The sequence below is a fragment of the Mobula hypostoma genome, chromosome 3 (genome assembly GCF_963921235.1).
Source record: "Mobula hypostoma chromosome 3, sMobHyp1.1, whole genome shotgun sequence".
NCBI classification, from domain to species: Eukaryota; Metazoa; Chordata; class Chondrichthyes; order Myliobatiformes; family Myliobatidae; genus Mobula; species Mobula hypostoma.
Genome location: NC_086099.1, coordinates 200,299,058 through 200,587,415, shown reverse-complemented (window position 1 = coordinate 200,587,415; position 288,358 = coordinate 200,299,058). Strand labels below are relative to the sequence as shown.

Sequence of the window (288,358 nt, the reverse complement as noted above, 5' to 3'; positions counted from 1 at the left end):
GGTAAAACTTTATTCTGCATTCTGTTGTTGTTTTCCATTGTACTACCTCAATACACTGATGTAATGAAATGATCTGCATGGATAGTATGGACAGCTGTTGTGACTGTACCTTGTGACATCTCTACATGTGACAATAATGAACCCATTTATGAATTTAACTATTTAATGATGTTGAACTTCCCTTACCACCATTCAGGGCCCCAAACAGTCCTTCCAGGTGAGGCAACACTTCACCTGTGAGTCGGCTGGGGTGATATACTGCGTCTGGTGCTCCCGATGTGGCCTTTTTTATATTGGCGAGACCCGACGCAGACTGGGAGACCGCTTTGCTGAACATCTACGCTCTGTCCCCCAGAGAAAGCAGGATCTCCCAGTGGCCACACATTTTTATTCCACATCCCATTCCCATTCTGACATGTCTATCCATGGCCTCCTCTACTGTAAAGATGAAGCCACACTCAGCTTGGAGGAACACCTTATATTCCGTCTGGGTAGCCTCCAACCTGATGGCATGAACATCGACTTCTCTAACTTCCGCTAATACCCCACCTCCCCCTCGTACCCATCTGTTACTTATTTTTATACACACATTCTTTCTCTCACTCTCCTTTTTCTCCCTCTGTCCCTCTGAATATACCCCTTGCCCATCCTCTCGGTCCCCCCCCCTTGTCTTTCTTCCCGGACCTCCTGTCCCATGATCCTCTCGTATCCCTTTTGCCTATCACCTGTCCAGCTCTTGGCTCCATCCCTCCCCCTCCTGTCTTCTCCTATCATTTTGGATCTCCCCCTCCCCCTCCAACTTTCAAATCCCTTACTCACTCTTCCTTCAGTTAGTCCTGACGAAGGGTCTCGGCCTGAAACGTCGACTGCACCTCTTCCTAGAGATGCTGCCTGGCCTGCTGCGTTCACCAGCAACTTTTATGTGTGTTGCTTGAATTTCCAGCATCTGCAGAATTCCTGTTGTTTATGGCTAGAAGGTGATAGGTGAAGCCAGATGGGTAGCAAAGATAAAGGGCTGGAGAGGAAGGATTCAGTTAAGAAAGGATAGTGGACTAGAGAGGAAGGTGTATGGTGGAAAGTATATTGACTGGCTGCATCACAGCCTGGTGTGGAAATAGCAATGCCCTTGAATAGTTATTCCTAAACTAAGTAGTTGATATGACCCAGTCCATCAGAGGTAAAGTCTCTATGTGTATATGAGCACATATACACAAAGCATTGTTACAGGAAAGCAGCATCCATCATCTGGGACCCCCACTACAAAAATTGTACTTTCTTTTCACTGCTACTATCAGGAAGAAGGTACAGGAGCCTCAGGACTCACACCACCAGTTTCAAGCACAGTTATTACCTTTCAACCATCAGGCTCTTGCACCGAAGAGGATAACTTCACTCAACTTCACTTGTCCCATCACTGAAATCACAACTTGTGGACTCACTTTCAAGGACTCTTCGTCTCATGTTCTCGATATGTATGTATTGTTTGTTTGTTTGTTTATTTATTTATTATTATTCCTCTCTTTTTGTAATTGCACAGTTTGTTGTCTTTTGCATACCAGTTGAATGCCGAAGTTGGTGCAATCTTTCATTGATTCTATTATGATTGTTACTCTATTATGGATCTATTGAGTATGCCCACAAGAAAATGAATCTCAGGATATGGTGACATATATGTACTTTGATACTAATTTTACATTGAACTTTGAACTATATATTTATTGTGCTTTTTATGCTGCGTCAGATACAGAGTAACGATAATTTTGTTCTCCTTTACACTCATGGACTGAAGTCTGATGACAAGCAAACTTGAATCTTGAATTATTCATTCACTATTCTTCAAGTCAGTGGCAAGAAAGCATGTTCATAATGAAAACAACAGGAATTCTGCAGATGCTGGAAATTCAAGCAACACACATCAAAGTTGCTGGTGAACGCAGCAGGCCAAGCAGCATCTGTAGGAAGAGGCGCAGTCGACGTTTCAGGCCGAGACCCTTCGTCAGGACTAACTGAAGGAAGAGTGAGTAAGGGATTTGAAAGTTGGAGGGGGAGGGGGAGATCCAAAATGATAGGAGAAGACAGGAGGGGGAGGGATAGAGCCAAGAGTTGGACAAGTGATAGGCAAAAGGGGATACGAGAGGATCATGGGACAGGAGGTCTGGGAAGAAAGACAAGGGGGGGGGGACCCAGAGGATGGGCAAGAGGTATATTCAGAGGGACGGGGGAGAAAAAGGAGAGTGAGAGAAAGAAAATGTGCATAAAAATGAGTAACAGATGGGGTACGAGGGGGAGGTGGGGCCTTAGCGGAAGTTAGAGAAGTCAATGTTCATGCCATCAGGTTGGAGGCTACCCAGATGGAATATAAGGTATTGTTCCTCCAACCTGAGTGTGGCTTCATCTTTACAGTAGAGGAGGCCGTGGATAGACATGTCAGAATGGGAACGGGATGTGGAATTAAAATGTGTGGCCACTGGGAGATCCTGCTTTCTCTGGCGGACAGAGCGTAGATGTTCAGCAAAGCGGTCTCCCAGTCTGCGTCGGGTCTCGCCAATATATAAAAGGCCACATCGGGAGCACCGGACGCAGTATATCACCCCAGTACACTCACAGGTGAAGTGATGCCTCACCTGGAAGGACTGTTTGGGGCCCTGAATGGTGGTAAGGGAGGAAGTGTACACATCGGGAGCACCAGACGCAGTATATCACCCCAGTCATAGTGATTCTGTTTCCACTTAATGCCATTCAAACCTTGTGGAAAATAGAAACTAAAAGGATTCTTCCTATGTCTTTTCTGAATAGTGACATTGCCTTATCTGGGTGTAGTCTTATATTTAATAATTTAGCGTAATGAAATTGCCTTAGGATATATTCTTACTTTTACCATAACTATTACTCGTGGCTATGTGCTAAGGATGCCAACCAGTGGTGTAGTGGAATCAGTACCGGATTTCGAGGTGAGTGGTGCTGGGTTCAAATCTAGCCGGCTCCTTGCACGCTTTCCACCCGCGCTGGATTGAATGTCAAGCTAGCTACATGGCCTTGTAAAAAAAAATAGACAAAATGCTAAAGAAACCGCAGAGTTGTCACATGATGTACCATGAGGCATGGAGAGGAATAACAGTGTGCTAAGGAACAATTCATAAACCAGAGTGAGGGTTTTCTTCAAAATGAAAATGCAAAATAAAACAGTTCTAACAAGGGTATTCAATCTGAAACATTACCGCTGTTTCCCCTCCCACAGATGGCCTGATTTACTAAGTGTTTCCAACATTTTTTGTGCTTTAGTTGCAGTTTTATTCAAACAGTGTCAGAATTTGTTCACAGATGGTATGATGAGGGACTAAATTAACTTAAATAACTATGCATTATTATCCTGCCATACTGTGAATGCATCTCTTTTTATTTTCTAAAATTAACATGCTTAACTTTTCTTACTTTTTTAGTTCATCCTGATGGTTAACCAAGAACTATGAATTATTGGAAGCCACAACACATGGTTCAAGGCTCAAGAACAGTTTCTAGCCTGCTGTTATAAGTCTATCGGACAGTTCCCTAGTATGATAAGCAGCACTCACAACACGCTGGAGGAACTCAGCAGGTCGGGCAGCATCCGTGGAAATGATGGGTCGTCGTTTCGGGCCGGAACTCTTCGTCAGGACTGTAGAGGGAAGGAGCTAATATGATAAGATGGACTCTTAACCTGACAATCAAATTCACTATGGCCATTTGCTTTATTGTCTACCAGCAGTGCACTTCCTCTGTAACATTTCATTCTGCACTCTGCTATTGTTTCCTTGTATGACCTCAATACACTGTTGTAATGAATTGATCTGTATGAATGGTACGCAAGATAAGTTTTTCACTGTACCTTGGTACAAGTGACAAAAATAAAGTTGGTTACTAACTTTAAAAAAACAATATTCTCAAACTTGCTCAACGACCATGTTGTACCTAAAGCCAGAAGCACTTCCCTCATGCCTTTCCTGCTGCCACCTCCTGACAATGTAATGTTAAAGATTCTTTTTTCCAGCAGAAAGCAATCCAATTATTTCAATTATTTTGATCACCCAGTCACAAATTCTCAAGCTTCTGGCAGGCAATCTCCATTCCTAACCCTGTAGCCAAGATAAATCGCCATTCCTAACCCTGTAGCCAAGATAAATCGCCATTCCTAACCCTGTAGCCAAGATACTCACACTGTTGTGCTCTATACTAGATTCTCTTTCGCTGGGAAAGAGACATCTGGGGTTAATGGGTCTCTTGGCCACTGTAAATCACAAATGGAGAATGTGGGGTGACTTATGGAAAGTGGGGAGATAAAAAGTGGTATTCCTGTAAATGCATGCGCAATGCTCACTTTTCCTTCTTACTTTACACCTAAGCCCTCTAATTTTGGTCTTGCCCACATTTGGCTAAAGACTTTTGCTTTATCTATGCCTCTCATGATTTTATAAACCTCTACAAGGTCACCCCTCAGCCTCCACAGACCCAAGTAAACTTGTCCTAGCCTTTTCAGCCTGGGCAAGGTTGTCATGGAAAAGTCTGCACTGCTACCTGCTTTGTTTCATATCCCACAAATATTTCAAAGTTCAAAGTAAATTTATTACCAAAGTACAAATATGTCTTTATATACAATGCTGAGATTTATTTTCTTGCAAGCATACTCAATAAATTCATGAGAATTATGGATAATTCTAATAACCATAATTTTAATATTATAATGACCATAATAGATTCAAAGTAAGACCGCACCAACTGAGCATTCAACCAATATGCAAAAGAAAACCAACTGTGCAAATACAAAACAAAGAAGTAATGATAAAAAATAAGCAATGAATATCAAGAACCTGAAAAGTGAGCCCATAAGTTGTGGGAACAGCTCAATGATTGGGTAAGTGAAGTTGAGTGAAGTTATCCCCTCTGGTTCAAGAGACTGATGGTTGAGGGATGATAACTGCTCCTGAACCTGGTTGTGGGAGTCCTGAGGCTCCAGTACCTTCTTCCTGATGGCAGCACCAAGAAGAGAGCATGCCCTGGGTGGTGGGGATCTCTGAAAATAGATGCTACTTTCCTGTGACAACGCTTTGTGTAGATCTGCTCAATGGTAGGGAGGGCTTTACTCGTGATGGACTGGGCTGTATAGGATACTTTTTGTAGGATTTTTCCATTCAAGGACATTGGTGAGGCTGGGATGCAGCCAGTCAACATACTCTCCACCAAACATCTATAGAAGTCCTGACGAAGGGTCTCAGCCTGAAATGTCGACTGTACTTCTTCCCCTGGAGGCTGTCTGGCCTGCTGCGTTCCACCAGCATTTTGTGTGTGTTGCTTGAATTTCCAGCATCTGCAGATTTCCTCGTGCTTGCATTTATAGAAGTTTGGGAAAGTTTTAGATTTCATTCCGAAATCTTTGCAAATTCCTAAGGAGCTGCTGTGCTTTCTTTGTAATTGTATTCGCGTGCTTGGCCCAGGGTAGATCCTCTGAAAATATAACACAGAGAAATTTTAAGTTATTGACCCTTTCTGCCTCTGATCCTCCGATGAGGAGTGGCTCACGGATCTCTGGTTTCCTTCTCCAGAAGTCTATAATCATCTCCTTGGTCTTGCTAACATTGAGCAAGTGGTTATTGCTGTGGCACCACTCAACCAGTTTTGCAGTCTCTCTCCTACATTTCAATCTCTTCGTCACAACTTTTGATTCGGCCTATGACAGTGATGTTATCAGCAAACTTGAACATGGCATTGAAGCTGTGCTTAGCTACGTAGTCATAAGTGTAAAGTCAGTAGAGCAGGGAGCTAAGCACACAGCCTTGTGGTGCACCTGCGCTGATGGAGATGGAGGAGATGTTGTTGCCAATATGAAATGAGTGGGGTCTGCAAGTGAAGAAATCGAGGATCCAATTACCCACAAGAACATAATGAAGCCAAGGTCTTGAAGCTTATTGATTAGTTTTGAGGGGATTTGGAGCAGCAGCTGGATGACCTTCAGTTTGTATGGGAGAGTGAGTAGATCATTGATCAGACTTACAGGAAAGTAGTCACCCCTAAGCTGCAGAAGGCAGGTAGCTGGGCGACTGTTAGGAGAAGGAATTGGAAGGTGAATAGGGAGTTAGCACAGAGCACCTCGTGACCATTCCCCTCAATAATAACTATACCACTTTGGATACTGTTGTGGGCAATGACCTTCCAGGGGAATGACATGGAGACCAGCTTACTAGCACTAAGCATGCGTTTGTGGTGCAGAAGGGAAAGAGGGAGAAGAGGGGACTCAATAGTCAGAGGAGCAGACGGCAGATTCTATGGACCTGAACAGGACACCCAGATGGTATGTTGCCTCCCAAGTGCCAGGGTCATGGACATCTCGGATCACATCCACAGCATTTTGGAGGGAGAGGAAGAGCAGCCAGATATCTTGGTACATATTGGTACCAATGACATAGGAAGGAAAAACAAAGAGGCCCTAAGAGAGAATTTAATGAGCTAGGCAGAAAGCTGAGAAGCAGAACCTCCAGGGTTGTAATTTCTGGATTGCTGCCTGTTCCATACACCTGTGAGGGTAGATTAATATGCGCCGAAGATTCTGGTGCAGAGGGCAGGGCTTCAGGTTCTTGGATCATTGGGATCTCTTCTGGGGGGGGAGGAATGACCTGTACAAAAGGGACAGGTTGCACCAGAACCCATGGGGGACAAATATTCTTGAGGGCAGGTTTGTTACAGCCGTTAGGAAGGTTTGAACTAATTTGGCAGAGGGATGGGAACTGGAGTGAAGGGACTCAGGATAGGATGAATGGTTTAAAAAGCAAAGATAATGTGCAGTCAGACTATTAGGAAGGGCAGGCAGATGATAAGACAAAGTTGCAGCCAGCACGGTGTGTATCAGTGCATTGGAGATGCAGAATCAAAAAGGGGAGCAAATACAATACTCAAAGTATTATATCTCAATGCATGGAGTATAAGAAATAAAGTGCATAATCTTGTTATTCTTTTACAGATTGATGGGTATGATGATATGGCTGTCACTGAATTGTTGCTGAAGGGTGTGTTACGAGAATACACATAAAATTAAGATGTTTGCTGGCCTGGGCTAGCATCAGTGGCATCAGCAGTTGGTCTGCCACCTGCCCTCAGGGGAAGGAGAGATAAGGAACAATGGAGCAGCGTCTGGAGATGTGTAATGAAGGGATGTGGGAGGAAGAGCTGTCTGGAGCGGCTCCCCCCTTTGAACCCTGAACTGTTTGAAGTGATGGACAGGCGATACCCCAGCAGGGGGATAAAAAGGGACAGGTTCGCTAAGACAGACACACACGCCACCCGAGGTAACGAGACCCTGGAAGCGGTGCGCTTCTCACGAGTGGGTGAGAAGTGCCAGACAACGACAAGGGTGGAAAGGTACGATCAGCGGGAACCCGGTGTGTGTCCGCCCTTGCCTGGGTGCCGGGTTCACTGCAGAGGATCGACCGCATCTGGAGGAGGGGTCACAGTCGGTGACCTCAGGTGACATCACCAAGGACCCGCCCAAATGCTGTTTGTGAGCCATCTCGCTGGTCTGTGAGTGAAGCTGTGCTGAATGATGAGTTGTTCCTATTCTATGTCTCTCTTCCCCCACCTTGTCCATCGCCATGGCAACGATTACTGCGAACTGAACTACAAACTGGACTGAACTTTGAGTCATTTTGAAATTGGTCATTTACCCCTAGACAACGATAGAGCTTGATTGATGCTGTTATCTTAATTCTGTGCACATGTGTGGTTATCATTGTTGAATTGTTGCATTTATTATCCTTTCGATTACTGTGTTGCTTGTTTCTTTAATAAAACTTTCTTAGTTCTAGTACTCCAGACTCCAACTGAGTGATCCATTTCTGCTGGTTTGGCAACCCAGTTACGGGGTACGTAACATAAGTGGGGTTCTCGTCCGCGATTTTGAACGCTAAATTTGGGACGGAGTAAATTGATTGGGTTAAAATTCCCGAAAGAAAGAAAAGACAAACAGCAGAAATGGAGGTTGAGGAATTTATAAAGGCGCCGACCTTGGAGGCATTAGAGGATGCCAGGAAATCGGAATTGATAGCTGTGGCAAAACGGGTGAATCTTGCTAAGGTGAAGTCGACAATGAGGAGAGAGGAGATACACAGAGCTATTGTAGAGCACTATGTATCTAAAGGTGTGTTTCCCCAAGGTGAGCTGGGGGAGGTGTCTATTGAAAAACCTGCTGGAGACGCAGTACAGGTACAGCTTGAAAAACTGAGACTCGAGCACGAGTTCCGGGTACGGCAGTTAGAACACGAAGAGAAAGAGAGAGAGTTAAAAAGGCGGGAGAGAGAGAAAGAGGTAGAAAGGCAAGAGAGAGAAAGACAGTTGGAGAGAGAAGAGAGAGAGAGGGACAGACAGTTGGAGAGAGAGGAGAAACAGAGGGAAAGGGAATTTGAGCTGGAGAAGTTAAAGATAAGGGCCGAGCAGGGGCTCGTGCCGAACCAAGGTGGAGGGTTCCGGGCGACCCAGGAGGTTAGGCTGGTTCCCCCATTTGACGATACCGATGTGGATCGGTACTTTCTCCACTTCGAAAAAGTAGCTATAAGTCAGGAATGGCCGAGGGATAAGTGGGTTGTCTTACTTCAGAGTGTACTGAAAGGGAAGGCCCAACAAGCTTACTCCGCCTTATCCGCGGAAGATGCCCAGAAGTATGAGGTGGTGAAGGAGGCCATCCTCAGGATTTATGAGTTGGTCCCGGAGGCATACCGGCAGAGGTTCCGGAATGCGAGGAAGCGGTGGGACCGCACGTATTTGGAGTTTGCTCGTGAGATGCAAACATATTGTGAGCGTTGGTGCGCCTCGAAAGGGGTAGAGGGGGATTATGACAGACTGCTGCAACTGGTTCTGATTGAGCAGTTTAAAGGTTGTGTCCCTGAGGGTATGAGACCCTACCTCGATGAGAAAGAGGCAGCCACGTTAGCCGCAACTGCTAAGTTAGCGGATGAGTATGCGTTGACGCATAAAATGAAGGTTGCCCCGAGTAAAGGCTACCAGAAGGGTAGTCAGGACGGCGGGGAGAGTCCGCCGGAAAAGTCAGAAAGTAAGCCGGGGACTAGTGAAAAGGATAAGGTAGACCGGGAGCAGCCTGGTAGGAAGTCTCCTGGGGTCGTCTGTTATAATTGTGGGAAAGTCGGACACTTTGCGTCCAGGTGCTTTGCCCCAAGGAAGGAGACGGGGAAAGGAAAAGCGGAAATTTTGAATGGCTGTATTGAGCTGTTAAGCGAACCGCTAGGGAAGGACAGGTCTGAAAAAGTCCAGGAAGGGCGCGAGAGGTTTATCTCGGCCGGACTGGTGTCAGTGAAAAAGAGGTTAAAACCAGTTCCAGTGCGGATCTGGAGAGACACGGGAGCGTGTCAGTCACTAATACTGAAGAGTGTATTAGAGTTTAGCTCAGAGACCCAGACTGGGGAGGTAGAGGTCAAAGGTGTTGGGGAAGGGACAGAGTCAGTCCCTTTGCACCAGATACATTTACAGAGCAACCTGGTCTCTGGACTAGTCACGATCGGGGTGAGGTCCGAATTACCGATGAAAGACGTGGAAGTCTTGCTCGGTAATGACATCGCCGGAGGAATCGTGTTCCCAGTCGTGAGATTGACGGGTCAGCCTGCCAGCATGGAGGCCCCGCCCGCGATGGTGAATTTGGCTGAAACATTTCTGCCAACCTTGTATGAGACAGGGTGTAGTGAGATAAGAGGTAGTGAGGGAGCTGGGACGGACGTAGCAGTAGCCAGGAAAGAATTTGTGCAGACGCAGGAGCGAGACGAGGGGCTGATGGTTTTGGCCGAGACCGCTCTCTCTGACACAGCCTTGACAAGGGAACTAGTAGGCTATTGTGCGGATGAGGAAGTGCTAAGGAAGAAAGGGAAATCAAGTACAGCATCCGCAGATGAGGAGTGGGGGGTGGTGCAAAAGAGTTATGGGGATGAGGTTTTTAACATGGCCCACGAGGTACCCCCCGGTGGACATTTTGCGGTGCTGGAGGAAACAGTTGGTGGAATCATGAAAGAGAGTTACCGGCTGCCCAGGGGGAAAAATGTTATTGATCATGACCGACGCGAACTGAGACGGTCACCGGCTTTTGATATGCTAACAAACCTAGTCGGTGTTAGCGTGGAAATCAATGAAGCTAGGGGCCCCTTGATAAGAGAAAAAAACCATTTTGAAAAGATTAGGATGGGATCGGTCAGATGGGAGAAGGCTATTGTTTTGGCCAGGTCTACTGATAAGGTCTCTCCCTTAATCCCCGAAGGAGTAATTAAACGACTCGCACCCATGTGTTTGATTGTCCCGAGGAAATGCAAAGAACTGGGACGTTGGGTTATGTCGGTTACAATAGGGTGGCCAAGTAAACAACACCCATATTTTTTGAGTAATTCAGTGACTAAAGGGCTGATGAACACAGAGGTGTGTATTGGCAATTTAACACGGCTGTCTGAAGCCAGCTTGATAGTGAACCTTGGAAAAAATGAATTCGGCCACGCGAATGTCACTTACCTGGGAATTGTGGTGACACAGGGGCAGCTGGCAGTGATGCAAGCTACAGTGCAGGCTATCGCTGACCTCCCAACCCCGACAGACAAGAGGGCCCTCCGAAGGCTCTTGGAGATGGTGGGGTACTGCAGGAAGTTTTGCAATAACTCTGCGGTCAATACCCGTCCCCCTCCTACTAAGCCCTTGCGAGGGAAAATTGAGTCGGAATGGGACGACCCTTGTTGTTGTGGTCCGGGACAAAACCAAATGAGAGGTTACATTGGTCGCAATTCATCAGTGTTTTTGGCCACTATGAAGTTTGCTGAGTTGGATCCTGGTCTAAGGGATTATTAATAACACGTGTAAAAGGAACAGAAAATGTGATGACTGTCTGTCAAGGTGTTGACAGCTTCAAATTCTCTGTATTAGCTAAATAACTGTTAAAGATGTATATTGTGTATGTATCAGATAATGTAGTCATGTTTGTAATTTTTACCTCCCGGTAAAAATCCTTAAAGGGGGGAAGTGTTACGAGAATACACATAAAATTAAGATGTTTGCTGGCCTGGGCTAGCATCAGTGGCATCAGCAGTTGGTCTGCCACCTGCCCTCAGGGGAAGGAGAGATAAGGAACAATGGAGCAGCGTCTGGAGATGTGTAATGAAGGGATGTGGGAGGAAGAGCTGTCTGGAGCGGCTCCCCCCTTTGAACCCTGAACTGTTTGAAGTGATGGACAGGCGATACCCCAGCAGGGGGATAAAAAGGGACAGGTTCGCTAAGACAGACACACACGCCACCCGAGGTAACGAGACCCTGGAAGCGGTGCGCTTCTCACGAGTGGGTGAGAAGTGCCAGACAACGACAAGGGTGGAAAGGTACGATCAGCGGGAACCCGGTGTGTGTCCGCCCTTGCCTGGGTGCCGGGTTCACTGCAGAGGATCGACCGCATCTGGAGGAGGGGTCACAGTCGGTGACCTCAGGTGACATCACCAAGGACCCGCCCAAATGCTGTTTGTGAGCCATCTCGCTGGTCTGTGAGTGAAGCTGTGCTGAATGATGAGTTGTTCCTATTCTATGTCTCTCTTCCCCCACCTTGTCCATCGCCATGGCAACGATTACTGCGAACTGAACTACAAACTGGACTGAACTTTGAGTCATTTTGAAATTGGTCATTTACCCCTAGACAACGATAGAGCTTGATTGATGCTGTTATCTTAATTCTGTGCACATGTGTGGTTATCATTGTTGAATTGTTGCATTTATTATCCTTTCGATTACTGTGTTGCTTGTTTCTTTAATAAAACTTTCTTAGTTCTAGTACTCCAGACTCCAACTGAGTGATCCATTTCTGCTGGTTTGGCAACCCAGTTACGGGGTACGTAACAGGTGGTTGTAGTTGGGAGCTGAATGTCCAAGGTTATATGATGTATTGATCGGACAGGAAGGTAGGCAGAGTCGGTGGCACAGCTCTGCTGGTAAAGATTGGCATCAAATCATTAGTAAGCTGTGACATAGGATCAGAAGGTGTTGAATCCTTATGGGTTGAGATTCTGGGAATGAAAGGGTTATCATATGAGGAATGTTTAATGGCTCACTGGAATTTAAAAGGATGAGGGGCGATATTGTTGAAATCTTTTGAATGTTGAAAGACCTCAACTGAGTAGATGCAGAAAGGATGTTTCCCATGGTGGGGTGGCCTAGGACAAGAGGGCACAGCCTCAGCATAGAGAGACGTCCATTTAAAACAGAGAAGCGGAGAAATGTCTTTAGCCAGAGGGTGGTGTCCATTTTTGGCTCAGTGCCGCAGCTGGTAGAGTTGCTAGCTGGTGCAAGGCACCCAGGCTCAATCCTGACCTCTGGTCCTGGCTGTGTGGAGCTAGTACCTTCTCCCTGTGACTGTGTGGATTTCCCCCCAAGTGCTCCAGTTTCCTTCCTGGTCCCAATGAAGTGGGGGTCGGTAGTTTAATTCTCCGCTGTAAATTGCCCCTGGGGTACCCCTGGTAGTCGATGGGCATGCGGGGAGGATAAAACGGGGTTGATGTAAATGTGTTGCTGCTTGTGTACAAAACATCCCTGAGTCTAAGGGCTTGTTTCTGTGCTGACGTCTGTATGACCCCTATGAATATTTATGGATTCTGGTTGCCGGGTAGAATTAGACCAACCGTGATAAGGTGACTGAGGCTGACAGCTCTGTGAGCACCTCAAAATAGTCGGGGGAGCTCCTTTTGTTTCACGGTGAATATCCCGTCTTGTTGAAAAGTGCAATGGAATATGCCCGATGTTAGGAGCCAAAGAAACGTTACAGTTTCAATAGGGTGTGACTTTTTTTTGCCAAAAATTCAGCGCTGTTGGCGAGAGCAATTTGGGAGAGCATCGCCCATATTACGAAAACCCGTGCGGTAAATTAAGGGATTTTCTCAATGTTAATTGGCAACTGTACTTTGGCGCACTTCCCAATTGCCTGAATCCAATTTCTCCCCGGAAGAAAGCCAATGACAAGGACATGATTTCCAAATGGGGCAAATGTAAAGTGATGGGAAATGTTAACCCACCCTAAGCCCATCAATACTTGAAAATTATCAGTATAATAAGGAGCCGCTAGTTTCGTTCTTAATACCGAGGGGTGTGCGGGGGAGGCGGGAACTTTAAAAAGGCTGCAGTCAGGATGAACTGCAGAGCGGGAGAAGAACCAATTCCCATTCAGCAGCAGCCGGTAACAAGTAAGAGATGTCCGCACAGCTGTTGTCTACCGGTTCTATTCGAGGACCCCGATGGCTTTAACGCGACTGTATCTATTTTGCAGGGATTGTTGGAAGATGTTCTGGGTTACCCTCGGCCTTCCTCTTGCTCTGCTCTCCCTGTGCTCACCCAGTGCTGTTGTACACCACTCTCCTCATCTCTGCATGAGGAGAAGCTTCTGGAAAGAACTGATTCGGGGATTAGAAAATGTAGTAAGTACTTCAGGGAAAGGGGAAATGGAGCCTGTTCAGCCCGTCCTTGTATTAAATTCTCTATTCCCTTTTTAAATCAACCCCTGAGACATCAAGCGACTATGGAGGGCTTGAGACTGGGTCTGGGAATAAGGATTGGGTTAGAAGTTTTGGGAGATTTTAGGATTTTCAATGGAACCGAGATCTTGGAAATTCAGACTTTTGCCTCCTTTGGGACTAGGCTGTGGATTTTGCGGGTGGGTATTAGATTGCAATTAAACAGGATTTGAGATTTGGGACTGGGATTTGATCTGAGTTTTGGGCATGGATTTGGGTTTGTATTGGGGCTGGATCGTGGGTTTCATATATTGGATTTGAGCTGAAACGTAGATCTGGGACTGCCTCTGGCATTATGATCGCTCAATTATGTGTAAAGTTTGTTCCCAAAAAAAATGTCTTGAAGAAGGATATCGGCTGGAAATGCCGACTGTTTATTCCTTTCCATTGATGCACCTAACGTGCTGAGTTTCTCCAGTATTTTGTGTGTGTTGCTCTGGATTTTCAGCATCTGCAGAATCTCTTCTGTCCAAATATATTGAAGTTTTATATTTTTCAAAGTTCATTTTTGCTCTCCCTCCGACAGAATCCCGTGTTTCCACCCAAATGCAGAAGCGACTACAACCCTAATTTGACATCGCCAGCCATCCCAACCCCGGTAAGTGGAGCAGAAAGTCTTTCACTGATGCCATACTGCAGGGAATCATATCACTCTGCTTAATGATTGCGATTTTTCACTTGATCTAGGCGGAGAGTGAGAAAACGGCGTTGGTGGTTGAAATCCTGACCCGGATTCAAAGGTTGTACAGTGATATGGACGTGCCCACTGATAACGCAAGTCTACTCAGATTCCTGAATAGAGTGTCGGAAATTCTCTCCCATCTGCGCTCCTGCGTAAGAGCAGCTAGCCTTACAATCTCATATGATTTAATCTCTTATTTTTAAGTTTTCAAAAATATCATAATTTCCCCACTTTCATTCCGTCTGCAGGTAAAATCGCCTCAGCTACTTATTGTTCATCAAACTGCTCCAAGAGAACGATTCCAGAAACTAGAAAGATTTTTAAATCGAATGGTAAGATTTTACTCTTTGTGTTGGGAGGGTTAAGATTGAATTCCTGGGCACAGATTCCAAGTAAACGAAAAAATATTGCAGAATCAGGAAATATGAAATAAAATCGGAAAATGCTGAATGTCAGTTGATTGACAATGATTTATAAATTCTGTGATCTTTAAATAATTAGTGAATAATTAATATAAACTTCTTGAAAACGTTACACTTAAACACATTTTCCCATACTGTTACAGGGAAACAGTGACTGTGTGTTGGAGATTGCTCACCTTGTAACCAGACAGATTCTCCAAGAAACTGCAATCATTCATGGAAGAAAATAACAAATCATTATACTGTATAATAGTAACTCAGTATATTATTAGTATCATCTACTGTACCTGACTTCTATTTAATTTTAGTTTTTAAATTTTATTTTAATAATCAAATGTGGACTAAGTTTTCCATACCTACCTGTTTCAGACTTTTAAGATTATTTTAAAATTGAACAGTTATATAAAGTGCGTTTTGTCCGTTAAAATGAAAATGAGGTTATTATATTTATTTCAGCATTATATCTGTTTTCATTATAAAAATAAAGACTTTACAATTTTGGATCATGGAAGTTTGTCCCAGTTTCTGTTGCTTTACCTTCTTTTGGGTGTAAAGAGGCTATTCTTGAGATATAGCAGTATTCTTCTTTCACTGAATAATCTCCAACATAAAGTAGATCTATTCATGCTATTAATAGTGAACTGAGAATTTGCTGTAATTTCTCTTGATGCTGTTCATTGACTATAGCTCAGCATTTAATACCATCATTCCCACAATCCTGATTGATAATTTACAGAACTTGGGCATCTGTACCTCCCTTTTGGATCCCAATTGGATCCTTGACTTCCCAACCGGAAGACCACAATCTGTGCAGATTGGTTATAATATCTGCTCCTTGTTGACAATCAACACTGGTGCACCTCAAGGGTGTGTGCTCAGCCCACTGCTCTACTCTCTCTATACCCATGACTGTGTGACTGGGCATCGCTCAAATACCATCTATAAGTTTGCTGATGATACAACCATTGTTGGTAGAATTTCAGATGGATACGAGAGGATATACAGGAGCGAGATATACCAACTAGTGGAGTGGTGTCACAGCAACAACCTTGCACTGAAAGTCAGTAAGATGAAAGAGTTGATTGTGGACTTCAGGAAGAGTAAGAGGAAGGAACACATACCATCTTCACAGAGGGATCAAAAATAGAGAGAATGAGCAGTTTCAAGTTCCTGAGTGTCAATATCTCTGAGGACCTAGACTAGTCACAGAATATTGATGTAGCTATAAAGAAGGCAAGACAGAGTCCATACTTCATTAGGAGTTTAAAGAGATTTGGAATGTCAACAAAAGCACTCAAAAACTTCTATAGATGTACCGTGGAGAGCATTCTGATGAGCTACCTCACTGTCTGGTATGGCGGGGAGGGGGAGTGGGGGGATGTTTACTGCACAGTACTGAAAGAAACTGCAAGCTGCAGAGAATTGTAAAATTAGTCAGCTCCTCCTTGGGTACTAGCCTACAAAGTAACCAGGACACCTTCAAGGAGCGGTGTCTCAGAAAATCTGCATCCATTATTAAGGACCCCCAGCACCCAGGGCATGCCCTTTTCTCACTGCTACCATCATGTGTGAGGTACAGAAGCCTGAAGGCACATACTCAGTGATTCAGGAACAGCTTCTTCCCCTCTGCCATCTGATTCCCAAATGGACATTGAACCTGTGAACACTACCTCCCTCTTTAAATATATATTATTTCAGTTTTTGCATGATTTTTAATCTATTCAATATACATATACTGTAATTGATTTATTTATTTCCTCTATACTATGTATTGCATTGAACTGCTGCTGCTAAGTTAACAAATTTCATGACACATGCCGGTGATAATAAACCGGATTCCGATTCTGAATATTCAACATTTTATATATCATATGTACTGTAGATGTCACTGTGAATGCTGATATTTATAATAGAACCATAAAATCACAGAAAATCGGAGAAAATTATTTCAGTCATTGAGTGGGTATCCATTGATATTAATTGTTAAAACTTGGCTCATGGCCTTCTATACCAAAGAAATTCAAGTACTCATCTGGACACTTCTTAAATATTGTAAGCACTGTCTCAGGCAGTGTATTCCACGTTCTCTCCACCTTGAGTGGGAAAAGACCTGCTTAGATCCCTTACAGGATCCTCCTTAGTTCCTCGTCTTTTCTGGTTGATAAAGGAAAAGTTCCCTGCAGTCTACCTTCACAATCTTATAAACCTCGGTCATGTCCCCACTTAAACAAATTCTGCGCCAGGGAAAACAACCCAGATTGTTCAGTCTCTCCTCATAAACTACAGTAGATAAAAAAATTACTTTAGGAAAGTGACTTCAATTCAGATTCTGAGAGTTGGCCACAAGTACACAGACTCAAGTTGATGTCCCAGAATGTTTGTTACAAAGGGAGGTGCTTTGGAGAAACTAACAATCACAGTAAGGGAAATAATGGACTAGGAAAGTAATACTAGTTTAAAATAGGTCGATCTATTGTCCATGTTCAAATAATGTCTAAAGATGGCGGCGCGATGCAGCTCGCAGTGGCCACTCCGGTGATGATGTCTGTTATTTGTCAAGTAGGGTGTTGTGCACAAACCTGATTTGACAGAGACGGATGTGAGAGCACGGAGGAACATCTGGTGAAACTTCTGAAATGCCTGCTTCCCTGCTGCTGCTACTGCGTGGTCCAGAATCTCCGGAGGAGAAGGCCCCGAGTCCTTGGCTTTGCTTGTTGCTCGGCGGCCGGGGTGGGGTCGAAGCGCTTGACAGAGGATGGTGCTCGGAGAGGCTGTGTCGGAGGGGCTGGTCGGAGGCTCGAAGTTTTCGGACAGACTCAGAGTCCGCTGCGGTCGGGTGCTTCCAATGGTGCTGCATCGGCGAGTTGGCGGCGCTTGGAGGTTCATGGCGGGGAGAGTTTCTCCCTTCTGCCGCCTGCGTGAGATGATGAGTCTATCGGGACTTTGAGACTTTTTTTTACCGTGCCCATAGTCTGCTCTTTATCAAATTATGGTATTGCTTTGCACTGTTGTAACTATATGTTATAATTATGTGGTTTTGTCAGTTTTAGTCTTGGTTTGTCCTATGTTTTTCTTGTGATATCATTCTGGAGGAACGTTGTATCATCTTTTAATGCATGCATTTCTAAATGACCTTAAACAAAACTGAACTGAACTGATAAAGGTGTCAGCACAGATGGAGCTCACTACAATAAAAGCAGAAAATGTTATTAAATGCAACAGGCCAGGCAGCTTCGGTGGAAAGAGGAACAGTGAACATTTCAGATGCTGCCTGACCTGCAGAACATTCCTAGTATCTTCTATTTTTATTTCTGATTTCTACTATCTGGTTTTTATTATTTCAATTTTTGGTTTTCATTTCTTGGTGATAACTACAGATGGCTGATGAAGGACTACTAATAACTGAAGTTGTAGTTTTTAAATTTACATTGAGGAACTGGCACAATCATCCAGGTCTAAAAACCTCAAGCAAGAATGGTTAATCTGATCAACACTTTTGAAATTGAACTCACCACTACCTCTGGCAACACAAGTGAAATATACCAACTAGTTGAGTGGTGACACAGCAACAAGCTTGCACTCAACGTCAGTAAGACAAAAGAGCTAATTGTGGACTTCAGAAAGGGTAAGATGAGGGAACACACACCTGTTCTCATAGAGGGATCAGAAATAGAGAGAGCGAGCAATTTCATGTTCCTGTGTGTTAATATCTCTGAGGACCTAACCTGGACCCAATATATCAATGCAGTTATGAAGAAAGCAAGTCAGTGGCTATATTTCATTAGCTTCAGGAGATTTGGTATGTCAGCTAAAACACTCAAAGATTTCTACAGATGTACCATGGAGAGCATGCTAACCGGCTGCATCACCATCTGGTATGGGAGGGCGGGGGCTGATGCATAGGATCAAAGTAAGTGGCAGACAGTTGTAAAATGTATTCAGCTCCATCATGGGAACTAGCCTCTGTAGTATTCAAGATATTTCTGAGGAACAGTGCCTCAAAAAAGTGGCTTCCATAATGAAGGACCCCACACCACCAAAGATATGCCCTCTTCTCATTGTTGCCATCAGGAAGAAGGCACAGGCAGCTGAAGGCACTCAATCAGCAATTCAAGAATAGCTCTTCCCCTCTGCCATTTGACTTATGAATGGACATTGAACCCATGAACCCACGACTATTTATTTCTGTTTTTGCACTGCTTATTTAATTTTACTATTTAATATTGATACATACTCTTTCTGTAATTTTCAGTTTTAATATAAACTGTATCATCATGTATTGCATTGTACTGCTGCTGCAAAGTTCACAAATTTCATGACACATGCTGGTGATATTAAATCTGATTCTGATTGTGGATGCATCCAGTACAATTTAAAGGATGCACTGCAGCAAGTGAAACATCTTTTTGCAGTAATTAAATCTACTACTAAAGAAGCGCAGTAAAAAGATATCTTCACCTCCTAGTTTGCCCTTAGTTCACCTATCTTACTTTTCTTGGGTGATTGAGTCTTTGGTAATCAGCCAGCACAAAACTACACACCCTGATGCCTTCCCTATCATTGCAGGAGATCTTCAAGCTGGCGTAGTTGAGAAGTCTCTGAACATATCACTTATGGAACCGGGGAGCCAACACACTTGACCACTGTTATACCACCATTAAGAATGCTTACATGCCATCTCACACCCACACTTTGGAATGTCCGATTACCTGGGTGTACTTCTACTCCCAATGTAGTATAGGCAGAGACAAAATAATGCAACACCGGTGGGGAGAATAAAGATGATATGATCGAGGCATGCAAATGACTGCTCTGACTCAGTGGACTGGACGCTATTCAGAGATTCATCTTTGAGTCTGAATGAATGCACCACCATTGTCACTGACTTCATCAAAAGCTGTGTGGATGAATGTGTGCCTTCGAGAACATACCAGACATACCCGAACCAAAAGCCATGAATGAATCAAAAAATTCGTAGTCTGCTTAGGGCTAGATCTGGTCCATTCAGGACTAGTGATCCAGAACTAGAAAAGAAATCCAGGTATGACCAATGGAAGGCTCACTTAAGGGGAAAATTCAATTCCAATTGAAGTTCAAAATGCAAATGGATACAGAATAGCTCGGGCAGGGTTTGCAGGCCATTACATCCTCCAAAGCAATACCTAACATCATGAATGGCTGTGATGAACTCAATGTCTCTTACGCACAGTTTGAAAGGGAGAATAAAACTAAAGCTGTGCAAATCCCTGCAGCATCGGATCTCAGAGTCTCGGAGGCCTACATCAGAATATCTTTCAAGAGGGTGAACCCACGCAAGGCATCTGGCCTTAATAGTGTACCTGGTAGGGCTCTGAAAACCTTTGTCAACGAACTGGTGGGAGTGTTCAAGACATCTTCAATCTCTCACTGATGCAGTCGGAGGTTCTCTCCTGATTCAAAAGGCAACAATCGTACCTGTGCCCAAGAGGAGCAAGGTGAGTTGTCTCAATGATTGTCACCCTGTGGCATTCACATCTACTGCAATAAAGTGCTCTGACATGTTGCTCATAGTTTAGTCAAGCAACATAGGTGATACAACTTGGCTCCCAGATGAGTTCAATGCCTTCTGCAATATTTTTTTTAACTCTGAAGCATTACACTAATTGAAGTAAAAACAATGGAGTCTGGAATAAAGTATCTTAGTTTTGTTTTCACTTTAGGTGAGGCGTGCACATATGATGTGATAACGTATGCAATTCGTTTTACATATAACCCATAATGAATTATTTAAACAAATAAAGAATTCTTATTCAGATAATATCTTTATAATATTATTCAAATATTATTGAAAGCTTAAATACTCAGCACTCCTCCTTGCTTAGCTATAAACTCCAACTCAATATAGAATGCATCTCAACTACATACACAGTATACTATATAATACAACTGCTATATAGACATCCTCAGCATAGTAAATTTTAATTTGTTCCATTCAAGCCTAAAAATGTAATCACTGTGGAGGATTTCTTACTCTCGTGGGATAATGTCTTTTCTGACAAGGAGGATCACTCTGCTTGACAGGTTGAGACTTGTGGCTGTGAAAAAATCGTGGGTTCTGGGGCTTCCTCCATGGTGGTTGTAGCAGTTGACTCTGGAAATGGAGGAAGTAGTTTTGACAGCTCTGGACACTTTTATTTTCCAACAATTGATTCTGCTCTCCCCAATTGATAGATATGGATCATAATGTGTGAGTACGATGTCTGACATCACCATTTCTTTTTATCTTTTGAAAGCCGCCTTACATTGCTTTGTCCATTCTCATTTCTTCCCACTCTGTGGTAATGAGTTCAAGGGGTAGAGCACAGTAGTCAGGTTTGGCAGCAACCTGGTAAGGTAGTTGACATCTTAAAAAGGAGCACAACTGTGACTCGTCCTTTGACCTTGGGGAACCCATCACCGCTTGAATTACCTCCTTGAGCATTGATAAGTGACAATAAGTGATGCTTGGTTTAAAAAATTCACACTCGCCGTGCTGTGCTCTGAACCCATAATCTTCTAATCACTGTCTTGAGATTTTGCAGATGTTCCTTGTATTCCTTTCCAGTAAAACTGATATCATCCAGGTAACGCTATGTACCTGGGCAGACAGGGTGCAAGTGAAGATGGTCCTCCAAAAAATAAGCCTATTGTAGCGATAAATGTGTGGGTACGTGGCCAAATGGTTAAGGCATTCGACTAACGATCTGAAGGTTGTGAGTTTGAGCCCCAGCTGAGGCAGCGTGTTGTGTCTCTGAGCAAGGCACTTAATCACACAGTACTCTGCGATGACACTGGTGCCAAGCCGTATGGGTCCTAATGCCCTTCCCTTGGACAACATCAGTGTCATGGAGAGGGGAGACTTGCAGCATGGGCAACTGCTGGTCTTCCATACAACCTTACCCAAGGCTGCACCCTGGAGAGCGAAGACTTTCCAGGCGCAGATCCATGGTCTCGCAAGACTAACAGATGCCTTTATATAGCAATAAAGCCCTTTGTAAGCGTTTATCGTGAGAAACACTTTGGACTCTCCATCTGTAAGTAGGCCTTAGCTTATTCCTCTTTGTTGAAGTGCTTTCCACCACAAAGGTTTGCAAAGATATCCTCCATCCTGGGCAGAGGATATTGATCTACTTTCAGTGCAGGATTGATGGTAACATTAAATTAACCACAGGTCCTGACAGGTACATTCTTCTTGGCTACTGGGGCCACTGGTGTTGTCCATGGCTCCACTCAAGCTTGGAAAGAATTTATTCAGCCTCCATGCGATCTAGCTCACTAGCTACTTTATCACGGATGGTCTAAGGAATTAGATGGGATTTGCAAAGCATGGATTCGGGGTTTTCATTTAGCACTAATTTACCCTTGATACTCTATGTTTGAGTTTTCCATTGCCAGGCTTCAACACTCCTGTGGCATCGTCCAGTACCTTTCTTAATTTGCTTTCAGCTGGCATGGGATGTGACTTGCAAATACTGAATGGATCTCCAATCAAGTTGTATTAGTCTCAGCCGAACACACCCCCAACAATGCTTGTCATCCTGTTTTTACGACGTACAAGCCCAATGTGGCTTGTTGGTTGTTGTATTTCACTGTCTCGAATGCAAGTATAATTTCTTGGATGGATATCTGTAGGCTTCAGTTTATTATCTTTGAAAAGCTGCCCCAATTCAATTCACAGAATGATTGAAACAGCCAAACCAATGTCCAATTCCATTTTAATTAATTTTCCATTCATTTTAACACATATTAACTGTCCATTGTTATTTTTCACATTTTAAATCTCAAGGCTAGCCAGTCCTGTATCACTCTCATCATTATCAGATTTGTCATCAACAATATGCAGATAAGTGCTCTTTTTGAAACTGCAACTTCACTTGCTATGCTTTTCCCCTTCTCTGGGCAGTCCATTTATTTTTTTCTGCTTAACATGCTCTTTGTATGTGTCCTACATTGCTGCATTTTCTGCAAGTTTCACCTTTAAATCTTCATTTGTCTGGTGTATGTGAGACTCTGCCACAACAGTAACACACTTTGTTTGGCCAGGCCAGTTTCTGTTTAGATGTTGCGATTTTGTTCACACGCACCTTCATTCCTGACTGCAACTGAATTATGTCTCTGCCTGCGGTTTCCTTTGATACAGTCATTTCAACTGCTTCTTAAAATGTAATTTATGCTTCAGTTGGAAGCCATTTTGAATGCTCTCTCGTAAAATTCCACAAACTAAAACATCTCTCAGTGCATCCTTAAGCCCATTACCGAATTAACACTCATGCTCTTCTATTCAGCCACATATGCTGAAATAGACTCCCATTCCTTTTGATTAAGTTTATGAAACCTAAATCATTCTGCAATCAATAATGGCTTCAGTTCTAAATGTTCCTGCATTACGTTCATGATATCAGCAAAGCTTAGTTCAGCTTTTTTTAAGGAACAGCTTTTTATTAGTCTAAGTAGACTATAATTTTCCACATAATGCACTCAGCAAAACCATTACTTGTTTCTCATTGGCTATTTCATTTGCTTTAAAATACTACTCAATTAGTTCAGTGTACATATCCCAGTTCACTTTTGTGCAATAGAACACTTTCTGATGTTGCTAGCCATTTCTGCTTTTTTCAATTTATGAATATTATCACCCAGTACTTATTGTTTATAAACGCATGAATTTTTCCATTTTCTACCTTTTATTTAAATTGAACATATTTTGTTCTGAAAAACATGTGCTGCATTGCTTTTTATTTACTTGACTGTTTCTCGTTGCATTTTTTTAAAATGTGCTTCAACAGGTTGGTAGTCATCTCGGGTTTGTTTAAAACTTTTCCGTGGCCACTGTTACATTTTTTAACTCCAAAACATTAAACTAATTGAAGTAAAAACAAGAGCATCCAGAATAACATGCCTTAATTTCATTTTTACTTTAAGCAAGGCACGCATGTATGATGTGGTAGCATCATGACATACGCAATTCACATATTTTACTTATAACCTGTAACAAATTACTTAAACAAATGAGGAATGCTTACCCAAATGAAATATTTATAATATTTGTGCTATTACTGAATAGTACAAAAGATTAACTATACAACACCTTCTATGTTTGCATTCACTGTCAGAATATGAAGAAACCTTCACAAACTCCCACAGCCCCCAATGGTCCTGTTATTTCAATCTCTGAGCCCAATGTGAGAACATCCTTCTGTGAACACATGGCAAGTATCCATCCCAGACAGGTATCTGGCTAAGAACCAAAGACCTGCGCTGATCAGCTGCTAGACTCCTTATCAATACCTTTAACCTCTCACTTCAGCAGTCTGAGGTATCCAACTGCTTCAAGCAGGCTTCAATTATACTGGTGCCTGAGAAGAAAATAGTAACCTGCCTTAATGACTATTGCCAAGTGGCACTTACGTCCACTGTGATGAACTGCTTTAAGAGCTTGGCGGTGAAAGGTGTCAACTCCTGCCTGAGAAGTGAATTGGATCCACTCCAACTTGCCAACTAGCACAATAGGTCCACAGCAGATCACATTTCATGGCTCTTCACTCAGGGATTTTTGCTCCCTGTGTGGATGAGAGTGGGGGCTGTAGGACGGATGTGCAACCTAACTGTGGCACCGTAGTTCAGGAAGTCATTCAAGAGGGGGGAAAGAAAAGAAATGTAGTGGTAATTGGGGATGCTATATTCAGGGGAATAGACAGAGTTCTCTGTCGCAAGGATAGAGTGTCCTGAAGGCTGTGTTGCCTGCCTGGTGCCTGAGTTCCGGACATCTTATCTGACCTGCAGAGGAGTTTTCAGTGGGAGGGGAAAGATCCATTTGATGTGGTCCATGTGGGTAGTAACGACATAGGGAGAACAAGGAAAGAGGTTCTGCTGATGGAATTTGAGCAGCTAGGGACTAAATTAAAAAGCAGAATTAAAAAGGTACTAATCTGTTGGCGCGTGGCCAAGTGGTTAAGGCATTGGTCTCAGTTCGAGCCTCAGCTGAGGCAGTGTGTTGTGCCCTTGAGCAAGGCACTTAACCACACATTGATCTGCGACAACACCGGTACCAAGCTATATCGGCCCTAGTGCCCTTCCCTTGGACAACATCAGTGGTGTGGAGAGGGGAGACTTTCAGCATGGGCAACTGCCGGTCTTCCACGCAACCTTGCCCAGGCCTGTGCCCTGGAGGAGAGGTTCCACTTGATCTGGTACTGGTCAGGTGGCAGGTCTCTCAGTGGGAGAGCATTTTGGAGATAGTGATCACAATTCTATCTCCTTTACCATAGCATTGGAGAGGGATAGGAACGGACAAATTAGGAAAGCGTTTAATTGGAGTAAGGGGAAATATGAAGCTATCAGGCAGAAACTTGGAAGCATAAATTGCGAGTAGATGTTCTCAGGGAAAAGTATGGCAGAAATGAGGCGAATGTTCAGGGGTTATTTACGTGGCGTTCTGCATAGGTACGCTCCATTGAGACAGGGAAAGGATGGTAACGTACAGGAACCGTGATGTGCAAAGGCTGTTGAAAAAATAGTCAAGAAGAAAAGAAAAGCTTATGAAATGTTCAAAAAACTAGGTTATGATAGAGATCTAGAAGATTATAAGGCTAGCTGGAAGGAGCTTAAGAATGAAATTAGGAGAGCCAGAAGGGGCCATGAGAAAGTCTTGGCGGACAGGATTAAGGAAAACCCCAAGGCATTCTACAAGTATATGAAGAACAAGAGGATAAGACGTGAGAGAATAGGACCAATCAAATGTTACAGTGGAAAAGTGTGTATGGAACCGGAGGAGGTAGCGGAGATACTTAATGAATACTTTGCTTCAGTATTCACTACGGAAAAGGATCTTGACGATTGTACAGATGAGTTACAGTGGAAAGCTTGAGCATATAGATATTAAGAAAGAGGATGTAGTATATATGGATTTCAGCAAGGCATTTGATAAGGTACCCTATGCAAGGCTTATTGAGAAAGTAAGGAAGCATGGATCCAGAATTGGCTTGCTCACAGAAAGCAAGGAGTGGTTGTAGATGGGTCATATTCTGCATGGACGTCAGTGACCAGCTGTCTGCCTTAGGGATTTGTGCTGGGACCCCTTCTCTTCGTGATTTTTCTAAATGACCTGGATGAGGAAGTGGAGGGATGGGTTTGTAAATTTGCTGATGACAAAAATGGTTGGAGGTGTTGTGGATAGTGTGGAGGGCTGACAGAGTTTACAGCGGGACATCAATTGGATGCAAAACTGGGCTGAGAAGCGGCAGATAGAGTTCAACCCAGATAAGTATGAGGTGGGTCATTTTGGTCAGTAAATATGATGGCAGAATATAGGATTAATGGTAAGACTCTTGGCAGTGTGGAGGATCAGAGGGATCTTGGGGTCCGAGTCCATAGGACGCTCAAAGCTGCTGGTCAAGTTGACTCTGTGGTTAAGAAGGCATACGATGCATTGGTCTTCATCAATCATGGGATTGAGTTTAATAGTCAAGAGGTAATGTCACAGCTATATAGGACACTGGTCAGGCCCCACTTGGAGTACTGTGCTCACCTCACTACAGGAAGGATGTAAAAACCATAGAAAGGGTGCAGAGGAGATTTACAAGGATGTTGCCTGGATTGGGGAGCGTGCCTTATGAGAATAGGATGAGGGAACTCGGCCTTTTCTCTTTGGAGCTGCGGAGGATGAAAGATGACCTGATAGAGGTGTACAAGATAATGAGAGGCATTGACCATGTGGATAGTCAGAGGCTTTTACCCAGGGCTGAAATGGCTAGCACGAGAGGGCATAATTTTAAGGTGCTTGGAAGTAGGTACAGAGGAGATGTCAGGGGTAATATTTTTACGCAGAGTGGTGAGTGCATGGAATGGGCTGCCGGCAACGGTGGTGGAGGTGGATACAATACGGTCTTTTAAGAGACTCCTGGATAGGTACATGGAGCTGAGAGAATAGAGGGCTATGGGTAACCTTAGGTAATTTCTAATTAAGTACATGTTTGGCACAGCATTGTGGGCCGAAGGGCCTGTATTGTGCTGTAGGTTTTCTATGTTTCTATGTTTAATGTGAATGTTGGTCCCTTGGAGGACGAGAAGGGGGAATTGACATTGGGTAATGAGGAAATGGCCGAGGCTTTGAATAACTATTTTGTGTCGGTCTTCACATTGGAGGACGTGTCTAATATACCAAAGCAAGATGTGATGGATGCGATGGGAGGTGAGCCCCCTTATACAGTAGCTATCTCTAAAGAGGTTGTGCTGAGCAAACTTGTGGTTCTGAAGATAGATAAGTCCCCTGGTCCTGATGGAATGCATCCCAGAGTACTGAAAGAAATGCAGAAGGTATAGTAGAGGCTATGGTGATGATTTACCAAAATTCTCTGGACTCAGGCAGGTCCCGATGGATTGGAAGACAGTGAATGTCATGCCACTGTTCAAAAAAGGATGCAGGGAAAATGCAGGTAACTATAGGCCAGTTAGTGTAACATCTGTAGTTGGGAAAATGCTTAAGCCATGTTTAATATCTTTATTTTTCCCTGTCAGGGTTCTTTTGAAGACCCTGACCTGGAGTTACACGTTGACTTCGGTTCTTTGCGGGAATGGGACCCATTCTCTGGGTTTCAGGACCGACCGATATTCAGCACGCCAAGGGGTCGGCCTGGGAGGGGGCCTAGTGTTCAGAAGCATAAGATCTCGGGGTTCTGGAGACGGGCGGATCGAGGGTCGGTGACACAGCAGAAGACGCATGTGTCGTCAGGGAGGCTGGAAAATCTTTTGCTCATAAGAGAATGACAAAATGGACTTTTTAACATCATATACCAGTGGATTGTAGTTATGTCTCCCGCTTGCCATGAAAATGGGGGACACCTCCCTCTCCCTTATTAGGAAGAGGGAGAAATCCTGTGGGTTGCCGAATGCCAAATGAAATGCGATAGTCCTTGGGGTAAATGCAAGGTCTGTGTCTTTGCTATCGCTTAGCTCACACTTGTGCTCAGTAATGGGTGCACTTTTTTTTTGCTGGGAGGAGGGAGGGGGAATTGTTCCTTGCTGCCGCTGATGCACAGGAGGGGGGAGCTGGGGCAGGACTTTGGGATTCTCACATTTAACTGCTGTTCATTCTTCATTCACTGTTTTCATGGATGTTTTGTGAAGAAAAAGCTTTTCAGGATGTGTATTGTATACATTTCTCAGACATTGACTTGGACCTTTGAACCTTTGAAGCTTTGAAGAAGAAATGGCGTGGCACCTGGAAAGAAATGGATCCATCAGACAGACACAGCATGGATTCAGCAAAGGCAAGTCCTGTTTGACAAACTTACTCAAGTTCTTTAAGGATATAATGAATGCAGTAGATAGAGGGGAACAGATGGACATTATTTACCTGAATTTCCAGATTGCATTCAATAAGTTGCCACAGATAAAATGATCTGGAAGAGGGGACTGAGTGTAGTGTATTTAAGTTTGCTGATGATACGAAATTGACTGGAAAAGCAAATTGTGCAGAAGATGCAGAAAGTCTGCAGAGAGATATAGATAGGTTAAGTGAATGGGCAAGGGGCTGGCAGATGGAGTACAATGATGTTAGTAAGTGTGAGGTCATCCACTTTGGAAGGAAAAATGAAAAAGATTATTATTTAAATGGTAAAAAAAAATTGCAGCATGCTACCATACAGAAGGACTTGGGAGTGCTTGTGCATGAATCCCAAAAGGTTGGTTTGCAGGCACAGCAGGCTATCAAGAGGGCAAATGGAATGTTGGCCTTCATTGCTAGAAGGATTGAATTTAAGAGCAGGGAGGGTATGCTGCAACTGTACAGAGGCCGCACCTGGAGTACTGTGTACATTTCTGGTCTCCTTACTTGAAGAAGGACATACTAGCTTTGGTGGTGATGCAAATGAGGTTTACAAGGTTGATTCCAGAGATGAGGAAAGATTGAGTTGCCTGGGATGGTACTCATTGGCATTCAGAAGAGAATGAGAGAAGATCTACTGTATAATTTTTGTTATTTTGCACTGCTTACTTCAACTTAACTGTTTAATGGACACACATATATACACACACACACACACACACACACACACACACACGTAGTTATGTAAATCATTTTTTCTGTATATTTATTTATCATGTATTTCATTGTACTGCTGCTGTAAAGTTAACAAATTTCACGACATATGCCAGTGGTATTAAATCTGATTCTGATTCTTCTCACTGCCACCATCACAGACGAGTTACAGTAGTACAGGAGCCGGAAGACACACACTCAACGTTTTAGGAGCAGCTTCTTTCATTTTGCCATCAGATTTCTGAATGGACGATGAACCCATGAACATCACCTCAGTATGTCTCCCTTCCCTTTTTGCACTATTTGTTTAATTTATATTTTCTTTGTATATTGTACTTATTGTAATTTATAGTTTTTACTATCATGTATCACAATGTTCTGCCACCATATAACAGCAAATTTCATAACATTTGCCAGTGATAGTAAACTTGATTCTGATTCAGAAATCTTCAGATTCCCCATGTTCCACCATTATCTGTGTTGGAGGTACAGCTACAATACTCGTGACCAACTATTGAGCAATGAAAGATTAACAATGAATACAACCATACAAGATTCATCCACATTACAAGTATCAATAAATAATGAATCCACAGCTGATAATTAACAGGTCATTACCTCGCGATGAATAGAAACCTAATAGTAACCACGGAGTTTTAATAAATGTAATGAATTTACACCATGGAACAAGCTTGGTGTTATTTTTGAAATGATACATGCATTTAAATAATGCTGTTTTGTAAAACAGGATTAAAATTCCATGAAATAGGTTTGGCTACTTGCAAACAGTATTGGTATAATATCAAACTCAGGCTGTTGCATCTGTTAAAGATGTCTGCAAAACTGTTAACAGTTAGCTAAGAGTGGAAGGAAGCAAATTTTCACATTAGGAAGAACAGCCATACCTTTACAAATCATAAAATTAATCAAAGGAGATAATGAAATTAATTTGTTTTTCTATAGAAGAGGGAGACTTCATATTTTGAGTGGTATCAAAAATGATATTGATTCTATTGCCAGTTATGTATACCTCTGGTTGAAACTTCAAATGAAATCAGGTTAATAGCAGTCAAGAACTCATTTTACATAATCATCCAGAATCAAAATTACCCTCAAGGTGCTTAGAATTTTGGGCAATAAACTGTTATTGAATTAGGTTCTATAATAAACACTTAGAAAAAGAAATTAGATCATTGCTTGAAAAAGAATTGCTAAAGAGAATAGTAAGTGAGCTGGAGTGCAAAGTAGCATTAGTTGCCACAATAACAGTAATACAGACTGTAGAGAAGAATGGTTTAAATTTGCACAGTTCATGACTGTTTAATAAAGTCCTGCCATTATTCAGTGCTCTCTAGTTCACCCTGAGCCAAGACCATCCCTCATGTCCAGAGACTAATTGGTATACATTAAGAACAAATCAGAAAAGCCCATAAAGAATGGCAAGAGTGATGAAGAGATCCTTTAAAGAAGATCAACTACTCATCTCCAATTACACAGTCTAAGCAAGAAAAAACAATGAGCTTTGAAATAAATATTTTCCCTTCTTCCTATTGACTGACTTGGAGAGAACAGATGTGTATTTTCTCCCCAGTTTAGATATAATGATATAAATCTAGATACAGGAGAAATAACCCATGGATCTATTAAAAGTCATTTGGAGGCTTGCAATTTTTACTGAACATACTGAACATGATCTTGGGTTATTAGCCTCTCAAGGAATATTTAATGCTCTGTAATGTTTTTTTCTTAGAGCCTATTATTGCCTTCTGAAACTAAGAATAGAGAGAATACTCAATAATTCATACTAAAATAAACCGCTGCTAAGTTTTGTGCAATATTTATTCTATCCAGAAACAGAGGCATATGAAATTGATAGCTAATGCTCAGGAATTCAGCAGAAATGGGCAATAGGGGAAGGCCATTCAGCCCCTAAGTTTCCCTGCATTTACTACAGCATGGTTGATCTCCATTTCATCCCTAATGTCATTCTGTAACTCATGATGCACGTTCATAAGTAGAGATATTATCAGAAGTTTTTTTAAGATGAATAATGGTCATTGCTAAGTTAAGTAAGACTTTTGAAGTGCTGATGAATGTGAGTGATGGAGGGAAAGCTGTGGATGTTGACTAAAGTAAGGCATCTGACAAGGTCAGATGCGGGCACGTGGCAAAACGGTTAAGGCATTGGACTAGTGACCTGAAGGTCGTGAGTTTGAGCCCCAGCTGAGGCAACATGTGTTGTGTCCTTGAGCAAGGCACTTAATCACACATTGCTCTGTGACAACACTGGTGCTAAGCTGTATGGGTCCTAATACCCTTCCCTTGGACAACATTGGTGTTGTGGAGAGGGGAGACTTGCAGCATGGGCAACTGCTGGTCCATACAACCTTGCCCAAGCCTGCGCCCTGGAGAGTGAAGACTTTCCAGGCGCAGATCCATGGTCTCGCAAGACCAACAGATGCCTTTATTTATTTGACAAGGTCCTTCATTGGAGGCTCAATCAGACAATTAAGATGCATGGGAACATTCTAATTTAGATTGGCTAGCCAAGACAGAAGGTAATACTCTATGGGAGTTGTTCTGGCTGGTTAGTGATTAATGATTAGTTATGTTCCTCAGGGATCAACACTGAGATCTCTGTTCTTTATGACATATATAAATGGCCTTGAAAAATATATAGATGGGTGGGTTATAAGTTGCAGACAATATATAGATTAGTGGTGTTGTGAATAGCATAAAAGACTGTGCAAGGATACATGGGAATACAGATCAGGTTCCAGGTATGAGCACAGAAATAGCAGAAGGAGCTTAATCCAGCACACACAAAATTAAGATGTTTGCTGGCCTGGGTTAGCATCAGTGGCATCAGCAGTTGGTCTGCCACCTGTCCTCAGGGGAAGGAGAGATAAGGAACAATGAAGCAGCATCTGGAGATGTGTAACGAAGGGATGGGAGAGAGAGAGCTGTCTGGAGCGGCTCCCCCTTTGAACCCTGAACTGTTTGAAGTGATGGACAGGCGATACCCCAGCAGGGGGATAAAAAGGGACAGGTTCGCTAAGGCAGGACACACACGACACTCGAGGTAACGAGACCCTGGAAGCGGTGCGCCTCTCACGAGTCGGTGGGAAGCTCTTGAAAGGCTGATCGGGGGATCAGCCTTAAACGCACAGGGTGGAAAGGTACGATCAGCGGGAACCCGGTGTGTGTCCACCCTCGCTTGGGTGCCGGGTTCACTGCAGAGGATCGACCGCATCTGGAGGAGGGGTCACAGTCGGTGACCTCAGGTGACATCACCAAGGACCTACCCGAAAGCTGCTTGTGAGCAACATCGCCGGTCTGTGAGTGGAAGCTGTTTCTGAATGATCAGTCGTTCTCTCTCTCCCTCCCCCCACGTTGTCCATCGCCATGGCAATGATTACTGCAAACTGAACTATTAAATCGAACTGGACTTTTGTGTCACTTTGAAATTGGTCATTTACCCCTAGACAACGATAGAGCTTGATTGATGCTGTTAGCTTAATTCTGTGCACATGTGTGTTTATCATTGCTGAACTGTTGCATTTATTATCCTTTCGATTACTGTGTTGCTTGTTTCTTTAATAAAACTTTCTTAGTTCTAGTAATCCAGACTCCAACTGAGTGATCCATTTCTGCTGGTTTGGCAAGCCAGTTACGGGGTACGTAACACTTAATCCAGCCAATATGAGGGAGATCAAATGCAAAGGGTTAGTACACTGTTAATGACAATGACCCTCACAAGTATTAATGTGCAGAGGGATCTTGGGGTCCATGTCTATAGCTCCCTGTAAGTGGCTGCAGAGTTTGATATGGTGGTAAAGAAGGCATATGGGATCCTTGCCTTTTTTTAATCGAGTACCTGAGTTCAAGAATCAGGGAACTATGTTTAAGAAGGGAGGAAAGAAAAAGCAGGAAATTATAGGCCAGTTAGACTGACTTCAGTGGTTCGCAAGATGTTGGAGTCCATTTTTACAGACAATGTTTCAGGAAACTTGGAGGCACATGATAAAATAGGCTGAAGTGAGCATAGTTTCTTAAAGGGGAAATCTTGACTGACAGAACTGCTGGAATTCTTTAAGGAAATAACGGTCAGGATAGACAAAACAGAATTGTGGATGTCATGTAACTAGATTTTCAGAAGTCCTTTGACAAGGTGCTACATATGAAGGTCTTAAAGAGCACGTGGTATTAAAGAGTAGATGCTAGCATGGATAGAAGATTGGATGACTAGCAGGAGGCAAAGAGTTAGAATAAAGGGGGCCTTTTCTGGTTGGCTGTCAGTGACTAGTGATGTTCAGCAGGGGTCAGTGTTGGGATTGCTTCTTTTCATGTTGGATGATGGGATTGTTGGCTTGTGTGGCCAATTTTGCAAATGATACAAAGTCAGGTGAAGGGTCAGGCAGTGTTGAGAAAGCAGGGAGTCTCCAGAAGGACTTTGACAGATTAGAGAATAGGCAAAGAAGGAGCAGTGTAGGGAAGTGTATGGTCGTGTCCCTTGGTAGAAGGAATGAAGGTGTAGACTACTTTCTAAACAGAGAGAAAACTCAGAAATCAGAGGTGCAAAGGGACTTGTGAATCCTCATGCAGTATTCTCTAAAAGTTAACTTGCAGGTTGAGATGGTGGTATGGAAAGAAAATGCAATGTTAGCATTAATTTCAAGTGGACTAGAATATGAGGACAAGGATGTGCTGCTGAGGCCTTATAAGGCATTGGTCAGACCACCTATGAATTGTGAGCAGTTTTGGGCTCCTTATCTAAGAAAAGATGTGCTGGCATTGAAGAGGGTCCAGAGGAGGTTTATGAGAATGATTCTAGGAATGAAAGGGTTAACGTATGTGGGGAGTTTGAGCCTCTGGGCCTGTACTCACTGCAGTTTAGAAGGACAGAGGGCTAGATCTCATTGAAGCTCTTGAATATTGATAGGCCTAAATAGAGTAGATATGGAGAGGATGTTTCCTATAGTGGGTAAGTCTTGGACTAGAGGGCACAGCTTCAGAATGCAAGGATGTCCCTTTAAAACAGAGATGAGGAGGAATTTCTTTAGACATAGGGTGATGTATCTGTGGAATTCATTGCCACAGATGGCCAGGGAGGCCATGCCATTGAGTATAATTAAAGGGGAGTTTGATAGTTTGTTGATTAGTAAGGATAGCAAAGGTTATGGGGAGAAGGCAGGAGATTGGGGCTGAGAGGAAAATTGGATTAACCATAATGAAATGGCCTAATTCTGCTCCTATGTCTTATAATCTTATGATGCAATGGTAGAACAGATTTGATGTGCGAATAGTCCCACTGATCTCCCTCCCGGCACTTATCCTTGTAAGCGGAACAAGTGCTACACATGCCCTTACACATCTTCCCTCACTACCATTCAGGGCACCAAACAGTCCTTCCAGGTGAGGCGACACTTCACCTGTGAGTCAGCTGGGGTGATATACTACATCCGGTGCTCCCGATGCGGCCTTCTATATATTGGCGAAACTCGACACCGGCTGGGAGACCGTTTTCCTGAACACCTACGCTCTGTCCACCAGAGAAAGCAGGATCTCCCAGTGTCCGCATATTTTAATTCCACGTCCCATTCCCATTCTGATATATCTATCCACGGCCTCCTCTACTGTCAAGATGAAGCCACACTCAGGTTGGAGGAACAACACCCTATATTCAGTCTGGGTAGCCTCCAACCTGATGGCATGAACATTGACTTCTCTAACTTCTGTTAATGCCCCACCTCCCCTTCAAATCCCATCCCTTATTTATTTTTTTTTCCTTCCCCCTTTTTTTCCTCTCTTTTTTCTCCCTTTGTCCCTCTCACTATAACTCCTTACCCATCATTTGGGTTCCCTCCCCCTTTCTTTCTCCCTAGGCCTCCCATCCCATGATCCTCTCCCTTCTCCAGCCTCACATCCCTTTTGCCAATCAACTTTCCAGCTCTTGGCTCCATCCCTCCCCCTCCTGTCTTCTCCTATCATTTTGGATCTCCCCTCCCCCTCCCACTTTCAAATCTCTTACTATCTCTTCCTTCAGTTAGTCCTGACGAAGGGTCTCGGCCCGAAACATCGACTGTACCTCTTCCAATAGATGCTGCCGGGCCTGCTGCGTTCACCAGCATTTTTTATGTGTGTCTGCTTATGTGTCTTTAGGTTATTTCTTCCAGTAAGATGGCAGCACATTCAGACGCAGCAGCTTCTACAGGGTCAACCACAGGTGCTGTTGTCTTCTTTAAATGTATTTTTTACAATCGCATACCCAGCTGGACATTAAATAAAGGTACTGCAGCTCTACCCCATCAGTGATTTGCTCATTGAAAGGGGAAAATGAAGGAGCTGGACTTGGTGTGGACTGTGATACTGTCTGCAACAGAGAAGCATCAGTGCATGAAGGAGGTGTGGGGTCTAACAGTGAGTGATTATCTTAGTCACATTTTTGTGATCACAAAACCCTGTTGGACATCGATAGTGTGGAAAACTGCAAGCCCAATTCATTGGTTTATCGGCGAACTGTGGGGACATACGGTGGAGGAGCTGCATGGCCAAATGGATACATCTGAAGAAAGACCGGATTAATACCATCCACAATCCTGTAAGGAAGCTTAAATCACAGTTTATGCGGGTCAAAGATGACCTGGCACTCTGGTCAGCTGGTGTTTACAGGATTCCCTGTGAATGCGGAGCAGCGTATATCAGCCAGACGGGATGTACGGTGGAAAGCTGCATCAATGAGCACAGATCGTGTATCCATTTGGGTTACCCGGATAGATCGGCAGTAGCAGAACACTGCATTGATTGGCAGTACATAGGATTGATTTTGATGGCACAAAACTACTGTGCCATACAAATGGTTTTTGGGAACACCTGGTAATGGAAGCCTTTGAAATAAAACCGGAGGAAAAGAATTTTAACAAAGATAGAGGTTTCTCTCTGAGTAACAACTGGAATTTGATTGTAAACAAAGTGGGAGAGCGAAAACCTGATTGGATGAGAACTAACCAATCAGAAGGGATGGACTATTGAGGTATAAATACCACTGGCCTAGACGTGGCCAGGCATCATCCTTGATGAAGATGGCAAAGTTTGTCATCAAAACATTGGTTATAATCAATACCTGTACCTGGGGGGTAGCATGCGAAGAGTTTATTCAGCATAATTGATATCTGGAGCATTAACAGTGACATTTAAGAGTCAGCAAGGATACATGAACTCCGAATAAACCTTTTTATGTTAAAATATTGCTTGAAATCATTTGTCTGCAAGAATTATTTTACCTTGGCATAATCATACCTTCTTATACCAAATTGTGCATGTTTCTGAGGATTGGTTTCTCTAACACTATTGAATTATTTGATAGTTACAATACTTCCTACAGATCACAAGAGTCTTGAAAGGAAAATGCTAAGATATAGTCTATAAAGAATCCAACACTTGTAAAGAGGGTCAGGTTGGTTACATTTTGTCTATTATATTCTGCGGTTAAAAGGAAAGCAAGTCCTTGAAGAAAACTTGTTTTTAAGGCTGAATCTAGTGATAACGGTGTGCTTACCCAAAGTGAAGGTGACTGAGTAATTCTCTGCCAGTCAAGCTTGGCCTCCATACCAGTGCAGCTGATGAAATTGATTTTAGACACTTATTTTGTGTGGAAATATCACTGACTCACTTTTTAAAAAATATACAGTATTTCTGTTTTTGCACATTTTTTAATTTATTCAATATATGTAATTGATTTACTTAACCAAATATCTCTTCTCTCAATTAATTCTGACAAAGGGTCTCAGCCCAAAACGTTGACTGTACCTTTTCCTATAGATGCTGCTTGGCCTGCTGTGTTCACCAGTATTTTTTGTGTGTGTTGCTTGAAATTCCAGCAGCTGCAGATTTCCTCGTGTTTGCATTTTTAATCGATTTACTTGTTTGTTTATTTATTTATTTATTTTTATTTATTATTATTTTTCTCTGTCTCTGCTAGGTTATGTATTGCATTGAACTGCTGCTGCTAAGTTAACAAATTTCGCGTCACATGCCCGTGATGATAAACCTGATCCTGATTCTGATTCTGACTTACTCAGTACATTTTTCCACAAAAATCATTCTGCTTTTATTGAAACAATTCCTCTATTCTCCATTTGAATAGAGTTTTGAACAGACTGTTTTCTGAATAAATTTATTTTACTCTCTGTGCAATAGATGGTCTATTTTGAGTGTACACCTCACCTCACTTACTTAAGAATGAGGAACAGATGACCCTATGAGCTTGTTTGACAATTCAGTAAGATTATGTCTTTTTTACACTCAATACTGTTCCCCCATATCCTTTGATCCCTTAATATCTAAACATCTATTGATCTGATTTGAATGAATACCTCTCGGCAATACAAGCAGGAAATGTTGTAAGCATTTCACAGGAGATTCTGCAGATGCTGAACATCCAGAGTAATGCATACGTAATGCTGGAGGAACTCAGTACAAGGGTCTCAGCCCAAAGAGTCAACTCTTTATTCCGTTCCATTGGTTTTACCTGACCTGCTGAGTTCCTTCAGCATTTTGTGTGTGGTGTTGTAAGATTTTCTAATCTCAGCAGATTAGACGGAATCAGCAGGAAATAAAACAGAATTAGTATTTCTGATTCTAGAGCTTTCATCAGAAGGGAGAAAAAATATTTTTGTATGGCAGGAGGGATGTTCTGTCCATCTTTTTGTTCTATCCATCACTCATAATGTTTATAAATCCAATGGCAGAAAGGAAGAAGCTGTTTGGTGAAAAACTTCCTCTTCTGTGCCATCAGATTTCAGAATGGTCCATGAACACTACCTCACTTGTCCTCTTTTGCACCATTTTCTATTGGCTCCTTTTTTTCATTGCTAGTTTGGGTGATTTTGAATCGGGTCGGCCTGCAAATAGTGAACACTGAGCAGAACTGAACTGAAATATGCCTTTTGATTTTGTGTTTTATATTCTGTGTTTCGCTCATTTTTTTGTCGCCATTTGCGTGATGTTTTCTCGTGTGGGGGAGGGAGGGAGGTTTGACGTTTTTTCTTTGAACGGGTTGGTTCTATGGTTCTTCTTTGGTTCGTGAATGTCTATGGGAAGATAAGTCTCAGGGATGTATACTACATACATACTTTGATAATAAATGTACTTTGAATCCTTTGAGTGCTTTGAGTTTATTGTTTTATGCATAGTACTTTGCAAAATCTTAGGCACACATATATAGCTAGGGTGCCTAAGACTTTTGCACAGTATTATATTTGTCAATGTGGAGTGGAGAGCATGTTTGCAAACCTGGCACAAGCAAAGGACGTTAGGAATAACAAGGGTGGAGCACTGCGGGAGGGGTGTGGGACAGGTGGCAGAGAAGGATTGCCAGGGTTGGGGGGTTGACAAAGGTGCAGCCGCACCCAGCTCTGAGACACCAAGAAAGGTCATTTGATTCTAAACAATTGGTTTATTGATCATTACAGAAATGTCTCTCTGGTGCTTCCCACTCTCTCCCCTCTCCCTTCCCCTTTTCCCAACCATGACTCCCCTTTCCCTGCCCACTTCCCAATCTCAAAACACAACAGAGACCCCTATCAGAATCAGATTCATCATCATTCACACATGTCCTGCTGAAGGGTCTTGGCCCGAAACGTCAACTGTACTCTTTTCCAGAGATCCTGCCTGGCCTGCTGAGTTCCTCCAGCACTGTGTGTGTTGCTTGGATTTTCTCTTGTTTGCTATTCCACTTGCTTTGCTGTTGAGTTAATTCACTTCTCACTTTGCTAACCTCTGTTCCCTGCTTTATCTTTCACCTTGATGAATTCCATTTGAGGTTCCTATTTCCAACCAAGCTAATATAAACCCTCCCCAATAGCACTGCAAGAGTATTGCTTCCAGCTCTGCTAAGATGCAACCTGTCCTATTTTGTATGGATCCCAAAGCAGTACAAACTTGAGACCTCAGTGTTCTTGTACACTGACCACCGAAAGTCAATAAGCATTTGCAGCAAGCAATTAAGAAGGAATACCGAATGCTAATATTGATTGAAAGAGGATTTGAGTACAAGTTTAAAGTCTGAACTCATGTTGGGCTTTAGTGAGACTGCTTCTGGAATAGTGTATAGAGGTTTATTCTACCTGCCTAAGACGATATACGTATGATAGAGTGGACCAAAGATTTGATATCTTGCCATTTTCTTTACCTGGCCCAATCATTCTGCTGTAATATACCTACAATCATTGAGTTAGGTAAGATAGAACAGGCTTTTTTGTCCCAACCCCTTCCCCGATGGGCACTCCAATTATTAAGTATCTATCTTTCTAATTCCATTTTCCAACATGTGAGCCCATAGCCTTCTCTGCTTTGGTGATTCAGGTGCTCTTACAGGTACTTCTTAAATCTTGTGAGAGGACCTGCCTCCAGCACAGGTAATAAGCTCCAGACTGCAACCACCTTCTGGATGACTTTTCTTTCTCAGATGCACCCTAAACCTCTTACTCCTCAGCTTTAGCGTATGCCCTATCATTTTAATTATCCCCATTGTGGGGAAAATTTCTCACTCTCTGCCTTATAAACATGTCATCCCAGGTAATTTTGCACACTTCTGTCAAACAAGGTCACCCCACATCCTGCTCCGCTCCAAGGGGAACAAACACATTCTGTCCAGTTTCTTCCATCACAGGCAACAATTTGGTAAAATTCTTCCGCATCCTCTCCAGTGCAGTCATGTTATTCCATATCGTAGTGACCAGAATTGCAGACAAGTTGCAGAATGATCTTCCATTAGTTTGCTTGAGGTCAGCAATCTGGTTTTCATCTCGTCAACATCAATCTATTGATTTAAATATTTTAGATTATCAATTTTACAAAAAATCAGTGTTTAGGGAGAGGTAAATTAACAATATTTTAAAAATCAAAAATAATAAAGATTTATTATAGCAAAAAGGCAGCGCTGTTTACCTACCCTGTACGTATTATCTAAATGTTATGGAAATATCATTACAACCACTTTTTTTCAGGGATCTGGCCAACAAGATGTTCCTTGCAAAAACCAGCAGAGGGCAGGATTGTGACATCAACTCAAGTAAACAAACTGCCCGCCAATTCAAGGTAAGTAGATATTAGACTGCTGGAAAATGACGGTGGAGGGGCAGTAATGGGAGACAAAGAAATTACTGTACAGTCTAACTTAATAAGTATTTTGCATCAGTCTTCACTGTGGAAGACACTAGCAGTACGCCAGAATGTTAACTTGCAGGTTAATTCAGTGATAAGAAAGACAAATGCAGTGTTACAATGTTAGCATTGATTTCGAGTGCACTAAAATATAAAATCAAGGATGTAATGCTGAGGCTTTATAAGGCATTGGTCAGAATGCACTTGGAGTATCATGAGCAGTTTTGGACCCCTCATCGAAGAAAACATGTGCTGGCATTGGAGAGGATTCAGAGGAAGTTCATGAGAATGATTCCAAGAATGGGAGAGTTAATGTATGAAGAGCATCTGATGGCTGGAATCTAGAAGAATGAGGGGGGATATTGAAAGGTCCAGATAGATTGGATGTGGGGAGGATATTTCCCATTGTGGGTGTGTCTAGGACCAAAGGGAAAAATCTCAGAATAAAGGGATGCCCATTTAGAACAGAGATAAGAAGGAAGTCCTTTAGTCAAAGGGTAGTTAATCTGTGAAATTCATTGTCATAAAGGCCAAGTCATTTGGTATATTTAAAGTGTAGGTTGATAGGTAATCAACCGGGAATCGTGGAGCTAGCTTGATGAACAGAGTGGCATAATTCTCCTCCTGTGTCTTATGGTCTTATAGTGCAGGTTTGTTTTTAAGGATTCAAAGTACATTAATTATTTATGCCAATATGACCCTGAGATTTGTCTTCTGCACAGGCAGCCACGAAACAAAGAAAACCAAGAAAGAAAATTATGGAACCCGTTCAAACAGAAAGAAAATCAAACACCCCCCCCCCGTACACACATGAAAAAAACAAACCCTACAAAACAGCAAAAGAACATCACACCCCCATAAAAAAAATAAATCATGCTAACAGTAGTAAGAACATCAATCCCTTGCGTAAAAAACAAATTGAGCAAATGACAATAAGGAAGAAAAAACAAAAACACAGAATATAAAACACAAATTCAAAGAGTCTGTATTCAGTTCAGCTCAGTGTTCATTATCAGCAGGATGCCCCAATTCAAATTCGTCCAAAATAGCAAGACATATATAAGCAGATTTTATCTGTAAAACAGAAAAAAATCATTTGATAAGGTAATGATATCTTCCATATTGTGAAAGCACAGACAAACTAGAAAGAATAATTATTAAAAGCAGAGAGAGAGAGAGAGAGAGGAGAGGGGGGAGAGGGAGAAGGGCAGAGGGGATAAAGGGAGAGGGGGGAGGAGGGCGAGAAGGAGATGTTTACATGCAACACTGAAATTCATTTCTGACATCATGAGAATCAGAATCAAGTTTAATATCACTGGCATATGTCATGAAATTTATTATTTTTGCCACAGAGATGCAGGGATCCTCATAGCTGTAGTTTTATTCTCCCATTCAAAGTATGAATAAAAGTCAATGAGTTTATCTGGGAGTGAAACATCACTGTCATTTACGATGTTGGGTTTTGCTTTGTAGGAATTAATGGCCTGCATCTGATTCGCCTCAAATCTCGTTCTGAATTATTCCTTTGCTGCTGAGATAACCCCCATGACCCTTCTTGTATAGACCTGGGTCAGGCTTAAATGCTGCAGATCTAGCCCTCAGCAGGCAATGAACCTCCTGGTTCGTCTAAGGCTTTTGATTCAGGTATATACAGTATGTTGTCATAGGCATGCACTCATCCACACAGGTTTAAATGAAGTCAGAGACAACTGTGGCATATTCATTCAGACTCAAAGATGAATCCTTGAATGTATGATAAGTTTGTTATTGGATAGACCTTTGATGTTATAATTACAACTTTCCACCATAAACTCCTAGAAATTTGAGCAACTAAAGCTGTTTTATTGTTTGTTTCTTTCAGGCCCGTTAAAGAAAATGATTTTTTTTTTGTGTGTGCACCTTGTTCTGCTACTCCTGCAATACTCTGTAAGTTATTTTGTTCTTTGGGGTCCAAAGGAGGTAATTTTTATACTGAGGTCATGAAGAATTTCCACTCATAAAGGTATTGGATATGAAACCATAGCTGGAGTTTTCCCAGCAGCTTATGTGTGATGTACAGTACAAATCCAAAGATCCCTAAAGATTGCTGCAGAGTTGGATAAAATTTTGAAGAAGGCATAGAATATGCTTGCAGAGGTGCTTAAGGGCATAGGCATGGGTTTAAGGTGAGGAGTAAGAAAAATAAAGAGAATCAGAGTAAGAATTATTCTACAAAGGGGATGGTCACAATCTGGAACATGCTGCCCAAGAGAGTGAGGCAGAGATCCCCACAAAATTTAAGAATCATCCAGATTGGCACTTGATTTACAGGGCAGAGTAAGGTATGGAGCAAGTACTAGAAAATGAGTTTAATATAGTTAAATACTTAACGGCTGGCATGGACTTAGTGGGTTGAAGGGCCTTTTCCTGTGCTATATGATGCCCTAAGGTCAGGAGTGAACTCTGCTTTCACTACTCTCTGGAGCAGCGCGTTCCAGGTATTCACTACTTCTTTCGTAAATAAAAAAAGTCCCTTCAGACCCCCTCTAAATTTCCTATGGTCTCACCTATATAGACTCTTTATCTCTTCATAACCTCCTCTACTTCTCAAATCTCTCTACATAACTGAGCAATTTCATCACAAGCAACGTACTGTTGAAGCTCCTAGACATCTTCTCCAAGCCCATCACAGATTCCATGCTTTAACTTTCAAGGCTGCAAATCCAATTATTCCTCAAAGGAGGAACCCATTTTCAAGCTCCATCCAGCTTCAAAAAAGAACAACTTTCCATTATACTCCACATAATATAATTGAGTAATGTAGTTAGAACTCTAGGAGTATACTCGGAGTTCAGTTCTGGTCACTTCATTATAGCCAAGACATGGAAGCTTTAGAGAGTGTGGAGAGGAAATTTACTGGGATGCTGCCTGAATTAGAGAACGTGTCCTCTGGGGAAAGGTTGAGCGAGCTAGGAGTTTAGAGTTAAGGAGGATGAGAGACATTTATTAGAGGAGTATAGGATTACGAAAGGCATCAATAGAATGGACAGCCAGCACCTTTTTTCGCAGGAAGGCAATGGTCAGTACCAGAGGACACCTGTTTAAGGTGAGTAGAGGACAGTGTGGGGAGGATTTTTTTTACACAGGGAGTAGTGGGTGCCTGGAATTCTCTGCTGTGGGTGATGGTAGAGGCTGATAGAATAAAAATATAAAATACTCTTAGTTAGGGATATGGATTTAATTAAAATGGAGAGTTATGGGAAGGTTTAAATTGATCATGGAGTAGATTTATACAAGTTGACACAACGAAGTTAAAGTCAAAGTGAATTTCTTATCAAAGTACATATACCTCACCATGTCCTACCTTAAGATTCATTTTCTTGCAGGTATTTACAGGAAAATAAATACAATAGAATGTATGAAGACCATAGGTAAACAAGGACTGACAAATAGCCAATGTGCAACAGAAGACAAATTGTATCAATAAAAAAAATAATACTGAGGATGTGCTTTGTAGAGTCCTTGAAACTGAGACTGTGGGCTGTGGAGTCAGTTCAGGGCCATGGTGAGTGAAGTTTAGATTAGATTATGAAGACACACAGTCCTCTTTTATTGTCATTTAGTAATGCATGCATTAAGAAATGATACAATATTTTCTCCGGTGTGATATCACAAAACACAGGACAGACCAAGACTGAAAAAAACTGTCAAAACCACATAATTATAACATATAGTTACAACAGTGCAACAATACCATAACTTGATGAAGAAGTCCATGAGCACAGTAAAAGTTCAGTCTCTCAAATGTCCCACATCTCACGCAGACGGGAGAAGGAAGAAAAACTCTCCCTGCCATACTCGACCACGGTCTGACTCTGAGTCATCTGAAAACTTTGAGCTCTGATCAGCTCTCCGTCACCGAGTACTGAGCGCCATCTCTGTCCAAGCGATTCGACCTCCATCTCGTTCGCCAACAGCAGGCAAAGCCGAGGATTTTGAGGCCCTCCCTCTGAAAGATTCCCAACCACGCAGTAACGACAGCAGCGAACGAGCGTTTCAGAAATTTTTCCAGATGTTCCTCTGTGCTTTCACGTCTGTCTCCATCAAATCAGAATTGTCCACAGCCACTATTTAACGGATACGATATCATTTTTCACTGGAGGGCAGCGTGCTGCTTTCTCTCCTCCCGCCTTTCCCGTATTTTAAGTTATCAACAAAAGTATAGGAACCTGATGGTTGTAGATTTTAACTGTTCCTGAACCTGGTGGTGTGGGACCTAAGGCTCCTGTACCTACTGCTCAGTTGTCGTAGTAGGAAGAGAGCATGGCCTGAAAGGTGAGAGTCCTTGATGATGGAAGCTGCTTTCTTGTGGCAGTATTCCATGTAGATGTGCTCAATGATGGGAGGGTTTTGCCAGTGATGGACCGGACAGCACCCATCACTTTCTGTAGACTTTTCCAGTCTTGGTCATCAGTCTTTGCAACCCACTGAATGTTAGAATGTTCCCCATTGTGTACCTATAGAAGTTTGTCAATGTCTTTTGTGAAATTTCTAAGAAAATAGAGGTGCTGTCCTGCCTTCTTTGTGATGGCATTTTTGTGCTGGTCGCAGGACAGATTGTCAGCCAGAGACACAATACTGTGTGGCACTATTCTACATTATAAAAACTGATTTCGGACAGCCTGTTCATATGTAACTTAATCCTTGTTTATTGGTGCGAGACAGAAATCCACATGGTCACAGGGAGAATATGCAACCTCCTCAGAGACAGGGTCTCTGGTGTTGCAATAGCGTTACATTAACTGCTACTCAATGTGGCTTATAGATCTCTGGGGCCACAAACTACATGCTCATTTTATTGCAAGATATTGCTCTAGAAGTTAACAGGTACCTTAGGTTCTACCAGAAGTTTAACATGGTCATTGCAAGGAGGACTAATATTACATTTAAAATGAGATGGATGATTTTGACAGGGTAACTTTTTGATGTAATTATCTTGTTTTTTTGTATTTGTCTTCTGTTAGGTTTTAATAAGATTAGTCCAAAGAGACTGCTGCAAATCAGCCTTTTGATTTGATTTCTGGTTTGCTCTCCTGCAAGAGCCCTCCATTTGGACATTACACCAAAAGGTTTGGTTCAGTTAGTTTTAATTACTGACAGATAAACGTCATCCTGGGAATCAGTAATGTGTTCATTTGTTTTCTTTAGTGTTTCAAATACTGGGAAAAATACTGGGCTGGGAAAAGGCCAATGGCAATCCTCTCACAATTAAGAGTCCTACAAAAGATCATCTCCATATGTGGAAACAAATCTAAAAATAGTTCATGACCACAAGCAACTAGAAGTTAAAAAAATAACAATTTTTTTCAACCAGTTTTAGTGTGTAATTTAATACTGGCATCCGGGAAAGATTTGGTGTCTCCCCTTCTCTTCGTGATTTTAATAAATGAGCTGCATGAGGAAGTGTAGGGATGGGTTAGTGAATTAGTTGATGACACAAAGGTTGGGGGTGTTGTGGATAGTGTGGAGGGCTGTCAGAGGTTGCAGCAGGACATTGATAGGATGCAAAACTGGGCTGAGAAGTGGCAGATGGAGTTCAACCCAGATAAGTGTGAAGTGGTTCATTTTGGGAGGTCAAATATGATGGCAGAATAGAATATTAATGGTAAGACTCTGGGCAGAGTGGAGGATCAGAGGGATCTTGGGGTCTGGGTCCATAGGACACTCAAAGCAGCTGCACAGGTTGACTCTGTGGTTAAGAAGTCATACGGTGTATTGGCCTTCATCAATTGTGGAATTGAATTTAGGAGCAGAGAGGTAATGTTGCAGCTATATAGGACCCTGGTCAGAGCCCACTTGGAGTACTGTGCTCAGTTCTGGTCGCCTCACTACAGGAAGGATGTGGAAACCATAGAAAGGGTGCAGAGGAGATTTAGAAGGATGTTGCCTGGATTGGGGAGCATGCCTTATGAAAATAGGTTGAGCGAACTCGGCCTTTTCTCCTTGGAGTGATGGAGGATGAGAGGTGACCTGATAGAGGTGTATAAGATGGTGAGAGGCATTGATGGTATGGATAGTCAGAGGCTTTTTTCCAGGGCTGAAATGGCTGCCACAAGAGGACACAATTTTAAGGTGCTGGGGAGTAGGTACAGAGGAGATGTCAGGAGTAATTTTTTTACTCATAGAGAGTGGTGAGTGTGTGGAATGGGCTGCCGGCAATGGTGGTGGAGGCGGATACGATAGGGTCTTTTAAGAGACTTTTGGATAGGTACAGGGAGCTTAGAAAAATAGAGAACTATGGGTAACCCTAGTAATTTCTAAGGTAGGGACATGTTTGGCACAACTTTGTGGGCCAAGGGGCCTGTATTGTGCTGTAGGTTTTCTATGTTTCTATGTTTCTGTGCTCCTTCATCTATCTTTGTATTTGTACCCAACATTGACTTTGATAGGCTTAAAGTATCAATGGAAGTTAAAACGTTAACATATATTTCCTGAAAACTGGTCCTCATTTTTACGAATATAATTTCATAATTTTTGAATAACCTCTAACATGGCCCATATCCCTCTAATTTTTTCCTATCCATTTAACTCTCTATGTGTCTTATACAGGTTATAATTGTACCTGCTTCTATCCCTTCCTCTGATAAGTTGTTCCACAGACTCACCACCCTCAGACATATAAGTTAACATGTGGAGTTAGCACTTATATACAACAAGCAATGTAAAAAACAAATGGATATCTGTTCTGCTTTGTATCTTCACTGAATGGGCTAGAACATAAGCAATACCTCCAATGGTTTACATCAAAATGGTCGAAGGAGATCATACTGAAAGGAAAGAAAACAATTCCTTTCAATGATTCAGCCAAAAGACAGCACTCATATCAATTGTCCACTCCCACTGATCTCCCTCCTGGCACTCATCCTTGCAAGCAAAACAAGTGCTACTCCTGCCCCTACACCTCCTCCCTCAATACCATTCAGAGCCCTAAACAGTCCTTCCAAGTGAGGCAACACTTCACCATTGAGTCTGTTGGGATCATATACAGTGCTCGGTGCTCCCAGTGTGGCCCCTTGTACATCGGTGAGACCTGGCGTAGATTAAAAGACCGCTTCGCTGTGCACCTACACTCCGTTTGCCAGAAAAAGCGGGATCTCCCAGTAGCCACCCATTTTAATTCCACTTCCTATGCCCATTCCAATATGTCCATCCACTGTTTTGTTGGACGAACAACATCTTATATTCTATTTGGGTAGCCTTCAACCTGATGGCATGAACATCGATTTCTCAAAATTCTGGTAATACCACCCCCCCCCCTTCACCATTTCCCATCTCCCTTTTCCCCTCTCACCTTATCTCCTTGCCTGCCCATCACCTCTCCCTGGCGCTCCTCCCCCGTTTTCCTTCTTCCATGGCCTTCTGCCTTTTTCACCAGTCAACTTCCCAGCTCTTCACTTCATTCTTCCCCCTCCAGGTTTCACCTCTCACCTAGTGTTTCTCTCTCCCCTTCTCCCTCCCCCCACCTGTTAAGTCTACTCCTCAGAATTTTTCTCCAGTCCTCCCAAAGGGTTTTGGCCTGAAACGTCATTTGTACTCCTCTCCTAGACGCTGAGTTCCTCCAGCACTTTGTGTGTGTTACTCATATTAATGTAGCACCATCTCAGTCCTGGACTTGAATGCCTGCCAAAGTCTGGAGTAGAACTTGAACCTAAATCTTATCGACACGTAGGTAAGCATATTGCCAAATGGGCTCTGCCAGTCTGTAAACTCTGTTAAAAATTATAGTGCCAACATTTTTTTAATATGCACTCACTGCCTTTACAGCCCAAAAATATTATTTTGGTCAGAATTCTCTCAAAGAGAAATTGAAAGGAAAATATAATATGCAGTGTCATTTCATACAGCAGCTAGGGAGCTGCATGACTAATATATCTCAATGCATTTATTATGATTGGTTGGTTGAATCAATAATAATAATTCATGAGCTCTAAGTCTTTTCAGCTGGTCCATCTGTTAAGCACACTTCCCTCCTTTGGAGCTGCTCCAAAGAACTCTGCAACAACTTATTAAACATACATGCAGTATTTGAGAGGTACAGTGGCTATTGCTTATTCTACCTGGGTCTTAATGGAGAGATCTGAAGTCATTATCCAGAAATAAGTTCCAATCCCAACACAATAGCTGAAAATTGCAGTTCACTAAAATACATTTAGAATAAATTGGAAAAATCAGTAAGGTTGACAATGAAATTAACAAGTCATAAAAACAATCAGATTTGGCAAGGAGTTATAGTGAAGACAACAAGTTCTTCTAACTGGTCTGGGCTGTCTGGGACTCCAGATTCAAAACAATGTGGTTGTTTCCTAACTGGTGTCTGAAATAGATCAACAAGTCATTTCGACTAAGTAGGAAAGGGCTAAGTTTGAGGCCTTGCCAATGATTCTCACAGCTTCGTTAATTAACAGTAAACCAGAAGGAGCAAGGACATACTTTATTTACCCCTATGTATTTATATATTTTAGGATTTCACTGCGGTGTGCTGGCGTGACATGGAACTAAAAAGCAACATTCAACATTTATAAAGAATAAAAAACTATAATTATAAGTTAGAGGTTAAACTTCAGTTATGGAATAAAGTACGTATAAATACATAAATACCAGAATGTATTTACAGTGTAAACAGCACTATAAAAAACGGTTTAACGTGTTCACAGAACACTGCAGTGACTGAGGTAATACAGACAGCTAACTAGAATGATTGCCTAGAATTAATTGCCTGAGGGAAGAAAGGGGGGGAAGAATTAATCACCTAAAAATAAACTAGCACTAATTTATTCATGTGCTTTATTGCTTATCTGCAAAGTGCCTTTATGGCAATCCACACTTGTAATTTTGTTTTGTAGTAGATACCATTTTCTTGGCATTCCCATTTAAATCCTTTGAGTGGCATGAACAAAACAGGGACTATTTAGGGTCCTTTCAAGAAATATTTCCTAACAATTTAATCTGAATATTAATAAGAATATGTTAAAATGAGCCTTATGTTATATCATGACCCAGTGTGAAAATTATAGAATCTGCATTTAGCAAGTTCCATGCCTCAGGATGTTCCTAGGATATTACTTTGAACAGCTCTTCCCATCAGTGATGGTATCTATAGGAGGTGCTGCCTCAGGAAAGTGGCATTAAGGATCTCTGCCCTTCAGGCCTGCCCTCCTTTGGTGCTACCATCAGTCAGAAAGTTCAAATTTCAAAGTAAGTCTATTATCAAAGAACATGTATGTCAACGTGTCAGAGAACCACACATAAACACCATCACAAGGAAGGCACAATAATACCTGTACTTTTTTTAGAAGTTTGTATGCCACCAAAAACTTTGACAAACTTCTATAGATATACAGCGGAGAGTACCCTAGCTGATTGCATCGTAGCCTGGTATGGAAATGCTAATGCCAAATAGCAGAAGAGAGGTGAGAACAACTCAGTTCTTAACAGGCAAATCCCTCTGCACCATTAAGTTCATTTACATGGAGCAGTGCCACAAGGAAGCAGCATCCATCATTAAATACCCCCACCACCCATGCCATGCCCAATTCTTGCTACTACCATTTGGCAGCAGATATAGACACTTTAGATCGTACACCACAGGTCCAGGAACACTCTATTTTCTTACAACTATCAGGTTCTTGAAACTACTTAAACAGGTCTAACTACCTCAGCAATCAAACACTATGGACCAGTTCTTACGCTACTATCAAATGGTCTTCTATTGTGTTTTTATACACTCTTTTTTGATTTCGCAGTGTCTTTTTTTATAGTTATAATTTTAACTTTAGGTGCATGATACTTACTGGACTTTACAAGAATGAGGCAGGGATCTCATTGAAATTCATCAAACATTTAAAGGCCTAAACAGAGTGGACATGGCGAGGATGCTTCCTATAAGTGGCGGAGTCTAGGACCAGAAGGTACAACCTCAGAACACAAGGACGTTCCTTTAGAACAGAGATGAGGAGGAATTCCTTTAGCCAGATGGTAGTGAATCTGTGGAATTCATTGCCACTGATGGCAGTAGATGCCAAGTCATTGGGTATATTTAAAGTGGAGAGTGATAGGTTCTTGATTAGTCAGGGTATCAAAGGCTATGAGGAGAAAGCAGGAGAATGAATCAGCCATGGTAGAATGGTGGAGGAGACATGATAGGCCAAATGGCTTAATTCTGCTCCTGTCTTATGGTCTTACGATATATATTCTATTTGTTGTCTGTCCCTATGTGCCTGTGATACTGCTACACTGATGTAATTTGTTAATGTCTTGAGTAATAAAAAACAAGATACTATGAATATTCAGCAAGTAAGGCAGCCTCTGCAGAGTTGAGGGGTTAATATTAGCTGAGAAACCATCTGGATGCATGGTTAAACACCCAGCATCATGAAAACTATATCTGAGGAAGAACAACAACATTTACAAAGACATTGCCATCATCATGGGGTGTCCAAGGAGGGAGTAGCACGTCTGGTGAAGGGGCTTGTTGTGCTCACTCTGGGGCAGCTCACTCACCTTTGGTCCCCATCGGGCACTCAGCTCTCAGCTGTGGCTACAAGTATCTGTTTCCAAGCCACGGCAGCCACATCCCAGTACAGTGCTCCGACAGGTGGACTAAACCAGGTGAAGGTGACTGGTGACCTCATAGCCCAGAGAGATAGGGACATGCTGTCCTAATCTGCGAAGTAAACACCAGCTGACTGGGGTGGATGAGATCTACAGTGAGATCCAATGGCTAGGAAGGCGGTTCCGCAACGCTCGCTCCATGGAGAGCGAAGGGCATGACGGGGCAGAGAAGACGTCGTGGTCATCCACTGCAACCGAGGGAGACCCCAGTTTGTGATGCTTGTTCGTACCATTGGTCCTGGACTTCTATGGACCAGAGAGAGGAACTGTCCCAGTGCAAGGACTTTTCTACTTCAAAAACTTTCCCGCACAGGTATCTGGTCATCAGACATGACGGACAACCATGACCATCACCAAATGAAATCACAATTAGCCTGACGTTAGCAGGGGAAGAAATGAGTTTAGTAAATTTTATAATTTGCATGACATCATTATTTGTGTAAATCTTTATATAAATATTAGAATGTCATTACCTTGACTTTCTTGCATATCATTTCAGCAATAAACATCATTATAAACTGGGAGCTAAATCCTGTTGCAGGTAGTAAGCCCTATTTGTAATTTTCTTTCCTAAAACAATACCTTATGACTCATATGTCAAAGTCTGTCTGGAATCCTGGAATGTACCTTTGTTACTATAAGCATTTCCCTGCCACTGGAGACAGGCGTTAACGTCTGGCATTTGAAGTGCAGTAGAGAAGTAGCAGATAGAAGGAGGATGAGACAAGCAAAGAATTTTATATATGGGTATCATTGATAGAATATTTTACATTAAATTATTCCATGCCTTATTTGTTTCTGTCCGTTCCTAATGCCTTATGGCATCATAACACAATGTAATTACATTCAGTGAGGACATAATGACATAGTAAATCGAGAACCCCTTCCAACCTAGTCTTTCTCTCTTCTCCCTACTTCCATCAAGCAGAAGTTACAAAACTTGAGACAAGTACCACCAGGGTCAAGGACAGATTCTGTTCTGTCGTTATCAGTCTCTTGAATGGACCTCTCATACACTGACAGGTGAACTCCTAATCTCTCAAAATGTCTCATCGTGGCCCTTGCAATTTGTCTGCTTGCACTACACTAACAATATTTTGCATTTGAGTTTATTTCTGCTACCTTGGTATAATTCTGTGTGGCCTGACCTGTCTGGATGGCACGATGAACCAAAGCTTTTACTGTATTTCAGTACTTGTGACCAGACAATTCAATTTCAAATTCCAGTAAGGCCATTTGGCCCCTCAGATCTTCTCTGCCATTTATGAAAATCATGGCTGATGTTTTACCTTAGCATTGCTTTCCAGCACTATCCTCATATCCTCTTTTCCTTCATACACAGAAAACTATCAGATAAACAAACTTAATGGCTGACCTTCCATAGCTACACAGGGTTGAAAATTTCAAAGCTTCATTACCCCTAAATGGAGAAATTTTTCCTCAGTCAGAGAAGGTATCGTCCCTGTATTCAGTTTACAAGGCCTTCACCAATTTTGTAAGTTTTGATAAAATTTCTCTTTATTCTTCTAAGCTCTAAGAAGAAATCTATTCCTTCTCTATGCTCAGAGCAAACCTTCTATCACTGAGACTATTCGAGAAAATCTTTGCTGCACTTAACACATGGCAAGCATATCCTTTCTTAGAAAAGGAAACCAAAACTATGGTTGATGAGAATCGGCCAATTGATGTTGTCCATATGGACTTTTGTAAAGCATTTGACAAGGTCACTCATGGTAAGTTAATCAAGAAGTTTAAGATGCACGGGATCCATGGTAACTTGATCATTTGGATTCAGAATTGCCTTGCCCATAATATGCAGTGGGTAATGATGGAAGGGTGTTTTTCTGTCTGAAGGTCTTTGACCCACTGTTGTTCTGAAGTGATCAGCGCTGAGACTTCTGTTGTTTTGAGATTTATCTAAGTGACTTGGTTAAGAATATGTTGGTTAGTAAATCTAAAAACAATGCAAAAATTATGGTGTTATGGACAGAGAAGGAGGTTACCAAATGAGTTAGCAGAATACAGAGCGGTTGCTGTTATGGGCAGGGAAATGGCAGATGGAATTTAATACGGGCAAGTGTAAAGTGTTATACTTTGGGAGGTCAAATGTAAGGGGAAAATATTGATGTACAGAGGAAATTGATGTCCAGTCCATAGTTCCCTGAAAGTGGAAATACAAATAGATTGGTAAAGAAGGTGAATGGAATAATTAACTTCATTGCTTGGAGCATGGAGTATAATATTCAGGAAGTCACGACATAGTCGTTTAAAACTTTGGCTAGGCCTCACTTGCTTTATTGTGTGCAGTTCTGATTTCTCAATTACATGAACTATGTGAAGGCTTTGGAGAGGTTTCAGAAGAGGTTTACTAGGATGATGATTGTATTAAGAATATAGCTATAAGAAGATGTTGGACAAACCTGAACTGTTTTTTCTGGAACATTGGAGTCCTTTTAGATGTTTATAAAATTATGAGAGGCATAGACAGGGTAGACAGCCAGAATCTATTTCCCAGGGCTGAAACGTCGATTATGAAAGGGTATAACATTGAGGCAGGGGTTCCCAACCTTTTTTATGCCATGGACTCCTACCATTAACTGAGTGGCCTGTCGGCCCCAGTTTGGGAATCCGTGCTTTAAGTGGACTGTAGCAAAGTTTAAAAAGGAATGAGTGGGGCAAGTTTTTTATGCAGTGAATGGTAGGTGTCTGGAAAATGCTGCCAGATATGGTAGTGACCTCAAATATGATAGTGGTGTTCAAGAGGGTTTTAGATAAGCACAAATATACAGGGAATTGAGGAATATGGATCATGTGAAAGCAGAAAGGATTAGTTTAGCATGGCATTGTATTGTGGGCCACAGTTCCTCTTCCTGTGCTGTATTGCTCTTTGTTCAGTGTGCAGTAATCCAGCAATGGACTCTCCAATCCTCTATGCACTTGCAATAAGAATTCCTTCCTCCTGTAGTCAAACTCACTCATAATAAAATATAACCTACCTTTTGCCCTCTTAATCAATTGCTACATCTTCATGTTGGCCTTTAGCAGCTTGTATATAAATCACATTGAATGTCAACACTAGCTAATCTCTCAACACTTAATAAATATTCTGATTTCTGTGGATGGCCTCATTTTTCCACAGCTTGTCCTTATACCCTTAAAACTGTGTTACATGCTTCCCCAAACTCACAAACCCAAGTGGTTTTGCATCATTAGTACATTTGTAATTAAGGCATTTCGTCCCCTCAGTTATATTGTTGATACAGATCATGAGTAGGTGGAGCCCAAGTAGCAATCCCAGTAGTTCAAACAGCCAACCGTGGAAGTGTCCACCCATCTGTTTATTCCAACTCTTCGCATTCTGTCCAATAAATAATCTGATCTATGTTAGTAGATTACTCTGATCCAATGTGCTTTAACCTTGCTAATCAAATTCCTGTATAACACCATATTGAAGATATTCCAGAAACTTAAATACACTGTATCCGTCAGTGAAAACAAACTGCTGGAGGAACTCAGCAGGTCAGGCAGCATCTGTGGAGGGAAATGGACTGTCAATATTTCGGGTAGAAACTTCTCATCTGGCCCACTCTTTATGCTATCTCCCATCACAAACAAATACACACACACACACACACACACACACACACACACTCTCTTTGTGTACTCCTGTAGGACCTCTCCTATTTTCAGTTCTCTATGCCTCCACAAGCTACCTCTTTTTTCAATTGGCAGCAGCCGTCGTGAGTGCAGACACAGCCAGCCCTGAGGCACCAGGCAAGGTAATTTAATTCCAAACAATTAGTTCATTGATCATAAGACCATACGACTATAAATTATTAGATTAGATTAGATTAGATTCAACTTTATTGTCATTGTGCCTAGTACAGATACAAACCCAATGAAATGCAGTTAGCATCTGACCAGAAATGCAAAGGATAGTGTTATTTACAAAATAACTGCGATTAAAAAGTAAGTGCTATAGCACACAAATATAAAAGTACTGAGACCGTACAATATGGGTGCAATATTGCATAGCGCTGTGATGTGAGGTTCAGCAGGATCACAGCCTCAGGGAAGAAGCTTTTCCTGCGCCTGCTGGTGTGGGAGCGGAGGCTCCTGTAGCGCCTACCGGATGGGAGGAGAGTAAAAAGTCCTACTCTTTTGAATGGCGGGTCAGGCTTGAGGAACCAAGTGATCTTCACCTACTCCTATTCTCTCCGTCTTGGGTTCTTTTATGGTGAACATACAAGCATAGTCATAGTCATAGAGCACTACAGCACAGAAGCAGCACATAAAATAGGAGCATGAGTAGCCTTTTGGGTCCTACCACCCAATTCATGAAATTCAATGTTGATCCTCCATCTTGATACTATATTCTCATTCCCTTGATGACATTTGTGTCTAGCTTTAAGCTCCTAACATCAAATCTATACTACTAAAGTATAATTTTAAAGTATTATTCATATATACATATTTGACGTTCAATAGTTTTCAACACAATGAACCAGTGAAAGTGATTAGAAAGACATAGAGACATAAAGCATGGAAATAGGCTATTGAGCCCCCTAAGTCCGTGCTAACTACCAAGCGTCCAGTTAGCTTTCTACACAAGAACATTTTATTCTCTACATCCCATGAGTTTCCCTCAAATTCCACCACTCCCCTGCACACTAGGTCCAAATTACATACCTACCAACCTACATGTCTTCGGAATCTTTCCACTTGACTAGTAATGTTGGGTGAGTGTTGGGGGTTATGATCGATTGTGTTGTAAATAAATCCTTCAGCTGACAAAAATATACTCAGTGGCCACATTATTAGCTACATCTGCATACCTGCTCATAAATATAACTATCTAATCAGACAATCATGTGGCAGCAATTCAACATACAAAAGCATGCAGACATGGTCAAGAAGTGAAATTGAAGTTCCTGTGCATTCAGTTGCACTTGTCTAGTATTTTCATGAGCTCTGTTTTGCGAATGACATCAACCAGATTGAAAGAACAGGAAATGCACAAGATGATATAATATTATAAAACATGAAAGGCAATAGATAAAACTTAACAGTCATAGAACAATTAGCATGGATACAAGCCCTAAGGCCCAACCTACCGAAGATGACCAAATTGCCCTTTCCAGGTTTGGTCCGTATCCCTCTAAGCCATGCTCTTTCCAAGGGCTTCTTAACTGATACTACTCTACCTGCTTCAACCACTTCCTCTGGCAGCTCATTCTATATACTCACTCCTTGTGCATTAAAATGTTGCCCCTTGGCCCCCTCTCACCTGTGCCCTGTAAGTTACAAAGTTGTTGTCAGACTTAGAAGGCCTGAGCTATAGGGTCAGGAAGGCTCGGCTAAGTCTTTACCTTTTTGGAACGTAGAAGAATGAGGATTGCTCTGATGGAGGTGTTTAAATTTATGAGAGGTAGAGATAGAGTGGATAGTAATAATCTTTTTCCCAGGCTTGGGGAATCCAAAGCTAGGAAAGGGAGATTGCAGCAGGAAGGAGAAGTTCCCTAATTTCATTAATTGGAATATGGAGCACCTCATCAGAAGGATGCATCACAGCACAAAGATAGCAGAACGGATCAGAAGCAGAATCAGGTTTCTCATCACTGACATATGTCATAAAATTTGTTGCTTTATGACAGCAGTACAGTGCAAGACATAAAAAATACATCAAGTTACCATAAAAGAAAAATAAACTAATAGTGTAAAAGTGAAAGCTCGCAGCCCTTTGCCACCGCGCCCAGGCTCAGCAGCCGCCAGCGCTATCACTTCGAGCCCAGGCCCTGCTGCTCTATCCTCGGTGTCCCCGCTCCAACCCGATGGCATGAACATCGACTTCTCTAACTTCCGCTAAGGCCCCACCTCCCCCTCGTACCCCATCTGTTACTCATTTTTATGCACACATTCTTTCTCTCACTCTCCTTTTTCTCCCTCTGTCCCTCTGAATATACCTCTTGCCCATCCTCTGGGTCACCCCCCCCCGTCTTTCTTCCCGGACCTCCTGTCCCATGATCCTCTCCTATCCCCTTTTGCCAGTCACCTGTCCAGCTCTCGGCTCCATCCCTCCCCCTCCTGTCTTCTCCTATCATTTTGGATCTCCCCCTCCCCCTCCAACTTTCAAATCCCTTACTCACCCTTCCTTCAGTTAGTCCTGACGAAGGGTCTCGGCCTGAAACGTCGACTGCACCTCTTCCTAGAGATGCTGCCTGGCCTGCTGCGTTCACCAGCAACTTTGATGTGTGTTGATAACCATGTATGTTCCTTCAGATCCACAAATGAGTCTTTGAACACGGCCCATTCTACCGACTCAAAGCAATCCCATAGCCGCTCCTCTGCCTCCCATGACCACCTCTTGGTCGTCCTCATCTCCAGAGCTTTGCTTTTTAGCCTCGGCCTGTGTGCAGGTGGGTGAAGGACAGTCAAGTGATCAGATTTCTTGAAGTGTGGTCTGGTCACGGAACAGTGGGCAGTCTAGTGTGTTAGGCAACACACATAAAATGCTGGAGGAACTCAGCAGGCCAGGCAGCACACACAAAATAACAACATTTTACTCAATGTCTGCAAAACCAAGTAGCTGATTATTAACTTCAGGAGGAGGAAACCAGACATCCATGAGCCAGTCCTCATCAGAGGAGAGACGGAGAGGGTCAACAACTTTAAATACCTTGACGTTATTATTTTGTAGGACCTATCCTGGTTCCAGCACATTAGTGCAATTACAAAGAAAGCACAGCAGTCCCTCTACTGCCCTATGATTTTGCAGATTTGGCATGACATCTAAAACTTTGATGTACTTCTATAGATGTGTGGTGGAGAGTATATTGACTCGACACAACATTGTGGGCCAAATGGCCTGCTCCCGTGCTGGTACTGGTCGATGCTCTTTGGCTGTGTCACAGCTTGGTATGGAAGCACCAGTGTCCCTGCACAGAAAATCCTACAAAAAGCAGCAGATACGGCCCAGTTCGTCACGGGAAAAGCCCTCCTCACCACAGAGCACATCGACACAGGGCATTGTCGCAGGAAAGCAGCATCCATCATTAAGGGCCCACACTACCCAGGCCAGACTCTATTCTCTGCTGCCATCAGGAAGAAGTTACAGGAGCCTCAGGACCCACGCCACAAGGTTCAGGAACAGTTCTTACCCCTCAACCATCAGGCTCTTGAATCAAAGGGGATAACTTCACTCAACTTCACTTGTTCCATCACGGAAATGTTCCCACAACCTATGGGCTCACTTTCAAGGACTCTTCATTTCATGTCCTCAATATTTTTTATTGCTTATTTAGTAATTATTATTATTTCTTTCTTTTTGTATTTGAGCAGCTTGTTGTCACTAGTTTACCAACCAAGAATGTGCAGTCTTTCATTGATTCTATGAGTTATTATTTTATTATGCATTTATTGAGCATGCCTGCAAGAAAATGAAACTCAAGGTTCTTTTGGTGACGTATATGTACTTTAATAATAAACTTACTTTGAACTTTGACATGTGGATATTCACTCTATTTGTATTGCGGATCATGATTCAGAAGACTCCCTCGGATAAACATGTCTTTACCAGGGAGTCCTTTACTGCCCATGTAATCAATGCCTCTCTCCTTGCCCAGAGGGGAAAAAAAAACTGCTAATACTCTACTTGGGCATTCCCCTTTATATCCTTCTTCATCGTGCTGGTCTTCCTCATTGTTTTTTTTCCAACTTGAACGGGTGTTTCCTCTGCAAGATGTTCTTTGAAGACACAAGGGACTGCAAATCAGTGAGGTGGGCGTGATGGACCGATGGAGTCAGGAGAGGGAGGGAGAAGTGGAGATACAGAGCGGCTGGGAGGTGATGTGAAGACAAAAGAGGCAGCAGAACGTGGAATCTGATAAGAATGCCAAGAGTGAAATCAAGTCGGGGAGGGATGCTGGGCAGAAATTAGTAACAGTAGGAAAGGATAGGGGACCAAGGTGGTTAATTGTGCATCAAGTATCTGAGAAGCCCTGTGAAAGGAGCCTCACTGCAAGCTTCCTTTACTTCCTTAAAAAAAAACCTTCGAAAACCTTGACGATCAGGCGGAGGAAGTGGAACATAATGCCAGTTTTTGTTAACGTCCAGACAGTTCCCAAGCAAAACCAAAGACTTCGAACACAACCTGGGGTTTTCGCTTAAAATGTAGTACTACTACCGGTACTCGTGTATGTTTATTCTTCTAAGCAATTTAATTTCATGTTGGGAGCTCGATACGCCAAGCCGGCACGGGTGAAAGTGAAAATTGGAAGTTGAGTACAATGTTTTAATTATGATAATAATTCCCTTCATCAAGCTCTGAAGGTAAAGAAAGGACAAATAAAAAAGAAGTAAATATCATCTGCTCGACTCGCCCTCGTCGCCCAGCAGCGTCTCCCATCCCTCCTTGGACCGCGATACGAGCGGAACCTCCAGCAACTGGGGATGAAGGCGGGGTGGGGAGAAGTCTCAGCCCATGCGTGCAACCTAATTTGGGCATACCTCACTCAGCCCGCCCCGTTGCTCCCCTCTCTGTCTGATTGGTGAAGTCTGTGCAACCGCCGGCAGCAATAGGCCAGCGCAGCTGTCACTCTTTCAAGCGCACTTGACGGCATAATGGGGAGGATGTGAGGTGGGGGTAGCGGCAGTAGTTAGGGAAGCGTGGGAACCCGGCATTGACTCAGGCACAGCCGGCTCAGTACTGAGTGCAGGACAGACGGCCTCGCTTTGCACATCGCACCTCCATTCCTCCCCTCTCATCATCCGAAAAGGGCTTATATTTAAAGTTTCTTTCTCTTTTAGTTTTGTTAACTGTAAAAAAAAAGCAACGAAACACCAATGGATCCTTCTTGCCGACAAGAAATGTCGCAGAATGGCCAGAACAACTTGCCCATTAATTTCTCAGGAAACGGCAAAGCCATCGGCGTCCTGACCAGCGGCGGAGATGCGCAAGGTAGGACAGATAATGCCTTAGATGAGCTGTGAATTTCTCGACTGAAGAAGAGTGAGGCAGAATGGGAGTTGCGGTTGGAGATACTTGCATTAAAATATAACCGGCCTGCCTGGGGTAGTTTGGTAACCACTGCGTTTCCTCATCTCGCACGCTGCTTACTGCATTGCGTTGCTTTCAGTTTACCTCGTCGCCCGACGCATTGCTAATAATCGCGTGAAAACCGTTCCATTTTTTTGGTATAATTAAAACAAACAAAAATCCTGACGAAGGGTCTCGGCCTGAAACGTCGACTGCGCCTCTTCCTCACCTGCAACTTTGATGTATGTTGCTTGAATTTCCAGCATCTGCAGAATTCCTGTTGTTTGCGTTTAAATAAACTTTTAATATGTCTTTTAAAAAATAGGCACCCAAGTACATGTGTGCTTGTGTGATACATCCACGCCGCGTATTTCTATGTGGACGAATTGTATGATAGTTGATGCATGGGGGTATCGTTTATATACCTGTTTGTTAAATTGTGGTCTCGACTGGATGTGTTTAACGGGCGACGACATTGCGCAGACCTGGTTTACGATTAGGATGCTAACACGGAAGAACGGTGTACGTGACTGAACCCCGTGCCTTTGTGGATGGCAGTTCCTGCGTCAGTTTCTAGGGCGGGGAAGCGGTAGAGGGGAACGTCGGTGCGCCACGCACTTTTATAAATTGCATAGGTAAATTTCCCCCTCCACGTTTTCTTTCAGCCAGGTGGTTTGAAGGTGTGTGTGGGGGTGAAGGGTGTGATGAGGATAATTGTCTTTGGTCCTGTCACTATCCAGGCAGGTGTTTTTTTTCATTGTAAATTATTTCCTTCCGCCGTTCTGCAGTGCAGCTGCTCACACTACCCACTTCCCCGTGACTCACTCAGTCTTCTCTAGAGTCTACTGGACCCTTCTAATTTGGCCCGTCGGCATTGCGAAGAAGCGACCTTGAAATTGATCTCATCTGAAAACGCTGGCACCTTTTCCTGTTCGACTTGAAAGGAGCTCATTTTTCCTCTCCACGAGGAATGTGACCTGTTTAATCAAAGAAAACATTCCCGGAGTCATGCCAGCATTATTTAAATAAGAAACTGTGAATGATATAAGGCTTACAATTTTATTTGTATACTGCCAATGGTATTTCTGTGCGGCATACAATGAAATCATTTCAGTCCATCAAGTCTGTGCTGAATAACAGCAAAATCTGTACCCCACCAGGTATTCTTTTCCTCTGTAACCCTAACCCTCCTCACATTGCCCTCAACACGCTTGGGTCCTCTCATTGCTTTCTGGGGTCTAAGTGATTTTCAGGCATCCATTTATCAACCAGTCTTTCAATACTATCTTTAGCGTATGGGAGCAAACCGATCCCTGGGAACGTGAAAGCCATCAGCCGTCAAGTTTTAACCAGACCAGGGTCACAGGAGCTGTGCCACCATTTATCACCCATCCCAAAGACCTGTAGGCCATGTGGTGTGCAGGGTCGTTTTGGAGGGAAGTGAAGGGTCAGCCTGGAGTCAGTCACATGGAGGTCAATGCAGGTAAAGTTCCCTTGTTTCAGAAAGGCAACAGGAGCAAACTAGGAAATTGAGCTGGCCAGCCACAGAACAGTGGGAGGGAGTTTATTGGAGAAGAATCTTAGGGCCAGGATTTACTTGCATTTGGTAAAGTATGGAAATATTCAAGACAGTCAGCATGCCTTTGTGCAAGGAGGCCCTTTATCTCCCATATTTGATTGCGGTTTCGGGGAAGTGCCGAAGATCATTGAGGGGTGGGCAATGGATGCTGGCTGCATATACTCAAGTCAAGTATGGCGGCCTTATTGGTAAGCTGGTTTAGAAGTTAAAGTCATGTGGGATCCCTGGTCAGTAGGTAAATTAGATCCAAAATTGGCTTGGAAGATAGCGGGTAAAGATAGAACGACATTTTCTTCTGACTGGAGGTCATCAAGGTGTTTTTCAGGGACCACTTTTGTTTGCAGTGCATATAAATGATATGAGTTAAAATGTAGGTGCTCTGATTGGTAAATTTGCAGATGACTGGTGGAGTTGTGGATAATGGAAGATGTTTGTCAAAGAATACAGCAGGGTATATGGTAGATTAGTAGGACATTTGTATGGGAAATGACAGATGAGTTTAATCCAGACTAGTGTGAGGTGAGGCATTTTGGAAGATGAAATGCAAGATGTATACAGTAAACGGATCTTGGGGTGCAAGTCCAGAGCTTCCTGAAAGGGGCAGCACAAGTGGATAGGTTGGAAAAAGCTTCCCTGTGGTAGTTTTGCCTCCTTTGATCAGGTAATTTAATGTTGGGAAATTATGTTACATTTATATAAAACATTTGCTAGGCCAAAGTAACACTTGTGGCTACACTGTTTAAACTCTGTAACGCTATAACTGCCATGTCCTTTGGTTTCAATTTCTAATATATTTTTCATTTTTACTGTTGAACATCTAAAGTGACGTTTTAAATATGTCAACAATCCATATGCAAATTATATTTCTTATTGCATCATTAACATTATCATAAACTAATCTGTAGCCACTAATATCTGAGACATTTCTAAGCAGAGGTCACTAACCACAATTAGTGAAAGGGTCATTTTGAGAAAGAATGTGTTGACAAGAATGTAAACAGCAGAGGTGTCAGTTCAGTGATCAGATCTACCCAATGTTATGCCACACCACAGATCTGATGATGAGAATGTAACCCATGTTGCCAGAAGAGGTTCCTGAGAGGAAAGGCAAGAGCAATAAACTCATATCTGTGCTGTGGTCAATAAGGTCAAAAGCCTCCAGTTCCTTGGAATGAACATCACCATAGCCTGTTCTGGTCCAACTACACAGATGTCATGGCTGAAGGAACTGGCATGCCCCCATTGACCATGCAAATTGTTATTGATGCACCAAAGAAAGCATCCTCTCTTGCTACATAATAACTACTCTTCCTAAGACTGCAGAGACTTGTGGACACAACTCAACACATCACAGAAACCAGCCTCCCCTCCATGGACACCATCTACACTTCTTGCTGCTTCAGTAAAGCACCCAATATAATTAAAGACTCCTCCCACCCAGGACATCCTTCCTTCTCCTCCTCTTATCGGGCAGAAGCTATAGAAGTCTGAAAGCACCTACCACCAGGCTTTACCCTGCTGTTAAAAATACCACTGAATAATTCCCTAGTATAATAAGATGGGCTCTCAACCCTCGAACTCATCATGGCCTTGCACCTTATTATCTACCTGAAATGAGTTTCCCTGTAAACATAACATTTAATTCTGCATTCTGTTCTTGTTTTACCTTATGCTACCTCAATGCATTGTTATAACAAATACATCTGTATGAACGCATGCAAAACATGTCCCTCAGTACATGTGACAATGATAAACCAATTTACCATTGTCAGTGATTTTGATGAAAAGTTTATCTTCTTTTATATGGTAGTGACAAAATGAATCAACTATCAGTGTCCTGCATCGAATAGTTATGGTGCAGGAGAATCATCATCATGTGCCGTGTACTATGACATGGGCAATTATAGTCTTCAGTTCAGTTCCCGTTTATTGTCATTTAGAAATCCATGCATTAAAAAATGATACAACCTTCCTCCAGAATGATATCACAAGAAAACACAAGACAAACCAAGACTAAAACTGACAAAACCACATAACTATAACATATAGTTACAACAGTGCAAAGCAATACCATAATTTGTTAAAGAGCAGACCATGGGCATGGTAAGAAAAAGTCTCAAAGTCCTGACAGACTCATCATTCCACGCAGGCGGCAGAAGGGAGGAACTCTCCCCGCCAACTCGCCGATGCAGCACCATTGGAAGCACCCGACCCAGCGGACTCTGAGTCCGTCTGAAAACTTAAAGCCGCTGACCAGTCCCTCCGAGCATCATCCTCTGCCAAGCGCTTCCACCCCGCCCCGGCAGCCAAGCAACAAGCAAAGCCGAGGACTCGAGGCCTTCTCCTCCGGAGATTCTGAACCACACAGTAGCAGCAGCAGCGAAGCAGGCATTTCAGAAATTTCACCAGATGTTCCTCTGTGCTATCACGTCCATCTCCATCAAATCAGAATTGTGCATGGCACCCTACTTGACAAATAACAGACATCACCATCAGAGTGGCTGCTGCGAGCTGCGTTGCGCCGCCATCTTCCATCTTCCATCTTATGACCATGATTGTTCTAGGCAAGTTTTTCTACAGAAGCAGCCTGCCATTGCCTTCTTCTGGGCAGTGTCTTTACAAGATGGGTGATCCCAGCTGTTATCAATACTCTTCAGATTGTCAGCTTGGTGTCCCTAGTCGCATGATCAAGACTTGTGATATGCACCAGTTGCTCATACGACCATCCACCACCTGTTCCCATGGCTTCTCGTGACCCTGATCCGATGTGGGGGTTGGGGGGGGGAGGAATGAGCAGGTGCTACGCCTTGCCCAAGGTGACCTACAGGCTAGCAGAGGGAAGGAGCGCCTTACACCTCCTTTGGTGGAGATATATCTCCAGCCCACCACCCAGCAGCAGTTAATTTAGGTTGTGTAGCTGGACAATTTTATGTAAAGTGTAAAAATCAGCTGTAATTGTAAACCAAGATGGAAGTGTAAGTAGGTAATATTTTGTTCCAAGTCATATATCCATTTGTGTAGGCAGATAGTGTCATCAATGACATGACAGAGGCTTCCATTGGCATGCTACACATGTGATTGATTAACAACTGTAATTTTCATTTGGGAATCAGAAACTCTCTTTAGCATTTTTGAGTTTTAAAATTATCTTTTAGTTTTCTAACAATTTCTGTTAAATTCTTTATTTGAATACCTTTTACTAAAGTGTCCCAATCATAAATATTTATAAACAGTGAAAACTATAGCTACTGGTGGACTGTCAGGACAGTCCAGGTTAGCGCCTGAGCAGTACATCATTTGAGACCGATTCCTCCTTGCTAGGTTTTTTCCACCTCGTGAAATGACTCTAACATACTGACCCACACACAGGTGGATGTCAGGTCAGTCGGTTGGTGCTGTAAACCTTGCTTAGACACATGATATTAACACAACTCAGCAACTGTGATTCCTCCTTAAATCCATTTGTACCTTTAGGACAGTCCTGCTGAAGGGTCTCAGCCCAAAGCATCGTCTGTACACCCGGATGTTTGTCAAAAATGCCAATATCATCTGGCATCGAAATTCTTTATCGGTTAGGGCCTTTGATGTTAATGATGTTAAAAAAAAAACTTTTGGCTCTTGATCTGCCTCGATGTAACACCGTGCCACATCCATTACAACTCTTCCTTAACAATTAGGCACTAATTAAAATACCCCTGAGTCCAGTTGTTAACAAATGTATGGCTCCAGCCAAAGGACAACCTGGGGCCACAGTTTCCCATTAGCTGGAATTCTGGTCTTACTATACTTAAGTTTAGATAGTAAAAATATCCTCCAAAGTAGAGAAGGAAAAAAAGACTGGAGGGACTTTGGGCTCAGGGATTGTTGAGAGTAATAAGAGAATAATCAGTTTATCAATTCTATGCATATTTATGGTAAAAAAAATTAACAAAAAGAATGGAAAAAGTAAGAATTAGAAAGAAAAAGCACAAGTTTGTCAGGAGTAGAAATTGTGTGGCGGAGCTTCAGAAAGTTCCATTGGTAAATTATAAGACCATAAGACGTAGGAGCAGAATTAGGCCATTTGACCCATCAACTCGGCCCTGCCATTCAATCCTGGCTGATTCTTTTGTCCCCTCCTCAGCCCCACTCACCGGCCTTCTCTCCATAACCTTTGATGCCATATCCATCAAGAATCCATGGATCTCTGCCTTAAGTACATCCAACAACCCAGTCTCCACTGCTGCATGTGCAAGAAATTCCAAAATCACCACCCTCTGGCTCAAGAAATTTCTCTGTATTTCTGTTTTAAATGGATGCCCCTCTCTCCTGAGGCTGTGCCCTCTTGTCCTAGACTCCCCCACCATGGAAAACATCCTTTCCACACCTACTCTGTCAACATTCAGAAGGTTTCAGTGAGATCCACCCTCATCCTTCTAAATTCCAATGAGTACAGACCCAGAGCCATCAAGCTCTCCTCATACAATAGCACTTTCATTTCCAGAATCATCCTTGTGAATCTCCTCTGAACCTTTTCCAATGCCAGCATATCTCTTCTTAGATGAGGAGCCCAAAACTGTTCACAATACTCAAGGTGAGGTCTCGCTACAACTCCCGTTATTCCCATTTAGATCTACAGACCAGCTACCTAAATTAAAACTCAAATGCTTATATAAAATATTGCTGCTATTGTAAAGAAGACACTTGACTTACACAACAGTTTGTTAACATAAGAATGCAATTCATGAGAACACTTCTGAGTACTGAATGGAATGAGACCCAATCAGGATAGATTGGTGCATGTTGTAAATTGATTGAAAAGTGTTTGCATGTTAGTGGGAAGCCTGATGCCTTGAGTGTATGTTGTGTATCAGAAAAACTTTATTCAAAATTAAAAATGTCTACTGTAATCATAAATCAAGGAATGCATGTTGGTAGCTGAAAGATGAAAGAATGGGTTTGATTAGATATCAATCACAAATATATGCAGCAGATTGTGTGTTACACCAGATATCAGAATTTGTAGTCTCCTTCATACCACACGCTCAATTTCATATCACTCAAATCATGCCAATTCCATATCATGACTCACATCTTGACGCACATCCACCCCTCAGACACCAACTCAACGGTAGCTAGCTCCCATAGTAAAAAGATATTATCAGTGGTTTTTGCAAAATAAAAAAACTAAGATAAGGACTGCATACCGCTTTGTTGTCACAGCATGTGAAAAAATAATTTATAATATTTCATAGGCATTACTGTACTTAACCAGGTTACCATTATTAAAGAATAATTTCATACAATTAGCATTTAACTACACTTCTAGTTCTGACTTAACTGGCAATCTCACCAATGTACAATGATGACCTGCTATATATTCAAAAGTATGAACTCTGGAAATGTTCTGAGCACTGGAGCAGCTAATTCAGTTCAGCTTTTTTTTTGTTCCAACAGTGGGAGAGTGAAATACTATATTGAAGGGTATGGCAACATTGTGGTTAAGACCCAGACCAAATAACTCAGATGCATGGACAACCGAACCAAGAACATGATTTCAAATCCTCATATCATATCTCATCTGACTGAAAATGATCCATAAATCTTATCTACCTGTTTATTGACTGTTTAAACACTTCTTAAATCATATCCACCACTTCCTTGGCAGCATATTCCAGATGCCAACACTCCGTGTAAATAAAAGTCTTTTAAATCTCCTTTAAAGTCCACAACCCCCCCCCCCAGCATACGAACATGTACACTATAAACTATGCTATGTCCTCTAGTAGTTGACATTTCCTTTCTTTCTTTTTATTGAATAAGTATACAAAAAGGTAAGCCATAAAGGCACTAATACACTGTTAGAATATAATAAGATTACAGGAGATATTAATACAAAAAAAAGATACAAACAATGTAATTTAAACATTACATACTAAGGTAACATAATAGTATACTAATTTTTATATGTATATATATCAATAGAGAAAAGGAAAAAAAAAAAACCCAAAAAAACCACCGTGCAACTAACTAAAAGCAAAGCAAAGCAATGGGCTAACTTGGAACCAAGCAGAGTTAAAAAAAACTTAAAATCACGTCCTCAATCCCGACCTCCATTAAAAACAGTAAAAAAAACAAGAAGGGTATATAAATATGGAGCAAAAAAAGAGGAGGAAAAAAAAATTACATTAAATGAAAATATTGAATAAAAGATCTCCAGGTCTGTTCAAATTTAAGTGAGGAATCATAAAGATTGCTTCTAATTTTCTCCAAATTCAAGCATAATATGTCTGAGAAAACCAAAAAAAGGTAGTTGGAGCATTAAGCTCTTTCCAATGTTGTAAGATACATCTTTTCGCCATTAAAGTAAGAAATGCAATCATTCTACGGGCTGAAGGGGAAAGATTACTGGAAATTTTAGGTAGTCCAAAGATAGCAGTAATAGGGTGAGGAGAGATATCTATATTCAATACCTTAGAGATAATATTAAAAATGTCTCTCCAAAAAGTTTCCAGAGTAGGACAAGACCAAAACATATGAGTTAAAGAGGCTATCTGCCCCGGACATCTATCACAAAAAGGATTAATATGAGAATAAAAGCGAGCTAATTTATCTTTGGACGTATGTGCTCTATGAACAACTTTAAATTGAATTAGGGAATGTTTAGCACAAATAGAGGAAGTATTGACTAATTGTAAAATCTGCCCCCAGTCATCCACGGAAATGATAGACCCCAATTCCTGTTCCCAATCTACTCTAATCTTATCAAATGGAGCTTTCCTAAGTTTCATAATAATATTATAAATCATAGCCGATGCACCTTTCTGACATGGATTAAGGTTAATTATAGTATCTAAAATGTATGTAGGAGGAAGCATTGGAAAAGAAGAAAGTATAGTACTTAGGAAATTTCTAACTTGTAGATATCTAAAAAAAAATGTATTCTTGATAAATTATATTTATTAGATAATTGTTCAAAAGACATAAGGGAACCATCTAAAAATAAATCCAAAAACCGTGAAATACCCTTAGTCTTCCAAATTTGAAAAGCACGATCCGTAAAAGAGGGAGGAAAAAATATATTACCTAAAATAGGAATCGCTAGCCCAAATTGGTTAAGATCAAAAAATTTTCTGAATTGAAACCAAATACGTAAGGTATATTTAACTATCGGGTTAGATACCTGTTTGAGGCGTTTCAAATCAAAAGGAAGAGAGGAACCTAAAATAGAGCCAAGTGTATAGCCCTGAACAGATTGTAATTCCAATGCTACCCATTTAGGAATGGATAGTATATCCTGGTTAAGTAACCAAAATTTCATATGTTGAATATTAATTGCCCAATAATAAAATCTAAAGTTGAGTAATGCTAAACCTCCATCTCTCTTAGCTTTCTGTAAATGTATTTTACCCAGTCTCGGGTTTTTATTTTGCCAAATAAATGAAGAAATTTTTGAGTCAACTTTATCAAAAAAAGATTTTGGAACAAAGATTGGTAATGCCTGAAATATATATAGAAATTTTGGCAAAAAAAAAATCTTAACTGCATTAATACGACCAATCAAAGTTAAATATGAAGGAAACCATTTAGATGAAAGTTGAGTAATATGGTCAATTAAGGGTAAAAAGTTAATCTTAAATAAATCTTTGTATTTACAAGTAATTTTAATCCCAAGATATGAGAAATAATTATTAATCAATTTAAATGGAAAGTTATGATATAAGGGAAGTTGTTTATTAATCGGGAAAAGTTCACTCTTACTAAGATTTAATTTATAACCTGAAAAGAGACTAAATTGTGCTAATAACTCTAAAACAGCAGGGATGGATTTTTGAGGATTAGAGATATATAAAAGTAAGTCATCAGCATAGAGTGATATTTTATGGGACTTTAAGCCCCGAGTTATCCCAGTAATATTTGGAGATTCTCGAATGGCAGTTGCAAGAGGTTCTAATGCAATATCAAATAATAAAGGACTAAGAGGACAACCTTGTCGAGTGCCTCGAAAAAGAGGGAAAAAAGGTGAGCTTAGAGAGTTAGTACGGACCGAGGCCACAGGAGAATGATATAACAGTTTGATCCAGGATATAAATTTTGAGCTAAAATTTAAGGTGCTTGAAATGTTTAATAAGTAAGGCCATTCTACTCTATCAAAAGCTTTCTCAGCATCTAAAGAGATAACACACTCAGGAACATTTTGTGAGGGGGTATAAACAATATTTAACAGTGTGCGAATGTTATAAAAAGAGTAACGACCTTTAATAAAACCCGTTTGGTCTTCCGAAATAATAAAAGGAAGTACTTTTTCTAATCTGTTTGCTAATAACTTAGAAAAAACTTTAGAATCAACATTTAATAAAGATATTGGTCTATAAGATGCACATTGAGCAGGATCTTTATCCTTCTTTAATATTAGAGAGATTGACGCTCTATTGAAAGATTCGGGAAGTTTACCAAGTTTTAATGAAGCCTTGAAAACCCTACAGAACCAAGGGATTAATGAAGGTGCAAAACATTTATAAAATTCTACGGTAAACTCATCAGTGCCAGGAGCTTTCCCCAAATTCATAGAGGAAATAACATTCTTAATCTCATCAGTGGTAATGGGAGTATCTAACATAGAAGGCATATCCTGTGAAATCTCAGGGAAGTCTAGGTTATCTAAAAAATCATTCATATATTTAGAGTCTCGAGGAGACTCTGATTGATATAAGGAAGAATAAAATCACAGAAGGTTTGATTAATCCCCGCATGATCAAGTATCAGTCGGTCATTTTGATTATAAATCTGATTAATTTGAGATTTAGCATAATTAGACTTCAATTGGTTAGCCAGCAGTTTGCCAATTTTGTCACTATGTACATAAAATTCACTTCTTGTTTTCTTTAATTGGTTTACAATCGAGGACGAGAGTAATAAACTGTGTTCCATTTGAAGTTCAGTTCTTTGTTTATATAACTCCTCAGAGGGAGCTGTAACATATTTCTTATCAATTTCCTTAATCTTGTCCACAATTACCAACTCCTCCTGCTTCAGCTTCTTCCTCAAAGCAGCAGAATACGAGATAATCTGACCACGAATATAAGCTTTAAAACTATCCCAAAGAATGTTCACAGAAATATCCTCTATATAGTTGATTGTAAAAAAAAGATCAATCTTTTCATTCATAAAGTTAACAAAGTCCGAGTCCTGAAGCAACAGCGAATTAAAACACCATTGTCTATTATTTTGTGTATTGGCCTGAATTTTAATAGAAAGCTTAAGTGGAGCATGATCCGAAATGGTTATAGAGTCATAATCACATTTAATCACTGAAGAAATAAGACGAGAGTCAATAAAGAAATAATCAAACAATTCTTGAATAGGAATGGTGAACATGTGAAAAAAAAAATCTTTTTCCTGAGGATGCAAAATACGCCAAATGTCCGTCGACTCAGAATCAGAGAGGAATGAATTAATCAAAGTTGCAGATTTATTAGGTAAGGTCCGTAGAGGAGCCGAACGGTCCAAAGCTGGAAATAAACAGGTATTAAGATCTCCGCCCCAGATCAATGAAAACTCATTCAAATTCGGGAACTGATTGAATAATGATTTATAAAATTCCGGACAGTCCATATTAGGAGCATAAACATTAACCAAAACTACCTTTTTATTAAATAGTAGACCACTAATCAGTAGAAATCTACCATTCGGATCAGAAATAATATCATGTTGTATAAAAGTAACTGAGGAGTCTATAAAAATAGAGACGCCTCGAATCTTAGCGTTGGAGTTCGAATGAAACTGTTGTTCCTTCCAGAATTTAAAAAAACGTAGTCTGTCCTCCCTCCGCACATGGGTCTCTCGTAAAAATAAAAATTTGTGCTTTAAGTCTCTGGAACACTTTAAAAACTTTTTTCCTTTTAATAGGATGATTAAGACCATTAGTATTCCAGGAGACAAGATTAATAATAGACTCCATAAACCCTAAAGTCAACCTGCAACAAGGAGGATTGACGATGGGCTCGACCCATGAACCCAGAAAGGGAACAGAACAAATAAGAGATACCCGGAAGGAGAACGCAACCAATACTTCAATAATGTACATAGCCCAAGAAGAAAGAAACTAAAACATGAAGCTCCCCCCACCACCCCCACCCCATGACCCCAAGGCTAAATGTAACACAGACCAGCCAGAAAGAAGCAAGCACTAAAACTACCCCCATGACTTCCGGTATACGCTCCCTAAAAAAAAGTGTAAATATAAAAAAGATCAGCTAATTATAAACCAGTAAAAAAAATAAAAAAGGTAAATCAATTAAAACAAACACTTAATATAGCAGAGAAAAAGCCAGAAAATATAAAAAAACCGCAACAAACCCCAGACCCTATGAGTAAACAAAAAAAGAAATGAAATTATTAACATAAACTAGTTATGAAAACCTACAAAAAGAAGTAGATTTAAAAACTACAAAATTTAAGGCCTCAAAGGAAATACGTAGAATGACGGTGAGGGAATAACCACCCAGAATCCCCTGGGAAAAGGAAAGGAATGACGCAGATAAAAAGAAAGTTTAGCAACCATATTAATTAATCAAAAATAAACTTTTCTGCCCATATAAGGCAAAAAAAAATTAAGACTGACAAATTCACAACCTCCGATCAGACGGAGATAGTTAAAAATTACGATTAAGATGTGAAGGTGAAAATTGATCCAGATAACTCTGGGCATCCGATGGAGATTCAAAAAAACGGAGGGCTCCATCCAACGTACGAATCCTTAGACGTGCTGGGTAAAGCAGCGCTGGTTTTATATCCATCTTGTAGAGTTCCGACATCACAGATCTGTAACGAACCCGTTGATCCCGAATTGGTTCACTGAAATCCTCCACGAATCGGAACTTAAGATCCAAAAAATCAATGTAACCTTTAGATCAAACGAAATGAAACAGTTTCTCCTTGTCTTGAAAGTAATGAAAGCATAAGATGACATGTCGAGGTTTATCTGACTTAGACGAGTATGATGGAACTCTGTGAACGCGATCCAATAACGGTGGTTGGTCAGGAAATACAGTAGGAAATGCATCTTTTAAAAGTTGAGAAAAATACTTCATAGGGTTATCAGATTCAACAGCTTCACGCACCCCAATCATTCGAAGATTCTGCCGTCGCATTCTGGATTCTAAGTCAGAGTTTTTAAAGGTCAGAAAGTCAAGTTTCTTCTTCATTACATTAATTGTTTCTTCAATTTTCTCCATCTTAAGTTCATTTTGTTGCGTGGATTTTTGAAGATCAGATATAGCCGACTGATGTTCTGTAATAGATGTTTGTATCTTATCGATTGAATCGGCAATTTTCTGGAAATTAATTGAAATTTCCGCACGAATCAGCTCCGTAACAGAGGTTGAAATTTCCGCACGAATCAGCTCCGTAACAGGTTGAGATTTCCGCACGAATCAGCTCCGTAACAGAGGTTGAAATTTCCCTTTGAATTAGCTCCGATATAGCTTTCAAAGTCACCGGTGGTTCAGTCAGAGGAAAATCGGTACCTTTCGGTCTAACCGGAGGTTTGCCGTCCTTCCCGTTTTTTCCATTCTTAGACATAGCAGACCTTAAACGCATCCGATTATCAAAGAGCCCAATTTATTTCAAAATATTGTAAAAGTCGATGCCTTAATGGTTAATTAAAATATAGCTGATCATAAGAAGAAAACTCAGAGGTAATGGAGCAAGTCAAGAACACGACTTCACTCCATGAGCTCTACCGGAAGTCCCCCTAGTAGTTGACATTTCCATGTTGGGGTAAAAAAGATTCTGACTACCCTACCATAATTTTATGAACTTCAACCAGGTTGCCCATTAGCTTCCAACACTCCAGTTGCAAACATCAAAATTTGTCCAAATCTTCTTATAGCTACTGTACTCCAATTCAGGCAACATCCTGGTGAACCGTCACCCTCTCTAAAGCCTCCACATCATTCATAGCATGTGATGATCAAAACTGCACACATTGCTTCAAATATGGCCTAGCCAAATCACACAAGAGATTCTGTGGATGCTAGGAATCCAGAATAGCACAGAAAATGCTGGAGGAACTCAGCAAGTCAAACAGCATCTTTGGAGAAGAATAAACAGTAGAGGTTCCAGGTTGAGATCCTTCAACAGGACTGGAAAGGAAGGAGGACGAAGTCTGAATAAGAAGGTTGGGAGAGGGGAAGGAGTACAGGCTGGAAGGTGATAGGTGAATCCAGGTTCAGGGGAAGGTAGGTGGGTGGGGGAGGAGAAGTGATAGGTGGAAAAGGTAAAGGGCTGAGGAGGAGGGAATCTGATTGGAAGGGAAAGTGGACCATGGGACAAAGTAATAGAGGAAAGGCACCGGGGGGGGGGGGCAGGGGGAACACCCAGAACATATTAATCATCAAAAATTAATTCATTTAATAGCACTTGGGCCATACCTATTATGTCTTGGTAGTTGAAATGTGTGTCATAGTCAAAGAGAAGTACAGCACTGAAAAAGGCCTTTTGGCCCCTATAGTCCATAAAGCATTTAAATTGCCTACTCCTACTGACCTGCACTGGGACCATAGCCCTCCATACCCCTACCATCCATGTACCTATCCAAACTTACCTTAAACATTGAAATAAAACTTGTATGCACCTCTTGCACTGGCAGCTCAGTCCACAACTCTCAACCTTCTGAGTGGAAAAGTTTTCCCTCATGTTCCCCTTAAACTTTTCACCTTTCACCCTTAAAACATGACCTCTGGTTATAGTCCTACCCAACCTCAATATCTTGAAACTTCTTAAGTGTTCTGGGTGTCTCTTCTCCATCATTCTCTCAGGAACAGCTTACCAAATTCCAGCCACGTCCGGATGTAAATAAAATTCCTTGTAACCCCCTTAAACCTCTTACTTTTTGCTGTCTGACATCTCTGCTAGAGAAAAAGTTTACTACCTTGTGTCCAACCTACCCCTCTATAATTATGTACACATTTATGAGGTCCTTCCTTGGTCAAGGAAAAGAAACATTACCCAATCTTTCCTAAGACATTCCATCGTAGGAAATAATCTTGGTGAATTTCCTTTGTGCTCTCTCCAGAGCAATTGTGACCTTTACTTTTTGTGGCGACCAAAACTGTGTGCAATGTTCCAGATGCAGCTTCTATAATGCTTTACAGCTTCTGTTTACTTGTGACCTGCTTAGTGAAGGCCCTCTTTATCACCTCATCTATCTGTGCTGCCATGTTCAGAGATCTTTGCAGTTGTACGTTAAGGTCCCTCTGTTCCTCAGTACTCCTGTCACTCACTGTGTTATATCCTACCTCCCAGAATTTTCACCTCACAAACACCATTTGTAGATATTTGTGAACTAATTAAAGCATGTGTTTTACCTTAAGTATTGCAGTAAGAGCTGGCTAACCACAGAAAATAGTGAATAGGGTATTTTAAATGTGCTAATCTGTGGCACGTGTTAGCAAAGTTAATTTATTGTAATATCGAGGCGATTTTCCCATAATGTAGTATTCCCACTCAACTTCAGGTACTATTGTTCGCTGCCAATTGCCACATAAAACATAGAAGCAGAATTAGGCCATTCAGCCCATTGAGTCTGCTCCAACATTCCATCATGGCTGATTCCCAGATCCCACTCAGCTCCATACACCTGCCTTCTTACCATATCCTTTGATGCCCTGACCGATCAGGAATTGATCAACTTCTGCCTAAAATATATGCATGCATTTGGCCTCAACCGCAGAGCATTCCACAGATTTACTATCCTTTCTTACCTTACCTTCTAAAAATTCTTTCTTACCTCTGTTCTAAGGGTCGCCCCTCAATTTTGAGGCTGTGCCCTCTAGTTCTGGATACTCCCACCATAGGAAGCATCCTATCCACATCCACCCTATCTAGTCCTTCCAATATTCAATAGGTTTCAATGAGATCCCCACACATTTTTCAAAATTCCAGTGAGTACAGCCCAAAGCTGCCAAACACTCTCATATGTTAACCCCTTCATTTCTGGAATCAGTCTCATTAACCTCCTCTGGACTCTCTCCAGTGACATGTTCCTTCCGGGATATGGGGCACAAACCTGTTGACAATACTCGAAGTGTGGCCTGACACATAATATGATGAAGTTCAGATGACATGCTTAGCTGTAAAGAATGTACCTGTATACTTCTCTTCCCAATCATTGTCATCTTTCGTGGACAATGTTTTCTTTAACATTTTGTGGCAATACAGAGAAGGAATATTACTTTGAATTCCTAGAAATTTTCTGAGTTTAAAATGCAATGAAAAGTGTTGCATTTTGGAAGCTAGAAAGAGCAAGGGCCAGGAAAAATTAGCAGTACAATTTAAAAGGAATCATTGGCAGAATTAATTTCCTGTGGAAAGACATTTCTTGTCACTGATTGGCAGTTTTTTTTACTCTGTAAAATGATGTTTCGGTGATCACTAGGAAAAATTCCCTACAATCCTCTGATCTCCTTTGGGACTTGGCTTACGTTGGCTAAATTGGCCAGTGCTCGTTAAATGTGGCTCTCTGCCTCCTATGCGGGAACTTTTGGTTTCAAGTCCTGCTCTGGAGTTTTAAGCATGAGTTGTAAACTGTTTGCTGATGCAGTAGCGCAGAGGACTGTATGTGAACAACAACTTTAAGTTGAAGCCGGACTGCTGCTTTGAGTGTATGTAAACAAAGGCCATTGAGTGCCTTTAAGGCAGAGCTTGATAGGCTCTTGACTGGCCATGGCATCAAAAGGTTGCAGAGAGAAGGTTGAGGAGTAGGACGGAGGAGGGGGAGAAAAGGATCAGCCATGACTGAATGGCAGAGCAGACACAATGCGCCACATGGCCTAATTCTGCTCCTATGGTTTATGGTCTTGTGGTCTTATTTTGTGTGTTACTTTGTTTTGAATGTTTGTCCTAACCTTGAAATGGATGGCACTCCCTCTCCCACTCTCGACAGTGTTCTTGTTCCTCCATTCAACCTTCCTTCATCTTTGCAGTATGAAGACCACGTTTTCTCCCAAGGCTCAAGAAGACTTAGAGATTTAACACAAAAATGGCCATTCATCACACAGACTGCGTGCCTACAATCAGCTACCCGTTTACATTCATCCTGCACTCTTTATTCTGCTAATTTTCTCATCAATCCTCCGAGATTCTACCACTCACATAGTATGGACATTTTATAGTGGCATACTAACCTACCAACCCATATGTTTTTGGGATGTGGCAGGAAGCCCACAAGTTTAGAGGGAGAACATGCTATGTTTATGCAGACTGTTGTGTATTTAATATTTCAGTAATATTTCTGTTTTATATATATATATAGTTTGCTTATGCATAATTATGTGACGTTCGAGTTCAAAGAGAAGTGCAGCCAAGAATGGCGAGTAGAAAACAGTCAGCATGTCCAGGAATGGGTCGAGTTTAAAAAAAAATTATTAGCACTTTCTTCAGAGGGGAAGACATGATAAAGTCTTTTGTAAAATCCAGAAAAGCGAAGAACTCATGGGTTCATAGAGAGTATTGAGTGATAGTAATCATAAAAAATGAATTTGCTGGCTACATTGAAACAATGAGTTTGATTACACAATGGATAATTGGCTCATGTATACTGAGCTATTGGAACAATATTTTGAAGTAACTGTAATTGAGAAGAGTGCATTGAGTTTAAAAGCATACAGTTTGCTTTGAAGTTTGACTGCTCCAACCAAACCAGCAGTTAGGATCTTTGTTGATATTCTAAAAGTAATACAGGAACAGGTAGAACCAAAGCCATTGTTTGGTAGCAGAATACTTAAGGATTCAAAAGTGGAATCAAAACGAAGGTTAGTTAATTTCAGGGAACGTGGCTGAATTGAAGAGATTGAGTATTGTCAGTTCAGTAATGGTCCTAATGATGCACTGAGAGATTCTTTACTTTGTGGAATTTTAGAAGAAAGCATTCTAAAGCAGCTCATAACTGAAGCGCAAGTTACATTTAAAAGAACATTTGAAATTGCTGTTCCAAAGGAAACTGCACACAGATGCAATTGAGTTGCAGTCAGCAATGAAAGTGAATGTGAACAAAATTGAAAAGTCTAATCAGAAAATGGCCTGGCCAATCAAAATTTTAGGATTGAAGGACGTCCATTTAGAATAGAGATGCAGAGAAATTATTTTAGTCAAAGGGTGGTAAATCTGTGGAATTTGTTGCCACGAGTGGCTGTGGAGGCCAAGACATTGGGTGCATTTAAGGCAGAGATAGATAGGTTCTTGATTAGCCAGGGCATCAAAGGGTATGGGGAGAAGGGAGGGGAGTGGAGATGACTGGAAGAATTGGATCAGCCATGATTGAATGGCGGAGAAGACTCGATAGGCCGAATGGTCTACCTCTGCTCCTATATTGTATGGTCTAATTGAAATGAATTGAATTGACTTTATTTCCTACGTCCTTCACATACATGAGTAAAAATCTTCATGTTATGTCTCTGTCTAAATGTTCAATGTGCAATCATAGTAATTTCAAGTCAAGTCACTTTTTATTGTCATTTCGAACATAACTGCTGGTATAGTACACAGTAAAAACGAGACAACGTTTTTCAGGACCATAGTGCTACATGAAACAATACAAAAACAAAACTGAACTACATTAAACACCAGAAAATGACACTACTACAGACCTACCCAGGACTGCATAAGGTGCACAAAACAGTGCAGGCAGTACAATAAATAATGAACAAGACAATAGGCACAGTAGAGGGCAGTAGGTTGGTGTCAGTCCAGACTCTGGGTATTGAGGAGTCTGATGGCTTGGGGGAAGAAACTGTTACATAGTCTGGTCGTGAGAGCCCGAATGCTTCGGTGCCTTTTGTCAGATGGCAGGAGGGAGAAGAGTTTATATGAGGGGTGCGTGGTGTCCTTCATAATGCTGTTTGCTTTACGGATGCAGTGTGTGGTGTGAATGTCTGCAGTGGCGGGAAGAGAGACCCCGATGTTCTTCTCAGCTGACCTCACTATTCGCTGCGGGGTGTTGAGATCCGAGATGGTGCAATTTCTGAACCAGGCTGTGATGCAGCTGCTCAGGATGCTCTCAATACAACCTCTGTAGAATGTGCTGAGGATGCGGGGTTGGAGAGGGACATTTCTCAGCCTTCTCAGAAAGTAGAGATGCTGCTGGGCTTTCTTTGCTATGGAGCTGGTGTTGAGGGACCAGGTGAGATTCTCTGCCAGGTGAACACCAAGAAATTTGGTGCTGTTAACAATCTCTACAGAGGAGTCATCGATGTTCAGCGGAGAGTGGTCGCTCCGTGTCCTCCTGAAGTCAACAACCATCTCTTTTGTTCACATTTAGAGACAGGTTGTTGGCTCTGCACCAGTCCGTTAGCTGCTGCACCTCCTCTCTGTATGCTGACTCATCGTTCTTGCTGATGAGACCCACCACGGTCGTGTCATCGGCGAACTTGATGATGTGGTTTGAGCTGTGCGTTGCAGCACAGGCGTGGGTCAGCAGAGTGAACAGCAGTGGACTGAGCACACAGCCCTGGGGGGCCCCCGTGCTCAGTGTGATGGTGTTGGAGATGCTGCTCCCGATCCGGACTGACTGAGGTCTCTCAGTCAGGATGTCCAGGATCCAGTTGCAGAGGGAGGTGTTCAGGCCCAGTAGGCTCAGCTTTCCAATCATTTTCTGAAGAATGATTGTGTTGAATGCTGAACTGAAGTCTATGAATAGCATTCGAGCGTACGTGTCTCTTTTGTCCAGGTGGGTTAGGGCCAGGTAGAGGGTGATGGCAATGGCGTCATCTGTTGAACGGTTGGGACGGTACGCGAACTGCAGGGGTTCCAATGGGGGGGGGGGTGTCAGCAGGGTCTTGATGTGCCTCATGTCGAGCCTCTCGAAACACTTCATGATGATGGATGTGAGGGCAACGGGACGGTAGTCGTTGAGGCAGGACACTGAAGACTTCTTCGGCACGGGGACGATGGTGGCGGCCTTGAAGGATGTAGGAACGACGGCGTTGCTCAGGGAGATGTTGAAGATGTCAGAGAGAATATCTGCTAGCTGGTCTGCACATCCTGTAAGCACTCTGCCAGGAACATTGTCTGGTCCAGCAGCCTTCCATGGATTGACACTGCACAGGGTTCTCCTCACATCGGCCACGGTAAGACACAGCACCTGGTTGTTTGGAGGAGGGGTGGTCTTCCTCGCTGCCACATCATTTTCCATCTCAAAACGAGCGTAGAAGTTGTTCAACGCATGTGGGAGGGAGGCATCATCAGCACAGGCAGGTGGTGGTGTCTGGAGTTGGTGATGTCCTGAATGCCCTTCCACATACGCCACGTGTCGCTGTTGTCCTTTATAATAAATAGAACAGTCAATGTAACACATAGTACACTCAAATCAGTGTGAGTTAATCAGTCTGATGGCCTGGTGGAAGAAACTGTCCCAGAGCCTGTTGGTCCTGGCTTTAATGCTGTGGTACTGTTTCCCGGATGGTAGCAGCTGGAATAGATGATGGTTGAGGTGACTTGGGTCCCCGATGATCCTACAGGCCCTTTTTACACACCTGTCCTTGTAAATGTCCTGAATCATGGGACATTTGCAACTACAAATGCGCTGGGCTGTCCGCACCACTCTCTGCAGAGTCTTGCAATTGGGGGCGGTACAGTTCCCATAGCAGGCAGTGGTGCAGCCAGTCGGGATGCTCTCATTTGTGCCCCTGTGGAAAGTTCTTAGGATTTGGGACCCATACCAAACTTCCTCAACCGTCTGAGGTGGAAGAGACACTGTTGTGCCTTTTTCACCACACAGCCGGTATGTACAGATCACGTGAGGTCCTGGGTGATGTGGATGCCAGGGAACTTAAAGCTGTTTACCCTCTCAACTGCAGATGCATTGATGTCAATAGGGATTAGCCCATCTCCATTCCTCCTGGAATCCACAACCAGCTCCTTTGTTTTTGAGACATTGAGGAAGAGGTTGTTTTCTTGACACCACTGTGTCAGAGAGATGACTTCTTCCCTGCAGGCCACCTCGTTACTGTTTGAAACAAGGCCAATTAAAGTAGTGTGGTCAGCAAATTTAATTAGCAGATTGGAGCTGTGGGCGGCGATACAGTCATGGGTGTACAGAGAGTAAAGGAAGGGACTTAGTACACAGCCCTGAGGGGCTCCTGTATTGAGAGTCAGAGGGTGGAGGTGAGGGAGACCACTCTTACCAGCTGCTGGCGATCTGACAGGAAGTTCAGAAACCAGATGCACAAGGCAGGGCCAAGGCAGAGGTTTCTGAGCTTCTTGTCAAGCCTGGATGGAACTATGGTGTTGAATGCTGAATTGTGACCATTGGGCTGAATTAAAAGCAAATCTTGCAGAAAATGCAACAAAGTAGGGCACATACAAAGAGCATGTTGGGTAGACAAAAATAAATGGACGGCAGAGGAAAGAGGAAAAGATTAAAAAGTCAAGTTGTTTTAAAACGAGCACTAATCTGCATGCTGTTGATGCAAAATCTGATAATGACGAGAGTGACGCGGGACTAGATACCCTTGAGATTTACAATGTGAAAGCTAACAATAGACAAACAATACGGCTTACACTTGAGGTGAACAGGTGAATTAAAATGGAATTGGATACTGGCTCAGCTGTTTCAGTCATTCCACAAAAAGAGTTTGAACAACATTTTAAAGATACTAAACTGATGCCTACAGATATCCAACTAAGAAGTTATACTGCAGAAATTATAACTCCTTTGGAAATGACATTCATGACAGTAAAATACAAAAACCAACAGCCATACAGAACTTGAATGTTCTAAGTGCAGGAGGATCAGCATTGTGTGATGTGAGTGGCTGAGAGATCTACAATCTGATTGGAGATCTGTCTCCCAGATCCTCTTCGATAAAATCAATGAAAGTGAATTAGCAAAGGTACTGGATAATGCGACACCTTGTGTCCATGCCAAAAACCATGAACAGTTGCCCAGCAGAGGACAAACAAGTGTTGGTGCCAACTTTTGTGCCTCTGGTGTTTAGAAGAAGCACGAAAATGACAAAAGCTCTGGTCTGACTACAACAGTTTTTGTTGGCAATATATCTGAGAAAGCTTCTGATATGTTAATCAGGCATCTACTTGCAAAATGTAGCTTGGTTTTAAGCTGGAAGAGAGTTCAAGGAGCTTCAGGAATGATGCAACCATTCATCTTTTGAATGTATATAGAACTAGAATCTCATCCTACGTGCATTAAGGATATTGCAAGAACATCAAGTGGGAGACAAAAATTTGCTTATAAAAGTAGATGAAAAGACCAAAGCCCAGCTGGATCAATGGAAGGCCGAAAAGGAAGGAGTCGAAAGAGATATGAAAACAGAGGATTTGTCAGTTGATATTGTGGATAAGGAAACCAAGAGGAGAGATCAGATAGTAAAGCGAGCAACAGAAGGATTACTCAGAGAACCTTCCAGATATCAAGATGCACGAACTAGAAGAAAATGAGGAAAGAGATGGAGAGAAAGAATGAGAAAGGGAAAGGTGTGAAAGAGAGAAGGAACTCGAATTGCTTGGGGGTGGGAATCGAACTGAAGAGACAGAGGAAGGGGCTGTTGGCTCACGAATGGAGAAAGCTTGGAGACAGTGCGAGAGGGAGGATAAACAGGTGATAGAGAAAGAATGCGTTCAGACCGATGGTTTGAGATATGTCTATTTTAATGTAAGAAACGTCATGAACAAAGCGGATGAGCTTAGAACGTGGATCAGTACTGGGAGCTATGATGTTGTGGCCATTACAGATGGTTCAGGGGCAGGAATGGTTACTTCAAGTGCCAGGCTATAGATGTTTCAGAAAGGGCATGGAGGGAGGCAAAAGAGGTGGGGGCGTGGCACTGCTGGTCAACGATAGTGTCATGGCTGCAGAAAAGGAGTAGGTCATGGAGGGATTGTCTACTAAGTCTCTGTGGGTGGAAGTTAGGAACAGGAAGGGGTCAATGACTCTACTGGATCTTTTTTTATAGACCACACAATAGTAACAGGGACATCGAAGAGCAGATAGGGAGACAGATTCTGGAAAGGTGTAACAATAACAGGGTTGTCGTGGTGGGAGATTCTAATTTCCCAAATATTAATTGGCATCTCCCTAGAGCAAGGGGTTTAGATGGGGTGGAGTTTGTTAGGTGTGTTCAGGAAGGTTTCCTGACACAATATTTAGATAAACCTACAAGAGGAGAGGCTGTACTTGATCTGGTATTGGGAAATGAACCTGGTCAGGTGTCAGGTCGCTCAGTGGGAGAGCATTTTGGAGATAGTGATCATAATTCTATCTCCTTTGCTATAGCATTGGAGGGGATAGGAACAGACAAGTTAGGAAAGCGTTTAATTGAAGTAAGGGGAAATATGAAGCTATCAGGCAGGAACTTGGAAGCATAAATTGAGAACAGATGTTCTCGGGAAATGTACGACAGAAATGTGGCAAATGTTCAGGGGATATTTGTGTGGCGTTCTGCATAGGTACATTCCAATGAGACAGGGAAAGGATGGTAGAGTACAGGAACCATGGTGTACAAAGGCTGTTGAAAATCTAATCAAGAAGAAAACAGAAGTTTACGAAAGGTTCAAAAAAACTAGGTAATAGAGATCTAGAAGATTATAAGGCTAGCAGGAAGGAGTTTAAGAATGAAATTAGGAGATCCAGAAGAGGCCATAAGAAGAGCTTGGTGATCATGATTAAGGAAAATCCCAAGGCATTCTCCAAGTATGTGAAGAGTAAGAAGATAAAACGTGAGAGATTAGATTAGATTATGAGGACACTCAGTTCTCGTTTATTGTCATTTAGAAATGCATGTATTAAAACATGATACAATGTTCCTCCAGAATGATATCATAGAAACACAGGACAAACCAAGACTAAAACTGACAAAACTACGTAATTATAACATAGGACATATAATATAGGACATATGAAATAGAATAGGACAAATCAAGTGTGACAGTGGAAAAGTGTGTATGGAACTGGAGGTGATAGCAGAGATACTTAATGAATACTTTGCTTCAGTATTCACCACGGAAAAGGATATTGGCAATTGTTGGGATGACTTGCAGCAGATTGAAAAGTTTGAGCATATAGACATCAAGAAAGGGGATGGACTGGAGCTTCTGGAAAGTATTAAGTCGGATAAGTCTCCGGGACCGGATGAGATGTTCCCCAGGCTACTGTGGGAGGCGAGGTAGGAGATTGCTGAGCGTCTGGCAATGATCTTTGCATCATCAGTGGGGACGGGAGAGGGTCCGGGGGATTGGAGGGCCGGTCCGCAAGAATATTGACAATATTAAACCGGTCCGCAGTGCAAAAAAGGTTGGGGACCCCTGCTTTATAGGACCCTGGTCAGACCCCGCTTGGAGTACTATGCTCAGTTCTCATAACCTCAATACAGGAAGGATGTGGAAACTATAGAAAGGGTGCCGAGGAGATTTACAAGGATGTTGCCTGGATTGGGCAGCATGCCTTATGAGAATAGGTTGAGTAAACTCAGCCTTTTCTCTTTGGAGTGGTGGAGGATGAGAGGTGAACTGATAGAGGTGTATAAAATGATGAGAGGCATTGATCGTGTGGATAGTTAGAGGCTTTTTCCCAGGGCTGAAACGGCTAGCACAAGAGGGCATATTTTTAAGGTGTTTGGAAGTAAGTACAAAGGAGATGTCAGGGGTAAGTTTTTTACGCAGAGAGTAGTGAGTGCATGGAATGGGCTGCCGGCGATGGTGGTGGAAGCGGATATGATAGGGTCTTTTAAGAGACTCCTGGATAGGTACATGGAGCTTAGAAAAATAGAGGGCAATGGGTAATTTCTAAGTAAGTACATGTTCAGTACAGCATTGTGGGCCATAGTTTGTCTATGTTTCTATGAACATGAGAATGAAAAAGAAAGGGGATCAAAGTAGATCCAGAGAGAGAGAAAGAGAAGAAAGGTGTCCAGAGCTGTCAATACCACAATCTACAGTCTCAGCGTTAACTCCTACAACCACCACGGAGGGGGGCCTAGAACCTGAGATTGTTTTCATAGCCACAAGTCTTACCTGCCCCACCCCACCCCACCCTTCCTTGTCAGGAAAGACATTATCCCACAAGAGAGAGAAATCCTCCACAGCCATTAAATCTTTAGGCCTGAATGGGACAATTTAAAATTGATTATGCTGTGTATGTCTGTATATTGTAGTTGTATTATATAGTGTACTGTGTATATAGTACAATGCATTCTATGTTGAGTGAGAGTTTATTGCTAAGCAGTGAGGAGTGTTGTGTATTTAATATTTCAGTAATATTTGTGTAATCTTGTGGATATGTATCTATTTTTGATTAAGCATTCTTCATTTAAATAATTCATTACAGGTTGTATGTATAAATACGTGATCATATGCATGTGTGATCATGTGCGTGATCACATGCATGCTTGCTTAAAGTAAACCTGAAGTTAGACCCTCATTTTGGACTCCTGTGTATCGCTTTTGAATTAGTTGAATGTTTTGAAGATACAGAACACAACACGCTCAGCATCGGAGTTCAGGATTAAACCTGGTCCTTTGGTACTGCAAGGGAGTGGCTCTACTAGCTGTGCCACTTGGTCCCCACAATTCCTCATCCTCCCCCCAGCACTTGTGCATGACTTCACTTGCAAGGTCAATGTTTTTTCCTTTTTTTTGCCTTGGTCTCATTTTTGTACGAATAATGTTGATGGGTTGGGGGGATATAGGACAACGCTTATCTGCGCCTTTGCTCTATCAAACTTTTAAGAGCTGTAGAATTTCCAGTGGCAGAAGAGACTACAGGAGTTGAAATCCAGTGCAACAAACGATTTATAGACCAGATGATGGTCTCAACTTGAAACGTCAACTCTCTACTTCTCTCCATAGATGCTGCGTGACCTGCTAAGTTCCCCTAGCCTTTAGTGTGTTGCTGAAGAACTTCGAGGCCTGGTTGTAATCTCATTATTGTTCACTGACCTTGCTCCAAGCAGATGGGTTTTTTACTCCCAGTGTCTATCTTGCAAAATGACTGAACTTAGTGTAAAAGGCACTGGGTTGTACAGAGGTCATCAAATGCATCATATATATTCACAACACAGAAGCTCTTCTCTGTATTATAATGTCTATCATGCCTCAAACTGACCTGTGAAACAACTCTACAATTGGATTTGATGACCCTTACTTTCGAGACATTTGACTGCATTTTGTTTATGTTGTGCATGAATATTTATTGTCTGTTTGATGAATGACTATTTGGGCACAGGCTGTCCTTTGGACACGGTCCTGTAATGGGTTCTCATCTTCCAGCACTCATCGAAGTTAAATAGAGTCACAAGAGCAGAATGAAAATCCCTAATTACATCCTCAGCATAACAAATGACAAGGGAAATCAAAAGCTAATGCAAAAAAAGAGGGCATACAACAAAGCAAAAATTAGTGGGAAGACGTGGTTGGGAAGCTTTTGAAAACCTACAGAGAACCCCTAAAAGAATCATTAGGAAGGAAAAGATGAAATATTAAAGCAATCCAACAAATGATCTCAAAGTGGATAGTAAAAGCTTTTTCAAGTATGTTTAAAAGAAAAGAGATGAGATTGGATATACGACCAGAAAAAAAAGGAGACCGGAGAAATAATAATGGGGGACAAGGAGATGGCAGATGAACTAAATGAGTATTTTGCATCAGCCTTCACTTTGGAAGACATTAATGGTGTGCCAGATGTTGAAGGGTGTGAGGGAAGAGAAGTGAGTGCAGTTACTATTACAAGGGGGATGGTGCTCAAAAAGCTGAAAGACTTGAGGATGAATAAGTCACCTGGGCTGATGAACTACAATCTAGGGTTCTGAAAGAGGTAGTGCTGGAGATTGTGGATGCATTAGTAATGATCTTTCAAAAATTATTGACTCTGGCGTGGTGCCAGAGAACTTGAACATTGCAGATGTCACTCCACTCTTTAAGAAAGGAAGGAGCAGTAGAAAGGAAATTTAGACCAGTTAGCCTGACCTCAGTGGTTGGAAAGATGTTGGAGTCAATTGTTAAGGATGAGATTATGGAGTTCCTGGTGACACAGGACAAAAGATGGGACAAAGTCAGTATGGTTTCTTTAGGGAAAGTCTTGCCTGATGACCCTGTTGGAATCCTTTGAGGAGATTTTTAAGTAGGATAGATAAAGGGGATGCAGTGGATGTTGTATATTTGGACTTTCAGAAGGCCTTTGACAAGGTGCCACTCCTGAGGCCACTTACCAAGTTACGAGCCCATGGTATTACAGGAAAGGTACTGGCATGGTTAAGGCATTGGCTGATTGGGAGGAGGCAGTGAGTTTGAATAAAAGGAACATTTTTTGGTTGGCTGCCATTGACTAGTGGTGTTCATCAGGGGTCAGTGTTGAGACCACTTCTTTTTATGCTGTATATAAATGATTTAGGTAATGGAATAGGTGGCTGTGTTGCCAAGTCTGCAGATAATACGAAGATTGGTGGAGGGGCAGGTAGTGTTGAGGAAACAGGCTGCAGAAGGGCTTAGATTAGGAGAATAGACAAGAATGTGGCAAATGAAATACATTATTGGAAAATGCATGTTCATGCACTTTGGTAGTAGAAATAAATGTGAAGACTATTTTCTAAGAGGGGAGAAAATCCAAAAATCTAAGATGCAAGGGGACTTGGAAGTCCTTGTGCAGAACACCCTAATAGTTAACTTGTAGGTTAAGTTAGTGGTGAGGAAGGCAAGTGCAATGTTAGCATTCATTTCAAGAGGTCGAAAATACAAGAGTACGGTTGTGATGCTGATACTTTATAATGCAGTGGTGAGGCCTCACCTTAAGTACTGTGAAGTTTTGGGTTGTTCCTCTAAGAAAAGATGTGCTGGAATTGGAGAGGGTCCAGAGGAGGTTTACAAGAATGATTCTGGGAATGAGAGAGTTATTGTACGAGGAACGTTTGATAGCTCTGGGTCTGTATTCACTGAAATTTAGAAGGATGAAGGGGATCGAATTGAACCTTCTGAATGTTGAAAGGCCGAGACATGGTAGATGTGGAAATGATGCGGAGAAGTTACTTTAGCCCAAGGGAGGTGAATTGTGGAATTTATTACCAAAGGCACCTGTGGAGACCAAGTTATTGGGTGCATTTAAGGAAGAGCTTGATAGGTTCTTGATTGGACACAGCGCCAAAGGTTATGGGGAGAAGGCCAGAGATTAGGGCTGAGGAGGGGGAGGATAAAGGATCAGTCATGATTGAAATGTGGAGCAGACTCCATGGGCCAAATGGCTTAATTCTGCTCCTATGTCTTAAGGTCTAAGACCCTTCATCAGGACTGGGAGAAACAGATGAGAAGTCAGAGTATGAAGATGGTGGGGGTGAGGGACGGAAGGTAGTATGTGATAGGTGAAACCAGGGAGCGAAAGGGTTGAAGTAAAGAGCTGGGAAGTCGATCGGCAGAGAGATCGAAGAAGGGGAGGGAGGTGTCAGAAATGGAGAGGTAAATTTGAGGGTAGGGTGGAAGTTCGAGGTAAAGTTGATGAAGTGGACGAGCCCGGCAAGGATGTAGGAAGCAGCACCAATGCAGTCGTGGATGTAGCGTAGGAAAAGTTGGGGAAAGATACCCGTGTAGGCTTGGAACACAGACTGTTCCACGTAGCTGACAAAAAGGCAGGCATAGCTGGGACCCACACGAGTGCACATAGCTATACCTTTCTTTTGAAAAGTGGGAAGAGCCAAAGGAGAAATTTTTGAGCCTGAGGACCAGTTCTGCCAGATGTCGGAGAGTGGTGCTGGAGGGGTACTGTTTGGGTCTGGTGTCCAGAAAGAAGTGGAGAGCTTTGAGACCTTCCTGATGGCAGTTGGAGGTGTTTAGGGATTGGCCATCTGTAGACAATTGGAAGTCATTGAAAAGATCGTGTGAAGTGGCACATATGTAGGTAGGAAGACTAGGGAAGGGTAAGGCAGTCAAGGTATGTAGATATAAGTTCAGTGGGGCAGGAACAAGCAGAAACAATGGGTCTACCTGGACAAGTAGGTTTATGGATCTTGGGTAGGTAGGAGGTAAAAACGGGAGGTGCGGGGTAAGGGAACTATGAGGTTGGTGGTAGTGGATGGGAGGTCCCCAGAGTTAATAAGGTTAGTGATGGTGTGGGAGACAATGGCCTGATGCTCCTTAGTGGGGTCCTGTTCAAGGGGTAATTAAGAGTAGATGTCTGAGAGTTGCTGTCTGAGCTCAGCAAGGTACAGGTCAGTCCGCCAGACTACTGTCTGCAGGTTTGATGGTGCTGTTAGGATTAGTGCAGAGAGAATGGAGAGCAGAACATTTGGAAGGAGTGAGATTGGAATTGGAAAGAGGAGTGGTGAAGTCGAGGCGGTTAATGTCTCATTGGCAGTTAGCAATGCAAAGATCCACAGCAGGCAGAAGACCAGAGTGGGCTGTCTCTGGATGAGGAGGAAAGTTGATGATGGGAGAAGGGATTATCAATGTGGGCTCAATAGTCCTTGTCAAAGAAGTAGGCATGGAGATGAGCATGGAACCTGCTGAAGTGTAGCACAAGGGGACAAACAGAGGCGGCGCTAAGGTGGTGCTAGCTGGGGCTTTTGCCCCAGCAGAAATCGCAATAGCCCCACCATAGCACCACCAAGAAATTAACTGTAGTTGCTTTGCTTTCTCTGTATAGTTTTGAATACAGTTTGTTTCTCCAGCTGATCTAGTGAAACAGCGCCCCCAATTACCACAGCACCCACGCAGCAATAAAGTTATAAACTCTGTCAGATCCACTCTGCACTTCTGCTTATTTGTTCGTTGTCAATGTCTTGCCATTGCTGTCCTCAAATCAGTTAAGCTGATCTAAGATCACCTAAGGTGGTGATGTCACTCACGCTCACTCACGCGAGAGATTGATAGTATACATCCAGGAGCAGATCCGTGGTCTCGCGAGACTAATGGATGCCACACGCACAAATTGTGCTTTTACAAGCGAGCGTCGACCTCGCACGTGCATTATTTTGGCCGGCGTGAAAAATGGATCGGTTTTTAGTCAGAAAACGACCTCATCCAGAGGAATCAGTGGTGTCTCAGCCTGAGCATGTCTTAATTGTAAGTGACAGGCAGAAAGAGGTAAGTGGGGATGAGGACGACATCAGTTCATCAAAGGAGTGTGAGGGCGAAGTAGAAGTACAAGAACTGGAGTGGGATTCGGAAGAGAACATGGATGAAGCTGCTCTTAGTGCGAGTGGGAATACTGTTAGCGATGTTAGCCAGCAGACTGAGGAAGGACCCCGTCGGCCAGCATTGAAAAAGTACCCTTCGCTGCTCGCAGGAGTTTTATTAGTGGCTGGCTTGACCTGTACTGCTGGCTGGAATATTCAATCACAAAGGATGCTACATTCTGCTTCGCATGCAGGCATTTCCTGTGTGGAGGACATGGGTTCCATTCTGAGTCTACCTTCACTGTCACCGGTTACAGCAACTGGCAGAAAGCTACAACAGCTTTCAAGACCCACTGTGTAAGTGCAACTCATAAGTTTGCTATGGAAGCATGGGCCAAGTTCAGATTGAGAAAACGTGACGGTTCAAGATTGGGAAATATGCTTGATAAAGGACATGCAAAGATTGTCCAAGGAAATCGTGAGTATATGAGAGCAGTGGTTGAGTCTCTACGCTATACTACGCGCCAAGGCATTGTCCAGCGAGGACACCGGGAGAATGATGGATCTGGCGATAGGGGAAACTTTGTTGAGTTGCTTAGTGTAATTGGGAAGTCTGATAAGACTGTAGCTAAAAAAATTAGAGGACAATCCTGGAAATGCAAAAAACACCCATCACGATATCCAAAATGAAATTATGGGTATTATGGCAGATATGGTCAGGCATCAAATAAGTGCAGAAATCAAGGAGGCTGGATATTTTGCCATCCTGGTGGATGAAAGTAAAGACTTGAGTAAAAAGGAGCAAATATCAGTGGTGGTGCGGTATTTGAATAATGAAACAGTGCTTGAAGAATTCTTGCACTTCACTCCAGCGGAAGGGTTGGGCGCAGAGTCGCTTCATACAAGCATTGAATAGACACTCGCCCGGTGTGTTATTGATAAGAACGCATGTATAGTTCACTATAGGTCCTCATGCGAATGGAGTTTCTCTTGCCTCAGACGCGTCAAAAACTACTTAAGGAATAGCAGCAGCGATGCTCGGAACAGCAACTTGGCTCTGTTGGCCATAAACAGCCAGAGGACCAAGGCACTTGACATCCAGAAAATCATTGATTCTTTCGCCACCAATCACAACAACAGACGGATTGTGCTCTCTGAAAATATTAATGGTGAGTGCAGTTGAATTTTTAAAAATTTGGGCCAAGACTAATGCTGATTATTGTTATTATTATTTTGTGGTGGATACCCCATAGTCCTTATGTTTCCTGCAAATCCTAAAATATTACGTTTACTGCTATTAAGCCTGCTGGTTTTGCTTAGACTTCCAAGCGGTGATTCTGTTGATTTTTGTTTTAAATTCAATTAATTGAGGTATTGCATGGTCAGAGTATGATTTGTCCAACTCCTGGTAAAGCCTTGCATCTGTTGTTTGCTTTATTTGACTTTAATAACGGTGTATCTTTTGGCATTGTTGTCTATGTAGTGAGAATAGCAGTGGGTTGTGTCGTGTTTTTCAGTTGAAAAGCACGCATTTGACACTGATTGCGGGATTGGTGCGTGATTCACGTCGTCCGCTGTTGCTCGGATGCTCTGTTTGTTTTTTTTTTGTTTATGCTCCGTGTAGCCCAGGTTGTCTCCGATGCCGTTGACACGGTAACAGTTCACTTCCATATTAGATCTATCAATTGCTGTTGCTTGTGAATCAACAGAGGCATTTATAGTAGGCACATAATGCTTGAAACTGACTTTTTAACGCCACGCGTCTGGCCTTGCGAATACATTTTACCATACAGTGCATCCCTCAGCACCATCACTGAATCATTTTGCCCCTTCGTAGCACTAGCAAGAATAAACCTCTGGCGCCGCCACTGGGGTCAAAGGTGAGCCCCTTACTGATAGAGAGTGTTCTGCCTCAGAGAGGGGAAGGTGAGAGGGAGTGATCAGAGAATACAGCCATCAAATGAATGTTGCAGCTCTCCTGATTCATTGTGATAAGAGTCATGAATTGAGGACTTCTGAAGGGGTAAGATGAGAGAACACAGGCCAGTCCTTGATCAGAAGTGGAGAGACTGAGCAATTTTAAGTTGCTGGGTGTCAATATCTCTGAGTACCTAAACTGGACTTGACATATCTGTGCAGCTATCAAGAAGGCAATGCAGTGGCCATCTTAGGGGATTTGGTATGTCACCTAAAATACTTGCAAATTTCTACACATGTATTGTGGAGAGCACTCTGGCTGCATAACCATCTGGTTTGGTGGGGGGTGGGGTGCTACTATACAGGATTGAAGTAAGCTGCAGAGAGTTGTAAAATTATTCTGGTCCATCATGGGCACTAGCCTCTATAGTATCCAGGACATCTTTAAGGAGTGGTGCCCCAAAAAGTCGGCGTCCATCATTAAGGATCTCCCCCCCCCCCCCAACCCAATCCAGGACATGTCCTCTTCTCATTGTTATCATCAGGAAAGAGGTACAGAAGCCTGAAGGCTCTCACATTTTTGCACAAATAAATGAATATATTCACTGTGATTCATAGTATTTTTTCTTTATTATTATGTATTGCATTGTACTACTGCCACAAAAATAACAAATTTCATGACATACAGTATGCTGGTGATATCAAACCTGATTCTGATTTGGTTTGCTTCTATTTAAGCCAAATGAAAAATAAATAGTCCTATTATTTTGATTCCCCCAGTTGGAATAAAGGGTTAAGTAAAATATTTGGGTTCTGACGTGCAGGGTGCACCCTTGTTTGTTCTGCGCCAATGAAATATGAGATGATCCAATTAAAAATTACTGCAATCACTATTCATCTTTTGGATTTTGTCTTGCCAAAGGCTGAATCGAGTTACAACCCTGCATGGTTTGTTTTAGATGGAATGCGCTGTTGACTTTATGCTTTCACAGAGAGACTGTAGAATTTTTCTAGGCCGATCTTACGCGGTGCCTTCACTGAAAAGGATTATGTAGTCCTCTCTGCAATCCTGAAATAAAAGAAAGATGCTTAAGTTAAAGATCAAAGGAGAAAAGTTGAAAGATGAGATGGACTTTAAGAGAAATTCCAACACACTCTTTTCAGTTGCCTTGGGAATGTGGAATTCCATAATCTCATACTTAATTTTGAGCACATAATTGGCAGAATGACCTATCGAAGCGGAGACTTTTCCCTTCAAACTGGTTATCTTTTTTGAAATGTCGGTAATTTAATGGATTGTTTTTCTACTTTAGTAGTCATACGTTCTGGCACATTTGGGGCAGTGACTAGTTTCAGTCCTGACCTCCTGTGCCACCTTTGTGGAGTTTCACTTACTTGGGATTGCATGAGTTTCTGTTGGAAACAATGTTTTCCTCCCATTTATAAATATTTAACAGGTTGGTAAGTTAATTGGACAAGGTAAATGGCCCCTAATATATAGGTAATTGTTGGAATCTGAAAGGAATATGGGGTGAATGAAATTGGATTAGTATAGGATTAGTGTTACTTGGGTGACAGGTCTGTCTCTGGACTGCATTAGTTTTATAACTGTAAGGCCTCCCATGAGAGGAAGGATGTGGAGACTATGGAACGGGTGCTGAAGCTCACCGGAGGGTATTAGATATAAGGAAAGGTTGGGCAAACTTGGGTTGTTCTTTAGAGTGTCAGAGATGGAGGGGTGATCGGATGTCAAACACCAGAGGACATGCTTATAAGGTTATCGGGAAAGTTAAAAGGTGATATGAGGGGTCAGTTTTTTTTACACATAGTGATAGGTGCCTAGAACGGGTTGCCCCAATGGTTGTGGAAGCAGGCAGATTAGTGGACATTAAGAGGCTCTTAAATAGACAGATCAATATGAGGGAATGGAGGGCCATGGATTATACACAGCAGGAGGATATTTAGTATAATTTGACATCCAGATTGGCACAAGATCATGGCCTGTCCAGAGCTGTACTGTTCTTTACTCCAGGTTAGTTTAAAACTAGTAAGTAAGATCTCTTTCAGCCAAACCGCATATAAATAATGCTAGTTTCCCTTGGAGGAGGGATGAATTTGTAAGTGTGGTTTGCAAACAAGGTCTCCATTGAATAACTCAGATCTGGAAGGATATTGTTTGCTGTGTATGAATGGTTTAGTGGTTGTAATATTAGATAGCTTATATGCTGAGTATAAAGTTGAAGAATTTGCATTTGTTTATTAAAAATTAAATATAAAAAGGTACTCTGAATAATATGACCAATGAATTATTGTTACACCTTTTGATGATGAAATCTGTTATCTTTACTCCGTCTGCTGTGCGTGTAATTCACATTTTTTTATACTGATGTCACCTAGCCACCCAATGTTTAAAATCCTGCCATAGATGGTTTAAGAAGGTCCATTATTATTTTCTCCAGGCAACCACGGATAATAAATGGTCTTTGCCAGTGATGCCAACAGCTAAAATAACTTTTTCTTTTTGCTAAAGAGCCTGTTACTCAGTGCAGTGTGTATGATTCAGACGTGCTGAGTGTTGCAATCACCTTGGGTGACTGGTTCTATAGAATTCTAGTTTGATTCTATGACACTCTACAGTACTAGTTGTGGTGGGAAGGTGGCCAGAAATATATTCAAGGTAATTGTAACAGACTACTTGATTGCTGTTTCGGTGCCAATAACCTACTGTTCCGGACATGACTTCACACTTTTCAATTCAGTGTTGGAGGTAAAGCGTTGACTTCACTGGAATGTGTGGATACATTTGATTTCAGAGTGTGCACGTATTTCCTTTTGACAGAAGGAAGAGGCCACTTGACCCATCAGATCATACTGGCACACAGAGCAATCACATTTCCCCTGTTAACCCCACTGCTTTAGCAGAGGTTCACCCGGTTAATTCCAGAGATGAGGGGGTTGGCCTAAGGGAGAATGAGTCACTGGGACTACACTCAGTGGAGTTCAGAAGAATGAGAGCGTATCGTATAGGTAAAGCATATAACGTTACGCAAGGGATAGATAAGCTAGAGGTAAGATAGTTGTTTCCACTGCTGTGACTAGAGGTAGGAACATAGTCTCAAGATTCAATTGTGATTCAATTTTACACAGGAGGAGGATATATAGTATAGTTTGACATCAAGATTGGCAAGAGATCATAGTCTGAATAGCCTGTCCTGTGTTGCACTGTTCTTTACTCCAGGTTCATTTGAAATTAGTAAATAGGATATGTTCAGCCACTGCAGATACTGGATTTGATCTCCCAGAGTGTAACGTCTCGCACTCGCCATTTAAACACCTTCAACATTTCTCCACGCATATCTGCAACTGACTTACATCTTGCTATATCCCTTTGCAATCTTCTTCTCTATCCAAAATGCCACCAGTGTTGATGTCATCTGCAAACTTACTAACCCACTCATCCTTTTTTTCCATATACCACTAATGGCAGAGACCCTAGCACAGATCCCCGTGGAACTACACTAGTCATAAATCTCCACCCGAGTAAGATTCATCAACCACAACCTTCTGTTTCCTATTGAGCAAGCCAATTCTGTATATAAATGGCAATTCACTGTGCATGCCAGGCACTAATCAGTACATAATTTGATTATTTTTATAAAAATGTGTTCAGATTATATCATTAAAAAAGATACAACTATTAACATTTTCATGTTTGTGATTAATTTCACTGGACATAGCTTTTAAAGTTTGACTTTAGGTATGATATAGGTGTGTGAGCTTGCTTGGAACATTAAATTGGCTAAACAAATACCCCTGAGTATCTTATGTCTAAGTAATGTGCAGAACTTGTTTAGTATTTTTTTATTTTACCAGCATAGAGGCTGGATTACTCAGCCATGCCATGTTATGTTCATTACCCCAAACACAAAAGAATATGTGAAGCTCTATCCAGTCTATGGGTATCCTCACTCTAGGGAGGTTATCTGCATCCACCTTCTCTTCAAGTACTAGTTTACTTCCCTGTCTAGTCTCTGAGGCAAAGTTTAGTTGCCAATACCCACTGCTTAGGTGATGGGACCCCTACATTACCAAAGAAGAGATACTTCCAACTAACCGAGTATTTTTTCCTTTTAATGATAATGTCCATTTTAGACAAATACAATAGTTCAGTAGTTCCATTTAATAAAAGAAAATGTAGACAGTATACAACCTGAAATTCTTGTTCTTCACAGACAACCACGAAAGCAGAAGGTACCCCAAACAATGAGTGATAGAACCTCAAAGCCCCTACTCCCCCCCCACACTCACACACAAGCAGCAGCAAAGCATAGATCCTCCCCACTTCAGCAAAAAAGAATCATCACCTTCCACCCACCAAGCAAGCAATAGCGAGGCCCCCAAGGAAGACCATAACTCTTAAGAAATTTAACGCCCTCTGAGAACTTCTGATTTGTAAAAGATTTCTGAATTACAAAAGATTTTCTCTCTGTCATTGTCCTTGTCATTCCTGATGATCACCAATGCTTTCCAACATTTATACTGTTTTGCAACTAGCTGAAGTTATCTGCATGTGACGTTTTTCAGATGCCTTTGCTAGGACAAAGTAACTCGCACAGATGGTTTAAAACGGATTCCCAACCTGCGGTCCACGGACCCTTGGTTAATAGTGACTCCTAGTCCTAGTCTCACTTACCAGTGGAAGCAATTTTCCTGCCTCTATCTTATCCTTCCCTTCCATAATTTTGTGTTTCCATTAGGATGCCTTCATTCCTCTGAATTCTGTTGAATATAATTCCAGGTGTCTAAATCTTCCTTCATCAACTAACCCACTCATTTCTGGAGTTAACATAGGGAACCACCACTACACTGCATTCAGAACCAATGTATCTTTCCTTAAATAAGGAGACCAGAACTGTACATAATGCTCCGGGTAATTGTGCACAGTAGAAGAAACATTCCACAATGGCAGTGATTCCTGCTGCAATACCTGTTTACACTTGACAAAGGTTAATAGAAAACATAGAAAACACGTGCAGGAGTAGGCCATTCGGCCCTTCGAGCCTGCACCGCCATTTATTATGATCATGGCTGATCATCCAACTCAGAACCCCGCCCCAGCCTTCCCTCCATACCCCCTGACCCCTGTAGCCACAAGGGCCATATCTAACTCCTTCTAATATAGCCAATGAACTGGCCTCAACAGTTTCCTGTGGCAGAGAATTCCACAGATTCACCACTGTCTGTGTGAAGAAGTTTTTCCTAATCTCGGTCCTAAAAGGCTTCCCCTCTATCCTCAAACTGTGACCCCTCGTTCTGGATGAAATGATGTGAGAGAGAATATTTATCATAGAAATAAATAGGTGAAAGGGATTAACTGGCTAACTCCGAGACCCAGCATAGATCTGATGGGCTGAATGTCCTCTGTGGCAAGAAAATAACAAACCATTAGGCGCTTTATTTGTGTTAGAATATAAATTGCCCACGATGGTGCTGATATCTGATTTTATTTTTGCCGTAGGTATGAATGCTGCTGTCCGTGCTGTGGTGCGTATGGGAATTTACGTTGGATCTAAAGTCTATCTCATTCATGAGGTTTGTTAACTCTTTTTAGATTTTTACTTTGATTCATGGTTAAAGGAAAATGATGAAATAATTTGTTTGCACTGAGTATGATAAGTTGTTTACTGTTCTTATTTCAAAACCATGGTTACATCCTTTTTGAGTTCATCTTGTATAATACCACCTGATTCCTTGGTTAATACTATATCACAAATGTTTAATGGTTCTGTTGTTATAAAGCAACATTATAATCTGGTCTGCTCTCCCTCGAATAGGAAGAATATACTTATGACAAAGAAAGTACATCAAAATCGACCTGATTAATTCTGGGAATTGGGTGACTCCCTTTATTGAAGAGATTAATCAGACTGAGCTTGTACTCTTAGTGTTGAAAAGAATGAGAGATAGTCACATTGAAGCAGTCAGAACTCCTGTGAGACTTGAAAGGAGAAATGCAGAGATGTTTTCCAAGGCTGGAATGTCTAAAATCTGGAGGTCATGCATTCAAAATTAATGGTCAGCCACTCGGGACAGAAGTAGGACGAAATCTCTTCATCCAAGCAGGGTTATGGAGGTCATACATTTTTAAATATATAGGGAATTGGTGCACAGCAACAATGTGTCACTGAATTAAAACAAAATCTGAGAAAATACTTGTACTTCCACTTCTTAGGTTCTTGCATAATGATTTTAGTTGGTTATCATTTGCTCTGAAAACATGCTTCCCAATCATTGTTTTCTATGCCTTGGAAAAAGTCATACCTGTGCTGCTCTTTCATGGACTTGAATTTTACCTATGTCTTACTTGTCTTACTTGTACAAGTCAAGAATTTTACTTGTCTTATGATTTAGGAAGTTCAGGCTTTCATCCTTGCTGGAGTTTACAAGAATGAGGGGGGGGGGAGTCTCATTGAAACTTATCGAATATTGAAAGGCCTAGACAGCGAAGACATGGAGAAGATGTTTCCTACATTAGGGGAGACTAGGACCGGGGGGGGAGGGGGTCACAGCCTCAGAATACAAGGATGTCCCTTCAGAATGAAGATGAGGAATTTCTTGAGGCAGAGGGGGATGAATCTGTGAAATTCTTTGTGATAAATGGCTGCGGAGGCCAAGTCATTAAGTGTATTTAAAGTGGAAGCCGATATGATCTTGATTAGTCAGGGCATCAATGGTTATGGGGAGAAGGCAGAAAACGGGGTTTGAGAGAGAAAATGAATGAGCCGTGGAACGGTGGAGCAGGCTTGATGGGCTGAAGTGCCTAATTCTGCTCCTGTGGTCTTATTTCCACAAGACTTTGACTGGACGTTGATAGGAGCAATATATGCACTTCTATGCACACACAATAATAGGAAAGGTCAAAACTGTGCAAATACGTCTCACTTCCAGTCTTCTTTGTGGTCTGTTGTTCTTATCGGTACATTATTGAATATAGAGGTACTACATGAACTGAATGTCATGCAGGCTCAAAGTCACTGTAATAAATCTATTCAATAAACTGATGTGAAGAACGAACTTTCCAGTTATGCACTATAAATGGTCTTCCTGGCATTTTTACTGAAGGTAGTTTTTATGATTGGGATCTTTAGAAACATCAGTTGTTATTCTTGAACTTTTATGATACCAATTGAAATTTCTGTCAAGTATAAAACAATTACAAAGTGCACTGGAGTAGGCCATTTAACCTAGTGAGTCCATGTGGCATTTATGCTGCGCTTAAGCTTTTTCTTGTGTTGTCTAAACCTTATTGCTGTAACTCTCTATTCCCTTCTCCCTCGCATGTAATCAATCTTCTCGGAAATTTATCTCCACTCTTCACCTCATCCGTACCCTATAGCAGCCAATTCCATGTTCTCATCACTCATTGGGTAAAGAAGACTTTGTTATTGTGAAATACAATGTTGAAAAGTATACGGTCATGCACTTTGAAAGAAATAAACAGGCAGACTATTTAGATGAGAGAATTCAAGATGCAAAGGGCCTTGGGAGTCCTTGTGCAGGATACCCTAAAGGTTAATTAACCCCCAGGTTGAGTTGGTGGTGATGAAGGTGAATGCAATGTTGGAATTCATTTCTAGAGGTATAGAATATAAGAGCAGGGATAGAAACATAGAAACATAGAAAATAGGTGCAGGAGTAGGCCATTCGGCCCTTCCTGTAGCAGAGAATTCCACAGATTCACCACTCTCTTTGTGAAGAAGTTTTTCCTCACCTCGGTCCTAAAAGGCTTCCCCTTTATCCTTAAACTGTGACCCCTCGTTCTGGACTTCCCCAATGTCAGGAACAATCTTCCTGCATCTAGCCTGTCCAATCCCTTTAGAATTTTATACATTTCAATAAGATCCCCCCTCAATCTTCTAAATTCCAGAGAGTATAAGCCTAGTCGATCCAATCTTTCAACATATGAAAGTACTGCCATCCCAGGAATCAATCTGGTGAACCTTCTTTGTACTCCCTCTATGGCAAGAATGTCTTTCCTCAGATTAGGGGACCAAAACTGCACACAATACGCCAGGTGTGGTCTCACCAAGGCCTTGTACAACTGCAGTAGAACCTCCCTGCTCCTGTACTCGAATCCTCTTGCTATGAGTGCCAGCATACCATTCGCCTTTTTCACCGCCTGCTGTACCTGCATGCCCACTTTCAATGACTGGTGTACAATGACTCCCAGGTCTCGTTGCGCCTCCTCTTTTCCTAATCGGCCACCATTCAGATAATAATCTGTTTTCCTGTTCTTGCCACCAAAGTGGATAACCTCGCATTTATCCACATTAATAAGGGATGTGATGTTGTGGCTCTATAAGGCATTCATGAAACCACCATTGGAGTTTTATGTGCAGTTTTGGGCTCCTTATTTTAGAAGGGATATACTAACATTGGAGAGAGTTCAGAGAAGATTCATGAGAATGATTCCAAGAATGAAAGGGTTACCATATGAGGAATGTCTGGCAGCTCTTGGGCTGTATTCCCTGGCGTTCAGGAAAATGAGGGGGGATCTCAGAAAGATTCCAAATGTTAAAAGGCCTGAACAAATTAGATATGGTAAAATTATATCCCATGGTAGGGGAGCCTAGGACAAGAGGGCACGACTTCAGGATTGAAGGACGTGCATTTAGAACAGAGATGTGGAGAAATTACTTTAGTCAGAGGGTGGCAAATCTGTGGAATATGACAAGATAGGCAGAACTCAGCATGGATTCCTTAAAGGAAAATCCTGCCTGACAAACCTATTACAATTTTTTGAGGAAATTACCAGTAGGCTAGACAAGGGAGACGCAGTGGATGTTGTATATTTGGATTTTCAGAGGCCTTTGACAAGGTGCCACACATGAGGCTACTTAACAAGATAAGAGCCCATGGAATTACGGGAAAGTTACATACGTGGATTGAGCGTTGGCTGATTGGCAGGAAACAGAGAGTGGGAATAAAGGGATCCTATTCTGGTTGGCTACCGGTTACCAATGGTGTTCCGCAGGGATCAGTGTTGGGGCCGCTTCTTTTGACATTGTACATCAACGATTTAGATTATGGAATAGATGGCTTTGTGGCTAAGTTTGCTGACGATACGAAGATAGGTGGAGGGGCCGGTAGTGCTGAGGAAACGGAGAGTCTGCAGAGGGACTTGGATAGATTGGAAGAATGGGCAGAGAAGTGGCAAATGAAGTACAATGTTGGAAAGTGTATGGTTATGCACTTTGGCAGAAAAAAATAAACGGGAAGACTATTATTTAAATGGGGAAAGAATTCAAAGTTCTGAGATGCAACGGGACTTGGGAGTCCTCGTACAGGATACCCTTAAAGTTAACCTCCAGGTTGAGTCAGTAGTGAAGGAGGCGAATGCAATGTTGGCATTCATTTCTAGAGGAATAGAGTATAGGAGCAGGGATGTGATGTTGAGGCTCTATAAGGCACTGGTGAGACCTCACTTGGAGTACTGTGGGCAGTTTTGGTCTCCTTTGTTTAAGAAAGGATGTGCTGACGTTGGAGAGGGTACAGAGAAGATTCACTAGAATGATTCCGGGAATGAGAGGGTTAACAAATGAGGAACGTTTGTCCGCTCTTGGACTGTATTCCTTGGAGTTTAGAAGAATGAGGGGAGACCTCATAGAAACATTTCGAATGTTAAAAGGCATGGACAGAGTGGATGTGGCAAAGTTGTTTCCCATGATGGGGGAGTCTAGTACGAGAGGGCATGACTTAAGGATTGAAGGGCGCCCTTTCAGAACAGAAATGCGAAAAAAAATTTTTTGTCAGAGGGTGGTGAATCTATGCAATTTGTTGCTACGGGCAGCAGTGGAGGCCAAGTCATTGGGTGTATTTAAGGTAGAGATTGATAGGTATCTGAGTAGCCAGGGCATCAAAGGTTATGGTGAGAAGGCAGGGGAGTGGGACTAAATAGGAGAAAATGGATCAGCTCATGATAAAATGGCGGAGCAGACTCGATGGGCCGAATGGCCTACTTCTGCTCCTTTGTCTTATGGTCTTATGGAATTTGTTGCTACGAGAGGCTGTGGAGATCAAGTCACTGGGTGTATTTAAGGCAGCGATAGATAGGTTCTTGATTAGTCAGGGCATCAAAGGGTATGGGGTGAAGGCAAGGGCGTGGGGATGACTGGAAGAATTTGATCAGCCCATGATTGAATGGCAGAGCAGACTTGATAGGCCAAATAGCCTACTGCTCCTTTATCTTATGGTCTTGTATTCCTCCTACGTTGGCTATTAATCGGTTTTAGTCTATATTTCTTTTAAGTCCATATTTAAGCCTATAAATTTTTCACTTTTGACTGACTTTTGTAATCTAATTCTTAAATTATGCATCTCCTAAATCTGTTCTCTAGTGTTTCCTAGTGGAGTTTGATCGTCCTATTTCTGGTCTAATTTTTCATTTAAAAGTTCTGAGATTGCAGTTAGCAGCCTTTTTGATTTTGTGCAACTGAACCAGCATATAGGTGGGAGATTGAAAATCTATCTGAATGGTGTCACAACAACCTCTTATTCAGTGTCAGCAAGACCAAGGAGCTGATTTTTGACCAGGAGGAGGAAACCAGAGGTTCATGAGCCAGCTCTCATTGGAGCATCAGAAATGGAGAGGGTCAGCAACTTTAATTTCCTTGAGGTTGCCATTTCAGAGGACCTGTAAGTGCAATTATGAAGAAAGCATGGAGGCACTTCTACTTTAGAAGATTACAAAAATTGGCATGACATCAAAAACTTCAACAAAATTTTGTAGATGTGCAGTGGAAAGAATATTGACTGGTTGTATCTCAGCCTGGTATGGAAACACCGAAGCCCTTGAACAGAAAATCCTACAAAAGTAGTGGATATCGTCCTGTCCGTCACAGCTAAAGTCCTCCCCAGAACTGAACATTTCTACAGGAAAGCAGCATCCATCATCAGGGACCCCCACCACCCAGGTCATGCTCTTTTCTTGCTGCTGCCATCATGAAGGTGGTGGAGGAGCCTCAGGACTCACACCACCAGATTCAGGAATAGTTATTACCCCTCAACCATCTGGCTCTTGAAACAGACAGGATAACTTCACTCACTCCATCACTCAACTGTTCCCACAATCTATGGACTCACCTTCAAAGACACTTCATCTCATGTTCTTGATATTTATTGCTTATTTATTTATTATTATTATTTTTATTTTTGTATTTGAATTTTGTTGTCTTTTGCACACTCGTTGCCCGCTCTTTTGGGTACAGTCTTTCATTAATTCTATTGTGGTTATTGGATATACTGAAAACGAATCTCAGGGTTGTATATGGTAACATATATATACATTGATAAATTTATTTTTAACTCGGAAATTTGAACTCAAACATCAAAACTGAATGAACTGCTGTATTAAATATGTTTCTTAAGCACGTTGCTGTAAAATTTGGTCTTGGCTTCCTCTGAATTGTTTTCTACGTTATGGGATGTGGTTTCACGCCTGTTAGTGCTGATTCTGCCTGGACTTGCAGATATCTCTTTCAAGTGATTTCCCCAAGTGTAGATGATGAGTTGGGAGGAAAAACTGGTATTCAAGATGATGGTTGCAAATCAATTGAGTGGCTTGGTCCTGGATACTGCCCAGCTTCAAGCTTCGGTATTTGGCACTTGTTTCAAACCAGAGCTGGTTATTTATGTGGTTCTGATTTTCTATTACAGTGCTAGCTGTTCAATCTGTTTCAGTAGTGCCTCATTCTTGGGTCTCTTAACGTTTTGCTTTCTTTAGGGATGCTGATACTGAATCCTCCAGTTTTGATTCTGACTCAGCAACACGCACAACACGCTGGAGGAACTCAGCAGGTCAAGCAGCATCGGGTCACCGATGTTGGTTTCCAGGGATGCTGCCCGACCTGCTGAGCTCCTCCAGCGTGTTGTGCGTGTTGTTTTGACCCCAGCATCTGCAGAGTATTTTGTGTTTTTGATTCTGACTCTTCTCCGGCTCTGAGGAGATTGTTTTTCCTCTGGCATCAGCTGGGTGGCTCAGTTTTCTGATTTCATCACAGCTGATAGAGGCAGAAAGCCCAGGAAAAAGCCCTCTGGGCCATTGTGTCCACAGTAACCATAATCCAACCATTTATGCTAATCTTACATTGAAACTATTATTTGTTCTCCTCACATTCTCTTCAAATCTCCCTGGATTTTACCATTCTCACCAGGACCAATTTGCAGTAGCTGACTAAACCCACCATAGCCTTTCTATTTTTTATGCCACTCTGTTGCCCGACAACAGTTTCCATCTCACTACATCATCCTCCAGCCCCTGCACCTTTTCGCTCCCCCCACACTTAAATAATTTCCTGAACTGCTATGTAGACCCCCCCCCACCATATTTCTTACAGTTAAGCAGATCTGTCACACTGTCCAATCCAGAGGATGTGAATGTTTTCTTAACCAGTGTTTCACTGACTGTCTCCTTCCCCTAACCTTCAATTAATACCATTGTGTGCACTTTGAGCTAATGATCTTTGAAAAGTGTTCACCATTAATGAAGTAGCATGGGAGAGGTGTGTTCTCCACAGACTCCCACATGCTGCAGTTACACCATATCACCTGGTCTACCACTGCTGTCTGGCTTTTTTTATGTAATTAAATAAAAACATAGAACGTTGCAGCATAGTACAGGCCCTTCAGCTCATGATGTTATGCTGACCTTTTAACCTACTCTAAGATCAATGTAATCCTTCCCTCTCACATAGACCTCCAATTTTCTATCATCCACGTGCCAATCTCAGAGTCTTATAAATATCCCTAATGCATTTGCCTCTACCACCACCCCTGGTAGTGCGTTCCACACACCCACCACCCTCTCTGTGTGTTTAAACAAGCAAGTACGCTTGCCTCTGACATCCCCTCTATACTATCCTCCAATTACCTTAAAATTATGCCAGCTTGTATGGTAGCCTTGGCTGTCCACTCGATCAGTGCCTCTTACTATCCTGTATACCTCTATCAAGTCACCTCTCATCCTCCGCTCCAAAGAGAAAAGCTCAACCTATCCTCATAATCCAGGCAGCTTCCTGATAAAACACTTTAGCACCCTCTCTAAAGCTTTCACATGCATTTATATTGAGGTGATCAGAACTGATCACAATACCCCAAATGTGGTCTAACTAGGGTTTTACGGAGCTGCAGCATTACCTTATGACTCTCAAACTCAAAAATGATTCAATCCTATGAGCAACTTGACTATTTTTCTTGTGTCCTTTTAGGCAGGGAGTATTTTGAAAAATGTAATAGAATATTTTGTGTCTCCACATTTCAATTGTTGACAAAATTTAGTCTTGGTGCTCTTGAATGTATTTGAATGTGACTTTATTCAATACATTGAATCTAAACTTAAACGGAATTTTACCAGCTTCAATTTAGGCCCATTTCAAAACCCTGAAGATGCTCTCTGTCTAATTTAGAAGGAATTTAAAATTCAGTTTGTCTTTGAAATATTCCAAATAGACATCAAGCTGTCTGCTTTCAATTCAATTCGATTGTTTGGATTTATATCACTCCTAATACAGTGACTCAGGCAGTTAAGGAGGAAGTATTTCTGGAGTTGTCCGGATGCCAGATTTGATCCTGCAGAGACTTGTATTCATGAATCCAGGTGTGGTTTTTAGTGGGATAAAAATACATCACAATATCAAAGGAAGTGGAATAAAAGAATGTAATCAAGAATGTAACAAATCTCAGCTAAGCTGTGGTTTAAGGTGTATATTTTTCATCAAGATTATGCCTGATGCCAGTACTGCACAATATTGGAGGATGAACATGTATCATCCAATTTTCTCCTTCTCTGGCCAGTCGTTTAGGGTCAAGGATGCCTTGTGTCTCCCAGCTCCATGGGTTCTCGGGTGACCGATGAGAACAACATGGAACCTGCACATATTTAATTTTATTAAGAGATAGGTGGAGTAGGCCTTACTGGCTCTTTGAGTCACAATGCCCAGCAACTCCTGATTTAACCCAAGCCTAATCACAAGACAATCTGCAATGACCAAATAACCTACTAACTGGTACATCTTTGGACTATGGGAGGAAACCAGAGCACCTGGAGGAAGCCCACATGGTCATGGGGAGAACGTACAGACTCCTTACAGAGGGCAGCAGGAATTGAACCTTGGTCTCTCCACAGGTGGGGTAGGAACTACTTGATATCATACATGAGTAGGCAGTTTAGGAGATGGTGCCATCCATCAAATATTTATGCATGTAGGAAGTAACGTGAAGTTGTCAATACCAATCAAATTCTCTTTTTGGCTTCAAGTGGCCATGAGCCAGAGATTCCCACGGAATGGTGGGGATGTCACAATTGTTCATGGAGACTTTGAGAAGATCCTTGAATGATTTCTTGAAGCCAGTGGAAAAATTTCATAATTGGTATTTGCCTATAACCAGAGGGAGTTTATTTATTTCTGTAGAGGCACATCACGGTAACAGGTCCTTCTGGCCCAACGAGCTTGTACTGTCCAGTTACATCCATGTGAACAATTAAACTGCTAAACCCGTATGTCTTTGGAATGTGGGAGGAAACTAGAGCACCCAAGGGAAACCTATGAGGTTATGGGAAGAATGTAGAGACTCCTCACAGACAGTGGTGGGATTTGAACCCAGGTCTCTGGTGATTTTTTTTTTTAATCAATGTCTCAATGTGGAGTTTTATCATTGGTGTTAGCAGAGTAGATAGATCTGTAGAGGACTGTTGTGGATGGTAAGTGAAAGCCCATTTTGTTGTTTGCTTCACTGAGTGTGCTGATAGTGATCATCATGTACTCATGCAAGCAGACTCTAACAGGTTCACAGTGGATGCAAGTACTCACTCTCTGCTCAGCTCTGGAACACCAACAGGAAAATACATCTCAGACTGCTGTTTATAGATTCAGCACCGTAATCCCCTCCCTACTAATCAACGGACTTCAATACCTGAGCTTCTGTATCTCCATATGCAACTGGATTATTGACTTCCTTATCCACTGTCAGTGCAGAACAGTAATAGTATCTTCTACTCAATGACAATCAACGCAGGAGCACCTCAAGGGCGTGTGCTTAGCACACTGATATGCTCTCTACATTTGTCTGTGTTGCTAGGCACAGCTCAAACACCATGAAAATTCAGCAATGACTCCTTCCATTGTTGGCAGAATTTCAGACGGTGTTGAGGCTTTCAGGAGTGAGATTAGCTGGTTGAGTGGTGTTGCAACAACAACCTCAAACTCATCATCAGCAAGGCCAAGATGGGAGAACACACAACAGTCCTCATTGAGGGCCATTGGTGGAAGAGGTGAGCAGTTTCAAGTCCCTGAGTGTTAACACCTCAAGGAATCTATACTGGGCCCAAACACATTGATGTGTTTTACCATTCTCACCACGGCCACTTCACACTTCACACTTCATTAGAAATTTGAGAGGTTTGTTATGTCACCAAAGACTGACTACTTTCATCGTAGGTATGGAGCCCCCAATACACTGTATCACTAGAGGCTGCAGGGATTTATAGACTCAACCAGTTCCATCACGGACAAAGCCCTCCCCTCCACTGAAGACATGTTCAAGAGTTGGAGCTTCAGGAAGGTGACATCTATCTTAAAGTGCCTCGCCATCTGAATCGTTGCTACCATTGGGTAGGAGGTACAGGAGCCTGAAGATCCATACTCAATGTTTCTTGCCCCCCCCCCCCGAATATCAGATTTCTGAGCAGCTCATAAACACGTCCTCTACCTCATTATTTGCCTTTGCACCGTTATTTTTCTAACTGATAGTAATTCTTGTGTCTTGCCCTGTACTACTGCCGTAAAATAACAAATTTCACGATGTTCGTCAATGATGGCAAGGGAAGTTAATGACAGCGTAAAGTAATAGAGAGGGCATATGATGCAGCAAAAAGTAGTGGGACGTTAGAGCATTGGGAAGCTTTTCAAAACCAACAGAAGGCAATGAAAAAGCCATAAAGAGAGAACAGATGAAATATGAAGGTAAGCTAGCCAATAATATTAAAGAGGGTAATACCAAATGTTTTTCCAGAAACATGAAGAGTAAAAAAGAAGTGAGAGTGGATGTCAGACCACTGGGAAATAACTCTGGAGAGATAGTAACGGTGGCAAAGAATTGGCAGATGAATGCAATGAGTATTTAGTGTCAGTCTTCACTGTGGAAGGCAATAGCAGTATGTCAGATATTCAGGAGTGTTGGGGCAGCAGTGAATGTAGATGGCATTACTAAGGAGAAGGTGTATGGGCATCTATAAGGTCAGAAGATCAATATGCCGCATGGGCCAGGATTCTGAAAAAGGTAGCTGAAGAAATTGTTGAGGCATTATTAATTAATAAATACTAATTAATATTAGTAAGAATCATTAAATTCTGGAATGGTTTCAGAGGACCAGAAAATCATAAATGTCAGTCCACTCTTTAAGAGGGAGGGAAAGAAAAGAAAGGCGTTTCTCAGAAAGTTATCCTGACCTTAGTGTTCGGGAAGAAGTTAGAGTCCATTATTAAGGATGAGGTTTAGGGGTATGTGGAGGTATAGGTTCCCTTATAGGGAAATCTTGCCTGATGAATCTGTTGTAATTCTTCAAGGAAATAGCAAGCAGGATAGGCACAGGAGAGTCAGTGGATGGGCCTTTGACAAGGTGCTGCACATGAGGCTGCCTAACAGGATAAGAGCCCGTGATATTGCAGGAAAGATACTGGCATTGATGGAGGATTGGCTGATTGTCAAGAGGTAAAGATTGGGGGGAAAAGGGGGCATTTTCTGTTTGGCTGCTGGTGACTAGTGGTGTTCCACAGGGGCTGGTGTTGGGACCACTTCTTTTCACCTTGTATATGAATGGCTTGGATGATGGAATTGATTGCTTTGTGGCCACGTTTGCTGGCGATACGAAGATGGGTTGAGTGGCAGATAGTGTTAATGAAGCAGGCAGTATGGTATGCAGTAGAACTAGACTGGGAGAATGGGCAAAGAAGGGACATGGAATATAGTGCAGGGAAATGTATGGTCATACACTTTGGTAGAAAGACTAAAGGCATCGTCTATTTTCTAAATGGAGAGAAAATTCAAGTCATAGTAATAGAAGAGTATAGTGCAGACATAAGGTGCAAAGAAGTAGCAGTGTAGGGAAGTTTATGTTCACGCACTTCGGAAGAAGAAATAAAGATGTAAACTATTTTCCAACCAGGAAGTAAATTCAGAAATCAAAGGTGCAAAGGGAGTTTGAAGTTCTTGTTCAGGATTCCCTGAAGATTAACCTGCAGGTTGAGTCAGTTGTAAGGAATGTTAGCATTCATTTCAAGAGGACTAGAATATAAAATCAAGTTTGTATTTGCACAGTTTGTTGACTTATCGCACGCTGGTTGAATGCCCAAGTTGGTGCTATCTTTCATAGTTTCCATTATGGTTATTATTCTATTATGGATTTATTGAGTGTGCCTGCAAGTAAATTAATCTCAGTATTGTATATGGTGATATGTAGGTATTTTGATAATAAATTTAATTTGAGTGTAATGCTGAAGTATTATAATGCATTGATCAGATCATGCTTGAAGTATTGTTAGCAGCTTTGGGCCCCTTATCTAAGAAAAGATGTGCTGGCCTTGGAGAGGATCCAGAAGATGTTGACAAGAACAATTTTGGGAAAGAATGGGTTTGAATATGGGGAGTGTTTAATGGCTGCAGGCCTGCATCTGCTGGAGTTTAGAGGAAGGAGGGGAGGGAGAATCTCATTGAAGCCTACCTAATTTTGAAACGACTAGATAGTGCATGTGGAGACGATGTTTCCAATAGTGGGTGAGTCTAGGACTAGAGGGCACAACCTCAAAATAGAGGGACATCTGTTTAGAACAGAGATGAGGAGGAATTTCTTTGTAGGGTAGTTAATCTGTGGAATTTGTTGCCACAGACTGTTGTTGATGCCAAGTCATTGAGTATACAGAATTTAAAGCAGAGGTTGATGGATTTCGTTTTTGGTTAGAGTGTCAATTTCCATAGCCAGAGGGTAGTGAATCTGTGGAGTTCATTGCCACAGGCAGCTGTGGAGGTCAAGTCATTGGATATACTTAAAGTGGATGTTGATAGGTCCTTGATTAGCCAGGGTGTCAAAGGTTACAGGGAGAAGGCAGGAGAGTGGGGTTGAGAGGCAAGATGAATCAGCCATGATGAGAATGGCAGAACAGGCTTGATGGACTGAATGGTCTAACTCTGGTCATAAGTCTTATGGTCTTATGACAAATCTGATTCTGACGACTGAAGTTGCCATGACCTTATTCTTGGAGATGATACAAATTGAAGTCTCCCATGTGTTCTGCAAATTAACTGAATTCTAAAATTATTACCCTAACACTATCCAAGGGACAAGAGGTTATACAAAACACTCAAGACTTTTCTAAGCAATGTTATTGAAATGGAGACCATACTCGAAGGTAAAAAAAAATACAACAGAACTTGACCTCATGTTGGTTCGTTAACTTTAATCTAGGAAACTAGGTTAGTCATTTAAAAAAACCCACATTTATTCTGGTTGAATGAATGTGTGAAAGATATGCTTCCTAAAGCATAAACATCAATTTGTTTTTCTTCTAGTCCATTTATGTAAGTGAATTTGACAGTGGAGAATCTTAGTATCAGTGTGAGATGCATAGCCCCAGTGTTCGCTTCAAGTGGGTTACAGCTGGGAAACCAGATTGCTTCTCAGTGCTGAACTGGGAATTATTGCCAGTTTAACATGAAGGTTCAAAACACAATGTTCCTGTCCTCTCTTAACAGAGAACAGTGAACTTGTCATCTGCAGTCCTTTTGGCAACAAAAGGACGTGGGTACCAGCTGGATTATATTGGGAAAGAAGGAAGATATGTCGGAACTGATGTTTCTTTTTAAATCTGATTTTTGCTTTTGGATCTTGTGAAAAGAGGCAGTTTGCAAAGGCGGGGGGGGGGGATGAAATGAAAGTGGACCACATTAGATATTATATTTTTAAAATTGAGTGGCTTAGTTATAGTACACTGCAATTATCTTTATCCTAGGGTTGATTACCCAGAAGTATACATTGAAGATGAAAAGGGGAAGTTCAAAAGAGATGTGCAGGGTAATTTTCATTTAGAATGGTGGGTGCCTAGAGTATGCTTCCGAGGGTGGTGGTGGCGGAAGACACAACAAATAGGTCCTAAGGTAGGCACATGAATATGCAGAGAATGGAGGGATATTGCAAACAGTAGGGATTAGGTGTCTTTATTTAATTAGTTCAGTATAACATCATGGGCTTGTTCTGGTGTTGTACTGTTTGTGTTCTTTGTTTCATAAGAGGATTGTCCTATGAGGAGAAGTTAAGTAGATTTCGGCCTATACTTCATGAGTTTGGAAGTATGTGAGGTGATTGCACTGAAGCATATAAAATTAATATTCTATGTTTCAAGTGCAGGGACGGCATTACTCCTGAATGTGACGTCTAGGATCGGGGACTAAAAAGAGGCTGGCCATTCAGGGGTACTGGAGTTCTGGAATTCTCTACCCAAAAGGGCTATTGAAGCTCAGTGAGGATAGTCAATGTAGACATTGACAGGCCTTTTGATGTTAAATCAAAGGACAAAAGGTCAACACAGAAAAATAGTGAAAAGGCAAAACAAGCCATGAATTTATCTAGCTTAACCTAATCCTGCTTCAATATACTCTGACATTCTTTGTCAACCCAGGTGATTACCACTGCACAGATTACAGGGACATTTTGTGAGCCTCTATAGAGGTGGGGTGTTGAGGATTTGCTGGCTGCTCGCTCTGTAGAACTGACTGTTGCCATGGCAATACAGGGGCTGCAATGAGAAGAGCCATCAGGACCATCACAGAGGCTCAAGGTGGCTATGGATCAGGAGGTGTGACCTTGGACCAAATCTGCTGGAACATAAGCCAGGGCCTGGTCAACCCTGGCTGGGTTGTGTGGGCAAGGGTGTCTGACATTGAAAGGCCTAAAGCACCCGATGATCCCAGGTTACCTCACTGATGATGTGTTCCAGTGCATCCTGCGATGTATCTCAGCATCATAGGGCACTGATAGAGCCAAAGAAAAGATTTGTGAAAAAAGGCATCATATCTGCCGGTGTAGCTACAGCTGATCTTGTGTTTACTACTTGCAAATATCACAGCTGCAATGAAAGACTATTTCTCATCATTATGAAGTAATGCAAAACATGCTTAACACAAAATCAGAGGCTGCTCAGCTTAATTAAATTGCACTAACATCTGGTTTTCATTCACTTGCAGGGTTACCAGGGAATGGTGGATGGCGGAGATAATATTGTAGAAGCAAAGTGGGAAAATGTCTCCAGTATCTTGCAAGTGGTAAGTAAAAATATTGCAAAGGAAAGTAAGAAGAGATTAGTCATAGAACACTACAGCAGAGAAACTGTTTCTTCAGCCCACCTAGTCCATGTTGAACCATTAATCTGCCTAGTCCTATCGACCTGTACCCAGAACATAGCCCTCCCATCTATGTACCTATCCAAACTTTTCTTAAATATTGACATCGATGCCACATCCACCACTTGTGCTGGCAGCTCGTTCCGCACTCTCACCACCCTCTGAGTGAAGAAGTTCTCCCTCATGTTCCTGTTTTTTAAAAAAAAAATCACCTTTCACCCTTAATTCATAACCTCTAGTTGTAGACTCACCCAACCTCAGTGGAAAAAGCTTGCTTACTGTACATTTACCCAATCATACCCCTCATAACTTTGTACAACTCTATCAGATCTTCCCTCAGTCCTCTATGTTATAGGGAATAAATTCCTAATCTATTCAACCCTTCCTTATAACTCAGGTCGTCAAGTCCCGGCAATATTCTTGTCAATTTTCTCCTCATTCTTTCAATCTTATTTACACCTTTCCTGTAGGTAGGTGACTAATATTGCACACAATACTCCAAGTTAGACCTCACCAATGTACAATTTCAACATAACATCCCAACTGCTGTACACAATACATTTATGAAGGCCAATGTGCCTAAAGCTCTCTTTACAACCCTATCTACCTGTGACACCACTTCCGATGAATTATGGATTTGTATTTCCACATCTCCCTGTTCTACCATGCTCCTCAGTACCCTACATCGACCATGTAAGACCAGTCATGTTTGGTCATCCCAAAGTGCAGTACCAGATCCGGATAGTCTTCACTACGGTCCACTGGACCCTCAATCTCAGCGTCAACTGCATACTTGCTGATCCAGTTTACCACATTATCATTCAGGTCATTGACATAGATGACAAACAACAGACCTAGCATCGATCCTTGTGGCACAGCACTAGTCACAGGCCTCCAATCCGAGAGGCAACCATCTACTACCACTCTCTGGCTTCTCTGGCAAAGCCAGTGTCTAATCCAATTTACTACCTCATCTGAAATGCCAAGCGACTGAACCTTCTTGACCAACTTCTCATGCAGGACCTTGTCAATGCCTTACTAAACTCCATGTAGACAATATCCATTGTCTCATCTTCATCAACTTTTCTGGTAACTGCCTCGAAAAACCTCAAGTTTGGTTAGACATGACTTACCACACACAAAGCTATGTTGACTATCCCTAATCAGTCCCTGTTTATCCAAATACTTGTATATCCAGGCCCTCAGAATACTTTCCATTAACTTTCCCTCTACTGATGTCATGCGCACTGGCCTATAATTGTCTGGCTTATCCTTAGAGCCTATTTTAAACAACAGAACAACATTAGTTATCTTCCAATACTCCAGCACCTCAACCATGGCTGAGGTTGTTTTAAATATTCTGCTAGGGTCCCTGCAATTTCTATACTTGCCCCCGGTAGGGTCTGAGAGAACTCTTTGTCAGATCCTGGGGATTTATCCAGCCTAATTTGTCATAAGACAGCCAACACCACCACCTCTGTAATCTGTATAGGGTCTGTGATCTCACTGCTGGATTGACTCCGTGTCCATCTCCCAAGTAAATACAAATGCAAAAAAAATCCATTTAAGTTTATTTCCATCTCTTTTGGCTCCACTCGTAGATGACCACTCTGATCTTCCATAGGACCATTTCTGTCCACTGCTATCATTTTGCTCTTAATATATCAGTAAAAGCCCTTTGGATTTTCCTTCACCTTGTCTCCTTGAGCAACTTTAAGCTTTCCATTGGCCCTCCTGATTTCCTCCTTAAGTGTTCTCTTGAATTTTGTACTGTATATTCAAGGACCTTATTTCTTCCTACCTACCTATACCTGCTATGCACCACCTCCTGTTTCTTTTTTTTTAATATAATTTTTATTGAATTTTCAAAATGAATACATGAAAAGATGGTGTCTACCCTCCCCCCTCCCCTTAACCCTCCCCCCCCCCATATATATAGTCCTACCTAAAAAAGAGGAAGAAAAAAAAGAAGAACCGCCTGGTTATTGGAAGGTTTCCACATGCTCCATGGAGTTCAAAATAATTTTGGTATACTTATTCGTTACTTTCCCCAAGGGACCAAGATCTTTATCGGAGCACTTAAATATGCCATCCTATCTTTTGTAAATAAGGGCGCCAAATATTCAGAAATGTTACATATTTATCTCTTAAATTATAAGTAATCTTTTCGAGTGGAACAGAACTAGCCATTTCATTATTCCAACGATCCATACTTAAACACGAATCAGATTTCCAAGTAACTGCTATAGTCTTCTTAGCTACTGCCAATGCAATTTTTATAAATTTGAGTTAGGAGGGTTACAACTTCCAAACTTTAAGAATTATTATAAAGCAAATCAACTCAGATTTATTGCATCTTTTTTTGATGATTGAAAACCAGCATGGATTAAAATAGAATTAGACAAGATAGGAGAAAATAGACCTGAAGATTTTATATATAAATGGGAATCTAAATGGATATGGGAAAAGAAAGAATCTCCTATATTAACACATTTGATTGATCTGTGGAATAAGATAAATGTTGATAATGAAATACAAAAATCTTTATTAGCAAGGAGACCTTTGTTCCAAAACAGACTTGTTCCTTTTACAATGCACCTCCTGTTTCTTAAACAGGGTCTCAATTATCTCTCAGACATCAAGATTGCATAAGTCTGTTATCCTTCCCCTTTATTCTGACAGGAACATACAACTACCATGCTCTCAAAATTTCATTTTTGACAACCTCCCACCTACCAAGTATACCTTTTCAGAAAACAGCCTGTCCCAATCCACACTTCCCAGATCCTTGCTGATATCATTAGAATTGGCCTTCCCCAATTTAGAGTCTGAACCCAAAGACCATACCTATCCTTTTCCATAATTACCTCGAAACTAATGGTATTATGATCACTAGATGCAAAGTGTTCCCTGTTACCTATCTCATTCCCTAATAGGTCTAGTATTGCACTCTCTAGTTGGGCCTTTTATGTAGTGATTAAGGAAACTTCCCTGAACACATTTGACAAACTCTTTTCTGTCCAGCCCTCTTACAGTGTGTGAGTCCCAGTCAATATCTGTAAAGTTAAAATGGCCAACTGTCACAATCTTGTGTTTCTTGCAATAGTTTCTACAGATTTGCTCCTCTAGATCCCGTGGACTGTTTCCTGGTCAACAACACTGAGCTGCCATTCCTGCCCCTCCTGCAACCAAGTCTCATTAATGGTGACAAATCATAATTTCACCTGGTGTTCCATGCCCTAAGCTCACCTGCCTTTTCTACAATACTCCTTGTATTGAAGTATATGCAGCTCAGAACATTAGTCCCACCATGCTCGACCTTTTGATTCTTGACTTTTTATGCTGGCTTAACAACATCATTCTCCACAATCACTCCACTATCTGTTCTGGCACTTAGGTTTTATACACCCTCCCCCCTGCCATGCAGCACCAGTAAACCTTCGCACTATGATATGAGTCCCCCTTCAGTTCAGGTGCAAACCGTCCCTTCTGTACATGTCCCGCTTTCCTTGGAAGAGAGCCCAACGATCCAGAAATCTGAAGCCCTCCCTTCTGCATCATCTCCTTAGCCACTTGTTAAATTGTATGATCTTCCTATTCCTGGCCTCACTAGCAAGTGGCACGGGTAGGAGTCCAGAGATCACAGCCCCAGAAGCCCTTCCCTTTAACGTAGCGCCTAACTCCCAAACTCACTTTGCAGGACCTTGTCATCCCTGCTACCCATGTAACTGGTGCCAGCGTGGGCCATAACTTCTGGCTGCTCACTTTCCCATTTTAAGAATGCTGTGGACTCGATCTGAGGTGTCCCTGACCTTGGTACCAGGAGGCAACATACAATACGAGAGTCCTGTTCTCGTCCATAGAACCTCCTTTCTATTTCCCTATCCAATGAATCCCTATCACTACAGTTTGCCTCTTCTTCCCCCCTTCCCTCCAGAACCACAGAGACGGACTCAGTGCCAGAGACCTGACTGCTGTGGCTTTCCTCTGTTAATTCATCCCCTCGACAGTATCCAAAGTGGTGTACCTGTTGTTGAGGGGAATGGTCACGAGGGTACTCTGCACTAGCTGCCTATCCCTTTCTTCCCCGATGGTCACCCAATTACCTTTGCCCTGCAACTTGCATGTAACGGCCCCCCTGTATATCCTATTTATCAACCCCTCAGCCCCTCGAATAATCCAGATTTCATCCAGTTCCAGCTCCAACTCCTTAAAACGGTCTGTTAGAAGTTGCAGCTGGATGCACTTCTTGCAGGTTTAGTCATTAGGGACACTGGAGGATTCGTTTTATGGAAATTCCCCCGAGCTGTTAATGTGTCCAATGTTTCAAATCAAATAGATATTGTTTTAAAGAGTGCTTAAGAAATATAAGTGCCTGATTAGCACTCAAAAACTAAAGATTAAGCTACCATTTTATCAGCAGTAAATGCCTCTGGCTTAATCATTTTATCATTAAAATGGCATTCACAGTAAGTGTAAATTCCTCAGCAGAAGATCTCATTGTTTTCTGGTCTCTGTAGTTTATCCAAATGCCGATAATACTGTACAAAATCTTTCAGGACATGGTTGGCAAAGCCATTGTTCATTACCCATTACTTAGTGTTGATAATGAAAAACTGCAGTTCCAGTGAAGGTCGGTGAGAGGTTTACAGGATTTAGTGTTATGATATACTTGTACATGCTCTCGTGAGCAGACGATTAAGTTGGTGCGCATGCGTCGTTGTTTTTATCTGAAATAACTGTCTCGAAACATGGTGGCAGCGGTGGGGCTCGGAAAACTGATTTTTTCAACTGCAGCGCCCGATTTTTTTTAAACTTGCAGTTGGCAGCATAATAATAGCGCAACTTTGAAACATCAGAGGGTGAGTGTAAGAGTAGAAAAATGTCGACCGAGACGAACAACCAGCCACAAACAGAGACAATGGGTACAGTAGCAATGCCAGGAGGTGAGACAGCAGAATCTCAGCGGCACCCAGCACCCATGGGCGACCCTGTGCCGGGGAACCATGGTCGGGGCAGAAGTCTTCCCCCAGTCAGCGGCATCTGTCCGCCACCGGCCGCGACAGTCAACCACGGAGTGATAGACAGATGGAAGGCGTGGCGGCAGATGTGGACTAACTACAGCGTCATAGCACAACTGCACAAACAAATTCCAGCATACCAGACGGCATTATTTTTACATACAGTTGGACCATCAGGACTTGAGGTCTGCAACAGTTTTGCGTTCGCAGATGAGGCTGAAGGCCAAAACCTCACAAAGATTTTAGCTGCATTTAACAGATATGCTATCGGTGAAAAAAATGAGACATATGAACGGTATTTATTCAACAAGCGGCAACAAGAACAAGGTGAGACATTTGAATCGTTTCTTGCCAGCCTTAGATCTCTTGCAAAGACATGTAATTTTTGCTCATGTATGTCAGACAGTCTGCCGAGAGGCAAGATCGTAATGGGCATTAACGACTCCCAAACCAGAAAACGTCTGTTACAAGAGAGAAAGCTATCGCTCAATAACTGCATTGACATCTGTAAAAGCACAGAAATGGCTGAATCACACCTACAAGCATTCAGTACAGCTGCAGATAGCAGTTCCGCTACTGTCCATGGGATTAAACCTCGCACTAACAAGAAAGGTTCAAAGCATCCTGGACAGAAGACTAGTGCTAGCGGTGGAGCCAGAGCAAAAGGCACCTTGAACAGCCACAGAAGCAAAGTGAACCCTTGCACGTACTGTGGCACGGAGCATGCAAGAGACAAGCAACAGTGCCCGGCATAGGGACAGGTGTGCAAGGTGTGTGGCTTTGGAAATCACTTTGGAAATGTATGCAAGTGGAGGCCCGTGCATGGGGTGGAAGCACAAAGCGATGACCAAACCAACAGTGACAGCAGCACTGAGTATCGACAGTGTCACACTGGTGGTCAACAGTCTGAAGGCAAAGGATGACGTATTCACACAGATGCTCATCATTGGACTTCCAAGTCAACAGTGGGGCGAGCATTAATATTTTACCCCGCAAATACTTGGTGGGAGTAGACCAGACACTAAGACAATGCACAAAAAAGCTGATGATGTGGAACAAGACCACCATGGATGCAGAAGGGACGTGCAGAGTGAAATTGCATAACCCCATGACGAACTGCAAGTATTCTGTCGAATTTATCGTGGTCACTGATGACTTTACACCATTGCTGGGAAGCAGGGCCAGCCAGCAAATGAAGCTGATTACGGTCAACGATGACAACTTTCTCAGGGTGCATGCATCTACACTTAAAGAAAAACAATGCACACCAGAAGAACACTATGCAGAGGTGTTTGATGATGCGCTCGGGGAGCTTTCGGGTGCAGACCACCTGCAGATTGATGAGGAAGTTCAACCCACAGTGTTACCCCCACGACGTCTACCTCATGCTATGATCAACTGGTAGACCACAAGGTGATAGCTCCAGTCGATGAACCTACAAGTGGGTCAGCCAGTTAGTCGTCATAGAGAAGAAGACTGGCAATCTTCGTATATGCATTGACCATTGAACAAAGCACTGAGGAGAGAACACTGCCCCTTTCCAGTGATTGAGGACATTTTGCCAGATCGTGACCAGGCTAAGGTTTTCAGCAGGCTTGATATGAGTTCTGCATTCTGGCAAGTGAAATTGGACAGTGAATCAAGCGTGCTCACGACTTTCAACACACCTTTCGGGCAGTATAGATGGCTCAGACTCCCATTTGGAACCAGCGTTTCATCAGAGATCTTCCAGCGCAGGCTGCATCAGGCGCTGGAAGGACTATCGGGAGTGATCTGCATCACAGACGACATTCTAGTGTATGGAAAAGGGGAAACGCAGGAAAAGGCGATCGCCGATCATGATGTGAAACTTGAGCAGCTATTACAGCATTGTGCAGGGCAGCATATCAGGCTCAACAAGAACAAATCTGTCCTCAGAGCAACAGAGATACCCTTCTTGGGGTATCTCATCACAAGTGAGGGACTTCAGCCTGATCCTAAAAAGGTCGTTGATGTTCTCAACATGCCAGCACCCACGGATGTGCAGGGAGTGCAGTGATTGATCAGATTTGTCAACTACCTGAGCCATTTTCTGCCAAATCTCTCAGATACCCTTGAGCCAATAAGACAGCTGACAAAGCCAGATGTAGCATGCGAGTGGTCAGCTGAGCAGCAAAATGCTCTCCAAGATCAAGCGGACAGTATCCGAAGCACCAGTGTTAACAATTCTAAGGAAGAGCTAACCATCCAATGTGACGCCAGCAACAAAGGCCTGGGGGCAGCACTTCTCCAGAATGGATGTCCGATCGCATATGCAAGCAGAGTGCTAATGGATACAGAAACGTGTTACGCAGCGATTGGAAAGCAAATGCTCGCAATCATTTTCACACTTAAGCGTTTTCATCAATACACTTTTGGCCGCTTCACAAGAGTACTCAGCAATCACAAGCCGCTTGAAATGTTAGTTAAGAAGCCGTTGGCGAAGGCAGCAAAGCTTCTTCACCTGCAGAGGTATAACTTCGACATCACCTACTGTCAAGAAAAGCTCATGCACCTCACGGATACGCAATCGCGAGCAGTTAGCGGTACTCCAGGCCAGGAGAACAGCTTCGAAGAAGTCAACATGCTATGATACCTGCCAATCCGAGATGAGTGCCTAGAGCAGATTTGCATAGAAACAGCAAAAGATCACACACTACAGATGTTGAAACACGTAATCATCAGTGGATGGCTGGCCGAACGTGACGCGTTACCAGAGCAACTCACACCTTACTATAGCCATGGGGATGAGCTCGCAGTCCAAGACGGCTTAATCTTCAAAGGTGAGCCTATCATCATACCGCAAAGTGAGCGAAAGCAAATGAAGGAAAGAATTCATTCGTCGCATTTGGGCGTAGAAGGATGCCTCAGACACGCACGCGAATGTCTTTTTTGGTCAGGCATGAGCAGCGACATCAAGCAACATGTGATGTCGCACATACGAAATGAGTCAGCAGAAAGAATCGCTTATGAGTCATGAGGTACCTGCTCAGCCGTGGGAAAAGATAGGTACTGATCTGTTTACACTTGAAGGAAAAGAGAACCTCATCACCATTGATGACTACGGCAGTTTCTTTGAGGTCGATCTTCTTTGCGATATGACCAGCGCAGCCGTTATTCGCAAATTGAAGGCTCATTTTGCAAGATATGATACCCCAACACAAGTGGTAATGGGCCACAATACACGTCAGCGGAGTTTCACAGATTTGCACGAGAATGGGATTTTGAGCACTTGTGTAGCAGCCCTGGAAATAGCAGAGCGAATGGAAAAGCTGAATCAGCAGTTAGAACAGCTAAGCAGATCCTCACAAAGAGCAACAAATCACGAGCAGATCCCGACCTCGCACTTCTAGACCATTGCAACACACCTTCGCAAGGGCTCAGCACGAGTCCTGCCCAGCGTTTGATGATTCGCCGCACACGCACGCTCCTGCCTATAACAGGGAGTTTACTGGAACCCAGAGTTGTACGCGAACGCGAGCGTATAAAACAACGCGTTCTGCAGCAGGCCGACAATTACAACAAATCAGCCAAAGATCTTGCCGCACTCGACGAGGGAGATACCGTGCGCATGCAACCCCTGGTGCAAGGTAAAAAGAATTGGGAGAAAGCAATTGTGTGTCGGAGCCTTGATGAGCGTTCATATGTAGTTCAAACCCCTTCTGGGATCTACCGACGTAATCGCACACATCTATGAAAGACGGCTGAGGAACCGTCTGAAAAGCTAATCACATATGAACAGGCAAAACCAGGTCAAACAATTGAGATCAATGACCACAGTGTGCCTACCACATCAAATGCACACAGCCAAACACTAGCAAACACAATGACTACAGTGTGACTACCACATCAAATGCACACAGCCAAACACTAGCAGAGGCTAATGACACAACACAAACACTAACACAAACACTGAAGCATGCAAATAACAAACAACAGGACTCGGACAAAACAGTAAAAACTCGTTCTGGCCGCACAGTGAAAATGCCACAGTATCTAGAAGACTTTGTCCCACATTAAATAATTGCATGAACAATTGAACAATAAGTCTGTGACACTATTTGGCATTTTAATGTCATGTTTATACTCAAAAGAAGGACCATGTCCTATTTGAGGTTGTGTAGTTTGAAGTTGAGGTCAAATTTTAGTATGTTTTATATTTTGTGTATATGCTCATACAAACGGAAATAATGAGTGGTATATATTTGTGACAGGCATAAAGACATAAGGCATGATTAATGAATCCTTTGAAAGTTAATTCCATGAAGCTACGCTGGAAAGCAGACTTCAGAGAAATTGAGTTTAATTGTTAATCATCATAGCTTGTCACACCAGACAACCAGCCACTCTAGTGTTGTTTGGTTGATGTTGAGCAGGTCAGTGTCAGCTAAATCAGGTGAGAGTGGGCAGTTGCGCAGAACGTATTCAATGTTCTGCAACCCTTTCGCCACACTCACAGGATTCGCTGGTCTTTAAACCCCACTTCACCATATTGTCTCCCGTCCTACAAACTCCCGCTCTCACTCTGCCGAGGGTGCACCACTTCCGTCTGTCAAGCAGTGCCCCGTCTGGTAACATTTTTGTGGGGTCTTGCACTGTATTGTTTGGTGGGGTTCTGGCTTCTGTTTGTTGCCAGAGTCAATCCTGTATGTGTGGGGGGATGTTCTGTGCAGCAGTTCCCCCACTGTAGCAAAGCTTTTCCTCGATTTTAGGCAGTAAGAAACTGGCACATGATGACGTAGTGGGTGCTGTGGTTCCGAGTTCTGTTTACCTTTTTCAGTTTTTGTTGTAGTCTGTCTTTGGATCTCTGGGGGAGTAATGCCTGCAAGTCTGTAAATGATGTTGGTGGGTGTGGGGCACAGTGTGCCCGTGATTATTCAGCAGGCTTCGTTAAGCAACGGGTCTATTTTCTTTGCATGGGCTGATTTGCCCCACATAGGTGCACAGTATTCTGCAGGTGGTTGGAGAGTGCTAGGACAGCTGATTTAGTGTGTGAGCATTAGCTCCCCATTTCATGCCTGCTAATTTTTTCAAAAGAGGATTGCGAGACCCAACTTCCCCTTGGAGTTTTGGATGTGGGTGGCAAATGAGAGCATCCTATCCAGTGTCACGCCCAGGTAAATTGGAGTCGGATAGTGTTCGAGCTCCTTCCCACACCAGAAGTTCTTGAGTTTCTGAGCTGCTTCTCGATCCCTCAGGTGGAATGCACACACTTGAGTTTTTGACGGATTTGGGTTCAGAGACCATTTTGCATAATATTGCTTCGAGGACTGCTGTAAGTCGTACTTCAACTTCTTGGAAGGAGTTAGCTTGTGTTGCTATGCATAGGTCATCTGCATAGATAAACCTGCGCGTGTTAAGAAAGGTTGGTTGGTCATTTGTGTAGACATGAAATAGTAGAGGTGCCAGGACTGATCCCTGTGGTAGTCCATTCTTTTGTGGACACCACCTACTCTTAATTCCATTCATTTCTACATAAAATCTACAATTTTCTAGGAGGCTTCTTATTACTTTGACTGTGGTTTCGTTCTTTAACGTTTTAGATAATTTCAGTAGAAGGCCACCATGATTCACAGTGTCGTATGCTGCTGTTAAGTCAATGAATACTGCCCCTGTAATTTGTCGCACTTCAAAGCCATCCTCAATATACTGGATTAAGTTCAGGACTTGACCGCAGCAAGTCTGGTGTTAGAAGATCTTTGACTAAGGGGGATATTCTTTTCCGTATGAGTCTCACGTAGAGTTTATAGAGGGTGCAGAGCAAGGAAATGGGTCTGTAGTTTTTAGGAATGTTGGGGTCTTTATTGGGTTTTACAAGAGCAACAACTTTGGCTCTTCTCCACTTTTTAGGTATCTTTAATGATCTTAGGCAACGGTTAAAAAGGGACAGAAGCCAGTGAAGTGCTTTAGGTCCAAGATGTTTAAGGAATTCATTAAGAGATCTTATCTATGCCAGCAGCTTTGTTGGATTTTAGCTGTGATACTTCATCCTTTAATTCTTCTAGGGTGAGAGGTGGGAAGTTGTTATTCCCGTTTGAGAGAGCTGACTCCATCTCCTGATGTTGCTTTTTCTTTTGCCTCCGTTCCTTGTTATTTGGTCGACCATTTAGTATCAGTTGGTGGGCAGCCTGATTGGGTGTTACGGCAGCAATTCTCTGTAGTGGTCTATTGTCTGAGTTGAGTTTCCGAACAGTTGCCCATGCCTTCTTACTGTTCTTGGTCATGTCTTTGTTTTTTATCAGTTCCTGCCAACGCTCCCTTGGCTCAGTAGGGACAGAACTGACTCTCCCATTTCAATTGTGTCTTGACCAAATGGATCTTAGTCGTACAAGTTGACATACTCATCATAATTTTGCTTGATATCACTAGTCAATCCCTGAATATATTTGGTTCTGCAGCCTTTAGGTATGTTCTGCTGTGCTACTTTCCAGATTAGTCGGACAAATTCATCATAATCAGGTTCTGGTGGTATGGTATGGTATCGATAAGTTGATCAAGGGATTCTGTTAATTGTTAACACAATTGTTCCTTTTCTTTGTTTTGATAAAAAGGGGGATGTTATGATATACTTGTACATGCATTCGTGAGCAGACGATTAAAGTTGGTGTGCATGCGCCGTTGTTTTTATCTGAAATATCCGTAACGAAACATTTAGAACCAGTAATAAAAGAACAGCAATATATTTCCAAGATCAGATGGCGCGTCATTTGCAGGGGATCCTGGAAATGGGGGCTGTTTCTGCTCGTGTACCGGTTGGCACACGGCTTTAGAATGCCAGCCATCAGTGAGTGGGGTTCAATTCCCCCTCTAAGATGTTTGTATGTTCTCCCCATGACTATGTGCATTTCGTCCAATTACTTCAGTTTCTTCCCCTATTCCAAAGCCATGCTGGTTAGGGTTGGTTAGCTGTGGGCATGCTTTGTTGGCGCCAGAAGCATGGCGACACTTGGGGGCTGTCACCAGCCCAACCATGGGTTGTGTTGGTCATCGGCGCAAATGGCACACTTCACTGTACGTTACAATGTACATGTGACAAGTCGTGCTTATCTTCAAACTCTTTAATCTTTGAACCCTAAACCCTTTTCGTTTTAACGGTGTAAATCACAGTTTAGAGAGTTGCTTTTGTGTGGGTGAGTAACTGCGTTGTATGTTGCAGGTGGCGTGTTGCAGCTAGCGTGGGTTGATGGTGATGCAAATGAGTGTTTAAGGAAAGTGGTCAAGTTGGCTGCTTTATTCTGGAGTGTGTTGCACTGATCAAGGCAGATGGGGAGTACTCTGTTGTGTTCCTGACCTGATGTTTGTAGATGGTGGGAAAGCCTTCCTTTATCGGAAGGTCTGTCACTTGCACCAACTCGTATGCAAGGCTACTAGTTGGGTAGAATGTGTTCAGGTGAAGAAGGGTGGTTGGTCAGGGTTGCAAGGCTTCAATCGTCCGTCTGGAGGGTTTCTCAATAGTAGAGGGATTAGTATGTGGGAGGTCAGATGATCAGTGGCTGTTGAGATTAAGTCGGGGTGGGGGTGGGGGGGGGGTAAAGTCCGGGGCCTTGGGTAGGTTCAGGAGTTTGGCGAGCCCTTCTTCACTTCAGCTGGAAACACTGACTGTTCATTCCCCTCCATAGATGCTACCTTAACTGCTGAGTTCCTCCAGCATTTTGTGAGCTGCTTGGGCAAGCGTTGTGAGCTTTTAGGTGGGGGGAGTGGTCAAGGTGTTTTGTGATTGGTGCAGTTGGCTTGTCAGAGTGGGTGAAGTATCCAAGAAGAAATAGCTGCTTGGAAATACTTTATTCATATTTACTCTACAAAACTGTTCATGAGTGTGAAGATTTTTATTAAACCTTCTCTCAGTCCTCATTGCTTTAAAAACAGCCAAAGCCTCTCAACTATAATTCCTAATCCTTGCATCATTCAGGCAAATCAACTCTGCAAGTTCTTCTGAATTTGACTGAACTGCAGGGAGAATAAAATGGGCTTGTGGTGAGGTTAGTGAGCATGTGTACTTACTGGTAGCTGCAGATTTAGCAAGCCAAGAAGTTTGTTTCAATGCTGTATATGGTTCCGGGACTCTGATCGTGTGTGATTTGTATATCAGTTGTTACACACCCAAATGCCAATTAATTTATCCCACCTTACTATCCCTATGAAGTGCTTCTCATCACTCGTGTTCAGGTGGCTGGGACAGTTGGGATTCCTTTTGTTGGTTGCTGTTTATGTGACATAGTTTCATCTGTGGAGCCTGGGTTGGCAGTGTCTGGAATATTGGCAAGAGAGCTGTGAGTATCCTGATTAACAAGAAAGTGTTGAGGTGTCCTGCTATGTTCATTGTATCCCTGGCAGTTGCTGCCTTAAAGATCACACATTGGAAACGTTCTCCTTCATTTTTAAGCTCTTCAGCTTTCTGAGGGATACACCCAGTGGCAACTTTATTAGGTACATGTGTACACTTCACTAATGCAAATATCCAACCAGAGAATCATCATTGCATAAAAGCGTGCAGACATGGTCAAGGGGTTCATTTGTTAGGATTAAACTTCAGCATGGGGGGAAAAATAAGCGACTTCGTAGAATGATTGTTGGTTGCTGATGGGGTGATTTGAGTATCTCAGAAATTGCTGATCTGGGATTTTTACACATGACGGTCTCTAGAGTTTAAAAAGAATGGGGTGAAAAACACAAAATCATCCATTGAGTGGTAATTCTGTGGGTGAAAACCCCTTGTTAATGAGAGAATAGTCAGACTGATTAAAGCGACAGTAACTTAAGAAACCATGTGGAACAACAGTGGCATGCAGAAGGGCACCTCTGAATGCACAACATGTCGAATCCTGAAATAGATGGGCTATAGCAGCAGAAGACCATGAACATTCGCTCAGTGGCCACTTTTAGGCCCAGGAGGTACCAAATAAAGTGGTCTCTAAGTGCATATCATTTCTAATGACTACACCAGAATCGCAACAAGAGACTGAGAATATCATGTGTTACTGTTCAGTGAGAAAGGGGAAAATCCCTACGAAGTGGCAAGTTACATAGATAGAAAAGTTTTAAAAATTGTAACTTCACTTATATGGGCAAAGTGTGGTTCTGCATTGGTCTTGATTGGTCTTGTTTTCAGGGTGGGACTGTAATTGGGAGCGCCCGCTGCAAGCAATTCCGCACCCATGAGGGTCGTTTGCAGGCTGCCCATAATCTGGTAAAGAATGGAATAACAAACCTCTGCGTGATTGGGGGAGACGGTAGTCTGACTGGGGCCAACCTCTTCCGTGAAGAGTGGAAAGGACTACTGAAGGAGCTCACTGAAAACGGTGAGTCTTGTCTTTGTTTTTCTCCACTATCTTTCTGCGTAATCATACCTGTTATTTATTCTGCGTGCAGCAAACCTATTAAAATAACATTTTTAACATTTTTTTTTAATGCAGTTCAGAGGTGCTAAGGTAATAAATGTAATTTGGCAATGTGTTTCCGTTAATGTCTTCCCAACATGGAGTCAACATTTCGATTGGCTAGGCTTCCAAGTTGTCAGCCATTTTAATACTCCTTGCCATTCCTCCACCTCAGCCCCCTCCACTGCAACCTCGAGGTACAGCTCCTCGCATTCTCCCTGGACAGCCTGCAACCTGGTGCATGAACATTGAATTCTCTAAGTTCCCGTAACTATTATCTCTCTGTCTCCCTTTGCGCTCTCCCCCATTCTATTGGTACCCACCACCATGTTTCGTTTCTCTCCTCCATCCTCTCATCTGTCTATCACCCACACATTCCTCCCAGAAGTTCCTCTTCCCCACTACTTCCCACCTCCCTGCCTATATCCCATGTTCCACCTTTCTGGCCGCTCAGATTCCACTATTTTCAGCTCTATAATCCTCTCAGTTTCTGGCATTATTTCTACTATCCCCTCCTCCATCTGCTTATTACACACTTCAAGACCCGGAGACTATTTGTTCTTCCTCTATCCCTTCCTGCCCCCTCAGCTCTTTATACTGGCTATTTCCCCTCTACATTTCAGTCCAGATGAAGGGTTAATCGTCCATTTACCACCACAGAAGCTGGCTGACCCACTGAGTTCCTCCAGTGCTTTGTGTCGCTTTTGATTGCATTGTCAACTTCTAGTTAAGGTTCTTATTTGCCAAACTACTATTAGGACTAGTCTTTGAGACGTTATTCCCGGGCAGTGGTGAAAGAGGAATGAGACACTAAGTGCCAACAAGCACTGGGAATGTTGAGGTCGTGCTGAAATTAATAAAACATCGAACACTGCAGCACAGGAGAGTTCCTTTGGCCCGCCATGCTGTGCCAACTTCTTAACCTGTTCTCGGATCAGCCTGCCTCTTTCCTGCCACATAGCCCTCCATTTCTCTATCATCCTTGACACAAGCTGAGATCTATCAACAATTGTGGTGTTGGTGAATATGTAGATGGTGTTTGAGCTGTGTCTTCCACACAGTTGTGACTGTAGAGAGAGTAGATCAGTGGGATAAGCACACCTCCTTGAGGTACACCTCTGGATGCAGCAGCTTGAGAATCAGACAGCCCTAGAGCAGTGTTACCATGAAGTGATTGAAGTGCCCTCGCTGACATTGAGATATCATTAATGAAGCGTGATCATTTTTACTGCAGCAGGTTTTCAAAAAAAGTAATGCGGTTTTACTTTCCCTATATTTAATTTCTTTATCTAATATTTAATGCATATTGAACTGATTTACTGGATGAAACTGTTCCTAATTATTTTGCGCTTGCATTTTTTTGCTTTCTCCCCCTCCTAGGTAAAATTGACAAGAAAGCAGCTCATAAGTACAGCCACCTAAATATTGTGGGTATTGTGGGCTCCATCGACAATGATTTCTGTGGCACAGACATGACCATTGGTACAGATTCCGCATTGCATCGCATCATTGAAGTGGTAGATGCCATCATGACCACGGCCCAGAGGTAAATCCAGTAGGTGACTATAAGAGCTGCATTATATAAATGGATGTAGAAACCCTGTGGGTAGAGTTAGGAAACTGCACGGGTCAAAAGGCGCTGATGTAAGTTATGTACTGGCCTCCAAAAGTTGCCAGGATGTGGGCTACAAATTATAACGGGATAGAAAAGGCATGTAAAAAGGGCAATGTTGCCATAGTCATGGCAATTTCAATATGCAAGTAGAATGGAGAAAATCAGATTGGTTGTGGATCCCAAGAAAGCATATTTGTAGAATGCCAGTAAAATAGTGTTTTAGAGCAGTTTATGGATGAATCCACTAAGGGGAATAGAAATTCTGGATTGGGTGTTAGGGTAATGACCAAGATTTGATTAAGGAACTTCAGGTAAAGAAACCCTTCGGAGACAGTAATCATAATATAGCATTCACCCAGCAGTTTGAGAAGGATAAGCTAAAATTGGATGTATTACTATTATAGGGAATTACAGAGGCATGAGAGAGGAGCTGACCAAAGTTGAATGAAGGGGATGCTAGCAGGGATGATAGAACAGCAATGGCTGGAGTTTCTGGGGGCAATTTGGGAGGCGTAGGAAAGGTGAATCCCCAAGTTGAAGAAGACTTAACCGTGGCTGACAAGGGAAGTCAAGGACAGCATAAAAGCTAAAGAGAGGACATACAATATAATAAAAACTAGTGGGAAGTTAGAGGATTGGGAGGCTTTCAAAAACACAGCAGAAGGCAACTACAAAGCCATAAAGAGAGAAAAGATGAACTATGAAGGTAAGCTAGCCTATAATATAAAAGAGAATACAGAAGTTTTTTCAGACGTACTGTATAAAGAATAAAATAGAGATGAGAGTAGATATCGGGTCACTGGAAAATGCCGCTGGAGATGTAGTAATGGGGGACAAAAAATTGCGGATGGACCTAATGAGTATTTTTCATCAGTCTTTACTGTGGAAGAAACTAGCCAGAAATTCCCCCATTCCGATGTTTGCTGTGAACAACAACTGAACCTCTTGACCATGTTTGCATGTTTTCATGCATTGACTTGCTGCCACATGATTGACTGATTAGATAATTGCAGAAATGAGCAGGTGTGTGGATGTACCTAATAAAGTGGCCACTAAGTATATTTTGTTCTTGCATAAACTGAATTCTCCATTTTCTATATTATGTGTGTAAATAACCCACTAGAATAGGATATTTTGGGTGATTGAGGGATAAGAATCCCTCAAGCAAGATTTCTAGAAAGCAGAAGTATGTGTGACTTTGAAACTTGGAATCAGTGAAAGAAACTCCATTCTCTCCCCACTTAGTTTTCCAAATTGTGTCCAGAATTTGAATCTCAGATAGCATGACCCTTGAACAGAGTTTGTGGAACAGAGGGACGTGGGAGCTCCAGTGTTCAGTTGACTGAAATCAGCCATGCAAATAGATTGGGTGGTGAAGAAAGCTTTTAGCATGTTGGTCTTCGGTGATGGCATTGAGATTAGGAGTAGGACAATTACTGTTGTAGCCTTACAAGTCCTAGGTGAGACCACACTTGGAGAATTGCAGATGTTTTTGGCCATCTTGTTGTTGAAAAGACATTGTCAAGCTGGGGAGAGAGCGGAAGAGATTTAAGAAGAAGCTGCCAGGCCTAGAGTGCCTGAGTTATAGGGCAAGGCCGGCCACACTGAATCATTATTCCTTTAGAACAGGAGAAAATGAAGGGTCACCTGATAGAACTTAAAATCATGAGGAGTATGGATAAAGTGAGATGGTTATAGTCTATTCTCCAGGGCTGGAGAGTCCCTAACCAGGGGGCACAGAAGAAGATCCTTAAGAGGCCTGAGTGGTAAAGTTTTTACATAGAGGATAGTGAGTACCTGAAATGAACTGCCAGAGAAAGTGGTAGAGGTCGGTTCAGTTCCAACTTTTAAGAGGTATTTGGATTGGTGGGTGAGTCTAGGACTCGAGGGCACAGCCTCAGAACAGAGGGACCTCCATTCAGAACAGAGATGAGGAGGAATTTCTTCACCCAGTGGTTTGGTGGAATTTGTTGCCACAGGCAGCTGTGGAAGCCAGGTCATTGGATGCACTTAAGGCAGAGATTGAAAGGTTCTTGATTAGTTAGAGTGTAAAAAGGTAATGGGAAGAGGGCAGGAGAATGGGGTTGAGAGGGAAATGGATCTGCCATGATCAAATCGCAGAGCAAACTTAATGGGCTGAACAGCCTAATTCTGTTCCTATATCTTGTGGGCTTATGGTCTTACATGGAGGGAATGGGCCTGGTGGGTTATGGACAATATGTTGGCACCTGGGTTTAGCAGGGAAAATGGCTGTTTGGGCTGAAGGGCCTGTTTTATATGCTCTATTCCGATGACTCTATAACAACACAAAAGCAAGCGAGACCAATTCTTGCCAGTGACACCCTTCCCCTGTTGCATATTTTTGGTTAAAAAAATGAGATTCTAATAGAAAATGTATCTGTCACTTTTGACAGGATTTTGATAAATAATTGTTTACAATTGATAGAAGTTCTATTCATAAATCAAATGTTGGAGTTGACAGTGATTTTTTAAAATTCCTTTATTGGTACTTGAGCATCATGAGCAAGGCTAACTCTTTTTTGCGCAACCTAATTGCTTTAGAATTGCTGAAATCCTTTTGATTATGATATTTCCAAAATGCTGTAACATAGATTGTTCTAGAGTTTAGCCTCAGTAATAATAGAGGCATAGCGATATATTTCCAAAGCAACACACAAAATACTAGAGGAACTCAGCAGGTCAGACAGCATCTATGGAAATGAATAGACAGTCGACATTTCAGGCCAAGATCCTCCTTCAGGATATACTTCCAAATCAGGATGGTATGTGATTTGGTGAGAACCTATTGAAAGTGGTATTCTCACGCACCAAAAATCAGTTTTGGTAGCAGAGGTCACAGAGTTTAGGAGATGCCTTTAGAATTGTCTTGTTGAGTGAGTAGCTACAGTGTATTTGCCTGTTAGTGGTGGATTGACCGAGTGTTGTGGGTTCCACCAAATATTTCTAGCATTTTGTGTTCTTGTTCAATAAAAGCTCTTGGGAGGAAAACAATGGGGATCTCCTATCCTACTTTGCTTGTTTTAGTAGTTTATCTACTCGAAGACTTAGTGTGATACCATTTTTTTTGTTAGAAGCCAAGAAACAGGTTTGACAGGTTATTTGTGGTTACTCTCTCTGTTTATATACAGTACTGTGCGAAGGTTTTAGGAACATGCATATAGCAGGGGTGCTTAAGACTTTTGTACAGTACTGTAATAATTTTATGCATTGCACTATAGTGCTGCCGCAAAAAAAGAACAAATTGCATGATGTATGTGAATGATGACGTGGGCTGGCATTGTGGACTGAGAGTGGGAAGAAGGCAGTGGGAGGGAAATCATGGCTGGGTGAAGGGAGGGGAGTGAGCAGGAAACACCAGAGAGATGATCTGTAGTGATCAGTAAACCAATTGTATGAAGTCAAATGACCTTACCTGGTGTTTCAGGGCTAGGTGTGTCTGCACCCTGCCACCCCACTGCCCTTGACCATCCTTCACTGCCACCTGTCCCACACCCCTCCTGTGGCACTCCACCCTCGCCTTTCCCAACATCCTTTATTTCTGCCAAATTTACAATATAATTTTAAATATACCTACAGCACACTCCAGCTGAAAGCTGTTTCTCTGCTGTATAATGATCAGAAACAGACCAAAATCACTAAAACACTTTATGAGAGACTTTTCTCATATACAACAATCTTGAACAAAACTACTGCAACTCTTTGAATGGATAACTATTAGATTTTGGATAATTATTATTCCAGATTTTGGCTCATCTTCTCTTTGCTTTCTCTCCGTTGTGCTCCCAAGACATTTTTTTAGTATAACTGATGATAGCTTGTATCCCATGTTGCCTGTGCTGATGGGTGTATTACGGTTTATATTATTGTTAAATAGCAATTAGAAAATGGCAGATGCTCTAACTTGAAATGAAAACAGAAAAAGCTCGAACCACTATATAGGCCTGGAGGATTTCTTTGTAAGAGAAACCGCATTAACACTTTGAATCCAAGATGGTCTTGGTCCTGAAACATTAATTCTTCGTCTCTTTCCACAAATGCTGCCTAATCTGACCATTTCCATTGTTCTCTGTTGTGCTTGTTAAAGCCAACATTTTAGGCTCCACCCTGCTATCCATGTCTGTTAATGTAAATTATCAATTATTGTCTGTCACAACATAAAAGCCAAAGAGAGGACATATAATAGAGCAAACATTAGTGGGAAGTTAGAGGATTGGGAAGCTTTAAAAAAAAAACAACAGAAGGCAACTTAAAAAGTCATTAAAAAGGTAAAGATGGAATACGAAAGAAAGCTAGCCAATATTATTGGAGGACACCTAAAGTTTCTTCAGATAGACAGTATAAAAGAGAGGCAAGACTGGATATCGGACCGCTGGAAAATGATGCTGGAGATGCTAGGGACAATGAAATAGTGGACAAATTGAAGAAGTATTTTGCATCACTCTTCACTGTGGATGTTCCAGATGTCAGGGGACATGAATTGTGTGAAGGTACCATTACTAGAGGGAAGTTTCTTGGGGAAACTGAAAGGTCTGAAGGTAGGTAAGTCACCTGAACCAGATGGTGTACATGACAGAGTTCTGAAAGAGGTGACTGAGGACATTGTGGGGGCATTAGTAATGATCTTTCAAGAATCACTAGATCTGGAATGGTTCTGGAAGACTTGAAAATTGTAAATGTCACTCTCCTCTTCAGAAAGGGAGAGAGGCAGAAGAAAGGAAACTGTAAGCCAGTTAGTCTGACCTCAGTGGTTGGGAAGATGTTGGAGTCGATTATTAACAATAAAATCTCAGGCTATTTGGAGGCACATGGTAAAATAGGCTGTAGTCAGCATGGTTTCCTCAAGGGAAAATTCTGCCTGACAAATCTGTTGGAATTCTTTGAAGAAATAACAAGCAGGATAGACAAAGAAGAATCAATTGATGTTGTGTACTTGAATTTTCAAAAGGCTTTTAATAAGGAGTCATACATGAGACTGCTTAACAACTTTGAGGCCCATGGTATTACAGGAAAGATACTAGCGTGGTAGAGCCTTGGCTGAGTAGCTGGATGCATAGACTGGGAATAAAGGAGCATTTCCTGCCTGGCTTCCGGTGACTAGTGGTGATCCACAGGAGTCTGTGTTGGGACTAACTCTTTTTACGTTATATATCAATGATTTGGATGATGGAATTGATTGCTCTGTTGCAAAGTTTGCAGATGATATGAAGATGGGTGGAGGGACAGGTAGTTTTGACGAAGTAGAGGCTATAGAAGGACTTGTAGATTAGGAGAATTGGCAAATAAATGGCTGATGGAATACAGTGTCGGGAAGTGTATGGTTATGCACTTTGGCAGAAGAAATGAAAGGGTTGACTGCTTTCTAAATGGGGAGAAAATACAAAAAAACTGAGGTGCAAAGGGACTTGGGAGTCCTTGTGCAGCAATCCTTAAAGGTTAATTTGCAGGTTGAGTTATGGTGATGTAGGCAAATGCAATGCTAGCATTCATTTCAAGAGGACTAGAATATAAAAGCAAGGATGTAATGTTGAGATTTTATAAAGTGCTGGTGAGGCCTCACTTGGAGTATTGTGAGCAGGCTTGTGCCGCTTGGAAAGGATGTTTTGAAACTGGAGAGGGTTCAGAGGAGTTTCACAAAAATGATTCCAGGATGGAATGGCTTGTCATATGAAGAATGTTTGATGGCTGTGAGCCTGTATTCACCAGAATTCAGAAGAATGTGATGTGACCTCATTGAAACCTGGTGAAAGGTCTTGATAGAGTGAATGTGGAGAGGATGTTTCCTATGATGGGAGAGTTCAAGACCAGAGGACACAACCTCAGAATAGAGACACATCCTTTGAGAATGGAAATGAGGAAGGATTTCTTTAGCCAGAGAGTGGTGAATCTGTGAAATTCGCTGCCACAGGCAGCAATGGAGGCCAAGTCTTTATGGATATTTAAGGGAGAGGTTGATAGATTTTTGATTGGTTAGGGCATGGAGGTATACGGGGAGAAGGCAGGAGATTATGGCTGAGATGAAAATTGGGTCAACCATAATGAAATGTTGGAGCAGGCACGATTGACTTAATTCTGCTCCTATATCTTATGGTCTTGTATTTTAATCAGCTTGTAAGAGCTTAGATCTATGTAATCTATTTCTCCAGAAGAATCACAACTGTACCTTTTGCATTTGATGTGTGTAATTTTTATTGTTCACACCCATCTAGTGTGTTTACATGGAAAGTCTGCTGTTGTCATTTTCACCTAAAGGCAAAATACTACAGGTGTCAGATATCTGAAATAAAAAGCAGTACTGGATATACACAAATAAAAACCAATGAATGCTAGAAATCTTATGCAGGTCAGACCAAACTTTAAACCATTTTCTCACATTTGATCCATATCCCTGTTTTCTGCAGGTTTAGGTACATCTTGAAATGCCTCTTCAACACCACCATGATCCTTGACCGTGTGATCCAGGCACCTATCACTCACTACGTTCACACAATAAAACGTTCCTGCAAATCTCGTGTCAGCTTCTCCCCCTCAACTTGTAGCTCTACGTACGTGCATCCTGTGTAGTGAAAAACAGAATTAATATTATCATTAGGACAGGGAAATAGGTGAGATAAAAAAGAATTTGCAGAGAAAGCTGTGGGAAAGGGATATCAAAGGGGAAGATAAGTGACAGGGCAGAGGACAGCAATAAACTGGATGATGCAAATGCTGGTATTACTGATTGACAAAGGACAGGAATGGCTAGTGAACAGAGGTTATGTTGAATGATTGGACATAAAAATAGTGAAAAGTGAATGAAATCAGAAATAATAAAGTTAGTAAATCTTTTAGAATGAGTAACTGGGTGGTATTGAAGGGAGACTGTACTGCTGCCTGTACCATGTAGTAACAACAGTTTTTTTTATTTATTGTTTGTTCCATCTGGAGCATTAGATTGCTTTCTGCAGAGTGATGAAGACTGAGGGGAGGCCTGACAGATGTTTATAAAATGACGAGAGCCGTAGGTAGAGTAATTAGTCAGCATGTTTTTCAAGGTAGAAGTGTCAAATACTGGAAGATATAGCTTTAAGGTTACATTAGATTAGATTATGAGGACACTCAGTCCTCGTTTATTGTCATTTAAAAATGCATGCATTAAAAAATGATGCAATGTTCCTCCGGTGTGATATCACAGAAACACAGGACAAACCAAGACTGAAACTGACAAAAACCACATAATTATAACATATAGTTACAGCAGTGCAAAGCAATACTGTAATTTGATAAGAGTAGACCATGGGCACGGTAAAAAAAAAAGGTCTCAAAGTCCCGATAGCCCCAACATCTTAGGCAGACGGTAGAAGGAAGAAACTCTCCCTGCCATGAGCTTCCAGCGCCGCAAACTTGCCGATGCAGCATCCTGGAAGCACCCGACCACAGTCCGACTCTGAGTCCGTCCGAAAACTTGGAGACTCTGACCAGCCCTCTGACACCGAGCACCATCTCTGCCGAGCGCTTTGACCCCGGCCCCGGCCACCAAGCAACAGGCAAAGCCAAGGATTTGGGGCCTTCCCCTCCAGAAATTTCGGATCACACAGTATCAGCGGCAGCAAAGCAGGCATTTCAGAAGGGGGGGGGGAATGTTTAAATGAGAAGGTTTTTTTTTCAATATACAGAGAGTGTTTGGTGGCTGGAACATGTTGCCAGAGGTAGAGGTGGAAGCAGGCAGGATAGCGGCATCTAAGAAATGTTTATACAGGAACGTAAGCATGTAGAGGCAGAGGGATATGGATCAAGTGCAGGCAAATAGATATAATTCAATTTGGCATCCTGTTCAGCACAGCCATCATAAATTGAAGAGTGTGTTCCTCAGCTGTAGCGTTCTGCATTCTATCTCTACATTTTCAGTTCCAATGGAAGGTCAACAACCCAAACTATTAACTGTTTCTATCTCTGCAGATGCCACTTTGTGGTGTAATTTCAGCTTTTGTTGTTTTGTTCTCATTTTGATCCTGGCCAGGCAATTTTCATTATTTTTAAAGGTGCAGACTTTTCCAGGAATGTTCAAGCGAAAGAGACTTAATTGTGCTTAACAACAATAATCTTTTACTGAACATTATTGCATCTGGGTAAGCTAGAGAGGGAAGATAAAGAGTGGTTTGTAATGCTTTCCTTCTTTCCACAGCCACCAGAGGACCTTTGTGTTGGAAGTGATGGGTCGCCATTGTGGGTGAGCAAACATGACATTTGACTAATGGTTTGAAAATCAATTTGGTTTGAAATGATTGACAAATACCTTTTCAAATGTAATAATTTGAAATTGAAGTGAAGTTTGTCATTGCTATAGGTACCTTGCTCTGGTGAGTGCCTTGGCCTGTGGTGCGGACTGGGTGTTCATACCAGAAAGTCCTCCAGGTGAAGGATGGGAGGACCAGATGTGTCAGAAACTCTCAGAGGTAAAGTGTTGTTCTCCTTCTCAGTCCATCGGGATTGAGGATGACTTGCTTAGGCTTGGGTCCATTGGGTCCTGAGAGCACTGATGAGGTCAATGTAGGAAGGACGTGCCTGACAGGCCAAGTGCATTACTGGTGAAGTGGTGCCCTACTACCAACATTTAGACCATAAGACACAGGAGCAGAATTAGGCCATTCAGCCCAACGAGTCTGCTCTGCCATTCCATCACAGCTGATTCATTATCCCACTCAACCCTTCTCCTGACTTCGCCAGGTAACTTTTGCTCTTAGTAATCAAGAATCTATCAATGTCCAATGACTTGGCCTCCACAGCCATCTGTGGCAATGAATTTCACAGATTCCCCAACCTGTAGGTAAAGATTTTCTCATTTCTGTTCATGCAAGCTTTATTTCTCCTTTACTGGAAAATAACTTCTTGACAAATAAATGAGAAATGGCATATGAAATTCATCCTTTTAATAGCTTTAGTAAAAAATCATTGAGTTACCTCAATATGGCCATCTGAATCCCTCAATTTTCAAAATTGTTTAATGTAATTTCCTGTACACAAGTGTAAGGACAATGAAATAATCGTCAACAAACAAGAGATGCTGGAAATTCAAGCAACACACATAAAAGTTGCTGGTGAACGCAGCAGGCCAGGCAGCATCTCTAAGAAGAGGTACAGTCGACGTTTTGGGCTGAGACCCTTCGTCAGGACTAACTGAAGGAAGAGCTAGTAAGAGATTTAAAAGTGAGAGGGGGAGGGGGAGATCCAAAATGATAGGAGATGACAGGAGAGGGAGGGATGGAGCTAAGAGCTGGACAGTTGATTGGCAAAAGGGATATGAGAGGATCATGGGACGGGAGGCCTAGGGAGAAAGAAAAGGGGGAGGGGGGGAAAAGACCCAGAGGATGGGCAAGGGGTATAGTGAGAGGGACAGAGGAGAAAAAGGAGAGAGAGATAGAGAAAGAATGTGTGTATATAAATAAATAATGGATGGGGTACGGGGGGAGGTGGGGCATTAGCGGAAGTTTGAGGAGTCAGTGTTCATGCCATCAGGTTGGAGATCCTGCTGGAAATCTAAGCAGCACACACAAAATGTTGGAGGAACTCAGCAGACCACACGGCATCAGTGGAAAAGAGTACAGTCGATGTTTCAGGCCGAGACCCTTCATCGGGATTCCAGATAATAGTTGTTAACCTGGATCCAATGCAGTACGAAAGAGCCACAAAAGATAAAGAATACAATAATAATAATAAAAACAGAACGAATATAAATACATAAGATGATATATACAGTACATTGGTGGCATGTCCAGAAAGTGACATTAGGGTATACATAAGATGACTGACAGGAAATAGTAAAAGTAGTGGTGGAGTTGGTAGATGGAGATGTTGATCAGTTTTACTGCTTGAGGAAGGCAGTTGCTTTTGAGTCTTGTGATCTTGGTGTGGATGTTACATAGTTTTCTATTTGATGACAGTGGGACAAGCAAGTCTATGAACAGGGTGTTTAGAATCCTTCATGATGTTACTGGGCCCTTTCTAGCATCCGTCTGTATATATGCCCTTGAGGGTGGGTAGGCTGGTGTCAGTGATGTGTTGGGCAATTTTGACCGCCCATTGTAGAGTCTTTCTGTCCGCGCAGTGCGGTTTCTGTACCAAGCAGTGCTGTGGCTTGTTGGGATGCTCTCTACTGCATCCACAATTCCTTTTACCCTTTATTTTAAGATCTTAGCCAGTTTGTTTAAACAGACTTCCATTATACTCCATCTTTACTTTAGAATTATACTGTTGCTTATGGGTTTCTCAATTGTATTTATTTATCAAATGATCTCCTTTGTACTCTCCTTATTCACAAAGTATAACAAAATCACAGTGAGAACAGCACAATCACACATTCTCTTCCCTTGGAGTGTTAAGTTCAGTTGTACATGAAATACAGGATTTCGGTCCTTACTGAGTATGATTATTTGAAAACCAAACCCAGAAAGGCTGTTCTTCCATCTAATTTCCTCAGCCAGATCTTCATTTACAAAAAAAGATCTTGGCATTCTTTCTGATCTTCAGTCCTTTTGATCCTTAATTTTGTGGAATGTAAGTATATATGCCTCTGTTTAAATACAGTGGATCACTGTTAAAACTAGTGTCATCTGTTTTCAGCATTCGGGTAAAACTGCCCGTCAGTAGATGGTTGCTTGTCATGACGATTTGTGTGAAAATTATGTTGGCAGTGCATTGGCTCATTAGGGATAAGTAAGTCGATGCCCTTGTTAAGTTAGCAATACAGCTAATGTTACAAACAAATCATCAAATCACATTACTGAAATAATAGAAATGTTATGGCAAAGGGCAGGAGCCCATTTGGTCTGTCATATTCTGCTGATTCTATGTGAGAGCAATCCAACTGGCTTCTTCCCATTCCTTCAAGTGTTTGCTCAACTCCCTTTTGAACAGCACAGTTTTACCATTAGCCCCAACCATTCATTCCAGCCCTGACATTAAAATATTTTTTTCCACAAATCACTGCTGATTTTTTTTCTTGTCACTTTCATTTTATTTTCTCTGGCTCATTCCATCAATAGCGGGCTATGGGTAACCCTAGGTAAATTCTAAGGTAAGGACATGTGTGGCACAGCTTTGTGGGCTGAAGGGCCTGTATTATGCTGTAGGCTTTCTGTGTTTCTAATGAGAATAGTAAATCTGTCTCTACCATTTAAGATTGCAATATCTCTACACGATTCATTCTCAACCTTCTCTATTCCGTCGAGAATTAATGTAGCTTCTCTGGTTGGTTCACATAATAAAAATCCTTCAACTTTGCATCTCTTAGCTCTCTCCAAGACTCGGAAGTATGGATGATGCTTCAGTGACAGTACTAACTGTGGATAACTTCCTGTTGTGATTGGATCTAGGTTTGAAAAAGGATGATTCTTAATTTGTTTTGTACCTTTTTGCCTCAGTTTATTGAGCACATGATCCTGAATAGTTTTTTTTTAATAACTTGCTCAAGCTACTCTTGCTTTCAATGTTTATTCCATACATACTCATGAACAGTTTATATAATAATCCCTTTAAACCTATCTTATCCATGTACTTAATTATGTGTCTTTTAAATCTTCTTGTACAATTTTCAGTTTGTTCCATATTCACACCACTTTGAGTGTGAAAACTTGACTTTCAGGTCCCTTTTAAATATTGCCTCCCTTCTCACATTACACCCCTGCCCTCCAGTTTTATTTCCCTCTCCCCAGGTGGAAGAATATGTGCATTCACCCTAACTGTGCCCCTTATGATTTTATACACCTCTAAAAGGTCACCCACGCTCCGGTGAACAAAGTACAATCCTACCACACCACACCCTATAGCTCAGTTCCTTGAGTTCTGGCAACATTGCTTGTAAACCCAACATTTTTGTTTGTGTTACCAAACTCAGTCAGGCTAAAGGTATTTGATGGGAGTGGCTTGTAAAATCTCCATTAACAGCTCACAAACAAGAGAAAATCTGCAGATGCTGGAAATCCGAGCGACACACACAAAATGCTGGAGGAACTCGACAGGCCAGGCAGCATCAATGGAAAAGAGTGCAGTCGATATTTCTGGTCGAGAAAAAAAAAGATGAGCCATTAACAGCTTTCAGTTTGCAAAAACAATGGTGTCATTTTTCCAGCATTTCTTTCTGTGTTCTTTAGAACCGTTCAAGGGGCACCAGATTGAATATTATCATAGTTTCTGAAGGAGCAATTGACAGACATGGACAGGGAATTTCTTCCAGTACCGTTAAGGACGTGAGTACTTAGACAAAATGAAAGCATGGAGCACATTACCTGCTCATAGTTTCACTCTCAAAATATCTGCCTAACACCAGGCCATTGACATTAAACTTTTCTTGCCAATAGATAGATGTATGGGCATTTCCATTAGATGAGAATTTTCTGGAAGGAAACTATGAAAGCAGAATGTGCTCCTGCCTGAAATACAACATTGTTTCACACAATCATAATTTTTTTTCTCTCTCAGAACCGTGCGGGAAAGAAAAGGCTGAATATCATAATTGTATCAGAAGGGGCAATAGATTGTAACAACAAACCTATAACTTCTGACATGATTAAGGACGTGAGTACAGACGTGGTGGCACAAAGCTGCCTTCACCAATTCCTGCAATGCCACAATAACTTTCTCGCTTGCTTTTGAAATATGTTTTTCTATAAATCACAACAACTGATACTTAAAGCAGTGTTCCCTTTGACACTCTAATCAAAATCTTTAACTTGTTTCCCTTTTAACTGTTGTTATTTTCTCGGGCAATTTTATGTTCTAGAGTTAATTTGGTTATGGATATGATAGATTAGACTTCTATAGTGCCTGTGCATGGATCCTTTTCCACATATTTAGTGCATGCTGTGTATGATAATGATCAATAATCTTCCTAATTTGAAAAAGGACTTTATCAAACTCTGTTTTTCTGTCATATATTCGTTGCATGCAGAGTATAGTAATTATAAACCATCCTACTGACTTGATAAATTTTATCAAATTCTCTTTCTTTCCCATCGATTTATTGCATGTGATATATAGTAATGATCAGCAAACAAATCATAAAATGCTTTTTGGCAGTACTAGTGAACCAGGAAATAATGGTGGCTTCTACTTGTCTCTCTCCCACCTTGTATATTGTGAAGTGGGTCAGAGATGATTAGTAAGGCATCAGCAGAGGTCGAGGAAGGGACTCTTCCTGGATTTCTCTGTACCTTTGTTTCTGTTCCTCTGGGATTACTATTAGTATGTCTAAAACACAACACAAATCTTAATTATCTAAATTTTAAAAAAAAATCCTGCTGTGTGGACAAAGTTACAGCAATGATTTCTAATGCATCTGGAGAGCCATTTGATTCCCAGTAATCCTACTGGAATTTCTAAGCAGGGAGATATTTATTTCCTGGTTATTTTGCAATGGAAATGTGATGTGGCCCTGCAGGAGTTGAACTCCACAGAGGTGTGAACCTCTGATGTTTTGGTTTCTGGTTTTGCTGTTAAATATCTATTTTGGAAGTAAAGATTATACTAAGTCTCTTTTTTGCAAACTTTAAGTATGTAAGCACTCAGGTACTTCTCTCAACATGTCAGTTCTGATGATAGATGCCTGTTTCATCAGTATCAATCTGACAGTAAACTTGCACAGTTATAGATAGTGGAGCATTTCGTAGAAGGGATTAGCCTTCCTGCATAGGAGAGTTTAGATGAATAGCAGGATGATCATTTTAATTTATCTTATTTGTGAAATGTTTGGGAATTGATAAATAAGATTCTGTTAGTTAATTTGAATTTCCGAATTTGTTTTATTTCATTGGTTATTTCATCTTATTGCACCTTCCAAGTAGCTGCTGTTTAGCTGCCGGTATTACTGTTGCCTGTATCTCTACTAATCCACTGAATTAACTCACTTTGCATCTTGCTCACCACTTACATTTGTGGCACCCGGCGCATTCCTTTCTTGCACTATGTTAGATATGCTGTTTGATCTATTCAATTAAAAAGTAGAACATTACTGAAGGCAAGTCAACTTCTTGCTGATCACTGCATAGTTTTCAAAAGGAGCATTAAAAAACAGTGAGGCTCCTTTAAGAACAGAGATTAAAACCAATTTATCTAGCAGGATCTTATAATACCTATAATAAGTCTACCTTTAAATTCCAGATTATGATAGTTCTGATTTGTTCCCTTAACATGTGTCTTGTAAGTCCACTTACTAGAATGAATTAATTGCTATTAAACTAAATTAAAAAGGATTAAGATAAGGGGGAATCAACCCTAAGTAAAACACATTTGCCTCTGCATTATCAGGTTTCTTATCTTAGGATGATTACTGATACTTTTCTTTCACAACAATTCCTGGCAGCTTGTAGTCAAACGATTGGGTTATGACACACGTGTGACCATTTTGGGTCACGTTCAGCGAGGAGGTACGCCTTCTGCGTTTGATCGGATCTTGGTAAGTGGAATGCATCATCTCATACAAAGCAGCATCCTAATAAAACAATTTTTGTTACAATAGCTTTTTTATTTAAACAAAAGTAATAATTTCAACGTGGTTCTTGTTCTTGTGCGTGTTTTGTGCTCTAGGCCAGCAGAATGGGGATAGAGGCTGTGCTTGCCTTGCTAGAAGCTTCACCAGAAACTCCAGCCTGTGTTGTGTCATTGTCTGGGAACCAGGCCATCAGAGTTCCTTTAATGGAGTGTGTACAGATGGTGAGTAGTGAAAATGAGTCAATTGCATAGTGTTCAGCCAGCCCCAACCCATTGCAGGACCATCTTGCTTGGCAGAATTGCAGCAGCAGCTCTGATTATATTTTATGATTGACCATTAATACTTGGGTTTCAAGACAAAGGTTCCCTTTTGTGCTTGAAGATTATTTCATTGATGGCTGTTTGGCACTTTGATCACAATAAAATGTCCTTTCCCAATATTCAGATTCAGAATGAGTTATAAAATATATTCAAGAATATTTGGCAAGCTATTAATTTTCCCAGTTGACTGGCTGCGTGAATACCGTCAGCTACGCAGGATGAGAATGAGTTCCTCATTGTTACAAATTTGAGTTAAAATACCTCCTTGCCTATCTTAATTTCCATTGTAATATTAACAAAGAGAAATTTCACAATAATATTCAAGGGAGGGAACGTAAACTCAGACCATGAGAGGCCTGCATCGGGCATCTTCACGCCTTACAAGGCGCAGATTGGAAGTCTGTGTGGGGCGCCACTCTTCGCACGGACACTAGAGCAATGTGTGGTTAAGTGCCTTGCTCAAGGACACAAACACACTGCCACAGCCGAGGCTCAAACTAGCGACCTTGAGGTAACTAGACGAACGCCTTAACTACTTGGCCACGTGCCCAACACAAAGTTCCAAGTAAATTTATTATTATCAAAGTACATGCAGTATATGTCACCATATACAACCCTGAGATTCATTTTCATCTTGCGGGCATACTCGATGAATCCATATTAGAATAATGGAATCAGTGAAAGACCGCACCAACTTAGGTGCTCATCCAGTGTGTAAAAGACAGCAAACTGTGCAAATACAAAAAGAAAGAAATAGTAATAAATAAGTAAGCAATAAATATTGAAAACATGAGTTAAAGAGTCCATAAGTTGTGGGAACATTTCACTGATGGGGCAAGTGAAGTTATCCCCTTTGATTCAGGAGCCCAGTGGTTGAGGAGTAATAACTGTTCCTGAACCTAGTGGAGTGAGCCTCCTGTTCCTGCTCCCTGATGGCAGCAGTGAAAAGAGAGTGTAACCTGGGTGGTGGGGGTCCTTGATGGATGCTGCTTTCCTGCGACAACACTTCGTACAGATACGGTCAGTGGTGGGGAGCGGTTTACCTGTGATGGACTGGACCATTTTGTAGGATTTTCCATTCGAGGGTATTGGTGTTTCCATACCAGGTTGTGATGCAGCCAGTCAATATAATCCCCACCACATATCTATAGAAGCTTGTCAAAATTTTAGATTTCATTCCAAATCTTTGCAAACTCCTAAGGAAGTAGAGGTGCTGTCACGCTTTCTTCATAATTCTCTGGGTTCCTCCTGAAGTTGATAATTAGCTCCTTGGTCTTGCTGACATTGGTAAGAGGTTGTTGTTGTGGCACCACTCTGCCAGATTTTCAATCTTCCCCCTATATGTGTATTCATCACTACATTGATTCTGCCTTCAACAGTGGTGTCGTCGACAAACTTAAATATAGGATTGGAGCTGTGTTTAGCCTCACGATCATAAGTATAAAACGAATAAAGCTGAGGGCTTAAGCACACAGCCTTGTGGTGCTGATGGAGATTGTGGAGAAAATATTGCCAGCCTGAAACGACAGGAAATCGAGGATCCATTTGCACAAGGACATACTGAGACCAGGGTGCTGAAGCTTATTGATTAATTTTGAAGAACTAATGGTACTGAATGCCAAGCTGTAGTTGATAAAGAGCATCCTGATGTATGTACCTTTGCTCTCCAGATGTTCCAGGGCTGAGTGAAGAGCCAATGAGATGGAATTCATGGACAAAATTGAAGTTGTGAAATAGACAAGAAATTATTGCACGAACTGTCATGCCAGGCCATTTCACAGGATCAGCTCTGCATCCCTGTCAACCCAACCCAACTACTTTTTTTTAACCAAAGATGTTTTCTTTACCTTAAAAATATACATGTATTCTGCTTCCACACATCTTTGAGGAACTGAGTTTAAAGACTCATCACACTCATTTGTGTCTTGGATGAGATGCTCTTTATCGTTATACAGAGACCACAAGATCCTGGTTACACCAGAAGGCAAAATCATGTCCAAATCCACACTGTCAAGCTCCAAATTGAACCTGAATCTTTCAGAGGAACGATAACAAGATGAGTGTGGGACTTGGAAAATGTGTTTTCAGAGTAGCTCAACTGAAGAAACGAGAGTCTACCTGGTAAAAGCACAATCAAAGAAATAACTGCTGTTTTTAATGTCCTCCTCCTCCTAGCCGGTCACTGTCCCTGTGGCATTTAAAGTTAATCCTTCACAGATAAATGAAAGGCAGGTCTTCTAAGTAGTGGATGGAGATGAATAGGCAGGGGTTTCCATTGATGAATGATTGGCTGAAGTGAGTTTCATCGGTTAAACAGTGGAATGGAGATTAAGGAAGATCAATTTAAAAGCACCATCAAGAAGTTAATGGAAAGAATACTGCAGTTTGGGTGGCGGTGTGGAGATATGTTTCTACCAAAGGAAATAAAAGGTGTTCCTTTCCTCCGCTAGCCTGCAGGTCACCCTTGGGCAAAGTGTAGCACCTGCTTAGCTCCCAGCTGTCCAGGTCACGGAAAGCCATGGGAGCAGGTGGTGGATGGTCGTATGAGCAGCTGGTGCATATCACTAAGTTGTGGTTATGTGACCACTGATGCCAGGCAGACGATCTCTGAAGAGTACTGATGTTGGGTGGGGTCACCCGTCTTGTAAAGACACTGCCTAGAAAAAAGGCAATGGCAAACCCCTACTGTAGAAAAATTTGCCAGCAATCATGAAAAGACCACGATCACTCATGTCACATGACATGGTACATAACGAATGAACAAACTTCTGAAGTCTGATACTCTTACTAGATAAATAAATGAACCTGAACCTTAAAATCAGCCAATGCCAAAATGGGAAACCCAGCAACCAGCCATCACTTCAATAACTTATTCACATGTATGTCTTTTTTCCATCACTAAAAATTCCAAATAAATGTATCGTCCAGAGTAAACAAATGAGTTTCACAGCTCATCAACTGTTAGAAATGTGTCCCGTGGTCAGCATCTGTCAACCACTGTGTTCAGCCTGTAGGTCTGTTCTAGCAACTGGAATAACAGACTCAAAAATACAGTGAGGAATGCTGAGCCGCTCTGTTGGGTGTGCAGTAGCCTAATGGCAATGGTAATGGACTAATGACCCACAGAATTCAAATACCCCCATTACTAATTGGGTGGTGGAGTTCATTTGGTAGGTTACTTACCAACATGGGATAAAATAATGATAAAAGCTGATGGATTGTCTGACATCCCATTTTCCCTTCTCTCTGGAACTCAATACCATATTTGAACTAAGGCTTTGAGTCTCAAAAAATCATATCCCTTATTCTTTCTTTAAAGAAATACTAGCTGTCAATGAGAATTTATAACTATGTGGGTTTTTAAAAAGAAAACCTCCACTTAGCAGAAAAAGCCTTAACGATTGTATTTGAACAAAGAATGAAATGGAAAGTTCCTTGAAATTTTCCACTTGAAAAGGAGAGTTATAATCTTTCTAGATAGATGCTTCAAATTTAATGATACTAACTTTTTAAAAAATTTACTATTAGACAATGGAAGTTCAGAAGGCCATGGATGAAGGGCGGTTTGATGAAGCGGTGAAGTTGCGTGGCAGGTAAGATGATGTTTGACTTGTTCTTAGAGTGAAATATTATTCAGTTGTCTTCAGCTTTATAGCCAGCAAGTGCATCCCGTCAGTCATTCAGCCTATGATTTTCACAGACCAAAGTGCGTTACTTATGTGTGATTCTGATCTCCTAGTTATACTGTGTGTACAGTTCTGGCTGTCCAGAAACAGGAAAGATGGCACTCAGCTGGAAAAGGTGCAGAAAAGGCACAGTAGGGTAGCAGTTAGTGTAACACTATTTCAGTGACATGCATTCAATTCTTTTGCTGCCTGTAAAGAGTCTGTACATTCTCCCTGTGACCACGTGAGTTCCCTCCAGGGGCCCCAGTTTCCTTCCACATTCCAAAGACGCATGGGTTATTAGGTTAATCGGTCACATTGGTGGGCTCATTTGGCTTGTTACCATGCTGAATCGGTAAATAAAGAAATGATTCAAGGACTTTACTGGTGTTGAGGGTTCGAGATACGAGTAGACACTAGAGGGCTGGATCCTGGAAAGAGGGAGGTTGTGAGGTGACCTTACAGAGGTATATAAAATCATGGCAGACCTACAGAAAGTGAATAGTCCATGGTCTTTTTCATTGGATAGGGAAGTCTAATAATAGAAGACAAAGGTTTGAGGTGAAAAGTGAAAAATTTAAAGGCAATTTTGTTTAAAAATGGATGGTACTTGGCATGTGAAACAAACTGTCAGAGGAACACACAACACGCTGGAGGAACTCAGCAGGTCGGGCAGCATCCGTGGAAACGATCAGTCAACGTTTTGGGTTGGAACCCTTCGTCAGGACTGAAGAGGGAAGGGGAAGAGGCCCTATAAAGAAGGTGGGGGGAGGGTGGGAAGGAGAAGGCAGGTAGGTTCCAGGAGAAAAACCAGTAAGGGGAAAGATAAAGGGGTGGGGGAGGGGAAGCAGGGAGGTGATAGGCAGGAAAGGTGAAGAAGGAATAGGGGAAAGCACAATGGGTAGTAGAAGGAGGTGGAACCAGGAGGGAGGTGATAGGCAGCTGGGGGAGGAGGCAGAGTGAAATAAGGATAGGGGAAGGGAGGGGGAGGGAATTACCGGAAGTTGGAAAATTCTGTGATCGTACCAAGGGGCTGGAGACCACCTAGACGGTATATGAGGTGTTGTTCCTCCAACCTGAGTTTAGTCTCATCATGGCAGTAGAGGAGGCCATGTATGGACATATTTGAATAGGAATGTGAAGCAGAGATGAAGTGGGTGGCAACTGGGAGATCCTGTCTGTTGTGGCGGACGGAGTGGAGGTGCTCGATGAAGCGGTTCCCCAATCTGCGTCGGGTTTCACCGATGTAGAGGAGGCTGCATCGGGAGCACCAGATGCAATAGATGACCCCAACAGACTCACAAGTGAAGTGTTGCCTCACCTGGAAGGACTGTTTGGGGCCTTGAATGGTGGCAAGAGAGGAGGTGTAGAGACAGGTGTAGCACTTGTACTTACAGGGATAAGTGCCAGGTGGGAGATCCGTGGGGAGGGACGTGTGGACCAGGGAGTTGCGGAGGGACTGATCCCTGCGAAAAGCGGAGAGGGGTGGAGAGGGAAAGATGTGCTTAGTGGTGGGGTCCTGTTGAAGGTGGCGGAAGTTGCGGAGGATAATGTGCTGGATCCGGAGGCTGGTGGGGTGGTAGGTGAGGACAAGGGGAACTCTGTCCCTGTTGTGGTGGTGGGAGGATGGGGTGAGGGCCGAAGTGCAGGAAATGGAGGAGATGCGGGTGAGGGCATCATTGATAACAGCAGAAGGGAAACCACGATCCTTAAAGAAAGAGGACATTTGAGATGTCCTGGAATGGAAAGCCTCATTCTGGGAGCAGATGCGGCGGAGACGGAGGAACTGGGAATAGGGAATGGCATTTTTGCATGTGGCGGGGTGGGAAGAGGTATAGTTGAGGTCGTTATGAGTCAGTGAGCTTGTAGAAGATGTCAGTGGACAGTCTGTTTCCATAGATGGAGACCGAGAGATTGAGAAAGGGGAGAGAAGTGTCCGAGATAGACCAAGTAAATTTGAGGGCTGGGTGGAAGTTTGAAGTAAAGTCGATGAAATTGACGAGATCAGCATGGGTGCAGGAAGCAGCACCAATGTAGTTGTCAATGTACCGAAGGAAAAGTTGGGGGAGCAGTACCAGAATAGGTTTGGAGCACAGACTGTTCCTCTTAACCAACGAAGAGGCAGGCATAGCTGGGGCCCATGCGAGTGCCCATGGCTACACCCTTGGTTCTGAAAACTGTCAGAGGAACTGGTGGAGGTGAGTACAAATACAATATTTAAAGACGTGTAGAAGGGTAATGGATAAAAAAGCTTCAGAAGCAAATGGGCCAAATGCAGGCAAATGGGATTAGTAGGCAAATTAGTCAGCATGGACAAGTTGACCCTTAGGCCCTTTTTCTGTGCTGTATAATTGAAAGATTCTGAGAAGTACAGTACAGTATGTTACCCTGGAAGATTTCCACTGTCTGGTTTAACTAAGAAGTGCTGTTTGGTGCGTGTGCTAGGAAGGGTTAAATGCAGACAATAGAATGAGTTTCCATTTTTCTGTAACAAAGAGCATAGTGGAGCAGCTACTGAAGTGCTGAAGCAGGGTGCCAGGAACCGATGTTCAGTCTTGACCTCTCTGTGTGTTTACACGTTCTCCCTGTGGCCACAGGGGTTCCCTCCCACCTTGCAAAGACATGTGGGTTGTTGGGTTATTTAGCCTTTGTGAATGACCCGTGGTTTGTAGGTGAGAGGTAGAGTCTGAGGGAAGTTAATGGGAATATGAGAAGAATAAAAAAAAAGGGATTATTGTAGTATTCATGTTATGAGTACTTGTAGTGCAGATTTGATGAGAGCCTCCTCCTGTACTGTATGACTATAACTAATTACCGATTAAAATGCTGAAATGTGTAGGCAGGAACACAAAGTAGTTTTTCAATATTTCCTGGTTGTATTACAGCTGCCCTCTCAGTTTTGTCCTTCCCTCTGCTTCTCTTGGCTGTCTGGATGATGAGGCATGTTGGACTGCACGTCACTGGCCAAACTTCAGGACATTGGTTTATGCTGCTTCAACACCATGAGGCAATTTCTCACGTAGACTGCGGCAGATTGTTCAGGAAACACAGGAACTCAGCAGGCCAGGCAGCATCTATGGAAAAGAGTACAGTCGATGTTTTGGGCCGAGGCCCTTCAGCAGGACCGGAGGGGAAGAAAAGATGAAGAGTAGAGTTAAAGGTGGGGAGAGGAGAGGGCTGTACTCTTTTCCATAGATGCACCCTGGCCTGCTGAGTTCCTCCAGCATTTTGTGTGTGTTGCTTGGATTTCCAGCATCTGTTGGTTGAGATTGTTCAGGATTTGGCCCATTGTTAAGCTGACCACTTAGGGTCTCTTACATTGTAAGATCCCACTCCTGAATGCTCACAAGCTGTTGAAGATTTTTAAAAGATATTTTAAAATTATCTCAGGTAGTTAAAAGCATTGTACCTTTCCAGTGCTTCCACATCCTTCCTAGTTTTTAAGTGCTTTTAACTACCTGAGATAATTTTAAAGTATCACCTGCCCATCCTGGTTCCCCTCTTGCCCCTTCTCACCTGCCTGTCAACTGTCTCTGGTGGCCCTCCTCCATCGTTTTCAGCCACGGTCCACTCTCTTCTGCTATCACATCCCTCCTCCTTCAGCCCTTCACCCTTTCCACTTATCACCTTTTCAGCTTCTCAATTCACCCCCCCCCCACCCACCCACCTTCACCCTCACCTGGCTTAACGTATGACTTGCCAGCTTGCATTCCTTCTCCCCCGTCAATTCCTCCCCATTCCTGATGAAGGGCCTCGACCCAAAGATTTTGACTGACTGACTGACCTGCTGAGTTCCTCCACCATTTCTTGTGTGCTACAGAGTCTCTTGTGTTTAAGTATTAAGAGTCATAGAGTGGGTACCTACTAGTGTTTACCTTTTCCCACAAATATATTCAGATGCCTTGGGCTGTCAGTTGCATATCAATATGCTGTAATGTAGAGCTGGGGAGCTTAGTGAGAATAACACTTGGAGGATTTGCTTTGGTTTGGCCATACTTGGAGTACTAAGTGAACTTCTGGTAGCCACATTAAGAGAAAGATAGAGGCTTTGGAGATATAGAACATAGAATAGTACAGGCCCTTTGGCCCACAATGTTGTGCTAACCCTCAAACCCTGCCTTCCATATAACCCCCCACCTTAATTTCCTCCATATACCTGTCTAGTAGTCTCTTAAACTTCACGAGTGTATCTGCCTCCACCACTGACTCAGGCAGTACATTCCACGCACAAACCACTCTCTGAGTAAAAAACCTTCCTCTAATATCCCCCTTGAACTTCCCACCCCTTACCTTAAAGCCATGTCCTCTTGTATTGAGCAGTGGTGCCCTGGGGAAGAGGCGCTGACTATCCACTCTATCTATTCCTCTTATTATCTTGTACACCTCTATCATGTCTCCTCTCATCCTCCTTCTCTCCAAAGAGTAAAGCCCTAGCTCCCTTAATCTCTGATCATAATGAATATTCTCTAAACCAGGCAGCATCCTGGTAAATCTCCTCTGTACTCTTTCCAATGCTTCCACATCCTTCCTATAGTGAGGTGACCAGAAATGGACACAGTACTCCCAAGTGTGGCCTAACCGGAGTTTTATAGAGCTGCATCATTCCGTCGCGACTCTTAAACTCTATCCCTTGACTTATGAAAGCTAACACCCCATAAGCTTTCTTAACTACCCTATCCACCTGTGAGGCAACTTTCAGGGATCTGTGGACATGTACCCTGAGATCCCTCTGCTCCTCCACACTACCAAGTATCCTTGCATTTACTTTGTACTCTGCCTTGGAGTTTGTCCTTCCAAAGTGTACCACCTCACACTTCTCCGGGTTGAACTCCATCTGCCACTTCTCAGCCCACTTCTGCATCCTATCAATGTCTCTCTGCAATCCTCGACAATCCTCTACACTACCTGCAACACCACCAACATTTGTGTCGTCTGCAAACTTGCCAATCCACCCTTCTACCCCCACATCCAGGTCATTAATAAAAATCACGAAAAGTAGAGGTCCCAGAACAGATCCTTGTGGGACACTACTAGTCATAATCCTCCAATTTGAATGTACTCCCTCCACCACAACCCTCTGCCTTCTGCAGGCAAGCCAATTCTGAATCCACCTGGCCAAACTTCCCTGGATCCCATGCCTTCTGACTTTCTGAATAAGCCTACCGTGTGGAACCTTGTCAAAGTTGTCATAATGGAGTTGAAGCCATGATGGAATGGTGCAGCAGAGTTGATGGGCCAAATGGCCTAATTCTGCTTCTATGTCTTATGGTCCAATTTTACTTGCTTCTATCTTTCTTTCCCAGATGCTGCTGTTTTTTGCTTAGCAGCCTTCACCACATTTTGTCACCGGGCACCACAAGACTTGTGTTACTCAGTCTCACCCTGTCACAGACCTTCCCTTTATTTCCTCTCTGCCCTTCCCTATTTCCTCCCCTCCTCTACTTCCTTCATCTGCAAATTTAATTGTATTTATTTCCAACTTCATCCAGCCCCAGTGAAAGGCCATCAACCTGAAGCATTAACACAAGATTCTGCAGATGCCGGAAATCCTGAGCAACACACACACCAAATGCTGGAAGAGCACAGCAGGTCAGGCAGTGTCCATGGAGAGGAATAATGAGTTGGCAATTCAGAAACTGCAGTTTATTCATTTCCATAGATGCTGCCTGACCTGCTGACATTTCAGGCCGAGATCCTTCATCAGGACTTGAACCTTAAGCTGAAATATTAACTTTAATTCTCTTTCCACGGATGCTGATTGACCTGCTTAGTGTTTTTTTTAACAGCATTTTCCTTACTTCACATTTTTAACATCTGCAGTAGTTCGTTCTTGGTATGAAGCTGAAACTTTAGGTTGGAGATTACTCATCAAATCTTGCGTCATTGACCCAAAATATCAACAGTCTCCATGGATGTCACCTTGGCTGAAGACATCCATGTATTAGCCACCTCATACATATATGCATGTAAATTTTAGCCCAGGTGAAAGTTTTTATTTGCTAATACTCCTTTGACATTGGGTGCTTTGACATTTATAGAGTAGAAATCAAATTTGTTGTTGAATGCTCAGTTTACATAACCTACATATTCTTCAATCTAATTAGTATTGAAATTTGCACTGGATAAATATTTAAAGCCCAAAGGAAATCTCTTTGCCACATCACATCTCTATCAGCGGTGATTATATAGACTAATCACACCTGCCACATTTGAGCTGGTGGTGCCGCTTTCAAAGTGTTTATCCAAGTAAAATTGTGAGTGAAGAGAGTTTCTACCTTCACCAACCTTTCACCTGATGAGTTGCAAACTCCCACTACTATGTGGGTATTGTTTTCTCAACAGCGCTCTAATTGCCTCACCTTAATTACCTTGTAATTAATTACTCTAATTATGTATCTGTCCTCAGTTATTCTCTGCTAATTTAGTTGTCTGGGCTTTCAGATCTTTGATTAAAATAGCAATGTGGCTTTTGCTTACCTCTTTGTTGTTTTTGCCTGCAGGAGTTTTGAGAATAATTTAAATACTTACAAGTCTTTGGCGCATAGGAAAATCCCAACACATCAACCTGCTGTAAGTGCACTTTGCGTTGTAATTCATAACGATACTGAATTAATTTACTTCTGAGCACTAAGCAACCTTCTGGAGCAACTCAGCATGGAGAGCAGAGGGAGGAATTGTCAATATTTCGGGTCAAGACTCTGCATTGGGGCACCTATAACAGGGAATTCTTTCCCCTTCACCCCGTATATCTGCTGCTCGACCTGCTGAATTCCTCTAGCAGATTGTTTCTTGTTCCAGATTGGAGCATTTGCCATCTCTTGTGTCACCTCTTCAATTTCATTTTAAGCTTTTTAAAAATCTAATTCAGTTTTTAATTGCTAGTGATTATTGGTATGCGTAAGAACGAGATCTAATGTTAGGTAAGCTGCTGGTTTGCAGCCGTTGAACAAAGTCGACTTCTACCTCCTTTGCATGTATGACATTTTGACAACCCCTTTTCTTCTTTTCTGTTACCTACAGAACAAATTCAATGTTGCCGTCCTTAATGTGGGAGCTCCAGCTGCTGGCATGAATGCGGCCGTTCGCTCTGCTGTGAGAACTGGCATCTCCGAAGGGCACAGAATGCTAGCAGTCACTGATGGGTTCGACGGCTTTATAAAGGGGAATGTGAGTTTGCCTGTTGTTCAGTGATCTCAGTGGCTTAATGGGTCTATAGTTGTCTCTTTAAGGTAACACCCAGAATAAGAAGCATCTGGATGAGGATGTGAATCATCAAGGCACAGTAGGCTATGAAGAAGTACTGGTAAATACGATTATTATAGATAGGTGCGTCATGGTCAGCATAGACATGATAATCTAAAGGGCTTTCTCTATGCTTTATGACTATGATTCTATAATGGGCAGTTGGTTATATGAGGCTACTTATCATGTTGAAGCATTTGAGCAAGATAATAAAGAAAAACATAATTTCTATGGGTGCAACATTCAGAGCGTTGTAGTGCTTCGTTCGTTCTACACTAACGTATGCAATCAAATGTTGGAAGATATCAAAGCAAAATGGGGGAAGACTCAAAGATGCAGAAAAGATTTTTTTCAGAAGAATGATGAAAGTATTGTGGAAGGCCAGAGCAACAAATGAGGAAGTGTTGTGAAAATTCAGAATAAGAAAAGAGCTGTTATGATCAATCTGGAAACAGTAGCTATAACTTCTGGGACATGTTCTGAGGAATGAGAAGCCCAAACATCTTGCAGTGACGGGCAAAATTGTTGGAAGAAAAAGTCACAGTGGACAGCACAAGACATTCATGAGTTGCATCAAGGGATGGACAGGCAAAAGTTTTGGCAAGTTTAATTAAAACTTCTCAGATTAAAGACAGATGGAAGACCGTGATTGCTCATCCCATTCGACGTGGCACATGATGATGACGATGACTTATCATTCAATGGTTCATAGATTTGTACAACACACAAACAGAACCTTTTGATTCACCATGGATGCCCATGTTAACCGTGATGCTTATCAATCAATGCTAATTCTATCTGCCTGCATAAGGCCCATATGCCTCTATATTTCCTCTGTCTCTCCTTTTTCTCAGAACCTATCCAAGAAGCTTTTAAATATTTTAATTGCTTTTGCCTCCACTACCTCCTCTGGCAACATTTCCACATCCGCGCCAACCTCTGTGTAGAAAAAGTTCCTCTCTCATCCCTTTTAAATCTTTCCCCTTTGAGTTGTGGATGTTGAATCGTTATGTGCACTCAACCTTGACTTAGATGTTTCAACTGAGCACAGGGACCCGGAAGGTTATGGGAGTCGGGCAGGAAAATGGAGCTGTGTGCAAAAATCTGATACGCCATAACCTTAAATGGTGGATCAGCCTTGAAAGAAAATGTATCGATATTTCTCTCACTTTGTACTTTCTCATGCCTTTATGTATGTGTTTTGTAGGGTGGGGAGTGAAAGACTTGAATTGTGTTGTCTGTGAGAGAGAGCAGGGGACCACACTCTCAAAACTAGTCTTTTGTGGGAATGGGGAGCAGGATTCTTGAATTCTGTCCTCTATGCGATGAGGAACAGAGTATTGCTCTCTAGTGTTTTCATTGGAGCTCAGAGCTGGGAGCATGGCTGGGTATTGGCATCAATAGCACAAAGAGATAAGGGAGTTGTTGGAATTGGGTTGCCTGTAGATGGGAGGGGGATCGAATTTCTTTTGGCATCTGCGAGCAGCCTGGAGTTAGTTTCACAGCAAGGATGTTGGTAAGTAGAGTGCACAGGAGGCATACTTCCATGGTTGGCACAGAGGATTATGATGAAATCCAGTGGCAAAATGATAATACCGTCAAAATCTTTGGGTAATGATGTCTTCTTGGAGAATTCAACTGATGTTTTTCTTGAGTTGAGTAGAGGTAGATCAGAAAGGCAAATGAGGTCAGAATTGGAAGGGTGATAAAGCATAGGCCATAAGAAGTAGAAGCAGAATTAGGCCATTCAGCCCATTGTCTGCTCTGCAATTCCATCATGGCTGATCCCAGATCCCACTCAACCTCACGCACCTGCCTTCTCACCATATCCTTTGATGCCCTGACTGATCAGGAAACAATCAACTTCCACCTTAAATATACCCATGGACTTTGCCTCTACTGCAGTTTGTGGCAGAACATTCCACAGATTCACTACTCTCTGGCAGAAAAATGTCCTCCTTACTTCTGTTCTAAAAGGTTGCCCCTCAATTTTGAAGTTGTTCCCTCTAGTTCTGGACGCCCCTGCCATAAGAAACACCCTCTCCGCTTCCACCGTATCTTGTCCTTTCAACATTAGATAGGTGATGGAATGTCATATCAGCGGCCGAGGTGGGATCTGGGCATTTAGATAGAGTGAGGTGTATGGAAATTGCATCAAGTCACAAGAGTGAGTTTGCAGCAAGAAATGTCAGTTCATGCTTTTCAACCCAGAAATGCGCATCATGGTCTCCATCCTCAGAAAAATTTGATTTTCAATGATACCCAGTTGAAATTTCTGGAGAAGTAAGTCCCTAGTGTCAGGGCTGAAATGGCTATCACGAGAGGACACAGTTTTAAGGTGCTTGGAAGTAGGTACAGAGGAGATGTCAGGGATAAGTTTTTTACACAGAGAATGGTGAGTGCGTGGAATGGGCTGCCGGCAGTGGTGGTGGGGGCAGAAACGATAGGGTCTTTTAAGAGACTCCTGGATAGGTACATGGAGGTTGGGAAAAAATAGAGGGCTGTGGGTAAGCCTGGTTAGTTCTAAGGTAAGGACATGTTCAGCACAGCTTTGTGGGCCAAAGGGCCTGTATTTGTGGTGTAGGTTTTTCTATGTTTCTCAATGGAAACTGGGTAACTTCTTCATCACATAGCCACTTCCATGGAAATGGTAACTGATCTCTCAACAGGAGAGATTGAAATCAGCACAATGCCCTGACTCTCGGCTGGATGATATACTTAATAGCCTTGAAGATGGGGAAATAAGAACAGGAAAAGTAGTCATCAATGTTGAAAGGTTTTGAAATGTGTATGTATATAGAATGCGTTCCATTCCGATAATTCTCCTTTTCCTTTTCTTCCCACAGATCAAAGAAATTAAATGGGGCGATGTTGGTGGATGGACTGGCCAAGGTGGTTCCCTTTTGGGTACCAAACGGTAAATACAGGGCTGACACCAGCCGATGTGTAGTCAATCCTGAGTGAATAGAAATGTAAATTGTCATCTTTTGAGAATGATGGTTGGAAATATCATAGTATCACTTTGAATAGACTATGATGTTAATAGAAAGGATTGATCAATGCAGCAGGTGGTGACCTGATGCAGGATTTTAATCCACAATGCCAATGATCCCTTTCTCCTCTCAGAGGCTCAACCCACGCTGGACGTTCTTGCTTGTCCCCTCACCCATCAGCCTGAAGATACAAAAGCCTGAAAGCATATACCACTAGACTTAAGGACAAGTTCTATCCCAGTTATCAGACTCTTGAACAGAGCTCTTTATAATAAGGTGGAACTTTGATCTCACAATCTACATTGTTATGATCATGCACTTTATTGTTTATTAGCACTGCTCTTTTTTTGATAGGTTTTATACTTTATTCTCCATTGCTGTTATTTTTTCCTTATTCTAGCTCCGCACTGTGTAATAATTTGATCTATATCAACAATGTGCAAGACATGCTTTTCACTGTTTCAAAATGCCTGTTACACTGCTGGCATTTTGGTCAGCAATGAAGTCCTCCATCTCTGGGAGTGTAGAGGGCTACCTTCATAGTGTCAGTAGCTCAGTACACTCGATCATGCAAGTTCCACGTGGAGATTGGGAGTACCATCAAACTCAGATGTAGAAGGACTTTACCGGTCAGGGTTGTTATCCCTGAGCTGAACCCCTGAACTTGGAAGACCATTGGATCACTCTTAGTCTGGTCTCTACCCTTTGACCTGTTTGACATGAGTGACCCTACCAAGAGCCAAAGCATAAAGCCCTGACTCCAGCCAGCGTAGCTCTCCAGGTCATTGAGGCACACAAGCCTCCAAACACTACGAAAAGGTCATGGTCCACTTGGAGGTGTACCTTGGTACATATGACAATAATAAACTAATACCAATATAATGTTGTTCCACCCCTGAGTGCCTTTTGCAGATTGTTTGTGGTTCTACATTCCAACGTCTCCACTTTCTTATCCAGCATCTGTTTCGGTCTCTGTGGTGAACCATCAAAGCTCATGAGCCTAAGCCAAAAGCCTTGGGCGCAACCAACTGTACATCAAACTATGCCGACCTGTGCTCTCTTCATGGGATTGTCAGTGAAGGATGGACAGTGGGGTATGGCTTGGAGTTCCCTTTGTGGTGGCAACTTGAGTCTGGGCTTTAGGATGGGGTGGGAGGTCAGGGGGTAGGAAGAAAACAGGATGGTCCTTCATGTGGTGTGCTAGCAGGACTGGAGATTTTCTGATGGCAAGGTTTATATTGGGGAGGGTAGTAAAGACGGGTGATACATTAGGAGATGGAGGAGGGGTCAGTAAGGTGAGAGGATAAAGGAATGCGGGGACTGGAGTACTTAACTTACCTGCGAGCCTTCTAGTTTGATGCAGCGGTATTAAGAGTACATCCCTCTAAATATGTCCTATGACAAACTCCCCAAGGTAACTTGCTCCATTTTCCACATAAGGAATGACATCATCATCATCATCTGTGTCATGTGATCATGATTTGCTCCAAGTTAAATCACTTTTCAGTTACTGGACACCAAAGAAATCAATCTTATGAAATTGAGTTTTGACGCAACCCTTTTGAATTGATGCCACGCCATCAGCTCGACTTCATTTCTGTCCTTATTATTTTGGGCAATTGGTGACATCAAACTGTTCTTGACCCATCTGTGGAATGAGGCCTTGTGTACATAGACACCAAATGGCCTCCCAAACCTCCCACTGCAATGTGTTGTAAGAGAGAACCATTTTGTTCCTCAGCAGATGGATTCAAAATGACAGCCAAACCTGAAAATGGTTCTGGACTCGCGATGGCTGTAGATGATTGAGATAGCGTGCGTGCTGCAGCATTGGAAATGAACCTGAACCACCAACACTCAAGCTGTTTTGGGCATGTTTTCAATTACCAAAACTGCATACTCTGTAGCGTATTCAAATTGCTTTTTGTTTTATGGAAAATCTGCATGAGTAGGAGATGTTTTTTGTTTATTGGATTTACACAGGTAAATCCAATGTCAGTTATTGCAGCTAAGATCAAAAACCACTGTTTCTGACACATTTTTTGCCGGCTTTTAACAGCACCCTTCCTGTTAACAACTTGAAAGCTCTTGCTGATCAGATCCGTTTGCATAACATCAATGCTCTGCTGCTGATTGGTGGTTTTGAGGTATGTATGACCTTCTTCTTCTCAAATTCCTTAAATAACTTGTGTAATTATTAGTGAAATAGAGATTTTATGTAGAACCCTGTTTCACTTTATAAAAAATAAATCGAGTGTCAGTGACACAAAGGACAATATTCTTATTTCTTAAAAAAAAGGCTTTCCGCAGTCAGTTGCACTTGTTTAATATTTCAGCCTTAAATTGAGGAGCAAGTAGAAATCTTTGTTTCTTCCTATTATGAAAAACAAGTGTATAGTTCAACTGCTCTTAGCCCAACTTTACATACGTATGCGAATAATGGAAGATATCCTTTCACCTGTTCTTCAACCCCGTCCATCTTCACCCTCTAATTTTCCACCGCCTTTGCATTCCCCAATGCTCATACTACTGCAACGAGATTCTTTTAATGATGTTAGTAATGAATGTTGCTGAGTATGTCCGCAGAGGAGGTCCTCAACCAATACGACCCACGTGTAAATGCAAATTCTGGCTTGGTCCTGAACTGATTCGAAAGCAGTAAGCACAGAATTTGGCCATGTACACTGTAAGAGTTGCTAAGACTCTCTGAGCAATCCACAGTGGGAGGATTCAAACTTTACAGCATACCATTTGGCAGGATTGTCACAAAGTATTCAGTTACTAAGCTGCACACACTTTGCAAAGACAGGGCTTTAGCATATGTGCCAGAAATTTGGCATGACAACAGAATGCATCATTGAATCACAGAAAAGGAGTCTATTCAGCCCATCATACTGCAACCAGCACAATGTGAGAATCCCAGTTCAGATGAAGGGCCTAGACCCAAAACATTGACCTCCATAGACGCTGCCTAACCTGTTGAGCTTCCTCAGTGTTTTGTGTCTTGCAGTGTAAAGAGACCCTTATCTTGCCCCACAAGTCTACCTTCTCCCCAGTTACTTATCCCCATCCCTGCTAAATGTTGCAGTTGAATCCACCTGTACTTGCAAACACCAACCCATCACTGTTCTAAATAAGTTTAATGTTCATATCACTTTTGGCATGTGTATTATAGCAAAAGAAATGAGTCAGGAGCTTACTGAAGGGATTCAGGCAATGGTTTCCACTATAAATGAACTCTTCCTGCTATTTCTGCACACACTCCAAGTTTACTCCAAGTCTTAGATTCTTGCTTTGAATTTTCTGTACCATTTATGATTAGGGCAGAGTGGAAATGTGCTGCTGGTTTAGAATTCGTCTGGCTCTTAAATGCTACTGCTAGTTATTAAATGGCAGCAAATTAATTTTATTGTATGTTGAACAAGAGTATGCAATGAAAATTATAGTTTGGTAAATGTAACTGTTGATTGGATGCAATGATAAGAAGGAGTTTGTGTATGCATAAACACTATCTTGACCTATTGGGTCTTATTGCTTGGTTCTTTGCCATACAATGCTATTTTACAGTGTAATTGAGAATGTAATATAACAGTTTTAATTGCTGACTTGAATGTGCCCTGGCAGTAATAACAGTGAACTGTTTGCAGCTGGGAAGTTGGCTGGAGCACTGAATGACACTGGGATGCTCCAAGTGGCTGTCCCTTTGGTCCTTGCCGTGTTTTTAATTTTCCAATTGTACCTACAAGCTAACCCGAATATGCCCTCCAGGCATACCTGGGCCTTTTGGAAATGTTAGCAGGGCGAGCCAAGTATGACGAGTTCTGTATTCCGATGGTAATGGTACCTGCCACTGTCTCCAACAATGTGCCTGGTTCAGACTTCAGCATTGGTGCAGACACTGCCCTGAACGCTATAACTGATGTAAGTCTGTTTGGGGATGTGTGATTGCATTTTGAACGCAATGGACTGTGGGACCACTTCCACCGCATTTGTTACATGCCAGCACCAGTAGGGTTGATACTGCAGTCCCAAACGACTGGCCTCCCTCCCAAACCTGGTCACGTTTCTTTCCACGCTGAGTGTTCTGCGCATCACAGCAGGTATCAGCTTTCTAACTTAAATTAATTCAGCTCACAGTAACACACACAAAATGCTGGAGGGACTCACAGTTTGGGCAGCACCCATGGAGAGGAATAAAGAATTGATGTTCCGGACCTGCCTCTCGTTTTTTTTGCACTGCCTTACTTTCCATTTTTCTATTTTCTATGATTTATAATTTAAATTTTTTATATTTACTATCGATTTGTAATCCAGGGAGTGGGAAGCGCAGAATCAAATATTGCTGTGATGATTGTATGTTCTAGTATCAATTGTTTGGCGACAATAAAGTATAAAGTATGTTTCTGAAATGTTGATTCGTTATTTCTCTTCATAGACCTTGTGTGACCTGTGGACTTCCTCCAGTATTTTGTGTGTGTGTTACTCTAGATTTCCAGTATCTTTAGAATCTCTTGTCTTTTTAATTAAACTCATTTATTTTTTAATAAGCAAGGAAATATTGATACTGTTAACTAATAAAGCCTTTGATCTGCCTTTCTCTTTTGGCAATGGAAAAGTGATATTAATAAACCTTTACTTAGTTAAATGTAATTTCTATTGAAAACACTTGTTAGGCTGTGGTAGCTTGAGATGCATTTGAACCAAAATTTTCATGCCTGTTTTGAAATGATTTTATCCAAAGGGTTAGTTGATTTAGCTACTGTTATATCATCCTTAATTATATCAATGCTCTATTAACGGATCTTGTTTCATTTAGGTTTATTCCTCAAAATTATTAAAAATTAAGTATTTAGATAGCAAAATAACCATCCCAGCTTTCCAATAACATCTCCCTGCATCCATCAGTTTGGATCATAAATTAGGTAACTTACATTATTAAGCAATTCTAGGTCCTTCTATGTCTCTTCTAAACTTTGTGATCATTGTTCTTTTTCTGGGAGGGGGAGGGGTGCACAGCAGTATGATCGATATTGGTGCTGGCGGATAATATTGCGGAAAAAGGTAAAGGAATTATGCAGAACAGCATAAAATCTTTCAGTGTCTGTTTTTCAATCAACACTTTGCTCCTTTGTGATTCCTAAGAAATAATTTCATTTTGCTGCTTATTAATCATTTATTTTTATGTACTAAAAAGGCAACATTCCATCATTTTCAAGAAATTCAGGCTTTAGCGGTGATATTCATTAGCTTTTCACCCCAATGATATAAAAGGAAAGCTTTCTTTTAACTTTGTGGGATTATATGCAAACGTCAAGCTTTCAGTCTAGAATTCCTCCGTTGTGTATCAAGTAGCTGACTCTAGAATGTTAGTAATTCCATTTCATCTGCTGTTATCAGTCATTGCTAGTTTCTATTTATTTAGATATACCATGTGGAACAGGCCCTTCCGGCCCAACAATTCACACCACCCAGCACCCCTCCTATTTAACACTAGCTTAATCTCAGGACTATGTCTTTGGACTGTGGGAGGAAGACTATGGGGTTCATGGGGAGAACATACAAACTCCTTACATATGGCGCTAGATTTGAACTCTGAACTCTGGAATGCCCCTAGCTGTAATAGCATCACACTAACTGCTGTACTACTGTGATTTGGTTCAATTTTTTAAAAACTTCTTTATTTCTGCCTTCATTGAAAAGGGTAAAAAATGCAGAATTAAAACTTAGCCAGTTTTCTGTGTCCTCTAATCATATTCAACAGTACCAGCAAGGAAATGACGCTGCGTATTCCTACTTATCTGTCTTGTGCTTACACACTGATGCACAAATCAATGGCTTGGCTTGGACTGATGGGAGCAGTGTTGAAAAACGGACATTGAATGTGGAATGAAGTCATCAGCTGCAACCCCGGTGCAGAAATCACACGAGGAGGATGCAAGGATGACTCACAGCTGGAAATAACCTGGTCGAGTTTTGCATCTGGTGTGACTTGATCCACAAGTGGCCACAAATATGATTTACCTCAACTCAACTCAATTTACTAACACATAAAGCCAAGGAAAGCAGAATTGTGATTCAGCATCTACTCATTGGTGTCCTATTTATCCATCACCCCCAAGGTTCTAATCTACTACAATTTCAGATTTAAATTTATTTTCCTTGTATTCAAAGCATCATAGCCTTGTCCTTTGCTCTGTCTGTAATTACATTTTTCTCCAAATCTCAGTGCATTCAGTTGACAACAGCACATTCCTCACATCCTTCAGTTATCTGAAGCTATTGAATTTCCATTCCACATATCTTTCTTCTCTTTAGTGCCACTGCTTTACTGCACCAGCTTTGAGATTGGGATTCAATTCCTACTCCTGCTACTACCGACTGTAGAGTTTGTACCTTCTCCCCATGACTGCGGGGGTTTCCCTCCACGTTCCAAAGATGTACGGTTGGGGTTAGTGAGTTGTGGGCATGTTATGTTGGTGCCAGAAGCGTGGCAACACTTATACGCTGCCCAGCACAATCCTCGCAAGTTCATTTGACACCAACAACACATGTCACTATTTGTTTTGATGTACATGTGATAAACAAAGCTGATCTCTTTTATATGCAAACAACAGGAATTCTGCAGATGCTGGAAATTCTCTTTTATATCTCTTTCCTAAGGTTAATGCAATTTGCACCTGTAGAAGTTTAATTCGCATTTCAAATTCTGGGAAATCCTATCGATTACTTACTCAGCTGTAATATAGTTTTTTTTTTGCCCATTTACGCTGCTGGCATTTAGGGCAGTAATTAAGGTCCTTCAACTCCGGAGGTGTTCAGGGCACCTTCATCATGTCAGTAGCCTCCTCTGTTTTCACTGCTGTCAGTCGCACAAGTCCCAGCTGGAGGTTGCAGAATACCATCACACTCAGATGTAGAAGGATTCGTTATTGCCGTTTCTGCAACAATTTTGTTTTACCAGTCTGGGTTGTTAGCCCTGAGCTGAACTTGGAGGACTGGTTGGTCATTCTACCCTTTGAGCTGTTGGCACGGGTGACCCTACCAAGAGCCAAAGCATAAATCCCAGACTGCAGCCAACATAGCTCTCCAGAATGAGGCATGCAAGCCTCCAAACACAATGACAAGCTGTTGGTCCTCTTGGAGGTGTAATATTGTATTTTGTCCTTAATGTAACTTTCAAGATTATGATGGAATGTTGCTTGTGCATGTGACTAATAATTTACACATCTATCCCTTACATTCCTGTGTTCTCAGAATCGCTCTTGTGACATTATTTATTCAGACCAGCTTCTGAGTGTGTGTTTCAGTGTACGCTGCCTTGTATGTTGCAGCTGCTTTGCATCTGCTTTTGCTTGACGTACTTGCTAATGGGAAGCCAAACTTCTCCTCACATGTAAAGCAATATGATAAGATAGGTATCAGTAGTGCAACAGTCAAACATAAGCAAAGTTCAATTGTTTTTATTCTGGCCATCCAGGCATATGAAGCATTGCTGCAATTGTATAATTCTCGTGATTCTATTGAGGAGTTTTGCATCCCTATGTGTTTTGTGCCTGCTACCATAAGTAATAATGTGCCAGGTACTGATAATGCTGTTGGGGCTGACACTGCTATCAATATAATTGTGGAGGTAAGTCCCATCTTTTTCAGCTTCAATTGTGGCTAAGCTTTTAAATTGATGCCTCTTGCTTAAAAATCATTGCGATGTGCACTTGGCAGAGCAAACTGCTTTTGTAATCCATTGTGGTGGTGCTGTGTTGCTTGTTGTTTTAAAATTATTCTACTTTGCTGAGAGAATACTGTAAATATGGCAGAATGCAATTTTACAGGAATATGATTTATCTCGAAGTATTTTTCAATTTGAAGTGAGCTAGACAGGGCCTTAGCATTATTTAATTCACTGGATATAGAATGTGGAACAGTACTGCACAGAAACGGGTATGTTGGTCCACAGTGTTGTGCTGAACCAATTGAATTAGTAATCAAATCAGCTGACTAATCTCTTCTGCCTGTACAATGTCCGTATCCTATGGAACCGTTTTTATTTTTTTGCTCAGCAGTCTCATTTCCTCTACCCAAGGACGCACTGCTCTGACTCATTTTCAGAACAGGTTTCTACAGGTGCTAGCCAGTCACTGCAGCCTGCTAACTTTTGATCTCCATCCTTGCAGAGATACCTCTCACCAATTATCTTCCTCACTGAAGCCCTCTCGCTCACTAAAGCCTGCTGCTAACTTAGGCAGCACTGAGTATTTTCTCTGGCTGACTTCTTTCACACCTCACCAACCCCCAGACTCTATCAACTTCACCCGCCAGACAGCCTGAAGGCCTGGTCCAGGTGTTCTGACCACTCCATCAAATATACAGTTTTTTTGTTGTTAGTCGTACAACATAAAATGCTGCAGCACAGTACAAGCCCTTTGGCGCTCAGTGTTGTGCTGACCTTTTAATCTACTAAGATCAATCTAATACATAGCCCTCCATTTTTCTATTATCTGTGTGCCTATGCCCCTAATATATCTACTTCTACCACCATCCCTCTCAGGGCTTTCCATGCACCCACCACTCTCTGTGTAAAGAACTTACTTTTTGATATCCCGCTATACTTTCCTCCAATCATCTTAAAATAACACTCGCAACACGCTGGAGGAACTCAGCAGGTCGGGCAGCATCCGTGGAAACGAGTTGACGTTTCGGTCCGGAACCCTTCGTCAGGACTGTGAAGGGAAGGGCAGAGGCCCTATAAAGAAGGTGGGGGGAGGGTCCTTCTTTATAGGACCTCTGCCCCTTCCCTCTACAGTCCTGATGAAGGGTTCAGGCCTGAAACGTTGGCTGATCGTTTCCACGGATGCTGCCCGACCTGCTGAGTTCCTTCAGCGTGTTGTGAGTGTTGCTTTGACCCCAGCATCTGCAGATTATTTTGTGTTTATAATCATCTTAAAATTATGCCCCTTTGTATTAGGCATTTCCACTCTGGGGGGAAAAAGATTCTGTCCGTCCTCTCTATCTATGCCTCTTGTTTGATAACATTCAAATCCTTCGCAGATTTAGATGCTATCAGATGTACCAGCATTTATCACTCATCCTTGATTACCCCTGAAGTGAGGAGGCGGTTAAGAGTTACCTCATTGATTGATTGCTCTCTTGTAATCACATCGTCCTGCTTGGGCAAGGACATTAGTGAACCGGATAGATTACTAATTTGGCATAAAGCAGTTTACAGTAGTCATCATTTTTGTTTCCAAGTTTTTTAATTAATTGCATTTAAGTTTCCCAACTGTCCTGGTGGTTCAAGATTAGATCTCAAGAATAATGGTCCATGCTTCTGGAGATTATTCCAGTAAATTCAAAAATATTCCTGCAACCAAGAGTTCTATAAACTTAAAGAATTCTAAATTGGAGATCAAAATAATTTTAGTGTACCTGCATTATAAAGGTTATTTTCTAAAATATAAGCAAGTTTTTAAATTTGCGATAAAATAACTTGTTTGTTTAGAATGATTTGCTGTTTTTATTGTAGTGTGAGTGTAGATAGTCTAAAAAGATTGAAAACAAGATAATGTGGAGGAAATAATTAAATTCTGGAGTGTGCATCAAGTGAAATATTTATTCTATGAAAGTAACATAAAAATTGCTTGATAATCTTGCCAATCTTATAATTTTTTTTAAGTAGTGAGTAAACCACTCTGGTCTTTTTAGGGAATATGGAATATTTAGTTTAAGGTTTAAGATGCTTTTGTAGGGTCACACTAGTAGACCAGGACTGTGAACGATTACGTATAGTTTATATGCTAACGGGATATATTTCTGATAGACATGTGATCGTATCAAGCAATCAGCGAGCGGAACAAAGCGCCGTGTTTTCATTATTGAGACGATGGGCGGATATTGTGGCTATTTGGCGAGCATGAGTGGCCTGTCCGCGGGGGCTGATGTGTCATACATCTTTGAGGAGAAGTTCGACATCCATGAGTTGCAGGTTAGCTTTGGAATTTTCATTTCTTTTTAAATAGTAAACATTTAACTTTCAAGTGTTGTTCGTGCAGCTGTTTCTTAAAGTCAACATTTTGAAAAATGCAGGGGGTGTGTGTGTGTGTGTGCACGCACATGGCTGTGAGGGTTTATGCATTTCATGTATTTGAGGCTGACGGGTCTGAAGCAGTAGAGACTTTTACGAGGTCAGTAAACTATGAAGAAAGGACCTTCTGCAGAATTCAATTGTAGGGCTCTCTTAAGTGGAGTTCCTGCTCACAGCCTAATTGACAGGCAATGTGTTGACCCATTACTCCCATATCAGGTTTTCCAGACATTTTCATAGGCACAAGATGTGGAGTCTTGTCAAACGTTCTGTGAACTATGCCCCCTACTACATTGTGCCTTGGGTGTGTTTGATCTATTTTTAATCATTGCCTCAGCAGCTGTAGTTATCTCTGAGTGCTTTTTTTAAATGGATGGAGAGCAACATGGAAAGAATCATTCCATTTAAGACTCAAATGGAGACCAAATTGTTTCCAAATAAGGAGTGCAGGTATTGCTTTAACCTTGTATCTGTCCTCAACTACAGTCAGAACTAAGATGCCAGTAATTTCTTCTCCCTTCTTTAAAGATTTCTTCAGGACCAGCCACAGCAATCTGATAAACTTTACTTTCATTGTGTATATTTCACTTGTCCTAAACTTTTGATTTCCTTTGGGAAATCAAATAAGGAGTCTTTCTGCTCTGCCAGTGTTTAACATCCTGTTCTGGTTTCTTTTGAGCAAAGATCAGTATCACATTCACCAGTCCTGTTCGTCTTCTTTCCCTTGTGCTGCTGCTCCTTCTTAAAGCCCGTCACCCTTACTGGGGCACAGGCTGCCAACGGCAGCTCTCCAGAGTCCTCTGTCCTGGGCTGATGGTTGATCGGCCCTGTGGCTTCTGCTTTCACTGCACAACTTCGTACGTCTTCTCAGAGGAGATCGTCCCTCTCCTAGTAGTGAGGTATTTGGAGTTTCTGTTGGTGTTTCTGTAGCTCTGGGGGTTGCTATCCCTATGCCCAACCCTCCTCCTTTTGCAGCTGGTCTTAGGATGATCCCTGGCAGAGTCTTCCTCTTGTGCAGGCCAGTTTTAACCTGTGTATTTTTCTTAGAAGATTGCTTATTCCGAGACTACTTATTCTTTGAACCTTAATTAAAACCACGCTTTGTAACAAAACGATTTGCCCTCCCCTTTTCATTCTTAGTGTCCCATCATTTTTGTTTGTGTTATTCCCCACAGATCTATCAGCCCAAGCCCAGATACATTTCATTTAGGATAACATTTACAATTTGATATTTTGGGAATCCTTTCATGCTAAGTGCAAGGTGGGGCGGGGGGAGCTTTGTCTAAATTTTGTTGGATCGTCATTGTTCAGGGTGAATGATTGCATTTCCTCCTTTCGTCACTCTGTGCCAATGCCTGCCACTCAGTGATGGCATTGGAAATGAGCAGTAAAGTGGTAACATTTTGCAAGTGTTGGCTTTTAACTATTCAAATGAAATGTTTTACGCATGCACACCAATTTTCAGTTTGAAGGATTTGAAAAATGTTTTTCCAGTTGAATTTTAACAGTTGGCTGTAGACTTTCAGCTCATTGCATATGCTGCACTTTCTCACAGGCTCTAGAGCAAGCACCCCTGTAACTAAAAGACACCATACTATGAGAGGCTTTATTGCTGTATGTATCCTTGAATACAAAATATGACCTCAGAAAGACTCTTGGCCGTGAAATTATGCAAGGTTCTCCTTACCTCCTTCCTCATTTTCACACTAATTTTCCCCATGTAGAAAGCTCCACATGAGAACGTGAGGAACAGAATCAGTCAGCTATCTCTCTGTTTGGTCTGTACTGCCATTTAATAAGATTGTAGCTGTCCTCATCTTGGCCTCAGCTCCTCTGCCCTGCTATTTTTCGAGAAGGCTTGACTGCCCTCACTTCGGAGAGTCTGATCACCTGGCTGTACTGCTACTCCCTGAGTATAAGCAGAGACTGAAGACTGCAGCACCAGCAGTGAGGACCAAGAAGGTATGGACAAGGGAAGCACAGGAGTGCCTACAGGACTGCTTTGAATCGATGGACTGGATTGTATTCAGGGATTCATCTCCGAATCTGGATGAGTATGCTGCAGTTGTTACCGACTTCATCAAAACCTGAGTGGATCATCTTTTGCCTGGGAAAACTTCCTGTACATTCCAAAACCAAAAACCATGGATGAACCGGAATGTACAGTGTCTGCTGAGGGCTTAATCTGTTACATTTAAGTCTGGTGATCCAGGTCTGTATGAGAAAACCAGGTATGACTTGCACAGAGCTATTTCAAGGGTGAAGAGACAATTCCGAATGAGGTTAGAGGTGACATTGGATGCTTGCAACTTTGGCAGCACTTGCAAGACATTACTTCCTACAAAGCAAGACCCAATAGCACAAATGGCAGTGAGTTTCGTGCCAGATGAGCTCAATGCCTTCTATGCTCCTTTGAAAGAGAGAATATAACTACAGCTATGAAAATCCTTGCTGCACCCGGTGACCCTGTGATCCCTCTCTTGGAGGCTGATGTTAGGCTGTCTTTAGAGAGGGTGAACCCGTGCAAGGTGGAAGGCTCTGATGCCAACCATCTGGCGGGAGTATCAAGGACATTTTCAACCTCTCACTGTTGAAGTCAGAAGTTCCCACCTGCATCAAAAAGGCAACAATAAAACAGTGCCCAAGAAGAGCAGTGTGAGCTGCCTTAATGATTATTGCCCAGTAGCACTCACATCTACAGTGATCAAATGCTTTGAGTGGTTGGTTGTGGCCAGAAACAACTCCTGCCTTGGCAAGGACCTAGACCCACTGTAATTTGCCTTTTGCCACAATAGGTCTATGGCAGATGTAATCTCAATGGCTCTTCACAAGGCCTTAAATCACCTGGACAATACAAACTCCTATATCAGGGTGCTGTTTGTTGATTATCGTTGATGGTGTTTAACAGCATCATTCCAACAATCCTAATCAATATTACAGAACCTGGGTCTCTTCCTCTGCAATTGGCTGCCCGACTTCCTAACCAGAAGACCACAGTCTGTGTAGATTGGTGATAATATCTCCTCCTCGCCGATGATCAAAACTGGCACACTTCAGGGGTGTGTGTTTAGCCCACTGCTCTACTCTCTTTATACCCTTGATTGTGTGGCCAGGTATAGCTCAAATACCATCTATAAATTTGTTGATGATCCAAACTTTGTTGATAGATCTCGGATGGAGATGAGAGGGCGTACCAACTAGTTAAGTGGTGTTGCAGCAACAACCTTGTTGCCAGTAGCAGTAAGATGAAAGAGCTGGTTGTGGATTTCGGGAAGGGTAAGATGAGAGAACACAAACCAATCCTCATAGAGGGGCCAGAATTGAAGAGAGTGAGCAATTTCAAGTTCCTGGGTGTCAAGAGCTCTGAGGATCTATCTTGGTCCTAACATATCAATGCAGCTCTAAAGAAGGCAAGACAGTGGCTATGCTGCATAAGGAGCTTGAAGAGATTAGGCCTGTTGACTAAAACACTCAAACTTCTGTAGCTCTACGTAGGAGAGCACTTTGACAGGCTGTGTCACTGTCTGGTTTGGGGGTGGGAGGGATGGTGGGTGTTACTGCACAGAACTGAAAGAAGCTACAGAAAGTCATAACATTAGTCAGCTCCATCTTGGGTACTAGCCTTCATAGTACCCAAGACATCTTCAAGGAGCGGTGCCTCAGAAAGGCGGCGTCCATTATTAAGGACCCCCATCACCCAGAGCATCGCTATCAGAAAGGAGGTATAGAAGCCTGAAGGCATCAGTCAGCAATTCAGGAACAGTTTCTTCCCCTTTGCCATCGGATTCCTAAATGGACAATTGAACCCATGAACTCTACCTCACTTCTTTTAATATACAATATATTATTTCTGTTTTTGTATTATTTTTAATTATTTAATATACATATATATACTTTCTACTTTTTTTCTTTCTGTATTATAATGTGCTGCATTGAACTGCTGCTGCTAAGTTAACAAATTCCACGACACATGCCAGTGATAAACCTGATTTAGATTCTGATTCTGATTCTGCTAATGGCCTAGAAGTCTATACCTCAGTACTGAGTATATTGAGTGAATCACCTCTGCAGTTCCCTGTGGCAGAAAATTCCAAAGAAATTTCTGTAACTATGCCTTAGAAAAAATGGATTTTTTCTTTTCTATGCACCACTGGGAGACAGCTTTACCTTGCCACCCTTTGCCAGAAGCAATATCCTCTGCATTCACCTTCTCTCTTTCTCAGCCAGAACAATTTCTTCCTCATCTTCTATTCTGCCAGCCTCTGCATTCAATAGATCATTCTCCATTAAGTTCCATCACCAATGCGATTCTACAACCAGATACATTTTCTACCACCTTCCCCTTTCAGCACTTTGAAGGGATTATGTCGCTGTGACTTTCTTTCATCTCCACCTCCCGTCCCCCACCCCTTGTAGAGGCATGGAGTCATATAGCACAGAAACAGGCCTTTCAGCCTTCTACTTCCACATGAGTCTTTTAGATACTAATCCCATCCACCTCCTTTATGACTATTCCCATTTGCCCACATTAGGTCTCTTGTTCTATGCCTTGCCTATTTAACTATCTATCCAAATGCTTCCTAACCTTGGTGACTGTATCAGATTCCAATGCCCCCCTCTGGCAGCATGTTCCAAATATCAACCACTCCGTGCAATAAAAAAATATTTTGCTAGAATCAACCTTAAAAACTCCTTCCCCTCCTTAATTGAATGGTCTCTTGTTTTTGATACTCCTTTGAAAACTTTGACCTCTTCCTGACCATTACTCCTCAGAATCTATATATTTCTGTTATGTATTATAACTTCAAAACATTAAACTAATCCATAGAAGGACACGGGAGTCCAAAATGTGAGTCTAACTTTGTTGTTTAACCAAGGCATGTACAGTATATATCATGTGGTAACATGATGACATATGGAACTCACATATTTATACATATAACTCATAATGAAATATTTAAACAAACAAGAGTGCTTCTATACACACACACACACACACACACACACACACACTTGCTTAAATATTAAATGCACAACAATTTTATATACTTTATACTTTATTGTCACCAGAGAATTGATACTAGAATGTACAATTATCACAGCGATATTTGATTCTGTGCTTCCTGCTCCCTGGATTACAAATATTAAATATTAAAAAATATTTTAAATAGTAAAAATTAGTAAATATTAAAAATTTAAATGATAAATCATAAATAGAAAATAGATAAATGGAAAGTAAGGTAGTGCAAAAAAACCGAGAGGCAGGTCCGGATATTTGGAGGGTACGGCCCAGATCCAGCTCAGGATCCGTTCAGCAGTCTTATCACAGTTGGAAAGAAGCTTCCATCATTTCACCTCTCTGAAAATTGGAAACATTGACTCTTCTCAATGGATGCAGCTGGACCTACACAGGTTTAGTAACATTTTTGTTTTTTTTTTCAAATTTCCAGGATCTGAAGTTTTTGTAATATATTTATTTGTCCTTACATTTAGCAAAATAATGCAAATTATTCTGTGGCATTTAAAACTAACAGAATAATTGCAACTCCCTGCAGAACCAGCTCACCACCTTTCCATAAGAAGGTGGTGGTGAGTGAGAGATTTAAATGAAAATTGCATTGATTGAAGTAGAAGTGCACTCTGTTTGTCTCTGTCTAGTTTTATGTTTTGGAACAGCCTCTCCCAGGTGTAACACTATCACTGTTGCTGTACTCGTTCACTGAATTAAGAGGCTATTTAGCAGGGTTCGATCTCTTGAATAATTTAAGGTGGCATGTGAGACATTTGGCCAGCAGGCCACATTTATCGCTGAATGCACACTGAAAGACAAACTGTATCTATCACCACAGATGCAAAGATGGTTTAAACGGGGATAGGACTAGAAATTAGCACTGTAGAACATCTACGTTCTCCACTGTGCTGATGTGTTTCCTATGGAGATTGAAAGAGCAGACTTGCTGTTGAATTTAGAGCAAAATTAAAGAAGTACATGAAACTAAAGAATAAAAGCAAAGAATGCTGAAATTCTTAGCAGGTCAGGTGCGATTCCTGGAGGAGAGAAACAGCAGATGTTTCAATCCAGACTTTTCCTCAGGACAATATGCAAGGTTCGTCGAACATCACTGTACCACTTGCACTGAGTGGTTCTGGACCTGAAGCATTGACTGTGTTTCTCTCCTCACAGATGCTGCCTGTTCTGCTAAGCGCTTGCAGGATTCTTTAGCATCCTATTTCAACACCTGCACTCTTCCTTCAGTTAGTCCTGACGAAGGGTCTCGGCCTGAAACGTCGACTGCACCTCTTCCTATAGATGCTGCCTGGCCTGCTGCGTTCACCAGCAACTTCGATGTATGTTGCTTGAATTTCCAGCATCTGCAGAATTCCTGTTGTTGTTGTTGTCAACACCTGCAGTTTTTGCTTCAAACCCAATAATAATTTTGTGTTTCTATATGTGTTCAACACATTCATTTTCACAAAGTAAAGACTAGATCATACTGGGCAGATGTAACAAAAGGAATATTGTGTAAAGTAAATAGCTTGTATTTTGTTACTTTGACTCGTGAATCTTTGATTAATGCTGAAAGATGATATTATGTCATGTTGCTAGTTCTCAGTTACAATTTGGAAGCCATGACATGCTAGGAAGTCTGGTAATTTACCTAGAGCTTGATACTTCAACTTGATGCTAAGAGAAGAGATAGCAAAACTTTTAATACGTTATATATGACTGCCTGTTACACCTGCTGGTGTTTAGGGCAGCAGTGAAGGTCCTCTGTCTGTGTCTGTCGGTGTTCAGAGCCAACTTCATCGTGCCAGTAGCTTCCTCTCGGTTTTCACTACTTTTATTTGTGGTCGAGACTCAGGAATACTGTTGAATACAGATGTAGAAGAATTCCTCCCTGCTGCTTCCGTCACTGTTTTGTTCGACTAGTCACTGCTGAACCTCCGAATCTGCAGAACCAGTGGGCCACTGTTAGTCTGGCCTCTACCCTTTGACCTGTTTGACTTGGGTGACCTCATCAAGAGTCAAAGCATATAGCCTCAACTCTGACCCGAGATTCATTGGTCATGATCTTCCAAGAATCCCTTGATTCTGGCATGGTCCCAGAGGACTGCAAGATTGCAAATGTCACTTCCCACTTTAAGGAGGGAGGAAGGCAAAAGAAAGGAAATTATGGGCCAGTTAGCCTAACCTCAGTGGTTGGGAAAGTGTTGGAGTCTATTGTTAAGGATGAGGTTTTGAGGTACTTGGAGACTAATAATAAAATAAGTCAAAGTCAGCATGGTTTCTCTAAAGGGAAATCTTGCCTGACAAATCTGTTATAGTTCTTGGAGGAAGTAACAAGCAGGGTGGACAAAGAAGAGGCAGTGGATATCATTTACCTGGATTTTCAGAAGGCATTTGATGAGGTGCCACACATGGGGCTGCTTAACAAGATAAAATCCTGTGGTGTCGCAGGAATGATACTGGCATGGATACTACAATGGCTGACAGGCCGGAGGCAGCAAGTGGGAATAAAAGGGGCCTTTTCCGGTTGGCTGCCAGTGACTACTGGTGTTTCTCAGGGGTCAGTATTGAGACCGCTGCTGTTCACATTGTCAGTAATTTGGGTAATGGAACTGATGGCTTTGAGGCAAAGTTTGCGTATGATACGAAGATAGGTGGAAGGGTAGGTAGTGCCGAGGAAGCAATGCGATTGCCGAGGCCACATTCTTCTAAATTCCAGTGAGTACAAGCACAAAGCTGACAAATGCTCCTGATATGTTAACCTCTTCATTCCTGGAATCATCCTTGTGAACCTCCTCAGGACTCGCTACATTGACAAAACTTCCTTTCTGAGATATGGGCCAAAAACTGTTGACAATACTCCAAGTGCGGTCTGACTAGTGTCTTATAAAAGCTCAGCATTATCTCCTTGCTTTTATATTCTATTCCCCTTGAAATAAATGCCATCATTGCATTTGCCGCCTTTACCACAGATTCAACTGGTAAATTAACCTTCTGGGAGTCTTAGATGAGGGCTCCTAATTCCCTATGCACCTCTGATGTTTGAACCTTCTCCCCATTCAGTTAATAGTCCGCACTATTGTTCCTTTTATCAAAATGCATTATCATACATTTCTCAACACTGTATTCCATCTGCCACCTTTTTGCCCATTCTTCCAATTTGTCTGAGTTTCAAAGGTACATTTGATGTCAGAGAAATATATACAATATACATCCTGACTGCTTGAACATTGTATTCTCCAGCTTAAGGTAAACTGGTCCCCCTCAATCCCCTTTCTCTCCTCCTCATCTGCTCATTTCTTCATAAATTCACCAACCTAGTTTCTTTCCCCTCCATGTACCCATCACCCCCGACTCTCACTGGTTCCCTTCTCTGACTATTCCCTTCTCTCTCCCCTCCTTCCTTCCTTGAAGCCAAGCTCCACCTCTCAGATTCCATCATCTTCAGCCTTTTGTCGCCATCACACATCACCTCCCAGCTTCTGTTACTACTTGCAGTCTCCCCTGCTGGTGGCAAATAGATGGGGAACCATGCATCAACTGAATGATGTCACATGCTTGAAGGGCTGAATGGCCCATCTCTGTATCTCTTGCACTTTGGCGTATTCAGTCTCTGAGCTTTATTAGTCATTTGGTGGGACAAAAATTGCCAACTTACTATGTTGATTTAATTAATGAATTCACAGGATATAAATGTAATATTCATGGGAGCATTTATCTGTGTTTCCATCTGTGTAGAGATGGACACCCAAGGTAAGGAGATCTCAGGGATAGCTAATCCTTCAAGAAAGGTTCTTCAACTGGTTTCAGTGGGGGAGTCTCCACCAGCAGATTAATTGAAGACCACTTTGAGGTGGACTTCCAATTTCTAGTTTAGTCTTGCTTTCCTGGTCAAGCCCACACAGTTCCTGCAGTGTCCCCACATTGCATTTCAGTGTTGCAAGAGTGATCTTCAGTTAGTCTACACACTGATTGGCATTATTACTGCTGTACTCAGCAGCCTCTGCATACAGATCATGGCTACATTTCAACAAGCTGACACTTCAGATCTATCAGGTAGTGCGTAACAGCTATCACTACACAACTGAATATTTGGCTCAAATTTAGATTTTTTTTTTCCCCCAAGCATTAAGATAGCTAATCGGTGTTTATAGCCAGAGGAGAAAATGTGTCCAATTAATATTTCACCTGATTTGTTTTCATTCTTTTATTTATCTTCTAACCTGTGTGAATGAACTTTAAATATTGAACTTCAACCCTTGGGCCCCTGTGAACTGTGCTATGATTCTGATATTGCTGCTGTTCTCAACAGGGTTTGGTGAAGCTTACCGGCAAATGGGATAATATTTTATTTTCAGCCTTTCAATTAGTATAATCTTTAAATATGACAGTTGCTTTATGCCTTTCTAATTTTGTTTTTCAGTGCAACGTAGAACATTTGACAGAAAAGATGAAAACAAGTGTTCAGCGTGGTCTGGTACTCAGGTGAGAAATTTTAAAATATGATTTTTAGGGATTTCAGCTCTCTTGCCTATCTCTAATTACCTTTGAGAAGGCATCAGTGGGCTGCTCCTTTGAACCACTGCATCCTTCTGGTGAAGTATTCTCACAGTGGTGTTGAAAGGACGCTTCAGGATTTAAACCCCATAATGATTTTCCTTGTTGGTATGTTGTTCAACTTGAAGGGAAACTGCAAGTGAAGGTGTCTCAAATCTGCAGATGCTGGAAATCCAGAGCGCGCACACAAAATGCTGAAGGAACTCAGCAGGTCAGGCAGCATCAATATAAATGGATAAACAGTCAACGCTTCAGGCCAGCATTCTCCTTCCATACTGGGAAGGTAGGGGGAAGATGCCAGAATAAACAGTGGGGGGGAGGGGGGAAGGAGGATTGCTAGGTGATAGGTGAAGCCAGGTGTGTTGGGAAAGGTAAAGGGCTGGAGAAGAAGGAATGTGATGATAGGAGAATGCATCATAGGAGAAAATAGGAGGAGTTGGAAGAAAGAATAGAAGGAAGGGGCTCCAGAACGAGCTGAGAAGATGACGTAAGAGGATAGAGTGGGGAATTGAAGGAGAGGGAAGGGGAGAGAGGAAAAGAGGGGGAAAAAAAAAAGCAAAATAATTACCAAAAGAAGAAATTGATGTTCATTCTATCAGGCTGGAGGCTGCCTAGACAGAATATGAGATGCTGCTCCTCCACCCTGGTAGTGACATCATCGTGGCTGAAGAGGAGGCTATAGACTAACATGTCAGAATGGGGATAGGAATTAAGATAGTTGGGCACCGGGAAATTTAATTTTTTGGCGGATGGAGCAGAGGTGCTCAACAAAGCAGTCCACCAGTTCATGTTGGGTCTCACCAATGTAGAGGAGGCTGCATCGGGATCACCGGATACAATAGATGACCTCAACAGATTTACAGATGAGGTGTTGCTTCAGCTGGAAGGACTTCTTGGGACCCTGAATGGAGGTGAGGGAGGAGGTGAATGGGCAGGTGTAGCATTTCATTTGTTTGCAGAAATATGTGCTAGGAGGGAGATTAGTGGTAAGGGATGAACGGACAAGAGAATTTTAGAGGGAGCGATCCCTGTGGAAAGTGGAAAGTTTGGAGGGGCAGGATGGAAGTTAAGATGTGTTTGGTGGTAGGATCCCATTGCAGATGGCAGAAGTTGTAGAGAATGATGTGTTGGATGTAGAGGCTCATTGAATGGTAGATGTGGACAAGAGGAACTCCACCCCTGTTAAGGTGGTGGAAATATGGGTGAGCGCAAATGTCCGGAAATAGAGAAGATGCAGTTGAAAGCAGCTTCAATGGTGGAGGAAGGGAAGCCCCTTTCTTTGAAGGAGGAGAATATCTGATGTCTTGGAAAGGTAAGCCTCATTCTGAGAACAGATGTGGCAGAGATGAAAGAACTGAGAAAAGGGAATAGAATCCTTACAGGAGATAGAATTGGAAGAGGAATAGTCAAGATAACTGGGAATTGGTAGGTTTATAAAAAATGTTGTTAGACAATTTGTCTCCAGTTTGTCAATACTATTGTGCTTATTTAAAAAGGAAAAGAAAACTTGCCAAAAATATCCTTTAGTCTTTTGCCATCTCAACATAAAGCTAGTACTTGACAATTCCACCCTTGGAAAAATAGTCTATTTTTGCCTCATTTTCTCCTTCCTTCTGCATTGATTCAGTTCCTCATAGTCCTTCAGACCTACTCTGCCATTCAGTAAAACCATGACTGGTCTAACCTTGGCCTCACCGCATTTCCTCAACCAGAAGTCTGTTGTCCAAATATCCATCCTGGGTTTTGGTATAGGCAGATGCATTAAGGACATTTCAGAGACTCTTAGGCACATGGATGACAGAAAAAATGGAGAGCTGTGTTGGAGGAAAGAGTTAGATGATCTTGGAGTAGGTTAAAAGGTTGGCAAAATATCATGCACCGAAGGCCCAGTACTGTGCTGAAGTGATCTATCCTCTCTTGTGTAAGTCTTCAATGACTCATTCTCCTCCAGCGTAGATGATTCCAAAGGTTCATTGTACTCTGTTCATAAGACAACTCATTAATTCCAGGAATCAGCCAACTGAATCATCTGCTAAGCTGCTCTCAGTACAAGTCCATCACTCCTTAAGGGGGGAGAAAAAACTTGTTTTGAGTTTTATGGCATCTGGTAAATTGTGGTATCTGGCTACCCAGGGTCTTCATTTCAATTTTGTATTCACTCTAACATCCAGGGCAACTCCTTCAAGGTCACTTCAGAGTTCCATGTCTTATTCAGCTTTGTTTACCAGACTGTGTGCACTCTGTTACCCAGACAATAAACGTTAAAAAAAAATGACTCAAGGGCTACTGCTTGCACCCAAAAGATTGCAAACCCAGTTCCAGTGAGGCTGTTAGAATAACATTGCCAACCTGCTGTCAGCCACATTCTCAACATTCCTTCAACAATCCCATTCAATAAACATGCTCAGCCTCATTTCTGTTCCCAGTGAGAATGCCCCTACAATATCATATCTGTTCTCACCCAGAGAGTTCACAGGCTATTTAAAATAAGAGCAAAAACTGTCAATGCTTAATCTTTATATTTAGGCTGGAGCAATTCTAAATCAGTTCTGGTAGAGGCAGGAATCTTCACATTTTAAAAAATGCCAGAATGAGAACTGAAGGGCTGTAACCTGCAGGGTGATGCATGCTGTGCTGACAGATGGATAATTCTGTTTCAGCTGCTTCAGACAGAATGAGCCAAATAGGGTCATACAGCACAGAGACCCAGCTGGCCTGTGTCGTCTGTGCTAGTCCCATTTGCCTGTATTTGGCTCGTCTCCCTGTTAAACCCTTCCTGTCCGTCTTTTGTCACTTAAATGTTGATGTACCAACTTCAACCACCTCTGGTAAGATGGCAGTGCACTTGGTCGTAGCAGCCTCTCTGGGTCCAACAAACGGTGCGAATGTGTGAATTAAACATTTTTCTTGTGCTTGCAAGACCCTGTTGGACGTTGCTAATTTTTAAAAATACTGCAAGTCTGGTTCATTTGTTCTGTTCTGCCCTCACGAGGTGCTGTTTTGTAGGCAGTTTGTTTTGTTTGAAGATCACTTTCTGTAGGTAGGCTGTTTTTTTTTTTCTCACATCATTTCCTGCTCGGGTTAATTCAGATTTCAACTTGAAGCGCACGGTGGAAAGACATCTATCTCCATCCACTCTTTATTTAACCTAGTAACAGCAATATCTTTTCACGAGTAAGATCTCACTAAACACCCTGAAGGAAGCTTCTGGCTTGGCTGATTTTTGAGGTGTTTAACCCTCTGCCTAGCTTTATCCACGTGCAGTGTGAGGGCAACAGAGTGAAAAGATAACTTGTCTTCAAAGGCATTGCCAGTGGACTGGTGATGCGTCTGAACACCATATGGTAAAATGTCAGTTTTCAACCTGAACAAAGTCGATCACCCAGCCCTGGAAGTCAGGTCAGAATGCGGCTCATCAATTGTGTCTTAGTGACACTTGAACACATCCATGATTGGCATAGCTGCAGCATGGGCCCACACCAGAGATGAAGCAACAAGAATGAGAGCAGTGTACGCCAGGTGCAAAATGGAAATGTGAATGGAGAAAGCTCATATAGAGGCTACAGTAACCATATAACCATATAACAATTACAGCACGGAAACAGGCCATCTTGGCCCTTCCAGTCCGTGCCGAACTCTTACTGTCACCTAGTCCCACCGACCTGCACTCAGCCCATAACCCTCCATTCCTTTCCTGTCTATGTAGCTGTCCAATTTAACTTTAAATGACAACATTGAACCCGCGTCAACCACTTGCTGAAAGCTCGTTCCACACAGCTACCACTCTCTGAGTAAAGAAATTCCCCTCATGTTACCCCTAAACTTTTGCCCTTTAACTCTCAACTCATGTCCTCTTGTTTGAATCTCCCCCACTCTCAATGGAAAAAGCCTATCCACGTCAACCCTATCTATCCCCCTCATAATTTTAAATACCTCTATCAAGCCCCCCTTGACCTTCTATGTTCCAAAGAATAAAGACCCAACTTGTTCAACCTAGTGTGTGGAGGAGCAAGAAGTAGAGACACCCTTAGCAGAGGCAAAGCTGTATGAAGCAGCAGCTGACTTAGACACTGGTGGTCATCTCTCTGGGAAGGTGACTGGAGAACTGACCATTGGTGCAAGCCCTCCAATTCAACACGGTTACTCAACAGAGGATGAAATAAAAGCAGACAAAGATGGGGACCAGATTCCTGTCATGCTTCACACCAGATCTTTCCCCAGTCCTCCTTTTGAGCCTTTCATCCTCTGCTTCAGATTCAACCCCAAAGAAAGATGAAGTAGAAAGTGAGAAGTGCCCAGGGTCCCCCGACCTGGAAACATGTAGGTGTCCACCTCTAAATAAGAGCACACAAGGACTGAACAGTGCATCGTGCACAAGTGGCTCACCTTTCAAAAGAAGCTACCACAGAACCAAATGCACACCCCTCACTCACTGCACCAGGCTGTGGTGATTGATAAATTATCACTGGAGAATAGTTTGAGTGAGACGCTGGGTTTGAGGCAGAGTCAGTCCAAATGTGGACAAGACAGTCAACCAGAGAGTGGTGGAGAAACTGAGGAGAAATCCTGAGGTAAATCAGGAGAAGCAGCAACAATATGTTTCAGAGTACAGATGGACACACAGTGCAGCAAGCTCCAGTGGACACCGGGGAACTGAGCCAAGAACCTATTAGACGCAGATACAGCTATAAATTCAGGGGCAGCACAATTACAGTAGAGCGTGGCAGGGAGCCAGCTGAGCATGTATCAGATGTAGCTACTTCCTCACACACTCTACCAATATGTTCTGGAACATCAGCCATTGCCAGTGGATTTGTTGTGGAGCCAATAGGAGGAGGGGTCCAATTACCCTTGCCAACCCTCATCGAGTGTGACCATATTCCCAGTAACAGGAATGAAATCCTAACTACTGAAGCTACATGTGGTTATTCACACCTTAAGGACATAGTTGACAAGATCCCCCCCTCCCCCCACTTGACTCTTCTGCTGAGATTTTGCTCTTGCTCAGCAGAGACACCATCTGTGCGCGTAAGGTATGAGAACAGTGCAGTGGGTGGCACGATTCACTTTATGCCCAACAAATGGACCTGGTGAAGTCTGTCTCAATGGTGCTCATCAGCCATGTCCTGGAGAATCGGTGCTCAAGTCATTTCAGACCCTGTGAGATCCTGTGAAAGAGAAGATAGTAGGAGTAGCCAAAGACAACGCTTGCACATCTGTAAACAATTTGTCAGTGCACATCAACTGAATCAGGCAAAGTTAGTATCCTCCTTGTTTAAAGACAGGTGAATGCTGAGGATGTGCAGTGCATCATAAAGCAGGAAGCACTCCCAAAAAAAGTTACCCTAGGGAACTCTGTCCCTTTCTTGACTCTGAGGGCTACAGCAAGCTGGAGGATGTACTAAGAGAGGACAACTCACTCAGAGGTACTTCAGCCAATCATTATTCTGGGTGAACACTGCGTCAACGCTCTGCTCATCAGACATTACCATGAGAAACTATGTCATCAAGGCCAACATTTTCAAAGTGAGAACTGTTTAAAAAAAACTGTGCAGTAAGACTGTTTTCATGATCGGTCTCTGAGGCTGTCCTCCTTTTGCCAAAGGTGATATGAAATGATGATTTGGCTTTTAGTCTCTGTAGTTTAGTTGACATCCAATGGACGCCAGGCAGGCAGAGTTCTGACCTTAGAGGCACAGCTCGTTTTATATGAACATCACGTCTTGTTCATAAGCTGTTTTTATTTTTACATCATTTCCTGTACAGGTTAATTAGGATTTCAACTTACAGCACACATTGGAAAGAAATCTATCTCCATCCCTTGAAACAGCAATGTGTTTTCACAAGTAAGATCTCATTTAAAAACCCTGAAGGGAGGTTCCAGCTTGGGTGATTTTTGAGGTACTTAACTCCCTGCCTTGCTTTGTACAAACACACTGCGAGGGCAGTAGAGGTTCATTGGTGAGACCGATGGCGGGGGAAATGTGTGGCTTTGGCTGTTGCATGGAACAGGACCTCATTCCATGGCATTGCCTGTTTCAGCCGCCCAGGGAGAGGAGACAGAGGGGGCTGTGTGGGTGAGAACAGAGGGGCAGCAGGCATGCTGCAATCCGTGCTGGAATGGCGGCCGACTCCTCTCATTGGTGCTGCCCTCTAGTGTTTACTCCCTGGAAGACAAGCTCAATTGTTTGTGGCCGACGGAGCGTGAGGCAAGCCGATTTGTCTTCATGTATGACTGAACCAGTGTGAATGCTGCATACTCGTCCTTGCAGAAACGTGGCTCCCGGACAACGTCCCATGCCCCATCAGTCTTCAGGCCCTGTCACTCAGAAACTTGTGCTGATATTGTGTCTGTGTATGTTGGATCGTAACTATATGTGCTGTGCCTGACTGTATGAACCACCCACTGAGTGAAAATGTTGCCCCTCAGGTTCCTATTAAATCTCTGCTCTCCACCTCAAACCTTGTAAGTCTTGATTTGCCAGCCCTGGGGAAAAGGACTGTGCCCACTGTTTGTTTATTTATTAGTGACACAGCAAGGTAACATACCCTTGTGGCCCAATGAACTCACACAGCCCAATTACACCCGTATGTTCAATTAACCCAAACGTCTTCAGAATGTGGGAGGAAACTGGAACACCAGACGAGACCCACGCTGTTATGAGGAGAATGTACAAACTCCTTATGGGCAGTGGCGGGAAAGGAACCTGGGTTGCTGGTGCGGTAATGGCGTTACGCTAATCACTATGCTACCGTGCTGCATTGATCCTATCTGTGTCCCTTATGATGCTCCACACAAATGATCTTTTATAGAATCGTAGAAAAATTTATGGACTGAAAGTTTTTATTTAATTTCATTGAGCTGATCAGGCAGCTCCTAAGGAGTATTCCTGTTTTTATTTCCATAATCGGCAGTATTTGGACCTTGGCTTTGTAAATTGGATTGTCTAGGAATTAAACTCAAACCATTCTCGTGTTTCAGAAACGAGTGCTGCAGTCAGAATTACACAACAGACTTCATCTATCAGTTGTACAGCGAAGAAGGCAAGGGTGTGTTTGACTGCCGAAAAAATGTCCTGGGCCACATGCAGCAGGTAAGAATATAAAGTGGGAAGCTGTATTCAGAATGGAGGCAGTTACGTTCAAAGGTTGCTTTCCTTCACTTAACAGTGAAATGTGGTTCTGAAGAATGACGGTAACATTGTAGTTTCTCTTCAGTTAGGTGTCTCCGCTATTTTTGATTTTCATGGTATAATTTCCATGGCATTTTACCCCACTTTTAAGAAAGCCGGATGACGGCACTAAAGCCGGGAACAGAGGATTAAGGGTCACTACATTCTGTGAACAAATCACTAAGTAAACCAGCTGAATGCCATGAATCTCACTGACATGAGCATTGAGGTGAGATTCTGCAGAGGCTGGAAATCCAGAGCAACACACAAAATGCTGGAGGAACTCAGCAGTTCAGGCAGCATCTATGGAGAGGATGTTTCGGGCTGAGACCCTTCATCAGAATTGAATATTGAGAGCAGAATGAAAATTGTGTTAAAGAAAAATTAAACTCCCAAAAGAAAAGAGAAACTAAAGGCTTGGATGAAGTGCAAATTTGGCACAGAACAAGCGACTAAGCTGTTGTACTAATCTGGACTTGTATCACATCAGCACTGAATGTCCTCAATCAGAGGATTTGTACCATAGCAACAGTATTTTTAGGTTAGATTAAAAAGAGATGTTGAAATTAAATAATGCTGATGATAGAAATCCGAAATAAAGATGGAAACTGCTTGGCACATCAGTCAGCTGGAAAGAGAAACTGGTAATGTTTCAGGTAAAAAAAATCCTTCAGCAGAACTCGAATGAAAAAGAATCTTCAACCTGAAATGTACCACCTCCACTGCTGTACTATGACCTTGAGTCTTTCCAATATTTTCTGTTTTCATTTAAGTACCAAATGATTTTTCCTTTGAGTCTGAGAACTAAAGCATTATTTCAGTGATGTATCGATTCAGGGAAATTTGGAAACAGTGCAAACATTGGTAAAACAAGCTGTAGGGTAAGTGGGGGTATCTTTTGTTCCCATTTTCCCTGAAGATGTGGTAAATGTACATGAACAAATTAAGAAGCTGTTTTGTCTTGGGTATCATTACACAAGAATGTAATTTGTGTTGGGTTTTAACAAGGAGGATAACACTTTTAACACAAAAGATTTTTTCTTTGATTTAAATCAAATTTATGCCTTAATTTCTCAAGTTGACATGATGGACTTTAGGATTATTGAGTACCTGGCCAAAATAAAACATTCTAAAATCTAGAGGTTATGAAGAAATGAAAATCAATTTAAAGCTCAGGTAACACACATCAAAGTTGCTGGTGAACGCAGCAGGCCAGGCAGCATCTCTGGGAAGAGGAAGAGTTAGTAAGAGATTGCTAACCGAAGGAAGAGATTAGATACTATCTCTTAGTATCTCTTACTAACTCTTCCTTCAGTTAGTCCTGACGAAGGGTCTCGGCCTGAAACGTCGACTGTACCTCTTCCCAGAGATGCTGCCTGACCTGCTGCGTTCACCAGCAACTTTGATGTGTGTTGCTTGAATTTCCAGCATCTGCAGAATTCCTGTTGTTAAAGCTCAAGTGATTGTTTGACCTTGTCAAGAAAATCCATTCAAGAAAATATGATTAACGTAAAAAGATAACAGTGCAACGACATTGACCGGAAACACCATCTCTGTTGTTGTCTGACATAGAGATGGTTTTCACGTTATAGAATTCAGAACAGCACAGCACCCAATATGCTGTACTGATCTTGATGCCAGTTTATAATAATGTCCTCTTTCTGCACATCACTACATCCCTCCATTTCCTTCATAAGCCTCCTGTACTCCGCCAAACTGCCTGCTTCCACTGCAGCCCCTGGTAACCCATTCCAAGCATTTTGCTGCTCTTGTTAGCTTGTCATCTGGTGACTGACATTTCTTGCCTGTGGAAAATAATTCTGACTATCTACCCTACCTATGCCTCTCGTAATTATAAAACAAAGCACTATCAGATGTCCCCGCAGGATCTGATGCTGTAGGGAGAACTACCCAAGTTTGTCCAGCCTTTCCTTATAGCTCCTATCCTCTCATCCAGACAGCATCCTGGTAAACCTTTATCTACACCCTTCTCAGTCTTCACATACTTTCTGTAATAGGGTGAGCAGAATGCACAATATTTTAGTGGGACTGAGGTTCTATAGAGCTGCAGCATGACTTTACTCTGATATTGAACATCCCTACCAAAGTTGGCATGCAGCTATACACCACCTTTACCACCTTATTCACTTGCATAACCACTTCCTGTGTACTATAGACCTGGACCCCAAGATCCCTCTGCTAATAAGGGATCTTTACCTAGTGTATATTTTCTCTTTTTGTTTCGCCTCCCAAAGTGCCACACCTCATATTTGCACAGACTAAACTGCATCTGCCACTTTGACCATAAGACATAAGAGCAGAATTAGACAATTCTGCTTAACGAGTCTGCTCCGTCATTCCACCCTGATTTATTATCCCTTTCAACCCCACTCACCTGTCTTCTTTCTATAACCTTGATGACATACTTTCTCATGGTAATGTCTGATGAGCAGAGCGTTGACGCAGTGTTCACCCAGAATAATGACTGGCTGAAGTACCTCTGAATGAGTTGTGCTCTCCTGATACATCCTTCACGGTTGCTTACCCCAGGTAGGCCGTCTCCCCCAACAGTACTCAAACAGGAGTACTTACTGTTAAGGGGGGTATGCACTGGGGTACTCTCTAGCATCTGCTTCTTGCCCTTCCCTCTCCTGACTGTTACCCACTTATCTGTCTCTCCAGGCCCCAGAGTGACTACCTGCCTATAGCTCCTCTCCATCACCTCCTCACTCTTCCTGATCAGATGAAGGTCATCAAGCTGCATCTCCAGTTCCCTAACGCGATCCCTAAGGAGCTGCAGCTCAACGCACCTGGTGCAGATGTGGCCATCCGGGAGGCTGGGAGCTGGCTGTTTAAAGGATATTACTGTACCTACTTTTTCCTCTGGGAGCGTGTTCCATGCACTTACGATGGAAAAAGTTGCTCATCTGGTCTCTGTTAAATCATTTCCCCTCTAACCAAGAATCTACAGTATGCCCCCTAATATTTGACTCCCTTACCTTGGGGAAAAGGCAGTTACAGTCCAACTTATCTGTGCCTCTCGTAACTTTAAACATTTTTATAGGTCACCCTCATTCTTCTACATTATCTTTTAACCACGTTGTATTGTTAAAATTGACAGGGTGGGTCGCCATCTCCATTTGATAGAAACTTTGGAACAAAGATTGCTGCCAAAGCCATTCAGTGGATCTCAAGCAAGCTAAAAGAATATTACAGACAAGGTAAAGTAAACAACACAGGCTCAAAATTATTGGTTGGCAATTGGTGACTATGTTAATGAATGCACAACTTCACATCTACTGCAAGACATTGTAAGTAGACTAATTTGAATACTAATTTGTAGCTTAATGTTTTAAGTTTAAATGCATCTGAAATGAGGAAAACTACGTGCTCCTTAATTTTGATAGAGAAGCATCATTTTTCATATTTCAAATTGTGTAGTAATTGTTAAGATTCCAAACTCATTATTGTGGACAAGTGAAGAAAGTTATCTATCTTCGCTCTCATCCTGTTAGCTCCAATTTCTGGTAGTTCCTTCCCACTTCTTTACTGCACTCCTCTGAACATTGCACGCTCTGAACCTTGTTGAATTTTTTTCTCTCTCTTACTGAGCCACTATTGCAGACTCAGTTTCCTCTAATCCAGTTAATACATGTGTAACTCTTTTCCACAGACCTTTCCTGTCACCATTTTTCACCATCTGGTAAAGCATGATGTCAGCTAAACAGTGCTCACTGTGCAAAAGAGAAAATGCTCTGTATAGACAGGTTGCTGTGCTGGGTGATGAGCTGAGGGCCTGCTCTGGGCTTCAAGCCTAAAGACTCACTTTTGTTCTGAATGCTGTTGCTTGCTTTTACTGTTTGCATGATTTGTGTTTTTTCTCCCCCTCTCTCTGCATATTGGGTGTTTGCCGGTCCTTTTTTTTTTATGGGTTCTTTTGGATTTCTTGTTTTCTGGTTGCCTGTAGGGAGATGAATCTCAAGGTTGTATAAATGTACACAGACTTTGATAATAAATGTACTTTGAACTTTGAAGTGATGGGGAACGAAACTGGCAGGTGAAATGTAATAGAGGCAATTGCAAAATTATTAGGTAAAGTAGGGAAAATGAAGGTATAGTAAATTATGGGAAAAAAAAATTTAAATGTTGGTGTGGAGATTGACTATGCTGTGTCACGTTAGGAGCCAAAGAACCAAACAAGCAGGTTCAGAAAGTTAGGATGGCAAGAAGTATGTTGAAGGCATAAGAGACTGCAGATGCTGGAATCTGAAGCAACAGTCAATCTGCTGGAAGAACTCAGGTCAACAGCATTTGAGAGAGGAAAGGAATTGCCTCTAAAGTTCTTCTAGAAGATGGCAGAGTTTGTCATCAAAACGTCAGTTCTAATTGATACCTGTACCAGGCTGGAACCACAAGAAGAGTTAATTTTTAAATACACCAGGAAAGCACTACATCCTTTTCAGAGACAGCCGTTAGTGGGAGATAAGCAGGAACACAAAGAGCTACCCAGTGCTGGACTGTTACGTGTAAAGGAGGTGAGAATGGAAACCATAACGGGAGAGATGAATGGGCGATGGTACCAGACAGGGAAGGAACCATATTGGAGAGGATGGATGGGGTGGTACAGTACATTGACTGTTGGAGGGACTTAGAACACAAAAGTAAGGAAGTCTTACTGTAGCTTACAATGATTTCTTAGAGAACAGCTGAGATACTGTGTACCGTTTTGGTTACTGAGGGAAGATATTCTTGAAATAAAGTGGAAAATGCTGGAAGCACTCAGTAGGCAGGTAGTATCTGTGTAGAGAGAAATGGAGTTAACATTTTAGATCAATAACTGCAGTACATCAGAATACTTATATTCTTGCCTTGAATCCAAATCACAACATTGATTCGTGGGACCGAGAAAACTAGGTCAATACTCCCTGCACTTTTGAAGAATGATAGGTGATGTCTTGAGATGTCATAATTTTAAATGACCGACTGGATAGACAGCAGGGCTCTTTTGTCAGTTTGGAGATACCAGAAGTAAGAGACTCCGTTTGAGTTGGCTGGGGACTACAAGGCTTTAGAATTCTCTGGTGTAAAGGCTGCTCAATTATTATGTGTAATCAGACTGTGATCTCATTAGGATTTTTGATACTGAGTATCAAAGTTTGAGTTTTTGATACAGAACTAGATAAGATTTCAGTTCTTACTAGATAGCAGAGGCTCTGGCAGACATATGGTTTACATATGGATCTGCTTCTTGTATTTCTATATATCTTTATTTTAACCTAGTGGCATTTTCCAGCACCCTTCATTTACAAACAAAACCACTTGTAAGCTGGACCAAAAGGTTTTTCCCTTTTCTAGAATGCAATGCACATAGTGCATGGTGAGGTGTATTCATGCCAACGGACTGAAGTCAACAATGTTTAGTATTGATTTATTATTGTCACGTGTACCAAGGTGCAGTAAAAAAATTTGTCCTGTGTACTGTTCATACAGATCCAACTATTACACAGTGCACTGAGCTAGAATATGGTAAAATAATAACAAAGCAGAATAAAGTATAAAAAAATTCGGCTGGAAGGGTGCAGCGCAGGTAAATGATAAAATGCAAGATAATGAAGTAGAATGAGAGACCAAAAGTTCATCAAGAGGTCCATTCAAGTCTGATGAAGCGTGTCCTTGAATCTGGGGGTACATGGTTTCAGGCTTTTTGTATCTTCTGCCTGATGGGAGAGGGGACAAGAGAGGATATCCTGGGTGGTTGGGGTCCTTGATTATTGTGGCAAAGAGAAAGGTAGACAGTCCATGGAGGGGAGGCTGGTTTCTGTGATCAATATCCATAACTCTGCAGTTTCTTGTGGTCATGTGTAGAGCAGCTGCCATATCAAACCAATAAGCATCCAGACAGAATGCATTCTGTGGTGCATCAATAAAAACTAGCTAAATGTAACATCATTTCTTTGGAGCCAAGGTGCAAAACACAGTAAATATAGTCACATACAGCACCTATAGTTCCGATATCATTGGAATGTGATAACCAGAACATCCAGTAACTCTAATGTCACCTTGTTCAGAACTCTTGGATGCAAATAATTTATCTTTGGGATTTATAAGCTTGCAAGTAAATTATGTTTCCAAGTTCACTTGAAGAATATTTAAAATGTTTTTGCTGAGAAATAATGGACAGAAAGGATTAGAGTGACTGGCCTATCTTTCCAAATATTTGAAACTGAAGATACCTTGTAGAGTTTTGTGAGTGGTAGTTAAATATCAATTCAAAACACTTTGAATTCTCAATTGATGCCGCTTAGTTCCGAAGGAGGGATGATTTAAAACAGACTTAGCAGCAGATGTTCCTCCCTCATCCTTGGGAAGGAAACATTAGTACAACCCATTCAATTCAGCATATGGTCAGAAGTTCCCCAACAGTTAAATTGTCCAATGCTTCATTGGACACCTATACTGAGTTTTACTTTAGTTTGCTTTTGCCTGTTATCAAATAATTTCTGTGTGAAAGCTATCTTACTGTCTGCAAAGCTTATATTGACACAAAATGTCATTTTAACCTGTCACTTGCTTTTGTCCTGGCTTCTCTCGCTGGCGTTGTGGAACGCATAGAAGAAGGTAATGGATTTTGTTTATTGTTATGTAAAAAATGATTGATTCCTTGTATCGATTGTATGCTTAAACAAAACTATCTTAATAAGTCAGTCCAACCATCTGCTGTTATAATGCCTAAATATTCTTGTTAAAGTTACCACTGAAAGATAACTGAAACCGCTTGCTCTCAAACCCAACATATTTTAATGATGGCTTTGAAGAGCAGTACTTAGGAGAACATTCTAGAATAGAAAATACCTGATTAGAATTTCATTTTAAACTTTATTTTCCCATTAAAGGACTTAACTGTGAGTGTTGTTCTGTTCTTACACCACTTCCGGCCTGGACCAGCTCTTTCCTTTACTGAGAACCAGAAACTGGTTTAGGTTTTCAGGTGACAGTGATAGCACAAAAGAAGCTGCTACAACAAACTTTACTCACTATTCTTTCTTGGTTTAATACAATGTAAATTTACCAGTTAAATTCTAAATTAAGATTATAAAGCTTGTGGCTGCATATAGGAAAAAAAATAGAAGGAAGAGTGATTTAACTGGTTTTCAAGACATTTTGTAGAACCAGTGGTTTACACCAAATGATTTCACCTGTTTAGACGGGTGGTGGTGTGGAAGCAGAGGTAAGTAAGAGTCTAAAATTTGGAGCAAGACTTGCAGAAGTGGATTAGGAAATACTTGTGTGCACAAAAAGTGGCATATATTTGTAATTAACTTCCTCAAAGAAAAAGTTAATTTGCTCAGTTTCTTTTTTTGTTAATAGAAGTTGTTGATACAGGGTATTGAATGGTAGCATGGGTTTTAGGTACTAAATACCCTTGTGTTCTTCAGAGGGATTACTATTTGTCATCAGGTAATGATTACAAAAAATTAATTTGACCTAGTTATGTCTTTAGACCACAGTTGTGTCTTGCAGTCTGCCCTTTTCCATATACTGAGCTGTTGCAGTATATCAGTGTGCATGCTGTTAACAAGTAATCAAGTGGAACTGCCTTGTCAATACTAGACAGGAAGCTCACAGACTGTTACCCTGGGTCATTGTCAGGCTACTTATTGTAACTTTGTTTCACTCTGCTTCACCTTTAAAATGATCCCATTATAATTCTAGGCAGAACAGCACCCAAAGCCAGTATATAAGAGGAAGACGCATACAAAATGCTGGAGCAAATCAGCATATCAGGCAGCATCTGTAGAATGGAATAAACAGGACGAGACCCCTTTCATGAGCACTAGAAAGGAAGGGTGAAGCAGCTATAATATTTTGTGAAATTAAAATTATGGTTTCTTTCCCATTCCTGATGATGAGTATCTGTCTAAAATGTTGATGTTGCCTGACCTGTTGATTTCCTCCAGCATTTTGTGTGTGTTGATCTATATAAGAGCAAGTCCTCTCAATTATTGTCTCTTCCATAGTGGTTCACTGGAGTTCACTTGAAGCAACAAGATCCATAACAACAATGATATTGTACATTACATGCAAAACAGAATATTCATTTCGCCTATTACTCCTTTATAATGTTGCTTTCGGTATCCCTGTAATATCCCCTGTAATTTCTGCATTTTGTTACCCAACTGTGTATATAGAATCATATAGCACTGAAACCATCCCTTCAGCCCAACCGATCAATGCTGACCAAGATTCCCATTTAAATTTATCTCATTTGCCAGTGTTTGGCCCAGAAACTAGAGAAGGTGAGAAAGGGTAGAAGCCGATGGGCTTCAACTACCTAAAACTGAAGGGTAAAGATCTCAAGATAAGGATTGGCATTTAGAATTTTAGGAATTTTCTATCCCAAAGGATTATGGTTGATCAGTTGATCAATGTATTCAAGAACAAAATAAATAATTTCTGGACACAAAGGATACTAAAGGATAAAGTGTGGGAAAGTGGTGTTGAAGCAATAAATGAACCATAACCTCATTCAATAGTGAATTGTATAGCCCATTCCTGCACCAATATTTTTACCAAGGACAGTTATGGCTCTGTTGGCTGCATTTTTACCTTAGTCAAAAATTCTCACACAAGTTTCAGTATTAAACTCCATGGTTTTAATATCTTAATAAGATGTGAAATGGCTGGTTATTCAAATGAAAATAAAATAACCAAACTTTTATCCTTGAAGAACGAGGGGTTTATCTTCTTGCCATAGAGGGAGTACAAAGAAGGTTCACCAGATTGATTCCTGGGATGGCAGCACTTTCATATGATGAAAGACTGGATCGACTAGGCTTATACTCGTTGGAATTTAGAAGATTGAGGGGGGGATCTTATTGAAACGTATAAGATCCTAAAGGGATTGGACAGGCTAGATGCAGGAAGATTGTTCCCGATGTTGGGGAAGTCCAGAATGAGGGGTCACAGTTTGAGGATAGAGGGGAAGCCTTTTAGGACTGAGATTAGGAAAAACTTCTTCACACAGAGAGTGGTGAATCTCTGGAAATCTCTGCCATAGGAAACAGTTGAGGCCAGTTCATTGGCTATATTTAAGAGGGAGTTAGATATGGCCCTTGTGGCTAAAGGAATCAGGGGGTATGCAGGGTTCTGAGTTGGATGATCAGCCAAGATCATACTGAATGGCGGTGCAGGCTCAAAGGGCCGAATGGCCTACTCCTGCACCTATTTTCTATGTTTCTATGTATAGTGTCTAATATTTACCCTTCAATTAACATTACTAAACAGATAATTTGATCTTTTATCACACCATGTTTGTGAAAGCTTGCTGTGTGTAATTCTTAAGACATGTTTCTTTTATGACAATAGTGATAAGTGTTTAATTACCTGTTTTTGTAAGATTTTTAAGTCATTAAGAGTGCAATATAAATTTAGGTCTTCCCTTTATTAGATGATCTTCAAATATTCTGACTACCTAAGGGACATCAAAATCTGAAGTTCCTCAGCTTGACTTTGAGTGAATGTTCTTAAAATGTAGTTCTAGCAATTTTGATTTATAAAGAGGAGCTTTTGAAATGAACGGGTTTTGTTCATGACCTTGGCTGCTTTTCAATAGTTTTGTACTCTTGTATAGCAGAAATCTCACCAAATTTTCCTCAGTTTAGAAATGTAAATTCTAAGGCAGATCTGGTTATTTTTTATTTTAAACTTATTTTTATATTCCTTTAAAAATCCCCAGGAAGAATATTCGCAAATTGTCATGAATCTGCTTGTTTACTGGGCATGCATAGACGCACCCTGGTGTTCCAGCCTGTATCACAACTGAAAGAAATGACGGATTTCCAGTGAGTATGATTATCAGTTCTATAAATCTTTGACATTGTTGCTTATATATGAAGCCATTTTCCATCTCCACATCTATTCATTTCATTCTGATCTCCGATCATCTGGTACCCAGAGATCGATCTTCACGTTATCAGTTCTATCAACTTTGACTTTGTTGCTATATATGAAGCCATTTTCCAACTCCACGCATCCATTCATTCTGGTCTTGTCTCAGATCTACTGATGTCCAGATATCACTCTTGACTAATCCAGCATACATCATCCAACCTCTTATCTTCTACCATACATAGACCTCAGCAGGTCCAAATTCCCTGATCTGTGTTCACATTTAAATCAATGGGTGTCATGGTAGTGTAGTGGTTAGCATAATGCTTTACTGTACCAGCAACCTGGGATCAGTTCCTGCTGCTGCCTGTAAGGAATTTGTACGTTCTCCCCATGGCCACATGGATTTCCTCCGGGTGCACCGGTTTCCTCCCATAGTCCAAAGACATACCAGTTGATAGGTTAATTGGTCATTATAAATTGTCCCACGATTTGGCTGGGGTTCAAATGGGGGACTGCTGGGCAGCACAGCTCGAAGGGCCTCTTCTGCGGTGTATCTCAATGAATAAATAAACGCTGTTTTCCCACTGTTCCACATTTGGCAATGCTCAGCTTTAAAATTCTCATTCTTATTTTCAAATACTTCAGTAGTGTTATGTGGCCATATCACTGGCACCTCTTCAAATCCTGCCACTCTGAGATCCTTATGCTTCTCAACTCTGTTTAGATACCATGAAATATGTTGGGGTGATTTATTTATTGAAGGCACTGTGCAGATACAAGTTGTTTTTACTGGTAGATTTCACGAACTGGTGATTTATTTTGAGTTACAAATTACAGTGTAAAATCTAGGTGAATGGGAATATCAGTCACTACATGAACCGCAGGAAAGGACTGTTTAATGGTTCCACTAATTCAATGTACTGTCAGTAGCCATTTTATTAGGTACTCCTTTCTCTTGTTTCTTCTACATCTTGTTGATGCAAATATCTAATCAGCCAGTCATAAAAGCATGCGGACATGGTTGAAAAGTTCACCTGTTCAGACCAAACAGAATGGGGAAGAAATGTGATCTAAGTGACTTTCACTTTAGAATGATTGTTGGTGCTAAATGAGATGGTTTTGAGTATCTCAGAAACTGATTATCTCTTGCGATTTTCACACACATCAGTCTCTAGAGTTTACAGAAAATGATGCAACAAAAAAAAACAGGTGAGATGCATTAACGGTGGGCTGTTAATGAGAGAGGGCAGGAAAATGCCCAGAGAGGTTCAAACTGACAGGAAGGTGACAGTAACTCGTATAAATAGAATACACCAAGAGGTTGCATTTTGAACTGAAAGATTCTAGCTGCTAGGTAATTGATGACTTAATTGCAGATTAGATCCCTATTCAAATAATACTGATAAAGAATAACAAAGGCCACATTCCTGGCGGGTTTAAAACTAAAATCAGGATGTATCAAATGGTGTTGGTGTTTGAATGGTAAGCAGATCATCTGATGGACGCATGGACCTGTTCAGTTCATTTGGCCTGTTTCTATGCTTCCTAATCTCCTTATTGAATTAGGATGTCACTAGAAATCCATATTTTTATTATTGTATTTACCCCAGAGAAAGTATGAGGAATTGCTACAGGCCCTCTGGTGAAGTTACAACCCAGTGACTATCAAATCGGTGACACATTTTCAAGTCGGGTTTATTGGTCTCATCTGGCTTTTAGGATACTTGTGGGATTACTAGGATGTGCAGATTGCTGCAGCGTTTAAAAGTTTATAATTCATTTCTCTACATTATTTCAGGCATCGGATTCCAAAGGAGCAATGGTGGTTGGCCCTCCGTCCACTGATGAAGATTTTAGCCAAATACAAGATTAGCTACGATCTGTCTAATGCTGTCGAAATGGAGCACGTTGACCGACGTACACATGAAAATCGCAATACCCTTGCAATTTAAAAGCAGCCACACAATGCCTCAGGTTGTGTGATGAACAGCATTTACAGTATATTGCCTAGCAAAGGATAAAAATCAGCTTCTAATTTGCGCTGTAACAGTTTGTTATGTTGTACTGTTACTTTTTATAGAAATAAAAGCAGGCATCCTGTACCCTTTTTGACACATTTGCTCAGGCTTTGCCCAGTCACTGAAAGCAGTGAATCAATTGGTTTGGCAACATTGCTAATACACCAAAAACAAAATACTGTAGTACAATATATTGCTTCTTGATGCACTGTTTCTAAATATTTATTGTGTGGATCACCTTAAAGAGAATAGTTTTAGCGTGAACTATCTAAAAGATATATTTATGTGACAATGTAATTGTGCTGTCGTGAAGTGAATGTTTATTTTTTCTCCCCCAGCTTCAAATAAAACTCCTATGGCTGGTCCTGTACAGATTTTGATTTGGATTGATTGTTCGTTCATATTCATTTTGGGGGGGAAAGAAACAAAGCATATTCAGCTTTTTGAACCTTCTCCCTCATTCAAAATATAATCACAACTACCCTTTAAATCTCCTGACTAGTCCAGTTTTTAATTACTCATTGTTGGCCTTCACTGTCATTTTTTCCAATTCTGATCAATGGTCCTTGACTGAAAATGCTGACCACTTTCTTGTTGGCTCAGCTGGCTATTGAGCCCTTTTTGTTTTCAATTCGTACTTCCAGAAACTGCTGTATTTTTGCAACACACCCAATTCACTAACAAACATCATGCCTTCTATTCTATGGGATCCTTTCACAATATTACTACAATTGTTGGTCTGGACAATAGTTACCAATGCCATTGCAGACATATTTCTTCCATGCCACCTTCGGCAAGGAGGTCCACCATTTTGATGATCAAAACTGAGCCTATCCCTTTTTTGCAACATTCTGCAAGACATGATAGATTATGTTAATCCTTTTGTTTCCTGGCAACTACTTGGATACAACAAATGTAAGACTGACCAATTTCAATATCAACTCCAGGATTTATTGACCCAAGTTCCATTATATGGCAAATATAACTGATCTGACTGAAACCTACAATCAATCTCCTGACTGATTATTCATCCTATATTGGTGCAGATTTGAATCAAGATTATTTTTCCCCCCCTGCTGCAGCTCTTCCTGATTGGGAGCCATTAGTGTTATATATTTTTTAAAATTATCGTTTGAGCCACCTTTGAACCCATCTACTACCATTTTTTTGGGAGTAAAAAGTCCATCTTCCTCTGGAAGGATCAGTAGCACCATCAACCAACACAGCTTCACCCAAATTGACTTTACTCAGTGCATCAAGTACTCTCTTCTGATACCAGGTGGCCAATCCCAGAAATGTTTGGTAAATCATTGATTTATTTTTTAGGGTCCCAAGGAATACTGTTCAGACACCCTCAGTCATCATCTGTCCTGGTTATATATCTAATTATTTGTAATCTACAGTCTTATCCAAGTCTGATTTAAGTTTTTGTATACAATGCAACCAACTTCTAGAAGCAAGAGGAATTTAATAAGGATCTTATGGCCTCTACAATAGATGGAGATAGAAGTAAGTTCTGACCAAAACCACACTCTCCCTCTGATGGTGCATCTGGTCCAAATGAAGGATCTTAACTAAAATGTAGATTGTTCATTCCCCACCATAGAGCCAAGTTATACAGCCATTTTCTCTTTTAAATTCATTTGCTTAGTTATAACACTCATACAATGCTTTGTATATCTTCCATTTTCCTTACAAGAACAAAAAAACCTCATTCAGTTGAGCACAGCAATGTAATTGTAACAATTAAGATATCTATACATTTATGTAGCCCAGTTAAGTTTTTCTCCTTTTCAGAAATAACATCAGAAAACCATGGAAATTAACTCGGTAGTTTGTGGCAGCTGTGTACAGAGAAAGATAAGTATTTCAGGTCAAAGAACCTGTATGAGAACATGATCTAGTGGAGAACCTGAAAATTCACACTCCATAGATTTTTGCTGGGTGTTTTTTTCTGAGGTTCAAAGATATACCAGCAGGTCAACCTTAACTAAGTAAATCACTTTCGGTAGAGGAGGCAAAAAGTTGCAAGTGACATGATACATTTCAAAGGTATAGGGAGAATTAGGAAAGTGAAATTTGACAAATAAGATTGCCAGAATTAACCCAATGGACAGAATGGCCTCCTTAAATACAAAATAAAAATTTCTAGAACAACTGAGAAGGAAACTTTTCTCCTCCAACAATGTTTGTATGTTATCTGCTCTTCAAAGTGCTTCTATACTGTTTTTTTAAAATGTCTGTAGGGAAAATCTTATTTCTGATTCAATAGGAATGCTACAGAGTTGAGCTTATACAATAAGCAGAAGGACACTAAGACAAAATACAGGATTGAAGTGGTGTTCAGTAGGTTTTATCAGTACATCCATAAGTTTTATTTCAGATTAGTAAAATATACAGATGTTAAAACTTCTAAAATACAAGGAGGTCTGGTCCATCTGAATGGATAACATAAATCACTTGTCTTAATCTTTTCCAATACAGATACTTTATATATAATGTCCTAATGAATTCAAGTGATAAATATGACTTAAATATGTTTGGAAACATTCTTGTGCATTTCTTGAATAGAATTAACATTTTACATAATTTGAGAGAAAACATTCAGCATAACTTTCCTTAAAGATCACAATCCTTCTCCGCCAAGTGCTGGATACAATACTTGCCTTGAATTTCATCAAGCAGTAGGAATCCACATTTACTCTGTTGTAGCAGCTGCAAACATAGAAATTGAGGTAACAAGGAACTCCACTTAATTGTATTATTCACAAAACCTTAGAGCCATCTTTAAATCAGAGAACATTGGTTCCATATTTGCCCCCTTCAGAGCTTTACCAGAAGGAAATATCAACATTTCAGTTGAATCATAATTCTGTAATACCTTGGGGAAATGATGAGATCCTTCAGTATTGATTCTTCTTTTATTCAGTATTATCGCTGTACCCAAGATGGATCTCGTTTAATAGATTCATTTTCAGGTCCTAAAATTGCAGCCCCACTTGTGCCATGTCCAGCTGTCAAATACCTGACAAACCAAAAAAATGAGGAAAAAAGCTTATTAATGTGGTTAGCTACATTAATGAGAGAACATTACTATTTGTAGTTCAAATATTAGCATATAATGTTATGTCCATATGTTTTCTTATGTTGAAGTTGTAGGACCTCAAAAAGATTGATTAACCTTCAGCTACATCTTAAGGAAAAAAAAATCACTTTAGTCAATTCAAACTATTGTGACTCTCTTCTCTGCACTTAAGACTGTAGATTCAAATATTTGATGAAAGGCAACAGAGAAATCCAGGTAAAACCACCCTAAAATTAAAAATGGACAGCATTCAACAGTAATAGGCCAGAAAGAAATTCAAAGTCAACTTTTATGAAATTTGCAAATTTCTAGGAAAGCAGAAGTAAATGAAGCAATTTTGCCATTTAGCATCCAGGAATTTAAAAAAAATAGTAACTCACTTGTCGGCTACTTCTATCAAACCATCGCGGTCAACTGCGAAAAGCTGCTGCCTGTGTTTCAGCTTCATATCATCTGAGATACCATAGAGAAAACGGTCTAATCCTGGTGACCAAAGCAGAGAAAAAATGACAACTTTGCTAAAATGCCCTTCATACATTTGAGCAACTCTAAAAATGCATTTATAGAAACCATAGAAACTACAGCACAGAAACAGGCCCTTTGGCCCTTCTTGGCTGTGCTGAACCATTTTCTGCCTAGTCCCACTGACCTGCACACGGACCATATCCCTCCATACGCCTCCCATCCATGCATCTGTCCAATTTATTCTTAAACGTTAAAAAAGAACCCACATTTACCATCTCCTCTGGCATACTCCCATCACTCTCTGTGTGAAGAAGCCCCCCCTAATGTTCCCTTTAAACTTTTCCCCCCTCACCCTTAACCCATGTCCTCTGTTTTTTTTCTCCCCTTGCCTCAGTGGAAAAAGCCTGCTTGCATTCACTCTATCAATACCCATCATAATTTTATATACCTCTATCAAATCTCCCCTCATTCTTCTACGCTCCAGGGAATAAAGTCCTAACCTATTCAAACTATCTCTGTAACTGAGTTTCTCAAGTCCCGGCAACATCCTTGTAAACCTTCTCTGCACTCTTTCAACCTTATTTATATCCTTCCTGTAATTTGGTGACCAAAACTGAACACAATACTCCAGATTCGGCCTTACCAATGCCTTATACAACCTCATCATAACATTCCAGCTCTTATACTCAATACTTTGATTAATAAAGGCCAATGTACCAAAAGCTCTCTTTACGACCCTATCTACCTGTGACGCCACTTTTAGGGAATTTTGTATCCGTATTCCCAGATCCCTCTGTTCCACTGCACTCCTCAGTGCCCTACCATTAACCCTGTATGTTCTACCTTGGTTTGTCCTTCCAACATGCAATACCTCACACTTGTCTTAAGTGTGCTGTCATGAAGTGTCATGTTTGCTGTCATAATCATTTGTCCCAACTATAAAACAAAATTTGCTAAAATCACTAAAGGCACAGTGAAGGCCACAGTGTCTGTGTTCATTGCCAAGTGGTTCCAGAGATATAGGGAGTAATTAATGAATTTCATTATTCCTATATCATTTGTGGGTAGGAGGCTTTGTGTAGCAGGGATGAGGATGAGTACCATGATGAGTTACATGTCACTGAAACAGACCTATCAGCCAATCAAGGTGCCTCCTGAGTCAGTCCCATTTGGCCCATATCACTGTGAACCTTTCCAAACCATGAAACCATATGGATGTCTTTTTAACACGAACAGTACCTGCTGCTACCACTTCCTCTGATAGCTCTTTACATGTACCCATCATCTTCTGTGTGAAAATTTTGCCCCATCTATTTTAGCTCTTTCTGCTCAGAGTAAAATCAGGGACCACAGGTTTAAAGTCTCCTAATCAACAAAAAAGACTGATCATCTTTCTTATCAATGTCTTCCTTGATTTTTATACAACTCAGGGAAAGTAGTCCCAGCTATCCAATCTCCTATCTCTAGGTCTCCAGCAGTGGTGGCAATAATCTTATTTTTGGTTTCATCACATCCACCTGAAGTATGGGGACCAGAACTGCAGAAAATTTTACAAAAACAGTTAGTCCTGCGGCTTGCGGTTGAGCCCACTAGGAGATCAACTATTCTGCACTGGGTGTTGTACAATGAACCAAAAGTGATCAGAGCGCATAAGGTAAAATAACCCTAAGGAGAAAGTGATCATATGATAACATTCACCCTGCAATTTGAGAGGGAGAAGCTAGAAAGATTTATCAGTATTACAGTAGACTAAAGGGAATTACAGAGGCATGAGAAATGAGCTAGCTAAAGTTGACTGGAAAGAGACACTAGCAGAGATGTCAGCAGAGCAGCAATGGATGAAATTTCTGGGAGCAATTCGAAAGGTGCAAGATAGATACATATCAAAGAAGTTGTTGATCGTGTTGCCATTCTTTTGGCTTTGTGACTACCTGGATTAGAAGAATTTCAAAGTTGTATACTTTGAACCTTTTATTAGTAGTGATCTTTCAAGAATCAATAGATTCTGGCCTAGAGGACAGGAAAATGCAAATGTCACTCCAAGAACGGAGAGGCAGAGGAAAGAAAATTAGAGGGCAGTTAGTTTGACGTTAGTGGTTGAGAAGATGTTGGAGATGATTGTTGTTGTTGACTGCTATTGAGTCATCATCGAATCATGGCGACCCTATGGATAGTGTAGTTGTCCATATCAAAGTATATGGCTGTGAATGCCCACAAGAAAATGAAACTCAGGGTTGTATATGGTGACATATTTGTACTTTGATAATAATTTACTTTGAACTTGGAAGTCATCTCTGACCACAAGAAACTCCATTAAGAATGATATACTAATAAGAGCTTTTGCAGAAGTTAACAGATTTGCTAACTGACAGCACATGCTCAGTCGCAACCTCCAAAACAGGACAAGTTGAAATTTGGTCAAAGGTTAAAATGCACAGAACAAAATCAAAAATGGGAACATAATTTAGTTGCTTCTGAGGTGCAAGTTGGATAGCCTGTCATTTAATTACAAGCAGTCCCAAAGCTTAGAAAATGGGTCAATTTCTGAGAACTGCTCATAACCTTTCTTTTTCTTAATTCAGAAGTGAACAAATGGGACAGAATCACAGAAAGAGCTGCAACATGAAGTATGAGCAGGTGCTATACGAACGGGTACCAATCAGCCTCACCAATTCAGCAAGGGAGACTGTTTGATGCTCAGCCTGACCCAGGCACCAATTATTGCAGCTGATTTATATGTATGTACAAGTGCCCAAAAGGTGGGTATTCTCAATCCGAGAAGTTTTACACTGAGGATTGGGATGTCTGCCTTCACCTTAGTAGCCGTTCTATTTTTAAACTAAGCACTGCAGGGTTTTTCAGCAGTTTAAATGCTTTTCCAAATTGATCAGTCTATCAGCCACTACCTGTGACCCACTTCTTCCACAATCACCCCAGCGAATCAACCATTATTTTTTATTTCCCATACTCTCACATCTTGAGATTGTCATACTAATCAAACATTCTTACCCTTGTCCGATGGTGCAATGGGAGCATCCACATATGAAAAGACAGACAATTTAGCTTCATCAATATCTTCTTGTGTAAATTTTCCTGATTTGGCCCAAGCAATGCTTCGTCTAAATACGGATATTGTATCGAGAGAATTTGGATCTCTGGAAGATTTTGATTTAAAACAAAACTGTTACTTTCTCATATTTTGTATCCTTAACAGACCACCATTTGCTCACGTTTTATGATCTTCAAAGTACCTAGTCACTAATGAAAATCAGAAACCTACAATCAGACTATTTTAAGTTCTAGAGCAGTCTTATGGCTACACATCCATTAGCATTTGAAGACTGAAAAATTACCTTTGAAGCCTAAAATGAAGGAACGAACTAACTATGCAAATTTGTATCCTATTAGATAATTTAGTTTTACGAAACCTGCTAAAGTAAATTTCCTTTGCAGATTCAAGTGTTTCAATCTCAAATTAATTGTTGTACACTGCAAATTTTCTTCTCCCTTGACCTGTCTTTTCACTAGAGCCGATTTTCATTCACATTGTGGCCATCAACATAAACAATGATAATGCTACACAGGTAAACACATACACTGAATAACAAGAACTTGTATTTATAGCACTTACTGTATAATAAGCACAGGTATGGCTTCAAACAAGATGAAACAAAATCTAGCCACAAGACACTGGGGCAGAAGAATAAAGACCTAACTAGAAGGGTATCAGATGTGTACTAGTTTTAAAAAAAATTACCCAACCTAATCTGAAATTTCGGCACCAAGTCCATAATCTCAGTTGAAAAGTTATATGCATTTGTTGTTTCTAACGCCTGGTAAAAACCAGGGGAAACTGACATTTCAATCTATTCTCTTTCTCTCTTCACAATTAGCACTATTTCAAACAGTCACTGGTACCTGTAGGAATAGAATGAAAATAGACCGCTGTTGCTCAAGTTGGCACCACCTCCATATGCACCACCTTTCTCTCTGATTTCACGGTGGAGGAATTTAGCAGACAACAGCCGTGCAAGAACAGCAAGTCTATAAATAAAAGTTAATTTAAAGACAAATGTATTTAAATCAGACAAGTTAACTGTATAGGTAATGGCAAATATTCTCCAGAGCAAATAAAAATAATGAAGCTACTGGTTACTGACTAATGAAGTTACTGAAGCCCATTGGTATGCATTCCGTTATAACATTCTCTACAAAGAAATGACAAGTCACTTATATTCATTTATTTCCTTTTGTCCCACTGAAATACAGGTTAGATTTCCTGTACAGTATGGATGAAGGAATATGCTCGGCACACTTATGGATTAAGGAAAGGAATTAAATGTGTGTTAAGTTTGGAAAAGAAAGGTGATTTATTTATATTTTATTTGGAGATAAAGCTCGGTGACAGGCCTTACAAATCTTTGGAATGTGGGAAAAGAACTGGAACGCCTGCAGGAAACCCATGCAATCACACCATATACCATCTTCAGCATCTTCATTTGATATGCCAGTACAGGACTGCTCAAAAATATCCCCATAATTTCTATTAACCTTTTATTTATATGACTATACATGTGCAGTATCTCACACAATGACTTCTCTCCAAATGTGGCTCATTGGAGAGCTATCTGGCAGATTTTAATCTCCCTCCTAGTACAAGCTAATTTTTACCACCCTTCTGATATGGCTGATATCAGCCAACTCAGTAGTGACTAGAAACTTGGGGGGGGGGGGGTAATTTCAAAATAGCGTGATAGCGTGAATTTATCTATAAAACCATTTTCTTCTCCAATGTACTGACTTATTTACAAGATTACTGAGTGCCAATTTCAATTTAATTCCCTTCCTGAAGGCAGCATTTCTTTATAAAAAAAAATCTGGAGAAAAATTTAGTCAATTTCATTCTTCTCCTAAATATATTAATTTACTTAAAGACCACTAGGAGATGTTATTTTCATTCACTTCCCTGAATAAAGTCAAGATTGATGTCATACCTAGCTCAAAGGTTTAAGGAGTTTCTCAAATTTCAGATCAAAAACACAACATATAAACTGATTTACTTCCTCTCCTCTCTTTATTTTTTTTAAGTCCTTACTTTGACTTGCATTCAAAAGCCATCAAGAAATAAATCTTTGCAATTGTATGCCAATGCAGTTACCTGGCGAAGTCTGGATTCATGTAGGAAACAGTTCGAATACATTCACTAACATAATTCACGGGAAAGGGAAGCTGGAAATGTGTCTTCATTTGACAAGCCTTGAAGATAGGTTCCTACAAGGAGGAGTCACACAGAGCTTTAACATTTTCATATTAGCATGGAAATATGTAGAAATAAATTATCTTTAAACACATGCTATTTTAAAATATTTCAAAGCACATGTTCAGGCAGATAAAAAGTTAGCAGTTCACATACACAGACCACCATTTGGAAAACATTAATGGAACAAATAAGGTAGCTGGTAGGGAGAGTTATAATCAGTTCAAATGTATTAGTCTTACAAACACCAGCTTTCTGGTAGCTCTTGAACCTTCAGACACTCCACTCTCAACGTCAGGATTAAGTGGTTTCTAGAAGAAAAAGAATCAATTTTAGCTATATTTTTAATCTTTTAAACTTTATATTTAAGGATCAACAAACATTTGTTGAAATATGGGAATATAGTTTAGTAGACAAGTGATGCGGGCACCAAGGGAAGAATGGAATGCTACAATGAAAAAATACCCAAATTTCAACTGTTTTATAAGTTGATTTAAATGTGACTTGAACTCAGCAGAATACATTCATTAAAACATTCAACGTTCACTTCCATTACTGAATTTATGCCAGAAGAACTATTTTTTGAGTTAGACCATTGACTGGAATTAAATATAACATAGAAACATAGAATAGAAACATAGAAAATAGGTGCAGGAGTAGGCCATTCGGCCCTTTGAGCCTGCACCACCATTCAGTACGACCATGGCTGATCATCCAACTCAGAACCCTGTACCAGCCTTCCCTCCATACCCCCGATCCCTTTAGCCACAAGGGCCATATCTAACTCCCTCTTAAATATAGCCAATGAACTGGCCTCAACTGTTTCCTGTGGCAGAGAATTCCACAGATTCACCACTCCGTGTGTGAAGAAATTTTTCCTCATCTCGGTCCTAAAAGGCTTCCCCTTTATCCTCAAACTGTGACCCCTCTTTCTGGACTTCCCCAACATCAGGAACAAAATTCCTGCATCTAGCCTGTCCAATCCCTTTAGAATTTTATACGTTTCAATAAGATCCCCCCTCAATCTTCTAAATTCCAGAGAGTATTAGCCTAGTCGATCCAATCTTTCAACATATGAAAGTACTGCCATCCCAGGAATCAATCTGGTGAACCTTCTTTGTACTCCCTCTATGGCAAGAATGTCTTTCCTCAGATTAGGGGACCAAAACTGCACACAATATTCCAGGTGTGGTCTCACCAAGGCCTTGTACAATTGCAGTAGTACCTCCCTGCTCCTGTACTCGAATCCTCTTGCTATGAATGCCAGCATACCAATCGCCTTTTTCACCGCCTGCTGTACCTGCATGCCCACTTTCAATGACTGGTGTACAATGACACCCAGGTCTCGTTGCACCCCCCCTTTTCCTAATCGGCCACCATTCAGATAATAACCTGTTTCCTGTTTTTGCCACCAAAGTGGATAACCTCACAGTTATCCACATTAAATTTCATCTGCCATGAATTTGTCCACTCACCTAACCTATCCAAGTCACCCTGCATCCTCTTAGCATCCTCCTCACAGCTAACACTGCCGCCCAGCTTCGTGTCATCCGCAAACTTGGAGATGCTGCATTTAATTCCCTCGTCTAAGTCATTAATATATATTGTAGACAACTGGGGTCCCAGCACTGAGCCTTGCGGTATCCCGCTCGTCACTGCCTGCCATTCTGAAAAGGTCCCGTTTATTCCCACTCTTTGCTTCCTGCCAATGCACATTGCTGGTCAATAATTTATGGTCACTCTGATCTTTTCCAAAATAAAACAATTTGGCAAAATAGCTGTACTAATACTCAACTCAAAAATTATAGCTAGATTTTTTTTTACAATTTGAAAAGAATGCTTCAGACGACTAATTTTCACAAGAACAGTATCAGCTGCATCAGGCCTCACATGCCTCTTGAGGTTAGTATTTGGCCATATTGATGGAGGTGAAGAAGTCTACAATATTTATCACAGAAACAAAATATTGTGGACACAGGAAATTCGACACCAAGGAACTTAAATGTGGAGAAATAAAAATAATAATAGTGATAGGTGTCAGGCAAAGGCAGCTAGAATTGATCTGGGGTTGCTTTAAGTAAGTCTAATTAGTCTTGAGAAAAGGCACCAATTAATAATTGGCTTCCAAAGATGAAGTATTCTCACATCTTTCAAAGAACCTTGAACTAGTGCAATAGGCAAACATTCCTGTGGAAAACACTAACATTTGCAAATAATAAAGTAAATGTGGACTCATGGCAATATTTGGGATTTTTCTACAAAATGTCAACAGTTTCAAACAAAAGCACAAGTTTCAGTACTTAGCACATAAGCAGTAAGTTCCACACTTGAAGGCCCAGCTCATATTGCTCATACTCCCTGGCAACTGACCACCACTGGACTCCCTTGGGCCTGTCAGAAGGGCCAAGGTTATGTATTCCCCAGCATCTAAGGTACGGAATCTGTGTCAGGACAGAATATTTGAATGGTGACTATGAGGCTAGGGAGAAGGTTTAATTATATATTCGGATTAGTCTATTTCTTTTAATGACTTTTTCCAATTAGATAACTGATGTGGTCTCAAAAATTAGATTACTAATAGAACTAAATCACAATTGTCTGTTAACATAAAAAATGAATATTTGATCATTAGAAAAAATTCCAGTATCGTTCTTAAAGCATCATACACAGCACAGAAGAGATCAATTGATCCTGATGAAGTGCTCAGCCTGAAATGTCGACTGTTTATTCATTTCCATAGATGCCTCCAGATTTGCTGAGTTCTTCAACATTATGTGTGTTGTTCTGGATTTCCAGCATCTGCAGAATCTCGTGTTTGAGAGATCAATTTAACTGTTCTTCCTCATGGGCACATTAATATTTTGTAGAGTTTTTTACCATTTAAAAAAAAGTGAAGGGTAAACAAGATGGCAGATAATTGTGGCAAGAACACAACAGCTCACTCAGCTGAAGTCTATCCTGCAATCCAAACAGATAATGGCTAATTTGCCTAAGACTTCAGCTCCACTTCCGTGCCAATTCCAAATTGTCCTAATTCCCCACCTTCTCAAAAATTTATCTACTTTCTTTTAAATACCACCAATAATCTCACAATTTTCAGGAATGAAGGATTCCACAGATTTTAAATGAGTATTCTCTCTAATTGTATCAATATGCACTTGTTCAAGATTCTCACAACATCCAAGAATCTTATGTTTCAATGTCATCTCTCCTTCTTCCAAATTCAAAGGATGTGGATCTTTTATCTTTAGCCTCTTGATAAGGCAACTCCATCATCCTAGTGAATCCCTTTGGACTTTATTTACTGGAGCATAGAAGAATCAGGGGATGTTTAATAGAAGTATACAAAATTACTAAGGGTATAGATAAGGTAAATACAAGCGTATCTTTTTCCTCTGAGGTTGGTGAGATGCAAACGAGAGGTTTTTGGTGAAAGGAGATACACTTAAACAGAACCTGAGGGGGAGCTTCTTCACTCAGAAGGTGGTGTGAGTTTTGAATGAGCTGCCAGCGGAAGCGATGGATGTGGGTTCTACTGCAACATTTGAGAGAAGTTTGGGTAAGTAAATGGATGGGAGGGGTATGGAGCTCTATGGTTCAGGTGCAGGCCAATGTGACTAGGCAGAACAACATTTTGGCATGGACTAAATGGATCAAAGGACCTGCTTCTGTGCTATAATGCTCCATGACTGCTGCCAATCCTTTCTTAAATAAGGGGACCAAAATTGTTCAGTATTCCAGCTCTGCCCTCTGCTGATCTCTTATGTTACAACTGTAAAATTAATTCTCAATTTCTAAATTCCAGCTAACTTTTTGCACGACTTTTTATACTTGCCAGCTAACTTTTCTTATGACTTATGGATGAGAATATTCTATACTTTGTTCAGCTGCAATCGTTCTCTATTTAGACAATAATCTGCTTTTAGATTTCACTTACTAAAGTGCATTACCTCACTTTCCCCACATTAAATTCCATTTGCAAAATTTTGCTCACTTAATGAGCTCTTTTCTAATTGCAGACCCAAATACACGAACACAGATGTTTCCACTATAAACCAAATTAGGATGAGAAAAATATACAGAAACTCACTCCAAATAGAAAAAGAAAATAAATGTCAATATCAAACATCAAGCCAGAGGATGAAAGTTGAAAAACTCAGAAGTCAAGAACAAATTAAAGCACAGGTTAAACATGGCTGGACAGATGGGAGTTTCCACTAACGGAAATTTTAATGCTTTTAAATTAATACCTCAACAATATTTGAACGGATGAGTTTCTTTTCTTTCTTTTTCTTTCCAAATCCAGGAATATTTTTCAGGAACTTTTCAACTTCTTTTGATGCTTCTGGCACTTGTGGTGGAGTTGCATTCACTGCACATCTACGTTAAGACAACGTAAATCAAAGCAATAATCAAATTGATAATACAAAACTGTGGCCATTGTATTTAATACAATGATGTCACAGACTAAATATCACGAGAAAATAGTATTTCTAATATACATTTATCATTTATGTCATTACAGAAATAACAGATTCTTTAACAAGCTGGAAACAATGTTCACATGAGAATTATGGACCATCTAGATAATTTTGTTTTAAATTGAAGCACAACCTACCAATTATTTTTTACTTTAAATGCCATGAGTCCTGTAAAAGTCAGGTTCTTAACTCTACGAGAGTTACTTTGTACTATTATTGTTACAATTATTATTGCTAATAAATTATAAATGAACCACAATGCCAGAACCATGAGCTAAGTGGCAGGTATCGGGAAATGAAAAAATCTATACTCATTATGGACGTGATTTTGTAGAGTAAAATAATAGATCTAAGTTTAAATGCTTTAATGCATCTTATAGATGATGTAGTAAATATACTGCCTGCTTGATATTAAAAATTGCAGTTCTGCAAAGTTAATCCTTAATATATATCCGTCAAATTCCACTTGAAACTTCCTTACAAGAAAGTCAGAGGATGAAAACTTTGAAGTTATGTGTACTCACAGTTGATTATTGTGTGCTCCTGAACATTAGAAACTCACCTCATGTTCTCACTGCTCATTAAGTGCATCTTAATACGTTGCAGTTTACGAATAATTGTCGTAAGTTCAGGCATCTCCGCAATTCTCTTCATTTGGTGCACCTTTGGAGGAAAACATTTAAACACAATTTCATATAAAAGCTTGGAAGCTTTATAATTCATTCCCTCCTCCAGGTTACTAATGTAAATAGTAAACAACTGAGGATCAAGATGGTTTCAGCCTGAAAAAGACACATTCATTCCAATTTTGTTTTCTATCTACACCAGCTCATTTTCTCTAATATATTGGGCTCTTGAATTATGCACCAGTCGCTAAAACAGCACCTTGTCAAATGTATTTTGGAATCAAATTACACTAACTTTACAGGTTCCTCTTTCTCAATTCTTCCTGTCACATACACGAAACTTTGAGCAAATTTACCAAACACAATTCACCTTTCATAAAATCATGGTGACTAGGTTTGATTATGTTCAGCTTTCCAAAATTATTAATTAATTCCTTTGATGGCTCTAGCATCTCACCAATAATACATGCCAAACTAACTGGACTATAGTTCTGTCTTCCTCTTTTTGAGCAAGGGAATTACATTGGCTGTTTTCTAATCTTCTAGAACCCTCTTAGAATGAGGCAAGTTTTCAAAATGCCAATGTGTCCACTTGCTCTGCAGCCACTTCCTTAAGGCCCTTGGATGCAGCCTTGGCAATCTGTCTGTCTTTAGCACACAAAGTTTCTCTAACACATTATTTCTTGCAAACATGATTTTTATGTTTCTCCCTTTTATCTGAAATTGACCCATGCATTATGCAGTGACCTCCATGGTGAAGACCAATACAAAAAAATGATTTAACATATCAGGCATTTCTTCATTTCCTGTTATTTATTTAGCATGCTGAGTCCCTAGTCCCCCAGATACTCCCTTTTCATTTACATATCAAAACTCTTATGAGATTACATGCAAGTTTCCTCTCAAAATCAATGCTTTGCTTTTTTTTTGTTAAAAAGCTTTTTACTTTCACTGCTGGATCCCAAAAACTTCCCAGTCCTCTGGCCTACTTACCATCAACCCTTACACTTTTGTATGCTCTTCTTTTCAATTTAATATTATCCTTCACCTTTGTTAACTGTTCTCTCAGGGAATCCATCTTCCCAGTTGGAATAAATTTCTGCTCAGCATTATGAGCCAACTATCTGAATACCTGCTTACATCCTACTGACCTGCCTCCTTATTTTCTCAGTTCACGTTAAACAGCTTCACATTCAAACCATTATAATGGCACATATTTAAGGTGAAGACACTAACTTTGATCTTGTGGTGACCACCAATCATCCCAGGAGATCTTTATCAACAAAACCTTTTACCTTTCCTCATTAGTCATAACCAAATCTAAATAAAATTATTCTCACGATAGGTTCTGTGACATACTGCTCTAAGAAGCAATCTCTGATGAACTCCACAAGTTGTTCTTCCACAATACTCTTGTAGTTTGGTTAAAGTAATATGTAGATTAAAATCTCCCAAGACAATTGCACTTCCCTTCAAACATGCTCCAGATATTTCTTCATTTATGCTCTGCAGTCTGTTCCCACCTGTGTCTTCTTTATTCTGCCATTCATGATTTCAACCCAACATTACTATGCAGTATCACATTATAACTCAAAACCCTCCAATATATTCCTTTATTTCCAGCACTGCACTACCCCCTTTTCCTTTTGGCCTAATCTCTGGAATAATGGACCAGTCCTATAACCACATCTCCACAATAGAATTTAGATTATAACCATATCAAGATATCTGTGCTCTCAACTTACTGCAAGTGCTATGTGCATACAAAAAGACCATTAAGTTTTTACTTTTTGCACCTTCTTGATTACTATCACATCATTTCGGAACATAATGATCAGAACCGTAAGCAGTAGCCAAGCTACATAGAAACATAGAAACATAGAAAATAGGTGCAGGAGTAGGCCATTCGGCCCTTTGAGCCTGCACCGCCATTCAGTATGATCATGGCTGATCATCCAGCTCAGAACCCTATACCAGCCTTCCCTCCATACCCCCTGATCCCTTTAGCCACAAGGGCCATATCTAACTCCCTCTTAAATATAGCCAATGAACTGGCCTCAACTGTTTCCTGTGGCAGAGAATTCCACAGATTCACCACTCTCTGTCTGAAGAAGTTTTTCCTAATCTCGGTCCTAAAAGGCTTCCCCTTTATACTCAAACTGTGACTCCTTCTTCTGGACTTCCCCAACATCGGCAACAATCTTCCTACATCTAGCCTGTCCAATCCCTTTAGAATTTTATACGTTTCAATAAGATCCCCCCTCAATCTTCTAAATTCCAGAGGGTATAAGCCTAGCCGATCCAGTCTTTCATCATATGAAAGTCCTGCCATCCCAGGAATCAATCTGGTGAACCTTCTTTGTACTCCCTCTATGGCAAGAATGTCTTTCCTCAGATTAGGGGACCAAAACTGCACACAATACTCCAGGTGTGGTCTCACCAAGGCCTTGTACAACTGCAGTAGTACCTCCCTGCTCCTGTACTCGAATCCTCTCGCTATAAATGCCAGCATACCATTCGCCTTTTTCACCGCCTGCTGTACCTGCATGCCCACTTTCAATGACTGGTGTATAATGACACCCAGGTCTCATTGCACCTCCCCTTTTCCTAATCAGCCACCATTCAGATAATAAGTGATGTTTTTCACTTTTTTGATTTCTGTATGTTATAGAAACATAGAAAATAGGTGCAGGAGTAGGCCATTCGGCCCCTCGAGCCTGCACCGCCATTTATTATGATCATGGCTGATCATCCAACTCAGAACCCAGCCTTCCCTCCATACCCCCTGACCCCTGTAGCCACAAGGGCCATATCTAACTCCCTCTTAAACATAGCCAATGAACTGGCCTCAACAGTTTGCTGTGGCAGAGAATTCCACAGATTCACCACTCTCTGTGTGAAGAAGTTTTTCCTAATCTCGGTCCTAAAAGGCTTCCCCTCTATCCTCAAACTGTGACCCCTCGTTCTGGACCTCCCCAACATCGGGAACAATCTTCCCGCATCTAGCCTGTCCAATCCCTTTAGGATCTTATACGTTTCAATCAGATCCCCCCTCAATCTTCTAAATTCCAACGAGTACAAGCCCAGTTCATCCAGTCTTTCTTCATATGAAAGACCTGCCATCCCAGGAATCAATCTACAGCCATGTTTTAGCATAACCTCCTTATTCCTATACTCAATGCTTGGCTAACTAAGGATACAATACAAATACCTATGCCAGGATGCTGTTTATTGGCTATAGCTCAGTATTTAACACAATCATTCCTACAGTTCTTTTGGAAAAACTCCAGAACCGGTGCCTCTGTACCTCCCTCGGCAACTGGATCCTTGACTTCCTAACTGGTAGACCACAATTTACGCGAATCAGAAACAACATTTCCACCTCGCTGACAATCAACACTGGTGCACCTCAGGGTTGTGTGCTTGGCCAACTGCTCTTCTCTCTCTACACCCATAACTGTGTGACTAGGCACATCTCAAATGCCATCTTTAAATTTGCTGACACTACAACCATTGTTGGCAGAATTTCAGACAGTGATGAGAGGGCATACTGGAGTGAGATATATCAGCTAATTGAGTGGTGTCATAGCAACAACCTGGCATTTAATGTCAGTAAGACCAAAGAACTGACTGTGAACTCCTGAGAGGGTAAGACGAGAGATCACACACCAGTCCACATAGAAGGATCAGAAATGGAAAGAGTGAGCAAGTGAAAATCCTGGGTGTCAATGTCTCTGAGGATCTAATCTGGACCCAATATATCAATGCAGCTACAAAGAAGGCACAAATGCGGCTATATTTCATTAGGAGTTGATTAGGAGTTCATTAGGACAAGATTTGGTACGTCTCCAAAAACACTCAAAACTTTCTACAGATACTGTGGAGAGCATTCTAACTGGCCGCAACACCATCTGGTATTGGGGGGAGGGGGCACTGCACAAGACTGAAATAAGCTGCAGAGACTTGAAACTTCGTCATCTCCATCATTAGCACGAGCCTCCGTAGTATCCAGGACATTTTCAAGGAGCGATGCATCAAGAAGATGGCATCCATCATAAGGACCCCCCCCCCACCCCCCACCATCACCCAGGACATGCCCTCTTCTCATTGTTACCATCAGGAAGGAGGTACGGAAGCGTGGAAGCACACACTCAAAGATTCAGGAACAGCTTCTTCCCCGCTGCCATCTAATTTCTGAATGGACATTGAACCCATGAACACTAACACGCTACTTTTTTAAATTTCTATTTTTGCGCCACTTATTTAACTATTGAATGTATACTTACTGTAATTCAAGTTTTTTCACACTATTTTTATGTATTGCATTGTACTGCTGCCACAAAATCAACAAACCTTATTCTGAAAACATCTATGTGTTTTTTTAAAATCAAATAACAAATGCCAGATTTAAGCCAATTCCCCACTCTTTGGGGATAACTGACAAACTTTTTCTTTCTGTATAAAAATACTATAAAGTAATGAAGGTGGAAAAAAGAAGAACAATGATCAAATTCTACCTGACTTAACCCATTAAATATTTCTTGTAGATTTCCTGCTGGGGTTAGTGTCTTGCCAGCTCGAATTGCTGCATATTGATGTCCTGTGTCTGGAATCCCATTGGACAGCTCCTGTGCAGTCATCATAACTAATACTCTGAAATGTTCCTCATCATCAAAATGTGGACTGCAGGAGTGGAAACAAGATAGGCTATTGACTGACAGTACTGTTCAGTGATTCAAAGATCAAAAAACAAAAACAGCAAAATAGCGGAAATATGAGATAAACACAAAAATGACTGGAAATACTCAAAGAGCCACATAGCAATATGGAAACAAAGCAAAATTAATGTTTCAGGCCACTTGTTTTCATCAGAACTACTTGATGCTTAATTATTTACAGATCAACTGTTTCAAAGTCTTTCCGATCTATTCATTTGCAAAGGCACAATCAAAATGAATCAAGATGTTTAATTGTACAACAGAGGCATTGTCCGCTGCATAACAGTATTCTTTACATGCATTTTGCTCATCATGCAAACCTTCTGAGTGTACTGATTTAATCATACAAGAACACAAAAACACTCCAACAGTATTAGCCTTGAAATCTCAATACTATTTTTCCAGTTTTATCCCTTAATTTTAAAGATCATGGTGAACATAATTTGGCAAAAGGCCATATTTCTACTAAACTTACTCCATACTGATCAACGAGTTTCCATTGACATATTTGAAGATGACAAGATCAATTAATCATAACAAAAAAAATAAAATTCCCACACATTTTAGAACAACTATGAACTAGTCCTCACCTATTAAAAATGTCTGTCCAAAGCTGCATCATGTCAGGCAGGTTTCTGTCCAGACACAGAGATGTAAACAACACACCCTAATGTACAAAGAACAGAAATGTTTAAACATATGCTGAACATGATTTATACAAGAAACACAAGTGTAATAATCGTTAAAGCAAAAGAAGAGTATGGAAATGAGAATAGTACCAAAAAACATTTGACAATAAAAAACAATTGGAAACTTTTTTTTAAATGGTCGGATGCATAAAATAAGTACGAGGGTACATCAGAAGGCGCACCTCAGGGGTGTGTGCTAAATCTACTGCTCTACTCTCTATCTACACATAACTATGTGGCAAGGCATAGCTCAAATACCATCTATAAATTTTCTGACGATACAACCGTTATTGGTAGAATCTCAGGTCGTGACAAGAGGGCATACAGGAGTGAGATATGCCAACTAGTGGAGTGGTGCCACTGCAACAACCTGGCACTCAACTTCAGTAAGGTGAAAGAGCTAATTGTGGACTTCAGGAAGGGTAAGACGAAGGAACACATACCAATCCTCAAAGAGGGATCAGAAGTAGAGAGAGTGTGCAGTTTCTAGTTCCTGGGTGTCAAGGTCTCTGAGGATCTAACCTGGTCCCAACATATTGATGTAGTTATAAAGAAGGCAACTGTCGGTCTTCTATACAACCTTGCCCAGGCCTCAGTCAACATCGAAAACCGATGGACTGCCAAAGACAGAAAGAAGACAAGACAGCGGCTATATTTTATTAGGAGTTTGAAAAGATTTGGTGTATCAACAAATACACTCAAAAACTTATATAGTTGTATCTTGGAAAGCATTCTGACAGGCTGCATCAGTGTCTGGTGTGGAGGGGCTACTGCACGTGATCGAAAGAAGCTGTAGAGGGTTGTAAATCTAGTCAGCTCCATCTTGGGGACTAGCTTATAAAATACCCAGGACATCTTTAGAGAGCGGTGTCTCAGAAAGACAACGTCCATTATTAAGGACCTCCAGCACTCAGGGCATGCCCTTTTCTCACTGTTACCATCAGGTAGGAGGTACAGAAGCCTGAAGGCACACACTCAGTGATTCAGGAACAGCTTCTTCACCTCTGCCATCCAATTCCCAAATGAGCATTGAATCTTTGGACACTACCTCACTTTTTTTTTAAACATACAGTGTTTCTGTTTTTACACTTTTTAAAAAAATCTATTCAATATACGTAATTGATTTACTTGTTTATTTATTATTATTATTTTTTCTCTTTGCTAGATTATGCATTGCATTGAACTGCTAAGTTAACAAATTTCACGTCACATGCCGGTGATAATGAACCTGATTCTGATGTTAACTAAGTTGATAGCTATCCTCTATTGCAAGTCTTAAAAAAAAGTAGTTTTATATAAATTCAAAGATAATTGGCAAAAATTGGTGGTAATTTGGAAACTCTAATACCTTTTGATTTTGAAAATACAATTATTCTGACCCTAGTGCAATTACAAAATGCAAACAACCAAAATAAGCTTCAATGTCTACACAATCAAATATCACTGAGAATGCCAATACACGAGCATTTTATCCATCATATGGGAGTTGCCACAAACATATGGACACACAATTATAATTGTACAACAGAGAGATTAAAGAATTTTCTCCCAGCTTAAAAGATCTTTTGTTGTTTACCATAAAGTATATTCTTAAATTCCAAAATGCTGCAAAGTAGAAGAAAAACCTGTAATATAGATTATGATTATCTGATGAGCTGAATCAGTGACTATTTTCCTTGCATTTCTCACTCCATTGTATTTCACTTCCTCAGAACACGAGAACATAATTAAACCTCCCGGTTCTTTTGGCTGCATAAGTCTAGGGAAGATAACTTCTGGAGCTGCAAACTCCTGAGATTGAGGTGTGATCCTACCCCAAACCCTTGTTTGTGTGGATGCTGTGTAATTCCTTACCCTGTTACAATTTAGAGCCAGAAATAACAGACAGTACATCACAGATGATTAAAAGATTATCTTTATGATTCTTAATTTGACTAAAGGGTTAGTAAAGAAAAGAGCAAAAAAAGGGGCCTATTTTAATGAAACAGTCAGAATCAGAATCGGGTTGATTATCACCAGCGTGTGACAAGAATGTTAACTTAGCAGCAGCAGTTGAACGCAATACATAATAGAGAAGAGAAAAAGAAAATTAAAAAAATAATAAATGAATTACAGTACATGTATATTTTGCATGGACTAGAAGGGCCAAGATGGCCTGTTTCCGTGCTGTAATTGTTATATTGTTATATTGAATAGATTAAAAAAAAATGTAAAAAACAGAAATACTCTATACTAAAAAAAAAATGAGGTAATGTCCAAGAATTCAATGTCCATGTAGGAATCAATCGGATGGCAGAGGGGAAGAAGCTGTTCCTGAATCGCTTCAGGCTTCTGTACCTCCTACCTGATGGTAACAGTGAGAAAAGGACATGCCCTGGATGCTGGAGGTCCTTAAATAATGGATGCTGACTTTCTGAGACACCGCTCACTGAAGATGTCCTGGGTACTTTGTAGGCTAGTGCCCAAGATGGAGCTGACTAGATTTACAACCCTCTGCAGCTTCTTTTGGTCCTGGGCAGTAGCCACCCCACCCCCATACCAGACAGTGATGCTCAGAATGCTCTCCACGGTACATCTACAGAAGTTTTTGAGTGTATTTGTTGACAAGCCAAATATCTTCAAATTCCTGTTGAAGTATAACCGCTGTCTTGCCTTTATAACTACATCGTTATGTTGGGACCAGGTTAGATCCTCAGAGATCTTGACACCCAGGAACTTGAAACTGCTCACTCTCTCCACTTCTGATCCCTCTATGAGGGTTCAGGGAGTTGGGTAGAAAGCTGAAAAGCCGGACCTCTAGGGTAGTGTTCTCAGGATTGCTGCCTGTGCCATGTGTTAAGAAGTGCAAGAATAGCATGATCAGGCATATTAATGCATGGCTGAGAGACTGGTGTAGGGGGCAGGGCTTTGGGTTCCTGGATGACTGGGGCCTCTTCTGGGGGAGGTACTAATTGTGTAAAAAGGATGGGTTACACCAGAACCCAAAGGGATCCAATATCCGAGCAGGCAGCTTTAATACAGCTGTTAGGGAGGGTTTAAATTAATTTGGCAGGGGGATGGGAACCGGAGTGATAGGGCTGAGGAAGGGGGATACAGAAATACATCAAAGATAGCGTGCAACAGAGATGGTAGACAGGACAGGCAGGAGATGAGGCACAATCACAGCCAGTGGAATGATTTACAGGGCAATAGAGGCGTGGTGCAGTTAAAACAGAAAACAACAAATACTGTACTGAAAGTGAAATATTTGAATGCACGCAGCATAAGAAATAAAATGGACGATCTTGAAATTCAGCTACAGATTGGCAAGTATGACACTGTGGCCATCTCTGAAACTTGGCTAAGGATGGCTGCCATTGGGAGCTGAACGTCCAAGTATATACGGTGTATCAGAAATATAGGTTAGTAGGCAAAGGGGGTGGTGTGGCCCTATGTATAAGAAATATTATTAAATCATTAGAAAGGATAACATGGGATCCGAAGGTGTAGAGTCTCTATGGGTTGAGTTAAGAAATGGCAAGGGTAAAAGGACCCTTATAGCAGTTGCATACAGGCCTCCAAACAGCAGCCGGGATGTGGATTACAAAGTACAGCAGGAGATAGAAAAGGCATGTCAGAAGAGAAATGTCATGATAATCATTGAGGATTTTAACATGGAAGTCGAGTGGGGAAACCAGGCCAGTACCGGACCTCTAGAGAGAGAATTTGTAGAATGTCTAAGGGATGGCTCTTTAGGACAGCTTGTTGTTGAGTCCTAGGGGACTGGTTGTGCTGGATTGGGTGTTGTGCAATTATCTGGAGGTGATAAGAGAGCTTAAGGTTAAGGAACCCTTAGGGAACAGTGATTACAATATGATCGAGTTCATTTTGAAATTTGAGAAGGAGAAGCTAAATTCCACTGTGTTGGTATTTCAGTGGAATAAAGGAAATTACAATGGCATGAGGGGGGAAATTACAAGCAGGGTACACAAAGGAGATGCAGTAGATGTGGTGTACTTGGATTTTCAGAAGGCCTTTGACAAGGTGGCACACGAGGCTGCTTAGCAAGTTAAGAGCTCAAGAAATTACAGGGAAGTTACTAGCATGGGCCGAGCAGTGGCTGATCAGCAGAAAACAGAGAGTAGAAATCAAGGGACCCCATTCTGGCTGGCTGCCGATTGCCAGTGGAGTTCTGCAGGGGTTGGTATTGGGACCGCTGCTTTTTACGATGTATGCCAATGATTTGGACTATGGGATTTGTGGCTAAATTTGCCGATGATAAAAGGATAGATGGAGGAGCAGGTAGTGTTGAGGAAACAGACAGCCTGCAGAGAGACTTAGATTCTGTAGGGGAATGGGCAAAGATGTGGCAAATGAAATACAATGTTGGAAGGTGTATGGTCATGCACTTTGGTAAAAGAAATAAACAGGCAGACTATTATTTAGACGGGGAGAGAATTCAAAATGCAGAGATGCACAGCGAAATGGGAGTCCTTGTGCAGGATACCCTAAAGGTTAACCTCCAGTTTGAATCGGTGGTGAAGAAGGTGAATGCAATGTTGGCGTTCATTTCTAGAGTAACAGAATACAAGAGCAGCAATGTGATGTTGAGGCTCTATAAGGCACTCATGAGGCCACACTTGGAGTATTGCGTGCAGCTTTGGGCTCTTTATTTTAAAAAAGGATATACTGACATTGGACGCAAACAACAGGAATTCTGCAGATGCTGGAAATTCAAGCAACACACATAAAAGTTGCTGGTGAACGCAGCAGGCCAGGCAGCATCTCTAGGAAGAGGTGCAGTCGACGTTTCAGGCCCAGACTCTTCGTCAGGACTAACTGAAGGAAGAGTGAGTAAGGGATTTGAAAGTTGGAGGGGGAGGGGGAGGGGGAGATCCAAAATGATAGGAGAAGACAGGAGGGGGAAGGATGGAGCCAAGAGCTGGACAGGTGATAGGCAAAAGGGATACGAGAGGATCATGGGACAGGAGGTCCGGGAAGAAAGACGGGGGGGGGGGGACCCAGAGGATGGGCAAGGGGTATATTCAGAGGGACAGAGGGAGAAAAAGGAGAGTGAGAGAAAGAATGTGTGTATAAAAATAAGTAACAGATGGGGTACGAGGGGGAGGTGGGGCATTAGCGGAAGTTAGAGAAGTCGATGTTCATGCCATCAGGTTGGAGGCTACCCAGACGGAATATAAGGTGTTGTTCCCCCAACCTGAGTGTGGCTTCACCTTTACAGTCGAGGAGACCGTGGATAGACATGTCAGAATGGGAATGGGATGTGGAATTAAAATGTGTAGCCACTGGGAGATCCTGCTTTCTCTGGCGGACAGAGCGTAGATGTTCAGCAAAGCGGTCTCCCAGTCTGCGTCGGGTCTCGCCAATATATAAAAGGCCACATCGGGAGCACCGGACGCAGTATATCACCCCAGCCGACTCACAGGTGAAGTGTTGCCTCACCTGGAAGGACTGTTTGGGGCCCTGAATGGTGGTAAGGGAGGAAGTGTAAGGGCATGTGTAGCACTTGTTCCGCTTACACAGATAAGTGCCAGGAGGGAGATCAGTGGGGAGGGATGGGGGGGACGAATGGACAAGGGAGTTCCTCCCACTTCCTCCAAACTAAAGGTGTAGCTATGGGCACCCGTATGGGTCCTAGCTATGCCTGCCTTTTTGTTGGCTTTGTGGAACAATCTATGTTCCGTGCCTATTCTGGTATCTGTCCCCCACTTTTCCTTCGCTACATTGACGACTGCATTGGCGCTGCTTCCTGCACGCATGCAGAGCTCGTTGACTTTATTAACTTTGCCTCCAACTTTCACCCTGCCCTCAAGTTTATCTGGTCCATTTCCGACACCTCCCTCCCCTTTCTAGATCTTTCTGTCTCTGTCTCTGGAGACAGTTTATCCACTGATGTCTACTATAAGCCTACTGACTCTCACAGTTATCTGGACTATTCCTCTTCCCACCCTGTCTCTTGCAAAAACGCCATCCCCTTCTCGCAATTCCTCCATCTCCGCCGCATCTGCTCTCAGGATGAGGCTTTTCATTCTAGGACAAGGGAGATATCTTCCTTTTATAAAGAAAGGGGCTTCCCTTCCTCCACTATCAACTCTACTCTTAAACGCATCTCCCCCATTTCACGTACATCTGCTCTCACTCCATCCTCCCGCCACCCCACTAGGAATAGGTTTCCCCTGGTCCTCACCTACCACCCCACCAGCCTCCGGGTCCAACACATTATTCTCCTTAACTTCCGCCACCTCCAACGGGATCCCACCACTAAGCACATCTTTCCCTCCCCCCTCTCTCTGCATTCCGCAGGGATCGCTCCCTACGTGACTCCCTTGTCCATTCGTCCCCCCCATCCCTCCCCACTGATCTCCCTCCTGGCACTTATCCGTGTAAGCGGAACAAGTGCTACACATGCCCTTATACTTCCTCCCTTACCACCATTCAGGGCCCCAAACAGTCCTTCCAGGTGAGGCAACACTTCACCCGTAAGTCGGCTGGGGTGATATACTGCGTCCGGTGCTCCCGATGTGGCCTTTTATATATTGGCGAGACCCGACGCAGACTGGGAGACCGCTTTGCTGAACATCTACGCTCTGGCCACCAGAGAAAACAGGATCTCCCAGTGGCCACACATTTTAATTCCACATCCCACTCCCATTCTGACATGTCTATCCACGGCCTCCTCTACTGTAAAGATGAAGCCACACTCAGGTTAGAGGAACAACACCTTATATTCCGTCTGGGTAGCCTCCAACCTGATGGCATGAACATCGACTTCTCTAACTTCCGCTAATGCCCCACCTCCCCCTCGTACCCCATCTGTTACTTATTTTTATACACACATTCTTTCTCTCACTCTCCTTTTTCTCCCTCTGTCCCTCTGAATATACCCCTTGCCCATCCTCTGGGTCTCCCCCCCCCCGTCTTTCTTCCCGGACCTCCTGTCCCATGATCCTCTCGTATCCCTTTTGCCTATCACCTGTCCAGCTCTTGGCTCCATCCCTCCCCCTCCAGTCTTCTCCTATCATTTTGGATCTCCCCCTCCCCCTCCCCCTCCAACTTTCAAGTCCCTTACTCACTCTTCCTTCAGTTAGTCCTGACGAAGGGTCTCGGCCTGAAACATCAACTGCACCTCTTCCTAGAGTTGCGTTCACCAGCAACTTTTGTGTATACTGACATTGGAGAGGGTTCAGAGAAGATTCACAAGAATGATTCCAGGAATGAAAGGGTTACCGTGAGGAACGTCTGGCAGCACTTGGGCTGTATTCCCTGGAGTTCAGGAGAATGAGGGGGGGATCTCATTGAAACATTCCGAATGTTAAAAGGCCTGAACAGATTAGATATGGCAAAGTTATTTCCCATGGTAGGTGATTCTAGGACAAGAGGGCATGACTTCAGCATTGAAGGACGTCCATTTAGAACAGAGATGCGGAGAAATTACTTTAGTCAGAGGGTGGCAAATCTGTTGAACTTGCTGCCACAAGTGGCTGTGGAGGCCAAGTCACTGGGTACATTTAAGTCAGAGATAGATAGGTTCTTGATTAGCCAGGACATCAAAGGGTATGGGAGAAGGCAAGGAAGTGGGGATGACTGGTGGAATTGGATCAGCCCATGATTGAATGGTGGAGCAGACTTAATGGGCCGAATGGCCTACTTCTACTCCTATATCTTATGGTCTTAGGAACTTAATGTGCACCAAGTTGGAGCTCACAGTTTCTCCAAGTCACCAATCCTGAATCGATCTCACCCTGGGTTGCGTCAAATCACGGCCTCGCTCCAGGTCAAGTCCTACAACCTCTCCTTTCCTGCGTCTTCCCTCTTCATCTCCTCACAAACAAAAGCCACAAGTCCAACCTTAAGTGTCCCTCACCAGAGAATCCTCCCCTGAATTCGACCATCCTAATTGGATAGCACACATTTCTTCTCATCTCTTAACCTTGAACAATAACCCAAACAAGCTGAAAACAGACCAAGCTGTAAACAAGCAACTCTTACAGAACTGCCAAAATGAAATATATACAGCATAACAGTAAAAATATGATCCAGGGTCTTACAATAAGAAACAGGAGCAGGAGTAGGAGTAGGCCACCCATTGAGCCTGCTCCACTATTAAATAAGGTCATGACTGATCTGGCCATGGATTCATCTCCAACTACCTGCCTTTTCGCTATAACCCTGACACCGAATGCTTCTCTGTCCAAAAACTCCCCTCTAATCATTTCTTTGCTATTGCTCTTCAACTGGCCACAGGCTATTTACTTTCTATTTGATTTTATTTAGCAGGTAATATTAAAACTCTTCGCAATAGACATTTATCGATGCTCAAATACATCCTCATAATAAAGATCATCTTATGGTATGAGCTATCAGAAGCAACTGGAGAGGAATGTACAATTATGTTTAAAAACTTTTAGACAGGTATATGAATTAGAAAGGTTTAGAGGAATATACCCAAAGACAGGAAAATTGGATGAGCTCAGGAAGGCACCTTGATTAGCATGACATAAACACGGGAAAGCCTGCTGATGCTGGAAATCCAAAGCAACACACACAACATGTTGGAGGAACTCAGCAAGTCAGATAACATCTATGGAAATGTATAAACAGTCGGTGATTTGGGCTGAGACATTTCTTCAGGACTGGAAAAGGGTGAAGATGCCAGAATAAAAAGGAGGGGGGAGGGGAAGGATGATAGCTAGGTGATAGGTGAAGCCAGGCAGGCAGGAAAGGGAAAAGGGCTAGAGAGAAAGGAATCTGATAAGAGCGGATAGTGGACCATAGGAAAAAGGGAAAGGGGAGGGGACCCAGGGGGAGATGATAGGCAGGTGAGAAGAGATAAGAGACCAAAGTGGGGAATAGAAGAAAAGGGGAGCGGGAGGGAATTTTTTTTAACTGGAAGGAGAAATCAATATTCATGCCATCAGGTTGGAGGCAATCCAGATGGAATATAAGATGTTGCTCCTCCACCCCGATCGACACATTGAAGTGGGAATGGGAATTGGAAATAAAATGTCTCGCCAGCGGGAAGTTCCACTTTTTGCAGATGGAGTGGAGGTGCTCAAAGAAGCAGCCCCCCCGCTATTTACAACAGGTCTCACCAAAGTAGGAAGCCACATCAGGAGCACCAGACACAATAGATGACCACAGCGGACTTGCAGGTGAAGTGTTGCCTCACCTGGAAGGATTGTTTGGGGCCCTGAATGGAGGTGAGGGAGGTAGCGAATGCGAAGGTGTAGAATGTTGGCTGCTTTCAGAGATAAGTGCAGGGAGGGAGATTAGTGGGAAGGGACGAATGGAAAAGGGAATCATGGAGGGAGCGATCCCTGCAAAAAGCGGGATGGGGGTGAGGAGATAAAGATACATTTGGTGGTAGGATCTCTTTGGAGATGGTGGAAGTTGCTCATGGGATGGTAGGTAACGACGAGAGGAACTCTATCACTGTTAGGTAGCAGGAAGTCCTGACGAAGGGTCTCGGCCTGAAATGTCGACTGCACCTCTTCCTACAGATGCTGCTTGGCCTGCTGCGTTCACCAGCAACTTTGATGTATGTTGCTTGAATTTCCAGCATCTGCAGAATTCCTGTTGTTTAGGTAGCAGGAAGATTGGGTGAGTGCCGATATTGAAGAAATGGAGATGTGGGTGAGGGCATCCTTGATGATGAAGGAAGAGAAACACCGTTCTTGGAAGAAGGGGAACATCTCTGATACCCTGGAAAGGAGAGCTGATAGGCCTGCCCTTGCTGTATGTCTCTCTGAATCTTAATGTTAAAACTATGCCCTTGCAAAATATTTATGAGCATGAACACTACGATTGCCACCTCAATACAATGTTCATTTTCAGGTTAGTACCTTCCATCGGCACTTAGATAGTTAACTTAATATAAAAACGATAGCCTTACCTTTTTCAAATGGAAAGCCCTCAACCACTAATTTTGCAGGTTTGAAATTCACGTAAAGTTTTGTTTGTTTACTTTAAATTTGAAAATGTTTGCCTTCCTAGTGTGAACAAATGTCATACCAAATACAGCTCATTCTGCTTAATATTTCTAGTTTAGATACAAAGCGTTGTACCTGTTCATACATATCCAAGTTTTCATTATCTTGGAGAATCTTAGGTGAGGCAGACATCCCTCCGGTCTTCAACTCAATCTGCTGTGCCTGCTCTCTATAATTTAAGTTCCCACAGCCCATTCTAAATAAGTAAAAATTAAGTAAAATGTCAGTCTCTAAATTAAAGATTTGTATATCTTCTTTTAAAATCAATGTTAAGTTCTTGCAATCACAACCCAGATTTTATCAACAGTTAAATCACACCACAGGCCTCAAGAAACATTGTCCAAGAAGATGCCCCAATCTCCACTGTATGGATTTCACCCTCCCTGACATCAAGAGAAAATCACTCATTAAGCAAATCTAATAAACACTTAGACAATCACACTGAAGAGTTGAGAAATCAAAACTGGCACAAATAAACAGGCTTAAGGTAGCAAACATGAGGAAATCTACAGATGCTGGAATTTCAAGCAACACACATAAAAGTTGCCGGTGAACGCAGCAGGCCAGGCAGCATCTCTAGGAAGAGGTACAGTCGACGTTTCGGGCCGAGACCCTTCGTCAGGACTAACTGAAAGAAGAGCTAGTAAGAGATTTGAAAGTGGGAGGGGGAGGAGGAGATCCAAAATGATAGGAGAAGACAGGGGGGGAGGGATGGAGCCAAGAGCTGGACAGCTGATTGGCAAAAGGGATATGAGAGGATCATGGGACAGGAGGCCTAGGGAGAAAGAAAATGGGGTGGGGGGGAAAAACCCAAAGGATGGGCAAGTGGTATAGTGGGAGGGACAGAGGGAGAAAAAGGAGAGAGAGAGAAAAAGAAAGTGTGTATATAAATAAATAACAGATAGGGTACGAGGAGGAAGTGGGGCATTAGCGGAAGTTTGAGAAGTCAATGTTCATGCCATCAGGTTGGAGGCTACCCAGACACAACTCAGGTTGGAGGAACAACACCTTATATTCCGTCCCTCTCACTATACCCCTTGCCCATCCTCTGGGTTTTTTCCCCTCCTCCCTCCTTTTCTTTCTCCCTAGGCCTCCTGTCCCATGATCCTCTCATATCCCTTTTGCCAATCAACTGTCCAGCTCTTGGCTCCATCCCTCCCCCTCCTGTCTTCTCCTATCATTTCGGAGCTCCCCCTCCCCCTCCCACTTTCAAATCTCTTACTAGCTCTTCTTTCACTTAGTCCTGACGAAGGGTCTGGGCCCATAACATCGACTGTACCTCTTCTTAGACAGATGCTGCCTGGCCTGCTGCGTTCACCAGCAACTTTTATGTGTGAAGCTTAAGGTAGACAAGAGTAGCTTTTGCAAAATTTTTGAAATATTTAATCATTTAACAGTACACGAATATAGTTTTCCGAGACACAGGTTGTTGTTCAGTAATGATTTAGTATACTTTGTTATCTTTCATTTCTCAAGGTTTCAATGTTAGAGTATTTTTAAATAATTTAATTTCTCATTAATTCATTGATGTAATCAGGCAAAAAACTTCCGATTTTGTTTGAATAAGAATTCACCTGCCAGCCTTACAGGCACTGTGAGTAAATGCAAGATTTTCTTTTCATTACAACTGTAAGAGCTAACCTGAGCATCTATAACTTCACTAACTTACCTTGTAATCACATTGCAGAACAGTGGTACATATGGCTTCAGCTCTTCAGGCAAAGTATTAAGGCTAGTGAAAGCCCTAAAGTAAACAATGCCATTGGTTGGCTGATGACAATACTGAATGGGGACCTCTCCACCTAAAGGGAAAGACAGCAGAATAAAGCCAACATAACAAAGTTTCAAAAGGTAAATTTAATGTAGTCAATAGTTTACTACGAATGCCCATATCTCACTTTACTACAAATCTAAATCGACTCAAACTAATCTCATCATATTTAAACCTTTCTCTTGTTCCTCTATTTCCAAATTCAGCTATTTACTCAATCTGTTGAAGTACGTTTGCCAAACTTTGTGGCAAAGCTGGCGGATGATACGAAGATAGGTGGAGAGGTCGGTATTGCTGAGGAATCAATGCGATTGCAGCAGGACTCAGGAAAATTGGAATAGGCAAAAATGTAGCAGAAGGTTCAAACATCAGAGGTACAGAGGAGTTTAGCAGTCCTCGTGCAAGAGTCCCAGAAGGTTTATTTACAGGTTGAGTCTGTGGTAAAGAAGGGAAGTGCAATGCTGGCATTTATTTCAAGGGAAATAGGATATGAAAGCAAGGAAATAATGCTGAGTCTTTATAAAACACTAGTCAGGCCGCACTTGGAGTATTGTCAACAGCTTTGGGCCCCATATCTCAGAAAGGATGTGTTCTCATTGCAGAGGGTTCAGAGTAGGTTCATGAAGATGATTCTAAGAATGAAGGGGTTAACATGAGGAGCGTTTAGCAGCTTTGCGCTTGCACTCACTGGAATTTAGAAGAATGTGGCGGGGAGGTAGGATTTCATTGAAACCTACAGAAAGTTAAAAGGACTAGATAGGGTGGATGTGGAGAGGATGTTTCCTATGTGGGGGTATCCAGAACTAGAAGACACAGCCTCAGAATTGAGGGGTGACCCTTTAGAACAGAGGTAAGGAGAAATTTTTTAGCCAGAGAGTAGTAAATCTGTGGAATGCTCAGACAGCGGCAGAGGCCACGTCCATGGGTATAGTTAAGGTGGAAGTTGATTGTTTCTTGATCAGTCAGGGCATCGAAGGATATGGTGAGAAGGAAGGTGTATGTTGAGGGGGATCTGCGATCAGCTGTGATGGAATTCTGGAGTAGATTCAATGGGCTGAATGGCCCAATTCTGCTCCCATGTCTGACAGTCTTATGCTAGAATGACTCTTGGTTATCTTGAAATAAAGATGATGATTTCTTTTTAAGCAGAACTGACACAAATTATCAAATCAGTCTGTAAAGCAGAACTGGTACTTTATAAACTTTGACATTTGATGGTTCATAACAGTAATTTATTTTCCTCATCATAAGGCATTTGAGATTCGATCATAACCTTTATTTGCAAAATATAAGACTGATTTAATTTACAAAGTACTTCTCCAGACAAATTATAAAGAAAGATCTACATGCTCATTGATGGTGCTTTTGTGTAGCTGGTAGATTTATGTCTTCCAATAAGTAGTTAAACTGTTACTAATAATCCAAAGATGAAAATTTTATGCCAGGAAGACACTTTTAACACCATTGTTAACTGAACAAGATGTGAACAAAGAATCCACCCATCCTGGCAGATCTGACAAATAGTAAACAAAGTGATCACTCATTGTTTTGTTCATTCACAGGACATGGACAGCACTGTTAAAGTCATCATTTCATGTCTCTTCCTAATTATTCTTAAACTAATCCTCTGTAAGGGGAACAGAAGGTACACAAGAAACTTCTCACAGCCATTCCAAGTATCAATACGTTTAAACTGCACTTAATTATGATAACCCTATGCAGGTTAACAATCTCACCTACACAATCCATCTGGACAGCTGTTAAAGGAAATGTTTGCTGAATATCAGAAATTTTAAGTGCTGGAAGACAAGACGCATCTTGAGATGTACTCTGTGCAGCTATCAGTTCGAGTCCTGAGAAAGTATGAAGATGTTACGTAATTAATCACATTGCCCATTGATACTTTAAAACATCTTATCAATGACAAAACACAGTAAGTATTACTATTGTAATAAACAAACAAAATTGCTACAGTATCTAATGCCAAAAAACTGAATAAATCTTCGTACTAATATCATCTTTAAGTATCACTACTAAATCTCTTCCTGAAGCTTTGCAAAAGGCTAGTATCCAGGTTGAGCAGGTAATTAGGAAAGATAACAATGTTATCATCTATTGTGAAGAGAGATAAATACAAAAGAAAGGCGGTAATGCTCAAGTTGGATAAGGCAATAGTGAAGCAATATGTGAGGTACTGTGTACATTATCAGTCTCCTTATTTAAAGTAGATATTTATGTGTTGGAAGTGGATAAGAAATGGTTTACTAAACAAGTTTCTGGAACAGGTGGGATATCTTACTAGGAAAGTTTGTGCAGATCAAACATGCACCTGCTGTAGTTTAAAGGAGCTAGAGCAGACGACTGTAATACACAAGGTCCTGATGAACCCTGATTAGGTTGATGAGAGCAGGCTAGTTCTTATAAGTGAACCTAGAGCTAAGGGTTTGAAAATAAGGAGCTGGCTAAGGAAGTTGAAGGTTTTTTCCCGAGTTTTGAAATTCTCTTTATCAAAGGATATTAGGGGAGAAGAAAATACACACTTGATACACTTGATAAACAAAGGGATAATAGGTTATCATAAGCAGACAGGAATACAAAGTTAGATTTAAACACATTTTAATTCAAAGTCCGTCAAATTAATTCTTAACCTGAACATCCAAATATTTCTGCAATAGCGTTTGCCTACACTCCATGGACAACACAACTTTTGATTTGAACACTGAATGCATTTTAATCTATGATATGCTGTAGATGTTTTAGTCTGTCTAAACAATGTACAAGATGAAGTTAGCGGTTTAAGATTTTAACACAAAGTCCTGCAAGCCCCTGGAATTAGGAGTCTGAGAGTGGAGTCAGCAAACATTCCAGAATTGTAAGTCACCAACGTTTCCCCTACTACTTATCCATAGATGTCTTGTACCGATAGTAGAGGTACAATGTCCTCCAGGAGTAAATAGCAGACTATAACTTGCTGCTTTGTATTCAAAATGACCACTTGAGGTGGGGGTGGGGGGCTAGTTACAAGTGCTTGTGAACGTAACATCAACATTGCAGTTTCAGCATCTTTCAGATTAATGGGAAATTAGTAATTAAAATTAAAAATATTAATACAATATCAGCCCCAACCACTAGAGAAAGTCACCTTTTTCATATATCTCTTTCTTTTCTTCCATTGATAGGGAGATGACCTTCTCTTCCAGTGTTCTTTTTTCAGCTTTAGCTTGATTTTCCAAATAACCTTCATCCGGACTCATTGACAAGGCTAGTTGGTGAGGATTTTCCTGTATTACAATAAACATCCAAAATTATGGTTATATTATGACACCAAAACACTCCATCAGAAAGTAGTATCACCAATGATTTATGAAGGAGGTAGCTAGCTTTGAAGGAGGTAGTCGGCTATGCAGCCTTCAATGTTGGTAAGCAGTTTTGGGTTCTTAGCAAAAAGTGGATGTGCTGGCAATGGAGTGTTCAGAGAAGGATCACGAATATAATCCTGGGAATGAAACGGTTAACAGATATCTGAGGAGCACATGATGACTCTGGGCTTGTATTTGCTGGAGCTTAAAAGAATGAGGGGGAGCTCAAAGAAATCTATCAAACATTGAAAGGTCTAGGAAGAGTGGATGTGGAGATGATGTATCATATAATAGGGGAGTCTAGGACAAGTGGGCACAGCCTCAAAATACAAAGGCATCCCTTTAGGACAGAGATGAGGAGGTATTTCTTTAGCCAGAGGGTGGTGATGAATGGGTGGAATGCTTTGCCAGACAACAGTTGAGATCAAGCCATTGGGTATATTTAAGTCAGAGGTTGGTAAGTTCTTGAATAGTAGGGGCTTCATGGGTCACTGGGAGAAGGTAGGAGAATTGGGTTGAGAGGAATAATAAATCACTCCCGATGGAATGGCAGAGTAGACTCTGTGGGCCAAATGGCCTAATTCTCCTATATCTTGTGGTCAAAGTGTGGAAGAAAATATGACTTGTTTTCAAAAAAACAGCTGTTCATGATTTATATTGAAGGAATCTGTTAGAAGACATGGAAAAAATTACTCAATCCTCAACTCTAGATGAGATAGAAATAAACTAAAAATTCGGAAGAAGGGTGGCATTACTAAGCATTATGAGAGAATAAATTACAGGTTATTATTATTCTTTATCCAAAATGCTTGGGGCCAGTTTTGGATTTGGAATACATAATGAAATAGCTTGGGATTGCCACCATTTTGGACTCTATATTTATGCGCTACCAGTAAGCAGTCTTTGTTTTTCACTTGTTCATCACACGTATGCATTAAACAGTAAAAAATATTATATACCATTAATATAGTGAAAATATAATGTGTGCAGGGTACCAAAAGCAGCATCAGAAGCATACGTGAATCTAACTGTTGAACATCAACACACAGCAGCAAGCTTTAAGGTTCCACATATGATGTTATGTTTTGATTAAAAGGCTACAGTATACAATCCTTGTATTTTATTTTTTTAAGGTTTTATGTAAGGCATAAAAACAATCAGGATTGTAGACTAGCTCTGGTGTTACATGTTCATCAGCAACAGTCATGGCAAATTCATCAATGAAGTTCTCACAACACACACAAAATGCTGGTGGAATGCAGCAGGCCAGGCAGCATCCATAGGAAGAACCTGACTGCTGAATATACACAATTACATTCAATTTTCAGTTCATCATGATAGATATTTGCTTGTTTCATGATCAGCATACTGTTAATTGAAATCAGTTCAGTCCGATGCTGACAAATCCACTCTTTCAATACATGACTGAGATTTTTATTTCTTGCTTTATGTAGTGTTTTTCTACTTCTCAACAACTTCTGTTAATTACATATGTGAGGTCCCCTCTCAAAACTGTCTGTGGCATGCAGAGACCTGCATATCGCTTGGGAACCTTCCCAGTGCCTTGTCGAATTTTACATTTGTGACACCATGTCAGCGCTCAAAAAAATTTTGGATTTCAGAGATTTTCGGATTTTGGATTTTCAGTAAAGGGGTACTCAATATGTAGTAGTTACAGTAACTGGTTCATGTACTTGAGCAACTTAACAAGAGCCTCTAAAAAAATTACAGTTGAACATAATAGTACTTAAAACATTTGCAAGGATTAACTAAAAAAAATACATGCACTACAGAACCTATGGCACTGGATTTTGAAGTCTCAGGGTAACAAATACTATTATATCCTTTGTCAATCGTTTTTTCATGGAAACAAACAAACATGGGAGATGAAAAGGGGGAATGCTTAAATTGCTAGTTGTCTTAAAATACCAACAACAGGGAATAGAAATTGAAACTGCCTGTCCTCCAATGCCATGATACATGTCTAGTTTTGAAGGTGACAACCAAATACTTTCAAAACCAAAAAAGATATACAGTGCCTACAAAGAGTATTCAGCCCTTTTGGAAGTTTTCATGTTTCATTGTTTTATAACACTGAATCTCTAGATTTAATTTTGCTTTTCTTGACACTGATCAACAGAAAAAGACTCTTTCACATCAAAGTAAAACAGATCTCTACAATGTGATCTAAATTAATTAAAAATATAAAACACAAAATAATTGATTGCATAAGTATTCATCCCTTTTAATATGACACACCAAATCATCACTGGAGCAGCCATTTGGTTTTAGAAGTCATATAATTAGTTAAATGTTGATCCCCTGTGTGCAGTCAAGGTGTTTCAATTGATTGTAGTAAAAATACACCTGTATCTGGAAAGTCCACCTGCTGGTGAGTCAGTATCCTGGCAAAAATGACACCATGAAGATGAAAGAACACTCCAAGCAATTCCATGAAAAGGTTATTGAAAAGCACAAGTCAGCAGATGGATACATGAAAATTTCCAAGTCACAGAATATCCTTCGGTATACAGGAAAATCAATCAAGAGATGGAAAAAATATGGCTCAGCTGTAAATCTGCCTGAAGTAGGCCTTCCTCAAAAACTGAGTGATGTGCAAGAAGGTGACTAGTGAGAAAGGCACCAAGAGACGTATGATAGTTCTGGAGGAGTTACAAGCTTCAGTGGCTGAGACGGAAGAGGCTACACATACAACTGTTGCCTGGGTGCTTCACCAGTTGCAGCTTTATGGGAGAAAAGCAAAGGGTTAACATCGTAAACCAGCAAGTTGTTTGTTATGTCTCCCTGCTCACTGGAACATGGAGTCACCTCTTTCTCCCTTATTAGAAGAGAGAGAGCCTGTAGCATGTTGAATTATTGGGTGAACAATGTAGTCTTTGAGGTAACTGCAAGTCTGTGTTTTTGCTATTGCTTTGTTCACGTTTGAGTGCTAGTAGCAGGTGCGCTTATTTTTGCCAGTGGGGAGAGGGGGATTGTTGCTCACTGCTGCTTACACGAGGGAGGGAGGGGAGCTGGGGGAGGGGGCTTTGAGGTTCTAACATTTAACTGTCATTCATTTTTGGGGCACTCCTCTGTTTGTGTGGATGGTTGCGAAGGAAAAGTATTTCAGGATGTATATTGTATACATTTCTCTGTCATTAAATTGTACCTTTGAATCCTTTGAGAAGGCCACTGTTGAAAAAAACTCATATGAAATCTCAGCTTAAGTTTGCCAAAAGGCATGTGGGACACGCTGAAGTCAGCTGGAAGGAAGTTCTATGGTCTGATGAAACCAAAATTAAGCTTTTTGGCCATCAGACTAAACACTATGCTAGGCATAAGCCAAACACCCCACATCATCAAAAACACACCATCCCTGTTGTGAAGCTTGGTGGTGGCTGCATCATGTTGTGGGAATGCTTCACTGCAGTGGACCCTGGTAGGCTTGTGAAGTTAAAGGGTAAAATTAATGCAGCAAAATACAGGGAAATCTTGATGCAGTCTGCAAGAGAACTGCGGCTTGGGAGAAGATTTGTTTTCCTGCAAGACAATGACCTCAAGCGTAAAGCCAAAGCTACAAAGCAACTGCTTAAAAACAACAAAGTTATTATCCTGAAGTGGTCAGGTCAGAATCCAGACCTTAATCCAATTGAGAATTTATGGCTAGACTTGAAAAGGGCTGTTCACTCACAATCCCCATGCAATCTAACAGAGCTTGAACAATTTTGTAAAGAACAGGGAAAATTTGGTGTCCAGATGTGCAAAGCTGACAGAGGACTATACACACAGAATCAAAGCTGTAACTGCTGCCAAAGGTGTATCTACTAAATACAGACTTGAAGTTGGTGAATACTTATGCAATCAATTATTTTGTGTCTTATATTTGAAATTATTTTAGAGTTCTGTTTTCACTTTGACATGAGAGCCCTTTACTGTTAATCAGTGTAAAAAAAATACAAAATTAAATCCACTGTGATTCAATGTTGTAAAACAATAAAGCATGAAAACCTCCGGCGGGGTGAGTACTTTTTATATGCATTGTATTTATTATAAATTTTTAAATAAAGATGAAATTATTCTAAATAACGCAAGCTCATGAAATGAAAACTATTAAGGTAACTGGAGAATGCACCCTAACAGGTGTATGTAACAAGTTAATATTGACTGGTAAGTTTTGGAGATAAGCATTTTACAATGAATAAAACAAGTTCATTGTCCTTACCTTGAAATAGTGCTTGATTTTATCCTGCAAGAAACAAGGATTTTCTTTCAGGCATTCTCTAAACCTTGTCACCTTTTCACTAATCTGCAGCATCTCTATAGGATCCCCATCATGATTCCAGTTTGTTGCAACATACTACACAAAGAAAAATCAGTGATTGTTATTTTAATTTCAGACAAATTGAATTAAGAATCACACTAATCAAGCAGAATATAGAGAAACATTCCAAGCAAAAAAATCTTCAAAATTATACATTATATTGCTCCAGTAAGTCAACAGGTCTCTAAATTTAAGACTGTTTGTACATACCATCCCAGAGTAAAAAATGGGTTTTATTCTTCCAAATGCCCACAAATCAATTTTGTCCATAAGTCAAGAAAAACACAAAAAATACTCAATATTGCACCTATATCTTCATAGTACTGCAATAAATGACATCAAAAGCACATAAGACTGGAAAGAAAGACATAATAAGTGGAAATAAAGGAAAACTAGTTCTGTGGTCTGTAATAAACTACTTTTGCACATCTGATTCCAGTAATATTATGGAATTTCATTTGTGTGTAGCTGTGTTCATAAATTATGTTGTTCCTTAAACTGGGAAAAAAACTATTTATTTCCTTATTTTTCTTCAGCAATGTCCCAAATAGGAAGTTTTTACCATATACTTCATAATTTAACCACAATGATTTTATCTTGCAATAAGATTGAATTCCCTCATCCTGACAACTATCCTATCTACAGCCTTAATGTGATGCTCAGTACTGCATCCATTTCTGAGTTCTGATCAATTGACAGGTCATTTTCTTGATTTTGTATCCAATTACGACTGTTTGACAGATAGGGAAAAAGGGGTGGCAAAAAGAGATCTGTGGCTGCAGTTTCCAGCAGATTTAAATCGAAATGCAGTCCAGATATCTTGAGTTCATTTCTCAGTTAAACTGCCAATTGAGTAAGGAAGGAAGGAAGGAGTATGGAGCAGAATAATGGGATGGTGTTGCCCAACCCATCAATTTAGATTTTTGCCAAATGTACATTTTGAACTGATGCTATCTACTCATCTGGGCCATTAATGAGCACACGAGTGCTCCTCCTGTTCACAGTCCAATAGATACTGCTTTTCAGCAGCATATTAACCAAGGTCCAAAAAGAGTGAGCTTAGAGGCATCAAAATGAAGAGGTACATTGATGGAAAGAAGCAACCTTAAAATTATTTTAATGAGTTACCACATCCCAAGGGCATGCAAACTGCCTGCCCGTACAATTTACCCACACCGATCAGCCTTCCATGGGCAAGTTGCATTCACGTGTGATTCCTGAATTCAATTATCCCAATAAGAATGTGTTTACTACATTTAACAGCTGTCATGCATAAATTTCTGCAATTAAAGTCAGCAACTCTGAAGCCAGACTAATTGTATACACCTAAAAGCGTTGACTCCATAATATATTATTCGTTCAACATGAAAATGTTCAGCACTGCTCACTATCAATTTTATTACTTTAATACAAGAAATAATTCACTTTAAAAATGATGATTTCAAACAGTTCACAACACACATGTTCGCATCATAGCGATTACTATTACAGAATGCATTAACTTAAATTATATCACCCCCTAGTGGCACATTCACAATATTATTCACAGTACACACTAATGTGGCTCTGACGCCATCACGTGGATAAGGTAAACATCAACTTACTGATGCCAATGAAAGGCCAAAATTGGTGGTCTGGTGTTTCAACTGAATTTCAATCTTGTGAAGGAGTGCTTCTATTCTCTCTTCCTCAAATCCTTTCCTTTTAATTTAGAAAAAAAAATGAAATGTTACACATGAAAGTGAGCACTCAAGGAAATATTTATGACATGGGCATGCAAAGGGTAGACAGTAGATAGTCTTGTCTAAGTCTAGAGGGCACAGTGTATGATGAGGGCAAGAGAATCTGGGGAAGGGGGTGAATATTCAAGTATCTAAACAAGCATTTGATTGTCAAAGAAAGACGACCACAGAGTGAATGTTGGTAAATGGGATCAGAATAGGTGGTCAACATGAAAAATAGACCACAAGATTTTGAGCAAAATTAGGCCATTTGATCCAATGAATGCTTTGCTGTTCAATTATGACTGACATTTTTTCTCAACTCCATTCTACTGCCTTTTTCTTGTAATCCCTTTACCAATCACCTACCTATCTTTTTCTACCTTAAATACACCCAATGGCTTGGGCTCCATGGCCCTCTATGGCAATAAATTCCACAAGTTCACCACCCTCTCATGAAGAAGTTCTACCTCAGCTCAGTTTTAAAAAGTCATCCTTTTATTTGGAAAATGCGCCCTTAGATCCTAGACTCTCCTCTTAATGGAAACATCTCCTCTGCGTCTACACTATCCAGGCATTACAATATCAAGTATGTTTAAATGAGATTCCCACCTCCCATCCTTCTGTACTCCATCAAGTCTATTTATTTATTTAGAGATACAGCACGGAACAGGCCCTTCCGGCTCTTTGAGTCACATCGCACGGCAATCCCGATTTAATCTTAACCGAATCACAGGACAACTTAAAATGACCAATTAACCTACCAACCAGTATGTCTTTAGACTGTGGGAGGAAACGAGAGCACCCGGAGGAAACCCACGCTTAAACTCCTTAAAGGCGTGAATTGAGCCCTGGGCTACCTGTAATATAAAGCATTGTGCTAACCACTACAGTAGTGCAGTGATGATGCCGATCAAGGAATAGACTATTGGGAGATTACAGGGAAGTCAGTTTTTCTTCCTCATTTACTTATTATTGTTAGGTCTAGAAATTTAGTTGCACCAGCCTGCTGTTAACAACTTGGTGTAGGCAGCAATCCCTACATAAAAGTTGAGTGATGGACATGATTATACAAAGGGCATAATAAATAGAGAATTTATGAAATCACACAGAATCTATTGTAAGCATATATGATTTTCATGACATCTTGTCAACAGAACAGGTGACCAATGTCATCAACATATATAAGAGGAGCAAGATGGCGCTGGTAAGACAGCGACATTTTGTGGGTGGCTAACAATACTAACTATCCTACTAAATATACTTTTTACTGGACTATGATCATTGTAATCTACAATCTGTAATTTCTCTTTTGGAATTGTGCTTTTGAACTGTCCATACAACCAGGCATTTTTGCAGTATTCTGAAGGATTTAGTGAATTGAGCTGTCGAGAACGTAGTTACTGCCATGGTGGCTATTGCTGGAGTGGACTTCAGACTGGATTGAAACTTGGGGCCAGACTGGAACAGCAGAACCTGGGCCCAAAAGTGAGAAATAAACTGATATTTAACTGATTCAAGGGTCGAGACCAAGAAAGAAGGATGAACTGGTGTTCAGTGCACTATACCGCGAAGTTTTAATCACCTTAGTGCTGAACTGAGTCTGCAGCTGCGGACTGCAGCTATAGGCACTTGCCTCAATGCTGAACTGGTTTCATGGCTGCGGTCTCACTAACGGTGACTCTGCGATGTGTGTATTATTTGTTTACTTTTTTATTGTTCACACAATTTGTTCTTTTTTGGCAAATTGGATGTTAGACAGTTTTTGTGATGTGGGTTCGTTCATGGATCTATTGTGTTTCTTTATTTTGTGGCTGTCTGTAAGATGAATCTCAAGATTGTATATGGTATACATACTTCATTAATATATGTACCTTGAACTTTGAATACCAAAGTATTCAGAAGAGCACAAGTCTTCCATTTAGTAAGGAACAGACTGTCATCACTGCAGTATTGTGTTTTTAGTACTGAAGACGATACAGGAACATACTGGGGCAGCATAATCTGTGCAAAGTATATTTTTTAACTCTAATACATTGCATCACTGTAATTAAACTATACATTATGTTTATGGAGTAAGTTACGCACTCAATTACTTCGTCAATTACTTCCTCGATGATCTGCTTCACAGTTTTAATGTCTTCTTCTGCGATGCCTTGCAGCCCAATACTAAAGCACGCCTCTCTTGTGCTCTCATCATATCTGGAAAACCAAACATATTTTTCTTAAGCAACTGTGAAGTACGTTATAAACAAACTAGTGGCTAACAGTTCAAAAGTACGAAATAAACAGGAAAACTAATCTTACCCAACGACAGGAGCAAAGTCTGTGCCAATCCTGGCATCAATCAATGCTTTATAAAAGGGGGAATTGGGTCCAGAAACCAGTAAAGATGATATAAGACTTAGGACGAATGTTTCAAAAGTATCGGTGATGCTATGGAAATACATTTAAAAACATTTTTAGGCAACATGCAATTAATATAATACATTAAAGTTTTCAATATGAAATGCTATATGGTGCTGTAAAACTAGTTATAGTTATGGTAAAACTCCATTAATCCAGCACACTTGGAACTTCAGTGTGGGGGACCAAAAGATTTTTCAGACTAAAGGATGAGATTAATATTTTAACATATCGTCAATTCACTAATCTTTATATAAAACAAAAGCAAAATACTGCATGTGGTGGAAACATGAAATAAAAACAAAATTCAGATGTTGGAGGTAGGTTTTTTTTCCTGCTGGGTTGGTGGTAACACCAGATACATTAGGGACATTTAATAAACTCTCAGACAGGGACATGAATGATAGAAAAATGGCTTTGTAGGAGGTATGGACTAGATTGATCTTAAGAGTAGGTTAAAAGGTTAGCACAATATCAAGGGCCAATGAGCCCATATTGTGTTGTAATCTTCTATGTAAAATACGAGAAGTATTCACCGTCTGCCAATTTCCACTGAGAGGAAAAGTTAGTTTCAGGTTCTTTCATGGGAATTGGGAAAAGATGCAGGTAAAAATAATTAGTTTTGTAGAGAAAGTTCAGAGCAGCAGAAATTAAAAGGTCTATGACCCATGGGGGCAATCAGGAGGCACTAAATGAAACCTGTCACGTTGGTGGTTGAGGGGGACAGGAGATGGTGAATGAAATCTAAAATGAAAAATTGAGGAGGAAGGCAGAAAAAAAGACTGGAAAAGATTGGGCAGACACGAGGAAATCTGCAGCTGCTGGAATTTCAAGCAACACACATAAAGGTAGCTGGTGAACACAGCAGGCCAGGCAGCATCTCTAGGAAGAGGTACAGTCGACGTTTCCGGCCAAGACCTTTCATCAGGGCTAACTAAAAGAAGAGCTAGTAAGAGATTTGAAAGTTGGGGCGGGGGGGGAGAGATCCGAAATGATAGGAGAAGACAGGAGGGGGAGGGATAGAGCCAAGAGCTGGACAGTTGATTGGTAAAAGAGATGCGAGAGGATCATGGGACAGGAGGCCTAGGGAGAAAGAAAAGGGGGAGGGGTGGGAAAAAACCAGAGGATGGGCAAGGGATATAGTGAGGGGGACAGAGGGAGAAAAAGGAGATCCTCTCATATCCCTTTTGCCAATCAGCTGTCCAGCTCTTGGCTCCATCCCTCGCCCTCCTGTCTTCTCCTATCATGTGGGATCTCCCCCTCCCCCTCCCACTTTCAAATCTCTTACTAGCTCTTCTTTCAGTTAGTCCTGATGAAGGGTCTCGGCCTGAAACGTCAACTATACCTCTTCCTATAGATGCTGCCTGGCCTGCTGCGTTCACCAGCAACTTTTATGGAAAAGATTGGGGATGTTTGATCACCTGAAACTGTTGCAGTTGATGTATAGGAGTGGGACGTAATGTTACAATTTTACAAGTTGTTGGCAAGATCTAGCTTGATTATTGTACGTGCTTCTGGCTTTACAGCTACAGGTATCAAGCTGGAAATGATGCAGAAAAGGTTTCATGAGGATGTTAACAAGACAGTTTAATTTCTTGTGCAGTAAGACAGATATAGGTATTCAACATACTCACTCGCCCAACAAGTAGCTCACACTGTACATGGTTTGCTTAGCAGGATCAGGAGCCATTGAGTCTGACCCACAAGGAACATGATATTCCCTCTGGAGGAAAACAAGTGCCACAACAGAAACAATAAGTAATGCATTACAATTATTTGTACATTCACTACAATTATAGAGTACTTTGCATTTAACAGCAAGATGAAAATGACAGACAAGTTCTACCACTGATCTTTCGTTCTTACATTGCCTTCTTTAGTATTAATTTCTTGACTAAAGTATAGCAAACCCAGTTTAATCAGGCACAAGTAGATGCAAACATAATTCTGCTGTCATACCATAATAAAATCCAACTTTTAAACAGCATTTCTTTAAGGTTCTTCCAATATTCTCTGTATTTATGGTTTAAGAGTTTTCATTTATACAGGTGCATTTCAGAACAACAGAGCAGTTCAAAGCCAATTAAATACTTATGAAGAATTGCCAGCCCAGAACAATGAGAAAACAGGGATCAGCAAATTTGAACATTGCATGAACAAAAGTAACGGACAACAAAAGAGTTGACTTCTTTTATCAAGAAAGGGAGCATTTAAGCAATATTCTTGACTACAATCCTGGAAAAAAAAGAGTCTCAGCCTGAAATTTCGACTGTTTACTCATTTCCATAAATGCTGTCTGACCTGCTAAGTTCCTCTAGCACTTTCTGTGTGTCTTCCTTTGGATTTTCTGCATCTGCAGACTTTCTCATGTAAATAATATTCTGTTCATTGATAAGGTTGTCTATTCTTTTGTTGTTAAATGATGAGATATTTTACTTGGCTGCACAATCCATTAGCTGATTTGAAATATTCCACCTCCAGCGGTTCTGCACTGAAATCTAACCCCACCATCTAAGAAGGGCGGGGGGGGGGAGAGGAGTGAGGGGGGGGGGAAGAGAGCGAGAGAGAGAGATGGGGGGGGAGACAGAGAGAGAGAGAGAGAGAACGAACAGATAATTACAGACCTATAGTCTGTAAATGCCAATGCCAGGGAATATTCTGGAATATATTTCTTTAAGGAAGTGATTTCATAATATTTAGAAAGTGAAATGGAGACACCTGTTTCTCCCTTATTAGGGAGAGAGAGAGAGAGCCTGTGGTACGTTGAATGCCGAGTAAACAATGTAGTCTTTGGGGTAACTGTAAGTCTGTGTCTTTGCTGTTGCCTTGCTCACGCTTGAGTGCTTGGTGGCGGGTGCTGATGCTTTTTTTGCCGCGGGGGGAGGGGAATTGTTGCTTGCTGCCGCTTATGCGCGGGAGGGAGGGGTGCTAGGGTGACTTTGGGGTTCCAACATTTAACTGTAGTCTATACTTTGGGGCACTCCTCTGTTGTCGTGGATGGTTGCGAAGAAGCAGCATATCAGGATGTATATTGCATACATTTCTCTGACATTAAATGAACCTTTGAAAGTTATAGAGAGTCAATATGAATTTATGAAAGGGAAACCATAATTTACAAAATATAACTCAGAATGGTAAGGGGAATCAATTAATGCATATTTGAATTTTTCAGAAGGTCATTAATAAATTACAATACAACCTATCATTAACAAAATTACAGCATTTGGGATTGGAAAGCAATGTGGATTCAGGATTTGTCAATCAACAGAAATCTTTGGGAATAAACAGGTCCTTAGTGGAAGATCACCACGGCAGGTGGCATGGTAGTGTAGTGGTTAGTGTAATGTTATTACAACTCTAGTAATCAGGGTTCAATTCCCATCACTCTCTGTAAGGAGATTGCATGTTCTCCCTGTGAATGTGAAAGTTTGGGTGCTCTAGTTTCTTCCCACATTCCAAAGAATGCACGGGTACAGGTTAGAATCAGTAAGTTCTGAGCACGCTATGTTGGCACCAGAAGCAGGGCAACACTAACAGGATGCCCCCAATACTTACTCAGACTGTGTTTGTCGTTGATGCGACTAACGCATTTCACAGTATGTGTCAATATTTTGATGTACAGTACATGTGCCAAATAAAGCTATTCTTTAAAATCTTCAAACTGGTATGTCATAAAGATCAATGCCATACACAATGTGTACCAGTAACTGGGAATTTGAACAGGAAAAAAAAAGTAAACTGAATGGATACTCCCTAAAGTTTTGAAGAATGAGAGATATTTAACTGAAAAATCCTTGAGCAATTTGACAGGCAATATATTAAGATAATGTTTTTGTTAGCTGGAGTATACAGAATATAATCAGTCTCAAAACGAGGGTCCATCCATTGAGAATAATCTGGTATCAGCAAAGGTCAAGTTATCTCAGGACTATCAAACTTGCCATGTACAAGTATACTAACAGCAATGTGGATTACTTTTATAGCTATTAAATGTGTACCAGTGTTTAACTATTGATATTAGTGTAGTCAGAGTGATGGCTCTTTTACTTACTGGTTCACTCCAGCGCACCTGTTTGGGAACTGAGGTGCCAGGTTCAATTCTTTGGAATTTGCAAAGTGCCTCTTCTTGGATTTGCTTAAGATGTTGTTCCAGGGGGAGATCACCGTAGGTAAAGAACCTAAAATGGGCAAGTTGCAAAAACAGAACTGTTAGAATTTCAAAGTACTGCTAAGATTTTAATTGACTGAACTTTTTCGACAAGGCTACACAAGATATTTCCATGAGTACAGGTGAACACCGCATTATAGCAGCTCAGGCAATGGAAATTCACCCTTGTAGATCACTACCCAAAGATCTGTGATAGCAAACAAAATTCACTTTCACCGAATTTGTGTATCACTTCTAGCACGTATTTTTGAAGAATGCACAGATGTTATTTCACATTACAGAACATCACAATATGGATGGTTTACTGGGAATGCAACCTCCCAATAACAGGAGGGGGTGCGGGGGAAGTTTGCCTGCAGAGTCAAACTCAGAGGCATGTCTAATCTGAAGAGAAGCGTGGCCATTTGGAGCTGGGGAGTAGTGGAAAGTACGGGAAAATATGATGGAATGAAATGCATTGCACAGAGGACAGAATTCTGTTTTATTAACATGCCTGAAAACTTGGTGTCATAGTCCAGATGCAAGATGCAAAATTAGAAGCATACCACAGCCAGGAAAGGAATGAAGGAAGGAAAGCCTAGTCAGAAAATAAAGCAAAAACTTAAGGTGTTGCTAATATGGATGCTACATTGCTACAACCTTGTCAGCATATGTATTCCTTGCATATTAAAGAACACTCACTTCTGGATCATAAATTTCCAACAAATCCACTATAAATTTAACCTTCCTGGAGTTTTGATACACGCAACGTTGAAATATAATTTGCATTAGACAATATCAACATTTGCAATGACAGTTGTAATCAGCAACTGAGTAGCAAAGTTCAATAATTAGTTTTAAATAATTTATAGTTTTATAGTTTATTTGCAAGATGTTCCAATTACATTAGTAAGCAGTTTTTTATATATACTATGGTCAACAGATTCATTTTTTCATATTTCACTCAATGTATGAGACCACCCAGTCAATATTTTAGAACCAAACAAATCCCTCACTGTTATTTCCCCCAATTATTTCTCATTAACCAGTTCTCTCTCAAATACCCAAAGCCTTTTGTAAATATATTAGAAAACAACAGAGTAGCTAGGGAAGGAGTAGCTCCCACAGAGACTAAAATGGAGCCACGTGACACTTGTGGGGTCCTAAATTAACACTTTGAATCAGTATCCACCAAGAAGGATGAAGAGGATGGAGAGTTAGGAAAGATGTATGCTGAAAGAAACATGCGTGTATTAGAATAGAGGAAATATTAGAGATTTGATGCACACTGAACAAATCCCGATGGCCTGATGAGATCTACCCTAAGGTGTGAAGAGACACCAGGGAGGAGATTGCAGAAGCTATTAGAGATGAAAAAACAGAAAACTGATAGGTGACTAATATTGTTCCCCCATTCAAGAAGCTTGGAAGGGATCAGTGAGAAACTTCACACTACTGAATCTTTCTTCAGAAGCTATTAGGAAAAAAATCTTAGGGATGGTATTTATGATTACTTGGAAAGGCTGGGACTGATTCGGGGAGTTAGGATAGCTTAGTGCAAGGTAACTCGTATGGGAGGTTACTAAGAAAATTGTGAAGGTAGGACAGTACTTGACAAGGTCCTGCCTCATAAATTTGTCTATGAAATTTGGACATGGGGTCTAAGATGTTTTGGCAAACTGGATCCAAAGAAGGTTTGATGTTAGGAGGCAAAGGGGAATACCGTGATTTGTTGTTCTGACCCAGGGATCAGTGGAGGGACCACTGCTGTTTGCCTTGTATTTGATTAAGAATGCCTGTTGTCTGCTAAGTATATTTGCTGATGACACAAAGATTCGTGGAGTTGTAGTGAAGGTGGTTGCCTAAGGATACAAGATAGAAAACTCAGCTGAAAAGTTAGGTAAAGTGGCAGATGGAATTTAATCCAGACAAGGCAAATGCAATGTTGGCATTCATTTCAAGGGGAATAGAATATAAAAACAAGGAGAAAATACTGAGGCTTTATAAGACACTGGTCAGGCTGTACTTGGAGTATTGTCAACAGTTTTGGGCCCCATATCTCAGAAAGGATATGTTGTCATTGAGGAGAGACCAGAGGAGGTTCACGAGGATGATTCTAGGAATGAAGGGGTTAACGTATGTGCAGTATTTGGCAGCTTTGGGCCTGTACTTAGAAAAATGCGTGGAGATCGCACTGAAACCTACCGAATGTTGAAAGGACTAGATAAGGCGGATGTGGAGAGGATGTTTCCTATGGTGGGTGTGTCCAGAACTAGAGGACACAGACACAAACTTGAGAGATTTTAGAGTAAATTTATGGCTTCCTAAAAATGGCAGTACAGGTAGATAGGATAGTGGAAGTGTTTAGCTTGCCTGCCTTTATAGGCAGTACTGAATACAAGAGTTAGGGCATTATGTTGCCGCTGCACAAGCCATTGGTGAGGCCTTGCACAGAACATGTTATGCAGTCCTGGTTACCTCACTGTGGAAAGGATATGGTAGCACTGCATAGAAAGGATTCACAAGGATGTTGTCTGGAATAAAGGGCTTTAGTTACATACAAGGTGAAATTGGATAGGCTGGAATTAGTCTCACTGGAGCATTAAACAGCTGAGAAGCGACCTTTAAAGGCTTATAAAATTATGAGGAACATACACAGAGCAGATAGACAGTCTTTTCAGATTCAGATCTTTTCCCAAGGATAGGAAAGTCTAAAATAAGAGGACAGAGCTTTAAGGCAAGAGGAAATATTTACAGGAGATCTAAGGAGTAAGTTTTTTCACATGGAAGGTGGTGGAACTAAGGAACAAACAGCCAAAGGGGGTAGTAAATGCAGGTACAATCACAGCATTTAAAAAGCATTTGAACAAGTACATGGATAGGAAAGTAATAGCAGTAAAAGGGCAAGAAAATGAGATTAGCAGAGAAAGGCAGCTCAATCAGCACAAGTAGATCAGGACAAAGGGCCTTTTTCCATGCCGTAAGACCACTGCTCATCAATTCTCCTGCCAGCCACCCTACACTTGGTGGAACTTAAACTTGCTAATTTACCTATCAACTAGCACATATTTGGAATGCAGGAAGAAACCAATACTGAAAGAAGTACACATGCTCACAAGATTATATAAATCCACATCATCAGCACGTCAGCACAGCATCAAGCCTGGGTAACTGGAGTTGTAAAACAGTAACACTGAACACAGCATCACCATACTGCCCATTTATTTTGTTTTAAATTCCCTCTGGATTTCTATGGCAGAATGCAATTCCCACACTTTATTTATTTACATGAGACCTGCAGCAAGTTGAACATTGTTCTTTATACCAGTTACAAAGCAGGTAAGAGTTTTATTCACGGAGCTCAGGTGCTATCAAAATGCAAAGTAACTGCATGCTTTAGGAGGTAAATATTTGGACTACTGTCCTTTTGAATTAAATTGTACAAAAAAGATGTACTCATTATATAATTTATACTAATAACTATGCTCAATCAATAAGTTGTGCTCATATTCACATAGCATCACTAACCATTGTTCTCAATGACAAAATTTGAGCCTGGCAACTTGACTTTGGAGTTCAGCAGAGCATCCCTAAAGAAAACAAATTAAGGGCTAGAGACACCCAAGAACAGACAAATACATGGAATGATGTAAAATAAATTGCTTACTTGAATGAAAATATTAAGCTGTCAAAACAAAAAAGATTCATGACTCATTCTAAAATCCTCCAGATGACAGTAGTGACAGAGATAAGTTGGGGTCCTGAAGGGATGGTAATGATTTAAAATTATTTCAACTGGGTTCATCCTCCAGCTGATGTTGTGTTATACAGAAATAACTGTTGAGACGGCTCACAAGTGCTCACAGTATTTTTATATGGTTCTCAGGTATACCTTGCATTACTAGGATGGTAATGTATGGCATGAAAGTGCTTTAATTCTTCCCATGTAAGCTTCGGTATTTGCAAAGGATCACCTCCAGATATCACCGAGTAGGTATGATCAGGCAGAAGCTTGTTCTGTAAATGCTGAGCATACAGATTCTCGTTGTTTGCCTGAAACAAAAATGCAGATGATGCAAACAGTGGAATAAAATGCTAATCTGCATTTGCTAACAAACTAAAAGAAAAGTCAGTTACTTATATATGGAAAAATTCAAATGTTCAAAACATGAGAGAAAAATAGTTTATGGTTCCGTGGTTTTAGATATAACTACATTTAAATGAGAAAGCTGCTCAAACCTTCAACACATGCCCAATAATGTTCCATGTTTAGAATCTGGAAGTTACTCTACTTTAAAAGGTGGGTAGTTTGAAGTACACTGCAATATATACTTCAAATAAAATCAATCTTAAAGACTACTTGTACTCATACAAACAATATAAAAGTTTAAGCCAAATATACAGTGCCTATAAAAGTATTCCCCCACCCCCCCCCGAAAGTTTTCATATAACCATATAACTATTACAGCACGGAAACAGGCCATCTCGGCCCTTCTAGTCCATGCTGAACTCCTACTCTCACCTAGTCCCACCGACCTGCATCGGTCCATAACCCTCCATTCCCTTCCTGTCCATATATCTATCCAAATTAACTTTAAACGACAACATCGAACCTGCCTCAACCACTTCTGCTGGAAGCTCGTTCCACATAGCCACCACTCTCTGAGTGAAGAAGTTCCCCCTCATGTTACCCCTAAACTTTTGTCCTTTAACTCTCAACTCATGTCCTCTTGTTTGAATCTCCCCCACTCTCAATAGAAAAAGCCAATCCATGTCAACTCTATCAATCCCCCTCATAATTTTAAACACCTCTATCAAGTCCCCTCTCAACCTTCTACGCTCCAAAGAATAAAGACCTAACTTGTTCAACCTTTTTCTGTAACTTAGATGAAACCCAGACAACATTTTAGTAAACCTCCTCTGTATTCTCTCAATTTTATTGACATCTTTCCTATAATTCGGTGACTAGAACTGTACACGTTTTATTGTTTAACAACATTGAATCACAGTGGATTTCCTTTGTCTTCTTTTGACACTGATCAACAGAAAAAGACTTTCATGTCAAAGTAAAAACAGATCTTTACAAAGTGATCTAAATTAATTACAAATATAAAACAAAATAATTGATTGCATAAGTACTTACTCCCTTTAATATGATACACTAATCAATCACTGGTGCAGCCAATTGATTTTAGAAGTCACATAATTAGTTAATGGAGATCACTGTGTGCAGTCAAAGTGTTTCAATTGACTGTAGTAAAAATACACCTGTATCTGGAAGGTCTACCTGCTGGTGAGCCAGTATCCTGACAAAAACTACACCACGAAGACAAAAGAACACTCCAAGTAATTCCATGGAAAGGTTATTGAAAAGCACGGGTCAGGAGATGGATACAAGAAAATTTCCAAGTCACTGAATATCCCTCAGAGTACAGTTAATTCAAGAGTCAAGAAATGGAAAAAATATGGCACAGCTGTTCATCTGCCTAGAGCAAGCCATCCTTAAAGACTGAGTAACCATGCAAGAAGGGGACTAGTGAGAGAGGCCACCAAGAGACCTTTGACAACTCTGGAGGAGTTACAAGCTTTAGTGGCTGAGATGGGAGAAAGTACGCACACAACAACTGTTGCCTGGGTGCTATACCAGTCGCAGCTTTATGGAAAAGTGGCAGAGGGAAAGCAACTGTTGAAAAAAAACTCACATGAAATCTCCACTAGAGTTTGCCAGAAGGCATGTGGGAGACTCTGAAGTCAGCTGGAAGAAGGTTCTATGGTCTGATGAAACCGAAATTGGGCTTTCTGGGCATCAGACTAAACACTGCACATCAAAAACACACCATTTTTACCATGAAGCATGATGGTGGCTGCATCACGCTGTGGGAATGCTTCACTGCAGCAGGCCCTGGAAGACTTGTGAAGGTAGAGGGTAAAATGAATACAGCAAAATACAGGGGAAATCCTGGCAAAAAGCTGAAGGAGTCTGCAAGTGAACTGCGACCTGGGAGAAGATTTGTTTTCTAAAAAGACAATGATCCCAAGTATAAAGCCAAAGCTACACAGGAATGCCTTAAAAACAACAATGTCTCAGAATGGCCAGATCAGAGTCCAGACCTCAGTCCAATTGAGAATGTGTGGCTGGGCTTGAAAAGGACTGTTTGCTCACGATCCCCTGCAATCTAACCAAATTTGAACAGTTTTGTTAAGAAGAATGGAGTGTTCAGATGTGCAAAGCTGATAGAGATCTATCCACACAGAATCAAGGCTGATTGCTGCCAAAACTGCATTAACTAAATACTGACTTGATGGGGATGAGTAATTATGCAATCAAATTTTGTGTTCAGTAAATATAATAAATTTAGACTGATCTGTAGAAATTTGTTTTCATCTTGACACAGAAGAGTCTTTTCTGTTGATCAGTGTCAAAAAATCCAAAGTAAATCCACTGTGATTCAATGTTGTATAACAAACATGGGGTGGGGGGGGGTGACTACTTTTTATAAGCACTGTATATTTTAACCATGCTTAGCTAGCCCACTAAACTACCATTTACACCAACCCAGTAAGTTTAGCTTTCATAATTTCATAATTTAACAATAGACCAAACATCTGTAATTTCACACAATCAAATCAGTTAAATTGAATCGCATTAAAACACTATGCACACATTTTGTAGCATTAGGTTAACAAATGTAGAGAACTTTTGTATAAGATGCTATTTTGTATTACAATACCAGAAATAGGCCTGGTGTTCATGTTAAATTACAAATTATGATGACTTACAAATACTCCTTTCATTTCATTGAACACAACTCCTTTAAAAACAAGGAGCGATAATGGATCACTGGGGGTTTCGTGCTCCAACCTCCACCCTTCTTGCCTGAAGACAAATAAAACCAAATACCACATATTTAAAATGCGTACAAGAATATATAAAGTATGCCAAATGAGTATCAATTGCTTCCTTAATTCTATATCTTACCAGAAGTCCAATTCTCTTAGGCAAGGAAAGAAGACAGCATCAAGGTACACAGAAAGAAGATTCTGAAAATCCTTTGAATTTTGGGTGGAAAATGGATACATTGTGTAGTCACTTGCTACAATGACCAAAAGGAAAAATAACATCAAATACACTTTTCGTTGAAGCTGTCAAATCATTAATTCTATCAGCCCCATTCTCATAAGTACCCCAAATCAAATTATCTTTTAAGATACATCCGGACTTTGCACACTATTAATCAATACTGACCTGTGAAGGCATTCATGAAAGTGGAAAGGGACCGGGTCAACATTTTGAAGAAGGGATCTCTAACTTGGTATTTTTCAGAACCACAAAGTACGACATGTTCTAGAATGTGAGGAACACCTGTACTGTTGAGTGGTGTGGTACGAAACTGCACACTAAAATACAATATACACAGTACCTCAACGTCAGTAAATTGTAAAAGCAACATTTAAAAAAAATTAGAATTGTAAGCTCCCAGTAAAAGTCTTCAATAATCTTTTTTTCCCTTTTTGTTTTCAGGTTTCAATGAGAACTACATCAACCTAAATCGTCACAGATCTAACAAATTAGCCAGTCAATGACTTCTCTACATTTGATTTTAATATTTCATAGATAAATTATCTGGGGCTTCCAAAAATGCCAAGCTCTTTCTGCACTGATGATTTCAAATACGGTGCATTCCAGTTCATTGGGCCTTCTGTTAATTAGGACAGCCGCTTATTTTGGACTACTCTTACAGAACAAAAACCAACTGAAAAAATAGCTGGGATTCTCTTTGTTTATTTGGGGCACTCTGCTGCTTAATTGGGGCAGGAAACTGCTGACAAAGTTTCTACCAAGTGTCAGATGCGCACATTTCTGTGGCCGTTAAACACTACACTGTGCTCAGTGCAACCAGTTTTTGAATAGCATCAGCTGTGTGTGTGTTTTTGTTCATAAAGCAGTGGTTTTCGTCACTGATAGTTGGCGAGAAATAAGAAGCAGGCCAATTCGGAACTGTTTTTCAGAATCAGGTTTATCACCAGCATGTGACGTAAAATTTGTTAACTTAGCAGCAGCAGTTCAAGGCAATACATAATCTAGCAGAGAGAGAAAAAAAATAATAATAAACAAGTAAATCAATTACGTGTATTGAATAGATTTTTAAAAATGTGTAAAAACAGAAGTACAGTGTATTTTAAAAAAAGTGAGGTAGTGTCCAAAGCTTCAATGTCCATTTAGGAATCCGATGGCAGAGGGGAAGAAGCTGTTCCTGAATCGCTGAATGTGTACCTTCACTCTGTATCTCCTACCTGATGGTAACAGTGAGAAAAGGACACGCCCTGGCTGCTGGACGTCCTTAATAATGGACACTACCTTTCTGAGACACCGCTCCCTAAAGATGTCCTGGGTACTTTGTAGGCTAGTGCTTAAGATGGAGCTGACTAGATTTAGAGCATTCTACAGCTTCTTTCGTTCCTACGCAGTAGCCCCTCCATACTAGACAGTGATGCAGCCTGTCAGAATGCTCTCCACGGTACAACTATAGAAGTTTTTGAGTGTATTTGTTGACATGCCAAATCTCTTCAAACTCCTAATAAAGTATAGCCGCTGTCTTGCCTTCTTTATGACTACATCACTGTGGTTTGAAGCAGCCTCAGGCGAAATGAAGGCTATGGGAGTAAACCCAGAAAGCAAATCCAGAGTGGAGCCCCTAAGGCAGATGGACATTACTGAACATCCTTCTGGCAGCTCCTGGAGCCAAGCTGGTGCCAAACATATTGCTTCATAAGCTATCATTTGGACTACACTGACGAGGCTGGGAGGGGGATCTTGACAACTGGGCACCTCAAGATCTCCATACCTTCTGCCCAGGCTTATGACAAAGATTATCATCATCCATTGTCCTTTGAGACAGATGTCAACCAACCAGTAGTACAGATAGTGTTCTAATTTGTTCTCTATTTGCTCGAAATACATAATTACTCAATTATACGGTAGTTTGCCTTTTTTTAATACTTTTTTAACTACTTCCATTAAAATTCTGCTAATTGATACAGACACTTAACCAGGCCAAAATATACTGGTTTCGATGTGTCCCAAATAACCAGAGTCCTCTATATTAAACCTCAGGCAATGTATTTCCCGAACAGTAAATTCCTTCACTATTGCTGGGTTAAGTACTAAAACTCCTTTCACAACAGGGTGGAAGAAAGGCAGTTGTTAGAGAAGTCAGCCCTTCCTTGTGTCCAAAGGGCAATAAATGCTAAATATATAAACCAGGGAAGTTATAAGATAATGCACCAGATTATTCACAGTAAGTATGCCAATACAAGAAATTACCTGAACAAATTGTTTGGATCATCCCTTGCTACATGCAAATACTGAGCTCCTGTGTTATCATGGCTAAGTTTAACTGCTGTCAGGAAAAGATCAGGAACAGCTGTCACCTGTGGAAAAGGAAGATTGGTACAATATAAAAACAGCACTTTTTTTTAAACTCTATTTTCATTCAGGGTGAGAAAATAAACAACCTGCAAAGCAAATCTAATCTCTGCCAAATTGCATTAAATCTGTCCCTCATACAGCAAATTAAAGAAAATCCTTACATGGTCAATAGGCTTGATAAAAGTAATAATGCAGAGTTTTGACCTGACACATTAATGATTCCTTCCTGCCTCCCTGTTCACCACAGACCTTCTGAATTCCTCTAGTCTGTTATTTGTTGTTCCAGTTTCCAGCATTATCAGTCTCCTGAGTCTTGATAAACCCAAAATTCTACTACTGAATGGATACCTCTGAAATAATTTCTATCATACACTGTTTATTCTGTTTTGCACCTTCTTTAAATACAGCTTTCTAAAGTTAGTTCATCTGCTATTTAAATTACCAATTTGCAAACTTTTTAAAAATACTTAGTTGCATGATTTCCTTTCACTGATCTCACATTAGGATAGAATGTTTCAAATTTAATAATGAGCACATGTCAGATAAACTACAACAAGCTCCTACAGCAATTCCTCCCTACTAAGAATTTCAGGAAATGTGGAACTTAAAGAGAAGCAGTACGTCATGTGACAATGCTGGTGCTTTGGAAGTTTGATCAAATTAAGACTCAGTTTATTAGTTTTTCCCCTATTATCCCTGAAATTTTGTCCTTTCAAATATACATAGCAGTGATCAAATTTGCTTCCACCAGCCTACCTTCAAGTATAACAATTTAATAGATAAAAAAAAAACAAGTCTCAATGCACTGCTGAATCCTTTGAAATTCCAGTTTGTTTTCAGGGCAAATTGATTAAAATTATATAGTCATTAATTCCATACAATACGCTTTAAAACCTTCCAGTGTCAGAACTGTATGGAAAAGGCAGTGGAATCAATTTAAATGGATAGTTATTCATGGGATTAGGATAGGCTTATAGGCTGTTTCTTCACTCTGAATTCCATATATCTAGAAATTCTTTTAACAGGGTGGAGCTTAGTTGAGAATGAGTATGTTCCAGTTTTAGTTCCTTGCACTCATTCAGGCCCTAACATACACTTGAACAGCACCTACTTCATGAACAGAGATCCTTCTTCAGAAAAATTAAGCATTTTCTTCATGCTGAAATTCAGCTATAATTCTAGAAAGCAATTTAAACCCATGTCTTTACTGCTAGGTGCTAATATGTGTCATGGGGGGAATATTCAGCCCATTTTAACACTCTTTTAGAAATCATGAGAAGTACAGCAGTGGTTATGCCATTCAGCAAACGATGTTGTACTGATCCTGATGCTAATTTATACTTAATATCCTCCTTGTGTCTAGCATCCATATCCCTCAATTCTCTTCATTCTTTAACTACCTGCTTCCACGACTACCTCTGGTAACCCATTTCAGGCACGTACCACACTTTGCATAAAAAAGGCCCCGGCACGTTGTCTTTAAACATCGCCCCCAACATTCAAAGCAGGTCATCTCACTCTTGTGCTTGACATTTCTACCCTGGGGTACAGATTATGACTGTGAAAACTATTTATGCCTCTCATAATTTTAAAATCTTCTATCAGGTTTTCCCTCAGCTTCTGATGCTCCAAGGAAGGCAACTCAAGTTTGTCCAACATGTTTTCATAGTTCATACCTTCTAATCCAGGTTGTATCCTTGTCAACTTCTGCAATTTTTCCAAAATCTCCAATCTTTCCTATAATGGGCCACCAGAACTACACCAAATACGCTAATCCAACCATCTACACTTTTTTCCAAATCACTGATATATAACAAGAGGTTCTGGCAGCAATCCTTCTGGAACACCACTGGTCACAGACCTCCAACCAGATTAATAGCTTTCCACTGCTACTCTCATTTTTCTCTGGGCAAGCCAGTTTCAAATCCAAACTTGTAATTTACCCTGCATCTGATGCAACTTTATCTTCTGAATCAATCTATCATAGAGAATTTACAATTTGTGTTTTCCTTAGTTAAATATTAATCATAGTCATGTGTCATTTTGATTTTTAAACATTCATATTCTGAAGAGAGGGCAATAATACAGCCCTCTCAGGGGAAAAAAGGAAGTATAATTTTCATTCAAGGATAAGACTTGATTTTTCAGGCTGACTTTTCATCACTGAAATAAAAAGAATGTTGCATTGACAAGGGTGCTAACAGTTGAAAAATTATAAGGTCATTTCTTCTAGCAGTTTGTTGTTTTTGCTCCAGATCTGCAGTATCTAGTGCTTGCAAAATTACAAATCCTGCCCTTGTAAATAGGCTTGACTGATCCCATTCCAAAGGTGCCAACATACAAGTTAATGAACAAAATACAGAATATATAACAAATATCTGCACAACTACCAATGTGCCCCTATTCTGGTTGACGGACTTTGTTCTCTACAAATTTGCTGCCATGTTTGTTTTTGTGGAAGGAACTTTGCTGTTAAAAGAATTTCACAAACCAAAATACTTCTTTTAGTCCTAGATTCAGAAAAATTTAAATGCCAGCAAAACACACAAAATGCTGGAAGAACTTGGCAGGTCAGGCAGCATTTGTAGAAAAAAGTAGATGCTGAACGTCAACTGTACTTTTATCTATGGATGCTGCCTGGCCTGCTGAGTTCCTCCACCATTTTGTGTGCATACTGCTTGCATTTCCTGCATCTGCAGATTTTCTCTTGTTTGAAATATAAATGCCAGTCTGTTTCAATTAAGTATGTATTTTATCAATATTCTAGTTTCTAGACTATTTAACTATTAAATTTATACCAACATTCTTTCAAGAGCAAATAAGTTAGCAAACTACCTGATTTATAGTGAACCCATGAATTTTCTCCCCAACAGTATACAGGGTGGCTTTTTCTCTTGCAGAGCTGCTGTTCAATCGCCATGAATGGTACCTCACAGATCTGTTGGAACAACAGTGAACATTTTCAAAATGTGTACAGGCATAAAAGTTGCTTGAAAGCATGTTTTGGGAAAAATGTTGCACCTAATTTTGGACATTTTTCTGAGATAGATAACAATCTGAAGTTAAAATACTTCTCTTGAAAAGTGAGATTACATGAGAACATAAAAAATAGGAGTAGGCCATCCGGCCCAATGAGCCTGCCCCGCCAATTGATAAGGTCATGGCTGATCTGTCCGTAAACTCAGCTCCATCTACCTGCCTTTTCCCCAAAACCCTTAATTCCCTTACTATGTAAAAACCTATCTAACTGTTTCTTAAATATATTTAGTGAGGAAGCCTCAACTGCCTCCCAGGGCAGAGAATTCCACAGATTCACCTCTCTCTGGGAAAAACAGTTTCTCCTCATCTCCATCCTAAATCTTCTCCCCTGAATCTTGAGGCAATGTCCCCTAGTTCTAGTCTCACTTACCAATGGAAACAACTTTCCTACTTCTATCTTATCTACCCCTTTCAAAATTTTGTAAGTTTCTATAAAATTGCCTCTCATTCTTCTGAACTCCAGAGAGTATAGTCCCAGGCAACTCAATTGCTCCTAAGTTAACCCCTTCATCCCTGGAATCAACCTGGTGAACCTCCTCTGCACTGCCTCCAAAGCCAGTATATCCTTCCTCAAGTATGGAGACCAGAACTGCACACAGTGCTCCAGGTGTGGCCTCACCAGTACCCTGTATAGTTGCAGCATGACCTCCCTGCTCTTGAATTCAATCCCTCTAGTAATGAAAGCCAATATTCCGTTTGCCTTCTTAATAACCTGTTATACCTGCAAGCCAACTTTTTGCGATTCATGATCAAGCACTCCCAAGTCCCTCTGCACAACAGCATGCTGCAATCTTTCACCAATTAAATAATAATCTGCTCTTCTATTATTCCTTCCAAAGTGGATGATCTCGCATTTACCAACATTGTATTCCATCTGCCAGACCTTGGCCCACTCACTTAACCCATCTATATCCCTCTGTACACTCTCCACATCCTCTGTACAATTTGCTTTTCCACCCAGTTTAGTGTCATCAGCAAATTTTGCTGCACTACACTCAGTCCCCTCTTCCAAATCATCAATGTAAATGGTAAACAGCTGCGGGCCCAGCACCGACCCTTGCGGCACCCCACTCACCAGTGACTGTGAACTGGAAAAACACCCATTTATACCAACTCTGCCTTCTATCGGTTAACCAATCCACTATCCATGCCAATACACTTCCTCCGACTCCATGCATCCGTATCTTATTTGTCTCTTGTGCGGCACCTTATTGAATGCCTTCTGGAAATCCAGCTGTGGAGAGGACTGTTGTAATTTATTTGACTGGCGTTCACACACTACTGTGAAAGCTGTCTGAGAGTGTAGCATGCAAAAGCATATTACTCAGCATATTATATAACAAAGCGACCACCTCCACGTTGAGCGAATCCATCCTGAGGTCACAATGCAACTGAGATAGCGAACCTGAATCATCCATCACCGACTGAGCAAGCATCGTCCACTCCACAATCTGCAGGAGGAACTCCGCGGGTCCAACAACATCTATGAGAGGAAAAGAACTGTCGACGTGTCGGGTCGAAACTGTACCCTGACAATTCCTTTCTTCCCACATATGCTGTTCGATCCACTGAGTTCCTCCAGCGGACTGTTGCTCCAGATTGCGGCGAGTGTAGTATCCATGGTCCATCTCCACGCCTCTTGAGTTCAGGACACATTAATGCCAGCCTAGAGTTGTATTCATGGAACCAAGTGTCTGACCAAAACCCCTCTGGTCAAAGTCTTCCTCTGGGATCAGGGTACATTTGCCGAGTTGAAACTTTAACCGAGGCATGAATGCAAGACACACATCGAAGCTGTCAGTCTAAGTGCCCACAAGCGAGGGATGTCCCTGAGCTCCACTGCTGGGGCCAGGTTGCCTTGAGAGCTCCTGAACCTGTCCCACGGTGCCCCTTACCCCAACCCAGTGAGAATCAGACGCCGGAGTGAAGCCAGAGCCCCGGCACCGCGCCACACAACGCAGTGCCGGAGCGGAGCCACAAAGCCGCAAAGCTGCCCAACTCGCTCACCCGCCGCTCCTCAGCCGCTGCAACAGGGACCTTGCGGACACAACCCTCGCCATGCTCCTACTCCACTCGCACCCTCAGCAGCATTCCACGTTCTCATTGGTTGTCCCCGCCGACCAAAGACGAGAGCGTCGATTGGCTGAACACCAATCTGCCCCGGTTTCCAGATGTTGCAACAGATAGATGGGGAAGGGCGGTCGTCCGGAGACAGTGCGGCGTTCTCACCGGCAGAATAATCGTGTATGCCTTCCCTTGTGTCCTGAAGCAAGTCCCTGATATAAAATACTGCAGGGGAGGCAGATTTCTCTTACAGCCAGAACACTTTTTCTTTCATTAACGTAGGGTTCACATCTTTGATAACAGTCTCTCCTGTAACGACATTATCAAAGTTCAAAGTACATGTATGTCACCATATACAACTCAGATTCATTTTCTTTCGGACATACTCAGCAAATCCATAGAATGATCAACCAGAATTTTAACAAATGCTGTTTTTATTCCATACTTAATTGTTACAACACAAAAGGACATTAAGATTATTTCAAAACACAAGTACCTCAAGCCAGTACAAGGTAAAGGTGATAAAAGAATATTATAGTGCTGCAGTTGCAGAGATCAAACAGAGTGTGCAATGAAAATATAAATAAATAGCAATAAATAATGAGAACATGAGATAATGAGATAAAGAATCCTTGAAAGTGAGATCATTGGTTTGGAAACATTTTAATGATGCATTAAATATAAAAGTTGCTGGTGAACGCAGCAGGCCAGGCAGCATCTCTAGGAAGAGGTGCAGTCGACGTTTCAGGCCAAGACCCTACGTCAGGACTAACTGAAGGAAGAGTGAGTAAGGGATTTGAAAGTTGGAGGGGGAGGGGGAGGGGGAGATCAAAAATGATAGGAGAAGACAGGAGGGGGAGGGATGGAGCCAAGAGCTGGACAGGTGATTGGCAAAAGGGATATGAGAGGATCATGGGACAGGAGGCCCAGGGAGAAAGAAAAGGGGGAGGTGGGAAACCCAGAGGATGGGCGAGGGGTATAGTGAGAGGGACAGAGGGAGAAAAAGGAGAGAGAGAGAAAGAAAGAATGTGTGTATATAAATAAATAACATATGGGGTACGAGGGGGAGGTGGGGCAGTAGCGGAAGTTTGAGAAGTCAGTGTTCATGCCATCAGGTTGGAGGCTACCCAGACGGAATATAAGTTGTTGTTCCTCCAACCTGAGTGTGGCTTCATCTTTTCAGTAGAGGAGGCCGTGGATAGACATATCAGAATGGGAATGGGACGTGGAATTAAAATGTGTGGCCACTGGGAGATCCTGCTTTCTCTGGCGGACAGAACATAGGTGTTCAGTGAAACGATCTCCCAGTCTGTGTCGGGTCTTGCCAATATATAGAAGGCCACATTGGGAGCGCCGGACGCAGTATATCACCCCAGCCGACTCACAGGTGAAATGTCGCCTCACCTGGAAGGACTGTCTGGGGCCCTGAATGGTGGTAAGGGAGGAAGTGTAAGGGCATGTGTAGCACTTGTTCCGCTTACAAGGATAAGTGCCTGGAGGGAGATCAGTGGGGAGGGATGGGGGGGACGAATGGACAAGGGAGTCGCGTAGGGAGCAATCCCTGTGGAAAGTAGAGAGAGGTGGGAGGAAAAGATATGCTTAGTGGTGGGATCCTGTTGGAGGTGCCGGAAGTTACGGAGAATGATATGTTGGACCCGGAGGCTGGTGGGGTGGTAGGTGAGGACAAGGGGAACCCTATTCCTAGTGGGGTGGTGGGAGGATGGAGTGAGAGCAGATGTGCGTGAAATGGGGGTGATGCGTTTGAGAGCAGAGTTGATGGCGGAGGAAGGGAAGCCCCTTTCTTTAAAAAAGGAGGACATCTCCCTCGTCCTGGAATGAAAAGCCTCATCCTGAGAGCAGATGCGGTAGAGACGGAGGAATTGCGAGAAGGGGATGGCATTTTCTCCTTTTTTAAAAAAGGGGCTTCCCTTCCTCCACCATCAACTCTGTTCTCAAACGCATCTCCCCCATTTCACGCACATCTGCTCTCACTCCATTTTACTCATTTCTATAAGGTTCTCCAATGTTACAAGGGATAAAGATTCAGGCTGACCAACCTCTCCCTACAACTCAGGCCCCCTAGTCCTACCAACATGCTAGAACTCTTTCCAGTTTGACCAAGTGTTCCCTATAACAGGGTGACTTAAGCGATACACAGTACTCCGAGTGTAGCCTCACCAACAATTTATACAACTGCAACATAATGTCCCATCTCCTATACTCTGTATCCTGGCTGATAAAGGCCAGTATGCCTGTTGCCTCTACCTATCACCTCCTCAGTCTCTGTTACTATTTCTACTCTCCCCCTACCTAACTCCATTTGCCAATCATCCATCCTCACCCAGACCCACCTATCAACTGCCAGCTCTTGCCCTGTACTTCTTCCTTGCCCTTTCAATCTGGCTATCTCCCCTCTACTTTTTCAGTTCAGATAAAGGGTCTTGAACTGAAATGTTGACTATCCATTTCCCGCTACAGATGCTGCCTGACCTGCTGAGTTCCTCCGGCACTTCACACAAAAAATGCTGGTGAACGCAGCAGGCCAGGCGGCATCTACAGGAAGAGATACAGTCGACATTTTGGGCCGAGACCCTTCGTCAGGACTTGCTTAAAAGTGAGCTCCTCTGGCACTTTCTTGTTTTAGTCTTGATGTGTTTGCTTTGCTGAAGGTTATTGTGAATTACTGTTAGAAGATGCAAGGAGAGTGTAAGCAGAATCGATTTAAGTGCTGGATTTAAAGTGGTGATCAAATTGGCAACAATTTGACAAACCACAGTGATATTTCTATAATATTCATAATATTAGAAAACTAAGAACTCTCACAGAAACTGTAGTAACTTCTACCTTGAAAAAGACACACTCGACAACTTCATGCCAAAGCAACAACTTTATCTCAAACGTCAAAACTGTTATGTATATACAGAGGCTTTCACAACCCGTGAACACTACATACAGAGCACACCAGAAGTAAAAAGAACGGAAGTAAAACCCCCCATTATCCTAATTAGTATTAACTTACTTTTAATAATGCTCACATTACAACACTTCTCCCCCTTTAAAATCCAACATCCCCAAATGTAAAAAAACTAGGAAATAAAAGCAGTGGTGTTATTAACTTGTTTACCCCTGAAAACTTATACTAGTATCTCAGCAACAGTTTATCAATACAAAACATCTGGAAAACATGACAGATTCAACATTCAATCTAACAACAACAAAAAAGAACTCTCCCGTCAAAGTTTCAGTCTGTCAGGAGGTTTACGAGCACGCTGTGATCTGCGCACTACCCCCGGTGACCCAGCAGGCACCGCTGGTGAGGGTGTTTTGGGTGGATCTGGTGTTGGGGGCATGAGAGGGGTCTGTGTATCTGCGTGAGAATGTCCATCCGCTTCAGGGGACCCCGACCCCTCTGCCAGCGTCTCGCCCTCTGGCAAAGTCACTGGTGGACATGCTTCCACCGTAGTCTGTCTCACAAATGGAAACTCCATGGAACTGTCTGCCTCTGAGCCGGTATCATGACGCAGGCGCACATGGTCCTGATGTCTGCGGAAAACACGCCCATCTGTCAGCTTAACATAGGAGACGGGACCACCCTGCTTAAGAATAACCCCAGGCAGCCATTGCTGATTGTTTCTCACATAGACGTTGTCATCCGGTTTTAACTGTCTCTCTCGCGCATGTTGATCATGTCCCTCCTTCTGCTTTTCCTGCTTTCTCTTTACTTTCGCCTTCATGTCCAGGAACAGCAGGTCCAATCTTGACTTGGGCCTACACTCCATCAGCATCTCTGCTGGAGTGCGGGCAGTCATAGTCTGTGGTGTGAGGCGGTATTTAAACAGGAAACGTGAAAGCCACATGCTAAGAGAGTCCCCTGTCATCTGCTTCAGGCCTTCCTTCACTGTCTGAACAGCCCACTCTGCCAAACCACTGGAGGCTGGGTGGAAAGGGGCCATCCGAATGTGATGAATGCCATTCTGCTGCATGAACTCACTGAACAGTTCACTGGTGAACGTCGGGCCATTATCAGTGACCAGAGTGTCAGGCAACCCGTGGACTGCAAACACTTGCCTGAGTTCGTCTATGGTTGAGGGGGCTGTGATGTTGCTCATGATGTGAGCTTCGATCCATTTAGAATGTGCATCTACCATGACAAGAAACATCTGCCCCATAAAAGGGCCAGCAAAGTCCAAATGTAGCCTAGACCAGGGGTGGCCTGGCCACTCCCATGGAAGCACAGGAGCTGGTGGTGGCATATTCTGATTAGTCTGACATTGCGTGCATGATTTCACCTTGTTCTCCAGATCCTGATCAACTCCTGGCCACCAAACATAGGATCTTGCAAGGCTTTTCATTTGAGACATTGATGGGTGAGTCTCATGAATTTCCTCCACAATCTGTGAATGGCCAGGGGGAGGCACGATGACCCTTGCCCCCCAGAAAATGCAGCCATCCTGCAGACTGTTCTGTCTTGCATTTGGCATAAGGCCTCAGTTCTGTGGTAAACCATGTATATGTTGTAACTGGGTTACCTGTCTGGACACGTCCCTCTGCTGACTGCCCCTGTGGCTCCTCCCACAGACCCCTGAATAAAGGTGATTTCGCCTTGCCCCTCCCCCTCAGTCCGGGGGCAGACACTCACCATGGAGGTTGTATTATACAGCGAATAAAAGCCTTTCAGTATTTACCCTAGTTCAGTCTTTTGGAGTTATTGAAGGTGCTTTAATTTTAAAGCATGGAACGCGTTCTGAGACCCGATAATTTAGACCTCAATCCGCAAACACCTGAAGCTGGAAACGCTTTCGAATTCTGGCTGGCCTGCTTCGAATCGTACCTAGAGGAGATTGAAGCAACCGACCCCGTAGCAAAGCACAGAGTTCTACTCTCCAGGGTCAGTCCACGGGTCTACTCGCTGATCAGGGAGCAGCCGAGCTACGACGGCGCGATGAGCGCACTCAAGGGACAATACCTGCAGCCGATAAACAGCGTCTACGCGCGATACCGTTTAGCGACTCAAAACCAGCGGCCCGGGGAATCAAGTGCTGAGTTCGTCCGGGCCCTACAGACACTCGTGCAAGCCTGCAATTGCCAAAAACTGACAGCAGGACAGCATGCAGAGCTCCTAGTGAGAGACGCCTTCGTCACAGGGACCAGGTCAGTGTATGTGCGCCAGCGGCTGTTGGAAAAAGCTGATCTTACCTTAAGTTCGGTGATCAAGCTGGCCAATTCGCTGGAGGCCGCTCTGCACAACTCTGAAGCTCTCCAGGCACGTGATCTCCCAATGGCCTCGTGGGCGCCAACGACCCCGCAACCCGCCGGCGAATCGACCTTGGCTGCTGCCAGTCGCGAGTCCGCGAAGCACTACTTCTGCAGGTTTGAGAAGCACCCCCGGAATCACTGCCCAGCCCAACAAGCTACCTGCCCCAGCTGCAGAAAGAAGGGCCACTTCGCCAAGGTCTGTAAGTCCAAACCGCGAGCAGGATCGAGCAGCGCCGTGTGCGAGACATGGGGGTCGCCATCTTGCCTGCCGCTATCTTCCCTGCACGCCGTCACCAGGTGCAAGACATGGAGGTTGCCATCTTGCCTGACGCCATCTTCACTTCACGCCACCACCACACGCGAGACATGGGGGCGGCCATCTTGGTCGGCGCCACCTCCCACCGCCTACGACCAACGGGTGCTCCCGGGGCATCCCACCGCGCCAGACCAAGACAACGACTCAACCCTGGCCTCAGTGACCCTCGACCAAAGCGCTCCCCACCAGCTCGCAAGGTCAATGATGGACATCCTGGTGGAGGGGCACAGGATAAGCTGCCTGTTTGACACAGGCAGCACGGAGAGTTTTATCCACCCGGACACGGTGCAGCATTGTGGACTTGTGATATGGCCGGTAAGTCAGAGGGTCGCCATGGCTTCCGGGTCGCATACAACAGACATCCGGTGGGGTTGTGTAGCGACACTCGTGCAGGGCACAGAATATCGAGACTTTACGTTACTGGTCTTGCCTCAACTGTGTGCCCCTGTGCTGTTGGGGCTGGACTTCCAGAGCCACCTGAAAAGCGTGACAATGAAGTATGATGGGCCCCTCCCACCAATTACTGTCATAAATCCCCAGTTTTGTAGAGATATGTCACGTACCCCGCTACTGACCACACACACACACCGACCCGCACATCCCACCCAACACAATGCCAAATGCTGCACTACCGACGCCACTTGCGGCCTCTCCACCCTCAGGATCCCTCCCCCACCGCTGTTCGCCAACCTGACCCCGACTGTAAACCTGTGGCTACTAAAAGCAGGAGGTACAGCGCGGGGGACAGAGCTTTCATTAAGTCGGAGGTGCAGCGGCTGCTCAGGGAGGGGGTCATTGAGGCAAGCACAAGTCCTTGGAGGGTGCAGGTGGTCGTTGTTCGGAACGGGGAGAAGAATAGGATGGTCGTGGACTATAGCCAGACCATCAATAGGTTCATGCAGCTCGACGCATACCCTCTACCCCGCATCGCGGATATGGTCAATCAGATAGCACAGTAAAAGGTGTACTCGACCATAGACCTAAAATCCGCTTACCATCAGCTCCCCATATGCCGGGAGGACTGCCCTTACACCGCCTTCGAGGTGGACGGCAGGCTTTATCAATTCCTGCGCATCCCCTTCGGTGTCACGAATGGTGTATCTGTCTTCCAGAGGGCAATGGACCGGATGGTGGACCAGTGCCAACTGAAGGCCACATTCCCACATCTGGATAACATCATCATCTGTGGTCACGACCGGCAGGATCACGACAACACCCTCCAAAAATTTCTCCATGCAGCTAAAGATTTCAATCTCACCTATAACAAGGACAAGTGTGTATTCGGGACCACCCGACTTGCTATCCTTGGGTGTGTCGTGGAGAATGGAGTCATTGGCCCTGACCCCGACCGTATGTGCCCCCCGTTGGAACTTCCTCTTCCCAATACCCTCAGAGCCCTCAAAAGGTGCCTGGGCTTCTTTTCATATTATGCCCAATTGGTCTCTAACTACGCAGACAAGGCCCGCCCCCTGGTCAAATCCACCACATTTCCCCTCTCAGCCGAGGCCCGCGCGGCCTTCAGCCGCATAAAAGGGGACATTGCCAAAGCAGCAATGCATGCGGTGGATGAGGCCATTCCCTTCCAAGTAGAGAGTGACGCCTCCGACTTTGCGCTGGCTGCTACCCTCAACCAGGCAGGAAGACCAGTGGCGTTCTTCTCCGGTACCCTTCAAGGCCCTGAAATTCGGCACTCCGCAGTGCAGAAAGAGGCCCAGGCCAGAGTGGAAGCTATTAGGCACTGGAGGCACTATCTCGCCGGCAAAAAGTTCACCCTGCTGACTGACCAGCGCACAGTCGCATTCATGTTTAATAACCAACAGCGGGGCAAAATAAAAAATGATAAAATTCTGAGGTGGAGAATCGAATTCTCTACCTACAACTATGACATCATGTACCGGCCTGGGAAGCTCAACGAGCCCTCCGATGCCCTATCCCGGGGAACATGCGCCAGCGCGTAGATCGACCGGCTATACGCCCTACATGTAGATCTTTGCCACCCGGGGGTCACCCGGCTTTTCCACTTCGTGAAAGCCCGGAACCTGCCTTACTCCCTTGAGGAGATCAGGACGATGACCAGGAACTGCCAAGTCTGCGCAGAGTTCTACCGACCCGAAAAGGCACAACTCATCAAGGCAACCTGCCCCTTTGAACGACTGAGTGTTGACTTTAAAGGCCCCCTTCCCTCCACTGACCGCAATGTGTACTTTCTTAACGTTATCGACGAGTACTCGCAGTTTCCCTTCGCCATCCCCTGCCCTGACACCACTACCACGTCAGTTATAAAAGCCCCGCGCAAGCTCTTCACTCTGTTCGGATGCCTGTGCTATATCCACAGTGACAGAGGATCCTCGTTTACAAGTGACGAACTGTGCCAATTCCTGCTGGCTAGGGGAATTGCAACTAGTAGGAACACGAGATATAGTCCCCGGGGGAATGGACAGGTGGAGATGGAGAATGCTACGGTGTGGAAAGCCACACTCTTAGCCCTCAGGTCAAAGGGACTGCTGGTCTCCTGCTGGCAGGAGGTCCTTCCCGAGGCACTCTACTCCATCCGCTCCCTGTTATGCACAGCCACCAATGCCACCCCTCATGAGCGGCTCTTTTCTTTTCCCAGAAAGTCGACCACTGGGACCACCCTACCAACTTGGCTGACATCCCCGGGGCCAGTGCTGCTCCGGAAACATGCGAGGAGCAATAAATACTCCCCGATGGTCGAGAGGGTTCACTTACTTCATGCGAACCCCCAGTATGTTAATTTACATTACAACAGAAACAAATTGTGAGGAACAGGGAATAGGAATCAGGTTTAATATCACTGGCATATGTCATGAAATTTGTTGTTCAGCTGAGGCAGTACATTGCAACATATAATAATAAAATGTAATAAATTAAAATAAGAAATATATATAAAAATTAAATTAAGTCAGTAGTGCAATAAGAGAGAAAAAATAGTGAGGTAGCATTCATCAGTTCATTGCCCATTCAGCGCAAAACACAAAACAGCAAAAAATACTGTTTTGTCATAAGTTTAATCTTTAACACAGGAGATTCTGCAGATACTGGAAATCAAGAGTAACACACATACACAATGCTGGAGGAATTCAATTTGTCAGGCAATATCCACGGAAAGAAATAAAGATAATGCTGGATGTTTTCACTAATAATATGGAACTAAAGCACAATGTTGTACCCATGCATACACACATGAAATAAATCTGTTCTATACATAAACAGTCAGTAAACATTACAGCTTTGTGTTTTGCTGCAGACAAAAATCTAAAAATTCAACAGAACACTATCAGTTTTGAGGTGTTAATACGGCTTCTTAAATTTGTATGTGATAAGCAGGAAACCAACACTTGTGAGAATGCTGGAATCAGCCGTTGGAAATAGTCAACAAATTCATGCATAGTTCACCTGTTTTGGAATAGCTTTGCTCCCTTTGTATTTGAAACAACCAAAAATGCAATTGAATGCAAGATTGTTTTACCTTGAGGCACACGGGCACTAGGTGTTATTTGAGTACAACTTATGACCTGAGCAAACATAAACACATGTGCTTTATTTTTTTTATGTTTCAATGATTCTTAAATAGGAGGAAATGGATAGGAGCCAAAGAAAACTCTGAATATGAAAAAGCTGGCAAGTCTATTTACCTTATTGCAAACTTTAAGCTTCTTACTGAATTTCAAAGGAGAATTAGTTTCCAGAAGTACACTGTTTGCTAGAGCATACTGAGCACTTCCAACATTGCATCAAAGTAAATTTACTGAAGTTTAGAATTAATATCAGTCAAAGGGGAAAAAGTAATGAAATAAAATGGAAGCTTACTCAATTACAAGACAAGGAAGGTGGATCTTGCATTATAAATTAACATAACTGTGGCCCAGAATATAACACATTTGTGCAAAATGTCTCATTGGCTAATGTTGATCATGTGGACCATAAATAAAATGAGATGATTCAATGAATCCCATTAAACAAAGTGATTACTGTTTAAAGCCACAAAAAAGAGAAAATCTGTAGATGCTGGAAATCCAAGCCACACACACAAAACACGAGGAATTCTGCAGATGCTGGAAATTCAAGTAACACACATCAAAGTTGCTGGTGAACGCAGCAGGCCAGGCAGCATCTCTAGGAAGAGGTACAGTTGACATTTCGGGGGTCTCGGCCTGAAACGTGGACTGTACCTCTTCCTAGAAACACACACTAAATGCTGGAGGAACACAGCAGGCCAGGCAGCATCTATGGAAAAGCGCACAGTCAATGTTTCGAGCCAAAACCTTTCGGCAGGACTGGAGAAAAAATGCTGAGGAGCAGATTTATAAGGTGGGGGAAGGGGAGAGAGAAACACCAGATGATGGGTGAAACCAGGAGGAGGAGGAGGAATGAAGTAAAGAGCTGGGAAGTTGATAGGTGAAAGAGACAGAAGGCCATGAAGAAAGAAAAAGGGGAAGGAGCACCAGAGGGAGGCAATGGGTAGGCAAGGAGATGAAGTGAGAGAGGGAAAAGTGTGGGAAATGGGGAGGGGGGTGTGGTTGTGAGGCATTACCAGAAGTTTGAGAAATCAACGTTCATGCCATCAGGTTGGAGGCGACCTAAATGGAATATGAGGTGTTGTTCTTCCAACCCAAGTGTGGCCTTATCATGACAGTGGAGGAGGCCATGGATGGACATATTGGAATGAGAATGGGAAGTGGAATTAAAATAAGTGACCACTGGGAGATCCCACTTGTTCTGGCAGATGGAGTGTAGGTGCTTCGTGAAACTGTCTCCCAATCTATGTTGGGTCTCATTGATGTGTGAGCACGTGGCCAAGTGGTTAAAGCATTGGACTAGCGACCTGAAGGTCGTGAGTTCGAGCCCTAGCCGAGGCAACGTGTTGTGTCCTTGAGCAAGGCACTTAATCACACATTGCTCTGCGATGACACTGGTGCCAAACTGTATGGGTCCTAATGCCCTTCCCTTGGACAACATTGGTGTCGTGGAGAGGGGAAACTTGCAGCATGGGCAACTGCTTGTCTTCCATACAACCTTGCCCATGCCTGCGCCCTGGAGAGTTAAGACTTTCCAGGCGCAGATCCATGGTCTTGCAAGACTAACGGATGCCTTTACTCATCGATGTACAGGAGCCACACCAGGAGCACCAAACACAGTTAATGACCCCAACAGACTCAAAGGTGAAGTGTCGCCTCACCTGGAAGGACTGTTAGGGCGGAAGGACTGTTTAGGGCACTGGATGGAAGGAGGAAGTGTAGGGGCAGATGTAGCACTTGTGCTGCCTGTAAGGGTACGTCTCAGGAGGGAGATCAGTGGGGAGGAACAAATGGACAAGGGGATTGTGTAGGAAGCAATCCCTGCGGAAAGCAGAAAGTGGGGGGGGGGGGAGGGAAAGACATGCTTGGTGGTGGGATCCCGTTGGATATGGCGGAAATTTCAGGGAATTTATGCACTGGACGCAGAGAATGGTGGGGTGGTAGGTGAGGACAAGAGGAACCCTATCTCAGGTAGGTTGGTGGGAGGATGGGGTAAGAGTAGATGTGTGTGAAATGGAAGAGATGCTGTTGAGGGCAGCGTTGATGGTGCAGGAAGGGAAGTCCCTTTCTTTGAAAAAGAAAGCAGGTCAGGCCGCATCTGTGGAAAAAAGTACAGGACTGTTTAAAGACCTTCCGATTATTTCAGTGTACTGTTTTCATTAACGTTAGAGGACAGGCGTGACAGACACAAATGCCTCATTCTTGAAGATTCAAAAAAAATATTGAACTTGCAGCATTTTGATAAATTTCTGGTGGGGCAGTAGGTAAAACTTCAACAATTAGTCTGCAAACATTGTTCTTAAGAAGGTAGTTGTAAGACATGTTGAATCACTACAACCATACTAGAGAAGATACTTCCACAGTGATATTGGTTAGCAAGATTCAGTATTTAGACTCAGTGATGAGCAAAGTATTTCCAAATAAGAATGCTGTGCAACTCATAGGGGGAACCTACACATGGAGGTATCTCCTCGTGTCTTTTGCCCTCGGCATTCTTGGTTTTAAAGATCACAGGTATGTGAGCTTCTGCTAGAGATAAAGATTTCTAGTTTTGTTAATCACATGAACATGGAAACGTCAAAACATGTAGTGAAATGCATTATTTTGTATCAAGAATGAACATAATGTGCTGGGAGCAGCCCACAGGTGTCGCCATGCTTCCTGCGCCAACATAGTGTGGCCACAACTTACTAGCCCTTGCTAATCATTGCATCTTTGGAATGTAGGTGGAAATTGGAGCTCCTGGAGGAAACCCACATGGTTACAGGGAGAACATACAAACTCCTTACAGACAGCAATGGGAACTGAACCCCAGTCGCCGGCACTGTAAAGTGTTACGCTAACGGTTGTGCCTCCGTGCTGCCCTTCTAGGACCTTAGGTGGGAAACTGAGGTGCATTTTGAAGATGGTACGCGCTGCAGCCATGGCGTACTAGCTGCTGAGGAAATAGATGTTTAGGTAGTGGATGAAGTGCCAATCAAGTGAGCTGCTTTGTCCTGTGTGATGAGGATCTTCTTGAGGTCCGCTCATCCAGGTAACTAGAGAGCATTCCATCACATTCCTGACACGCTTTATGCAGTAGATGGTGAAAAGGCTTTCAATGTCAAGAGATCAAATCTAAAATCAAATCAAATCAAGTTTAATTGTTATTCAAACAGCTGGAAGAGACCATGTTTCTCTGAGGCAAGGTGCAAAACATTCAAAATAGCAAGTAACACAAGTCAAAATAGTGAGCAAAGAAGCATATTCACTTTAAAAAAAACTATATATAGTCCAAGACCATGAGGGACAATGTTCAGCAATCGATGCTACGGACCCCTGGCAGTAAACATTCACATACAATACTGCCTTCCATTCCACCACTTAAACACGGGAGGGCAGCACGGATGGGAGAGGCCAGGCCCCAGCTGAGCTCAGATGCCACACTACAAAAGCTTTTGCGTCTTTCCCTTGGTCTGCAGCAGCAGGCAAGCCTGAAGTTACTGGATGAGTCACAGTTGCAAGAAACCCAGCCTCATGCCTGCTCTTGTAACCAAAGTCCAGTTGAACTTCGGCATTGATAAACCCACTGACAGGTTGTTAGGAATCTTTCTTGTTGGAGATGGTCATTTCCCAGTCCGATATGAATGTCACGTGCCACTCGTCTTCCTTTACCTGAATGCTACCTGGATCTTGTTGCATACAAATCATTCAATGTGCAATTATGGAAAAAGCATCCCCTGTTTAATTAAATAAATATTTTTAGTGAGCGGTATAGCATGGTCACAGGCCCTTCCGATCCAACGAGCCCGCGCCATCTTAGTACACGAATGTGATCAATTGTCTATTGACCTGTATGTCTTTGGAACAAGGTGGGAAACTCACACTCATGGGGACAACGTGCGAGCTCCTTACTGACAGTGGTGGAATTGAACCTGCGTTGCTGGCACTGCAATAATGTTGACCTAATTGCTATGCCACTGTGCCACACAAAGTTCTGCCTGTCCTTCCCATTTTTAATGAACTGATCTGTAAACTGGCACATCCGTGCAGTCATAGAGAAAGCACGCAAACTCCTTGACAGACTAAACCATCCGACATGACGGAACTCAGACGACTGGGACTGTGAGGCAGCATCATTATCTGCTGCACCATCGTGCCACCCTTTACTGGAGTACCTGAGGTAAATCCACTGAGTCCCGGAGAGAACAGGTACCAAGGAGATGTCAGGGTAAGTTACTTACACAGAGAGTGGTGAGTGCATGGGATAGGCTGCCAGTGGCGTTGGTGGAGGCAGATACGATAGGGTCTTTTAAAAGACTCCTGGACAGGTACATGGGGTTTAGAAAAATAGAGGGCTATGGGTAACCCCAGGTAATTTCTAAAGTAAGTACATGTTTGGCACAGCATTGTGGGCCGAAGGGCCTGTATTGTGCTGTAGGTTTTCTGTGCTTCTGTGTAATATGTAACTGAAACATCGATTGAAACCCCTTTTTACTGGGCGTCTTTAGAGACGTGGCCTGTTCGTCCCTCGCTAACAGCCACTGGACTCGGCAGTGAGCTATCCACCTTTCCAGACGCCATACGTCTATGGTCGGTATGACTTGGGTCCCAACAAAACCAGGAATTTAGGACGTCTCGACCACCTGAACCCCCATCTGTGTGAATACTGTGTAAATACTGCCCCCATGCAGTTAGCTGTCAGCAAGAAATAACAGATTGTACACTGCATACAGTTATAAAGAAAGTATATTTATGAATGTCAGCTTAATTAAGCTGTTATTACAGAAGAAAGAGAAAACGAAAACAAAATGGCCCATTATAATTAAAATGGTCAAATGCGCACATGGTTGGATCTCTAATCTTCCAAATGCTGGATATGTCCGTTCCACTCATGGTGTCAACTCCTATTCGCCAATCGCCGATAGAATTTCCCATCTTGGACTTCACTGAGTCATGCATTCCAGTTGGATCGATTCCGTCAGCCGGTTCTCTCAAGCTTCTTCTCTCTCCGTCTCCTGCCGAGAAAACCTCGACCCACCCCACATCCGTCACAAAACCTCTCTGCCCAGCGTTCTCTCGAACCTTTTCCCAATTCCACTATCCTGATAGGATGACACAACACTCCTAAGCTAAATATCACAACCCCTTATCTTTAACAATAACCCAAACACCACCAGCAGAACACACTGCTTCTACAGAAACCCATTAAATGGAATATCCTACAACATTAGTAGTAAAATCTTAATGAGGGTGTTACATAACCTTCACTTAGAGAACTGTAAGGCAGCAGCAATAATGGCCATGTTTGGTGTCATCCCAATAATAAAGGAAGGTTATTGATGAAATTTATCAGGATCAGAATCTGATTTATTATCACCAGCATGTGTCATGAAACATGTTAACTCAGCAGCAGCAGTTCAATGCAATACATGACAATATAAAAAGAAAAAAAAATTAAGTAAATCAATTATGTTAAGTATATATATATGTTAGAGAGTTAGATTTAATATAGTGCAAAACAGAAATAATATATTAAAAAAAGTGAGGTAGTGTTTGTGGTTTCAGTGTCCATTTAGGAATTGTATGGCTGAGGGGAAGAAGCTGTTCCTGCATCACTGAGTGTGTGCCTTCAGGCTTCTGTATCTCCTTCCCGATGGTAACAATGAGAAAAGGACATATCCTGGGGGTACTTAATAATGGACGCTATCTTTCTGAGGCACCACTCCTTGAAGATGTCTTGAATACTACGGAGGCTAGTACTCATGATGGAGCTGACTGATTTTATAACTTCTTGTAGCTTCTTTCAGTTTCATACAGTAGCACCCCGGCCCATACCAGGCAGTGATGCAGCCTTTCCGAATACTCTCGATGATACATATATAGAAATTTTTAGTTGACAAACCAAATCTCTTCAAACTCCTAATGAAACATAGCCACTGGCTTGCCTTCTTTATAGCTGGATCGATATGTTGGGACCAGGTTAGATCCTCAGAAATCATGACACCCAGGAATGAAGATGGTTAGCTCTCTTGGGCAATTGCTGCAGAGATTACCTTCAGTTACAATGATTGACTTCCAGCAGACTGACAATTTTCTTTTGATTAGGGTCTGGCTCTTACCATTGGAATGTTTTCTCCTTGAGAACCACTGATCTCCATTTTACAGGGACCCCCTAATGCTACACTTGGTCAAGGGCAGGCATGATCTCCTCAACAATTCAACTCTTTTACTTCATGTTCGCATCATTACTATGAAGATAGCAAATGGGAAACACTCAGATAAGGTGAAAAAGAACAGAACAGAGCAGGAGTTTAAGAAGATATATTCTGTATGATCCAGAGCTTGTAAAGGTAACCCCTTCTTGTATGGGATAAGCAAGAGAGATAAATTACGTAACCATCCAGTGCAACAGTCAAACAACTGAACTGAAGGCAACTAATCACACTTCATAGAAATAGTTAATAACCTATTACCACTTCAAACTTGTTCACAATTAATAGACAATACATTTCTTTAATTCAGTCAAATACTGAAGAGGATCAGCGATTAAAGATAACTTTGATGGAACAGGAATCTGCCCTCTTTTGTATGTAATGAATGTTTAGTGTGTTAACATTTTGAACTCCATTTCCTGGAATGTAATTTCATTAAAGTCAATAGAAGGAAATTCGATGCTCATTCACAACCATCGAGTCTTTAGCACATACAGCAGATGATGATTTTTAACTAATATAAAGCTATAGAATCATACAGAGTAGAATAAGGCCCTTCAGCCCACCATGTGCATGCTGGCCATCAAGGATCCATCTTTTGTAATTCCATTTGCCAGTACTTGGCCTGTAGCCTTCTATGCCTTAATTCATCTTAAATGTTCAAAGTTCAAACTGTTATGTACCCCGTAACTGGGTTGCCAAACCAGCAGAAATGGATCACTCAGTTGGAGTCTGGATTACTGGAACTAAGAGAGTTTTATTAAAGAAACAAGCAACACAGTACTCTAATCAAAAGGATAATAAACGCAACAGTTCAGCAATGATAAACACACATGTACACAGAATTAGGATAACAGGATCAATCAAGCTCTATCGTCGTCCAGGTGTAAATGACCAGTTTCAAAGTGACGCAAAGTTCAGTTCAACTGAGTTCAGTTCAGTTCACAGCAATCACTGCCGTGGCGATGGACAGTGGGGGGAAGGAGAGAGAGAGCAAAAGCGAATGAATATTCAAACGGCTTCCACTCAGACCTTCGATATTCTTCGCAGTCAGCTTTCGGGCGAGCCCTTTGTGATGTCTTCTGAGGTCACTTCCCGTGACCCCTCCGTTTCCAGATATGATCGTTTCTCTGCAGTGAACCTGGCACCCAGGCAAGGGCGGACACACACACCAGGTTCCCGCCGTTCGTACCTTTCCACCCTGTGCGTCTATGGCTTGGTCCCGCGACCAGCCCTTTAAAAACTCCCACCGACTTGTGGGAGGTGCACCGCTTCCAGGGTCTCATTACCTCGTGGTGTCGTGTGTGTCCTGCCTTAGCGAACCTGTCCCTTTTTATCCCCCTGCTGGGGTATCGCCTGTCCATCACTTCAAACAGTTCAGGGTTCAAAGAGGGAGCCGATCTTGACAGCTCTCCTTCCGTTAAACTCTCCTGTCCCTTCATTAACATCTACAAATGCTGCTCCATTGTTTTCCTTATCTCTCTTTCTCCTGAAGACAGGTGGCAGACCAACTGCTAATCCCACTGGTGCCAGCACAGGATAGCTAACATCTTAATCTATGTGTACTCTCGTCACAAAAGCAAAAAAGTAAACTATATTATCAAAGTATATATGTGTCACCATATATAGCCGTGAGATTAATTTTCCTGCAGGCATACTCAGCAAGTCTACAGAATAGTAACTATAACAGGATCAATGAAAGATCAACCTGACCTTTCCGAATCCTTCTTATTAACTTAAAATATATGAATAGAGGAGCGGAGTTGATGACATTACTGAATGTGTTCGATTTAAGATAATGTTCTAGCCTTGTTTTGTTCCGTTTGCTTTCTTTTTTGGGTTTAGTATTTAGTTGTTTTGGTTTTTTTGGGGGGTTTTCTTTGTATTTTTTTTTCTTTTTTCTCTATGATTAATTATATTAAGAGTTTGGAAGTCTATTATACTTGTATTATTTGAAATCTTTTTTTACATGCTTATCAACAATAAGATTATTCCAATCTCCCTGTATCAATATCGTTATTCTGTTTATAATTTTGGAAAATTAATAAAAAGGTTTAAAAAAGAAAGAAAGAAAGATCAACCAGAGTGCAGAAGACAACAAACTGTCCAAATGCAAATATAAATAAATAGCAATAGATAATGAGAGCACAAAATAACAAGATAAAGAATCCTTTAAATGAGATGATTAGTTGTGGGAACATCTCGATGGATGGGCAAGTGAGTGCAGTTATCCCCTTTGTTCGAAGGTCTGATGGTTGTGGGGTAGTAACTGTTCTTGATCATGGTGGTGCGAGTTCTGAGGCCCTTGTACCTTCAACCTGATGACAGCATGGCCTGGGTGGTGAAGGATGCTGCCTTCATACGACAACATTTCATGTAGATGTGCTCAATGTTTGGGAGGGTTTTACCTGTGAGGTACTGGGCTGAATTCACTACCTTTCATAGGGGTTTCCATTCAAAGCATTGGTGTTCCCTTACCAGGCCATGATGCAGTCAATATATACTATAGTAACACATCTATAGAAGTCTGTCAAAGTTTTAGATGTCACGCTGAATCTCTGCTGACTCCTAAGGAAGTAGAGGTGCTGCCATGCTTTCTTTGCAATTGCACTTACGTGCACAGTAAAAGGTTTAGTTATCAATGCCCATTCATCTTTTCACAGGACCAAGACAATCTTCGAGAAAATCCATGTTTACCTTCTTACACAACTAATCTTCATTAAATCAAACAGCACAGATCTTTAGTGGAGCTTTGGGTCAGGCAATGAAGAATTGGTGCATTTAAGTGAATCTTCTGCACAAATCAATATTTCACGTGTGAATGGAAATCTCATGCAAGACCGGAAATCTCATGCAAGACCGGCAATCATGTGCATAATCAGCGATCTCAGCTCCCTGAAGAAAAGCAGGCTCCTTAATATGACAGGAAATGCAGCTCATTCTTTGTGAGTGTGCACTCTGGTGGCCAAATACAGTACTACAACTTGCAGCAGAGGAATTCCTTACTGAATCAGCATAGGTACTTCTCACAAGGATTACAGGTTGGAACAAAATGCCTAAGATTTAATTTTCTCTTCAACCCCTATGTCAATCAAAGCAGCTCAGGACCACTGAGGTTGGGATTTGTACCAGGACTGAAAACGTTAATTTTGGGAGAGAGGTTTGCCAGTCTCTTTCCAATGCATGTTCCTGTAAAATAGTTTTAGCCATAAATAGCTGCCTCTGGAAATTTAAACACATTCTTAATGTCACTAATGTGTAACAGCTAGAGGGAATTCTGAACAACTTCCCAGTCTGCACATAGGTTTTACTTTTATTCCTTTGTTCCAGACTATCACTGATCTTCTCATGTGAGTAGAAATTAATCATTAGATGGCGGGATATAAGTGTTGATTTGATGACACCACGAATGTGAAGGAAGACGTAGTGATTACATAGTACTTCTGTATATGTTCTTATAAAGAAAGGTTATACATAAGATAAAAGAATAATGTGCCCTTATTTTTCGCTGTTTCTCTTTTGCAAAGTCCATCAGGAATGTTGCAAACAAGAGGGATGACAACTGTAGGCTGTAGTCACACGGAGGTCAAAGCCCCTGTATACATGGAGGAAGTTATGGTCTTCAGCTTTGAGCCACGGTTGGCCCGCAGATTGGTAAGTATATGCTATCAGTTTGGACTGGCAATGGGTAGGCAGAGACAACCATGCCAAGACTGAGGCCGCGTTCTTTGTTGTCCTTTTCTCAAAGAGTCCATGGAGGCTGGAGGCCCTGCGGTGGCACGTCCTGGGATTGGAGACCTGTCTGCGGGTGTGAGTGCGTGGGAGGGAGGAAAGGGGCCGGAAGGCAGAAACATTTTATGAGTGCATTGTTTAAAGAAGAACAAAAGTGGAACTGACGCATTGTAAGAAAACGTATTGAACTGATAGCACGATGAACTTAGAGAAAGTCTGTTCCTGATGTATTCACTGTATAAAATATATTGTTGAAAAGCATGTTATTATATAAGAATCCATGTGAATTCTAACACGGCATGTTGATCATACTGTTTATATCTTCCACTGATACAATTTAGCTGATATCCTTTTCACTCAATACATATTTTCAGGCATCCGTCATCTTTAACTGGCACTAATCTAACACTTTTCATTACTTTCTTGACAACCAGCCTAATTCCCAGACAGGTACTTTGCTTAGAATGCTATTACATGACAACAGATCATTCACAATCTACCACAATCTAGATTATGCTTCCAGCAAAGATTTCATCTTCTTTGTACCAGGTTGTGACAGCAATTTATTGAAACGGATGACTTTAACTGCAGATGAGATATGACAGTTGATAGGATCCTTGTTGTTTGACGTTTCCCTCTGTGTCTACATTCTACTGTTCCTCCTACTGCTGCAGGATACTTACAGTATATGTTCACATTCCAACTTTTCAGTTGTGTATGCTTCTGCTGATCCTCCAGTAAGCATATCTTCCCCTCTCTTTTAGCTTTCCTAGAGATACACTTCCCTCGTCAATACCCTGATTGACTTTGTTGTTTCTATCCATTGTTATTGTTTCAGTTTCTGTGATCCCTTTTCTTCACTGATATTCTTGTTCACTCTGTCATAGTTTCACACAATGGTGGTGGCTGTTATTGTTGAGGTATAAGTCCGTGTGAGTGGGTTTTCGTTAGACGCCATTTCTGAGGCTACCATCCAGTTTCTGTCATATTAGAATGTCCAGGAATGGGAGACAACCATTCTTACTTTACTTTATACTTTATTGTCGCCAAACAATTGATACTAGAGCGTACAATCATCATAGCGATATTTGATTCTGCGCTTCGCGCTCCCTGCAGTACAAATCAATAGTAAATATAATAAAATTTTAAATTATAAATCATAAATAGAAAAGGGAAAGTAAGGTAGAGGCAGGTCCGGATATTTGGAGGGTACGGCTCAGATCCGGGTCAGGATCTGTTCAGCCATCTTATCACAGTTGGAAAAAAGCTGTTCCCAAATCTGGCCATATGAGTCTTCAAGCTCCTGAGCCTTCTCCCGGAGGGAAGGGGGACAAAAAGTGTGTTGGCTGGGTGGGTCGTGTCCTTGATTATCCTGGCAGCTCTGCTCCGACAGCATGCGGTGTAAAGTGAGTCCAAGGACGGACGATTGGTTTGCGTGATGTGCTGGGCTGTGTTCATGATCTTCTGCAGCTTCTTCCAGTCTTGGACAGGACAACTTCCATACCAGGTTTTGATGCACCCTAGAAGAATGCTTTCTACGGTGCATCTATAAAAAATAGTGAGGGTTTTAGGGGATAGACCATTCTTCTCCATTTTCATCATAAATTGAATGTTTGGATGTATACTGTTCAGATGGTTGTGGAACTGTTGGAGTGCCTGGAGTCCATGAGGCCACCCTACGAAGGTGTCATCGACATATCTGAAAAACATTTGGGATGTAAGGACGCTCTCCTCAAAGTCCTCCATGTAGAACTTACAATAACTTTGTAGATGAAGCCATCAAAATAAAACTAGAAGAAAAGAATTTTAGCAATGAAGAAGGTCTTGCTCTAAGTAAGGACTGGAATGTGATAATAAACAAGGTGGGAGAGCAAAAACCTGATTGGATGAGGACTAACCAATCAGGAGGGACAGATGATGGGGTTATAAATACCACTGGACTAGAAATGCCCAGGCATCATCCCTGACGAAGATGGCAAAGTTTATCATTGAGAAGTTTGTTATAATTAATACCTGTACCTGGTTGGAAACCCGAGAAGAGTTTATTAATATGCTGTTACTTCCAAACACAATATTTGCCTCATACATGCAATGCTTTGAATGTTGAGCATGCAATTTACAACATGGCTTTGTGAGGGACAGATCATGTCTCACAAGGCTGATTAAATTTTTGAGGATGTGCCAAAGCATATTGATGAAAATAGAATTGTGGATGTGGTGTATATGGATTTTAGTCCCCACGCTAGGCTTATGTGCGTGGGATCCAGGGAAAATTGGCTACGTGGATACAGAATTGTCTTGCCCGTAGAAAGCAGAAGATGGTAGTAGATGGACAGTATTCTCTCTGGCGGTCAGTTGGCCAGTGATATTCCACAGGGACCCGCTCTGAGACCTCTGCTCTAACGCTCTATGCCCTGTCTTTATCATCCATAAGGCATCATGAATATGACTGAAGTTTCAAGAAATAGGCTTTCAAAAGCAGCAAAGAGATAAACAACAGATTAATGGAAGGCAAACACGATTGCAGATACTGGAATCTGAAGCAGAAGCAGAGATGCTGAAAGAACTCAGCTGGTCAACCAGCATCTGCGGAAAGGCAAAGAAAGTTCAAGTTCAACTTTATTTAGAAGCACCCATACACGAGGAATCAATGTCATGAAAATTAGCTATTTGCAGCAGCAGCAGCACGATATAGAACAAACATGACAAATATGTGTAAACAGAGGTTACTATAAATACTACAGAACTTCAAGCACAAAGACATTAGAATCTCGTCCATGGGTCAGTTTAAGGATATGACGGCATTGGGGAAGACAAGATTGTTGAATCATGAGGCACTGGTCATGTATTTTTACATATTGTTTACTTAGGGATACAGCATGGAATAGGCCCCTCCCGCCCTTCGAGCCGCACCACCCAGCGTTCCCTGACTTAATCCTAGCCTAATCACGGACAATTTACAATGACCTACTAACTGGTACATTTTTAGACTGTAGGAGAAAACTAAAGCTCTTGGAGAAAGTCCACAGATCCCACAGGGAGGATGTACAAATTCCTTACAGAGGATGCCAGGATTCAACTCCAGACTCTGACTGTCCGAGCTGTGTTAGCATCGCGCTAACCGCTACCCTAGTATGGCTTCTATATCTCCTGCCTGCTGGCAGCATTGAGAAGAGCACATGGTTTGGGCGGATGGTGTGGGTCCCTGATGATAGATAGCACCTTCCTGGGACATTGTCTCTTATAGATATCCTCAATGGTTGGTAGAGCTGTACCCACGAGAGAACTGGCCATTAGTGTTTCTGGTAGAAGACCTTTCTCAGTTCTGACTGCAAGCTCACTTTATCCTTATGAGAGGTAGAGAAAACCAGAGGAGACATATTTAGGGTAAGGAATAAGTAACATAGAGGGAATCCAAGGGATGTTTTTCACCTGGTGGTGTGCCTGTAATGTATTGTCTGAGGACACGGTGGAAGCAGAATCACTGATAGCATTTAAATGTCTTGATGAACATTTGAGTTTCTAGGCATAGAAGGCTATGGACCAAGCACTGGAAAGTGGGATTAATATGGATGGGTCCCCACCGAGGCTCTAATGTTGTTTGTTAAACTACAGATAATCTGTTTAAGCAAGCTTGGTTAAGGGATAAGAGCCCAAGGAAATATATTGGCAGGGACAGAACTGGAGAAGGCAGAGTGGAAATAAAGGGGGCCTTCTCTGGTTGGCGAGTGGTGTTCAGCCAGTATTGAGTCCATTGCTTTTCATGCTATTTTCTACTGATCTGGACAACATAATTGATGACTTTTGTGGCTAATTTTGCAGATAGTACAAAGTCAAGTGGAAGGGCAGGATGTGTTGAAGAAGTAGGGAGTCTGCTGTAGGACAGATTAGGAGAATGATCAAAGAAGTGGCAAATAGAATACAGTGTAGGGAAATGTATGGTCATAACTTTGGTAGAAGGAATAAAGGCGTGGGCTATTTTAGAAATGGGGAGCAAATTCTGAAATCGGAGATGCAAAGGGACTTGAGAACTATCATTCAGGATTCATAAATGTGAACTTGCAGATTGAGTCAGCAATAAGGAAGGCAAATGCAACGTGAGCTTTCATTTCAAGAGGACTAGATCATAAAAGCAAGGATGTAATCCTGAGGATTTATAAGGCAATGGTCAGAGCACATTTGGAGTATTGTAAGCAGTTTTGGACCCATATCTAAAAAAGGATGTGTTGGCATTGAAGAGGGTTCAGAGGAGGTTTACGAGAATGATTCCAGGAATGAATGAGTTAATATATGAAGAGCATTTTAATGGTTCTGGGCCTGTACTCACTGGAGTTTAGAAGAATGGGTACAGGGGTGGGGATTTCATTGAAACCTACCCAACAGATAGGCTGGACATGGAGAGGATGTTTCAAGAAAAGGGAGGTTCGAGGACCAGAGAGCAAAGCCTCAGGATAGAACAACATCTCCTTAGTACAGAGCTGAGAGGAATTTCATTAGCCAGATGGTGTTGAATCTGTGGAAAACATTGCACAAATGGGTGTGAGGCCAAGTCATTGGGTATATTTAAAGCAGAAGTGGATAGTTCCTTGATTAGTAAGGATGTCAAAGGTTATGGGGAAAATTGAGAATGGGGTTAAGAGGGAAAGTAAGTCAGCTATGATTGAATGGCAGAGCAGACTCAATTGACTGAATGGCCTATTTCTGCTCCTAACTCATAGACTCTTATAATTCCCCATATCTGCATGAAAATAGTGCCTTCACCTGAGAAGGCAAGCATGGCTTTAACTTATTAGAATCTTTGTCAGTCCCTAATAAAATTAGAACATTAGAATATAAGAAATGGAAACAGAAGTAGGTAATTGGATTTCCCATCCCTGCTCCACCATTCAATTTGAAGATGACTGACCCTTTATCTCCACACCACTTCCTTGCACCAACTACTATCCCTTAATTCTTTCAATATATTTCCTTAATCACTAAAGGTTTAATGATCCCTGTCATGAACATACCAGTATTCACTTTACTATGGCCATTACTTCTGTCCATAGACAGAATCTCATTACTCTCTTCAGTAAAAAATTCCTGACCCTGAAATTCCTGAAATTTCTTCTGATTACTGCCCTGAGTAGCTAACCTCTTTGGTAGAGACCGTTGAGAAGAGCCCAGCCTGTGAAGCATTAACACTTCTGTTAATCAGTTCGTGTCCCCTATTCTTTCTCTATAGAATACACACTTAGTTAGCCTGGATTAGAATAGAACATTAGAACATCTGAAAGTTTTTGTCAGGACGAAGGGTCTCGGCCCGAAAAGTCGACTGTACTTCTTCCTATGGATGCTGTCTGGCCTGCTGCGTTCCACCAGCATTTTGTGTATGTTGCTTGAATTTCCAGCATCTGCAGATTTCCTTGTGTTTGCGATAATAAGTGACTACTTTGTTAAACATCTCAGTTTATTTTTAAATATAAATCTGAATCTAATGCCAGTGTCACATCAACTCTTCTTTCAGTTCACTCTTTCAATGAAGCACAGCAGAACCTTGAGCAACACACGAGAAATGCTGGAGAAACTCAAGTCAAGCAGCACCTATGGAAGGGAATGAGAAGTCGGTGTCTGGCTTTCATAAAGGTCTTCAGAAAAACCTTACCTTCTCAGAAATTATTTGGCCCTCTGACTTAAGCATTCCCTTCAGCAACTTCAGCTTTTATGTGTCTCTAAAGATTTTCTGGCATACTCCCCTTTTTTATTCCATATATCAGGAAAGCCTCATACTTTCACACATTCTTCTGAGCCTTTCTCACAGAATTTTGTTTCAATATCTTCTCAATGATTCACTAAAGAAATCTACACCAGGTTGAAAAAGAAATGCCTGTAGATATTAAGGTGCTTTCTGTAACAGGAGTTTTGTTTTATTTCAAGCACATGGCTCCTTATATTGGACAGTCCCTCAGGACTGAGGATGACCTGGTGGTGTGGGACTTCTGTATCTCCCGCCTAATGGTAGCGTGACTCAGATGGTGGGGATTATTGATGATGGATGTTGTCTTTTTGAGGCAGTGCTTCTTGTGGATACTACTGATGGTGGGGAGGCATGAGTCCCCTACTCTCTGTAGCTTCTTACATTACTACACATCCAAATTCCCCTACCAGACTATGATGCAGCCAACTGTTACCTTGAGTCACCACAATCAAATTTTTTTTTTGTAAGTAGTCACAATTATGGCTTCTCAAACAATGATGCTCCAGGCATATCCTCCGCTTTCCTGAAATTGATGATAAAGCTGTAAGTTTATGATTGTAGTGCCCCTCCATAAAATATAACAATATCATTAAGGATATTGTCTACTTTCTTGATTTTATTTTTCAGTCTTAAACTTGGCTTTTTAAAAAATACTGTGGTAGTGATGAGATTGGACTGGATAAGTTCCTGTGAATAGAGTCACAACACACATGTCACAGACAATATATTGTTTCTTTGAAGCACCTTTTCCAGTGGGCAGAGACTGCATTCTATTATTGATAAAATCTTCCCCCTTTCTCCTTAAGCCATGACTCCAGAGGAAAAGGCAGTGATCATTCACTTCATATATGCCCTTCATGATTCTCTAACTGTCTATAAGGTCATTCCACTCTTTAAGAAGGGAGAAAGGCAAAAGAAAGGAACACATGAAGGTGTTTAACAAGATAAAATCCAGTGGTGTTACAGGAAAGATACTGACATGGATAGCAGAATGGCTGACAGGTAGGAGGCAGCAAGTGGGAATAAAAGGGGCCCTTTCTGGTTGGCGACCAGTGTCTAGTTGTTTTCCTCAGGGGTCAGTATTGGGACCACTATTTTTTATATCATTTAGCAATGATTTGGACAATGGAATTAATGGTTTGGTGGCAAAGTTTGCGGATGATACAAAGGTTGATGGAGGAGTAGGTAGTGCTGAGGAAGTAATGTGATTGCAGCAGGACATAGACAAATTGGAAGAATAGGCAAAAAAGTGGCAGATGGAATACAGTGGGGAATTGTATGATACCGCATTTTGATAAAAGGAACAATAGTGCGGACTATTATCTAAATGGGGAGAAGATTCAAACATCAGAGGTGCAGAGAGACTTAGGAGTTATCGTGTAAGACTCCCAGAACATTAATTCACAGGTTGAGTCTGTGGTAACGAAGGCAAATGCAATATTGGCATTTATTCAAGTAGAATTAAATATAAACCTTTGCTGCTGTCAGAGGTTACAATGGGACATTAATAGGATGCAAAACTGGGCTGAGAAGTGCCAGATGGAGTTTAACCCAGATAACTGTGAGGTGGGTCATTTTGGTAGGTCAAATATGATGGCAGAATATAGCATTAATGGTAAGACTCTTGGCAGTGTGGAGGATCTTGGGGTCTGAGTCCATAGGATACTCAAAGCTGCTACGCAGATTGACTCTGTGGTTAAGAAGGCATACGGTGCATTGGCCTTCATCAATCGTGGGATTGAGTTTAAGAGCCGAGAGGTAATGTTACAGCTATATAGGACCCTGGTCAGACTCCACTTGGAGTACTGTGCTCAATTCTCGTCGCCTCACTACAGCAAGGACGTGGAAAGCATAGAAAGGGTGCAGAGGAGATTTACAAGGACATTGCCTGGATTGGGGAGCATGCCTTATGAGAATAGCTTAAGTGAACCTGGCCTTTTCTCCTTGGAGCGATGGAGGATGAGAGGTGACCTGATAGAGGTGTACAAGATAATGAGAGGCATTGATCGTGTGGATAGTCAAGGGCTTTTCCCCAGGGCTGAAATGGCTAGCACAAGAGGCCATAGTTTTAAGGTGCTTGAAACTAGGTACAGAGGAGTTGACAGGGGTAAGTTTTTTTACGCAGAGAGTGGTGAGTGTGTGGAATAGGCTGCCGGTGGTGGTGGTGGAGGCGGAAACGATAGGGTCTTTTAAGAGACTCCTGGATGGCTACATGGAGCTTAGTAAAATGGAGGGCTATGGGTAAAGCCTAGGTAGTTTTAAGGTAGGGACATGTTTGGCACAGCTTTGTAGGCCAAAGGGCCTGTATTGTGCTGTAGGTTTTCTATGTTTCTATATTTCTGTAAAAGCATGGAGACAATGGTGAGCCTTTATAAAACACTAGTCAGGCTGCACTTGGAGTATTGTCAATATTTTTGAGCCCCATATCTCAGAAAGGATATGTTGTCTTTGGAGGGAGTCCTGAGGAGGTTCATGAGGATAATTCCAGGAATGAAGGGGTTAACATATGAGGAGCCTTTGGTAGCTTTGGGTCTGTACTCACTGGAATTTAGAAGAAAGCAGGGGGATCTCATTGAAACCTCCTGAATGTTGAAAGGACTAGGTAGAGTGGATGTGGAGAGGTTGTTTCCTATGGTGGGGGTATCCAGAGCTCGAGGGCACAGCCTCAGAATTGAGGGGCGACCCTTTAGAACAGAGGTAACAAGGAATTTTTTTAGCCAGAGAGTAGTAATGCTCTGTCACAGACTGTGGTGGTGGCTAAGTCAGTGGGCATATATAACATGGAAGTTGATCGTTTCCTTATCAGTCAGGGCATCAAAGGATATGGCGAGAAGGCAGGAGTATGGGGTTGAGTGGGATCCGGGATCAGCCCTGATGGAATGGTGGAGCAGACTCAATGGGCTGTATGGCCGAATTCTGCTCCCATGTCTTATGGTCTTATGGTCTAAGTGGCTCATTCCTGTTCCTATGCTCCCATTTCAGCAATGAAATTTCATTCAGATGAATAGGCTTGTGGAAACTGTATTGAATATAAAATCAGAATGCTGGAAGAACTCAACAGGTCTTCAATATTCAGAGTCAAGATCCTGCATAAGTAAGAGAACGAAGGGGAATGACTGCCAATGTACAGTATACTAAGTTCTGCCAGTAGTCTGTTTTATTTTTTCCAAATTCTGACTTATGCAGCATAATTTCCCCATATCGGGTCTATTCTGCTGCACTTTATTAAGCAGTTTCCCTATCTTTTCTGTCGGCTATTAGGTGGACTGCAGTGGCTGACCACAGTGACAGATCCACCAGCAGGAACCTGCTTGCAACTTTGTGTCTTCCACATATAGGTTCTTCGTAAGCTGAAGTTCCAACATTACTGACAGTTAGGACACTGAATTTCAGAATCAGAATCAATTAGTTCTATTATCACTGACATTCTGTATGTCGTGAGATTTGCTTTCTGGCAGCTGTACAGATTACTATAAATTACAATATTCAATGTACATTGATTACCAAAGTATGTATACATTATTCAACCCTGAGATTCGTCTCCGAACAGGTAGTCACAAAGCAAGGAATCATAAAACGATCTTCAAACTCCCAATGATATATTTATAAAAAAATAAATAAATAGTGCAAACACACAGCAAAATAGTAAGGTAATGTTCATGGTTCATGGACTACTCAGAAATCCGATGGTGGAGGGGAAGAAGCTGTGTCTAATATGTTCAGTGTATGCCCTCAGGCATCTGCACCTCCCCCCGATGGCTGTACTGAGAAGAAAGTATGTCCTGGATGGTGAGGATATTTAGTGAAGAATGTTGCCCTCTTCAGGCAGCAGCTTTTGAAAACGTCCTTGATGCTGGAGAGGCTATTGCCCATGAGTGAGTTAGTTGAGACTTTGTTAGGTCCAAGATAGACCCTCTGAGATATTAACTCCCAGGAACTTGAAGCTGCTCACCTTTACCACTACTAACACCTCAATCTGAACTGATGAGTATTCTCCCAAATTCATCTTGCCAAAGCCTGTAATTAATTCCTTGGTCTTACTGATGTTCAGTGCAAGGTTGCTGTTGCAAGAGTGCTTCTTATTTCAATTGTATAATAAACAGAATAAATCAATTGCTTTAGAGAGAAAGTAGGAGGGATTGAAGGAGTAATTAACCCAATAACATTTATCTGTACCTCTTCCTATAGATGCTGCCTGGCCTGCTGTGTTCACCAGCACTTTTTGTGTGTGTGGCTTGTAGTCAATATGCCTTCTCAGTTTTTGTGATCACTGAACAAGAATCAAAGCTTTTGATTTCTTGGAATTCTTTTGGTTGAAATTTCTTAGTCACCACCACTCTTTGAGGTGAAGGAACTCCCAGAGGCCAATATTATTGGATTTCTAGTTGATCCTGGCTCTAATCCATCCATTTTGGCATCGCGCCTGTAGTTAATAAAAGTGGCATCTAAATCTTTCTACCTTTTGAAGCTTGGCACTAACTTCAATCTTTTTGTCTCTGTTAGTTATTGTTCAAAATTGAAAGGAATTACAGCAGACCTGAGTAGCAGCAAAAAGAGCTTCCATTCATTCATTTGACTTGTAGGAAAATGTCCCAAGAGCTTCAAAGACATAGTACCCAACAAAAAAAAATTATGGCAAGCTTCAAAAGGTTATATCAAGGCAATTGTCCAAAAGTTTCAACAAAGAGATGCATTTAAAAGGGCAACTTAGGGGAAGAAAGAGAAAGCAGTGAAGTGAAATTATTTGGAGAACTATTCCAGGGTCTTGCCAGCTGTATGTGATGAACAATTAAATTTGAGAGTGCTTAAGAGGTCGAAATTCGTGGCGTGGGCATTTATCTCAAAGTTTTGTATCGTTGGAGCATTTATGATGCCATGGAAGTTGTTGAAAAGAAAGTTGTTTTGCTCAGCATCAAACACTGACTACTTAACATGCCAAGCTTACTAGGTTAGAAGATGCATTGTATATCAATCATCAAGATCTCAATTGGAAGAGACCAGTTAGTGAAGGTATTACATAACTATGTATTTTAGCAGCATAGTTCCATCAACTCACCTGCTCCTTACTGCAACACTGAACCCACACTTTCTCTAGAAAAGAGTGTCGTGATCTTTAAATAATCTTTACCCTAGTCCAGGATATGTCACATAGAACTCACTCCTCAAATCCATTTACTTTTGCTTGTTTTTTTTGGGGGGGAAGACAAATATTTAAAACACTACCAGTGTAATAATGGTTACTAATTTGTAGAAATTTAATGCCTGGATCAGCAGAAAATAGCGGTGCTGCCTCAGCACTACTGCTGTAGACAAGAGACTATGGGATGTCGCCATCTGGCTTGCAGTTGTACACCACAAGGCTACGTGAATTTGGTGGTTTTCCCCCTGGCTTCCTTAGAATAATACCAAATATGGAAATGTTGAACAAACCATACTCATTCGAATTAACCTTAAAGAGGGTACGTGTACCGATTGTAAACTGAGCCGTTGCTCTCCGGAGGGGCAGCTCTTCATGTCATGTAAGTAAAGAGTTTCCTAATGAATACCTGGGTCTGAGATTTGTATGATAAAGGAAATTCCCTATCAATCCCTAATTGCCTTTGAAAGATGGTCTTTGAAACCTTCTTGCACCTCCTCACTCTGTGTGATAAATATAGAGATTAGTTAATGCAGCACACAAATAGATTATTTGGCCCAATTTGTCCATACCCATCAAGGTGCCACCTAAGCCAGTCCCATTGGCCGTGACTGGCTGATAACCCTCATATCGGAATTGATATTCGTTTATTATTGTCACATATAATGAGATACAGAAAAAGAAACTTAGGGTTTGAAAGGCATCCAAAGGCATCATTAAAAATACGTACTTTGAGATAGTATCAGAGGAAAATAATAACACAGTGTAGAATATAGTGTTATGGACAGAGTTACAGAGGAAGTGCGATGCCAGTAGATAAGAAGGTACAAGGGCCATTGTTGTAACATAAACAAAGTCACCGGAGAGACTCTGTAGCTAGTGGATACAGAAGTGTTTTATTCAACAAAATTCTCAGATGAAGAGGCCCGTTTGACCCAATATTACATGACATTTTATATGCTAAAGATCAAAGGAGGATTCTAGTTCCATTGTACCTAAAATGCATCCTTAGAATTACATATAATTTTTACACCCCCTTCACACCTACACTCCAGACACTCAAAATGAATGCTAATCAGCATTGTCTGGTTTTCTATTAACTGGTGTCCACAGCTCTAGGAAACTATTCTCCAGGGCTGCCATTTTAAATTTAACCTACAATCCACACTCAGATTGGCTGCTGAAGTTAATATTTTGCTATGTAATCTAACTCCAGGATACACCCAAACGGCCATGATGAGGTAGATTATGATGATAATAGTTCTTTAATGTACAAGAGGTCCATTCCAGAGTTTTATAGCAGCAGGTTAGGAGCTGTGCCTGAGCCTGGTGTTTTCAAGCTTTTGAATCTTCTGCCTGATGGAATGGGGAAGAAGAGGTGTCCGGGAATCTCCGGGTGGGACGGCACTTAGATTATAATAGTTGCTTTCCAAAGGTAGCAGGATTTGTAGACAAATTCAGTGAAGGGGTGATTGGCTTTCATATATTCACTCCTCTCTGCAATTTCTTGAATTGGTATTATTCTCCATAACAGAAAACAGAAGCAGACAGGAGGCATGTTATTCTCAACCCTAAAGGACTGTTTAAGAAGAAATGAAAGATTTAAGTGTTTGGAGTGGAATTTCAACTCATGATAGCTTTCTGACAGAGGTGCTAATAAACACCTTGTTAGCTGATAACACCTTATTCGAAGACCCTCATTATTCTGATGCTATTAACAAAGTGATTTAGAAATTTGCCTGACATCAGTAATCCTGGTGCTGTATCAACATAAGCAAGGCTAGAATTGTTAACATTAGGGCAAAAGACAAATTGTTAACATTAGTCGAG

At 41.7% G+C, this 288,358-nt stretch overlaps 2 protein-coding genes across 5 annotated transcripts; one reads left to right on the top strand and one right to left on the bottom strand.

The window, feature by feature from the left end:
- The first annotated feature begins 59,162 nt into the window (after positions 1–59,162).
- Positions 59,163–195,446, top strand: LOC134344491 (ATP-dependent 6-phosphofructokinase, platelet type-like). 3 transcript variants are annotated; one of them, XM_063044382.1, is made up of 23 exons: positions 59,163–59,479; positions 96,663–96,736; positions 111,437–111,514; positions 125,741–125,930; positions 127,389–127,554; positions 135,806–135,850; positions 135,968–136,076; positions 140,098–140,193; positions 141,977–142,069; positions 142,201–142,326; positions 145,954–146,018; positions 152,591–152,660; positions 153,111–153,257; positions 156,179–156,249; positions 158,385–158,472; positions 160,094–160,246; positions 163,803–163,955; positions 166,140–166,304; positions 175,835–175,896; positions 182,951–183,062; positions 186,262–186,361; positions 192,877–192,982; positions 194,830–195,446. In XM_063044382.1, the coding sequence occupies exons 1-23, from the start codon at positions 59,365–59,367 to the stop codon at positions 194,981–194,983; spliced, it is 2,538 nt and encodes an 845-aa protein (XP_062900452.1). In that variant the 5' UTR covers positions 59,163–59,364; the 3' UTR covers positions 194,984–195,446. The 3 variants fall into 3 exon arrangements, with proteins under 3 accessions (XP_062900452.1, XP_062900451.1, XP_062900450.1); XM_063044381.1 differs by lacking the exon at positions 163,803–163,955; XM_063044380.1 differs by lacking the exons at positions 140,098–140,193; positions 163,803–163,955 and adding an exon at positions 139,770–139,865.
- Positions 195,447–197,360: 1,914 nt separating this feature from the next.
- Positions 197,361–256,649, bottom strand: pitrm1 (pitrilysin metallopeptidase 1). Of its 2 annotated transcripts, XR_010017450.1 has the most exons (28): positions 256,561–256,649; positions 254,350–254,452; positions 251,410–251,516; positions 249,331–249,482; positions 249,064–249,178; positions 248,865–248,961; positions 245,977–246,137; positions 241,989–242,115; positions 239,572–239,660; positions 237,839–237,967; positions 237,620–237,733; positions 235,415–235,511; positions 233,712–233,846; positions 229,273–229,411; positions 227,867–227,983; positions 226,029–226,161; positions 224,435–224,555; positions 214,272–214,348; positions 213,481–213,646; positions 208,900–209,000; positions 208,107–208,236; positions 204,099–204,167; positions 203,758–203,870; positions 202,518–202,643; positions 201,609–201,754; positions 198,515–198,617; positions 197,931–198,074; positions 197,363–197,764 (listed from the first exon to the last, which is right to left on the bottom strand). XR_010017450.1 is itself a non-coding variant. In XM_063044379.1 (27 exons), the coding sequence occupies exons 1-27, from the start codon at positions 256,611–256,613 to the stop codon at positions 197,981–197,983; spliced, it is 3,114 nt and encodes a 1,037-aa protein (XP_062900449.1). In that variant the 5' UTR covers positions 256,614–256,649; the 3' UTR covers positions 197,361–197,980. The 2 variants fall into 2 exon arrangements, 1 of the variants encoding a protein (XP_062900449.1); XM_063044379.1 differs by having other exon boundaries at positions 197,361–198,074.
- Positions 256,650–288,358: the final 31,709 nt, after the last annotated feature.

Bases quoted from the DNA above. Each gene is read 5' to 3' on its own strand.
- LOC134344491 (XM_063044382.1), top strand. From the start codon at position 59,365: ATGGATCCTTCTTGCCGACAAGAAATGTCGCAGAATGGCCAGAACAAC. The intron at 142,070-142,200 runs GTAAGTGGAATG...TTTGTGCTCTAG, and splicing joins CTGCGTTTGATCGGATCTTG to GCCAGCAGAATGGGGATAGA. The intron at 192,983-194,829 runs GTGAGTATGATT...ACATTATTTCAG, and splicing joins AAAGAAATGACGGATTTCCA to GCATCGGATTCCAAAGGAGC.
- pitrm1 (XM_063044379.1), bottom strand. From the start codon at position 256,613: ATGGCGAGGGTTGTGTCCGCAAGGTCCCTGTTGCAGCGGCTGAGGAGC. The intron at 237,968-239,571 runs GTGAGTATGTTG...GTATTTCCATAG, and splicing joins GTGAGCTACTTGTTGGGCGA to CATCACCGATACTTTTGAAA. The intron at 209,001-213,480 runs GTAGAATTTGAT...TTTCCTCCAAAG, and splicing joins TATTTAATGGGTTAAGTCAG to GTGCACCAAATGAAGAGAAT.